Source organism: Salmo trutta, chromosome 3 (assembly GCF_901001165.1).
Source record: "Salmo trutta chromosome 3, fSalTru1.1, whole genome shotgun sequence".
In the NCBI taxonomy this organism is placed as follows: domain Eukaryota; kingdom Metazoa; phylum Chordata; class Actinopteri; order Salmoniformes; family Salmonidae; genus Salmo; species Salmo trutta.
Window position 1 is genome coordinate 54291032 of NC_042959.1, and position 288358 is coordinate 54579389.

The 288358-nt window shown below is 43.7% G+C and overlaps 4 protein-coding genes and 1 pseudogene across 12 annotated transcripts; 2 read left to right on the plus strand and 3 right to left on the minus strand.

The window, feature by feature from the left end:
- The first annotated feature begins 62880 nt into the window (after positions 1-62880).
- Positions 62881-182529, plus strand: LOC115179058 (semaphorin-6D). Of its 2 annotated transcripts, XM_029740379.1 has the most exons (22): positions 62881-63128; positions 82154-82258; positions 103155-103414; positions 120721-120922; positions 145231-145439; positions 149943-150057; positions 150426-150483; positions 152054-152110; positions 152510-152611; positions 155041-155131; positions 155398-155520; positions 155809-155897; positions 156653-156870; positions 157182-157313; positions 157508-157663; positions 158492-158665; positions 159013-159150; positions 161303-161380; positions 164069-164127; positions 164511-164561; positions 167186-167350; positions 178668-182529. In XM_029740379.1, exons 5-22 carry the CDS (start codon positions 145292-145294, stop codon positions 180032-180034), a joined length of 3321 nt encoding a protein of 1106 aa, XP_029596239.1. In that variant the 5' UTR covers positions 62881-63128; positions 82154-82258; positions 103155-103414; positions 120721-120922; positions 145231-145291; the 3' UTR covers positions 180035-182529. The 2 variants fall into 2 exon arrangements, with proteins under 2 accessions (XP_029596239.1, XP_029596238.1); XM_029740378.1 differs by lacking the exon at positions 103155-103414 and having other exon boundaries at positions 62884-63128.
- Positions 182530-211169: 28640 nt separating this feature from the next.
- LOC115179164 (GA-binding protein subunit beta-1-like) lies at positions 211170-218178 on the minus strand. Of its 4 annotated transcripts, none has more exons than XM_029740519.1 (9): positions 218053-218178; positions 217085-217195; positions 216731-216898; positions 216332-216529; positions 215938-216070; positions 214122-214202; positions 213770-213934; positions 212846-212964; positions 211170-212759 (listed from the first exon to the last, which is right to left on the minus strand). In XM_029740519.1, the coding sequence occupies exons 2-9, from the start codon at positions 217190-217192 to the stop codon at positions 212292-212294; spliced, it is 1440 nt and encodes a 479-aa protein (XP_029596379.1). In that variant the 5' UTR covers positions 217193-217195; positions 218053-218178; the 3' UTR covers positions 211170-212291. The 4 variants fall into 4 exon arrangements, with proteins under 4 accessions (XP_029596379.1, XP_029596392.1, XP_029596397.1 ...); XM_029740532.1 differs by having other exon boundaries at positions 216332-216526; positions 218053-218177; XM_029740537.1 differs by having other exon boundaries at positions 215965-216070; positions 218053-218177.
- Positions 218179-218325: 147 nt separating this feature from the next.
- On the plus strand, positions 218326-249458 carry LOC115179084 (tyrosine-protein phosphatase non-receptor type 23). The gene is made up of 23 exons (XM_029740380.1): positions 218326-218713; positions 234100-234174; positions 234294-234421; positions 240072-240148; positions 240263-240312; positions 240451-240582; positions 240679-240759; positions 240992-241123; positions 241230-241277; positions 241410-241466; positions 241625-241683; positions 241876-241955; positions 242055-242235; positions 242347-242492; positions 242575-242895; positions 243018-243172; positions 243323-243474; positions 243728-246248; positions 246552-246736; positions 246840-246944; positions 247064-247202; positions 247386-247502; positions 248171-249458. The coding sequence occupies exons 1-23, from the start codon at positions 218630-218632 to the stop codon at positions 248780-248782; spliced, it is 5637 nt and encodes a 1878-aa protein (XP_029596240.1). The 5' UTR covers positions 218326-218629; the 3' UTR covers positions 248783-249458.
- Positions 249459-249591: 133 nt separating this feature from the next.
- Positions 249592-286493, minus strand: LOC115179100 (sterol regulatory element-binding protein cleavage-activating protein). Of its 5 annotated transcripts, none has more exons than XM_029740401.1 (21): positions 286199-286493; positions 274191-274385; positions 270922-271042; positions 270535-270692; positions 270206-270426; positions 266561-266839; positions 265202-265328; positions 264245-264357; positions 263274-263368; positions 262982-263080; positions 262473-262685; positions 261627-262027; positions 261290-261436; positions 256276-256477; positions 256019-256134; positions 255174-255681; positions 254749-254917; positions 253773-253939; positions 253545-253625; positions 252758-252964; positions 249592-252526 (listed from the first exon to the last, which is right to left on the minus strand). In XM_029740401.1, the coding sequence occupies exons 2-21, from the start codon at positions 274310-274312 to the stop codon at positions 252281-252283; spliced, it is 3792 nt and encodes a 1263-aa protein (XP_029596261.1). In that variant the 5' UTR covers positions 274313-274385; positions 286199-286493; the 3' UTR covers positions 249592-252280. The 5 variants fall into 5 exon arrangements, with proteins under 5 accessions (XP_029596261.1, XP_029596252.1, XP_029596241.1 ...); XM_029740392.1 differs by lacking the exon at positions 286199-286493 and adding an exon at positions 285813-286146; XM_029740381.1 differs by lacking the exon at positions 286199-286493 and adding an exon at positions 276573-277336.
- Positions 286494-286516: 23 nt separating this feature from the next.
- LOC115179185 (elongator complex protein 6-like) overlaps positions 286517-288358 on the minus strand; it is a 3526-nt pseudogene continuing 1684 nt past the window's right edge.

Here is a 288358-nt window from a genome sequence, read left to right on the forward strand (position 1 = left end):
TCTCCCATCACAATCTTTCCCTAATTCCCAATGTATATTTACAGACATGTTCAGTCAGGACTATCTCAGCTTCCAGCTTGTTTGTGTTCTAGGTACACGGTAGGGGCTGTACATCCAATGTTGACTCTCAGATTAGCAAGATGGAGACAGGGGGGTTGGGCAGGAGGGATGGACACAAGGAACATCTGACCTTCAGGAAGAGAGTGTGGAAGACAATGATAAGGTGGCGGGAGGGATGGAAATATAGCACACAAAATATGTCCAAACCCAGCATAATTTACACTGATGGTTTTGTTTGATCATTTTTCCTGTCTACAGTAGAAGTGCACAATAAATTAACTTGTCATTTATTTCGGCACTTATTCATTTGTGACTGACCTCAATGGTCTCAATTGATTTATCTTCGTGGTCCCTTTTCCGTAGACAATTTCCTGGAACAACTGAAGTGTATTCTTTACTGCCATACACAGTCGCAGCCATGTGTTAACGCATATTGAATTGTACTATCACTGATCAATCCCATCCCCTGTTGTCATTGGTCTCCTTCCTATCTTAAAGGGGATGTCAGACAAAAGCTTTAAATACGGGTACAAATAACCATTCATTTCCTGCTGTCAGACATGGAGTGATGTATAGCCTGTGGCTTCGCTTGATTCATCAAAACACAAAACAATGCACAACAACGGACATTGAATAAAGAACAGGAAAAGGCTTTTGGGAATATGCTGAATGGATCCTTTTTGCCTCATTTGCATAATGTGTCGTTTCTCTGAAAATGATGAATAAACCAAAACACATGCATGAGAAACAACTAGCTTTAAGTGTGGTGCCATTTGCCACCGATGGAGCATGAAGGTAATGTCCGCTTCTTACTGAGACCCTAATGAGATTGCAATGCAAAGCAGAATGCATGCATACATCTTCATGATAATGCGTTTGGGTACGTTGCGGGGCGTGTGACACATAACAGATGACTTAAAATACTCAATCGTGTACCTCTCTAACTTTACCAACTTTGGCCCAAGTTGTTATACATATACATATAGTTCGATGAGACCTGTGCATCTTAATTAACTGCTTGTACAGCTTTAATTCATTCCTGAATGCAGCTGCCACTGTATTGAAGCCATTGGGCGAAGTTGATCACGGCGCACTGTGCTTTATTATGGGCGATAGGCTCAGCGCGCATCACTGCATTCTGTACCGAGAGTATGCTGGCCCTCTTTGAAATCTCGTAAGTCGATGCATTGCACTCTTTTGTTTAGCCCTCCTGCATAAACTTCCTCTGTACCTTACTCCACTGTTAACTTATAGACAGACGTACAAGATAGCAGAGCCGGTCTCAGGGATGGCTAACTCTGGAGATCACTTCAATCTCCACTGATTTAGGTGAATCTGATTAGAGTTTTTTTACGCCGTACTTGTGGAATAATTTCCAAGGCTCTCTAAAATTGGATTTATTGGTTGGCTGATTGAAGAGCTTTTCATTGAAGAATGTATTTGTTTTCTATGATTGTGTTTTACATTCACATTGACATTTTAGTAATTTAGCAGACACTCTTATCCAGAGCGACTGGGACAGAATGCCAAGAGTGTTCAAAGCTGTCATCAAGGCAAAGGGTGGCTACTTTGAAGAATCTGAAATATAAAATATATTTTGATTTGTTTAACACTTTTTTTAGTAACTACAGGATTCCATGTGTTATTTCATAGTTTTCACTATTATTCATCAATGTAGAAAATAGTAAAAACAAATGAAAACCCTGGAATGAGTAGGTGGGTCCAAACTTTTGACTTGTACCTTATATATATGTTTTAAATAACATGTAAAGAACTTCATAAAATACATATAATGATAATACAAGCTAATGGGGGAAAGCATACAAAAAGGGTTAAGAAAGGGTTAACATATAATTGGACTTGCTTGAGCACAAAGGGAGAGCTGACAAAGTCCTATTCAGCACTTTCCATTTCAGTAAGATGTGTCACAAAGGCAATGATGTTGTTTGCCACTGTGCCTTTGTCTCTCTTCCTGACACCTACTCATCAATTCAAATAAAACATTGAAGGCTGGAAGAGGTTCGATATGCTCCCTATCATTATGATTTAGTTGTCATTCATAGATCCTTTGATGACAAACTGGATGTGGTCAGCGATTACCGGTTACGTTATGAAGGCACTTTCATGATATAGAGACAGAGTGGATTACAAGGGAAAAGGCAATGTTCCACATTTCAGAAAGTATAATTAACACGTTTGCCTCTTTTATGCTACCGCAAAGTCTACTCTTGTTTTTATCCAATCAGACCCATAATCAGTTGGAGTGTAGGCCCAATCACAACCATCAGCATGATTGATTAAATGAATGGCTCTGATCTGATTAGCATATCTCAAAGAGTAGACCCATTACAGTTACCAATATTGTCTTGAGGCAGCACCAACACTTCAGATATTTGGAGGTGAAATTAGGACATGCTTTAGTATTAATGCTACTGTGCCAGGTTAGTTGGTATGCTGTTGTTTTGAAAGCAAAGTTGAAACGCCAAGAAGAGGATGGCAATGTCAAAATATTCTGAGCTTTTCCATCAATTGTGAGAACTTTTTGGGGAACTTTATTTTGTACAATAGGAGTATCTGGCTTAGGATCAACCCTTTCTTTTCTGTCACTATCCAACAAAACCACGAGCCCCTGTAAAAATAATAATTTACCACAGATGTTAGGGGCAGAGACATGGACATCCATGACAAAACATCCCCAAAAACGAACCTGGGAACAATAGCTCTGGTTTCTCAGTGACCAACTCTAGCAGGTCAGTGGCTTGTATCTTAGCTTCCGGCCCCCACAAAACGACTCATTGTCCCTTGCGGAGGAGAGTGACACGCCCACCCCCTTTCATCCCCCTGCACCGAACCCACATGAGTGCTTTGTCTCCTTTTGCTGCCTCATTGGAGCAGTCCGGTCCATTCAGGTAGGTTCAGGTGGGTGTTAATGAAGCGATGTCGTCTCTGTCCTAGGGAGCAGGGATGTTTTGGGAAACGCACAATTTCATATGCTATGTCTCGCACAGACGTTCATGTGGCTGACATGCACAAACACATTCACACATGATCAGTCATCTGTCATGGCAGACCACCAGGGGGACATGTCATGAGGACAGAGTCTGCTTGACATGATTTTACAGGATTGCAGTGTATCAAGGGAAAACGATGAGCATTGTGGTGGAAGGCACCATTTTACAGAAATCACTGACTCACTAAAATCACTTACTCTTCACTGTAATGTAAACAGTGGGACACAGATGAAAGGTCCAATATTGTATAAGTAATTCTGAGTAATGTACAGTGGGGTCTGAAAATATTGGCAGCCCTGATAAAGATGAGCAAAAATTACTGTATAAAATAAATAATTCATATATTGTATTATCAGATTATTATATTTTTTCTTCTTATGCATCTTTATTTCGACACTAAACCCACCACTGGTGTGTGTGGCCAAAGAGCTCTATTTTCATGTCATCTATCTGACCATAGCACCGCTTTCAATCCAAGCCCCAATTCCGTTTAGCAAACTCCAGGCGTTTACATTTCTTGGATGACATCAAAATAGAACTCAGTGGTGGTTTTGGCGTTGAAATTAGAATGCATAAGCAGATAAAAAACCTGCACCTACAGTATAATATAGTGGTGGATCGTTGATGTTATGGGGCTGTTTAGCTTACACTGGTCCTAGGGTCCTTGTTAAGGTCAACGGAATCATTAACTTTACCCAGTACCAGGACATTTTAGCCTAAAACCTGGTTGCCTCTGCCAGGGGGCTGGAACTTGGCCGCAAGGGGATCTTCCAGCAAGACATTAACCCACAGCAAAATAGTTAATTTACCAAAACATCGACATTTGCAATGGCAATCTCAGACTCCAGACTTGAATCCCATTGAAAATCTGTGGTTTGAATTGAAGAGGACAGTCCATAAACACAGACGAAGGATATTAAGGACCTGGAAAGATTCTGTGTTGAGGAGAGGTCTAAGATCACTCCCAATGCTTTTTACGATCTCATAAAACATTTTAGAAAAAGTCTGTGCCATTATCCTCACAAAGTGAGGTATTGAAAGGTATTGAAAACATACAATATAGCTTAGTATTTGAATTATTTATTTTATACAGTCATTTTTGCTCATTTTTATCAAGGGTGCCAATATTTTCAGAGCCCACTGTATATTCCTCCTCATTATTCTTCATTCACATAATGATTAGTAATAAACAAACACACACACATACTCACAAACACACACACACACATAAATCCTTGAGGGTCACTGTAACAGAGTCTTTGAGAGTAGCAATTTCCCCTTCTTTTATTATTAGTTTAGTGGTGCTATCATCTGTAGAATAAACTGGCAGAGATTGCATTGAACGCCAACAATGGGGGTAATAAACATTATTTATTTCTTAATGGTTATGAAGTACAGAGCGACTATGCCTGAAGGAGCACACAGTTTTGAGTCCTCAGATGTTATCGCTATTAGATTTCTATGGTGGTTTGTTGCCCGAAGCCCTGTAGACTCCACTAGAGTACTGGGGGATTTGTTTAGGATTTAGAAGATAAGACAGAGTGGAAGTGAACTCTTGTATTTAAAAGGTGTCCTTCTGGCTTTGATGCTGGTCAACTTAAAGAAAGATCAAGTATGATCTTGTGACCCATGTAATAATCACAACTTACTAGTTCTTCACAAACTTCTGAGGCCGGGACCAAAAACTGAGGACAATATCAGTAATTTGTGAGTTGCTATCCCAAGCCTGTGCAATAGCTCTCTTTCTTCACAGCATCGAGCCTGACATCCAATTATAATAAATAGCCTGATTTAGGATAGAAGTGGCCAAAACAGAACAAATGAAAGCAGGAGACCACCATTAAACCACCTGAATCCATCACTTCCTGAGCGAGGGTCACATGGGATTCAGCGGTATTCAAAGCTCCATTAGCAAGCCATACAGCGTTGGGGAATGAATGTGTTGCGCTTAAATGCTTCCCTCATTTTCCCCTTGATTCGGGGACTGATGAAATAAGCCTTGCCAGGATTGCCTGATTGACTTTGCCTGTGAAGAGCAATTGATTGGTGGGGATTATGCAGCCAGGCCAGCCACCGTTTTGTTATTAGTTTTCATTCGCCCACACTCCCTTTAAAACAGTCTCTCTCACGCATACACAAACTTGACTCCCCCCTCCATTGTCCATACCTCTCTAAAAAATGTTTTAAATTAATTATCCACGTACCAACACGACTGAGGCAGAATAGAGTTGGCGTTGAAGCCCCCCCAACATTCCCAAAAGGTAACGTTCCTATTAAGTTCCATCAGTTGCAGTACAAACTTCAGTCAGGACATAAATCACTGTTCTTCACTTTTGCCGCTCTGAAAACAATACCTTCTAACAGCTCTAAAACCTACATTGAGGAAGTTTCCTTTATCTTACTTAAAACCTTTTCAAATGTTCTGGGAATGTTCTGAGGCCCTTAAATCAATATTGAGTTGGGCACCCTTCACACCAGCGCCCTGAGCGCAGTAGCTGGGCTGTCTGTAGCTTCTATTCCCACTGGTGGCGCATCAGCATCAGCATCCCTCCCTGCCTGCTTGGCTTCATCATTGGACAACCTACAGCTACATAACCCTCCCGATGGGATTTGTCACACCTTTGCCCTCACCATTTGGCAATTAAGCACCACCCCACTTCATTTTGTCCTCCACTTCAATCAGACGGCACTCTCCTCAGAAAGCAGCATGTTTTTTTCGCCTGGGGCCTCCAGCTGGACTGTGTAGGTAGCTGCTGAGGCAAACTGGGATAAACATTTAGTGTATCCGAGCAACCAGATTGTTTTTTAATGTGGTAGACTGCAGAGACTCAGACAGACAGTGGGGTTAGCTCGTCAACAGGGAGCCATGATCACATTTCCCTCCCAATTCAAGACCTGTAAAAGTGTAAATATATTTCAACATCTCCAAATATTATATTACGCCCCCACATCGCTCAAAATGGTCCCTCTGAGGAAGACATAACGATCGTTGTGCAGAAAATGAAAACATCCAGCATACAGTACCACTCAAGTTTGGACACACCTACTCATTGAAGGGTTTTTCTTTATTTTTGCTATTTTCTACATTGTAGAATAATAGTGAAGTCATCAAAACTATGAAATAACACATATGGAATCATATAGTAACCATGAAAAGGATTTGAGATTCTTCAAAATTGCCACCATTTGACTTGATGACTGCTTTGCACACGCTTCTCATTCTCTCAACCAGCTTCATGAGGTAGTCACCTGGAATGCATTTCAATTAACAGGTGAGCCTTGTTAAAAGTTATTTTGTGGAATTTCTTTCCTTCTTGATGCATTTGAGCTAATCAGTTGTGTTGTGACAAAGTAGGGGTGGTATGCAAAAGTTAGCCCTATTTGGTTGAATACCAAGTCCATATTATGGCAAGAACAGTTCAAATAAGCAAAGAGAAATGACAGTCCATCATTACTTTAAGACATGAAGGTCAGTCAATGCAAAACATTTCAAGAACTTTTAAAGTTTCTTCAAGTGCAGTCGCATAAACCATCAAGCGCTATGATAAAACTGTCTCTTATGAGGACCGCCACAGGAAAGGAAGACCCAGAGTTCCTTCTGCTGCAGAGGATAAGTTCATTAGAGTTACTAGCCTCAGAATTTGCAGCCCAAATAAATGCTTCACAGAGTTCAAGTAACAGACACATCTCAACATCAACTGTTCAGAGGAGACTGCGTGAATCCGGCCTTCATGGTTGAATTGCTGCAAAGAAACCACTACTAAAGGACACCAATAAGAAGAAGAGACTTGCTTGGGCCAAGAAACACGAGCAATGGACATTAGACTGGTGGAAATCTGTCCTTTGGTCTGATGAGTCCAAAATTTAGATTTTTGGTTCCAACTGCCATGTCTTTGTGAGATGCAGAGTAGGTGAACGGATGATCTCCGCATGTGTGGTTCCCACTGTGAAGCATGGAGGAGGAGGTATGATGGTGTGGGGGTGCTTTGCTGGTGAAACTGTCAGGGATTTATTTAGAATTCAAGGCACACTTAACCACCATGGCTACTACAGCATTCTGCAGCGATACGCCTTGCCATCTGGTTTGTGCTTAGTGGGACTATCATTTATTTTTCAACAGGACAATGTCCCAAAACACACCTGCAGTGCTGCACCAGATGACCTTTCCTCCACAATCACCCGACTTCAACTCAATTGAGACAGTTTGGGATAAGTTGGACCACAGAGTGAAAGAAAGGCAGCCAACAAGTGCTCAGCATATGTGGAAACTCCTTCAAGACTGTTGGAAAAGCATTCCTCATAAAGCTGGTTGAGAGAATGCCATGAGTTTGCAAAGCTGTCGTCATGGCAAAGGTGTGGCTACTTTGAAGACTCTTAAATATAAAATATTTTGCTTACTACATGATTCCATATGTGTTATTTTATAGTTTTGATGTCTTCACTATTATTCTACAATGTAGAAAATAGTAAAAATAAAGAAAAACCCTTGAATGAGTAGGTATGTCCAAACTTTTGACTTGTACTGTATTTTGAACAGCAGAGATATGGTAGTTGTTTAAATGTGACCCCATTGTGAAATCTTGACTCCTTGTACGGTAACTTAAAGGCTGCCTTAAATTTAAACTATAAAGAGGTTGGCAATGCTATTGTGATAGCCTACTGTCTGCTGCCTCCAGACATGTCCCTGCACTTCTCCTCTGAATCCCTTCCCAGTTATTGGATTGTCAACCTCCTTGGAACACAGAATTAGATCAAGATCCCATGTAGATGATACATAGAAAATCCCTTTACATGTAATGGTTTGGTCCCGCTGTTCTGCAATGGCATCTATTCAATCCAACAGGGCCATTCTGCCACAGAGGATTTGGTTTATCCTGTTCTGATGCACTGTCATCGCTAGCCACTGAGACCTCGTCTCATTCATGCTCTGTTTACTGCTGAAAGATTATGACAGATTTTGTGAAGGCGCTAACTCAGGCTTCTCGCTGTCGTAATGAATTCTGGGAAACCGAATGAGGGGTGATATGTGGACATGGATAGAACTTCTTCCAGTAAGTTCCCTGTCGTGTTTTGTGGACATCGGGCGGGATGCGAGATTTTGTGAATCATTTTCAAACTGTTCCTTAATCAAAGGGATTCATTGGAGACATTATTAGGTGACATGAAACAGTTTCAGGCTGGTGCTGGACTGGAGTCTGTGCTTAAAATAGACGATGAAAAGGTATCTTTTGTGTGTGAATTATTTGTGATTTGGCTTAGTGGTTACTATATATTTACTAGCTGGCATTTCTGTGACATTTCATTTGTCAGCATTACATAATTTGATTGATTGTGTAATGCCTCATTTCTTGTTTAATATCTAAATGTTAGATGTTGAGAACAATCCATTAATTAACACTACATAAAGTTACCATCACCCACCACCAGATAAACAACTATTTTCTTATGAGGGTCATATATCAGAGAAGACCATATCCAAAAGCAATTTGCGGGGCCTAATATGATTAAAGATGAGAAAAGAGAGCATTAAACAGAGCAACTTACACAAGAAAGGCATGTAAAATATTTTGCTTGGCTTTTGGCCTGCCCTTCCAAGAAAAAGAGAAAAATGTTGCAAATCCCCAAAACATGAATGTAGACATAATTACTATAGATGTATGCTTAAACAAAGTAAAAGTATTTGAATAAGTGGCAATTATAATAGATACAAATCTTGTGAAATCCTTCTAATCCTTCTAATTTGCTATACAGCATTGCTTGTTTGATGTTCACCAGAGAAGCACAATGTTCTAGTAAGAAAATGACAATCACTGTCCTTTCTTTCATTGACTCTACTTTGACTGGAAAATTACAGACAGCAGATGTGCCTCATGGGTCATCAATGACATCATAGTTGTGTAAGAAGCTCTTGTAAAGGCACAGGCTAAGTGATCGGATTCACAAATCATGCAGACCAAAGCAAAGCAGGCTGCAAATGAGCCTGACTATTCTCCTAAGTTCTCTGAAGGAACTGTAATGACGTTATCTCACAGCAGACTTGTGTCTGCTAGGTAACAATGAAACTGGCACTTGAAGTTTTGTGACTCATTCCTGACATTGGCACCGTTAGCTTGAGCTCTACAATTGTCAACAAACCAAGCACATCTGTCAAACCACTCCCTGAAGGGACACATTTGTACATTTTCGAGTATGGTCACAGTTGCCTGGCACCCACCTCCATGGTGACTAATCTGGTCGGGTGATTTATTGAGAAAACAGCCTCTGTGCTTAATGACAACACTGCTCAAAAACAAATAGGCTTTTATCTGCAGATGCTACGTGAGTAGGCTCCACATCGCCCAGCTCCGTATACATTATTAACTCAAATTAAGATGTGCTCGCCAGACTTGCGGTAAGTGCTTGACCCTGTCTTGCTGGAGGCGGCCATCTCGTTGTGCTGCATTAGGGAGCCCAATTGATCCTGTCTGCTGCTTAAATAAGGCCATCTCTGGACTAATGCATAGCTGCAATGTTAACATGGTGGAGTTGAGTCTCTTTGCTGTGACCCTCATTAACGCTCCCCTAACACCCCTAACACTGATGAGCTTCTCTCTCTTTCTCCCTCTCACTTTATACCCCGTTGACACTTTTAAAGCTAACTTTCTGTCTCACCCTCTATCTCTCTATTTATCTCTTGTTCTTGTTCTTGTTCGTTTTGTTCTTCTCGTTCTTCTTCTTCTTCTTGTTCCCCACTCTCTCTCATAGTCAGCGGGGCTGCTGTTGGTGAGACCACTAAAGTATTTCAAAGTGTAGTCAGTGCCATTAGAACCATTGGAACCCTTAATGAGCCTTTCTACTCTATCAAATAGTCTGACCAGTCTCCTTCGTATGGAGGTGTCTATACGACTCATGGGTGGTTTGTGCTTGTTGCTAAGGCAGTTATTTAAAAGAGTCTCTCCATGCTAATCATAGGCCAAATGCACATTATGGCCAAATTCATCAATATGACTTATTTACTTCCAACTGTAACGGCAACTATATACCCATAATCACAAGTAGACCTAACAAACCTCTGCAAGCTGTTGGATCAGGTGTTGGGGATAGTGTTCCTAACTAGCTCCAGTAGTTAGGCTATGATCATACTTCTGGAGGAGAATAGTGTACACCAACACACTCATATAACTCCTAGTCAAGAAGATTGATCTTCTGTTCAGCATATCTACAGTACATCTTGCATTGGGCATGTGTTTGTCAATAGCCTTGTTTTCTTACATATTCAGGCCGTGGCATCTATCGCTAGCATCAGCAATTGCTGTCTTGAGCCAATGACTGGATTGATTGTTTGAGGCACAGCATAACCTTCCGTAAACAGTATGTAATCAGTGTGGGAAAAGACAATTGTGTAATGATTCAACCTGGTTTTGTAGGGTAACTTAAAGTACATTATATTATTAGCATGTATATCAAAACATGCTAATTATTTGCTCTATCCATTGGTCTTGCTGTACTGGACGCTTTTGGTAGCAAACTAATTGGAATAAGTCGGAATGATGCCAGACATCTAAAGATTACCTAGCAAGCAATAAACCTTATCTATTCAATGCAAACTGGATTACAAAGCCCAGAAAATACCTCAGTGTAGCTTATCATGCAAACATTGTGCAGATCTCAGCAATTGATTTGAATAGCGTGTCGCCCATCCAGACTGAGGCAGACGTCAATAGCTGAGAGGGGGGAAGTAATTAAAATGGGTAATCCCTGATGAGACGGCATAATGATTCCTGCCCACTGCCTGTGTCAAGACTCCACTACAGAGTGCTGTATGATTACACCAGTCAAAGGCAAAACCTTATTATATACAAGTGGTGCGGAGAGCTAGATATTGCTTGAAATGTTCTTTGGTAATGTTTTTATTGGCTCCTCTATCATTTCACCACGCATTCATATACCTCTCCATCTTGTATTGGGACTTCTTTGTATTGATTCATTGTCCGGGAGAAGAGGCACTGTGGCAGCATTGTCAGGAGAGTTTCAGTTTTGATTTGGAGTTGATATCAATGTTCAGCACAGTAATAGGTCTGTAGTCTGGCGCTGTGGTTTCCATGGTGAGATGGTGGTTTCCATGGTGAGACTAGTTTATTAAATGGAGGCGATCCAGCAGGTGTTGTAAGTGCTCCAGCAGCTTAGCATGAGCCTCTTAACAGTAGTCTCGAGACTACTTTCCTTGTTGATTTTCAAAAGCGGCAAAAGTTAAATGCTAGACCTGTCTGGGTCATGTTTATGAGAAAAGAGATTGACCGAGAATTGGCTGCCACAAAGTTGGCTGCACAGATGGTAAGTACTATTGAATCACTGCAGAACAGGTGACAAACTGGCTGTCTGCAAGTACATCTGGTAAAGACCTTGCAATATTGACAATAAAACATACTGACCTTAAGCAGCAAGGCTACATGATAACAATTCCATTATTCCTAATGTACATGCAACATATTAGTATATTTGTGTAATAATTCATTACTTCCCGATAAGTGTGGCAATTCTAGAAGTAAGAATGCCATTAGCATTCATTGGCATGCCAACAAATATAATTGTACAGTTTATGATCAGTAACGGATCACCTTGATTTGCTGTTACTGGACATGCTCTTCTGTCCTTCTGGAGGGAGAACATTTTCTACGCTAATTGTGTCATTGGAGGATTTGTCTGATTTTGTATTCCCTACAGCCATTACCTAGCTGGTGATGTGTAGGAGGAAAAACTGAGGTACATTAAACCAGCAATGAGGTATGCAATGCATTGTGTTTAATGAAATCAAACATTCAAGTGTGACTTCACATTGTTTTGGTGTGAAGCAATGACCTTCTTAAGAGCCGTTAGGTTTTGGAAGGCTGCCTTATTTCCATGGCAACTCTGCCAGTCACAAGCCATTGACCATTAGTACTGGAGATAAAACTCTGCTCCTGATCGGTTTGACCTCTGTTGAGGTCACAGGATTTACACTACCATTCAAAAGTTTGGGTAACTTAGAAATGTCATTCCGTTTAAAGAAAAGCACATTTTTTGTCCATTAAAATAACATCAAATTGATCAGAAATACAGTGTAGACATTGTTAATGTTGTAAATGACTATTGCAGCTGGAAATGGCAGATTTTTTATGGAATATCTACATAGGCGTACAGAGGCCCATTATCAGCAACCATCACTCCGGTGGTCCAATGGCACGTTGTGTTAGCTAATCCAAGTTTATCATTTTAAAAGTCTAATTGATCATTAGAAAACCCTTTTGCAATTACAGCTGAAAACTGTTGTTCTGATTAAAGAAGCAATAAAACTGGCCTTTAGACTAGTTGAGTATCTGGAGCATCAGCATTTGTGGGTTCGATTACAGGCTCAAAATGGTCAGAAACAAAGAACTTTCTTCTGAAACTCGTCAGTCTATTCTTGTTCTGAGAAATGAAGGCTATTCCATGCCAGAAATTGCCAAGAAACTGAAGATCTCGTACAACGCTGTGTACTACTCCTTTCACAGAACAGCGCAAACTGGCTCTAACCAGAATAGAAAGAGGAGTGGGAGGCCCCAGTGCACAATTGAGCAAGAGGACAAGCACATTAGAGTGTCTAGTTTGAGAAACAGAGGCCTCACAAGTCCTCAACTGGCAGCTTCATTAAATAGTACCCGCAAAACACCAGTCTCAACGTCAACAGTGAAGAGGCGACTCTGGGATGCTGGCCTTCTAGGCAGAGTTCCTCTGTCCAGTGTCTGTGCTCTTTAGCCCATCTTAATCTTTTCTTTTTATTGGCCAGTGTGAGATATGGCTTTTTCTTTGCAACTCTGCCTAGAAGGCCAGCATCCCGGAGTCGCCTCTACGCTGTTGACGTTGAGACTGGTGTTTTACGGGTACTATTTAATGAAGCTGCCATTTCCAAACTTTTGAACGGTAGTGTATGTCACAGAATTGATGTCAAAAGTCCGCTTTCAAATATCCACAGAATATTGTTCACAATATGGCACATCAACTGGCATTTCTATCATGTGATAAATTACATCATAATATTGTGACAGGTGCAGTGGTGAGAAAGCTAAACCATGGATATTTTGATGGCAAATAAACGTACAGTGGGCTACTGTATGTTATAGTATAGGACGAAATGAACATCTTGTGCCAAGTGTTGGATGAGTTTATTCTTTGTTTTTGTTGAGTTAGAAATTAGGCTGAGTTATCAGGCAGACAATGCATTTGAGTTGAGCATGATGTACTGTTGAGGCAGCAGTCTGCCCAAAACACTGAGCACTGTCCCATAACGCCAGTTCAATATTTAGAGAGAGAGAGAGACCCATAGGGGATTCAAAGACCTTATTATAACTTATCATTTATTAGTTCCAATCCCTGGACTGGATATGCTCCAGAACTTTAAAATCCCTCTCCTTTTTATGATCCGTCAGCTTATTCTTTATATGGAGGGATACGGTTGCAGGATGTAAGCCAAACTTCACTTACACATTGCACCTCACTTGTGTGACAGTCATTTCTGTCCCCAATCCAAAAATAACTTTGATGTGGGATATTCTCATTAATATGAAACGCTTAATATCCAAGGAAAGCTCTAAGAATTTAAAAATATATATTAACGATTTAATAAGCTCACAGAGCCAGAGCCTTATCAGCACATTTTGTAATGGTAACACAGGAAGACTAGTAAGAAAAGGACTTGACCACAAAACATGAAAGAAACCCAAGTCTAAATTACTCCAAATACTTCTGTCCGTGTAGGGTAGAATTCCAAATATTATTTATTTTTAGCTCATATTCATTCAGATTTAGCACTTTATATTTGAGTAAAAAAATATATAAACTATTTATTCACTTTAGATACTCCTCTCTTATTGGTATGAAACCCTTTTAACACCACTTCAAAGATGTTGTCAGGAAAGTGGTTTGCAATTACAAATTTGAGTTTCAATGTCACTTCAGTATGAAGGAACTGAACAAGGTATTAGGGTGCTTGTGTGTGTGTGTGTGTGTGTGCGTGCATGCGTGTGTGTGTGTGTGTGTGTGTGTATGTGCGTGCATCAGTGTGCATGTGACTGAAGTTACTCTCTTAGTAAACCATTCATCAAAAGTCCTGTATCGATTACAGGAATGTAATTAAATTGTGAGCATAAAAAATGATAATCCAGGCACCGCACCTATGGCGTGCTGGGCTAAACACCCATAATTCACCTGTGCGCCTTGTCATCATAATAAAGTAGTCATTTCTCAGCTGCGTAGCATTGCTAAATGGTCCCATATTTGTCAATGTATTAGAAACGCATACAGCGTTGATCCTCCCATCTCTACCAGACTCTATCAGGTACCTCTGGCACAGATGGCCAATGACTTCTCCTTCATTATCTCTCACAGGGAAATAAAAAAAAGTAACACAATTACAGAAAAAGCAATTAGTGCCACGCTGTCAATGTTACGGAACTGAGGGGTGTAATTACCAAGATGAGGTTTTTGACGGCTCTGGCTGTGTTGCGCTCGGCAGCGACGCCACCTTCCATACCTGTTTTTTTAATTAGTGTCTCTCGGCTTGGGTGAGGTGGTAAGGAGTGGTGATGATGTTCATGGGGTGCACAGGAGAGAGAAGGGTTCCATTATGCAATAGGATAGACGCGAGACCGACAAATTGGCTACATAAACTTGAACTGAATAAGTAATTCTCCAATATTAGGTTATTACCCCATCTCAGAAACATACTGTGTCTAAACTATGAATTCCATTTGATCATATCCAACATTTCTTTAGTAAACATCACATAAAGCTAGGTTGTATCTGATAGCATCACCTCTCTCCCCTCTCATGTCTATGAGCTACATGAAGAGTCTACACCACATATGAGATCTGGAGAGATCCTGACCTTTCACAAGGAAACAGTTCCCTGCAACCATCTGTCAAAAGCCCTGCGAGATGAAACCCTGGCTTACAGGGAACAAGATGGATGACTACACTTCATGTCCTCTGCACTTCAGTGGCAGCAGGGTAGCTTCTGTATCAAGTATTCTTCTGTCATGGCGCACCTTTGTAATGAGTCACCCTTTAGCAGTATGGAGTACTGATATCATTTGTGCATGATTATTCACAAGAATACACATCTGTTTATTCAACAACAGCAAAGAAAAAGCCTGACTGCATAATATAGGGTAGATTTGTATATTGTGACTGTGAGTGTACTGTAGTAACATAGTATCTTTAGGTGCTTTTTATTTGAAAAACACAGCCAGATTTATACTCTTACAAAGTATTGTAAGTACTACGACTTCATAACAGTGATAGAGAAGTTCTCCTCAGATTAAGTAGTGTATAGCTTTAGTCCGGTACGTTAAGCCAATGATCCAGGTTTATGGCTCCATTCCTCTGTATCATGGCCCAAAACGTCTCTGTTGAATGCACCACAGCCCCATTATATCATTATGGAGCCTCAGCACCAGCATGGAGTGATTTCCTGACTTTACACACTGATCCAGTCAACCACAACTGGGCTTCAAAACTCCAATGTGTCACCATAAGCCTGGTGATACTTGCTTTTTATGGGTGGTTTGATGGCCACCTTTAATGGCTTCAGACTGGAGTCTGATACTGGTTGTATACTGCCTCAGCTCAGTGGTGAAAAACAGGCCAGCGTTAATGGAATTGCGGATTCAGCTTAGACGGCTGTCAGTTTTACATGCATGCAGTGTTTGTTAATGTTGGTTTTGCATGGCATTCCAGTGTTTTGAGCAGACCATTTCCAGTAATTTGTCTTGACTGTAGCCTATACCGTATAAGGAAATATCGGAGCTGAATAGAAACCAAGACCCAACATGTAATTTACATTACTGGGTCGTTCCATGAAATGAGTGCCCCTTTAATATTTTAAGTAGAAATTGTGCACCAATATTGCATTTTAAAAGCCTGTTATAGTCAATGAAGTTAAATAGACCACATGGAGAATTCAATAAATATATTTTTTTATATGAATAAAGACTTGCTAAACTGCCAAAATTCAGTTGAACATGTGCTCTTTATGACAGAATTGAAAAATGTAGTGAAATCAGACAGGTTTTTTTCTCACCAAAGTACACATCTCAGAAGGCACCGAATTGGTGGAATGACCCTAGTATGTTTAAAGTTAAGTGTTTGCAGGTCTTTAGGCAACGTTATTTTCCAAAACACGCACATTCAGAGAGAGGAGGAAATGACATTTTCCACATATTCTTCTTAATGTGATACGTATCCAGATAACTGTTGTTCAATTATTTTACAAGAATATGTGTGCCAATGCTCTCTCCTTATTGCTCTTATTTCCGACTTCTTTATTGCTCTCATTTACGCCTTCATTTCCCCTTACTCCTTCCCTCCTCCCTCCATCCCTTACTCCTTCCCTCCCCCCTCCATCCCTCATTCCCTTCCCTCCCCTCTTTCCATAGACACAATCAACTTTTCACCCTTAGACTTGGGTTAAGTGTCTACAGTGAGAAAATGGCCCGTAGTGTGACTGCTTCTCTGTCTGCAGCCGGAACCCTAAGAGAGCTCTCAAAGAATGCCTGTCCTTTGGCTGTCTCATACCGCTGGAACAGATTCAGAAAACAGGGCCAGTCGTAAGGAAAATGAATGGAGAATGAGGAGACAGACATGGAAATGCCCAGATGGTTATCATTTTTACCCAGACTATCTGGGTGCTTATTAGAATATGCTTGTATCTCTGAGGCCTTGAGGATGTCTTAGGCATTAGACATGGTCATTTATTTACCCTTTAAATAGCACTGATGGATTGTGAACGTGGCAGTGTTTGGCTGAATGTTTCAGAGACAGTTTATTAGTGTGGTGACAACAAATAGTGCATCGGTCTTAGAACTGGCCAACCCTACTGGGATTCATTTAGACAGGATCACAGAGCAATAGGCATTTTAACATTTCTCCCATGTTTAGGCGTGGTCCCATGTTTATTTGACGTAGTTCTTTGAAATATATTCAAGATCACCTGAGTGTGCAATCTTCAGTATCATCATGGATTAGCAACCACTGAGACACAAATAGGGGATTCTGATCAGCAGACCCATTTAGATTTTTGCAGTCCAAAAAAGACACAATCTCCTTGTGAATAATAGCCCAAATCCTCTTATCTCAGGCGTAATCGCGTCTTGTGGGGCTTGTGGATTGCTTGACGAGAGAGGAGATTGTAGCCGATTTTTTGCATCACTTGTTCTTTTTGGGTGGAAAATATGAATCGATTTATTAAAAGTCATTGTCGCTCCCATCCTAATCCTCTGGTTGGTATTCCGGAGATGCTACAGTGATTTCAAGTGACATAGTGTGTCGCTTCGGGAGTCCAGAATTATCATACAGATAATACAAGTCCCTGTTATAGTCTGTGGGTTTAGTTCAGCTTAATGGAGCGATTTTAAAGTGCTTTTACAGTTGAGTAAAACAGAGAACAGCTGAGCAAAGGAGCAATAACATCCCATAATGTTACATTGGGACAATGATGTGCAAGGGCCAGGGCTAAAACTTCTGCTGTTACTGGGGCAACATCTAATCTAACGCATTACACACACACACACACACACACAGGAAACTCTTGTTTTCCAAAAATGCTAATCCAATTTCAACCAGACAGGAGAAAATACACACCTAGCGTTGCCAGGCATAGGGATTCATATCCTGCCATCTAATCGATTGGTATTGTACGATGAAGCCAACAGCTGTTCATTTGTCAACACCCATCCACTGGGGCACATTTAGCTTCCTGCTTTATGTCACATTCTCCATGGTTTTTAATGAACAGCTTCCTGCCTGCAAGCCAGAGCATCTCTCCCATTCTGACAAGGCAGCTACACTCCTTTATGTAGACACAGACTGGCCGAGCCTTTATCAGCTGTGGAGCGAATGAGAGTGCTGCAATTGTGTTCTCTAGCCTCGGGCCAGCTATTTCCCTGATACGTCTGCTCTCTCAGTATCCACTCTTCTCATAACATCATAGCTACACCCATTTCAAGGCATCCAACGATTAATTGGGACCCCAAGTGGTTCACAGCCAAAGGGCAGAAGAACCCGAAGAGTCTTTTAGATTACAGCATTTTGTTTAAATACCTCTAATAGCTACTTATGTCTCCTAACTCATTCGCTCATGGTAACAACAGCCCCATTTACGAACATTACTTTGCAGTAAGCGGTAAGTTGCATTCAAGGGCATATTGATTTTATACAGCTAAATGCAAGATATTAGAGTGGAACACCACTGAATTACCTGAAGCATATCCTGTGTCAACCTGGACTAGGGGTAGAAGTAACATAGTAAACTCAAATTAGAATGATATGTTCCGTTTGGTATGGTATGTGTTCATTTGTGGACGTCCACCATCCATTTCATATGATATGTTACGAACTAAAATTTGTATGATATGTTACGATTTGCAATTTGTACAGTATGTGTCACGTCCTGACCAGTAAAGGGGTCATTTTGTTATTGTAGTTGGTCAGGATGTGGCAGGGGTGTTTGTTTTGTGTTGTTGGGTTTTTTGGGTACTGTTCTATGTCATCTATTTCTACGTGGTTATCTAGTTGATCTATTTCTATGTTCAGGGTTTTTTGTTTGGACTTCAATTGGAGGCAGCTGTTCTTCATTGCCTCTAATTGGAGGCCATATTTAAGTAGGGGTTTTCAGCTTGTGTTTTGTGGGTGGTTGTTTCCATGTATTGTCTGTGTACCTTACAGGACTCTTTTTGTCGTGCTTTTGTTCAGTGTTCATTTCTTTAATAAACAAGAAGATGATTCACATACCCGCTGCATCTTGGTCCCCTCACTACGACGAGTGTGACAGTATGTTACAAATTTATAATACGTATAATATGTTACGAATTCCAATTTGTTGTGGCTAACGTTAGCTAGGTGGGGTTAGGGGTTAAGGTTAGGATTAAAGTTAGGGTTAGCGTTAGGGGAAGGGTTAGCTGAATGCTATAGGGCTGCAAAGTAGCTCAAGGTCATAAGTAGTTGCAAATTTACTAAAATGCTAAAGTTGTCTGCAATGAGATTTGAACACACAACCTTTGGGTTGCTAGATGTTATACGTCTATCCATCCACCCCAACCAACCAACCAACCAACCACCCACCCACCCTTCCTTTCTTTTTTACCTTGAGTAACCTTCTGTCTTATGTTACTTTTGATCTGGGTATATGTCATCCTAATTTGAATGTACCGGATTTATGTTCACTATGGTACGTCTAGTCTATGATACCAGGCTGCTTGTGTTTACACTATGGCTGACATTTTATCAATGTAGCATGCAAACTAATAAAGATGTGAAAGCGTGCAATAAAATCTATCATGACATTAACTGCAAACTCCAGATCACAATAATCTGATACAGTTTCTCTGTGCTTACTCTCCCATACTGTATGTAAAGCTGGTGCTGCATGTCATCAGGGAGGCTCTGAGACAGAGTTTAGTGAGGTGTTGTATGTCTGTATCATCAGACAGACTTTGAAGGGCGTTTTACTTACACACTCTCCCTCTAGCTCGTGCTCTGTCCCTTGGAAGTGCCATGCAGGCTGGTGACAGTCTGGGGCATGCCCCTGTCACTGGCATCACCCAGCCCAGCCACACTGTCTGACACGCCATGCCCTGCCAACCATACGACTCAGGGGAGAAATGAGCTCAGTAGTTAGTGGAGAGTTATTGTGCTATGTCAGTGAGTAAGTGATGGATTGAGTGAGTTAGCAAAGGATTGACTGACTTGTTGACATGTTTTTTTTCTCGCTTTAATGTTTATATAATGGAAAAGCACAGTTAACTATAGTTGTATTTCAGACGTTTGAAGTCCATGCATCGCAATTTAATAATGTGACTTATTCACAGTCAAATGCAGTGACTGCTTGACTAACATGAACACAATAGAACAATTTGCTTTTAGGGTTTCCCGGACACAGATTAAGCCTTGTCCTGCACTAAAATGCATGTTTAATAGAAATTCTCCATTGAATGTGCTTCTGTGTCGAGGAAACCATTGGGATTTGTGGTAGCCTAGCACTATGATTTAGGTACATACTATTTTCACTGTATTGCAAAGTTACTATGCTCTAATCCTTCCTTCTCAATGTACTGATGGAGCTTCCATGGAAAAGTCAAACGTTTATTCATAATCTTAAAAAGTTTAGAAGTTCCATGGCATATTTCACAGTTAAATAATCATAATGGACTGCATAGCCGACAATTTGATGAATAGGACAATTATTAAACTGTAAGCTATGTTAGCCTTAAATTACAGTCCTTAGAAAGGCTGTACATTTTTCCTCACAGTAAAGCAGAGGATTATGACTTGACATACCTTTTTAACAACTGTCCTACGTTTTCCCCATCGTCAAAGCGTGTTTTGTCTGCATTCACATGCGCACAGCTACAGTGGCATGTCCTTACTCTTCCGGTACTTTGTCAGTTTCAAGAATTCCTCATATCGTCTTTTTTTTGATAAGGGGCTAGCTCTGCTGGGTCATATGTCAGGCTTTTCAAATGGAAAAGTCACTGACTTCGTCTCCCATCCCTTTTCTAAGGCCTCCTGTCAGATAGTGGTAGAGTAATACAATGTATTGTGGAGCTATACTGAAGAGGTTGATGTGATTGTGAAGGTGGTGAGAGGGCCATGTGCAGCCAGCAAATCAATATCACCTCTGTATTCATTTTACATTTTGTAGTATGGTTAGTCTCTTTTTTAAAACAGCATTTCAGTGAAAGGGTCTTCACAGTCTTTTAATTATATTTAAGTGATTTGTAATTCAATTATTTAATGTCTGTTGTTTCTGATACCGTTTCCTTCCAGAATTCTACATAGGAGATGTGGTGGAAAAAGTACTCAATTGTCATACTTGAGTGAAAGTAAAGATACCTTAATAGAAAATGACTCAAGTAAAAGTGAAAGTCACCCAGTAAAATTCTACTTGAGTAAAATTCTAAATGTGTTTGGTCTTAAATATACTAAAATATCAAAAGTAAATGTAGTTGCTAAAATATGCTTACGTATCAAAAGTAAAAGTAGGAATAATTTAAAATTACTTATATTAAGCAAACCAGATGGCACAATTTTCCTGTTTGTTTTTTATTTACGGATAGACAGGGTCACACTCCAACACTCAGACGTCATTTACAAACAAAGCATTTGTGTCTGGTGAGTCCGCCAGATCAGAGGCAGTAGGGATGACCAGAGATGTTCTCTTGATAAGTGTGCGAATTAGACTATTTTCTGTCCTGCTAAGCATTCAAAATGTAACGAGTACTTTTGGGTGTCAGGGAAAATGTATGGAGTAAAAAGTACAGAATTTTCTTCAGGAATGTAATGAAGTAAACGTAAAAGTTGTCAAAAATATAAATAGTAAAGTGAAGTACAGATACCCCCAACAACTACTTAAGTGCATAGGAGTACTATTGAAATTCACTGTTTTATCCACACCACTTTTCTCTGTTTAGTCTGTAAGCCTTTAGGTATTTCCTTTCAATCTACCCAATGGCCTATAACCCATAAGCACAGAGATATCTGTGGACAAGGTTTGGAACACCTGTTAAGGCTAGATTGACACAGCATTGGGATTTCTTCTGAAACATTAGTATTCTCACCCTCTCAGCAGGTACTATAATTAATCCAGCTTCCCTAATTACTAAATGATTAGCTACGTATCATCATTTTCTTGTTCTGAAGGTTTCTTTGTCTATTCATTTGGGGGCAAAACTGATATGAGTTTTGGTTGCAATTAGTCATCATTAAAGATGTGGTTGTTGTTGTTGACAGTTCTAACGGTTTGCTCAGGAGACAGATTAGTGGGGAGTGTGTTTTGTAGAAAACCAAGAGGATGCCTCTGATATTGGAATGGGGAGGGGGCGGAATGTTAATGACCTATACTGTATTTAGCAGCACCGTCCCCTGGGAATAGTACAACCTAGGTTACCTTCTGGGGTTTTAAATGGAAGTTTAGGTAGAGTGTGCATGTGAGTGTGCGTATATTAGGCATGTGTATATAAATGCACGTATATCTAGATTATTGTTCCTGCTTCTGCTGATGATGAGTCAATTATCTCGATCATTTAGAGCTCAAAACAACTCAGCAGTTTGAAATGATGTGCAACTTTACAAATGCAGCCAGATAATTTGGTAAAGCCCTATAGACATTGTGTTGTGTAGTAATTCTTCTCTCTGTTATGTCAGTAGGGAAATAAACAGGAGTGAAATTATGGAGCCACTATGGAGAACAGGAGTTAAAAAGATTTCATTTTGTTCTCTGTGGGATATCTAAATAGCTAGCCTGGCCTTGATTCTCTGCCAACATAAAATCAGCTCAAAAATACCTGTACATTAGGAGGATGTTGAGCACAGATATTACTGCTTACATAAACCTGTGATCACATTATTTATGACCAAACATATGGAGATATTTGAGGACCCAACCATGTGAAGGAGATATTGCCCATGTTCCAGAGTGGTGATTCCCTATATCAATCAATCAATCAATCAATCAATCAATCAATCAATCAAATGTATTTGTAAAGCCCTTTTATATCAGCAGATGTCACAAAGTGCTTATACAGAAACCCAGCCTAAAACCCCCATTGAGCAAGCAATGCAGATTTGTACAAATTTGCTCTCCAATGTCTCTGAGAGTTTCGGCAAGAAATCGTTTGCTTTGCAGATGTGACCCCAGTGAAATCATGGCTTGAAATGCTTACTGGGAGAAAAATGCCATGGATAACAAATATTGATTGAGCAGCCAAACAATCGATAAGCCGCGATTAGGAAATTAAATAGTCAGGTGAAACACAGACAGGCTTGTCCCTTAATTCCCCAGCGACTTGCCGCAAACATACATATTTATAAACGCACGAGCGCACACACACTCACACATGGACAAACACTCCCCTTTGTCCCATACAAACAGAACTTCACAAACACTGCCGTGTTCTATCCTTCACACTGGTGAGATTACCTTTCTGGTAAATTCCAAATGAATGTATAAAACAATGTAACAAATAAATTGTCCAGGCTGAGGATGAAGAAGGATTATGCTTTCATTGCCACTAATAAAATGAAATAGCTGAACAATTGTATTAGCCAGGACAAATAATTGAATTAGGACCATTGAAGGACGTTTGCCACTGAAACGATTCACATTCAATGTTTTCTATCATTGTCCACAATAATATTTTGTCCAAGGCCTGAGCTGGCCAACTGTATTGGGTGTGAGAAAATGACTGCTATTGTAAATGAGATGTTTTGTGGAGTGCAATTGTGGTGCTGCAAACTTGCCATACAGTATGTTCCCTAGCACAGATTGACTGGTATATTTTAGTTTTTAAAGTGGTGTTGAGAAGCTTGATGTATTGCATGCTCACCCCATCTTTGGAACATGACTAATTTACTGGTACTGGACACTGGTCTCAACTACCTCCAGCAACAACCTTGTGCCAGTCATTTCAATTCAAGTTGACCACAGCCAGAAGCACAAATACTGTATATTAAAGGCAATAACCCTGCTACTTGTCAAGCCACCACAGGCTGTAATTAGTATAATTTTAGACCTTGTTTACTGTTCAAATTATATTCTTTGAGTGGCATCATAGTATCATTATTGTGTTGGTGAAATTGCTGTAATTAGTACCCTGGTCACTATGCATTTGACACAACCTACAGTATTTGCATATTATGGATATGGTTTCTAAAAACACACCGGCAACAACAACATTTCCCCCACTAGGTATGTTTAAAAAAGAAGTCACCCACCCACACACACACAGCACTCTGGCCATTAGATGTTGACAGGCATTTGTGATTGCCAGTTGTTGGAATTGCAGCATTTGTAGCAGCTCTTTAAGGTTGGGAAATGGGCGAGAAAGTTGCCCATTTAGGTTCATCCATTTCCCCTTGTAATGAGCCGACCTAGCGGGAATCTATCTAATAGCCAATTACATACGTCCTCCCACTCCCTGTCCATGTATGGGGAGTTTGGAGTGAGTGGGTTTCTACATGGTTGAGTACCAATGTGGGGGAAATGTTCCTCGACACCATTTTAGTTGGGAGAGATGAGTGTCTCGCTCTGTTTGTTCAATGTAACAAAGATGTTATTTACAAAATATTTAAAAACATTTTTTTATAGAATTTTAAAACAATCTACCTGCAGTGAAGCCGCTCAACATTTACGTTACATTCGGTCATCTAATCACTGGGAATAGCAGACACTCCCATCCAAGCGACCCACAGGAGCAACCAGGGTCAAGCGTCCCGCCCAAGGTCACATCGACAGATATCACACCAAGTCAAACCAGCGAGTTGGTTACACCCAAGTGCCCAACCATCCAAGATCCCCCCCACAGTTTCCCCAAGACCTGCCCCTGAACCATCCAAGATGCCCCCACAGTCTCCCACCCCCCGAAAAACCTCCCCCTCCACATGCAATGCACTATGCATTATGTGGGTTGAATGCTGTAGCAACACAGAATAAAACAGCTGATAAAAGTCCCATGATGGTAGTGACTGCCCATTACTCCTTATCACTTCTTATCCCTAATTTATTCACATTACTTAACTTTAAGAAAATATTCCGTTGTTGTGTATATTATTTGGTTACTTTATTATTTAATTCCATGTCATAATCTCATCTCTATAGAGCTGCTGTCATTTTTTTGTCAACAATCTAAACAAAATACTCTAATGTCAGTGGAATAATTGTTTTGGGGTAAACATTAATTTTTTGAAAAATAAAACATAATTATTAGATAATTATTCAACTCCCTGAGTCAACAAATGTTTGAATCACCTTTGGCAGTGATTACAGCTGTGAGTCTTTCTGGGTAAGTTTCTAAGAGCTTTGCACACCGGGATTGTACAATATTTGCACCTTGTTATTTTTCAAACTCTTCAACCTTTGTCAAGTTGGTTGTTGATCATTGCTAGGCAGCCATTTTCAAGCCGATTTAAGTCAAAACTGTAACTAGTCCACTCAAGAACATTCAATGTCGTCTTGGTAAGCAACTCCAGTGTGTATTTGTCCTTGTGTTTTATGTTATTGTCCTGCTGAAAGGTGAATTTGTCTCCCAGTGTCTGTTGGAAAACAGACTAAACCAGTTTTTCCTCTAGGATTTTGCCTGTACTTAGCTCTATTCTGTTTATTTTTATCCCAAAAAACCTCCTGTGCCCGATGACAAGCATATAACATGATGCAGCCACCACCATGCTAGAAAATATGAAGAGTGGTACTCAGTGATGTGTTGTGTTGGACAAAAATAACGGATTGTATTCAGGGCATAAAATTAGTTTCTGTCACATTGGTGTGAAGGATTAGGAGACAGGCGCAGGAATGCGTAATAGTTTTTTTTATTATACCCAAATTACAGTGTGCAGGGGTAAAGGCACGGGGACGAAGGACCAAACAAACACTATACAAAACATAGGGTTGAAACCCAAACAAAAGAGCGAGGAGTACCTCGAATACATAACGCAAGCGCACAATGATTAACACCCGTAATCATCTGCGCAATCCACAAGGGCACAAAAGCTAAACACACAGCACAGGTACTCACACGAACCAACGGACATTGTAACAATAATCAACAGGACAATGGTAAACCAAGGGCACACTTATACAATTGCTAATCACTGGGATTAGGGGACAGGTGTGCGTAATGAAAGTTCCGGAGGGATCTGTGACTGTTTCTTCGCCACATTTCTTGCAGATTTACTTTTTTTATTGTTGAAATCCCTGGCGGTTTCCTTCCTCTCCAGAAACTGATTTGGGAAGGACGCCTGTTTCTTTGTAGTGATTGGATGTATTGATACGCCATCCAAAGTGTAATTAATAACTTCACCATGCTCAAAGGAATATTCAATGTCTGCTTTTTTTTACCCATCTACCAATAGATGCCCTTCTTTGAGAGGCATTGTAAAACCTCTCTGGTCTTTGTGGTTGAATCTGTGTTGAAAATTCACTGCTCGACTGAGGGACCTTACAGATAATTTTATGTGTGGGGTACGGAGATGAGGTAGTCATTCAAAACACATGTTCAACACTATTATAGCACAGAGTGAGTCCATGCAACTTACAGTTGAAATCGGAAGTTTACATACACCTTAGCCAAATACATTTAAACTCAGTTTTTCACAATTCCTGACATTTAATCCTAGTAAACATTCCCTGTCTTAGGTCAGTTAGGATCACCACTTTGTTTTTAGAATGTGAAATGTCAGAATAATAGTAGAGAGAATGATTTATTTCAGCTTTTATTTCTTTCATCACATTCCCAGTGGGTCAGAAGTTTACATACACTCAATTAGTATTTGGTAGCATTGCCTTTAAATTGTTTAACTTACAAGCCTGACACAATAAGTTGGGTGAATTTTGGCCCATTCCTCCTTACAGAGCTAGTGTAACTGTGTCAGGTTTGTAGGCCTCCTTGCTCGCACATGCTTTTTCAGTTCTGACCACAAATTTTCTATAGGATTGAGGTCAGGGCTTTGTGCTAGACACTCCAATACCTTGACTTTGTTGTCCTTAAGCCATTTTGCCACAACTTTGGAAGTATGCTTGGGGTCATTGTCCATTTGGAAGACCCATTTGCGACCAAGCTTTAACTTCCTGACTGATGTCTTGAGATGTTGCTTCAATTTATCATCTTATTTTTCCTTCCTCATGAAGCCATCTATTTTGTGAATTGCACCAGTCCCTCCAGCAGCAAAGCCCCCCCCCCACAACATGATGCTGCCACCCCCGTGCTTCACGGTTGGGATGGTGTTCTTCGGCTTGCAAGCCTCCCCCTTTTTCCTCCAAACATAACGATGGTCATTATGGCCAAACAGTTCTATTTTTGTTTCATCAGACCAGAGGACATTTCTCCAAAAAGTACGATCTTTGTCCCCATGTACAGTTGCAAACCGTTGTCTGGCTTTTTTTATGGCGGTTTTGGAGCAGTGGCATCTTCCTTGCTGAGCGGCCTTTCAGGTTATGTTGATATACAGGACTCCACACAAGAAACTCCACACAACTCCACACAGGAAAAAAAATAAAAATGTATGAAATGAAATGTATGCATTCACTACTGTAAGTCGCTCTGGATAAGAGCATCTGCTAAACGACTATAAAAAAAAAATATATAGGACTCGTTTTACTGTGGATATAGATACTTTTGTACCTGTTTCCTCCAGCATCTTCACAAGGTCCTTTGCTGTTGTTCTGGGATTGATTTGCACTTTTCGCACCAAAGTACGCTCGTCTCTAGGGGACTGAATGCGTCTCCTTCCTGAGTGCTATGACGGCTGCATGGTCCCATGGTGTTTATACTTGCCTACTATTGTTTGTACAGATGAACGTGGTACCTTCAGGCATTTGGAAATTGCTCCCAAGGATGAACCACACTTGTGGAGGGCTACAATTTTCTGAGGTCTTGGCTGATTTCTTTTGATTTTCCCACGATGTCAAGAAAAGAGGCACTGAGTTTGAAGGTAAGCCATGAAATACATCCACAGGTGCACCTCCAATTGACTCAAATGATGTCAATTAGCCTATCAGAAGCTTCTAAAGCCATGCCGTAATTTTCTAGAATTTTCCAAGCTGTTTAAAGGCACAGTCAATTTAGTGTATGTAAACTTCTGAACCACTGGAATTGTGATACAGTGAATTATAAGTGAAATAATCTGCCTGTAAACAATTGTTGGAAAAATTACTTGTGTCATAGTTTGTTAACAAGAAATTTGTGGAGTGGTTGAAAAACGAGTTTTAATGACTCCAACCTAAGTGTATGTAAACTTCCAACTTCAACTGTATGTGACTTGTTATGCAAATTTTTACTCCTTAACTTATTTAGCCTTGCCATAACAAAGGCGTTGAATACTTATTGACTCAAGACATTTCATCTTTACATTTTGTATAAAAAAAATAACATTTCTAAAAACATAATTCCACTTACACGTTATGTCACAAAATCTAACATTCAGGCTATCACAACAAAATGTGGAAAGAGTCAAGGGGTGTGAATACTCTCTGAAGGAACTGTATTTTCAAGTAGAGATATGAAGCATCTGCTCTCTATCTCTCTCCATCACACGTTTTTCTCGCCCCACACAGATCGGATAAATAAGCTGTTGTTCTGATTAAAGAAGCAATATAACAGGCCTTCTTTAGACTAGTTGAGTATCTGGAGCATCAGCATTTGTGGGTTCGATTACAGGCTCAAAATGGCCAGAAACAAATAACTTTCTTCTGAAACTCGTCAGTCTATTCTTGTTCTGAGAAATGAAGGCTATTTCATGCCAGAAATCGCCAAGAAACTGAGGATCTCATACAACACTGTGTACTACACCCTTCACAGAACAGCGCAAACTGGCTCTAAGCTGAATAGAAAGAGGAGTGGGAGGCCCTGGTGCACAACTGAGCAAGAGGACAAGTACATTAGAGTGTCTAGTTTGAGAAACAGACACCTCACAAGTCCTCAATTGGCAGCTTCATTAAATAGTACCTGCAAAACACCAGTCTCAACGTCAACAGTGAAGAGGAGACTCCGGGATGCTGGCCTTCTGGGCAGAGTTGCAAAGAAAAAGCCATATCTCAGACTTGCCAATAAAAATAACAGATTAAGATGGGCAAAATAACATAGACACTGGACAGAGGAAGATTGGAAAAAAGTGTTATGGACAGACTAATCTAATTTTCAGGTGTTCGGATTACAAAAAAAGAACATTCGTGAGACGCAGAAAAAATCAGAAAAGATGCTGGAGGAGAGCTTGACGCCATCTGTCAAGCATGGTGGAGGCAATGTGATTACCTGGGGGTGCTTTGGTGGTGGTGGTAAAGTGGGATATTTGTACAGGGTAAAAGGGATCTTGAAGAAGGAAGGCTGTCAATCCATTTTGCAACGCCATGCCATACTCTGTGGACGGCACTTAATTGGAGCCAATTTCCTCCTACAACAGGACAAGGACCCAAAGCACAGCTCCAAACTATGCAAGGGAAGAAGCAGTCGGCTGCTATTCTGTCTATAATGGAGTGGCCAGCACAGTCACCGGATCTCAACCCTATTGAGCTGTTGTGGGAGCAGCTTGACCGTATGGTACGCAAGAAGTGCCCATCAAGCCAATCCAACTTGTGGGAAGTGCTTCAGGTAGCATGGGGTGAAATCTCCTCAGATTACCTCAACAAATTGACAACTAGAATGCCAAAGGTCTGCAAGGCTGTAATTGCTGCAAATTGAGGATTCTTTGACGAACGCAATACAATCATTATTTCAATGAAAAATCATTATTTATAACCTTGTCAACGTCTTGACTATATTTCCTATTCATTTTGCAACTCAGTTAATGTATGGTTTCATGGAAAACAAGGACATTTCTAAGTGACCCCAAACGTTTGAACGGTAGTGTACATGTAATCTGTTTTACTCTATGACGCTCACAAGCCACACGAGTAGTTAGAAGGTAAGGAGTTCTTAGAACATCATAGGAAATCCCAGGACATAATGTCTATAATACTGTAATAAGCTCACATAGTTGCTGTTTACAAACTCCAAACTCCACACAGTTGTCACTAATTAGTTTGATTTTCATTTCCTACTGAGGAAACCGTTTCTGTACCTACAGCATTCATTTTCACTGGAAAAATTGTGCGGAAAAACAACTATTATATACACTGCTCAAAAAAATAAAGGCAACACTTAAACAACACAATATAACTCCAAGTCAATCACACTTCTGTGAAATCAAACTGTCCACTTAGGAAGCAACACTGATTGACAATACATTTCACATGCTGTTGTGCAAATGGAATAGACAACAGGTGGAAATTATAGGCAATTAGCAAGACACCCCCAATAAAGGAGTGGTTCTGCAGGTGGTGACCACAGACCACTTCTCAGTTCCTATGCTTCCTGGCTGATGTTTTGGTCACTTTTGAATGCTTTCACTCTAGTGGTAGCATGAGACGGAGTCTACAACCCACGCAAGTGTCTCAGGTAGTGCAGCTCATCCAGGATGGCACATCAATGCGAGCTGTGGCAAGAATGTTTGCTGTGTCTGTCAACGTAGTGTCCAGAGCATGGAGGCGCTACCAGGAGACAGGCCAGTACATCAGGAGACGTGGAAGAGGCCGTAGGAGGGCAACAACCCAGCAGCAGGACCGCTACCTCCGCCTTTGTGCAAGGAGGAGCAGGAGGAGCACTGCCAGAGCCCTGCAAAATGACCCCCAGCAGGCCACAAATGTGCATGTGTATGCTCAAACGGTCAGAAACAGACTCCATGAGGGTGGTATGAGGGCCCGACGTCCACAGGTGGGGGTTGTGCTTACAGCCCAACACCGTGCAGGACGTTTGGCATTTACCAGAGAACACCAAGATTGGCAAATTCGCCACTGGCGCCCTGTGCTCTTCACAGATGAAAGCAGGTTCACACTGAGCACATGTGACAGACGTGACAGAGTCTGGAGACGACGTGGAGAACGTTCTGCTGCCTGCAACATCCTCCAGCATGACCGGTTTGGCGGTGGGTCAGTCATGGTGTGGCATTTCTTTGGGGGGCCGCACAGCCCTCCATGTGCTCGCCAGAGGTAGCCTGCCTGCCTTTAGGTACCGAGATGAGATCCTCAGACCCCTTGTGAGACCATATGCTGGTGCGGTTGGCCCTGGGTTCCTCCTAATGCAAGACAATGCTAGACCTCATGTGGCTGGAGTGTGTCAGCAGTTCCTGCAAGAGGAAGGCATTGATGCTATGGACTGGCCCGCCCGTTCCCCAGAGCTGAATCCAATTGAGCACATCTGGGACATCATGTCTCGCTCCATCCACCAACGCCACGTTGCACCACAGACTGTCCAGGAGTTGGCGGATGCTTTAGTCCAGGTCTGGGAGGAGATCCCTCAGGAGACCATCCGCCACCTCATCAGGAGCATGCCCAGGCGTTGTAGGGAGGTCATACAGGCACGTGGAGGCCACACACACTACTGAGCCTCATTTTGACTTGTTTTAAGGACATTACATCAAAGTTGGATCAGCCTGTAGTGTGGTTTTCCACTTTAATTTTGAGTGTGACTCCAAATCCAGGCCTCCATGGGTTGATCAATTTGATTTCCATTGATTCTTTTTGTGTGATTTTGTTGTCAGCACATTCAACTATGTAAAGAAAAAAGTATTTAATAAGATTATTTCATTCATTCAGATCTAGGATGTGTTATTTTAGTGTTCCCTTTATTTTTTTGAGCAGTGTATCTATCTCAGCAAAAAAAAGAAACGTCCCTTTTTCAGGACCCTGTCTTTCAAAGATAATTCGTAAAAATCCAAATAACTTCACAGATCTTCATTGTAAAGGGTTTAAACACTGCTTCCCATGCTTGTTCAATGAACCATAAATAATTAATGAACATGCACCTGTGGAACGGTCGTTAAGACACTAACAGCTTACAGACGGTAGGCAATTAAGGTCACAGTTATGAAAACTTAGGACACTAAAGAGGCCTTTAAACTGACTCTGAAAAACACAAAAAGAAAGATGCCCAAGGTCCCTGCTTATCTGCGAGAACGTGCCTTAGGCATGCTGCAAGGAGGCATGAGGACTGCAGATGTGAAAAAATTATTTAATAAGATTATTTCATTCATTTAGATCTAGGACGTGTTATTTTAGTGTTCCCTTTATTTTTTGGAGCAGTGTATAATAATACATTAATATCCAGGCATTCCACAAAATGGAACAATTACATGTTAAAAAGTATAACGCCTAAGACAGTCAGTAATGACAAAGAGTTTAAATTGGAAGAGATGAACAGTAATGCTTGTTAAAATCTGACCTTATTTTTATAAATGTTTTATTTGTCAATAAAAGTCATTAATGAAGCTCTATATGTCAGATTGTCAAATTGTTTTGTGTTTTACTTGTAGCTCTGGTTGTCCTGAAAAGACAATTGTAAAACACTTAATTGTGATGCTAAATATAAGTGTTGGACATGCAAATAAATTAAAATAGTGAAAAAACACTGAATTTTGCTGGGGTCCTCGGACCTGATTAGGTTAATAGTTGGGCGTGGATAAAAGGTCACCACCCTTTTGTTACTAATGCCCGTGTTTCTCTTCCTGGTTTCTTCCTTCCTCTCTTTATTTCTAAGTCATCATCACTCCTGAAATCTGCCTCCATTTTCTGTCCTTCCCACTCTGTCACCCTCATCTTCAATCTTTCCTTTCTTCTCCTGTCAGCCTCTGTTCTTCCTCCCTTCCTTCTCTCTTTCTCCTGCTGTCTCTCTTGCTTCCTCATCCCCTTAATCTCTCTCTCTCTCTTAAACCTGCTCTTTGTTCCTGTCACCCTCTCTATGTTAGTAATGACCTCTGTCATTGAAGGGGATGTGGTAGGAGAGGGAGGGTGGTGGTTTGGCTTTCTACAATTATGTTAAAGTTGTCTCACACACACATTCGCGCACACTTGCACGCAATCATGCACACACTCGCACACACTCACACAAATATACTATCCACCCACAACCCCATACTTTGACATTGACGCTGTACATTTACACCATTGACATGTTTACTTCCTCAGATCTCCTTTAGATTATCAAGAGTGATGAGGATGGTTCTCTTGAGCATTATAGTGAGTATAATCAAAGCCATTTCGAAGGCTGAAGGACACGATTGAAAGAGTCAAGGACCCTTATTTAGGAAAGATTTCTGACAGATAGAAACTTGTCACTTCATCTTGTGTGTGTTGTGAAGAGAGGGAGTATAGAAAGGAGAAAGAGAACGATGAGCAGGGGAAGGACAACCTTGGAGAAGGACAAACTAGACAGACTTTGCCCTTTCAGACCAATGTCCACAAGAATTTCTCTTTTCAGAGCAATATGAAAAATATCCACCTTCTTTTTCCAGGAATGAAATGGAAACTCTCGGTACAGCAATTTCGGAAGCAGGATTGAATAATTACTGTAAATCGCTCACAACGTTTTAAAGGCGAAAACACTTTGGAAATGATGAGTCTCCAGGAAATGATAAAGAACAGGTAGCAATATTGAAAGCTTCCAGCAGATCATGAAAGGGAAATACTGTAGATAATTGTGACATTTAATGGATAGCTGTAATGAGTTGTGTGTGAAATAGTCTCTTGGTGGTTTCCACAATGCAGAATGAATGACTGACCAGATTAACCTTTGTCACTGAAATGTTTGGCTGTTCAGTTACATGTAACAGGATTCTCAACTAAAGTCTAACTTAGTGTTAGAGTACAGAAGTTGAGAATTATGATGCCTGTCACGTGACCTTGGAGATGTAGTAATGTGGACACCTGAGAATACATTCATGTTTTGTTGTAATGTGAGCTGACCCTATTCTTGAGATTTAGTTTTATTTGCTTGATGTTTCATCGCCTGCACCCAGGCAACGGCCGTTGTTTCATTCATAACTCACAAGTTTGTATATTTTGCTTAAAGCTTTGATTCCTTTTGAATGAGAAAGTTAATCTTCAATTGCTGTGCATTCAGCTCATGGCTCGATGTGTTACCACATGAGTCTCTCCCTCCCTATGCTGCTGCTGCTGTCATGCAGGCTAAGTAGCCAACAGAGGGTTAGACTGTTTACGTTCTGCCACAGACTCCTGCGTTTCGCTAGGACACTAATCCTGTCATGTTCCCTCAGTGACGCAAATACAAAACCACACACAGCCTCTGCAAGGTCAGGACAACCTCATTGAGTTCCTTCCGAATCACATCGCCAGCCACTCGCCATTAAATTGGACCGCCCCGGGTTCGGTGACAACCATGGTTTGAAAATTTGTCATGACAGGTAGGTGTCACTTCCTTCCTGGTGTGATTTTTTTTTTAGCAGCAAAATTGTATTATATGCCAGTGGACCAATTGACAGCCTGGCATGGTCACCACCCACAACCATCTAATGTCTCCCTATCTATCCCAGGGTGCTCTCTGATTCATGCACTCTTTCTCTTTCTGAGGCAGCCTCTCCCTCAGCTCAGCTAGTCTCCTCTATGCATTGCTCTCTCTCCCCAGAAGCTCTGAGAAATGACTCTTTATCGCTCCCATATACTTGTGTATACTTGTAGTTTCTTGTACATCTCCTTAGAACTTTAGGCCAATAGCAGAGCTACTAAAATTGGGAACCTGTAAACTTGGTTGCTTTTGAAAGAACTTGATGAACGTGCCTGGTATATAATGGTCCATTGATTAGTTTGCATTCAAGTCTATATAAAGTCAGTTATTAGAGCTATTGTTGCCATAATGTGCAAGACAACTAAAATAAACTAAGTGTTTCCCCTGAAGCAGTATTGTATTGCTGAATAATATCAAATAAAATACTGAGCTGGATAGTCAGGGGTTGACAAACCAGTAGGCTGGTGTCTGGCTCAGTCCCCTGTAACAGTTACATCCCCAGTCCCAAGCTGAGTAGAGAAGTCATCACAGTTTACATTTCATGCAGAGATGGAGCCCCTCGTAGAGATACATCCCCTCTGGCATGAAGACGTTAGCAGTGAGTTGTGGTGTGACTTTGACAAAGCGAGCATTACTGTTCATCTATTCCAATTTAAACTCTTTGTCATTACTGACTGTTGTAATGAACACGAGGGGAGACAGAGAGCTGGTTTCAAGCGCAGGGCACAGCAGGTGTTTATTGTAAAGGACCACAGGAGGAGGCAGGTAGCTGGGTCCAGGGGCAGGCAGAAGGTCATACACAGGGGGTCCAAAAGGGCAACAGTACAGGCAGGGAAAACACTAGTAACCTCATCCAGGAGATCAGGCAATAGGTTGAGAACAGGATATCGGATAGGCTAAAGTACAGGCAGGTGATAGGCAAAAGGCGTCGTTAGTGAGGCAGGCCAAAATGATCATACACGGGAGGATTCAATTACAGTGACGACAGCACTCCGAATAGAAGTGTGTCACAAAACAAACAATACCTCACAATGATGGGGTGCAAAGAACTGAACTAAATTGTGTCTGCTAATGGCATACAGGTGTGTGAACAGGTGGTCAGAATTCAGGTGATTGGGATCTGGAGAATGAGCTGCGTTCAGGGAATCTATGTGTTTGAGAGTGTGAGCTGGAAAGTGGGCTGGAAAGTGAGCTGCGTTCAGGGGATCTACGTGTTTGAGAGTGTGAGTTGGAAGCAGACGTTACAACTGTCTTAGGCGTTGTACTTTTTAACATGTACTTGTTCCTTTTTGTGGAATGCCTGGATATTAATCTATTATTATATATAATAGTTGTTTTCTGCACAGTTTTTCCAGTAAAAATGTCTTCACAGAAGTTCTTTGTGTACTATCAAATTAGGATGAATTATGATGGCAATATACATACAGTATATTATTGTGGTGCGGTAAATGTTTCAAGATCCTTAATTTTTTCTTTAATATAGCAGGCGACTTTCGATTCAATAAAAGTGGACCCATGAGACCACATTGAATTTCTACACTTTATTGCAGATTGCATGCAATGAAGTTTCCCATCTTACTGTAAATATTTTCAGGGAACTACCTCCAACTAAAGTTTTACAGGGGAAACATACATTTAGATAAAGTATCTTGTGTTTTAAATAAATGTGTAGAAAACATGAATGTAGTATACAGTACACTATTGATAGACATTCATAGCAACACACACAGCTTCTCGTATAATTAGCACGTACACGTCTATGTTGAACAAGAGACACATTTTTCTCTCCCCATGACCCGCCTCTCAGTGTGTCAACACTTAGGAGCTATAATTCCTCCCCCCGCACTCCCACGATATTCCCAAATCTATATAATCACCCCCTGGGTCTCCCCACCTCCCCTAACCCTCACACCCAGCTTATTTCCCCAAATGAACTACCAAGTCCCACTCTTTTCGTGCCATCCCCCTCCTCCCCCCTAAACCAACATTTGGTCTTCATTTAGAAGTAATTTACTGGTGGGCCTGGGGCTGTACAGACACTCTAGCCCCACTGCTAATGGGACTTGACTGTGGGAGAGTAAGGCAGGAAAAGTGTGTGGTAGGGTTATAGGAGGGGGTTGTGGAGAGAAATTCCCTGCTTCTATAAATCAAAACCAGTTTCGAGAAGAGGGGCACCAGACAGGGGTTTAGAGGGGGTAGAGTTTTAAAGCTTCCATAGTTTACAGCCAATGGCAGCAGCCGCCTGTTAAAACCAAGCACCACTGGCTTTTATTTATTTACTTGAGCAATTTAACCTTTATTTCACCAGGAAGTCTCTGGTGGAGGGGGAGGGGTGGTCAGACTAAGTGTGCTGTCAACTTTTGGGCTTGATCACCCTCATGTTCATGCACATAGCCCAGAAGTTGCAAGACCAGCTCAAATTCTTGATTAAAGACATGTCATCTTCAAAGTGTTGACTCCCATCAATAATGATCAACATTAGCAGCCGCAGACTGCATTAGTATTAATTATCCTAGCAATTTACTTGGAGGATTCAAGTTAGTTCTATAGGTTATGTGATGAAGAGACTGGTTCATTGCTTTGGTATGGTCTGCTGACCTTTCAACACCACATTGCTTTTCTTTCTGAAAATGCAGCCTCCTTGTTTTTACTAGGACTATAGCATATTGTATGTGCAACAAGTCTTGTCAAGGTTGGGAACAGGACCTGAAAGTTCTTTGCAGGACAGGGTCCTCATCACTGCCCTGGGTGATTCCGGGTTTCCTTCAGACCAGATGGATGAGTAACCTCTACTGACCCTTACTGACCCTCCAACACCATTTCCAGCAGCAACCTAATTTTCCCAGGTGGTCTGCCATCCAACTGTTGGCTTGGTCTAACCTTGCTTAGCTTCAGATGAAAGTCAGCAGAGGGATACAGGGTGGTGTGGCCAGTAGCAGAAAAAAATGTAGATTAATATCTGCATGCAGACATTTTTACTTTTAATCTCAGTTTGTTCTCTGTCAGGCAGAGAAGACTGTTACAATTCTAATACTTTTCTTTACTCAGGAATGTTGTCTCATTCACACACAGCTGTGCTCAAACCTGTTTTTACAGGTTTGTGTTATTGAGTGTATATTATCCAAAGGGAATAAACATCAAAGCTGATGTCCAGGTATTGAAAGGTGGACAGAGTCTTGTGACAATCCAACATTGCACCATAATGCCTGCAGTGGTTTCCTAGGCACAGTTTTGGTCATGTCAGGGAATAGACTAAGAGCATAATTCCAGCCTAGCTGTCTCCAGACAGGAACCCTCTAGGATAGCTTGTATGGTGACAGTAATGAGCACAGGGTGTGGGTGCCATTGCCACGTGAGCCTGGCACCATGCCCGCAGGGGCTCCGTACCACTCCATGCAGCGCCAGCCTGATTTATGTTCTCTCTAATAGGAACCAGCGGCGTCTCCGGGAAAGATTTAAGCTGATGCCACCTTCAGCTCATTCACATGCAACGGTGGTCAACCATGCGAGAGCGAGACAGAGAGGAGTGAGAGAGAGATGCAGACAGATGGAGAGATATGGAGGGAGAAAGAGATAATGGGAGTTGAACTGGGGCTTGTGTATAAGAATCAGGGTGTATAATAGGTAGATTCTAGTTACCAGTTTAGAGTCCACTGTATCATTCTTCTATTATAAAATATCCCTTGGCATTTTTGGGGCATTGAAACAATCACTTCCTCCACTTCTATTTTCCAAAGTATTAGCATTCATTCTATATCAACATTTGACCATAAAATGAAATGTGACCTCGCAAAATCAAATAAAACAGTCCATGTATAATAAATGATGGCTTCACTCCTCAAACCTCAAACTCATTCAGTGGATCCAAGATGGATCCAAGATGGCGTAGCAGTGGGATGTTTTTATTGTCTTGTTCTGTCCCTTGTATATATCGTTTCTTTCTTCGTATATATTTTTATCTCATTTTTACATCTACAGACAGAACATACTCTCTTGCAAACCGTCTCACCCAATGCGGTAAAGATCTGCTATTTTTTATACTATAGAACCTTAACCCCCTTCAGAAGCTAGCCAGCTAACTAGCTACTAGCTAGTAGTCAGTTAGCCATCATCGTTAACTAGGACATCTGCCAGCTTCAGCCCGTTCAACTCCTGCCAGCCTGCATAGCACGATATCAACCCAGAGCATATCAGACTGCTTTTCTCCACCATATCTCCAGATTCCTACCGCAAGTTCTGAACCTTGTCTTGTTTTGCACGCTTTGTACAAAATAATAAAATGCAGTACTACAGGATATTTCTTAACGTAGCTCTTTATTAGCTAGCTACAACTTGCATGTTCACGTATCTCCAACCATGATCAACTGACCATGACCTAACCATCTGGGTGGTCTTAACCAATCATAGCACAGTATGATACGGTGGTAAAATGCATCCAATTATAATTCAGTATGTTTACACATATGAATATTACAAACCTTTACTCCGGATCATCGCAGTAAGCTAGCTGCTATTCGAGTGGCTACTCCTGGCTAACGTCGCTGTCCCAAAGCAAGCAACAGTTAGCCTGGAGCTAGCCTCGAATCTAGGCCCATCTCCCAGCTAGCCAAAGAGATCTATCAAGCAATTCCTGGGCTTCAATTACCTCTTTTGTCAATAGGCCTGGACCCTTTGCTGCCGACACAGAGCCCCGCCGATCCATCACGACTGGTCTACCGACGTAACCGTCCGAGGAGGTTTCAGTCCCGAAGCAAGCACCAGTTAGCCTGAAGTTAGCCTTGAGCTAGGCCCATCTCCCGGCTAGCCGAAGAAATCCATCAGATAATCCCTGGGCTTCAATTCTTCTTTTGCCAATTGGCCTGTACCCTTTGCTGCCGACACGGTGCCCCACCGATCCATCACGACTGGTCTGCTGACGTAACCGCCCGAGGGGGTTTCAACAGGCTCCCCCGTTGCGACGTCCCCCTGAGGCCCATCTGCTAGCCTGCTGCTAGCCCCGGCCTGCTAGCTGTCTGAATCTTCGTGCCTCCAGCTCGCCTAGCTACTCACTGGACCCTATGATTTCTCGGCTACACCTGCCTCTCCCTAATGTCAGTATGCCTTGTCTATTGCTGTTTTGGTTAGTAATTTTTGTCTTATTTCACTGTAGAGCTTCCAGCCCTGCTCAATATGCCTTAGCTAGCCCTGTTGTTCCACCCCCCCAAACATGAAGTGACCACACATGGCTTAAATGGTGCTTCTAGAGACAAACCTCTCTCATCGTCACTCAATGCCTAGACTTACCTCCACTGTACTCACATCCTACCATACCCTTGTCTGTACATTATGCCTTGAATCTATCCTTCCGTGCCCAGAAACCTGCCCCCTTTACTCTCTGTTCCAAATGCACTAGACGACCAGTTCTATTAGCATTTAGCCATACTCTTATCCTACTCTGTTCCTCTGGTGATGTAGAGGTTAACCCAGGCCCTGCAGCCCCCAGCATCACTCCTATTCCCCAGGCGCTCTCATTTGTTGACTTCTGTAACCGTAAAAGCATTGGTTTCATGAAGCCTCCTCCAAAAGTTTGTTTTATTCACTGCTTTAGCACACTCCACCACCCCGGATGTCCTAGCCGTGTCTGAATCCTGGTTTAGGAAGGCCACCAAAAATCCTGAAATTTCCATCCCTAACTATAACATTTTCCAACAAGATAGAACTGCCAAAAGGGCGGAGTTGCAATCTACTGCAGATATAGCCTGCAGAGTTCTGTCATACTATCCAGGTCTATGCTCAAACAATTCAAGCTTCTTCTTTTAAAAATCCACCTTTCCAGAAATAAGTCTCTCACTGTTGCCGTTCAGCAAGGCCATTACTTTGAGGGTAATGTGAGCTTGTGGTGACATGTGTACTTTCTTTGAGGGTAATGTGGGCTTGTGGTGACATGTGTAAACTCCCATGCTTTTGTGAAGGATTCAAACTCATTTGATTTGTAACAGGGCCCATTGTCAGATATTAAAGTCTTTACAATGCCATGCCTGGCAAAGGCTGCTTTCAGCTTGTGTATCGCAGCTGCAGATGTGGTGCTGTGAAGCTTGTCGAGTTCGAAGTATCTGCTGTAGTAGTCCACTGTTACGATGTAGTCCTAGTTGTTCCAGGTGAACAGATCGGTTGCCATGACCTGCCAGGGTCGGTCTGGGATACAGTGAGGTAACATTGGCTCTTTGGTGTTTGAGGGGCGTCATTCAAGACATATGGCGCATTTACCAACAATGTCCTCTATTTGTTTGCACATTCCGGGCCAAAACAAAATGTCCCGTGCTCTCTGTTTGCACTTTTCCATGCCCATGTGTCCAGCATGGATCTTTGTCAAAATCTCTTCTTTGAGACTAGTAGGAATAATGGTTTTCTCTCTTTTGAAATGATTCCGTTGATCTGTGATAGTTCATCACGATGGTTCCAGAATTCTGAGACGCTCTGAGGGCATTTTCTCCTCTCCTCAGGCCATCCATCCTGTATGACTTTCCTCAGCCGTGTGAGTTGTGAGTCCTTTTCTGTTTCTGCTTGGATCTCCTTCAGTTTTGTGTAACTAACTGGTAAGTTGCTGTACACAGTGTGCACTTGCATGTCCATGCCTTCACTGAGGCTGCTGTCCTTGTAGGTAAGAAACTTCCTGGAGAGTGTGTCTGTGACAGGGATATCTTTGCCTGGACGGTGATTGATTGTGAAGTCGTATTTTTGTAGTTGAAGGATCATTCTCTGTAGTCTTGGAGGGGCTGCGGCTAGTGGTTTCCTCATGATTGACTCAAGGGGCTTGTGGTCGGATTCCACAATGACTTGTCGTCCATATACGTACTGATGGAAACGTTTACATCCGAACAGAATGGCGTAGAGCTCCTTTTCGATTTGAGCGTAGTTGATTTCACAGTCTGTGAGAGATTTGGAAGTGTAGCCGATGGGCTTTCCTTCTTGCAGTAGCACTACACCTAGTCCATACTTCGACGCGTCCACTTGGAGTCTGAGCTCTTTGTTGGGGTCATAGTAGGCAAGGATAGGTCCTGGTTCTCTCGTGATCAAGTCTTTCACATTCTGGAAAGCAATGTCGTGTTGCTTGTCCCAGAGAAACTCACTGGAGTGCTTTAGCAGTTGACGCAGGGGTGCATTAGCATTGGAGAGGCTGGGTGCGAACTTGGCTAAGTAGTTGACCATGCCAAGCACTGTTTCCAGCTCCGCACAGTTCTTTGGTGGCTCCATTTCTTTTATGGCTGAGATCTTCTGTGGATCTGGCTTGATTCCAGTCGCTGTGAGAAGATGTCCGAAGTAGCTGACCTCTGTAGCGCCGACTGTGCTCTTCTCGGGGTTGAGCCGGACTCCTCTCTCGCGGGACCTTTGCAGCATCGCGCGGAGGTTTCGGTCGTGCTCCTCTTTGGTTCGACCATAGACAAGGATGTCGTCCACAATTGCCACAACTCCGTTGAGGCCTTCGTACACTTCGTCGATCTTTCGCTGAAACTCAGCTTGGGCTGAGATAATCCCAAAAGGCAGGCGACGGAACCTGTTGCGTCCAAACGGTGTGTTGAATGTTGTGAGCTTAGATGACTATTCTGTGAGCTTGATAGCCCAGTAGCCTGATCTAGCATCCATGACACTGAAGTAGTGTGCTCCCGCTAGCTTGTGTGTGATGCCATCTAGCGTTGGTAAAGGGTAATGGGGGCGTTTGATAGCCTTGTTCAAGTCTCTTGGGTCGAGACATACTCTGAGTTTGCATGTGCGTGGTTTCTCCACCACCACTAACGCGTTTACCCAGTCAGTCGGTTCTGTAACCTTGGTGACTATGTCAGATTGCTCCATGCTCTCCTACTCTTTCTTCAGATGGGCATGGAGAGCAAGGGGAATCTTTCTCGGTGGGTAGACCACAGGGGTTGCGTCTGGGTCAAGGTGAATGGCGCATTCTCCTGGAAATAATCCTATTCCTGTAAAAACATCAGCAAACTCCTCCAGTACATTTTCTGTCTCAGCTGGTGCTGTCACTGATAAAACTAGCTTGATGAGGTCCATGTCTAAACATGCTTTAAGACCTAGCACTGCAGGTGCTCTAGTGTCAACAACGTAAAAGTCCAACATCATGTCACTTTCCTTGTATTTGCATTTGAAAGTGCATGTGCCTTTTACTGTGAGTTGTTCACCACCATAACCAGTCATTCTGAGCATGGTGGGCTGTAGCTCTCACTCAGATGTCAAGCTGTGATACTTATTCAGAGGAATAATGTTTACTTGTGCACCAGTGTCTAGTTTGAACTTTAGCTCTGTGCCTTGTGTTCCTATCTCAATGTCAGCAAAGGCTTGCTCTGTCTCTGATATTTGACTTTTCTGTGTCACTGAATCAATAAACAGTTCATCAGCGTTGGACTCTTTGATTGACATTTCATCTTCACTCACTGCGTGTACTGTTTTTCCACGGTAAGCTCTGCACACTTTTGCAAAGTGATTCCATTTTCCACATTTAGTACACTGTTTGCCTTTAGCTGGGCAGTTTCCTTGTTCGCCATGCACTTTGTATCCACAAAATCCACATGTTTTGAGTCTGTGTCGCTTTGTTTTGGAGTTATGTCTCTCTCTGTTCTAAAATGCGCTCTCTGTGCACCGGAGGTGTACTTTTGTAATGATGTGAAATGGCTAGTTAGTTAGTGGTGGTGCGCGCTAATAGCGTTTCAATCGGGTGACGTCACGCGCTCTGAGACCTGAAGTAGTTGTTCCCCTTGCTCTGCAAGAGCTGTGGCTTTTGTGGCGCGATGGGTAACCATGCTTCATGGGTGTCAGTTGTTGATGTGTGCAGAGGGTCCCTGGTTCAAGCCCAGGTTGGGGCGAGGAGAGGGACGGAAGTTAAATTGTTACACTTTGATGACTGCGTGCACTGCTTGTTCACGTGATGCGCTCGTGCTGCCGCGCGAAATGGTTTTCATCTGAGCCTGTGCTAGCTCGTGAGATCTGGCTATGTCGATAGCTTTGTCCAGCGTTAGCTCAGACCCAACATTCAAAAGTTTCTCTCTCACTCACGTTCAGTGTATTCCAAATACAATATGGTCCCTGACCATTTCATCCTTGTTTGCATAATCACAGTCTTTCACAAGCAGATGCAGCTCAGTCACAAACTGTTCAAAAGACTCGCTAGCTCCCTGTACTTTCTCATGGAATTTGTACCTAGCGAAAATCGCATTGGTCTTCGGCACAACATATGCTTCAAAACAATCGTAGTATGTTTTCAGTACCTTTGATTCAGCCTCGGTAAGTGTCCATGTGTTGTAAATATCTCTGCCTTTTTCACCGATCCAGAGGAGCAAGTAGCTACACTTTTCCTCTTCTCCTCTGTCCTTCAGAGGACCCGTGAACATTAGCTCCACATACTGTTTGTACTTAGCCATGCATCGGGTAAGTTTGTAGACTCCCAGTCCATTCGAGGTGAAGGAACTCCAGAAAATCCATCTTTTAAGATCTTTTACTCTGACACCATGTCTTGTTTTGCACGCTTTGTACAAAATAATAAAATGCAGTACTACAGGATATTTCTTAATGTAGCTCTTTATTAGCTAGCTACAACTTGCATGTTCACGTATCTCCAACCATGATCAACTGACCATGGCCTAACCATCTGGGTGGTCTTAACCAATCATAGCACAGTATGATATGGCGGTAAAATGCATCCAATTATAATTCAGTATGTTTACACATATGAATATTACAAACCTTTACTCCGGATCATCGCAGTTAGCTAGCTGCTATCCGAGTGACTACTCCTGGCTAACGTCTCTGCCCCAAAGCAAGCAACAGTTAGCGTGGAGCTAGCCTCGAATCTAGGCCCATCTCCCAGCTAGCCATAGAGATCTATCAAGCAATTCCTGGGCTTCAATTACCTCTTTTGTCAATAGGCCTGGACCCTTTGCTGCCGACACAGAGTCCCGCCGATCCATCATGACTGGTCTACCGACGTAACCGTCCGAGGAGGTTTCAGTATCGAAGCAAGCACCAGTTAGCCTGGAGTTAGCCTTGAGCTAGGCCCATCTCCTGGCTAGCCGAAGAAATCCAACAGATAATCCCTGGGCTTCAATTCTTCTTTTGCCAATTGGCCTGGACCCTTTGCTGCCGACACGGTGCCCCACCGATCCATCACGACTGGTCTGCTGACGTAATCGCCCAAGGGGTTTCAACAGGCTCCCCCGTTGCAACGTCCCCCTGAGGCCCATCTGCTAGCCTGCTGCTAGCCCCGGCCTGCTAGCTGTCTGAATCTCCATGCCTCCAGCTCGCCTAGCTACTCACTGGACCCTATGATTTCTCGGCTACACCTGCCTCTCCCTAATGTCAGTATGCCTTGTCTATTGCTGTTTTGGTTAGTAATTTTTGTCTTATTTCGCTGTAGAGCTTCCAGCCCTGCTCAATATGCCTTAGCTAGCCCTTAGCTAGCCCTGTTGTTCCACCCCCCCCAAACATGAAGTGACCACACATGGCTTAAATGGTGCTTCTAGAGACAAACCTCTCTCATCGTCACTCAATGCCTAGACTTACCTCCACTGTACTCACATCCTACCATACCCTTGTCTGTACATTATGCCTTGACTCTATCCTTCCGTGCCCAGAAACCTGCCCCCTTTACTCTCTGTTCCAAACGCACTAGACGACCAGTTCTATTAGCATTTAGCAGTACTCTTATCCTACTCTGTTCCTCTGGTGATGTAGAGGTTAACCCAGGCCCTGCAGCCCCCAGCATCACTCCTATTCCCCAGGCGCTCTCATTTGTTGACTTCTGTAACCGTAAAAGCATTGGTGTCAGGAAGCCTCCTCCCAAAGTTTGTTTTATTCACTGCTTTAGCACATTCCGCCAACCCGGATGTCCTAGCCGTGTCTGAATCCTGGTTTAGGAAGGCCACCAAAAATCCTGAAATTTCCATCCCTAACTATAACATTTTCCGACAAGATAGAACTGCCAAAGGGGGCGATGTTGCAGTCTACTGCAGATATAGCCTGCAGAGTTCTGTCATACTATCCAGGTCTGTGCTCAAACAATTCAAGCTTCTTCTTTTAAAAATCCACCTTTCCAGAAATAAGTCTCTCACCGTTGCCGCTTGTTAAAGACCCCCTTCAGCCCTCAGCTGTGCCCTGGACACCATATGTGAATTGATCACCCCCCATCTATCTACAGAGTTCGTACTATTAGGTGACCTAATCTGGGACTTGCTTAACACCCTGGCCGTCCTGCCCTCAATCTCACACAAATGATCAAGGAACCTACCAGATACAAACCAAAATCCGTAAGCATGGGCACCCTCTTAGATATTATCCTCACCAACTTGCCCTCTAAATACACCTCTGCTGTCTTCAACCAGGATCTCAGCAATCACTGCCTCATTGCCTGCTTGCGTAATGGGTCCGGAGTCAAACGACCACCCCTCATCAGTGTCAAACGCCCCCTAAAACACTTCAGCGAGCAGGCCTTTCTAATCAACCTGACCCGGGTATCCTGGAAGGATATTGACCTCATCCCGTCAGTAGAGGATGCCTGGTTGCTCTTCAAAAGTACTTTCCTCTCCATCTTAAATAGGCATGCCCCATTCAAAAAATGTAGAACTAAGAACAGATATAGCCCTTGGTTCACCCCAGACTTGACTGCCCTTGACCAGCACAAAAACATCCTGTGACGTTCTGCATTAGCATCGAATAGCCCCCGCGATATGCAACTCTTCAGGGAAGTCAGGAAACCAATATACTCAGTCAGTTAGGAAAGGTAAGGCAAGCTTTTTCAAACCGAAATTTGCTTCCTGTAGCACTAATTCCCAAAAGTTTTGGGACACCGTACAATCCATGGAGAATAAGAGCACCTCCTCCCAGCTGCCCACTGCACTGAGGATAGGAAACACTGTCACCACCGATAAATCTACGATAATCAATAATTTCAATAAGCATTTTTCCCCGGCTACCCTTATCCCGGCCAACACCTCAGCACCCCCTGCAGCAACTTGCCCCCCCCCCCCCCCCACTTCTCCTTCACCCAAATCCAAACAGCTTATGTTCTGAAAGAGCTACAAAATATGGATCCCTACAAATCAGCTGGGCTAGACAATCTGGACCCTTTCTTTCTAAAATGATCCGCCGAAATTGTTACAACCCCTATTACTAGCCCATTCAAACTCTCTTTCATATCGTCTGAGATCCCCAAAGATTTTAAAGCTGCCACGGTCATCCCACTCTTCAAAGGGGAGATACTCTAGACACAAACTGTTATAGACCTACATCCATCCTGCCCTGCCTTTCTAAAATCTTCAAAAGCCAAGTTAACAAACAGATCACTGACCATTTCCAATCCCACCGTACCTTCTCCACTATGCAATCTGGTTTCCTAGCTGGTCATGGGTGCACCTCAGCCACGCTCAAGGTCCTAAACGATATCATAACCATCATCAATAAAAGACAGTACTGTGCAGCCGTCTTCATCGACCTGGCCAAGGCTTTCGACTCTGTCAATCACTGCATTCTTATCGGCAGACTCAATAGCCTTGGCTTCTCAAATGGCTGCCTTGCCTGGTTCACCAACTACTTCTCAGATAGGGTTCAGTGTGTCAAATCAGAGGGCCTGTTGTCTAGACCTCTGGCAGTCTCTATGGGGGTGCCACAGGGCTCAATTCTCGGGCCGACTGTTTTCTCTGTATATATCAATGATATATATTGCTGCTGGTGATTCTCTGATCCACCTCTATGTAGACGACACCATTCTGTATACATCTGGCCCTTTGGACACTGTGCTAACAAACCTCCAAACGAGCTTCAATGCCATACAACACTCCTTCCGTGGCCTACAATTGCTTTTAAGTGCTAGTAAAACTAAGTGCATGCTCTTCAACTGATTGCTGCCCGCACCCTCCCACCCAACTAGCATCACTACTCTGGACAGTTCTGACCTAGAATATGTGGACAACTACAAATACCTAGGTGTCTGGTTAGACTGTAAACTCTCCTTCCAGACTCACATTAAGCATCTCCAATCCAAAATAAAATCTAGAATTGGCTTCCTATTTCGCAACAAAGCCTCCTTCGCTCATGCCGCCAAACATACCCTCGTAAAACTGACTATCCTACCGATCCTTGACTTCGGCGATGTCATTTACAAAATAGCCCCCAACACTCTACTCAGCAAACTGGATGTAGTCTATCACAGTGCCATCCGTTTTATCACCAAAGCCCCATATACTACCCACCACTGTGACCTCTATGCTCTCGTTGGCTGGCCCTCACTACATACCCGTCGCCAAACTCACTGGCTCCAGGTCATCTATAAGTCTTTGCTAAGTAAAGCTTACCGATCACTGTACCTGTACACAGCCAATCTGTAAAGAGCACACCCAACTACCTCATCCCCATATTATTACTTACCCTCTTGCTTTTTTGCACACCAGTATCTCTACTTGCACATCGTCATCTGCACATATATCACTCCAGTATTAATGCTAAATTCTAATTATTTTCGCCTATTTATTGCCTACCTCCCTACTCTTCTACATTTGCACACACTGTACATAGATCTTTCTATTTTTATTTTATTTTGTGTTATTGACTGTACGTTTGTTTATGTGTAACTCTGTGTTGTTGTTTTTGTCGCACTGCTATGCTTTATCTTGGCCAGGTCGCAGTTGTAAATGAGAACTTGTTCTCAACTGGCCTACCTGGTTAAATAAAGGTTAAATAAAATAAAAAAATAAAAAATTCAAAGGTTCAATAAAAAATACTTTCCTCTTTCTCCATCTCTCTCTCTCTCCTTCTCTCTCTCTCTTTCACTCTCTCTCTCTCTCAATGGATTTGGCACACTCGTACATTCATGTCATTAGATCTGTTGCTATTTCTGAATATGAAAGGCTGTATCCTGCCATTGAAAAGAATGTCACTTATTCTTTTAGAAATGGAGACCATTTAATATAGAGATGAGAACCTGCAGGTTAGAAACATAAACAGCGGCGCTCACTAAGCACATTAGCTGGGAGAAACAGCCTTTGCGTGGGCGGAAAAGGTTAGCGCATCCATACGGCATAAACAGAAACAGCATTACCATATTTCACCGCCTCACCAACAAATGAATATCTGTTGTTTTTGAAGTGTTGCTTTTATGCCTACAGTGACATTGAAAGGGAAAGAATAAGGTTGAACCATTAGAGTATCCATCACAAAAAGTGCCGATATGACCATGAGACACAGTGGTTTGTGTAGGTAACTTTTTATTCGCTTTTTATTAGCTTTTTATTAGCTTAGTATGGCTCCAGAGTCGTGTAGCGGTCGAAGGCACTGCATCTCAGTGCTAGAGGTGTCACTACAGACACTGGTTCGATTTCATGCTGTATCACAACCGGCCGTGATTGGGAGTCCCATAGGGCGGTGCACAATTGACCCAGTGTCGTTAGGGTTTGGCCGGAGTAGACCGTCATTGTAAATAAGAATTTGTTCTTAGCTGACTTGCCTAGTTAAATAAAGGTTACATTTTTTTTTGCAACTCTGATATTCTCCAAACAGTGATTTATTGATGAAACAGAGAAGATATTCACATAATGGTAAAGTTCTCTAAAGGCAAGATTGTTTTTTTTTTTTACTTCAAAGTCGATCTCACGTCTCCAAATTATCAGTCTCGACACCTACAGAACTAGGATGTGGAACACAACCAAGGAGTACTAAGCAAGCCCAATATTTGATTCTTTAATGTCTTTCAAGTACTTTATCAATTGAAAGTATCAAAGTTCACTGTACCTATGTATATGTCGTATTCCAACTCTCTAGATAGTTTTTTAATGATTCCACCCCTATAACCTCTGTTGGCGTGGGTGATATGAATTCATTATTCTGAGCAAAACGCATGCGAGGCTCTTGTTAACCTCACACCCAGAGTGTGTTTCTGGGTTTGTGATTTTCTCCTGGTTAGAGCAGTCCTCTTCTCTTCTCATGTCTTCAGTTCACATCCTCTTTGAAGACAGTAATATTTGAGAGGGTCTAGTTGGGGTTAGCAGATTCACATATTATGTTGTCTGATCACTTCCACATTTGGGGAGTTGAAAAGCTTCAGATTCTGATGGAAGGTTAAATTAGGGAATTTTTTCCAGAATTGGTGCCCAAGGCCAGTGCACCCTTTAAAATTATATTTGACCTTCCGGTGTACCCTTGAAGTTGGGGAGAGCTTTTTTGCCCACTCTCATTGATGTGTCTGTCAGGAAACGGTCCTCAGGCTGAAGTTAAGTAACCGTAAAGTGTCACTAAGTTTACCATGAGTCAGACTCAGTCACAGCCTGAAGCATAAATACTTAAAGGGGCAATCTGCACTTGCTACATCCATTTTTGGACATATAAGTTAACGATATGTACCCATTAATTCTTGAAGAAACGTATAAATTCCTTATATGCTTAGTTCAACTGTCATAACCCATCAGAACCCAAAATATAAATGGTTTTACTCCAGTGTTTGTAAACAATGTAAATGTAAACAAACACCATATAGACAAAAAAAAATGATATCATGTAAATTTTGATATCATGTAAATGGTTACATTTCTCCAGCTTTATCTCTCAGCTTTTTAGCAAAACAGTAGCAGGGATATGCTTTTGTTATTGTTTCAACAGCTGATTGCCCCTTTAGCCAATCAAGAAGGGACGATATCCTCTTCCACTGCCTTCCTCTTACAATATATTATTCTTAATTAAGGCCAAATACATGGGGCCCTGTTCGTAATTACTAATCAGACTTGTATCACAGTTAAGGTGACCTGGGTGTCTAGATGTTGAAAGATGGGAAGGGCGGCGGGGTGATGGTTTGTCATATGCTCAAAGTTAAGAGCCAAAGGCACTGTTGATTGAAAATGAGAGGAGACAAATTTCAGATAAATCAACCCATTCCCATTTACTACCTTTCAGAATCACTAATTACAGGAAGGTGAATAGTCAACAGCTTCACTGTGGCTTACTATCCTAGCCACAGAGGATCACTGGATCGCGTGTGAATATTCATCTAAACACACACCAAATGAGCACTTCAATGAATGTTCTAGTGGAGACATTGTTTAGTGATCACTGACAGCCAGGTGAGTGGCCCCGACAGAGACTAACTTTGAGTTTTGCTCTCTACCCACTGTGCCGCCTCAGGGCAGCACAGTGTCGTTTGAAGACTAAACGCATCCTCATACATCTGTCAGCTTCCTACATAAAAATGTAGATCAACGGAAAACAGGTGACAGCTGAACACTTTTATGAATTTGGACGTTGTTAATGTGTTGAACGTTGCCAGTCTGGCTACAGTATCCTACTCTGCTCTGGAGAGAGATCCTCATTGCTCTACACCTGGGCAGTAGGCCAAAAGGCCAGACAAAAGCCCATAATCCTTTGCACCAGCATCGTTTCCTTCTGTTAGATTTCCTACATGACTAGGAGATAGGAGCTGACTTCTGTAAACAAACATTTCAGGAATGTTAGCTGTTTGCGGTCATGGAACTGTCCAGAGCCTGTTTCCCAATAGCACTGGAACTTAGGCTTACGTGTATTTTAATGACGCATCTTTCCTACAGCGGCCGAAGATGTAACACGCGTTTTACAAAATACCCCGCAGAGAGAATGTTTGATAAATGCATCGTTGAGGCATGTGTCCATACTGATAGGATCAAATGAAAGGAAGCACTGCTCTTTGATCAGGGTTCTCCCTTTCCAATCTTTCCTTAACATTAGAATTATTCCATAATACTGACAACGCATCAGCTCCTAGAGAGATATCACCTATGGCTACAAATATTAAGGTGTCTTATTCTAATGCGTATCCCATAATAATGCACAAAATCTAAATTTGCCACATCATTTCGCACTTGTTCCACATCATGAAATATATTGAGGCAAAAATTAGGGACAGTAACGTGCAAATACTGTAGCTTAATAAAACAATTGATTGAACATGAAATTGATTTTAATATGATTGAAATACATACAGTACCAGTCAAAAGTTTGGACACACATACTCATTCAAGGGTTTTTCTCTACTTTTCCTATTTTCTACACTGTAGAATAATAGTGAAGACATCTAAACTATGAAATAACACATATGGAATCATGTAGTAACCAAACAAGTGTTAAATTAATTGTATTTAATAAAATTTGAGATTCTTCAAAGTAGCCACCCTTTGCCTTGATGACAGCTTTGCACACTCTTGGCATTCTCTCAACCAGCTTCATGAGGTAGTCACTGGAATGCATTTCAATTAACAGGTGTGCCTTGCTAAAAGTTAATTTGTGGAATGTCTGTTACGCTCGTCGTTTGAATGAGGAGACCAAGGTGCAGCGTGGTAGGCGTACATCATTAACTTTAATAACTAACACCAACAAAACAAGAAAATGCAAAACCGAACGTAACGTTCTGCAGGGCTAGACAGCACAATGCAAAAACAAGATCCCACAATCTCAGGTGGGAAAAAGGGCTGCCTAAGTATGATCCCCAATCAGAGACAATGATAAACAGCTGCCTCTGATTGGGAACCATACTAGGCCAACAAAGAAATATAAACATAGATTTGCCCACCCAAGTCACACCCTGACCTAACCAAATAGAGAATAAAACAGACTCTCTAAGGTCAGAGCGTGACAGTACCCCCCCCCCCACCCCAAGGTGCGGACTCCGGCCGCAAACCTGAACCTATAGGGGAGGGTCCGGGTGAGCATCTCATCTCGGTGGAGGCTGGGGGCTCCGGACCTTGGCTCGTCGCTGGAGGCTCTGGACCTTGGCTCGTCGCTGGAGGCTCCGGGCCATGGATCTTCACAGGAGGCTCCGGGCCATGGATCTTCACAGGAGGCTCCGGGCCATGGATCATCACTAGAGGCTCCGTGCCATGGATCGGCGCTGGAGGCTCCGTGCCATGGATCATCACTGGAGGCTTCGTGCCATAGATCATCACTGGAGGCTCCGGGCCATGGATCATCACTGGAGGCTTCGGGCCATAGATCATCACTGGAGGCTTCGTGCCATGGATCATCACTGGAGGCTTCGGGCCATGGATCATCACTGGAGGCTTCGTGCCATGGCTCATCACTGGAGGCTTCGTGCCATGGATCATCACTGGAGGGTTCGTGCGTGGAGCCGGCACAGGATATACTGGGCCGTGAAGGCGCACTGGAGGTCTGGAGCGTAGAGCTGGCACAACCCGTCCTGGCTGGATGCTCACTTTAGCCCGGCAAGTGCGGGGCGCTGGCACAGGACGCACTGGGCTGTGAAGGCGCACTGGTGACACAGTGCATAGAGCCAGCGCAGGATATCCTGGGCCGTGGAGGCGCACTGGAGGTCTGGAGCGTAGAGCTGGCACAACCCGTCCTGGCTGGATGCTCACTTTCGCACGGCAAGTGGGAGGAGTTGGCACAGAACGCACCGGGTTGTGGATGCGCACTGGAGACACGTTGCGTATCTCCGTAAAACATGGTACCTGAAGGGTCACACGCTCCTCAAAGCGACTGTCTTGCTCCAGAAAGACTAGACAGCACAATGCAAAAACAAGATCCCACAATCTCAGGTGGGAAAAAGGGCTGCCTAAGTATGATCGCCAATCAGAGACAACGATAAACAGCTGCCTCTGATTGGGAAACATACTAGGCCAACAAAGAAATATAAACATAGATTTGCCCACCCATGTCACACCCTGACCTAACCAAATAGAGAATAAAACAGACTCTCTAAGGTCAGGGCGTGACAATGTCTTTCCTTCTTAATGCATTTGAGCCAATCAGTTGTGTTGTGACAAGGTAGGGGTGGTATACAGAAGATAGCCCTATTTGGTAAAAGACCAAGTTCATGTTATGGAAAGAACACCTCAAATAAGCAAAGAGAAACGACAGTCAATCTTTACTTTAAGAAATTAAGGTCAGTCAATATGGAACATTTCAAGAACTTGTAAAGTTTCTTCAAGTGCAGTTGCATAAACCATCAAGTGCTATGATGAAATTGGCTCTCTTGAGGACCGCCACAGGAAAGGAAGACCCAGAGTTCCCTCTGCTGCAGAGGATAAGTTCATCAGAGTTACCAGCCTCAGAAATACCAGCCTCCATAAATGTTTCATGGAGTTCAAATAACAGACACATCTCAACATCAACTGTTCAGAGGAGACTGCGTGAATCAGGCCTTCATGGTAGAATTACTGCAAAGAAACCACTACTAAAGGACAGCAATAATAAGAAGAGACTTGCTTGGTCCAAGAAGCACGAGCAATGGACATTAGACTGGTGGAAATCTGTCCTTTGGTCTGATGAGTCCAAATTAAGATTTTTTGTTTCAACCATGTGTTTTTATGAGATGCAGAGTAGGTGAATGGATGATCTCTGTATGTGTGCTTCCCACCATGAAGCATGGAGGAGGAGGTCTGATGGTGTGGGGGTGCTTTGCTGGTGACACTGTCAGAGATTTATTTAGAATTCAAGGCACACTTAACCAGCTTGGCTACCACAGCATTCTGCAGTGATACGCCATCCCATCTGGTTTTTGCTTAGTGGGACTATCATTTGTTTTTCAACAGGATAATGACCCAACACACCTCCAGGGTATGTAAGGACTATTTGACCAAGGAGAGTGATGGAGTGCTGCATCAGAACTGGCCTCTATAATCCCCCGACCTCAACCCAATTGAGTTGATTTAGGATGAGTTAGACCGCGGAGTGAAGGAAAAGCAGCCAACAAGTGCTCAGCATATGTGGGAACTCCTTCAAGACTGTTGGAAAAGCATTCTCTGGTTGAGAGAATGTCAAGATTGTGCAGAGCTGTCATCAAGGCAAAGGGTGGCTTATTTGAAGAATCTAAAATCTAAAATATATTTTGATTTGTTTAACACTTTCTTGGTCACTACATGATTCCATATGTGTTATTTCATAGTTTTGATGTCTTCACTATTATTCTACAATTTATAAAATAATAAAAAATGAAGAAAAACCAATGAATAAGTAGGTGTGTCAAAACTTTTGACTGGTACTGTAGGTCTATGTAGATAATACTGTATTTATCTTCTAATAAAGTCATCTCATTTTTTTGAAATTTGAAGCGTCTTGATCTCCTTCGCTTGTTATGCAAAGAAATTGGCAGCTTTGTATTTGTTGTCACTGTCACCATCAGGTTTCAGGTATGACCCAGATGCAGACAGTGTCGAAGATTCAAAAGTTTATTTTCTAGTACTGGGGCAGTCAAACGACAGGTCAAAGGCAGGCAGAGGTCAGTAATCCAGAGAGGATAAAAAAGGTCCAGAACGGCAGGCAGTCTCAAGGTCAGGGCAGGCAGGGGTCAATAATCCAGTGAGGTGGGGCAAGGTATAGAACGGCAGGCAGGGTCAGGGCAGGCAGAATGGTCAAAACCGGGAAGGACTGGAAAACAGGAGCAAGAACCGATAGGAGCAGGGGAACAAACGCTGGTAGGTTTCATTAAACAAAATGAACTGGCAACAAACAAACAGAGAACACAGGTATAAATACACAGGGGATAATGGGGAAGATGGGCGACACCTGAAGGGGGGTGGAGACAAGCACAAAAAGACAGGTGAAACAGATCAGGGTGTGACAGTCACATTTGTTATCTGCGGTCACAGAAAGACAGATAAACATCTTCATATTGTGTTTAGCGGATATCTTCTGTGTATAAAGTGATGCGGAAGGGCAAAAAAGCATCTAATGATGTACTTAGCTGTTCTACAAGTGGTCTGAGGTAGTCATTAAGTAACGACCGCTTTCAAGATAAACTTTAATAACAATGGTTTTGGGAAACAGCTCCAGATCTAACGATGCTCCTACGAAGATTTGAATGATGAACTTAAGATGCTTTTGGGAAACCGGGCCCAGGAACGTTAGCTGTTTGTTATCACAGAACCTTCCAGCCACGTTAGCTGTTTGCCTTCACGAAACCTTCCAGAAACGTTTTCTGGTTGCTTTCACAGAACTTCCCTTGAATGTTAGCTGTTTGCTGGGTTACTCCCATTAGATACACCATGAATAGAAAGCTGAATATGACAATATAGGGTTTTATCTTAGACCCGTCTACACAGGAAAACCTAAGTCCTGTCTTTAAATCTCACTGCAGAATCTCCACTTATTGTTTAGGATAAGACTAGCAGGTCATTATCTCTCCCCCTGTGTTCCTTTAGAGGCCCCTGGATAAAATGGGCAATCCTGCCCTCTGCCTCTATCCATATTTCTGCATACACCTAGCAGGTCATTACCTGATCTGGGTCTTACTGGCCAAAACCGGGTACTAGAGGGAGGCGGAGGTGAGGGGATCATGGCTCAACTTGCCGTCTTCCTGGATCTAGGAAGTTGGTGGAGGTGGAAGGAGTGTTATGGCTAAACCTGCTTTACCTGACCTGATTTCTGCTCTGGTGGATGACGTATCTCCTACCTTCCCCACTCATTCCCTCAGGAAAGTTGAAAGGAAAGCTGTGATTAGAGGAATGTCACCTACACTAGTGAAATGTCCCCATTTGACACTCCTCTTCCCTTTCCTCCTCATCATGTCTGAAATATTCAAATGCCAGCGGCGTGGGGATATTGCGAGAGTTTGATTTGATCAAACACAGACATCTGGCTGGCCCGCTGTAATTCTCCAGAGAGCGAAACTGGAAGTGACAGAGTGCAATCACCATCTCTCATCTCCCAATGAGGAGAATGGGCAGCAGGGGATTGAGTAGTCGACCGGCCGTAGCATGTTGCGGTGTCGATATTATTGAATTATGCCTCGACAAGAAGCTACATGCTCTCAGCCATGAAGTGCTGTAGATGGTGTGATTGCTGGGCGAGGTCTTGCTGTTGTTTTGCATTGAAACCTTGCAGTAAGTACATCTTAGGATGTACTATTACAGGACGTGATAGGAATACATTGGTTATCATACAATGATGGAGCCTGCTGAGATGAACAGTAGGCCTGCCATATTTCTTTCTCCATCCCTCCTCTCTCCCTCTCTCCTCTCTAACCTTTATTTTATCTACACGTGTTAGCTCATGCAACGGCCCCTCTTTCACCCAAGGTAATTGTTACAAGGACGACAATTATGGAAAAGCAGCGGACCCGCTAGATGAATCAGGTCAGGGATCTGACAGAAATTACACAGCAATATAACAGCCCCCATATTGTTATGCAGATAAATACAATACACAGGGCACCCGCTTTAATACAGTCACTGAGGTATTATACGAGACGATAGGTACAACAGGGTGGAAAGGTACGTGCGGCGCCTCTCAATGGAGCACTGAGGAGAGGAGATCAGTAGCAGAGGGCAACAGTCAAGATACTGTAGACACTTGTGCATGTGAGAGACAGTTTCATCTGCCTACCTTTTTCAGATGATGAGAATGCATTTATATTTCAGTATGTTATAATTAGAATCCAATTATTTCAGTATGTCTGAATATGCTGCCGTTAGACTATTTGTCAGATTTTATGATAGCTGGTTTAACAGTGTGGATTTATGTTAGATTTACTGTATGGTTATTCATAATCATTTGGCAGGCTACACTAATTTCAGATCATTTGTCAGATTGCACAGATTTTCTGTCTGTGGGGTGTTTGAATTCCATTAGGGTGAACACATTCGGTGTACCATATTTACAGCAGGGGAATATGTGGCACCTAGAACGCCTCATTCCTAGTCTCTCTTTCCTGTTTATTGTTGTTGTTGTTATTGTTTTCCACTACGGGCGACAGAACAGAGTTTGGGTACAGTGAGGTGTCAGTGTGCCTGTCACCTCCAGGAGGGGGGCTGCCATCACAGCCACATTCAGCACAGAATTAATTGCTGTCACTTCACTGGGGGAGGGGTATAGCCCCCCTCTTGTCCCTCTGACAGTCTAATTAGTCTTTTAGTACAGGCTCTGAGCAGTAAAGTGTGTGTGTGTGTGTGTGTGTGTGTGTGTGTGTGTGTGTGTGCGTGTGTGTGTGTGTGTGTGTGTGTGTGTGTGTGTGTGTGTGTGTGTGTGTGTGTGTGTGTGTGTAAACACATATACAGTGTTAGAATGGGGTGGGGAGTGGGAAATGCCCTCCTGAGTTATGGGTCATCAACGCCCTGACTCTTACAAATCACCCCTCCCTCCCTACCTCTCCCCCCTCTTTCCCCTTGCTCCCATACTGCCACCTTGGTTTGATTAACACCATGCCACCAACTGCTCTCAACCCAAGCCACTGTTGCTCTAACGATGCCATCTACAGCCCTCTCTTTCCTTCCACACCAACTGCTGTTAGTTTCCAGCTGTCTGCTCCATGTAAACAAGCCTACTGTTTAGCTGCTGCTGGTAGAGAAAAGTGTCATGTTGCGGTGTAGTAGGGTATGAGGCATTTATCTTTTGTAAAATCCCATGGTCCTCTAAATTATTCAACAATGTTCTCTTGACATAAAAAAAAGCTATTTCCCCTGCTCATCTGCAAGGACTTCTCTTAGTTCTATACAAATAGGAGCTTTTAGCTAACCTTTCCGAGACAAACAGACAATGAAGGTTGGAGGAATTAGGCTTTAATATCATGGCCAATAACTGACTCAGGACATCTCAGGAAGACATCTGCAGAGTAAAAAGCCATCAACGTTGTAAGCCATTAAACAACGCTGAGTAAAACCAGGATTTTATTTAATTTCTCTGAATTAAACCAGTCCCCATTCCTGAGTCGCAGCAGACGGACCCAGTAAAACGTTTTATCACCACTCTTTAAAAGGCCCAGATTTATTCACCGAACACCACGAGGGCTGCGATGGAGTGATCTGATCTGTTTAAGATACCGCCCTATGTCCACCCAGGGCCAAGTGGTTTCAGGCTTGTTTTGTAATATGAGTCAGCATTTAACTGCCCACCAGTGAAAGAGCAGAGGAGCCAGCAGGCAGAGGTCAGCCCAAAGTTAGCATCAGAGCCTGGCCAGTAGTACCCCAGGGCAGGGCATCCAGGCTGCCCACCCAGCCACGACCCTCACCCACGGGCACGGCTCAGCAGCTCAACTGATCAAACCTAACCTCCCACCAACCTCCCAAAAAAATCCTCCCTAATTGTTATTCACACGCCTGACGGAGACGGCTCCAACGTCCTCTGTGTCAGGCCAGCCTCTGTCTCTGAGCCAGCTACCATCATGGTGGTGAGCAGAGCGGGTGGGTAGTTTAACGAATACGAATAGGTCATTTTCTCTAAAGGCTCGAACAACTTTTGCCCACTTTTGATTTTAACTTTCTAAATGGCCCCAAAATAAATGGCAGTTGAGTGAAATCACATTCATCTGAACTATTAGAGACATAATAATAGACAGGTCCTTACTAAGCTGGTTCCTCATTCTCCCCTCCTCCCTCCTCTTCTCTCTCCTCAGTGACCTAAATCTTCCTTCATCGCCAGGTAATTGTGCTGTGTGGAGCGTGGTCTACTCTGCCACAAAAAGGCTTGATGCTGGGTTTATAATCCCTGTTCTACCTCAAGCCATAAATTGGCTCTTGGCTGCAAAGTGGATGTTTTTCTGAAGCATTGACATTTCAGAGATCATCCCATATCCTCAGTTTGTATCCATCTATTCTGCTCTGTCATTAATACCATAATTGGCATTATACTTTTCACCAAGATTATTTCCAAATTCTCTCATTGTGCTTTTCTCCACAAAATACAATTTTTGGTTGCTTTCCTCTTGTAAAAGGGAGCTTTTTCAGCAAATTAATTGGACATTAGGATGGGACCACAGTTTTCCAGAGATGTTTACTCAGCGAAATAATGAATGAGAGAGCATGTGATTGTGAGTGTAACATGACAATTGATGTACTTCCAATCCAAATATTGTTTCTATTGTTGTCCCATGCTGGATAATTTTGATTATTCACAGCTATCACATTGTTTTTTGAGGCAAAGTCATATCTAAAGACTTCAATAGTTACGTCATTCTGTCAGTGGTGGAAAAAGTAGCCAATTGTCATACTTGAGTAAAAGTAAAGATACTAATAGAAAATGACTCTAGTAAAAGTTAGTCACCAAGTAAAATATTACTTAAGTAAAAGTCTAAAAGTATCTGGTTTTAAATATAGAGTACCAGTCAAAAGTTTGGACACACCTACTCATTCCAGGGTTTTTCTTTATTTTACTATTTTCTACATTGTAGAATAATAGCGAAGACATCAAAATAATGAAAAAACACACATGGAATCATGTAGAAAAGTTTGGTGTGTCCAAACTTTTGACTGGTACTGTACTTAAGTATCAAAAGTAAAAGTATACATTATTTCAAATTCCTTATATTAAAGCTACAATATGTAACTTAGGCACCTGACCAAATTCACATAGAAATGTGAGTTATAGGTCTTTCATTCTCATAAAAGCAAGTCTAGGAGGCGGTAGATTTGTTCTATGTGCGTTATTTCTATGCTTACCATATCGTTCATAAGTTTCCTTTTTGCATCTTTTACTTTCAGTTTTTTGTACACCAGCTTCAAACAGCTGAAAATATAATATTTTTGGTAAGGGAAAATATATTTCACAGTGGTTTAGATGGTACAATGATTCTCTACAGTCTATGGTGACTGCTTGTTTTGTCACATAAACTGAAATGATAAAAACTATTACAATTTTAGCAACCAGGAAATGGCAGAGCGATTTCAACAGTGCAGCCAAAAACTGTACGGTATGAAGACAAGCTAAAACATGCTCAGAAACAAGCCATTAGGTCTAATAGTTGTCTCGCATCGAACTGCGCATGTGCAAGCCGTCAAATCAAAGGCACTCCCTCGATATGAAGTTTGTTTTGACCTGTCAGTTTGTCACTTTCGTGAGTTTGGAGTAAAAGCATGTTCAACTGCTTAAGACAATCTAGGTTGTGCCTTAAGATTTCGAGATAATTAATAGCCAACAAAGAATTTTTCACTTCTCTCATTGACTTCTCAAAACCCCAAAAGCCTGGTCTGCTTGGTCTGCTTCACAAGCATTCCCAGAAGTCTCGGCATGTTGCGTCTCTGGGTTTAGAAACTGTTGTCCATCTTTAAGCAAACCAGACGGCACAATTTTCTTGTTTTTTTTAAAATCTATTTACAGATAGCCAGGGGCACACTCCAACACTCAGACGTCATTCACAATCAAAGCATTTGTGTTTAGTGACTCCGCCAGATCAGAGGCAGTAGGGATGACCAGGGATGTTCTCTTGATAAGTGCTTGAATTGTATCATTTTACTGTCCTGTTAAGTACTATAGTATAAGTGTTGGCTCTTTTCTGGTGATTGGACACAAACGAGAAAAGATAAGCCTGACAGATAGTCTTTTCCCCTTGTTTTCACTCCCTACTCTGACAACAATGTCACTTTGCTGTTTACTGCAACCAGGCTCCTGGAAGGGTGAGCACATGATGAATCCACAGAAGGATTGATTGGAGTGTGCGTGCATGTGCATGTTCCTGTCATGTGTTACAAACAGGGTATATCCTGTGTTAACAGGATGAATTATATATACTCTGTATGTGTATGCTGGCATGCATGAGCATATTTTCCTATGTATAAATGAAAAACATACATGTTCACGTGTAGTAGTTCATGTGTCTATATGTTTTAGTGTGTGTAAACAGTGTGGAGAGGATGTCTTGTGACAGACCCAGACCAGCAGTAAGCTGTCTGAGGCCAGGCACTGGAGGTGTTGACAGGAAGCGGGAGAGGGAGAGGGAGAGGGAGAGGGAGAGGGAGAGGGAGAAGAATCCCAGTCCATTCGGACTGCTCTCATATGCTCTGGACAGTATAAACTAGCTGGCATTACACCCATTTTCTGTTAATGACAGAGTTGACACTCAAATGGTGTTGTTCCTTGGCAGATTTGAAGAACCTTAGGTGTTCAGTCCAGACACATATGCAAACACAGTGTCCTTTCGGAGTATCACTATCAGCATTATTCAAGATGCTTTTACTTTTACTTTCAATGCCATTCACTTTCTCAACCCTCTGAAAGAGCCTCATGGTAATATGGATACATCGCATGGGGACAAGAGTCCTCTAGTCATTCCCATGGACTCACAAGTCTATATGAATTAAGCTATTGTGCTGATGGGCTCACATGCTTTCTCCTCACTTAGCACCCATTGGCTCACTGCAATTCAATTGTGGGAAAAAAAGAGTCAATATGTTGCTGGGCCAGTTTAAGAATACTTGTCTTTTTGATAACAGCCAGTGCTCCTTGGCATTTATTTTATTTTGCCTGCTGGCACAGGAAAAATACAGTGTCTGTTTTCTGCAAGCCCATGGTGTGGCAAGATAGCATGATATTATTGATTGGATATCTTTAACCTAGTTCTCTAATAACCTTACCCAGAATGTGTTGCCTACTCACGCTAGAAAGTGAGTTGGTTTGGGTTGAGAACTCTGCCAGCGAGCAGGTAATCATTTTTTATTTGTCATGTACATTTTGTCCTGCTCTGAAGATATTTGGGATGTGTGTATTACACATTATTATGAAACTCAGCTGGTGCTCTATTGAACTTAAAAATGGGAAAACGAAGTGGAACAGCTATTTGATTTCAGACTGCCAAAACCAGTAAACCCCTACTGGCAAAGTTGACACTGAACACATGCCTACTGAGATTTAGGGTGTCCACTCAGATCGTGGACTTGGGAGCTTGTCCTCTCTTTACTCCTGAAGGCACCTTACCACAATGGCCGGGCTCACAGACTATTTCACTGCCAAGAGAAATGACTGGAGTAAATCTATCAGCATTGACCCTAAACTCACCAAAAATGATCGGCCATTTGTCTGTGGTTCCAGCCACCCTGAACCCAACGGAATGTTCATGACTAAGCATGTTAAGAGTGAATACAAACCATCAAAATAAAACTAAAGTTAATCTGTTATTTGTATAACCAAGAAGCTATAAAAAAATACAATCTCATTAAAAGTTGACATCATTGACAGCTCATTAACAGCTGACATTAACAACTAACATCTGTGGTAGATAAAAATATACATTTTTATTTAAAAGATAGGATGTGACCGGAATATTTCTGCCAGAAAAATTATTGAAAATTACAGATAACTAGCTATTTAATCATGTCTATCTACATGATTTCTCCACTATCTCCACTAGACAGTGATTTGCAGTTGGATCCTTTATAATGATCAGCAAGGCTCTCCTATGCAGATATCTCATTAGAATCCCCCAGTATGGAAGCAATAGCTTCATACAGTATAACTACTGTACCTTCACCAATTAACCCTACTGGTTCCCTCATTATGCTCTCTGTCTTCATCCTGCCTAATTCCCTGCCTGTCAACATAGACAGGACAAATCTACTTAGCACCTTGACATACTGTACGCTAGGCTGCATACATTTTGAACCTAAAAGCTCTACTGAAAACAGAAATTAAATGTATAGACTATTGGCTCTGTGCAGCCTATACTAAGCCCGCTGCTTTTTTGTTTGTTGATAATCTGAAGAACAGTTTTATTGTTTAACCATTATTACAATACAAAGGACACTATTTTATGTGAAAAAATGAAAATGCTATTATAATGGCATGATGTATGTAATTATAGGGAGGTACAAGCAAAACATGGAGTAATTTAGGTCCATGAAATGTAATATTTGGACCACTATTATTAATAACTAAAGACAACAGAGAAACTTGTTGACAGAATGAAAGTATTTTGTTCAGTTATCTTATATGTGGAGCAAAGTAACCAGCCTCAGAAAGAAGGCTAATGAATATATCAATTTAAATGCCCTTGTCTGAAATCTCATTGGCGGAGAGACTGGCTGCAGGCTCGGGTTGCAAGGATCCAGATGTGTAGGCATCCAACAACTGGACAAAAGTGAGATGCTGAGGGAGGAGTCAAATGAAAAGATTTGAACAAAACACGTCTCAAACAAGGTTAAAAAAAATCATTAGAAAACCCCGTCTCAAACGAGGTCTGGTACTATCCCTCCCCCTGTCATTGGACCGACTGCCTGCCAATTCAACACACTAGGGCGTGTATTATCCTCTGCTGCTCTTCGCTGGGTGAGGTATGTTGTGATTGCAGTCCAGCTCGAGCGTGCGTGGGTCTCTGTCATGACAAGGGGCGCTCTTTCGCAGCTTTCGCGCTCTGGGAATACAAGCCTTTTTGGAAAAAATAACTCATCCTGTCTTTACGCTTCTGTAACACTGGTCTCTGTCCTGCTAGAATCAAATTATTGACAACGAAACAAGATAGTCAAAACGAAAGAAAAAGGTAAGAATAATACTACGGCACCTTTTATCAAGCGTTGATTATTTGATTCCCGCTGTGTAGTGCTAGGGCAAAAAACAAAACGGGTAGGTGGTATAAACTGGCCAAACATGTTATGAATGGTAGGACTTCCTATAAGTACCTACTTAGAACTAGAATACGACATCGTTTTGTTTTAAATAGCCCAATGTCCTCTATGTAGATACTGGGGACAAACTTGTGGCACCACAAAATACTCCGAATGCGCAAGTTAAATGTAGGTGCAGCCACGGAGACAGTCTGAAGGAGTTAGTTATTTGAATCAGCTGGTTCGTGCTAGGGCAAAACCAAAACGTGCACCCAGGAAGGGCCCCAAGACCGAGATTGAGAAACCGTGTCCTAAACCATCGGCTACAGCTCGATCATCTTTTCAGCTAAATGCACGCGAAAAGAGCTTTTGTCAGCAAGTAAATATGGCAAAAACTAGGAATACTCTATTCGTTTTTGGATAGGCTATATGACTGTGTTTTGTCGTTGTGCAGACAGACGTCTGTTTGTATTTGTGTAGGCTATAGTTTACATACATTAAAACGAGACTTTAATGGTCTATATAATAGACCTGCACCCATACATGTCTTTCAAACACTGTTATATAATCTCACTGGGTCATTTGAACAAGATGAATACAAGATCGCGTTTGTAGACAATTGTTGCCAGTTAAAGAGTAAGTTGAAATGCATAGCTGCGTGCGCCCAGATGTATCTAGTTGGGTCATTTCAAAGATTTCGCAGTCCTTTGTGTGGCGTGACAAACGTGTTGTTGTAGGCCTAGATTTACCTTACTTGGTTCACCGTCTTTATATTATAGAGCAATGTCTTGTCATTTTGACAGCTGCTTAGTTAAAATGCGCATTGGGTGATTTTAGTAGTGGATGACTTTGAATTTTCCACAACTGCAGCCCGTGACCTGCTAGTTATCTGTCCTAATGCAATGAAACAAATGATGATGCCGTTGTATGTTTAGGCTGATTTAACTTGATTCTTAAATTGTTTTATGTTTTTTTTAGTTTATGCACATATTTATAGCCTGAAAATACAGCTAGAGGATATCAATAACAGTGATTCGAGTTACATGTTGATATTAGTTTTTTCATGCAGTTTTTAATGCGTTTTGGTAAACACTAGCCAAAATATAATAGCCAATATTGTGTCGAAGTAGCGAGAATAATGTCCATTAGTTCCGGATGGGAGGACATTGAAGGTACAGGTCTGGGTGACAGTCTGTGTGTAGCCTACAGACTTGGACTGAGACAAAAATAAGCTATCTTTTTATGCTCTTTAGAACCACTCTCAGCTATGCCCAACAGAGAGAAGCTTTTAGTAGGCTTATATCTCCAAGTCAAATATCTTGACCAAAGTGTGGCATGAGGTAAGTGTGGGGGGGATTCTGCTCAAATCTGGGTAAAGGATTGAAAGGAATGTGAGTCTTAGTCAGTACATTTAGTAATTGCTTGCTTTTCTCAAGTCTAGCAGGTTAGACAAGCTAATCTAACTTGATTGATAGCCTGAAATGGCTTGGTAGCTAGTTATGAGATTGGGAGTCTATCTAGCTGGCTAACTAAAGCCAACATCATAAAATTGCTAGGTGGCTAGTTTTATCAATCAAATGTATTTATGAAGCCCTTTTTACATCAGCAGATATCACAACGTGTTATACAGTGTTATACAGAAACCCCAAACAGCAAGCAATGCAGATGTAGAAGCAGACAAACGACAGAACATTTTTGTTTTATTTATTCATGAAGAAGAAATCAATAGGCTACATAGCTTGATCACGTTCATTTATCAACGTACCTCCTGCCCAACACCATCAGCTAAAATCAAATCAAATGCTGTGTGTCACTCTACACTCTCCTCCTCCACTGACGATACTCCACGCACTAGAATATAGTGGCCTGCCTTGCTTTTCTCTGTGCACTTGGGAAGGGACCACTTACTAGGGTGAATTGTGGGGGTGGGGCGGGGGTACTCTTTGCCTAGTCCAGTCAGTGTGTCCCGTCTGCAAAATACTGCTGACAGATCTTTTTATAAATAATTCTGATAAAACATGGGCTTAAAAATTAAGATGACTAATTAATTTAACATCTGAAACATCTCACAACACGACATCTGAGGGGGCACGTGCCTTTGTGCCCCCTATGGGCATGACGCCACTGGCAGCATGCACAACTAACATAAAGACACATCTTTATTGCCACTGTGTTTCCCCTCCATAATAGTTTTGGTGATGTGGATGTGTGATAACTGCATCTATATTCCAAGGTTTTAGAAGAAATTTAAATATTCATGTTAATTTGGTGCAAAACTCACCAGCTCTAGGGTATCATTATCTTACAGTACAAACAAGGTTGTTTTTCTCCTTTTTAAATGTTTCTTGCTGCAGACATTTTATTAAAAACAATATTCACCCCTATCTTTTACATCTTAAAAAGAAAACCAAAGTTGCAGTTGGCATGATATTTTTTCACTGGTGCTTGTCGTCAGGGCTAGGCTGCTCTGTCAGAGAAAATGACAATACTGTTATACATTAGGTGGTTTAGATGTCATAGCCTAATCAACAAGTGGTGATATTGCTTCCCTTCAACAAGAGTTGGAATATCCTACTGTTTTGTTGATTTTTCTGGATTTATCATTTTTGAATAATATGTTTATATTATTTGTAACTCCTACCCAACCAGTATGCCCTCTCTCAACTCTTTTTACCTTGCTCACTCTCTTTTGCTCTCTCTCTCTTTCTCATTTCATACCTCCAGAAACACACATCTCCACTTTCTTATTACCCAACCCCATTCAATAAGTAACTCAGGTCTTTCTTATTACCCAACCCCATTCAATAAGTAACTCAGGTCTTTCTTATTACCCAACCCCATTCAATAAGTAACTCAGGTCTTGCAGGCTGGTGGGTGATGGCTGTAAATGACTGGAGCTGAGAGAGGCGAGTGTCAGCAGCCCGCTCCCTCTCCGTCGGCTCCCAAATTGCATGTTGTCCGGCTCTCATTTCAGCCCTGAATGAGCCGGCGCTCGGTTAGCATGGCTAATGGTGCATTTAGACCACGGTGTAATTTTATTTCCTATTTCCGATGGCGCTGTAGTTTTGTATTAAATGACGGGAGGTCTGCTGTAGGGCTTTGACGTGTGGATGGCTGTGTCTCCTTAATGGTCCGCGGGGTAATGAGGGCAGAAATAGGCTCTGTCCCAGGGGCCCAGAACTATGGTCCTGTGGGACGTACAGTACAGCCTATACCTCCCAGCCCACGGTCACCCCTGTGCAGTGGCGGTTCTAGACCATTTCAACTGGGGGGGCCAAGCTGGGGCCAGTTGTACTGTTAGAGGGGCCAGTTACATTAGACGTTATTTTTGTCATATCGTTTTCTTCACTGCATTGCAAGCATTAGCAGTTAAAAGACCATGTTCATAATCATTAGTGTTCCACGTTGCCACTGTCTAATAACAGATGTAAAAAAAGAATGATAGTAAAAATTACTTATGTAAAAATTATTTCATACTCCACATTTAGGGGGGCCACAAGGGGGTCCAAAATTGTTGCCCCCCCCCCAGAACCGCCCCTGTTATGCAGATATTCCCTCATCCAACTCTGCTGCCTCTCCAACTGTTCCAACAGTTGGAGAACTGGCTTCAGAACTGGCCCAGACTCAAGTTACTGTACTGTAGAGAAGCAACTGTCTTTTGAGTCAACTGTCTTCCGCAGAAGACTGTGGCACCATTATACTATCCATAATAATATATTGAATGGTTTCGGTTAGGATCCTGATAGAGCCCAGACGTCCTGGCACATATCAATTGCAGTGGTTGAATTACTGCAATCTGCCCCTTCTGTGTTGATAACATCCATTTTGAGATCAATATGACATTTATAGTATCTTTTTTTTAAAGCATTGTAAGTGTGGAGTATTGACAGTAACCATTTGTCTGAGGTGACTCTGAAGTACTACCTGCGGCACTGGAGGGCTGCTGGAGTTTAAAAAATGGGCAGTGTGACTGTGTTTGGCTTGAAGAAGCAACAGTTAATCTTCGCCTCCCACCCCCAGCATATGGGACTTTGTTTGGCCCTGCACCGGAGTGAAGCACTGGACTGTGGCACCTCATATTTCATATTGATGGTAGTTTGTTACCAATGGCAACTGGGCAGCCAATGGGGACCCCATATCTGGCTTAGGTGGGAGTGGAAAGGGGGGGAAGTAAGGAAAGGAGGGTTTTGCAAGGCCGTGCAGTCTTCCACCCTCCCTGTCTGCCTGCCTCGGTTCAGCGACAGGTTCCTGAACCCTGGGGAGTGAATTATTACCTGTCAGCCCCAGAGCCTCCCCATCATCCATAACCAAAGGCTGACACGGGACAGGCCTGTCCCAGCTATCTGCTGAGACCACCAGGCCTTGGCCTTCAGGTCTGGCCCCTCCAATGGACAGTAGGAGAAAATCACATTAACATGTTGCATTAAAAAATGGTGGGTTGAGGAAAGCCTCGTGGCTTTGCCATGGCAGCTGAAGGGGGTCTTCAATCATTGTCCTGGACCAGTAGGGGGAATGCACTTTACTGTATTTTAGCTGTTTGCTCTTCACAATGCAGGAACTTGTTTTACTGAGTCCTCATTACAATGCTAAGCTTCAATGTATTTGGTCATCATAGATTTTTCATGATTTATTAGATTTTCTAGTATTGGTTTGAATATCACTTCTTTTCATTTATTTTTCTGTATATCTGTGTTCATTTCAGCACACCAGGAGCTTGGTGCCCAAAATAAATGTCTGATTTAATTGACTGTGTTCAATATTGACACTGTTTTATCCTATTAGCCACATCAGTAGCAGTCATTTAAATAGAGTCCTTGACAGGGCAGTAATTAGCTCTGATTCTAAAAACAGGCGAGCGATGGCTGCCCTCCTGTCACACCGCCGCGGTTAGCACAGTACGGGTAATTATCCCAGAGCTGATGAGTGCGTGAATTTGGGAGGAAAAAGTGCGGAGTTCAACCAAAGGGTAGAATGGAAAAAAAATGAAAAAGGTTGCAGACCACACTCTGGACAAGTGACAGGCCTCAGTCCTCCTTTCCAGACTGGCTGTCTTCTTGTGGTTTTCTAAAGCGTTTTTTAGCAGTGTTAACCCCTTGTCAAACATGGTCTTAGGCTGCTCAGCTAACCCGCTGCAGCCACGGGCCGAGAATGCTGGGTAACTGTCTGGTTAAGCGCCATGATCTGAAGTGGAAGGGTTCCAGCGATTACGGAGGGCAGTATAACCTGTGTCAGCAGATAGTATCATATTTATGTATTCAGGTCAGTAAAGGTTTACCAACCCTTAAAGTCTTTGTATGTGAACGTGTTTTCATCCTACTTTATTTGTGTTATATTAGTATGTAAATCCTGCTGTCTGAGTGGCTTGTCTATGTTTGTTTGTAATTGGGTGATTTGGGAAGGTGCTTCAATCTGCATTTGAGTAATCCTTTTAGATTTCACTACCTTTTTTTTGTCTTCCTCAAAAGAGATTGGCCACACACATACACGGCTGTTTGATTAGTGTGATGGGAAGTTTGTGCTCCGTACCCTCAGGGCTGGTAAGGGAGAAGAGTTTTGGGCAAGAAATACATCCTGTTGAGATGAAACTTATTTCCCTTCCATGCATATTTCATCTGAGGAGGTAGCTACTTCATTTGCACATTGAGTCTCATCACTGAGGATTACTGAGCGATGACTAAGACCGTTGCCTTTTTTAAACTCACATTTAACTGCGACACCCACAATCCCCCAGAGCCCCCAATGAACCATAACAAACACAAGGGCCTATATGCAATATTCAGGCATTGAGATACCTATTGGTACTGTATGTATATAATAGTATCAGTAAACTTGAATGAAAAGATTTTCCCATTGGCTACTTAATGCAGGAAGCAATATATATTTTGCCACAATCTTGTTACTCTACTGCTCATCTTCTCATAGAATGCAAGTTAACGAAACAAGCCCTCCTGTAAATTGCTGCTGGCCGCACACACATTGATTGGCGCAGTCCTAGAGGGGCTAAAGGTGCAGTGGTTTTTGTTCCAAATGATCTCTTAATCACTTCATAATGAGGGTAGCCTCCCTCCATCCTGCCTCATTGATTAGCTGCCCATGTTCAAACTGAAGCAATCCGTCCCTTCACGTCACTGAATGTTTACTTTCACGCTGGTGGTTTTACTTAGCTGTATCCAAAATCCGTATACTGGGTTTATTAAGTTGATTTTGTTTCTGGTGGCGCATTCATACAGTTTTTGTATAGTCTATTTTTGTGATCATGAAATGGATTTCACTATTGCTGAAAACCATCTAGTTCCTGCATGATTTCAAAATATATGTTTTTATTTTTAGGCTAGAATTAAAGTACAAAACCAAATATACTAACCACATTCCAGGAATTTAAATGTGGGTGCATGCTGGAGCTTGTTATTCTTGGAAATCGACCCACAATTTCTTAGCATGCAGGAAAGATCTGTTCCGCAGAGAGAACATGTGTGAGAGGAGGACATTAGTGAAAGAGGGAGAGCGAGAGACATTGGGAAATAGGCAGAGTAAGTAGGAGAATAACATCAACAAAAATGTAATTTGATCATCTTAACATCCATCCTTCATGCCATATAATACATGTAATCCTTATGCATTTAGGGCCCGATTCAGACTTAGGAAATATATGCCTTTCTTATGCACGCCTTTACTAGGCACTTCTCAGTAGTTGGTATTCAGACTTATCTTATGCAGGTGCGTAACGGGCTTATCAGGTGTGATTCCCTTGCAGGCGCTGAATAAATTTAATTCAAACCCTCCCACTTGCTGGCCAACAGATTTTCTTGTGGAGTTTTCATTCAATAGCGTTTTCAGTACATTTATCTGAAATCATCCCTTTAAGTACTTTAACTTTTTAATTATAATTTTCTTGACAGACTCACTAGAACATACACTGAGTGTGCAAAACATTGTACATGTGTACATGCTCTTTCCATGGCATAGGCTGACCAGTGAATCCAGTTGAAAGCTATGATCCTTTATTGATGTCATCTGTTAAATCTACTTCAACAAAGGAGGCTGACACAAAATGTGCAGAGCAACAGATGGGCTACAGCTGGTCAACTAACAGTCCAGGACAACATTGGTGCCCAAAGACCTATAAAAGAATGCACAACTCATTGTACCTTGACACGAATGGGGTATGGAGGTCCATGACCTTAGAGTTCCACTTCTTTCAGCAAAAAACAAAGTGGGATAAATGGAGGAAACACTGGAGAATCAGAAAAACATTGCCTGGTCTGATGAATCCTGGTTCCTGCTGTTTCACGCTGACAGGAGGACTAGGGTATGGAGAACCACATGAGTACATGCATCCATCATGCAGTGTGTCAACATTGCAGGCTGGTGGTGTGATGTGAGGTGTGTTTTCATGGCACGTATTGGGCCCCTTGATAAAAGTGGAGCCACAGGATATCTGAACGTCATTGCCAATCAGGTGCATCCCTTCATATTTTTTCAGCACGTTAATGCCTCATGCCACAAGGCTTGTTCAGGAATGGTTCCAAGAACATGACGGTCAATTCAGTTTACTGCAATGGCCGCCCAGTCACCAGATCTCAATCCAATAGAGCATCTGTGGGATGAGATGGAATGATCTATTCAGAGTAGAGATCCACTACCAGCCAACTTGACACAACTGTGGAAAGCATTGTAGTCAACAGCGGTTTGATTCATCATGAATGTTTCCATGTTCAATTCATGAAATATTGGAAGGTGAGAAAAGGGTACAATAGGGGTTGAACAGCAGTCCTATCAATATACCTTAATAATCCTCACTAATCCCGGAACTGTGATGACAACGATCCCGTCGTCATGAACCGTGCTCCAGGTTTAAACTGCTATTGCCGTGACTTTGCTTACATTAATCTAATGACTGTTATTTATTTAATCAACTAACAACGTTTAATTGTCAACCCAGCAGTTCCCTCTTCCCCGTTGCAGGTGGGAGAGGTTCTGGTTGTTGTCAACCATTGCCAAGCTGATCTGAGCCATTTGATCCTCACAGGACACTATGTATGGTCTGTGCTCCATAATGATTCAAATAGGCTACATGTCCCAAATTATGGAACAACTTGTAATATGTTAGCCTAATGTAAAACACTATTGGCCCTTAGGAACAACCCCACGGACTTGACAGACAAAAGAAAGGTAAACTAACAATGTAATGGAATGATGCAAAATGTGTCATATTTGTATAAAATGTATCAAAAATAAAACACAATCATGATTAGAGAAGTATTCAACCCTCTGAGTCAATACATGTTAGAATCACCTTTCGCAGCGATTACAGCTGTGAGTCTTTCTGGGTAAGTCTCTAAGAGCTTTGCACACCTGGATTTGTTGTTGATCATTGCTAGACAGCAATTTTCACAACTTGCCATAGATTTTCAAGCCATTTTTAAGTCAACGGTAACTAGGCCACAAAGGAGCATTCAATGCCGTCTTGGTAAGCAACTCCAGTGTATATTTGTTCATGTGTTTTAGGTTATTGTTCTGCTGAATGGTGAATGTGTCTCCCAATGTCTGTTGGAAAGCAGACTGAACCAGGTTTTCCTCTAGGAAATGGCCTGTTTGGCTCTATTCCGTTTCTTTTTATCCTAAAAAAAAACTCCTTAGTCCTTGTCAATGACAAGCATACCCATAACATGATGCAGCCACCACCATGCTTAAATATATGAAGAGTGGTATTCACTGGTGTGTTGTTTGGATTTGCCCCAAACATAATGCATTGTATTCAGGACATTTTTTGTAGTTCTACTTTAGTGCCTTATTGCAAACAGGATACATGTTATGGAATGTTTGTTCTATACAGGCTTCCTTTTTTTCCATCTGTCATTTAGGTTAGTATTGTAGAGTAACTATGTTTTTGATCCATCCTTAGAGTTTAATGGCTGTGACAGGAGAAAACTAACTGTTTTAAAGTCAGCATTGGCCTCATGGTGAAATCCCTGAGCGCTTTCCTTCCTCTCCGGAAACTGAGTTAGGAAGAACGCCTGTATCTTTTTAGTGACTGGGTGTATTGATACACTATCCAAAGTGTAATTAATAACTTAAACATGATCAAAGGGGATATTCAGTGTCTGCATTTTTACTGTTACCCATCTACCAATAGGCCCCTTTCTTTGTGAAGCATTGGAAAACCTCCCTGGTCTTTGTGGTTGAATCTGTTTTTGAAATTCACTGCTCGACTGAGGGACCTTACAATTTTCTGTATGTGTGTGGGGTACAGAGATGAGGTAGTCATTCAAAAATCATGTTAAACACTATTGTCCATGCAACTTATGTGACTTGTTAAGAAACTTTTTTTCTCCTCAACTTATTTAGGCTTGCCATAAGAAAGGGGTTGAATACTTATCGACTCAAGACATTTTCATGTTTAATACATTTCTAAAAACATAATTCCACGTTGACGTTCTGGGGTATTGTGTGACACAATCTCAATTTAATCCATTTAAAATTCAGGCTGTAACACAACAAAATTTAGAAAAAGTCAAGGGGTGGCGTGAATACTTTCTGAAGACACTGTAGGCCTATTTCTTTGGGTATTACTGATGGTGGCTACTGATAGTGGCTAATATTTAATATGATAGACATTGTGGGAAAAAAATGAAAATGTCCGGCCATATAATTAAATAATTCTCGAGTGCATACATCACCTCGGTAGGTTGGCCGCTACTGTCAGTATATACGGGTTTTCATAGGCTACAGCCTCGGCTTGGGTCTCCACATTTCAGACCCACAAATTATGAAGCCTTAGGCCTATAATTAGAATTCTGAATAACGGCAAAGCTATTTTATACTTCACCGTGGAAAAGAGTAGGAAATACCTGTCATGTTGACATGCTTTTTAGTTTGCAGAAATATGACTGGTTTTACATTTGTCTCCAGCGATCATAAGGTAAAACAGATTTTAAACAATTGCCATTTTATATTTACAATTCCCTTATCCAAACGGAGTACTCAAATAGCTCTGTAAATTTGTAAATTACAGTGCATGTAGAATAGTGTTTATTTCTATTCGAATGTTGTTGCACTTGGAACCGACAGGTTGCTTGACCTTATTCATCGTTTCATTTTGCGTGAAGGTGTTGGAATTATGACGGAAGGAAGTCAACGTCAGAGTACACCTCTGCCACAACCTTCAATTCTTGGATCTCTACCCCAAACGAATAGTGGCTGAATAGTATGCTATTCTCATGCGTAACATTAGGATACGCAAATAGAGAAAAGCGCATAAAAAGAAAATGACGTTCCCTTTTACGCGCGGTTAACTTTGGTCGAAATTCCCCCCTATTAGTCTTTGTTTGTGTTCTTAAAATCTGTTGTCACAGATATAGCCTATACCGTAAAGCAATAACCTCATGGGGAAAAAAATCTATTTAGAGTTACTACTGCAGAACTTATTCTGAGTCATGATCATGTCTCAAAGTAGCTTATTGCAGTTTTTGGAAATTAGGATTTTTATGGCACGACACGTGAAATGAAGCAGGAAATTAAAAACCTAAGATTGTTTTTCCCGCTTAAAGCCGCTGCTTCATGCAGTAATGCCTCATCATACCCGATTCAGGCTAAGCACGCACTCAAAAGGTGACTGGTATTCATTTACACAAAGTGTTATGATTAAACCTCTTAGGTTTAGAATGGTATCATGCAACTATAGAAAAATACATATATATTAGTCTGTCACACATTGGTGTTAAATGACATGCATACTGCCAACTGGGTTTTTATTAGCTTGTTCAAAACCCTACATCGAATTTCCCAACTATGCATAAATAGCTGTCTTGTTCGACCTTGTTACTGGAAACTTGGCCGGGGTCTATCAAGACTTGGCGTGTACTGTACATATATGCACTTAGGGAAGGGATGACAATGGATCGCATTCAAGTGTCTGCTAGTCTTTGCATTGTTTAACGTCTGTGTGTGTGTGTGTATATATGCATGTGTTGGTGTATGTGCTGGTTTTTACAGTATATGTCTACATCTCTGGGTGGTGATAATGCTATCAGTCGTTTGGTTTGGACGAGGTGCAAGATTAGTTCAGTAACAGGGTTATTTTTAAACCCGGTCTGTGGGGGTAGAGGTCCAGGGGGTTAGTGTCATATAATTCTACCCTGGGCACCAGGCCAGGCTACGTATCCCCCTCACTTCAATCATCCCATTCCACGGGTGTACCAGTTAACCATGTGGGGACTCATCCACGCAGCTGTGTGTGTGTGGTGGGTATTTGTGTGTTATAACGGCTGTTACGATGTTTACCATGTGTTTCGTCTTTTACACAGATACAGTAAACATATTTGTGTTGACGCACATAGACACACTCCTACAGGTTTTCTTTCTCCTGCCCAGTGCCTCCAAGGCGGCTTCATTTGATTGTCCTTTATTGCTTTCCCACATTATCTCTCTGCCTCGACAGTCTCTCCCTGAGGGGTGATCACTGGTGACTGACGGTATGAAAGACAACTCAAGGTAAACAAGTCTCCTACTGCAGAGCCTGATACTGCTTTAATGCCTCGTCTCTGAGAGAGGAGTGAGCGATGGAGAGAGGTACAGTAAACCGGGTATATCTTTAGTCACCTAATTTGAAAGGACCCAAATAGACACAGCGGAAATGACCCCTACCTCCCACTGTCACTGTCACTCTAAACATGGTTTCATTACCTACTACTATAATCACAGTCAGTGTCCGTGACCGCTAGATGGGCACCAAAAAAAGGTTCCAACAAACAGTATCTCAAGACGCTTGTCTGATTTGGAAAAAGTGCTAAGAAATGTCTGGTTAGATGTCCCCACACCACCACAATGAACTACACATCTTCCATAGTTTGACCCATTTTGTCTTTCCATTTTCTTATTCGGAACACTTCAGAGGTGCTAATGGAGTCGGTAATGGTGAGAGACTGACTGAGCTCTGAGGGACATATATCGGAACACTCAGGTCAGCGATTGCATTGAGGCGACCATTCACACAGAAGACCTTTTTAATTATGTTCTTTTAATTAACCAGCTCGCATTATGTCTATGTCCATTTGTCTACCCGCTCGCCTTGGCAGACTACGCTGAAATACGCAGGCATTGTGTTCACTTGGCTTCCGAGGTCCCTGCCGCCTCCGATATTTTCCATTCAGTCAAATATTTTTTTTTTCTTCTTCTTTTTAGATTAGCATTATAATACCCCACGGGAAGAGGATGGTGAGGTGTCAGCACAGGGTTGCTAATCACATTAACCCTGTGCACCGCCTGGTTATTATTATACTAAATGCACCATTGGTTAAACTAACAGTCTGAATTCCGGCATTATTCTCCAATATCAATGGGGTAAGAAAGGGGGAAGGAGCACAATGGCAAATTGTGGGCTATGTCTTGCTCCCCGGTGTCCACACTATTGTTCCATGGATCTTTCCCCAGTGTAATTATGCTATGCTAATACCCTCCCCTTGGTCCCCAGTTATACCAGCAGCAGGGTTGTTCAGCCTTCATGTTTAGACTGTGCTGTGTCAAGTTGTTGTAGATAAAAAAATGAAATTATAGTAATTGTCCTCCAGTGCCTGCCCTGAAACATGAGCATATCCTGGACTGTTTCTCAGACACACTCTGTGGGGGTTTGATGGGAAAATCATTGGCTGAGCTTGTCGCCATGGTTTCAGGGTCAGGTGTGGGTCAGACCACCTTGAACTCCTCCGCTGGATTGATTGTGTTGGCCATGACAGGGTTAGACCGCTGCTCCTCCCCTTGACACGAGGACTTTGTTAAAACCTGACACAGGCAGCACAGACAAACCCCTGTCATGGTCTGAGGAGAGCCGGGTGAGGTCAGGGGTCAGGAGTTAAGGTGGAGTTGTGGCTTGACCTGAATACTGATTGATTTTCTTTGGCTATCTGGGGAAGGGGGCCATGTTGGGGGGGGAGGAAGGAGGTCAAGTCATTTACCTTACCCACTGTTAAGACGTAGAGTATGGGAATGTGGTGAAGGAATGGTGAGAGACGAGTAGTCACAACATGCCTCTCCCTTCGGCTGGACTGTGTGTGCGCTCCTTGTGATTTCACTCTTACTGACCCACAATACTACACTGACCCACAATACTACACTGACCCACAATACTACACTGACCCACAATACTACACTGACCCACAATAATAGACAGCTGAGAGGAGGAAGGACCGTTACAGGGTACTCTGTGTGCCCGATGAACATGTTCTTGGTATTCCGTTGGAATGCTCATCTCTGTGGTCAGTTCTTTTAACATTTGATGTAGAGCTGAAAAACTCCTTTGCTAGTCTTGCATTTTCTCCTAGTGTTTTGACACTGGGATGACATGCACAAGAGAGCTCTAGGGTGTAACTTGATCTCAACTGATGATATTTGGATGATCTTTGAGTGGAAATTTGTTGCTCACATATGGATGGTTCTAGATGCATTTCTAGAGAAAGGGCTGAATTATCTGCCCAAAGTCTACATTGTAATTGACCGTTAAAAATGTCTCTCTTCTCAAGTAATCAGAGATATCATCAACATTGTCTGAACAGAAATTCTGGCACTCTCGCTTTAAGTTGTTTGAGGTGGTCCGTGACATTGAACCGCAAACCGTTGTTACTACATATTTGCTAATATTGACTGTAACAGAAATGAGGGGAGCTTGAAACATACGCTTGATCAACGGCCATTTAGGAGCCCCTGCGTTAAACCTTCAAGGGGAGGGGTTGGACAATGGGCACCACCCGCGGTGACATGGTGGTCCACAGCTGTAGATGATCCTAATAGCTTAATGCCGAGCCCTGGTCCTGATCCGGGATAATGAGCAGCTAAGTCTTCCCACTTTAGTATCTGTGATTAATCAAACTGCTGGCAGGGGGGGGGGGGGGGGGGGGTTTGAAGAAATCTGTCCTCTCCTGACCGCCACCCCTATCCTTAATCTCTTCCTCCACTTGGCGAGATCTGAGATCTGTGGTTGTTGTCATTTGCGTAATTTTGGTGGTTAATGAAGCTTTTCTGGTTCCTTTGGAGATGTGATTGTGAAATCTCCTCTTTCACTTGTTGAAGATTCATATTCAGAATTGATGCAGAATCGCACATGCTCATGTCAACACATGTTAACATGCAGGTGTGTGAGCTGCTTGTTTGTCCTTCCAACCATATATGGAAGCGTCTGAAAAGAGTAGAATAAAATTGCAAATAAAACAAACATCCTGTAAAATGTTTCAGCGGCCAGAGTTGTACATGATTACGTACCAAGTTGTGATTATGAGCAGTGGATTGTGTAATGGTGTTTACATGTTAACTCAGAGTTGAGAGGAAGCCCAGGCTGGCCAGTTTTGTTACCTTAGCTCTGGTGGTGGAATCGTTCCTCTACTCATGTTACCCAATCAGAAAAGATTATGCTAGCACCGTTATCTCAAAGCCCTCTCAGATCTTTTTTCCTTCCAATTTACATTTTGGTTTTTTCCTTTTTTTAGGTGTTTAGCTTATGCTACTCTTACACGGAACCCAAACTGGCTGTGTGCGTGCGCCATCGTGCGCAAATGTATTTTGTCCCCCTACACCAAACGCGATCACGACACGCAGGTTAAAATATCAAAACAAACTCTGAACCAATGACATTAATTTGGGGACAGGTCGAAAAGCATTAAACATGTATGGCAATTTAGCTAGTTAGCTTGCAATTTAGCTAGTTAGCTTAGTTAGCTAATTTGTCCTATTTAGCTAGCTTGCTGTTGCTAGCTAATTTGTCCTGGGATATAAACATTGAGTTGTTATTTTACCTGAAATGCACAAGGTCCTCTACTCCGACAATTAATCCACAAATAAAACGGCCAACTGAATCATTTCCAGTCATCTCTCCTCCTTCCAGGCTTTTTCGTCTTTGAACTTATATGGTGATCGGCATCTAAACTTTCATAGTATTACCACGACGACCGGCAAAACAGTTCGTCTTTCAATCCCCCACGTGGGTATAACCAATGAGGAGATGGCACGTGGGTACCTGCTTATATAAACCAATGAGGAGATGGGAGAGGCAGGACTTGCAGCATGATCTGCGTCAGAAATAGAAAGGAGTTCTATTTTAGCCCTTGGCAACGCATACGCTCATGGGTGCAATAATTGAATAACATGGATTTCTACATTTATTTTGTGACGATCGCGACGTGTCCGGTCTAGTCAGCATGTTATGATGGCTTGCATATATCATACTTTTAGATTGCTTCAATTGTCTTATTTTTTTTAAGGAAAATAAGATTGAGCTCCACATACAATATGTTAAGAGCCTTGAAAGTTTACTGAACCCGACAGATGCTTGCTTTTTCCCTTACTCCAGGAAAATATATTTTGAAATTGCATTGACGAGTTGATCGCAGTGCACCAATCAGATAGCACGAGCATGATCCTAACAGGTGGCTTATTGATCAGTGGTGTTGATTAAACTGTGCAACTTTCCCCTCTTTTCCGAAGGAAAATAAAACGCATAGCCCTACCCTCTAAAATAAATCTACTGGGCATTTGGGAGCAATTTGAAGTCTGGGACCTTTTAGTGCCTTGGAGTTAATCATGTTTAGCTGTTGAACTTGAAATGGAATTTGGTTTCCACTGCACACAAGCGTTGAATATGTTATTATTTTGTGTTGTTCTTTCCCATGCTTTGCTTTGAATTCTGAGATCATTACAGCTCTTACAGATGGCAAGTACCAGCATTCATCGATCAACGTTTTGCTACAGACCAAAAAAGAGCAAAACAATAGTATATTGGCCAGAAGCCCACGCGTATCACGCAACCCACAAATAGGCTGTTATTGATACACTACAGTTTAGATTTTCTCTCTTTGTGCTCTTGGCCTTTTTCTCTCATACTGGGGGCATAGGCAAAATGGAACAAAGTACAAAGGAACAGAGTTATTATAGAATTTGAGACAATAGAGGAACCAGCGTTAGCATGTGGCTGCCAGCTGGTCTGTTTTTTTTTTTTTTTGTCCAGTGGCTTCTTTTTTTAATAAGTCTTTACAGGTTGAAATACCTGCTGTGTTTTTGGGGAATTAGGTCACATACCCGACCTTGACCATTTGTCACAATTAGCTTTGTCTAGAATAGATAAGGTCCTAGTGTTGGATTTAGGCCAATGGTCTCTAATCATGGCCCCAAGAATGTTCAATCGCAGATGATTTTGACCGACCAAGTTCAGTCTAACTATAAATAGCCACTGCAATGGGAGGGAGGCTCTGCTGAATCGACTGGCAGAAGGAATTTTCCAGAACAATGACCAGGTTAATGTGTTTCCAAAATGTTAATTGTGATTGATGGCCCTCATGTTAAGCAAGGCCTTGTCCCGATTTGGGATTTCTGTAGTGTACATTTTTGTGGCCAAGGACTTGGATAACCCTCATAATATGCTATAATTCACAACATGAACCGTGCACTGCAAGAGCATGGAAATGCTCTGGCATCATTTAAAAAATTGGACCTAAATCTAGGTGTCAGCCTATCCAGAGGAACAAAATCACTTACGAAAGCAACAGATTGTTCTTTTTCATTGTTTGAAAGATCTCTTTGCCATATTGTTAGAGTGGAGAATTCAAAGAAAGAAATCCAAAGCTTTCTCAAACCACTCTGTGCTGAAAGGGGAACTGGCAAAGTGAAGTCTAATGCTCTTTAAACAGATTGCCAGAACAGATTGTGTTCTGAGATGCCCTGTGATTTGGCCATCTCCAACTCTCTCTAGGATTTGTCAACAGATTTTATTCATAAGCTGCCCATTATAAATGTAAACTAAGTGCACTTTTGTTAACTTCCCTTTCTCTGAATAGAGAAGAACCAGTCAAGAAACTTGTCCTCTTCTGCTTCGTTAGTCAATGGAATTTCTCTTCTGACATCTTAAACACAGAACATTTAAATGTCTTTTTTTTGCTGCTGCTCTTGTTATTTCCAGAGTACTTTACAGTTGCATTGGTTGTTCGGGTCTTTCCTTTACTTCAATAATCATTGTTTGCCTTCCACTATAAACCTGGCTATTGTATTGAGTTTTTTTTATATATCTCACACACACACAGTTGAAGTCGGAAGTTTACATACACCTTAGCCAAATACATTTAAACTCAGTTTTTCACAATTCCTGACATTTAATCCTAGTAGAAATTCTGTCTTAGGTCAGTTAGGATCACCACTTTATTTTAAGAATGTGATATGTCGGAATAATAGTAGCGAGAATGATTTATTTCAGCTTTTATTTCTCTCATCACATTCCCAGTGGGTCAGAAGTTTACATACATACACTCAATTAGTACTTGGTAGTATTGCCTTTAAATGGTTTAACTTGGGTCAAACGTTTCGGGTAGCCTTCCACATGCTTCCCACAATAAGTTGGGTGAAATTTGGCCCATTCCTCCTGACAGAGCTGGTATAACTGAGTCAGGTTTATAGGCCCCCTTGCTCGCACACGTTTTTTCAGTTCTGCCCATAATTTTCCTTCCTCATGAAGCCATCTATTTTGTGAAGAGTACCAGTCCCTCCTGTAGCAAAGCCCCCCCACTACATGATGCTGCCACCCCCGTGCTTCATGGTTGGGAAGGTTTTGGAGCAGTGGCTTCTTCCTTGCTGAGCGGCCTTTCAGGTTATGTCGATATAGGACTTGTTTTACTGTGGATATAGATACTTTTGTACCTGTTTCCTCCAGGATCTTCACAAGGTCCTTTGCTGCTGTTCTGGGATTGATTTGCACTTTTCGCACCAAAGTACGTTCATCTCTAAGAGACAGAACGTGTCTCCTTCCTGAGCAGTATGACGGCTGCGTGGTTCCATTGTGTTTATACTTGGGTACTATTGTTTTTATAGATGAACGTTGTACCTTTAGGTATTTGGACATTTCTCCCAAGGCTTGTGGAGGTCTAAAAAAAAATTCTGAGGTCTTGACTGATTTCTTTTGATTTTCCTATGATGTCAAGCAAAGAGGTACTGAGTTTGAAGGTAGGCCATGAAATACATCCACAGGTACACCGCCAATTGACTCAAATTATGTCAATTAGCCTATCAGAAGCTTCTAAAGCCATGACATCATTTTCTGGAATTTTCCAAGCTGTTAAAAGGCACAACTTAGTGTATGTAAACTTCTGACCCACTGGAATTGTGACACAGTGAATTATAAGTGAAATAATCTGTCTGTAAACAATTGTTGGAAAAATTACTTGTCATGCACAAAGTAGATGTCCTAACCGACTTGCCAAAACTATAGTTGTCTACACTGTATTTCTGATCAATTTGATGTTATTTTAATGGACAAGAAATGTGCATTTATTCAAAAACAAGGACATTTCTAAGTGACCCCAAACTTTTGAAAGGTAGTGTATCTCTCTCTATCGCTCGCTCAAGAGATCTCTATCTATGTATACTTTTTTAAATGACTAAAACCACCTGTTTGGAAGGTATAATAAGCCTTCATTCATACAGTTTCTTGACTGTCCAGATCGCTAATAATCACTGAAAAAAAATGGAGTCAGTCAGGGAGCACAGCAAGTTTTTGAAATGATAGAGGACAATTGTTTGCAAATTTTGACGGCGATGAAATAGGTTGACCGACACATAATTATTATGCAGGGTTGGTACATATCACCTTCTGAAATTATTGATCTGCTGCATCTTGTTTTTAGGAAGTAGTCCACTCGTTAATATAATTGTCGGTGTTCTAAAGGAACTTTATGTACCAGATAGGAACCCTGCTTCAAAATATATTAATTGATGCATGACAGCGGCAGAGGAATTTGATTGATGTGACTTGCAGGACATCCGAGGTGGGAAGATCTTCATTTGCTCTAAAAGCCGTTTTTTTATTAAAATGACCAAATAGAGCAGATGTTCTATTTCTTGCCTAGACCATTACATATGGTGAATGTCTAACTGTAAGTCACTCTTGAATTTGCCCGTTTTTTAAATAATTCTTATTCTTGTTTTGGTTTAGATTGTGGATGTCTTCACTCGGGGTGGCGATCCTAACCAGCTAGTGCCAATCATCTATCCGTCTCAGCTGGCTGAATCTCTGCAGTCAAATTTGTCGAAAGTTAAGGTAAGAATGCCGTGAATTTTAATTGCAGTGAGATTAATGTTGATTGGGAGTTGTAACTCTGGCTATGAACTTCCTTCTTACGGTTTGATCTTTAATAATTCTGGATAAGAGTGGTTTGATAGGATAGGGGTAAGGTCTGCTGGCTGAGGCACCCAGTGACAGATTGATAAATGGAAGCAGTGTGAAAGGTTATTAAGACACTTTTTAAAATTCCTGTAATGACCTATATTATTCATTAGATTTTATAAAATATTTTAATCAATCTACAGAGCTGAGTCATTTTCATGAGCAAATGTAGGGGGTAACTCCTCTTCATAACTTTGAATTATCCTTGCTTTTTGTTTTTGTAAAAGTAGATTAGATGTATATTATCATGTTATGTGTTTATTAGCATGACAACAGCAGATTGAGGTATAGGCCGTGATGGAAAGTGGCTTAAATTGCATGATGGCCAACCCGTCAGTCACGCGGGTATTGAAAAAACAACTGCATGGATTCCCCCATCCTGTCTGGTCTGACAGTCCCTGGCGACCATGACCATGGACAGTAGAGGACAGGGCCAAGGTGTGCTGGTGACAGGCCATCTCACGGGATGGGTCTAAACAGATGGTTGGCCAGATACAATCTAGCTGTGACCTTGGACCAATCTGAGGGTAGAACCTGTGCAAATGTCTAAAAAAATATGTCCATAATATCAGTCTTAGACCCATTTTACAGTACTTTGTTATTGTTTGGTGTCTGTTAGTGAGTGATTTACATTTATTTTACATTTTGAGGACATACAGGCATAATTATAGCAATTTCTGCACCCTCTATCGCTTAAACCGCAGCTTCTCTCTTCTCAATAATTCCCATCTCACCTGCCAGGGCTCTCAGAGGAGATGCCCCAACCCTGGCCCAATTCAAACAGCCAGAAACAGAGTGAGAGGAGCCTGGGGAATGACTGCCACCGTCAGCCCAACACTTGCCAGCCCTGCTGAGTGATTTAAGAGCGGTGAAGGGAGGGACAGGACAAGCGCTGGATGTGCGATGGGGGACCGGGGGTGAGGTTAGAGGTGTCAGTCATATAATTGGGGTGAGGAGATCTCGGGGTAGATAGAGAGAAGCTTTATTAAGTCAGTTGAACTCTGATGTGTCCCGTCCACCTCGCTTTCCCACACACCCACACATACAGGCCAATCTTCCATTTCCACAAGAGACTCTGTTCAACAAAGACATAGAGGGCAAACTCCTCAGGCTCCTTTCAATCAGAGATAAGACAAAGACCTCATTAATCTACAAACGCTAGGGGGAAAGCTATCTATGGTCATGTGTCCCAAATGGTTGTCTGCTCCTCTGACACAGTTCCAGTTGAAAACATATGCTTCTGTCAGATCTGTTTAATGACCGATTAGTTAATATGCAAGTGTGTTCACTTGTAGTTTCAGGGCTTTTTTATTTGTTTCAAAGCCAGTTTGACACGACCCTTTTTCAGTGACGTCGTCAGTTGGAGGAGTGTGTTTTTATTTTCTTCACACAGTAAATGCTAAATTGTTAAGGCTCGGTCATTGAAGTCCCCCCCTTCGCTCAGGCTCTTGTTCTTCCGTGCACTGTAGAGGCTTGTTTTCAAAGCCACTGTCAAGGAGAGGGACATTGACAGCCTGGACACGGCTCTCTTTTCCTGAGAAAATAGTTTAGACTCTGAGCAGCAAAACAAGAGAAAGTTGATGCAGAGAGGTCCCGGGCAGAATTAGCTGCCTCTCTTAGTTTCTCCCACTACAAATTGGTTTCCGAGGAACTCACGAAAGAGGCTGGCTCCTTGTGTTCTCTGCTTCCTTAGTAGCTTGTTAATCCCCAGCTCTGTCCGGTGGGGAAATGCTACCCCCCAAAAACGACCCCCTGTCCTCCTACCCAATCCTACAGGGATTTGCTAATCCTGTGCCTGGTCATGGTGGGGAGATTGCTGGCTTTTCAAAGCCCGTCTCTGGCCAGACTTCAAAGTCACAGCGATACAAGACTTGAGAAAGTGGGCTCGGTGAATGAGGTCTGCTGCGAGCAAACCTGCTCCGAGTGTCACCTCAAACGTTACCTATGCACTTTCCCCAAGGCAACACAGAAAAGTTCAGTCTCGAGGTGATGGCTTTGTTGATTGGGGTACTGGGTGGGGGATAGCTGGTTTGTCAGATGTGTATGTGGAAGCCCTCTCTGGCCATAACCTGTGAAACCTGACAGAAGGATGGCAATGCCATGAACGCTATTTTTTGCAATTTGAAGAGCTGCTGCCAAATTGAAAGTGAAATGCAAGGGTAAAAAAATATATGTATAGGATGTATCGTGAGTCAGGATTTTGGCTCTGGATGTATTAATTGTGAGACATCTCACTGTTTATAATTCTACAGAATAGTGCTGCTCCTTCGCCAAGAATCCCTCCAATTACTACCATGTACATTCTTTTTGGGTCTTCATACCCAGTTAGATTCCCAGATAACAATTTGCTTGATTGGAGCAGCAAGGATTCATGCCAGTTTTGTAGGATTTTCAGGGTCATTGCACTTACTATTTTTTTGTGATCAGCAATAGTTTAGTTTACTGTCTTAACAAGCCTGTGATAATTTTTTGTATGCATTTTTCAGAGTTTTCTATTCAGCATCGCCCTTTCTTAGAAATAATTTAACACAATATCATACTGGTTATTTCAATTGGCATGACTTATCTTGTGGGCTTCAAATTCAAAGCATTTAAGTACAAATGTTTGTGCCCATGTGCTTGTTAGTCCGACTAAGTGGAAATCCAGTTTTCTAAAATATTTGTCCTCGTTTTGTCTTCCTCTTGAGTTATTTGTCTCGTTACTTAAATGTAATCAGAAGTCTTTGTTGTTTGGATGGTTGAGAGGGCTTGCTCAATTTAAACCTTTGATTAGAATAAAGGAATGATTACAGTGAAGGGACTCCATACTCCTGATGTTAACTTGCCTGCTCGCTTGTTTAACGAATGCAGCGTGCCCGTGCAACCTGGTAATTAGCTTAAGTGGACTCCCCGGGTTCCGGATTATGCTTTTTGCCTTCCCGACCAGGAAAGTGCTGGGATGTGTGGCGAGAGGGATTCAGCCCTAATGCTCTGAGACAGCTTTGCCCTGGGCTAACCCTGTGTAAGAGGTCCGCAAGGTTCAGTAGAGTAATGAGGAGGTTCTGTTAACTACGGACACATAAGTAGATGTGATTTTGCAATTCATTGAGCTTATTCAATTAGCAAACCCTAGCCTATTATTTAGTGCATATCTTTCTCTACAGATTGATTTACATACCATTTACCTCTTTGTGATAAAAATACTTGATTCTTAGGTCAGCTTTGAAATGTCAGAAATATGACTTGAAACATCTCAATCGAATCAAATCAAAATGTATTTGTCATATCCGCTGAATACAACAGGTGTAGTAGACCTTACCTTGACATGCTTACTTACGAGCCCTTAACTATCAATGCAGAGGTAGTTTTTTTAAGTAAGAAAATATTTGTTACAGGGGGGACTGGTACCGAGTCAATGTGCGGGGGGTACAGGTTAGTCGAGGTAATATGTACATCTAGGTAGGGGTAAAGTGACTATCCATTGATGATAATATACAGCGACTAGTGTTACTGTGCTGTATTGTGTATCAGGGCTCTATGCTTACCTTTTTAACAAGGAGCATGTGTGCGCCTAAGTTGAAAAATGTAGGAGCACACAAATACATTTAGGAGCACAATGAAAAATATTTGAAGTAACAAAATTATTTCTTTGTAGTAATGGTGCAAGCAAGACGGTCATGAATCTGTATTCTCAGTGGCACTCAGGGGCTGCGGTATAGTGAAGTAGTCATTGCAACAATTATCATCTGGGTGATTTTAATTTTTTTATTAAAAAAAAAGTCAATATAAATTCCAGGTCGCACAGCAAATTATTTAGTCACATATGCGAGTAAAATGGTCGCACTGTAGAGCCCTGTGTTTTGGAGTGTATTCTGTCCAGCGTCCACAAAAACAGTGCCTACCCTTTGCAGGGTGCTGGAGAGACAGCTTGTATTGATCTGGTCCATGAGATGGATGGTTTATGTGAAAGACTGATACTGTTAGCAGCAATGGACCTGGAGATGTCTGCATAATGTGGAAGAACCAGTCTGATCAGCAATATTGACAGTGGAGCAGGGCTTGGAGATTTACAGTGCCAGGTTGTTTTCCACTGAGCTGGGTTGTTTTTCCTCCTCCTTCATCCCTTCTTTATCTGTCAAGGGACTTCTGGGTTATTACAATGTGAAGACTGTTGGTGTTTGCAGTAGATCACAAAACCCCCAATCAGAATTTCTCTTGCTTTCTCTTGGAAAAATACATAGTGGAGTTGGATGGTTTTGTACAGTGAAGCATTTGTTAGCGTTGAGGGGGATGTTTACTGGTAGTGGTATCATGCTGTGACTGCTGCAGCAGGCTACAAGTTCTATCCCATTGACTCTCCTATTTAATATAATTGATGTTTATAAATTCCCTAGGTACAGCATTACAGGGATTGCTGTATTAATTACCAACTTATGTCTTCTAAATAGGTAATTGCAAGCAGTTTGCTGGAATATAAATGCACTCTGCTTGTGTTTAATGGAGTTTATTTATATTGAAGTACTTCCGGCCCATTTCATTAATAAATAGACAATAAAATAGTTGCTTTCCCTTACTTGACCTCTCTCCACATTTCTTTGACTCCTCCCATCCAGTTCCATTAGTACTTGGCTGTACATTTCAAAGACATTTCCCACGACATTTCCCAATTCCGTGTTTTATAATACACTTCATTATCTTGTTACCTTTTCTACCGAACCACGACCTTGCATTTTAGCAGCCAGTTGAGTTTGTAGTGCAATCCAGAGCTTCCCATTCTTATGGCAAACCTTCCCTCCCCCACTGCCGTTTGTCTGTCCCATGATGAATGACCTCTCTATGGATGTAGACACCGGTGGATTGGACATGGTCACTAAACCTCTTGGTCTGGAGTCCCCTCCCCATACTCAATATTATCGATTTGCTCATTCATAGCCCTTGCTCCCTGTGTGGGTGGGTGAAATGAGTTCATCTTCACTCATCTTCTACCAGGGCCCTCGTCCCTTCCTGCATTCAATATCCAATTTCTTCCAGATCATGTACAGTGCCTATAGAAAGTCCACACCCCCTTGAAGTTTTTTTCACTTTTTGTTGCATTACGAAGTGGGATTCTTTTTTTTTTTTTTTTCATTGATCTACACAATACTCCATAATGTCTAATTAATAAAAATTCAATCACAATAAAATTGTCATTGCATAAGTATTCACCCCTGAGCAAGGCAGTTAACCCACTGTTCCCCGGGTGCTGAAGACATGGATGTCGATTTAAGGCAGCCCCCTGCACCTCTCTGATTCAGAGGGGTTGGGTTAAATGCGGAAGACACATTTCAGTTGAATGCATTCAGTTGGACAAGGTATCCCCTTTCCTTTCCCTTCTCTTTGTTTAGGCAAACCTAAAATGAGTTCAGAAGTAAAATTTGGCTTAACAAATCACATAAGTTATGTGTTGAATAATAGGGGTTGGCATGATTTTTGAATTACTACCCCCTTCCTCTGTCCTCCATGCATACAACATCTAAGGTCCCACAGTCCGATATTGAGTTTCAAGCACAGATTCAACTACAAAGACCACAGAGCTTTCTGAAATGCTCAAAGAGAAGTGCAGTGACTGTTACATGGGTAACTAATAACAAATCAGACATGAAATATATATTTTAAGCATGGTGAAGTTAATAATTATGCTGTGGGTGATGTATTAAACCACCCAGACACATCAAAAATGTAGTTGTCTTTCTGAACTGAGCTGCAGTACAGGAAGGAAACTGTTTGGGGATGTCACCATGAGGACGTTGGTGATTTTAAAACCGCAACAGAGTTCAATGGCTGAGATTGGAGAACTGGGGCTGCATCAACAAATTTGAAATAACTCCACATAATAACCTAAATTACAGAGTGAAAAGAATACAAATATACAGAATGCAAAATAATGTACTTTTTGGCCTAAATGCAAAGCCTTATGTTTAGGGCAAATCCAACACAACACATCACTGAGCCTCCTTATTTTCGAGCATGGTGGTGGCTGCATCATGGTCTGTGTAAGCTTGACATCGACAAAGACTGGGGTGTTTTTCAGGATGAAAAGAAACAGGATGGCGCTAAGCACAGGCAAAATCATAGAGGAAAACCTGGTTCAGTTGGCTTTCCACCAGACACTGGGAGAGGAATTCACCTTTTCAGGAGGACAATAACCTAAACACAAATACAAATCTACACTGGAGTTGCTTACCTACCAAGAAGACAGTGAATGTTCCGGAGTGGCCAAGCTACAGTTTTGATTTAAATCTGCTTGAAAATCTATGGAAGACTTAAATTGATGTCTAGCCATGATCCCAAACACCTTGACAGAGCTTGAAGAATTTTGAAAACAACAATGGGCAAATATTGCACAATACAGGTGTGCAAAGCTCTTTGAGACTTACTCAAGAAGACTCACAGCTGCAAAAGGTGTTTCTAACATGTATTGACTTGGGGTGAATACTTATTTAATCAAGGTATATTAGTGTTTTTCATTAATCTCAAAAAAAAATTAAATATATATCCATCTCAGCAAAAAAAAGAAAGGTCCCTTTTTCAGGACCCTGTCTTTCAAAGATAATTCGTAAAAATCCAAATAACTTCACAGATCTTCATTGTAAAGTGTTTAAACACTGCTTCCCATGCTTGTTCAATGAACCATAAATAATTAATGAACATGCACCTGTGGAACGGTCGTTAAGACACTAACAGCTTACAGACGGTTGGCAATTAAGGTCACAGTTATGAAAACTTAGGACACTAAAGAGGCCTTTAAATTGACTCTGAAAAACACAAAAAGAAAGATGCCCAAGGCCCCTGCTCATCTGCGTGAACGTGCCTTAGGCATGCTGCAAGGAGGCATGAGGACTGCAGATGTGGCCAGGGCAATAAACTGTAAGGCACTACAGGGAGACATGACGTGTAACAACACCTGCACAGGATCGATACATCCGAACATCACGCCTGCGGGACAGGTACAGGATGGCAACAACAACTGCCCGAGTTACACCAGGAACGCACAAACCCTCCATCAGTGCTCAGACTGTCCGCAATAGGCTGAGAGAGGCTGGACTGAGGGCTTGTAGGTCTGTTGTAAGGCAGGTCCTCACCAGACATCACCGACAACAACGTCGCCTATGGACACAAACCCATCGTCGCTGCACCAGACAGGACTGGCAAAAAGTGCTCTTCACTGACAAGTTACGGTTTTGTCTCACCAGGGGTGATGATCGGATTCGCATTTATCGTCGAAGGAATGAGCGTTACACCGAGGCCTGTACTCTGGAGCGGGATCGATTTTGGAGGTGGAGGGTCCGTCATGGTCTGGGGCGGTGTGTCACAGCATCATCGGACTGAACTTATTGTCATTGCAGGCAATCCCAACGCTGTGCGTTACAGGAAAGACCTCCTCCTCCCTCATGTGGTACCCTTCCTGCAGGCTCATCCTGACATGACCCTCCAGCGTGACAATGCCACCAGCCATACTGCTCGTTCTGTGCGTGATTTCCTGCAAGAAGGGAATGTCAGTGTTCTGCCATGGCCAACGAAGAGCCCGGATCTCAATCCCATTGAGCACGTCTGGGACAAGTTGGATCGGAGGGTGAGGGCTAGGAACTTGCAGGTGCCTTGGTGGAAGAGTGGGGTAACATCTCACAGCAAGAACTGGCAAATCTGATGCAGTCCATGAGGAGGAGATGCACTGCAGTACTTAATGCAGCTAGTGGCCACACCAGATACTTTTGATTTTGACCCCTCCCTTTGTTCAGGGACACATTATTCCATTTGTTAGTCACATGTTTGTTAAACTTGTTCAGTTTATGTCTCAGTTGTTGAATCTTGTTATGTTCATACAAATATTTCCACACGTAAAGTTTGCTGAAAATAAACGCTGTTGACAGTGAGAGGACATCTTTTTTTGCTGAGTTTACATAGATATATATATATTCTCCACTTTGACGTTTTGTGTAGATAGTTGACAAAAAAAATTACAATTACATACAATTACTATTTTAATCCCACTTTGTAACATAAAACGTGAAGAAATCCAAGGGGGGTGTAGACTCTATAGGCGCTGTACACTGTGTACCTACCGCTGCCACCATGCTCCACCGGCATCCTCCTTCCATATCTGCGAGGTCAAGCCTGAGAGAGGGGTTAAGCGCCCTCCTTACAAGCACCTGTATGACACAGAGAGAGGAGGATGAGTGCAGACTGATGAGACGAGGACAAGGAGGGCAGATGAAGAGGTGGAGGGAAAAGGAGATTACTTAGGGCAGACCAGGGGGGTGAGGGAGGTGATAGATTCCATGTACATTGTGATGGGTATTAGGAGGGAGCAACCTACACACACACACACACACACACACACACAGAGCCTTGCTCTCTGTCAGCCTATCTCTATCAATCTGTTCATCCTGTTGGTGGTTATTTTCAATCACCTGCTCCCGTGACTATGCTAGCCCTCTCATCCACTCCGTTATTTATTCCCATCTTCTCTTCCTTTCTTTTTCTCCTTCCTTATCTCCACTCTCTCCAGATTTTTCAATATGCCTGTGATTGGTTCACTGATGCGGTGTGCTCTCCAATCTCATCCCTATTCATAGTCTTCTGAACGCATCTCTTTCCCCTGCCCCCCTCCCTCTGCATCCCTCCAACACTTATGTCTTTGTTTAAGACATTTTGTTTGGCTTTATAGTCACTTTTACTTATTCGATCGACTTCCCTCCAGTAGCTCGTTGACATTGCATCACAAGCAAAAGGCTTTGCAAGCTCTTTAGCACCAGCCACAGTGTACCGTTCACTCTCCATAATTACTGCTGAAACAAGCAGCTCGGAAGTTATGCTGCCTACTGACAATCTCCCAGCCTTTATCACCCACCGTTAAGGCTTTCTCTCACTGTGTGGCTGCCATGATTACCTTGCAGATCAGAGTATGTAAGTGAGGTGCAGTATGTAAGCAGGGTTTTTCACACTTCTGAAGGAAATTACTTCCAAAATGGCACCATACCTAATGTCCTCCAAACAAAAGGGTTTCAATTGCAGAAAGCTCAAAACTGGAAAGCCACCATCTGGGTTTCCATGGAGATTCTCCACTCTCTGTGCTCTAAGTGGAGAACTTCAATTCCATTACTCTCAGATTGCCCTGTCATGCACACTTTTGCAGAGGTTTTGTTCGGTCTTTGACTCCTGGCCTCCTCCAGCGCATGAGGCTATAGAACATGGGATCAAGCTGTCAAGAGTTGGCCATTAGGCAGAGCAGGTAGACGGGGGACACTTTCCCCAAGGTTATCTTATTCCCAGTAATGATCGCCTGCATTTTTTTCCGGAGAAATGTCTCTTGTGCTTATTCCATAGAATGGGTATTGGCATTTTATTTACTGTATGTGAGAAACGTCACCTTCTTCCATTGCAGCTGTACCCAGAATTGCATCCCAAGGGATTAAGGGAAGAAACTGGCAAAGTTGTTTAGCTTAGACCAGTGAAACAATTAGCCACAGCCATTCCTCAGTCTTTATGGGTTTGTGGCCAGCGTTTGTGCTTCAGTGTGTCGTGAAATAGCTGTTCTAGATCGGTCAGTGAGTGTGTATGTGTGGGTGCCTGCATTCAGCTGTTGAATGGGTGGAACTCATTGAACAACTAAAAAGAGGGTGGAACTGCTGGTGGAGAACGCCCAACAACAGCAAGTGGAAACAGGTGTCACTACCTGCTTGCAGGCACCTGTCCTGGGTGGAGGAGACCAACCAGTTCTCAGAAAAACTAGCTAAATGATGACACCAACACACAGATGTGTGTGACTCACTCAATGTTTTGCCCTTCCCAGTGTCTCTTAGAGAGGGTGAAGAGGTTGAGAAATCGATAACACTTGTCTACTGCGGATGTAGGACTCTTCACACCATCTCAAAACACTTCCCACCAACCCTGGCTACAATGCAGTGGTGAACGGTGTAGAGATTGGATCGGGAGAACAGAACAGAGCTCAGCTAACAGTGACATTTCAACCTAGCGAGGAATGTTTGAGAGATCGTTTAAGTGGTTCTGCTACAGATCTCAGAATCTTTCCTCCATTTCCAGTCAAATGTTTGAATGTACCTTTCATGTGGGAGTTCCAAATATCTCTAACGGTTACCCCAGTGGCTCAGTTGGTAGAGCATGGCGTTTGCAATGGTGTTTGCAACGCCAGGGTTGTGGGTTCGATTCCCACGGGGGGCCAGTAAGGAAAAAAATATATAATATATGAAATGAATTGAAATGTATGCATTCACTACTGTAAGTCGCTCTGGATAAGAGCGTCTGCTAAATGTAAATGTGAGTTTTTCTTTTTATGCGGGTGATGTCAGAATGCACAAACTGTTCCAAAATGTGATTGTTATGCAGCAGGACAGTTAACCCGCACTGCCATCAAACCAAGGCACACTGCCTGCTAATTATCTATGGGCTATGTTTCAACTTGTCAATTTCAAATTATTTTCTAAAAGCTTTTATTTTCTAACAGTTTGAATTGAGGTGTGTTCCACCTCATTATAGTACAGGTGGGTCTAATGCTGATTGGTTAAAAGTGCATTCCAGCTGGTGTCTATTTCACAAGTTACCACCTGCTAAATCTATGACGTTAAAATGCCTATTTACTCTCTTCCATCTGACTGCGCAATCCACTGTTTGTCAGCCCAGGCAGGGAAGTTATAAACTTGATCTTCACTATAAAAAGCATCTAGACATTCTCACATTTCTTTGAGACTAACATTTAGTTTCAAAAGTGTAGATTTGTATAAACCTTGCTGTCTGTCTCTCTGACATTTGCAACATTGTTTCAATATTCAAATTTGATCTCCAGCTGTCCCATAGTAATGAACGTTTAGGGGTCGGGGGTCAGGATGAGAGGGGGGCAGGCATCTTTCTCAGCCAGTCGAAATCGTGAATCAGCTGGTGTCATTTTTATGGATATATATACAAAGAAATGTCAATTGGAAAAAAGGTAAACAAGACGAAATGCAGCTAGTTTGCAGTCTTTCCAGCTTCAGTTTAAAGTGATTGTGTTAGCTGTGTTGTTTGCTAGCTCCTCTGAACAGCAGTGGCCTGACGAGAGAACACGTATTCTATGCCAGGTGAAATCGTGCCTCATTAGCTCATTGTTATGGATGTATCCAAATAAATGTCACTAGAAAAAAGCTTAAACAAATGCAGATACTGTTATTCTGGCTGCACTGTTTGACGTGACTAAGTTAGCTGTAGTTGGCTAGCTAGCAAGCAAGGCATAAGAACGTCCTTAGCCAGTATGGCAATGGACCATTTAGAATGAACGACTGGGTTGCGTCCATACATACAGAACCAAAAGACTGAATGACTGGGTCAACCGAACCTATAGAACGAACGACCAGCCGGCTTGGGTAGCAACCCTAGTTTTGTTTCAGGACTATATTTTGTGCAAGAATGAAATAGTATGAATAAATTCATCAAAATAATGTTTATAATGAAAATATGTCAATCATTATTTTAATATGTTCGTAACCCGTTGTATAAAAGTGATAAAGCCCTCGAAGCTGGTGTTTGGAGGATATATTTGTTCGGTTTGCCGGCCCTCAACATTGTTTCGGGCCTAACAACACCAGTGCCAATATATCCTTCAAACACCGGCTTCTTTGGCATTATCACTTAATTAATTCACATAGAAGTAGCCCATTTCACTGTTGTATACAATTGAGGCATTACTGAGCCGGACAAACTTCTCTCTTCAAGAGCCCAAGCACATCCTAGTGTTTACCCAGATCAAGTATGCAGGATTTGCGCATTTCCAGTCAGAACAGAACGTTTTTCCCCCTGGCACCCGCATGGCCTTCATTGTTGTTTTCCTTGCTAATGATAGGAACGCACACATGTCTAAAGCTATCAAAGTAAGTGCCTTATTACGTTATCATTATAGTTTATGTATATCATGTTGTTTCTACTGTAGCACACCGTATTTATGTATGGAGCATAATGCATTTACTGTTGTATTCACGTTTTCAAGTTCTGGTGGCAAATCATGCATTCCGGTTCTTGCATTATTGTACACTTTTTTGAAGGTTGTACTGATATATGATGAGCTAATGCTAAGCTATTTGCCAGCTGTGTGGGGCACCATGTTTGTTGACGTTGACGTCACTGTTTCACCCTTTTCTCCATCTCTCTTTCTCTCGTGTCATTTTCTTTCTCTCATGGTGTGTTCCTGTCCTCCCTTTTAAAATGGTAATGCTGCGGGAACATGTTGGAGCACCCTGGCCGAGAGTTGACTCTACTCATAAAAGATTTCCTTTATGGACGTTCACGTATGGTTTCCAAGGCATTGGCCGCCATTTGCCGGGAATCTGGTCTCTGCTAAATCATTTGAGCGATGGCTCCAGGTTTTCACCACAACACCCAGGGTCTATGATTATTGTTATTGCAGTAATGAAGTGAAGGCTGAATAAAAACATGTGCACGGTGTTGTCCTCTCTGTGCACTCACCCCCATTTAGGAGAATCCAGATAAGCCATGATTCTTATTCAGCTGATGCCTATGCAGCTTTCTGCTGGTATTGCCTTGACTAATGCCCAAACCATGACGAATGAAGCTGATGCAATTTTCTGTGGAGTAATATAAACAGCTTGAATCCTTGGATGACTCTTCCTTGTAGGTTCTGGATGGACTTTGCCAAAAGCCAACCATTTTGAGCTCTATCAAGTCTGGTCCCCTGAAGTAATTGGGTGGTGGCTTTAAAATTTGCACACACACAAAAACAGAGTGGAGGGAATAACTAATTTGCATGTAAATACACTCACATGTCTTATACACCTACACACCATCTAAAAAATACTAAGAGAAGCAAAGAATATTCCCAGCATCCCAAACAATCACACACTAATGTGGAGGGAGGACAGCTTTTGAGGCTTGCTCTATTTGTGATTCATGCCCATTGAGTGTGTTTCATTCTCTATTAACCACACACACACACACACACACACAGACAGATGAGGCAATGGCCATTGGCGCTGCTGGCGAGAGTACAGTTGAAACTGCGGACTGTCTGGCCCATGCACTGTCAGTGACCCTAATTGATATCCTAGACTTTTTCTTCAGATAACACTGGTCTGAATTCCCAGACCTTTCCAGGCCTCAGATGTTGGGAAAAATGCTCAGCGTAAACATTTCACCCTGTGGTTGTTTTCACTGGGCGACGATTGAGTGAGTGAGTGTGTGTGCCGGAGTCCTGCTGGGGGTGCGTGTGTTGATTGCCCTGTGTGTGTGTGTGTGTGTGTGTGTGTGTGTGTGTGTGTGTATGACGTCTTGGATTCTGCCAAATATCTTGAGTAACAAGCAAATGCAATGTGTCTAAAGACCAGGCCCTTACTTTCTCTTGCTATTCTATCTGTGGTGCTTTTCTCAGCTTTCCTGAAATATTCCTCCACTCCATGAACTGTTTAAAAGGCAGCCAAACACTTCAAAAGACATCCACTTGAAGCATGTCAGCCCCAGGTTGGCAGCTCTCTGAAATGATCTCATCTTGTCCTAACCCTCTCATTACCCTCTTAAAAACCTCCTCAGCACGAGAGCTTTGTGTGGATCACTAATTTTCGCCATATTTCAATAATTAATGCGAAGGGTTAAGCAGCACTACTGCCGCATATTAATTTATATGTATTTATTTTCTGGTGGGGTAGTCCATGGGGACGCAGGCTGGTTTGTCATGAAAGGGGCTCTATGTGATGGCTGATTTGTGCCACATATGCTGTTAAACCTCAGCCTGCTCTCCCATGGCGACGAGGCTCCTGCGCCGATGTGTCACCACTACTGTATTTAAACACCGCTCCCCTGCGGGCTCCAGACTTGTGATCAAAAAGCCCAGCACGGCACCAAGCCTCTCTCCATCTTTTTTTATATTCAACAGTCATTACGGGTGCATAAATAAGTAATGCAGGATCAATCAGAAAGAACTTGGCCTGGAGGGAAGCTCGGGGACTGTATAATGGAGTTATTTGAATAAGGTGGCTTTGTTTTTTGGGGGCCTCATCAGAAAAGGGCCCCGCGTGTCCCACAATGGATCGGGCTCTTAATTGAACGCCTCCTGATGCAAATTGGTCATAATTTATGGATGGTTTGTGAAGGGACTGACAGAAATCCTTTTCTACTGTAAATTGTGCTCGCAGTCTGACTCCAGAATTCAAGAGGCTGTGTTTATCGGATCTCATTCACTGCTGCTCTCTCCATCGCTCCCTCAGCGACTGTATCGGTCTCTTGGTTTTTCTTCTCTCCGACTCACTCCTCCAGCCCTTTTCTCTATCTCTCTCATTTCTTTTCTCTTCTCCCTCTATCCTCACATTGGCAGCTGCCCGTTCCCAGCCTCTAAAGCACTAATTGACTTTTCATCGGTGTGTGTGCTGTAATTGAGTTTTAATCACCGTTTTACATCATGTTTTGATATTCAAATCAGCCATGTCAGCCAAGAGAAGGGGCTTTTCACCACGTTGTCATTCACAGAATTTGATGCTTAAAACACATTGAAGTTTGATTGCATGTTCAACATTAGCGCCTGGTTCTTGAGCGAGCCAAAACACCTGCAGACACTGTTTTTACAGGACCAGCTGAATGCCACCAAGAGCTGATTGATATTTATCTGAGATGGGGATAACTTTGTAACAGTCATTGGTTCTTGCTCATGGCCCAGTGTGGGCTAGGCAATGAAAAATGTATGTAAGCCAATTCGATTCAAAATTAGAACAAGTAAAATTGCGACCACCAAGGGAAGGGAACAACCCTCAAAATAGAAAATGTGTGGACTCTCCGATACAGAAGAACATTGTCTTGCATATAGAGTGGTTTTCAGCGCCTGTGGGATCCGTTTGGGTAGAGCGAAAGACGAAACCAACTTGTAGTCAAAAGATTCTGCTTCTGAACAGTTAACTGGCATATCGATGCGAGGTTGAGCACCGGTTGATCATTCCGGATCATTTTACCACCCCCACTGAACGAATAGAAAAGTTCCCACGTTCCTCACTGCTGGTGAGATGGAGATAAGCAGGGCTTTAGACTGAATCAAACTAAAGAAACCAAACCAGGCCTCCGCAACAACACAAACCCCTCATCAACTACCTACAACAACAAAGTGAACTTTTGGAGGCTTCTATAAACACTTGTCTTCTGTTTTCTTGTTATTTTTGTGTGCCTGGCTGGAATGGAAAACGGGTCCAATCCCTCTATCTCCCAGCTTTGAAACCTGAACTCTACAGTCTCTTCTCAGATTATACTGCAAGCACCACATGAGGCACGGATTAGGATGCATGAGTCTGTCTTTCTCTCTCTCTCTCTCTCTCTCTCTCTCGTTCTCTCGTTCTCTCGTTCTCTCTCTCGTTCTCTCACTCTCCCCGTCTCTTCTTCTCTCTCTTTCTCCTTCCCTGTTGGCTGAAAGATTGTGATTGACGTTTAGCAAGTCTGCAGCCGTTGGGAAGGCTTTCGGAGTGGGCCCTCTCTTTTTTTAGCTTGTCCGTGACGGTCTCCAAACAAATTGTAACACTAAGACGAAACGCGAGCTGGCAGCCAGCGTGTAAACCATTCAACTCCTCTATAGTTTTTTTTCTTCCTTATAAGACTCATTCCCTAACATTTAGTTGAATGTTAAAGCATTTTTTCTCTGTGTGTGTGTGTGTGTGTGTGTGTGTGTGTGTGTGTGTGTGTGTGTGTGTGTGTGTGTGTGTGTGTGTGTGTGTGTGTGTGTGTGTGTGTGTGTGTGTGTGTGTGTGTGTGTGTGTGTGTGTGTGTGTGTGTGAATTGCTGAGCTCCCTCTGTTGGGAAGGTTGGGAACATACTCCTTCCTGAGTAATTGCTTTGACAGGCTTTTTACCTTTTGCTCCACTCCTGTAATCACTTCATGAAAGCCATTGCATACAATCTGGAATCTCACCTCTGGGATGAATCTGCTGGGATGAATTTGCTTCTTCAAAGTTTGTAAAAATAAATGGTTTCCCCACCCAAGCATTAACCATCATGACAGCTAAATTGCCCCCAGATCATTGCTATGAGTCAGTCATAGTCTTTTCACCTCTGGTAAGGAATGGTTCATTTTTCAATCTTTTTGGTGCCTGTTTGATTAATTTGGTGGAAATTTAGAGGGAGGCAATTATTATTTCAAGTAATTTTTTGCATTGCTTAATTATTCAATGAGTACCCCAAGCTACTCTTTTGATACTGTATCACTAGACATTACTCAGGAAAAGTAGAGCTATTACAAAGCAATGTCAAGGACAGAACCAGGAAATGAACGCAAATAGCCTACATATCCATGGTCTGTGGTATTTTGCCATGTATCCTTCGCGACATTGTGAGTTTGGCTAGTTCATTCGCTGCCTGTCAGCCCTTAGTGTTCCCCATCCATTAACGATGTTCCCTTTATCTTTGTCTCTGGCCTTCTGACGGTATGTAACCAGCCCGGTAACGAGGCCTGCCATTTAAAAGGCCGCTGCCGGCTGCATTCTTCAAGTGTCGCCTCTCATTACAAACCCCTCTGATATTTGTTTCTTCTCTCCTCCTACCTTCTTCCATGGTCTCAGTTTTAAGCACTGTCTGGTCTGCAGGACACCTTATCGGAACCTCCACTTTTAAGTTCAGTGCAACGGGACATGTTTTGGTAAGGAGAGAATACGGTACATCAGAAAGGGAAGGACTTTATAAGAATGCTACTGCTTCTTATATTCTTTCCCTTTCCCCCCCTTTTTTTGGCTAGATCTATCTTGTTTCCGCACAATTGCACAGATTGTAATCTCATTCTGGCAAAAAAGCCAAACTTGAAATGAAGCCATACATCACAGAGTAAACAGCGGAACGGGGAGAGAGAGAGAGGGAGCGAGAGCGAGTGAGCTGAAAGAGCAAGCTGAAAGAGCGAGGCGGAGGGAAAGGCGGGGATGGGGAGCATGAATTGCCAAGGGAAAGGTAAATAAACACTGGCATCAATCAGTTCACAGAAGTCAATCTAACTTGCCGCCATCCCCATTCTCCTCACAAGGATGTGACATTTAAGAGAGCGATGTCCTGTTTTTCAAGGCCTAATTAAACATTCCACGTTGTGCCAAGAGACAGAGGCACCCAGCCTGCAAGTCCTTCCCCTGTAGTTGTCCATTTCCCCTAAAAGAGCATTCGGGCAACTAACGTTAACTGGCATTCCCTGAATGGCATTAGAAGGGCGATTCTGGTGCCCTCTAGCTTTTTGTGTGTGAAGACCCTTAGCGTGTTTGGCAGTGCCCTCCCATGTGCCCCATTTGTGGTCAGTCTATTTGCCAGCAGTGTCATGCAGTAGTAACTATGGTGACTGTGCTCTGAACAGCTAGAGGTTTCAGAGCCCCCAGGGAGTACCACTGAGCTATCTGAATCTGGGCACCTAGCAGCCCTTGTTTCTTTGCAAGGACTTTTTTAAAGGGTCATAGAGATGTAAGAAAAAGCATCTACTGACGTCAATAGAAAATACATTCATCTCATATTTGCTAGTCCGGACAAAGAATGAGGTACCAGAACACTGTCTTCACTGACAAAAGCTCACAATACAAGGCAAATTAGCATTGTGGTAGCATGTTTATCCTTCTGTGCTATGATAATTGTGTCTGCATGTGTTTTCAACAGTGACAGAAGTGAGAGTGCCTGCATACCTGACCTGCTCACTGTCCAAGGAACACTATAATTATACCTACAATGAAATGACCAATAGGTTAAACAAAATGAACATTTTCAGATGCTCTACTCTCTCCCAACTGTCCTTATATCCCTTTGGCATGAATTTTGCAATAACACGGGGGATATGGGAAGCTTTAGCCTGAGAGGACGCTCAAGCAGGCTTTGAATTCTGGGCCGTTACAAAGAAAAGCCATATTCCCTGTCCTCAGGGCTTGAATCAAAATGCTCGGCTTGGGTTATATGGAACAAATAGGCGCCCTCCTTGTGACTGCATGTGCTGTATTCAGCCTCGACTAGCACCTGTCTGCTTATCAGTGCGGCAGGCAGGTATTGAGCTTTTGCAGATGACAGAATTGCCGGGTTCCATCTCTGAGCCTTGAACAAAAGAATGAGACTGGGGGGGGGGGGTGTATTTTCTGTGAAAGATGGATGTCACACAGAGGCTGAAAGTAGGACTGCTCTCAGAAGGACAGCGGAGTGACAGCGCCAGGGCAGGGATGATACCTAATGGCAGACAGTTCTTCATTCGTGGGGAATACTGACCTGACCTGCACAGACATGTTTATTCATCAGTCTCCTGCGCTCTGGGGTGTTGCGTCTGCCATGTTTTTCTGTTTTGATAAAGAATTTGTAGAAGTGTTTCTGATGTGGTGCACCTTGAGTAAAAATCTCATCCCTCAAGTTCAACTGCGCATACACTTCAAATACAACCTTTTACTGTTGATTAGCAGATCCTGAAATCATTGTTTTCGTTTCTAGAACCGTGGATGCACGCAGATAGATATCTAGGTCTATCTCGCCTCTCTGCTCAGGTCTCTACTGTCTCTACTGATCAATTCCTCAGCCCGTCTGTTGGCCAAGCTTACTCACAGGGCAGCGCAGTCGGGAGACGGACCCTCACGGCAGGAGTCTTCATTAAACCAATCCCTCCCTCCACCTCACCCTCCCACGCTCCCCGGGCCTGGCCAAAGTTAATGAGAAGATGTGATCCCCTTGAAACCCTCCCCCTCATCCACAGCACCTTATCACCACCAATGTTTTTCTCTCACGGCTGCTTGAATCATGGCTGTAGGGGTAGTGGCTGGTTAGCCACTTCCCAGCCATCTTTAGCTTTGTCTCATTCCTGCTGTTTACTCTGAAGGAGTGGTAAGGAGTGGAAACTGGCTGCAGGGGGTTGTGTGGGGGGGAGAGCGGTGTGGACCGGTTGTTTTCTCCCAGCGAAATGGATTTGCAGTGATGGATTGCATCAGTTGAGCCCTACAGGACGCTGCCTGTAGCTGAATCATAGCTTTAAACAAATTACGTGGGCATAGCGGAGCCGTTGTGCTCCGTGCCCAAACTCAAGACCTGGCTCGTCGAGTGCACTGCCAGGGCATGCATGCCAATTACCCCTGCTGACTTGCCAAGAACAATGAAAGAGGGAGAGAAAAAATAGAGCTATTTGCTCACTTGCTGAGGCAAACACATTTCTAAAGCACCATTTCTATTCACTAAATGAGTCAAAAGAAACAGTCACGCAATGTAATGACCATGTTTTTTCATGGTAGGTTATAGACTGCATCCATAGGCCAAGCCACATGTGAAAGAAACAAAGCTTAACTGCGTAAGGCCGGTAGTTTATGGTCTGTGCTATCCGGGATCCTTGGAATGTCACTACCCTCCATTGAAGTGAAAAGGGTTTAGGGTAGGGGTGATGGTTAGGATTTAGGGTAAGGACAGCACTGACCAGCAGTTTACCCTCAGAGTTAAAGACATGAGACTTCCTCTTTTTGGGCTGGTAGGGTTTTTCTTACCCTGGATAGCAGGATTCACTGTAGTGTGTAGTCACACCATATTACCCTCTATCTACCGGTGAGTATTTGGATCAGGATTCACTTGCGATTGTGGCAGTCTATTTGGGGAGGATGACAGTTCTGTGTATAGTGTGGCGGTGGTAAAAAGTGGCAGAGTTATTGGCAGATGTTGGATGGGAAAGTTCCTTGCAGTCTGGGTGGTCCTGATGGATGAATAGGCACCTATTACAATGACCCCTCATCACAACCCTTGGGCGGTATAGGCCTGTCTTCATATAGATTGGAGGGACTGCCATAGGAATACGTAGAGAGCACAGGATCTGAGTAATCATTTGTTGTTTGTATTGTCTCATCTTTTTCTTGACCCAGAAAAATGCATACACACGTTGAGCTGTTTTAAGACAGTAAACAACAAGGTTAAACTCCTTTTAATAGCCCCACCAACCCCTCTCCAACCCGAACAGGGAGGTTGAGGCAGGGCTGCACGACCCGGGTCCTTGCTTTTGGGTCTGGCGGGAATTAAGACGAATGGAGCCATCCGCCTGTCAGATGATGAATTGCAGTCTGCGGGAGAGCCTCTCCTTTATGTAAAAGAGGCACTCGCAGACATGGCGCTTTCATCAATCAGACGGGGCCCACTGTAATTTCATTACAACGGCAGAAAGAGGAGCCAGTGTGCCGATGCAGCAGACAGACTGCTTGACAGACCGCTGTTTTTCTTTTGCTGTTTGGAGACTTAACCCTCTCTGTGTCTATGGCTGTGACTGGGGATAAGACACTTTCGGTTTATTTGGAGGCAAAAGCTATTCGCCCCACTATCTCAGTAAGGTTATACATTGTTGCAAAGTTAAAATGTCCACCCACAATTCAGTTGTATTGCTTCTACAGCGATATCTCAGTCTCAATTAAAGTGACACCTGGGTCTCACATTCACACTTTCCACAAAGCCCAGTACATCTCCCCGACAGCGGCCCCCCCATGCTTAGTCAACACTTCACAGGCTCCGGAGATGAGTTTGGTACAGAGCGCTGCCCCAAATGGAATTCCTGTGCGTTCCGGATGTGTTACATTGGGACTATATTGAAATGGCAGCAGAGGAGGTGGAACAAGCCATGAGTGAACAGCGGAACAAGGCTAGTGTAATCTCCAGGTGAGGGAGCGCAAAAAGTAGAGCGAAAGTGTGAATCCTCCCACCTAGTTTTTCTCTCCACGCTTTCCAATTACCTCTTTTTTTTAATACTGTTTCCCACTATTTCTCATTCTTTCTCCTCTCTCCCCCTCTCTCTCTGTCTGTCTCTCTGCGTGGGGTCGTTCAGTCGCGGCGGCGCTCACAGCTGGGGATCCGGAGCACTCCAGCTGTTTTGGCAGATAAGCCGCTGCCTGCCCGCCCGGCTTCCTGCCGCTCGTCAGTCGAACGGGACTCGCACTGTCACCGTTATTCACGCGGGACGGGCAGGTTTCTACTGCGATGGAGCCCCCGTCGCCAACCATCGCCTAATCCCCTGTCCCAGAGAGTGAGATGGCGAGAGTCCAAATCAACAGAACAGCTCCTTCTCCTGCTACACAGATAGTGACGGTAATGGAAATAATGAACTGAAAATAGAAAACCCTTGTCCACATGGCTGAAGATCCTATGCATCACAGCGATGGTATGTTCGAGGTAGCTTGTGTTGCTAAGATAGTCTTCAAACAATAGGACAGAACTTTCTGAATGATAATAATTCAGTCATTTATTTGGATGTGCTCGTACAAGTGTTGCTGTCAACTGTCAAACCAAAAGCTTGTTGCCATAACTTTGCTAAAAGTTTGACGCTGAGAAGGGGTGATGCTGAAACACTGGAGTTCTATCATTTCTAAAGTTCTGTCCTATTGTTATTTTTTTTAAATTGTTATTTATTATAAGGATTCAGTGTCCCATAGACCAGAAAGTGGCTTGCAATTTCACAATGTCATAATATGCAATGTTGACATTCACCCCATAAATGTATGATGTGTGTTCCCATGGCAATCAAAGGGACATGGTATGAGTACTCAAACAGTGTGCGCTGCATTCAGACGTTGTCTCTCAGACCCCCTTGTGTATGGAGCCTTTCAGCTCCATTATTACGCCTAATTGATTTGTTATTCCACTAATTATTGGGATATGATATCTCATTGTCAACCATGATGATTTGATCAACTCTGAAAGGTGTGACAGCTGGCAGTACTGAGACGTACAGTCCCGTAGGCGCTCGCAGCCCAACATCCCTGACATACCCTGATGTGAATGGAGAATCAGGGTTAGCAGCTCCATCCAACTGGAAGGTGGCGAGTTTACGGCCGAGGGCAGAGGGCTTAGATGATATTTCTGTACCTGGAGCAGGGAACTGATTGCCTGATGAAAGCCCATGCAAAAGGTCAATAAACAGCGGCCCAGTTATTGTGTGGCAGATTGAGAAGGAAATTGTTTTGTTGTGCTGGGAGGTGTGGTCTGTGTGTGAGTGTGTGCAGCCTGGTGCCTGGCTCTTTCCGCTGTGGGTTTCTCTTGGCAGCGAGTCTTCCAGCTGACCTGTCAGTGTTACTCAGTCTGTGGGACTGTGAAATGGCCCACCACGGGGCCCACTCGGGGCCCCACAACCTCTCCAGCTTTCTCCTTTTATTTCTCTTTAGCTTGCTCCCTCTCTTGCACTCTTGTTTCTCTGTCCCCCTTTCTCTTCACGAGAGGTTTAGTGTTTCCTGTTGGGATCCCGTTTGCCTGGCTTGAATACAAATCAGTCGAAAGAGAGAGACCAATTTTTCATAATGCGCTGGGAACACGTCAAGAATCGGAACAGGCTATCTCAACAGACCATCTTGCTTCCAGTTTTTTGGGGCAGTGTTTGCCGTTGAAGTATCAGGTACACGGTGAGTTTGTCAAGTTGCTTTTCTCTTTGTATGTGGGTTAGTTTGTGTTAGTACAGATTCTGCTGCAAGTCTCTTCCTCCAAGTGCAATACATCCACACAACCTTTTGTGTACAGTATTCTATGTCTATGCCCGTGTGTTTGTATGTTTGATCATTATGAGTGGGTGTGTGTTTGTGCAGTGCTGGCCAGCGGGACTGCAGTATTTTTCCTCTGGTGGAGCGATGGAAAGAGGCTGGTCCTTCTGGCACTTACATCAGTGGGGCCGACATTGGCAGCCCCAAACCCTGAGGACCATTAGCAGACCAGAGTAGTCCTGTAGCGGGCCTGCCTGGCGGCCCGTGTCCCACTGGTTTCCATGAGTCTCCTTCCAAAACACTGGCTCGTGCCAGGCCACGACATGTCAGTGTTTATGGCCACCCCTTGCCCCCTGGCCCTCACTGCATCCATTCATCCAAACAGCATGTTGACATAGAGTAGTGCGGTCATTAATGTGCACCCTCCAATGGTTCAAGAACATGAGGGTCAGAGGTTATTGTTTTTTTTCTGAAACATTTCATGAGTAATGGTTTATAGTGGCTGTGAAAAAATAATTGATTATCTAGTTAAAAAAAAATGTAATCTATGTTTTTGGGCTTCCGAGTGGCGCAGCGGTCTAAGGCACTACATCTCAGTGCTAGAGGCGTCACTACAGACCCTGGTTCGATTCCAGGCTGTATCACAACTGGCCGTGATTGGTCCCATAGGGTGGTGCACAAATGGCCCAGCGTTGTCCAGGTTAGGTATTTGGCCGGGGTAGGCCGTCATTGTAAATAAGAATTTGTTCTTAACTGACTTGCCTAGTTAAATAAAATAAAATACAACAGCTATTGAAACACGAGGCATCTCCATATTCAAGGCTGGGGAAATGTAATTTCTGAGAAATCCCAGAGCATTTTAGTGTCATCCCAACTCCATCATGTCCTACATTGGAAACATGCTCCTTTTCCAACTGGATGTGTACCAATTTGTGTTGATTTGATTTTGAGTAAGAATTTCACTGCTCAGCAAGTTCTCTCTTTTTTTTTTTTTAACTCTTTCTCTACTGGGTGAGAGGTTAGCTTGCTGCGTTAATTAACCAAGCTCGGTAAAGAGACATTTTGTTATTCTGAATGTCGGCATGTGTTTTTCCTCTTTGTTTGAGCAGCTGCTTTTGTTGAGGAACAGATTCTATTTTTTTTGGTTCAAATATAAATAATGAGTCAGTTATGGGGAGAGAAACATGAGCTAATCCAAACCTGCTGCCAGAACTAGAAGTCTGTCTCTGCTACAGTAACTGTTAAATTAGCAGTACATTAAGCACCAATGGATGTTTTGAAGGGATGAAGTGTATGAAGTAGCCTAATGACTTTTTGGGACTTTAGAGGAAGTTACACACACCCTTGGGTTTAGTAGAACTTCCCTTTCTAAAAGTTTTTTTAAACGACACGGGTTGAGTAAATATTGAGAAAGTCCATGCTAGTTATTCCTGTTTGACCTTTTTTAAAGTCATGTTTAATTTACAAGGTGAAGGCAGTTAGAAGTAATATTCACTTAAGCAATGAATATACGAAAAGCTAGTCTGAAAAATGGTCTGTCATGCGTATGAAAGGCTTAAGAGAAGCTGAGTTAAGAAGTAGACCGTTAATGTCATGAGGACGTTTTGTGCTACCTAGAGGTTGAGAATGCTGAAAAGCTCAACCTGTAAATGTTTCTCTGAACCGTAATACCAACACATCACACGCATTTCATTATACATACATTTAAAGACATTTCATTAGTCACGGCACACTGCCTTCATCACGAGAAAACACAACTTTTCAGTTTGTGTGAATTTAAAGTTTTTGTTTTGGAGTGTGGTTGACACCATGTTGTTACATGGGCATGGAGCAGAATGCTCCGCCACAGGAAATGTCATGGTATACTGTGTCTTCTCAAGTCATGTAGTAGAGTGATGAACCTAAGAGGGCTTGAAGCAAAACCAGAAAGTCAACCACTTCTCCTAACCAGAAACCAACCTTCATAATTACAAGCCAATGCGCTCTTCCCTTTGATGTATGACTTTAGGGAAGTTGGTTGGATACCGCCCTATAGCGATAATTGTGCGGTGAGCTTACTGGTGGAAACTGGCTGTAGTGAGTCACCCAATTGGGGACGAGATCATGTTTGTTGCTCGGGGTGAGTTCGTTCCACCCAATATAAAGGGCTGTTAACCTGTCAAGGTATAGGGGGCAGTATTTTCGATTTCGGATGAAAAGCATGCCCAGAGTAAACGGCCTAATACCCGGGCCCAGAGTCAAATATTTGCACATTATTAGTAGATTTGGATAGAAATCACTCTGAAGTTTCTAAAACTGTTTGAATGATGTCTGTGAGTATAACAGAACTCATATGGCAGGCAAAAACCGGAGAAAAATCCAACCAGGAAGTGTGGAAATCTGAGAATTGTAGTTCTTCTTTTGAATCCCTATCGAAACTACAGTGTCTGTGGGGTCACGTTGCACTTCCTAAGGCTTCCATTGGCTGTCAACAGCCTTCAGAAAGTTTTTCCATCATTCTCCTGTAACCGGGCAGAGAATAGGAGCTCAGTCAATGAGTGGACTGCCTATGGACAAAGGACTTGGTGATGCGCGAACCCGAAAGCGCACCCCTCCTTCTTTTTCTTCTTGAATGAATACGCTATTGTCCGGTTGGAATATTAGCGACGTTTTATGTTAAAAATACCCTAAGGATTGATTGTAAACATGTTTCTACGAACTGTAATGGAACTATTTGACTTTTCGTCTCTGGTACGGGGCTCGCGCGGTATGCCTTTGGATAGTGATCTGAACGCACGAACAAAACGGAGGTATTTGGAAATAAATATGGTTTATTTCGAACAAAAATAAAATTTATTGTGGTAGTAGGAGTCCTCGGAGTGCATTCTGATGAAGATCAGCAAAGGTAAGACAATATTTATAATACTAATTCAGAGTTTTGTTGATGCCAGAACTTGGCGGGTAGCTGTATAGCTTGCTTCGATGGCTGAGCTATGTACTCAGAATATTGAACAATGTGCTTTCTCCGTAAAGTTATTTTGAAATCGGACAAAGCGGTTGCGTCAAGGAGTAGTGTGTCTATAATTCTTTCAATAACTGTTGTAAATTTTATCAACGTTTATGATGAGTATTTTTGTAAATTGATGTGCACATTCACCAGGTGTTTTGGTGGGAATACATTTTCTGAACATCACGCGCCAATGTAAAATGCTGTTTTTGGATATAAATATGAACTTTATCGAACAAAACATACATGTATTGTATAACATGAAGTCCTATGAGTGCCATCTGATGAAGATCATCAAAGGTTAGTGAATATTTTAGCTGTACTTTTGGTTTTTGTGATGCATGTCCTCACTTGGAAAATGGCTGTGTGGATTTTCTTATGAAGTTTATGTCCTAAAATAATGTAATTTAATGCTTTCGCCGTAAAGCCTTTTTGAAATCGGACAATGTGGTTAGATTAACGAGAGTCTTATCTTTAAAATGGTGTAAAATAGTTGATTGTTTGAGAAAATGAAATTATGAGATTTTTGCTGTTTTGTATTTCGCGCCATGCTATTTCACTGGCTGTTGAATAGTGTGGTACGGTCACGTCCCAATTAGCCCAGAGAAGTTAAATCCTCTGATATAAAACACGCCATCCATTGTCATTGTTATTTCCAGGTTGATGGCTTTGAGATCTGAGGCAAAGCGGTTTTTTTTTCGCGAGGAGCATTTTACATGAAGTAACGTGGAAGTAATCAAATTGTATTTGTCACATGCGCCGAATACAACAGGTTCACCTTACAGTGAAATGTTTACGTACAAGCCCCTAACCAACAATGTTTTAAGAAAAATAAGTGTTAAATAGAAAATAAAAGTAACAAATATTTAAACAGCAGCAGTAAAATAACAGTAGCGAGGCTATAAACAGGGGGTACCGGTACAGAGTCAATGTGCGGGGGCACAGGTTAGTCGAGGTAATTGAGGTAATATGTACATGTAGGTAGAATTAAAGTGACTATGCATAGATAATAAACAGAGAGTAGCAGCAGCGTAGAAGAGGTCTGGGTAGCCCTTTGATTAGCTGTTCAGTCTTATGGCTTGGGGGTAGAAGCTGTTAAGAAGCCAATCTACACACGTAGTTATGCAACCAGGGTATGCATGCTCCATTCCTGGTTTCCAATCAGAGATTGAGGGATTTCAGACAATATGAAATCTCATCTGCCTCCTGGATCCCCATGATTACAAAGAGCCTGGTGGGGAGGGAATGGGCGAATGGGAGCTTAGAGCACGGTGGTAGAAAGGACAGCGTTGACAAGGCAACTAGAGCTCATTATTTCTCCATCTATGCAGGGGCACGGTGCTCCGTTGATGGGCACCAGAAGAGAGGATGGAAGGATGGACGAGGTTACGCCCACGTCTAAAGGGCATCCAGGATATGACACGACTGGACTGTAATCCAGGATTACCTGTCCGATTCTGTCGTCTGTGTCAACGATCCACGTCAGCGGAGATAACCACACCGGCCAAGACTTTGACTCACTGTGTGAGTGTTTGTCTCTGTGATATGGCTCTGCAACATCTGCAGTTGGTTGTGAGTTGCCCAGCAAGCCCAGACTGCACAGTGCCCAGGTTTCCACAGTGGGTCTGGGAGGATGTGTGGTATTGACACAGGTGAGGTGTCTGCTGGCAGAGAGACTGGGGGTGTCTGGTTCTGAAGCATGGCAGGGTGTAATAAAGATCTACACTGTAGCTCTGTGTGTGAGAGAGGTCCTCTGAGACGTGTCTCTTGTGGTTTAGAACTACAGGTCATATTACAGTGGGATGGATTACAGAAAACCCCAAGAACAGCCCTGACTCCTGTCTTTGTATAATCCACTTCCTCAACGGTGTATTGCAACAGAATAACAACTGCTATTTAAATATCATGTCTTCAGTGATGTCTTTCCACAGTAAGGCTCGGTTTGGAGGTGATGTTCCTCCTGCAATGTTAACAGAGGGGCACTTAATGTGTACACACGGATTTGGGGGGAATTTGGGAGTTCTCTCCTTTCGGGAATTTGCACTATTTTGGTTGAGTACTGAGGCAGGCAGCGAAAGCTGCATTTTTCATTTTGTTGGTGCATACATCGCTCAGTGAGTTTAAGCAGTTTTGCGGCTTTGCCTCTAAAATTAGACACTAATAGATTTCTCTACCAAAGTTGGTTCAACTCAAAAAATGTCACTTTGTCAACTTGAGCGACTTGTACTCTGTGAGGGTTGGTAAAGGTACAATAAGCTTAATTTTCCCCAATGAGTGATGGATCTAGTGTCTTGACAAAGATTCAGTGAGTCTACAGTGAACTATTCCTGTGAACTTTGAAGAGAAAGCTTTCGTAGATAGAAAGAGCACAGAATAGCTATGAATTTGTTACCAAAACCATTGTCTCCTTCTCAAAATGTTAATGTTTTTATAATAGGCCTGCTGGTCCTTCAGGTTCGATAAGCTAGACCTGTGGGTTGGGATGGCTTATAATTGCCTGTTCATTTAGTTTTATTACGTCCCTGAGCCAGTGTTCTCTCTCCATTTTGGATGTGCTATGCTGTAATTTCTCTGTGTGACTGTGCTATAATTATATTTAATAACAAGGAAACGAGAGAGCCTAAGATGGCTATCTTAGACCCTACATTGCTACTGTTTGTCAGAATCCATGTTTACATTGACATTTTCCAATGAAGTTGTCAAAATGACTGAAAGGAAACAAATGCATGCATGGGACCCACGCAGGCAGGCAGCCAGGCAAAAACCAACCCTACTGTGTGCATTTCTGCACATACAAATACACACGCATGCACTGAAATGTGCTTCTTGACTACAGCCATCACTCTAGCATTCACCACCCCCTCTCAGTCCGCAGGTCATACATTTACACGGCATGTATGGCATCTGTGTGTGTTTGTGTGTGTTAACGTTTGTGTGTGTGTGTGTGTGTGTACAGGATGTATGCTTTTCCAATGGAGGATAGTTGGAGGAAAGGGGGGGGGTCTCCCCCGTATAATGTGGTCTTTAATAAAGACACAGGTTGCCAGATTGGAAGTGTCAGTGTGTTGCAGCATGCAGTCTCTCAGGGTGATTTATGACTGTGCTGCGAGGCTATTAGATTATGGGCTCCAGCTCTGCTCCGTGTAGGTGATAAGAACAGCCTACCGCCATGGGAAAACTCCCTGTTCACGCGCCTCATTTCAGGGGGACTTGGCAGTTTTTTTCCACTAGGTACCATCTGAAGGAAATTGTATCTAAGCACATTTGCCTGTCTTGTGGGTGTATCAGCGTTCCCATTTAATGTTTGATCCTTTAAAAGTTTTGGGAGTCTTGCTAAGAAAGGGAAAGTAGTGAATTATTATCATCAGCACTCAAAGTATTTTAACGTCACTGTCTCATTTTCACCTCTTGGGTTACTGGCTCCAATAAATGGACCCTAATCAAAATAACTTCATCCACTTACATGCAATTCTTACCTTACAAACCATTCTTACCTTAGAAGCAGAACAACAACCAAATCTGCAACTCTGCAGTTTCTCCATTTCACCATGGGCCTGGAAAGGGGCTGTGGGGGGAGAGGGGTTAGGTCGCGAGGACAGAGTGCTGGGGTCAGAGTTTGCACTGCAGAGCGCCGTGGCTAAAAGGCCAGTTGTCAACCGCCGGTGAAAGAAAACAATGGGGCATCGGCTGGAGCGCCTGGGGGGAAAAGGACGAGTCAGGGTCGCTTTCAATTAGCGCAGCGGGCCATCTCTGCAGCTAGCCACAGGGGCCGGGAGGAGGTGGCGGTGAGGGGTGAGGAGTGGGTGGAGGGGATCGGGGAGCAGGTGCAGCACAGCGCGAGAGAGAGAAAGACAGAGAGCGAGAAAGAGAGAGTCGTGCTTGTCCCCGACTGCCCAAGGAAGAACGCTTTTGCCTGGAAGGAAGCAAAGGGTATGTGTGTGTGCGTGTGTGCACATCGAGAGTGAACTGTAGAGATAGGCTTACTGTTTGAAACCATGACGGAATCCTGACAACACCTCGTTGGGAAGAAAGCGTAATGACATCTCATACTGTCAAAAATCCTGACGATTCATAAGACTTGAGAGGAGAAGGGCAAGGATCAGACAAAGGACCTCTTCTGTAAATCCCATTATAGTGGTCTATCACTCTGACATTCTATACTGGGGATTTTTGTTTCGTTTTTTACTTAACCTTTATTTAACTAGGCAAGTCAGTTAAGAACAAGTTCTTAATAACAATGACGCCCTACCCCAGCCAAACCCAGACGACTCTGGGCCAATTGTGCGCCACCCTATGGGACTCCCAATCACGGCCGGATGTGATACAGCCTGGGAAAGGATGAGGCAGTCCGGCTGTACTGCATTCAGGAATAATGAGTTGCCTTTGTGATTTCTGGATTGGCCAATAAATCGTATTTTCCCTTCAAAATAACCTGATGAGTTTGGAAGTAGGACGCTACAGTATGTTGTTTCACACACTTTACACACACTCCTGAGGTTTCTGTGCTCCAGCTGGCAGGATATGACTTGCTATGCTTTAATGTGGACGCGCGCACACACACCCACAATGATATGTGTCGGATCCATACATAAGTGGATTTGTTTCTATTGTGGGTGTTGGCGTGTTGTAATAATTTTGGACATACCAGCCAAAACATACAGTATACACACACACACACTCCCAGTGTGCACACACAAGTTATTCCAACCATGATCTAGGCCTTACCACCAGTTACCAAGGGCAACACGTAAGGCTGACACATACAAACACATAAGCACAACATTGGATGCATTAATATGCACATACATGCAAACATTGCACCGCAGGGCTCTCCAGAGGGTGATCCGGTCAGCCCAACGCATCATCAGGGGAAACTCTGCCTCCCCTCCAGGACATCTTAAGCAACCAGTGCCACAGGAAGGCCAAGAAGATCATCAAGGTCCTTAGCCGCCTAAACCTCGCCCTGTTCACCCCGCTACCATCTATGATGGAGAACCCGGAGACAGTGTAGGTGCATCAAAGCTGGGACCGAGAGACTGATGGAAGCTGTTTATCTCCAGGCCATCAGACTGTTAAACAGTCACCACTAGCTGGCCTCCGCCCATTACCATGCCCTGAACCTTAGAGACTGTCACAAGCCGGCTACCACCCGGTACTCTACCCTGCACCTTAGAGACTGCTGCTGTACATAGTCATTTAACACTGGTCACTTGAATAATGTTTACATATTGTTTAACCCACTTTAAATGTACAGTATATACTGTATTTTAGTCATGGCTCATCCTATATAACTAATTTTCTATTCACATACTGTCCCAACTGTCTATACACACCATTTACATACGTACTCTCTTGACAGTTTATTAGGTACACCCACCCTGTTCCAGAAAATGGTTAGCTCCTACAGATAGCGAGTCACGTGGCCATGGCTTGCTATATAAAGCATGCAGACAGGCATTGAGGCATTCAGTTACTGTTCGATTGAACGTTAGAATGGGCAAAACTAGTGACCTAAGTGACTGAGCGTGGTATGATCGTCCTAGCCAGGTGTGCCGGTTTCAGTATCTCAGAAACGACCGGCGCCCTGGGATCTTCATGCACGACAGTGTCTAGGGTTTACCGAGAATGGTGCAACAAACAAAAAACATCCAGTTAGCGGCAGTCCTGTGGGCAACAACAGCTCGTTGATGAGAGGTCGAAGGAGAATGGCAAGAATGGTGCAGGCGGTTCACAAACAGGCAAGTAACAGTGCAGAACGGCATCTTGGGATGCACAATTCGTCAGTCCTTGTCACTGATAGGCTATTGCAGCAGATGACTACATTGGGTTCCACTGCTATCAGCTAAAAACAAGAAGAGTCTCCAGTAGGCACGCACTCACCAACACTGGACAATTGAGGAGTGGAAAAACATTGCTTGGTCCGATGAATCCCAGTTCCTGTTGCGTCATGCTGAGTCAGGATTTGGCGTAAGCAGCATGAGTCCATGGGCCCCATCCTTCCTGGTGTCAATGGTACAGGCTGTTCGCAGAGGTGTAATGGGGTGGTGAATGTGTTCCTGGCACACATTAGGTCCCTTGATACGAATTGAGTAACGTTTCCATGCCCCAAATTCAGGCTGTTCTGGAGGCTAAGGGGGGTCCAACCCGGTACTAGATGAGTGTACCTAATATCTGGCCTGTGTGTGTGTGTGCGTGCGTGCGTGTGTGTGCATGTGTGCGTGCGTGCGTGCACGCTTTAATATATCCACTTCTGTACATATCATTCTTAGTAATACAGTTGAAGTCGGAAGTTTACATACACCTTAGCCAAATACATTTAAACTCAGTTTTTCACAATTAATCCAGTTTTTCACATTTAATCCTAGTAAAGATTCCCTGTTTTAGGTCTGTTAGGATCACCACTTTATTTTTAGAATGTGAAATGTCAGAATAACAGTAGAGAATGATTTATTTCAGCTTTTACTTCTTTCATCACATTCCCAGTGGTCAGAAGTTTACATACACTCAATTAGTATTTGGTTGCATTGCCTTTAAAATGTTTAACTTAGGTCAAACATTTCGGGTAGCCTTCGACAAGCTTCCCACAATAAGTTGGGTGAATTTTGGCCTATTCCTCCTGACAGAGCTGGTGTAACTGAGTCAGTTTTGTAGGCCTCCTTGCTCGCACATGCTTTTTCAGTTCTGCCCACATATTTTCCATAGGATTGAGGTCAGGTCTTTGTGATGGCCACTTCAATACCTTGACTTTGTTTTCCTTAAGCCATTTTGCCACAACTTTATGAAGTATGCTTGGGGTCATTGTCCATTTGGAAGACCCATTTGAGAACAAGCTTTAACTTCCTGGCTGAAGCCATCTATTTTGTGAAGTACACCAGTCCCTTCTTCAGCAAAGCACCCCCACAACATGATGCTGCCACCCCCATGCTTCACAGTTGGGATGGTGTTCTTCGGCTTGCAAGCATCCCCCTTTTTCCTCCAAACATAATGATGGTCATTATGGCCAAACAGTTCTATTTTTGTTTCATCAGACCAGAGGACATTTCTCCAAAAAGTATGTTCTTTGTCTCCATGTGCAGTTGCAAACCGTAGTCTGGCTTTTTTATGGCGGTTTTGTAACAGTGGCATCTTCCTTGCTGAGCGGCCTTTCAGGTTATGTTGATATAGGACTCGTTTTACTGTGGATATAGATACTTTTGTACCTGTTTCCTCCAGCATCTTCACAAGGTCGGTTGCTGCTGTTCTGGGATTGATTTGCACTTTTCGCATCAGAGTACGTTCGTCTCTAGGAGACAGAACACGTCTCCTTCCTGAGCGGTATGACGGCTGCATGGTCCCATGGTGTTTATACTTGCGTACTATTGTTTGTACAGATGAACGTGGGATCTTCAAGGCGTTTGGAAATTGCTCCCAAGGATGAACCAGACTTGTGGAGGTCTACAAAAAGTTTTTCCTGAGATCTTGGCTGATTTCTATTGATTTTCCCATGATGTCAAGAAAAGAGGCACTGAGTTTGATGGTAGGCCTTGAAATACATCCACAGGTACACCTCCAATTAACTCAAATGATGTCAATTAGCCTATCAGAAGCTTCTAAAGCCATGACATCATTTTTTGGAGTTGTCCAAGCTGTTTACATACACTAAGTTGACTGTGCCTTTAAACTTCTGACTCACTGGAATTGTGATACTGTGAATTAATCTGCCTGTAAACAATTGTTGGAAAAATTACTTGTGTCATGCACAAAGTAGATGTCCTAACCGACTTGCCAAAACTATAGTTTGTTAACAAGAAATGTGTGGAGTGGTTAAAAAATGAGTTTTAATGACTCCAACCTAAGTGTATGTAAACTTCCGACTTCAACTGTATTGTGTAAATTCATCGGGTATACACTGAGTATACCAAACATTAAGAACACCTTCCTAATATTGAGTTGCACCCCGCCCCTTTTCCCCCCAGAACAGCCTCAATTCATCAGGTCATGAACTCTACAAGGTGTCGGAAGCGTTCACCATGTTGACTTCCCACAGTTGTCAAGTTGGCTGGATGTCCTTTGGGTGGTGGACCGTTCTTGATACACACAGGAAACTATTGCTTGTGAAAACCCAGTAGAGTTGCAGTTCTTGACACAAACTGGTGCGCCTGGTACCTACTACCATACCCCATACAAAGGCACTTAAATATTTTTCTTGCCCATTCACCCTCTGAATGGCACACACACAATCCATGTCTCAATTGTCTCAAGGCTTAAAAATCCTTCTTTAACCTGTCTCCTCCCCTCCATCTACATTGATTGAAGTGTATTTAACAAGTGACATCAATAAGGGATCATAGTTTTCACCTGGATTTGCCTGGTCAGTCTGTGTCATGGAAAGAGCAGGTGCTCTTAATGTTTTATATACTCAGTGTATCTACATATAGATTACATTTGAAGTACTGTTACAGGCTATTTGGGTTGTTAATTGGATTTGGACATTTTGGACATTTCTTATTTTTAATTTGTTTGATTATACGTGTACTTGTTTGACATTTCACTGCATTGTTAGGCGCTAGTAAATTATGCATTTCGTTGCACCCGCTATAACATCTGCTAAACTGTGTATGTGACCAATAAACTTTGATTTGTACATGTCTGCGATCAGTGATCAATGGTCCTGCGTGGCTCAGTTGGTAGAGCATGGTGTTTGCAACGCCAGGGTTGTGGGTTCGATTCCCACGGGGGACCAGTATGGAGAAAAAAATGTATGAAATGTATGCATTCACTGCTGTAAGTCGCTCTGGATAAGAGCGTCTGCTAAATGACTAAAATGTAAAATGATAATGTAAGGTGCGATGGATAGGTCAACAATTAGAATACTATACGGAAAGGCATTGACATGACTACATGTTTTGGGCTTTGCCAATGTGGTGAATGGGCCCTTCTGGAGAATACAGATCTCAGTGTGCCATGGCTGTGATGAGGTTTATTAACTTTATCTCAAAGGATGGTTAGAAGATTACAGAAAGTGTTGTTCATCAGAAACAATCATTGCACATCTACATCTCTGTCTTATCAAAGTGTGTAGCCAGATGTCGATGGCTAAGAAGATACCTCCAAAGGAAATAGGAGGAAAGACCTAGCAAATGAAAGTAACGATATCATCAGGATGGGTGATTTGGTATACAGGGGGTTGAGTTAATTTCGTTCAGCAGACACACGCTGTGCAATAACGGAGAAAGCCTCTATTGAGAAGCCGCTTGTTGCACAAATGTTCCTGTATCTCAAATGACATACCCTCTCAATCCTGGCGTCAACCAAAGAAACTGAACAGGCAACCCCAGTCTACCCAACCCCCCTCACAGTTTACGCTACCCGTTTCAGCATTCGGTATCCCTATCTCTGAATGCCAGCATGTCAAATGCACTCCCCTATCAGTTGCCAGCTAGGTCTCCAGACTATTACATTCTCCTCCCCTAAAAGACGGCAATTAATCCAATTAGTAATCAATCAGCCGTCCGGGCCCCATGTCTCCCCCAAGCTAATGGAGGATATGACAGCCGGGCCCTGCATTATTAATACCTCCATTTCAGGAGCCCAGGGGCCCCGAGGCGCCAGGGGCCATTGATCACCTCTGCAGCAGAGCGAACCAGAGCACTGCGCAATGCCTAATGGGAGATCTGGAGGGAAGAATGATCTGAGAGATGGATGGAGGGTGTGGAGGAGGGAGAGAGGGTTTGCAAAGACTTCTAAGGAGGACACTGAAGGTTTTTTTTGGAAGGCGGGAGGAATTGCACATAAATGGTAGGAGGTGAAGGTTGGAAGGGATAGAGATAGAGAAAGGAGGCAAGAGGCGAGGAGCCTGCAAGGGAAGAAGGAGGGATTTGAGGGCAGAAATGAACTGGGGGGGGGGCTTTTTTCTCCCTGGTTTGCATTCACCCTTTTGCAGGTTTTACTATTATAATTTCTTCCATCCTAGCCACATGTCCTCATCTGCTTGCATGCGCCTCCCCTACTAAGTCAAGGTGTTTTGGTACTTCCCACACTAACTATACCACACAGGTCAATAGTCTACCAGTCTGTCTATCCTGTCCTCTATCCACCATTCATAGAAACAATAGTGGTAGCTGGATTGTTTGTTAGTTTGCGTATTGCAGATCTGGACAATCGTACCACATGTAAAATCATTCAAAGCTGCACCAATTTTCAATATAAGTGGAAAGAACAGTGAAGACATGAGACACGCAGCTCCCTTATTGCTCTTGTTTAGGAACAATACAATTATCCTACCTAGATTAACCTACAACACAACATTGAATAATTGCTGTATTGTTTTCAAGTGAGTACAACATTCTACTCTAGGCTGTAAACTGCAGCGAAAATATCATTTGAATAACGGTGCCCTGTGATTTGAATATTTCATTCCATTTGGATCAGGGGGTCTACTGAACAGTTTATAAGGTATAGAAAGGCACAGTAGCAAGCCAGTCTGGCTGTATTTTAAGTTGTGATACTGAGATGCGCTGTCTGTTGTGGATTATCATTCTCTCACGTCGTCCTATAAAAATGTGGCCACATATGCTCCCAGCAGGCCCAGTTATTCAGGAAAGCTTAACGCGTGGTCTGCCTCCTCTCCGATATTCCTTACGCACGTAGAACCAATAAAGCTTTAATATACCCTAAATATTTGTCATTTAACTTTTGAAATGTATTTCCTTTTATGAGTGGCATAAACACAACCAGTCACAATTAGGGGACTGGACAATACCAGAATCGCGATACTCGTTAGTATCGTGTCAAGGAGACAAAACACAAAGTGGATTTAACTTCTTTATGAAATCTGCCCTAATGTTGGAAACAAATATCCCACTGGGAAAAAACAGGTGGAATCAATGTTGTTTCCACTAGGGATGGGCATGAGTACTCGAATTTGTTAATATCCACGTTAATAAACACAGGGGGAAGGGTGTGCACATTTATTTTACAGTTCAAAGGGAGGCTCATGAAAATATTTGTAATGTTGGTGCATTTTCTTTGATGACACCAAGTTGGACAAGCTGTCCTTAAGGCAGGGGTAAGGGAGGCTCAGTGCAGCCAATCCAAGCCAATAAGATTTAGAAATTATTGGTCTGAATAGTAAAAACGTGATGAATGATTTTATATTCTCCATATTTATGCGTGCACCAAAACCAATTCTCTCAACTTCGGTTCCAGGGCATGGTATGGTTTGTTTTTAAGAAAAAAAAAAGTAAAGACCCCGTCTAGAAGTTTTAATTTCGTGAAATCAGTACTGCAAGTCGTTCCATGTTGGGCTGGGGAAAACAAGCAAGCACAAACAACAAAACGCCTTGCTCATACCTTCTCTTAGCCTCTACTCTGAACAGACACAATGTGTGCCAACAAAATCAGCTGACCTTAATTTGAGCTATCCTATGTGCCAGAGGCTGCTAAATTAGCTATTCAACACATGTTGACAGGGCCTCTGCGATGGTTTAGTGTGACTCCAAAATGGCTGCTCTGTGCCAAATGTGACCACTTTGGTCTTAGGTCTTAAGTATGTGAAAAGGGAAATCAGTGGTACAGGGTATTTGTAGTTGAGCACTGACATCAATCCTGTACAGCAAACTTCTGTTTCCCATGATTGGGAACCCATGTCATTTGGCATGTAGACCAACACGCATGCACTTACCGACCCACACCGTGTGAGCGAAGGTTCGCATCCCCCTCTTCACCACATAGGTTTAGTCACTGTGGGTCGTTATGCCAAGGAACCCACGCTATCCTAGTTAATGTGGAGAATGCTGGGGTGGTTCTGGGTTTATAGCCTTATTCATGGGTGCATTAGACCACTGTTGGTTAGGCTCCTGAGTCACTCTGCAGTCTATAGCAGCTGCAGTTAGCTGGGTTAATATCCAGGGGGGTCAGAGAGACTGATGTCCTCCATCCGCTGGGCTGTGTGAGTCAGTGAGTCAGTTCAGTGAGTGGACATACTTTAGTAATCACAGGATGTAAGGGAGAGCTCCAGGGTCACGACCTGCAATCCGCAGCCATTTGTGTGCGACCCTGTGTGCATGAATGGATGTGCGGCAGGGGGCGTATTTGTGGGCGCAAGATGCATTGACCACATGCCATTAGTCAGCGCTGGTTGTTAGCGATGGGCGCAAGACTCATCGACCACATGCCATTAGTCTGGAATGGATTGAAGGGAAATTCATCTGTCACGGGTTCCCATCACTGCAAGGGGGTTTCTTTAGGAGAGATGGTAAAACCATGATGATACAGTTAGCTGACAAGGCCAGTTATAATTCAAAGCCCCAGATGGTTCTGAACCGATGAGGCTCTGAAGCTCATAAACAAGCTTCAGTGGAATAGCCATTTGTAACACAGAGTTGTTAGCAGCAACTTTATATGAAGTACCATTAGCCTGTTAGCGTTACTATGTAACAAACAACCTTAGATGATTGACAGCTCTTTTTTTCATTAGCGTCTATATTACACATCCATTGTAGGCTGTTTGAATAATCGAAACAATTTGAGACTATGGGGAAATGGGCTATTTAAGAAAGGGATAAGTATAGAGAAGTTCTCACACTATACTGTAGCTCCGCAGCTTCTCTGTCGCCTCACCATCTCAACGCCTCTACCCCCGTGGAGCCCCACACATCTGGTTCTATTTAGAGCTCATCTGCTTGTGTTATGCTGCTATGTTATGACAGTAAAGCGACTGAGGAGATTATGCTAAGAGGATGTTTGCCCCCCCCGCACGTCTTCCTCAGTCACGGGTCAGCGGCCCGTTGCAGTATCCTGCCGAGGCTGTGTGTTGAAAAGGCAGAGGCTATTAGCCTGTGTGTTTGCAGCTCAGCTGTGCTCTTGAGTATCTCCCTCCCGTTGTTTACGTACTGGGCCGTCACTGCTGCAGCGCACCGCTCATGTTGTTCGCCTCTTGTTTTTTTTTTCTCTCACAGGAAGTTTGCTGAGGATTGCAAAACTAATCGTGAAAAAAACTGAGGGGGGTTTCAACCCCCAGACCCTCCCCCAACTGCACAACCCCTCCGTACTTATCGGATCGGACCCTCTGAATTCTTCACCTCTGTTGGGAGGAACCAAAGATCGACTGGGCCATTTGACGGTGTAACCAATAACCATCCATCTGTACTGATACAGAAAGTGAGTACTGTCACCATTATTCTACCCTCCTCATATCTACATTTCAGACTTAGAAACTTGGCTTGGAAACAGGATCCAAGTAGTCTAACCCATGGGTTTAGATGGAGTACGACGTAAAACATGCTGGCTGTAATAAATGCTGACTCGTATCTAATGGGTGTTCTATAGCTCAAAGGTCACAGAGTGGTGTGCTATGATGCCTGTAGTTGATGTTTCAATGGCCTTCCGGATAACACCCGTAGCTGACTACGTAAGCCTTCACATCATGAAGTGATTGTTGTCCACTGTGGAAATGAGCCCCTCAGGACTTTCATTTGAAACCTTACCTGTATAGGCCCGGCTTTGATGGACAACCGCCCTCAATGCTTTATATAACAACACAGCTGCAATTCTGTCTCTGTCACCATTTTCACTCCCTGTTGCCCGTATTTTCAGCCTTTTGACGGGACGAGGGTTCACATTGGACACACCTGCGTTCATACCCCTTGATGTGCATTGGCTTTGTACTGATAGCCCTCTTTTGGCCGGCTATGTATACAAACACCACGGGCCATTGTGTAGCGTTGTGCATCAGTCAAAGTGAGTGCAAGCCAGCCACTTCCATTGTTGTCAAATATGTTAGCAGGCAAACAATGCATTAGGGTTTGGTGTGCAGGCCATGTAGAAAGAGGATATAGGTGTTGTGCTCAATTGGTCACTGGCAGAGTAGTTGGGTGTCTACAGCTGGCTCTGATATGGTTGGCCATTTTCTGCTTTTCATTATGGCTGCCACAAACGGTAAAATGGGAAAGAACACCAGTCAGTGGGAGCATAGGCATGTAATGTGATCAGACGGATGCACTGAATGGCGGGAACTGTCACAGCAAACAGTGTGTGTGTATATGAGAGGACTGTGTCTCACATTGCTTTCATACCTTGTCACCCACTCATTTCACAATAAAGCACTGTCCCCGTCCCACGGGCCTCACACAATGTGTGGCATTCTATTCATATCTTCCATGCATCGCTGCAAAGGTTGTTTCACTGCTTTTTCTAGTGAAAGATAGTAAGAAATAAGCTCTGATTTGTAGTGTACACTCCTTTTAATGCCTTGGTTGGCACCAGTTTATTGCCCTGTCCCAAACCTCAGTACTCTATAACAGCTCATATAAGACATTCATCCAACCGTTTCCATTGCCACTGGAGGGTCTTCACTGATCTGTCTGATAACTCGAAAACACTAATTTCAGCCTCAAAACTGAACCCCCTTTCATCCTCAAGACTCAGTCAATCTTACCAGACATCTTACCAATCTTACTAAACATCTTACCAATCTTACCAAACATCTTACCAAACATCTTACCAAACATCTTACCAAACACTATAAACCCGTAGCTGATATTGATGTTTTTTTCATGAGAAAGTCTTTACCTAATTCTACATAAAGCTAAGGTGTTTTGTGGTCTGAATCAGTAAACATTTGCTAGCTAACTTGCGACCTGCTTTCTGGCTGAAATCAAGTCAAATTTTATTGCTCACATACACATTTAGCAGATGTTATTGCAGGTGTAGCTAAATGCTTGTGTTACTAGCTTCAACAGTGCAGAAATATCTATTGTAACAATTCACAACAACACACACAAAAGTAAAATAATGGAATTAAGAAATATATAAATATTGGGACGAGCAATGTCAGTGGCATTAAGTAAAATACAGTAGAATAGAATACAGCAAATACATATGAGATGAGCCGGCCTGACTCTTTTCTCTGTATACATCAATGATGTCGCTCTTGAGGCTGGTGATTCTCTGATCCACCTCTACGCAGACGACACCATTCTGTATACTTCTGGCCCTTTGGACACTGTGTTAACTAACCTCCAGACGAGCTTCAATGCCATACAACTCTCCTTCCGTGGCCTCCAACTGCTCTTAAATACAAGTAAAACTAAATGCATGCTCTTCAACCGATCGCTGCCCGCACCTGCCCGCCCGCCTAGAATCACTACTCTGGACGGTTCTGACTTAGAATATGTGAACAACTACAAATACCTAGGTGTCTGGTTAGACTGTAAACTCTCCTTCCAGACTCACATTAAGCATCTCCAATCCAAAATGAAATCTAGAATCAGCTTCCTATATCGCAACAAAGCCTCCTTCACTCATGCTGCCAAACATACCCTCGTAAAACTGACCATCTTACCGATCCTTGACTTCGGCGATGTCATTTACAAAATAGCCTCCAACACTCTGCTCAGCAAATTGGATGCAGTTTATCACAGTGCCATCCGTTTCATCACCAAAGCCCCATATACTACCCACCACTGCGACCTGTACACTCTCGTTGGCTGGCCCTCGCTTCATATTCGTTGCCAAACCCACTGGCTCCAGGTCAAGTCTTTGCTAGGTAAAGCCCCACCTTATCTCAGCTCACTGGTCACCATAGCAGCACCCACCCGTAGCACGCGCTCCAGCAGGTATATTTCACTGGTCACCCCCAAAGCCAATTCCTCCTTTGGCTGCTTTTCCTTCCAGTTATCTGCTGCCAATGTCTGGAACGAACTGCAAAAATCACTGAAGCTGGAGACTCATATCTCCCTCACTAACTTTAAGCATCAGCTATCAGAGCAGCTTACTGCACCTGTACATAGCCCATCCAACTCCCTCATCCCCATATTGTAATTTAATTGTATTTATATATTTTTTGCTCCTTTGCACCCCAGTATCTCTACTTGCACATTCATCTTCTGCACATCTATCACTCCAGTGTTTATTTGCTAAATTGTTATTATTTCACCACTACGGCCTATTTATTGCCTTACCTCCCTAATCTTACGTCATTTGCACACACTGTATATCGACTTTTCTATTGTGTTATTGACTGTACATTTGTTTATTCCATGTGTAACTCTGTTGTTTTTTTTTGCACTGCTTTGCTTTATCTTGGCCAGGTCGCAGTTGTAAATGAGAACTTGTTCTCAACTGGCCTACCTGGTTAAATAAAGGTGAAATAAAAATAAATGTAAAAAAGCAGTATGTAAACATTATTAAAGTGACCAGTGATTCCATGTCTAGGGTTGAGTAACTGGAGGTAGCTGACTAGTGATGGCTATCTAACAGTCTGATAGCTTTGAGATAGAAGCTGTTTTTCAGTCTCTCGGTCCCATCTTCGATGCACCTGTACTGACCTCGCCTTCTGGATGACAGCGGGGTGAACAGGCCGTGGCTCGGGTGGTTGATGATCTTTTTGGCCTTCCTGTGACATCGCTGTAGGTGTCTTGGAGGGCAGGCAGTGTGCCCCTGGTGATGCGTTGGGCGGACCGCACCACCCTCTGGAGAGCTCTGTGATTGCGGGCGGTGCAGTTGCCGTACCAGGCGGTGATACAGCCTGATAGAATGCTCTCAATTGCACATCTGTAAAAGTTTGAGAGGTTCGTAGGGGCCAAGCCAAATTCCTTCAGCCTCCTGAGGTTGAAGTGGTGCTGTTACGCCTTCTTCACCACACTGTCTGTGTGGGGGCACCATTCAGATTGTCAGTGACGTGTACGACGAGGAACTTGAGGCTTTCCACCTTCTCCACTGTGGTCCCTTTTGATGTGGATGGGGGCGTGCTCCCTCTGCTTTTTCCTGAAGTCCACGATCAGCTCCTTCGTTTTGTTGATGTTGAGGGAGAGGCTATTTTCCTGGCACCACTCCACCAGGGTCCTCACCTCCTCCCTGTAGGCTGTCTCGCCATTGTTGGTAATCAGGCCTACTATGGTTGTCGTCTGCAAACTTGATGATTGAGTTGGAGGCGTTTGTGGCCACGCAGTCATGGGTGAACAGGGAGTACAGGAGAGGGCTGAGCATGCACCCTTGTGGGGCCCCAGTGTTTAGGATCAGCGAAGTGGAGATGATGTTTCCTACCTTCATCACCTGGGGGGGCGCCTCGTCAGGAAGTCAAAGACCCAGTTGTACAGGGTGGTGTTCAGACCCAGGGCCCTGAGCTTGATGATGAGCTTGGAGGGTACTATGGTGTTGAAGGCTGAGCTATAGTCAATGAACAGCTTTCTTACATAGGTATTCCTCTTGTCCTGATGGGATAGGGCAGTGTGCAGTGCAATGGCGATTGTATCGTCTGTGGATCTATTGGGGCGGTAAGCAAATTGAAGTGGGTCTAGGGTGTCATATATTATAATAATATAAGAAATAACACACAAAAAAAACTAAATGCTGCAAAGTTCCTTAGGAGCTAGAAGCGGAGCTAGAAGCGGAGCTGCCATGTTTCTCAGCGCCATCTTTCCAGTCTCAAATCAATCTATATGAAATTAAAGAGATTCCAACAAGTTCACACACTCAATGCTGAATACTCCCGCTAGCTAGTGTAGTGAAATTCTAGCTAATAGCACTAGTGAGTTTTCATGATAAGGCAGTTTCTGTTCTGCCGTGACTAGTGGGCTGAGTTCTGCAGCACAGCTGACTGCTCTTTTGCGCCGTTATGGCATTGGCCAAATGTTTCAGAGTAGCAAGGCACAGTGCCAGCTGTCAGTCAGACATATGCTGATTTCTTAAAACAGTCCCATAACTTTGGTGCCGTACAACTTCATCAGCAAGCTGTCAAACTACCTACTCTAATGGCCATTCAAACAGGTTGCCTCAGCTGATCGAGCATTGTTTGCCGTAGTAGCCAGTGCATCATAGCTATGGAGAGTGGAGAATTAGGAACTAGTGTTAGGCGGTTGAGCAAAATTATGATTCTTAGAGATGAGTTCCACCTTTGCTTAGACAGATGGCTCCTGGCAACTGTACGTCACGTTAGAATGACGCCATCTTATGTGAGAAAATGCTGGAGAGTGTTCACCTCAATTAGGTCATTCTTATTCAGTTGGGTGCGAACTAAGTTCTGACACCAGTCCAAACCAGTAGTACCTCAATAAGTATGCTGCCAGTGCTATTTTCCCCTTCCTCCTTTCTTTCCTTCCTTCCTTCCTTGCTTCCTTTTCCCCACAGCCATCTTCCTCAATGTTAAAGGAGGGCATCGCCACACATGAATGTGCTGTGACAAATTGGCTTGGGGACAAGGCAGATGGTGACTGGGAGGGGACTGGTTGTCACGCCGTTTGGTGACATAAATTGATCTCGCGGAGCGGAACTCATGCTCCGCTTGTGTAATCCTGCATACACACTTTCTCACACACACCCCTCCCTGCCTACTTTACCCCCCCCCCCATTACTATCAATGATGTGTGCAGTGGATGCGCGTGTAACCTGTCACAGGCTCTCCGCTCCACTACCCTGGAAAAGAAGGGACAAGGAGGGATTTGACAGAGACGAGTCAGACTAATGGTAGGTCTAGGAGACTCAGGGGTTTACAGCAATATAGGCACTGTACATGTCAGGATGTCAACAACGAGATGTTCTGTTTACACCGTTGCCGTCGTCGACATTTGAGCAGCTAGTTTGTCTGAATGCCCGAAGTCCCTGTGGACAGTATTCAAGCAAATCCAGTTCCTATGTTTCAACGCAGGTTGATGCATGTTGCTTACTTTTGATTTATGCTTCAATATTTTGCTTACAGATGTAGCTTTCGTATTTTGTAACTCGACAGACTCCTGCCTCAAAGTAGTTTTTCCTCTGTTCATTGATACGATTTGCATTTATCATCTCAAACCGGTGGTGGGTGGGTGGCTGGTTTAGGATAATTGTGGGCTTTGGCTCTTTTCACCTGGAGCGTGATGGGATAACTTTCCCACGATGACTTAATATTCTGTGAACACAATGCGTTAAGCTCCGGATATTGATCCACAGATCATTGCGTCCTGTGGGACTTTCCCCTGAGCATCTGTGGGATCTTCTGTGTGGGAATGTTAATGCACCCCAACCTCGACTGGTCCTTAGAGACCTTGGGAGGCAACACAGTGGAGATGAGTGAGAAAAAAACGAGCTAGGCTGTGTGTTCTTCCACTCAAGGAATTAAATAGCGACAAAGCGAAAACTTTCAACTGTGTTTGCATTTTGATTGCATTTTAATGTAGGCCTGTAGGGAAGATAGGCCATGTGGAGATGTTCATATTGAAACGTATCCTCTTTTTTATGTTCCTAACTTGTTTGATAAGATTAGTACAGATTTTCTCATGGGACGCCACATGGGACCCTGACCCCAAGTTTGGGAACGAATCCAATACAACTTATTACTGAGTACCACTCTCCATATTTTCAAACATAGTGGTGGCTGCATCATGTTATTGGTATGCTTGTAATCGTTAAGGACTGGGGAGTTTTTCATGATAAAATAGAAATGGAATGCAGCTAAGCACAGGCAAAATCCTAGAGGAAAACCTGGTTCAGTCTGCTTTCCACCAGACAGGTGGAGATGAATTCACCTTTCAGCAGGACAATAAACTAAAAGGCCAAATTTTCACTGGAGTTGCTTACCAAAAAGACAATGAGTGTTCCTGAATGGCCGAGAAACAGTTGACTTAAATCTGCTTGAAAATCTATGGCCAGACCTTAGTGGTTGTCTAGCTCTTAGAGACCTACCCAGAAAGACTTACAGCCGTAATCGCTGCCAACGGTGCTTCTACAAAGTATTTACTCAGGGGTGTGAATACTTATGTAAATTAGGTAATTCTCAATTTCATTTTCAATAAATTTGAAAATTTCATTATGGGTTATTGTGTGTAAGTTTTGAATTCGGGCTGTAACACAACAACATGTGGAATAAGTAAAATAACTCAGGCCCTCGGCCTGTGCCGCGAGAGGATGGAGTTAGCCGTTTGAGAGTGGTGAATGTGCTGCTAAAAAGGCAAATCAGGGGGATGCAGGTGATCATAATGAACAAACCACTGTTCATAATTCCACTTGTTCGCAAAGGCAGGCGCGATTAGAATGGTCAAATAAATTATTTAAGCGTTCTGAGCTTTGATGAATGCTAGGAACAATATTTAGATGTTGACCGGTAATTGACCCGTCATTTATTTTATTTATTGTGTACAAAATATATATATATTTTTTATTACAAAAAACTGAGGTCCAACCCTTGGTGTCCTCATATGTAGTTACGGACATGCTCTGCTTTTGTACTTTGCTGAGTTCGAAGTAACTTGGCGGCCATTTTCCTTCCACATGGAATGTTAGTGATGCAACTTCTTCATCCAGTTAACGTTCCTCTGAAAAAACATGAACTTCACACAGCATGGAATTTTTTATGAGGTGTCCTCTCAGACACTCCAGGCTGTAGGGTTCGATCCAAACCTCTCTCTCGCACACGCACACGCACACGCACACGCACACACACATACCCTTAAGTACTTAAGCTGTGAGGAGACAAGCAGCACTCCCTCTGTGATAACAGCTCTACTGTCAACAAGACTATCTGCGGACTTTACTCCCCCAAACCCTAGGACTCTCTCACTCCGTAAAATCTAGCCAAATGAAAGCTGCAGGCAGAGACATGTAAATAAATCCTGTCACCAAGGTGGAAGAGAAATGCCTCTACAACCACAGAATGAGTTCTACAATGTCAACAGCAAGGCTGGTTATGTATGGCCTATCTGACCTCCACTACCCTCTGTCCTACTCTCGCTCCTCTCCTTTCCTCCTCTCCTCTCCCCACCGCCAGGTCTGGATGAAGACATCAGTCAGGTAGGAGATTCAGGTTTCCTGATTGTGTTTTGCTATACCCCACTAAACCACCTCCCAGGGTGATTCTTTGCCAGACTTTCGGTTTGAGGTCTAAATAAATACTGAAATTGCTCTCATTTCAGAAGGTTGCTATATGATCCTTGTTGGCTCTAAAAGTAGGAGTCCTGGTTTTGTTGCAGATTTAGAAAGTCCTAAAGCCTTTGCGATGTTTTATGTTAAACTAGTGAAAGAAAATTCAGTAGATTAATGAATGCAGGTTTGCCTTTAACTATGTACTGTAAGGTAATGGGACTTGCTTGTTTTTGCCATTTGACTTAAGACATGTACTGAGCTTTCTTGGAATGTAACTTCATGTATGCAAATGTATTCAGCTATTGAATAATGTTCACTTTGAGGGGAAAAATCAAAATTCATTTAATCATCTTAAAGTTCATATTTTCTTATTAAAATTACATCACTTTCACCCTTCAGATAACTCCTGAACAAATTCAAATTGATTTACTTGGACAGTTGGCTGTCATCCAAAATAGCTACTTTAGTTTTAATAGGAAGTCCTTTTTTAGCTTTTGGCTGTTTGCACTTGTCATCTTGACATTCCCCCTTGTCTGTGCTTTTTCAGTGCAGGGCATCGAGGTGAACCTAGAATGCTTTTAAAATCTACATAATTGGTGGGCGCACATGCATGCACGTGCGCACACTGTCCTTAAAGTACAGTACATTCTGAGAGAGTAGGAATTCTGATTTGATGTTGAACAGTAGAACATGAGTGTGGGTGAAGTCTTTCATCTGCCATCTGCATTATCATGTCAATATTGTCAACATTAATCCGCATCAGCCTGTTTCACACTTGACCTTTCTTGATTGACTTGACTACATACACCCGTGGCTGCCTAAGAGGCTAGAGCAAGTTTTATTTTTTATTTAATTTTTGTAGCAACAAAAAAAAATCTATGAATTTTTTTGTTAGACATTAAGATTAACAACACCAGGAAATCAGCTACAAGTGACTTTAATTTAAGAAATCTGTTCCCAAGTATTCCTATGCGTAATAGAGAAACACGTGATCATATACAAATGTACGCAAGGTTTGAAATGATTGTTTTAGTCAAACATTATGCATTATATATCCACAAATGTATGTGGACACCCCTTCAAATTTGTGGATTCGGCTATTTCAGCCACACCCGTTGCTGACAGGTGTATAAAATCGAGCAAACAGCCATCTCCATAGACCAACATTGGCAGTAGAATGGCCTCACTAAAGAGACTTTTAAAGTGGCACCATCATAGGATGCCACCTTTCCAACAAGTCAGTTCGTCAAATGTCTGCCCTGCTAGAGTTGCCCTGGTCAACTGTAAGTGCTGTTATTGTGAAGTGGAAACATCTAGGAGCAACAACGGCTCAGCCGCAAAGTGGTAGGCCACTCAAACTCACAGAATGGGACCGCTGAGTGCTGAAGCGCGTAGCCCGTACAAATCGTCTGTCCTTAGTTGCAACACTCACTACCGAATTCCAAACTGCCTCTGGAAGCAACGTCAGCAGAAGAACTGTTTGTCAGGAGCTTCATTACATGGGTTTCCATGGCCGTGCAGCCACACACAAGTCTAAGATCGCCATGCACAATGCCAACCATCAGCTGGAGTGGTGTAAAACTCGCCGCCATTGCATTCTGGAGCAGTAGAAACGCGTTCTCCGGGGTGATGATTCACGCTTTACCATCTGGCAGTCCAATGGAAGAATCTGGGTTTGGTAGATGCCAAGAGAACGCTACCCGCTTGAATGTATAGTGCCAACTGTAAAGTTTGGTGAAGGAGGAATAATGGTCTGGGGCTGTTTTTCATGTTTCGGGCTAGGTCCCTTAGCTCCACTGAAGGGAAATCTTAATGCTACAGCATACAATGACGTTCTAGATGATTCTGTGCTTCCAACTTTGTGGCAACACTTTGGGGAAGGCCCTCTCCTGTTTCAGCATGACAATGTGCCCGTGCACAAAGCGAGGTCCATAGAGAAATGGTTTGTCGAGATCGTTGTGGAAGAACTTGACTGGCCTGCACAGAGCCCTGACCTCAACCCCATCGAACACCTTTGGGATGAATTGGAACGTCGACTGCGAGCCAGGCTTAATTGCCCAACATCCGTGCCCGACCTCACAAATGCTCTTGTCCCCACAGCAATGTTCCAACATCTAGTAGAAAGCCTTCCCAGAAGAGTGGAGGCTGTTATAGCAGCAAAGGTGAGACCAACTCCATATTAATGCACCTCATTTTGGAATGAGATGTTCGATGAGCAGGTGTCCACATACTTTTGGTCATGTAGTGCATCTGTTTGGGCTTCTTGCGGTCAATTTGCTGTCTACAAATGATTTGTATTTATGTCCCCCCCCCCCGACCATCCGCTAGTTGATGTTCCCTGGGCTATAGGGATAGAGGACTTTCCCCTATCGTCTGTATATTTTCAGTTTGTTAAATGCCAGCCACTAAAAGATGTAAATATATTGAGACTCCTATGGGTCAGAGTAACTCACAGTTATTAACTTTTTGCTACCCAAGAATGTGTGTGATGAAGCTCAGCACTGGATACAGGCAGCCAACCGGCTCAGAGCACAGCTGTATCAGTCCAGGACTCAAAGCTTCGGGCCAAAAGGACACAGTGTGGTCCATCACTGAGCGCTGATTAAAAGTGTGCGTGTCACGGACAGGGCAGTGGTGACATATGGCTGTGGAGCTTTAGCACACAGAAAAGACATCTGCACTGCCAATCCCAGGAATGAAGAAAAATAAGAGATTAAAGTGTATCTCTACCCGGGAGAGAGACTAAATCCATGAGCATGGCTAATTTTAGATGGCACAGGGATGTAACGAAATGGAAGTTAGTCGTCACTATTGCTACTTCCAGACTTTAATTGACATGGCATTTCAACACAAAGGAAGTAGTTTCTACTCTGGAAGACAATTTGAACATTAGATCATTTTTATTTGGGCTGTAACTATACCTGGGCCTCATTAGAGATGTCAGTCTATTTCGATAGTTAAGTTTCAATCGTAGGGTTATGGTGTAAGAGAACTGACTTGCAAAGTCGACCTTCGCTTTACAAGGAAGGCATCACTTGCTATTTGGGGATTTTATGAACCCTAACGCCCAGGCGTAGCACTGTATGGAATGTTTTGACGGGTCCTTTTAAAGTGTGTGTGTGTGTGTGTGTGTGTGTGTGTGTGTGTGTGTGTGTGCACAGTTTCAAATGGATTTGATTTGGATGAATGCCAGACCACAAATTTGAAAGATTTAATAGGGAAAAAATGGGTGCAGTCATGAAATGTACATTTTATTGCATGTTTACACATTTTGACTTTGCGCTGTAGTCTGTTGGGCAGATTTGTGTAAATCAACAATAAAACTATCAGAAGGAGCTGTTTTATAGCATGTAGAGTTGAGTTCGCCTCAGCTTTTCATGCTTCAGTTTTCATCAAATCATATTTCCCTTAAGTAATATTGACCATCCAAATCATTAGTAGCATGTGATCTTGGTAATTCAACATAAGACCTGGGTCAGATTGAGAAGTAAACCATGAAAATGATATTTAGAAAGTTATTTCAAGTACACAATCCATTAAAAGCTATTTTGATGCCACCTTAATGACACCTTGAAAATCTAATATCCTGGCACACTTTATTTGGAACACCTATTTAGGAAAAGTTCATTTGTACCCCAGTACCATATTGGTTAATTTGACTCCTTAGACAGCCGCAATCACCAAGCAGGGACCTGTTTATAGAGTGTCGTCTTATAGCTTTAAAAATATCTCACTCCATTTAGATTTAGCTAGTTATTTTTCTTACGTGATGATTTGTAGAGCAGATACTGCAAAGGGCATCTATATTAAAAACTCTTCTCATATCCTTCTTAGTTGTGCGGAATGCGTCTCACCACTTTCTATTGCAGTACAATGCAGTCTCCATTCTAGAGGACGTTTCCTATTAGAAAATAAATTCAATTCAACATCAAGGTCAAGATAGCAGTATAGTGTCGCCACATTTCACATGAGGGGGAAAGTCAACCTCTAAGTGAGCAAATGCGGTCGGTGATGATGAGGCGGCCCAGGAATAGTTTGACAAACCCTTTCACCCGAGACAAATTAAAAGTGTCACCGACCTGTACGTGGCTGTTCTCACATTTCCTGTGATGTTCTATGATAAGCCAGCGCTGATATGAACAACTGCCAACAAAGGGCTGCCTGCCTGCCCGTTGAGCAGGGAGGCGAGGAGGCTTAGGGACGACAGGGTAACAGGACACCTCCAAGTATTGATTGGAGCAGGGCAGACGTCCAGACGACCCACAGGTCGTTCTGCGGCTGGCTGCTGCTATAGCTGTGGCTGTCTGTACCTTGAAGGGAGCATTTGAGAAACCTGACACAACACACAAAGCAAAAACACACGTTCACTTCCTATATACACTGAGTATACCAAACATTGAGAACACCTTCCTAATATTGAGTTGCACCCCGTTCCCGCGTTTGCTCTCAGAACAGTCTCAGTTCATTGGGCATGGACTCTACACAGTGTCGAAAGTGTTCCACGGGGATGCTGGCCTATGTTGACTCCAATAATTTCAATAGTTGGCTGGATATCCTTTGGGTGGTGGACCATTCGTGATACACACGGGAAACTTCTGAGCGTGAAAAACCCAGCAGTGTTGCAGTTCTTGACACAAACAGGTGCGCCTGGCACCTACTACCATACCCCATTCAAAGGCACTTACAATTTTTTTGTACACAATCCATGTCTCAAGGCTTAAAAATCCTTCTTTAACCTGTCTTCTCCCCTTCATCTACACTGATTTGAATTGGATTTAATAAGTGGCATCAATAAGGGATCATAGCAGTCAGTCTGTCATGGAAAGAGCAGGTGTCCTTGTGTACTCAGTGTATGTACACACCTACAGAGCATTTCCCAATGACACAGAAGGAGATTATTATCCAACTCTTTTACACACCCTCACAGTTGTACATTTGCCACACACGAAACACACGTTCCCTTCGTACACACGTACAGTACACAACAAAACACAGACAATAGATACACACACACTCGGTGCGGTGTCACAAGAGTAATAGCCTCCGGTTCCCTCCTGCACACAGACTGAGAATCTCAAATACGACAAGCAGAGTGTATTTATCACACACTCACACTTAATGACACTATCGCCCAGGCTTAACGGCACCCATACACCACTATCTAGCCTGTTATAGATGGGCCTGTTGGTCTCCTCTCTTTTCCATTACGGCTGCCTGCTCATACCTTCCCACCAGTGGAGGCTGCTGAGGGGAGGACGGCTCATAATAATGACTTGAAAGGAGCAAATGGATTGGCATGTATTTGATACCATTCCTCTAATTCCGCTCCAGCCATTACCACGAGCCTGTCCTCCCCAATTAAGGTGCCACCAACCTCCTGTGCTTCCCAGGGCTGCTGAGGGAGAGAAGGAGAAGTGAGTAGTGGGTGGTGGTAAGTCGGGGGGGACGCTGGAAGCAACAGACCGCTTTTGTTTTTCTCCCCCTCTCTCGCTCTCTGTTTTTCTGTCCATCTTTCATTCTCGCCCTCGCCCTGTGGATTTGTCTAGTCTCTCTTTGTGCCTGCTGCGTTTCGCTTTTTGACTTCAGGACAACAAATGCAGATGAGTGTTTGTGCATGGACGGAGGAGCAGCGGGAGGCTCGACAGAAAAATACTACAAACGGTGCTTTGATCCACACTGACTGTTGTTTTGTTTGAGAGTGGGCAGCATTCTATACAACGGCTCTCACCTCATCTCGACCCTTACCAAATGTCTGTCAAGAATGACCAGGCCGCTTTATTGTGTTCTATACATTTGAAACAAAGGGTTGCTGCATTGTACAGTATTTAGCTAGCTTGATAACTCATTGATCGTGCTTTGTGAACTGTAGTCAGTGTCTCAACTGAATAGTAGAATGGCTGGATACACTAGCAGTATTGTACTGTATGTCCATCATAAAGATCTATCTAGAAGGAGAAAATGTGTTAACACTTGACACCAGCGTCATAACATGTTATGGCATGGTCATAACTATATCAATATGTCATAACTGCTGACATAACTTGTCATAACCTGTCATAATATCGTCATAACACTGTCGTGACCTATATATTTACACCTGTTGTGACATATTGGGTTATTTTATGGCTGGTTGTGACATCTACATAAGTGTCAAAACCCAAATTTATCCAATAGTTTTTTCCTCTGACAAAAAGTTTTTTTTTTTAAGTCCGTTATGGTTGTTGTAATGAATTATTTTGTCCATTTTTTTCCCCCATCATATTTTAGATAACTTGTAGAAAATACACTTTATGACACTGTCAAGAAGCATTATGACCATCATAATCATATGAGCCAGATAGACCTATCACGTACATGCCCTTATAGCAGTCATCAGTCAAAAAGAGGGTGTTTGTCCTGCTCCTGCATTCATCCCAGTCATCAGCAACAGAGCATTGGGCTAGGTGCACGTCTAATTTGTGCGCAACTACAATGATAATTTAATATGGGCAATTTCTAAAAATGGTATATAACATAGCCTACTTGTCCACAGTATGTTTATGGTGTAATGGAATGTTTTGCCTTATGTAGGTGTCATAGCCAGCCATAAAATAATGCTATATATGTCACAGCCTGTCTAAATATGTGTAATGACAGTGTTATGTCCATATTATGACAAGTTATGTCAGCTATTATGACATAGTTATGGCTGTGTCATTACGTGTTATGATGCTAGGTGTCAGGTAAAGTGTTACCGAAAATGATTTGAACTCTAATTAGTTGGGCTTCTAAGCAACTCCGGAGCCCTTTAACGACTTTTGGGATTTAGCCGAAAGGTAAGAGCTTATCCTCCCTAAGGGCTGCAGGAGCTACAGTATCTGCGCTGTGATCAGAGACTCACTTTAACAGCTCAGAGACACATTTACACACACTCCAACCCTCAGTCTCCATGCCCATACTTAACCTTAGTCAACAGTCTGTGGACTAGAGAAAGCATTGTTGGCACCAACTAGTAGGGCCGGGACGATACCAGCATCGTAATATTTTGAAATGAAAACACCAAGCAGACCAAACATTTTGATCCTTTAAAATCCTGCTGTATTTAAAATATTGTGTGCTATAGCTTGGGAAATACATAAATGTAACTCTGGATGACAACATAATGTTTGTTTCCAACATTAGGACTGTTTTCCTAAAGAAGTTAAATCCTCTTCACGTTTTGTTTCCTTGCCACGATACTAACGAGTATCGCGATACTGGTATGCCTGTCCTGCTCCTCAATGACTCCTTTCTCTTCCAGTGCACCTCTAGCTCTGGTCTGGTGCACTTCTAGCTCTGGTCTGGTGCACTTCTAGCTCTGGTCTGGGCTAGAGTCATGAGATCCATTGTTTACTGTAATACACTATCCAGAAATAAAATATGTCCTAAAATAAAAATCCTGAATAGTGTTATTCTAGTGTGCCTGTTTGTTAGCTGTTGTTGTTTTGGCACCTTAACCTCTCAATGTTGTGTGGAGCTGTCAGTACATCTGCTGAGCTGAGATTGAGTGGGATTGATTGCCTGGCTGATTCCAGATCAGTGCACTGAGAGGTCACAGACGTCATCCTCATTTACAGCGACTGGTTCTTTCTCAGCACAACAGGGCTAGACTACATGTCCCCAGGACATTGTCTTCTCAGGCAGGCCTGCGCTACCAACCCAAGCATTTTGATAGTACTTCAGACTGACACAAGTAGCCTTCAGCACACCAAGAAGAGCCTCACTTCACATTATGTTTATGAGCAGCCAATGGTCATGGACTTTCTGGAGCTGAGAAATAAGTGCCACAGCAATAACATGAGATATATGGAGCAAAAAGCCCCCGGGGTCTTGGGGATGCCTCTCGATGATGTCATCAGTTGTGAGAAGGCATTAATGATGTCCGGTTCATCCACTGAGGCCATAACCCGAACGTAGGGATGCCCTGATAACCCTATGCTCTCTCTCGCTCGCTCTCGCGCTCTCCTGACTCTCCCTCAGGCAGTGTGTGATGGTGTTGTTAAGAGTGGCAGCCTGGTGGGTCTGAATGGGAAGATGTTTGGTTATGGGATGTATGTTGGGAATGGGGACTGTTTGTAGCCCAGACAATGATGAAGCGTTTAATCTCCACAGGAACAGTGAAGCACGCAGGCATGATAATACCATTACAGCGAGGAGCATTCTCCAGAACCCCTCCATCGCTCCTCACCTGATTTATATGTCCCTTCATCAGCATCGACTTCTCAGATTGGAAAATCATTCATTTATTAAAGAGGTCGGCCATTTTGTGCACCAGCTGCTAAAGAACATATTGTTGTCACCAACCCGTCTTGCGTGCCCGCTTCCTTTTAAAAAAGTATATTTTCGGTTAATGTGACAAGGATGGATCTGGTGGGTGACGGCAGTGTGATTGCGGACGCTATTTATCTTCCTTTCACAACTATTCTGTCTCTAATGTTACGCCTGAGTCCTTGACTAGGTGCTTTCTACATGTTTTCACACGTGTCATTGTGTGCTTGTCCTGCGTCATAAGGGCTCTATCTATGGCTCTGACAAACATGGTACAGGTCCTTCAAACAGAATAAAAGAAATATATTCAATTGGCACAATGCGCCTGAGATGAGTAAATTGAGGGGTTTGATTCATCTTCCTTCACTACCTCTAAAGTTCACTCGCAGATGAAGCCTAACTCCGGAACACCGTGACACTCCAAATTCACGTCGATAATTCATGTGTCTTCCAACTTTCAGAATTGGAATGCAGAGATTGAAGTGCAAACAGTGCACCCATCTAATTGGTGCCTGGGGAGGTTCCATTTGCTGGAGAGCATAGAGAAAGATGGAGATCAAAGAGCTTTCTGTTAATAGAGATGTCGCACTCTCTCATTGTTCCCTACCTTAAATACGGAGACGGATACAAAGGCATTGTGAGAGCATCATCACAGCCGTCCTCAGCTCAAGCACCATTCAGTGCCTTAAAGAAAGGTTGCTCTCCACATGTTTTAAAACATTTTATTTACTTAATTGACCCTGTTTCTAAGGGGCTCAGTCTCAGTACCTCTCCTTGTAAGGCCATGATATAGAAGGGTAGAAGGAAAATAGCAAAGAACACTCCGTCTCCTTCATGAGTTGTTCCTTTTGTTATGTTAGAACATTAGTTATTAAACCTACTGTACAGTTCGTTGGCCATAACCGTAAACTTTGTTTCTTCTATTTCTCATCGCTCTGCAGTGAGCGTAATTATTGTTGTCCTTCAGAATCAGCCTGGCACCGATGCGCTGATAGACAGGCTTTATTTCTGCACTGGCAGCAGAACGAGGGCTCGCCAAGCCAGAGAACCACCGCAGTGCCTAATCAGAGCCGTGTGATGAGGGGGATCAGCCCCCCCCCCCCCCCCCCACACACACACACACCCTCTCACTCTCAATGAGCCCAAATCTAATCACAGTGAGGCAGACCAGCCGCTTAGCTCAGTCACCCCGCCCATTAGCTTGCACCACCACCCAAGGGGCCCTGGCACAAGCAGGAAGACACATCTCCACCCCGCTGCTGCTCTGTACTGTACCACCAAGGCTGAACTCGGGGGTCCTAAGTGATAGGAGGGTCCAGGGCTAGCCCCCCCCCTTGGTGATAATAAAGAGCCACTGGAGAACGCTGAGCGATCAGCAACCTGATGAGCACTGACAGCGCTGCTTATTCACCTCATCCTCTCCTCCCTTTCTACTCTCCCTCGCTTATATCGGTGTGGCGCGTTTCATCTTTCCCAGCAGGAGTGTGGTGAGTAGCATCTTCATCTGGCCGCTCTCTCTGCTCTACCCTCCTCTCCTCTCCCCTCCGGGCGGTCGGCAGTTCTGGTGAAGTAATGATAGGCTCCGCTGGTACTATAGTCTACAAAGCGTAGTGGGAGGGAGCACTATCTCTGTTCCTATTGTTGACCTGTCAGAGGAGAGGACACTGCACGACAGCAGCGTTGAGTTTGCCATATTTGTATATTGTGCATAAAAGCGAGGCTTTGAATACCGCTGACTTTGATGTTGAAGATACGTTTAGTGTGAATACTGACAGTTTTGCTATTGTTTAAACTTTAATTTAGCTCTATGAATGATGTGTCTTTTTTTTGTTCTACCACCCGCATCAACACTGAAATATTAAAGCTGTTGACATACTGCATGTTATGATACAATTGTATGTCATACTGGTGAGCCTGTTATTTTTAAGCATGTACTGTGGGAGTTAAACTGCTGCTTTGTGAAATCAAACTCTCAGAATTTGAACCTTCTCAAAAGCTGTTACTCCTGCTTGCAATGCAACTCTCTTCACCTTTTTGACTTGTGCCAAACAACTGCCCTCTCCAGGTTTGAGAAAGTGCACCACTGCAATTGATAAAGAGCTTCACTGCCCTTCCCAATATGACTCATCCGCAATCCCTCCACAATCCTTTCTCCACGGTGCTAGATAACCAAACACTTTCCCGCCCACCTTTAAAACACCCCTGAGGGGAATGTTCCGAAGACTGGCCGAGTAACTCTGTGCACGGGATGGCTCCTGCTGTGTGCTGTTGGGTCTGGAGGCAGCCGGTTTGGAGTACTGAAATAAATATGTAAAAATAGAAACAAACACACCACACACACACACCACACACACACACACACACACACAATGACACCTCAACAAAAAAACATAAACACAGATTCCTGTTCCCCCGCCTGGGTCTGCAGAAGCAGACTTTGAGGATCCAATTATGATGCCCTTGAGGGAATGACAGTGCTGGAGTTTCTGTCAATAGAGGTTCAGGTAGTGTTTCTCAATAACACTTTGAATTATTGATGATGGGGAGATTGAGAGGAGGAGGTAGATAACATTCAGTTTTAGTTATGAGGTGGAGACGACGGGAGGAGGGTCGAGGAGGGAGCTTGAACGACATCTGCATTTTCCTGCCAGTAGGTCTGATGAAGTGACCCGGGGTTACACTCATCCATAGATGTCACACTAGAAACAGTAGAGGAAAATTGGGATGGATGGATGGATGGATACTGTGGATGGATGGATGGATACTGTGGATGGATGGATACTGTGGATGGATGGATACTGTAGATGGATGGATACTGTAGATGGATGGATGGATACTGTAGATGGATAGACAGAGAGAGGGATTTTCCAGTGAATTACAGGGCTTGTCTGAAGATAAAAATAAATAATGAAGACGAGGCAGACAAATGAAGAGGATAACCTTAGTGTGTGTCTGATCTGTCTCTCGCTGATAGCCTTTGGGGCTTTTTTCATCTCAAGTAGACACAAAGACGATGGATGACGCTCTCAGCGGTTCTCCCGATCGATCGGACGACCGTCTCAGTGTCTGTGTCTTGCATAGATCCCTGTCTGAAGTCTGGCCAGCTCGCCCGCTGTGGCGGGATGCCTTACAGGTTTAGGCCCAGACTGGTGGCAGTGGCACTTTTCTCAGAGATTGATACCAGTAAACAGAAAGTAATGGGTGCCAGTTATTTTTCTATGTATCGCTGCTGTAGTGTGTTTGAGTTGTCAACATCTCTCGGTCCTTGAACATTGGTGAGATATTTCAAACCAATATTTAGATGCTCCCTTTCAGTCTCATTTTTAGAGAGCCCTCAGCCCACGGTTACTGAACCTTTGCATGGACTTTGTACAGTATAACTTCTTCCTATAGTACAACTTCAGTTGACTCTCACTGTCAACTTGATTTAGCCCAACATCATTCCTAGAGAGAGAAGCTGGTGGGGATGAGTTGGAGACTTGATGGGCTGCCGTGGCTGACAAACGAGCTTTAATCTGTGGGGACCCTTCCGTGTGGAAGGCGTAGAGCACTCTTACGTAGGGTGACAATAGATGGCCCATCTCACAGGACGACCCGTCACTTTATCTAAACCCTATGGGCGAGGAGGCCATCACAGCATCCCTTTGGGGCAAGTTGAGTGGCAGTGATGGCAGGGAGGGTCCTGACCTCCACTGACAGACACATCTCGCCCTGGATAGCCATGGTGCCCCGTGTCTCCGCTCCCCTCTCCCAAACTCTTTCCTCCTGCCCATGCAACTGTCAGATAAAGACTATAAGGAGAGATTCCACGACACTGCCACCATCCGTTTGAAATGCAAATTCCAGAACTAAGGGACTATAGGGGCCAAAAGGAAAGCAGCCAGCCGTCATTCCCTCTTGACCCAGCATGCTAATAGGGCTTTCAGAATGTTGTCACTGAGGCCTCCCTTGAGCCGCTCTCATGTTGCTACTGCAGGGCCTCTGAAATTCCCCATCGACTTCATCTGACATGTTGTTATTCAACAGCAAGTTTAAGTTTCTGACCCTCATCTAGATCAAGTGTTGACTTCATTCACAGAACTTGGCCTGTCAAAGCCTGCCAATATTGCAACTCTGACACTGACATCCAACATTGTTGCACTCCTGCCCCAACTGAAAGTAGAATTCAGAAGTAACTGATAAAGAAGTGTTTAAAACTACTGTGAAAGTAGTTAAACCAGCAGAGGCAATAAAGGTCTGAAGCCTGCTGGCCTTGCTGGATGTGGTTGAACTTGTAGAGGTGCTTTCAAAGACTCCAGGAAGTTAATTTATGAGCAACAGTAGGATGAACTCCTAGCACCACCAGCATGTAGTAGTCATCTGAAAATCACCCATAGAAATCTCCTCCGTATCCTGCGGGAGCTGTTCCCCAATTATTGTCCAATGCTCCTTGATCCCAATTCCAATTTGCCTCGGCGGCGTCTGTGTGGTTAGCCGTTGGAAATCTAATTAGCGAAGTTCCTTTTTCTGTGGGGCTCATGTAGAGAGTTGAAAGGGCCCTCGGGCAGAAGAGGGGCTTGTTGAGAAGTAGCATCTAACACAAAGTCTACAGAAGGCGGAGAGTTGAGAATTCAGAGTGATAGGAGGAGCATCATACTTCCTGAAAACCGTATGTGAATCATCAGCTGCATACAGTGCTGCCACACTGAGCACTCTGTAGGGGAGTGGATGTCTCGAGGTAAGAGGAGAGTTGTCTGTGACTAGAAAACGGTCTCTATTCAGCAGCTAATCGTCAGTCTTGTGATGGTGCATCATGGGACAGTGTTCAGGGTTCGACAGTCAGATGAACTCTCAGAGAGTAGGGTAAGGATGATGTTGCCCAGGCTTAACAACGGAATCTTCTGTAGCGCAATGTCACTCACAAGATGCAGGGTCTCGGGTGAGTTTTCTTCCAATGAAGTTGTTTTTGCACAGCAGAAAATGTATAAGGTGTTGGTCAAACTTTGTCGGAATGAAAAGAAAACTGAGTGTCATTTCATTAATCACTCTATTGAGTAACTAATAATATGAGAAATTATAACAGCATCTGTCTTCTATCAACTTGTAGATTTTCACACAGAACTGCTATTGATCAATGAATGTGCTGTACTGTGTACTCCATGCACTTGGATGACTTTCTGGTTCTTTATCAAGCAGAACAATGGCCATTACACAGTCATAATCGTGGGATCACTGAAAGTAAACAGACCAGAGAAAAGTCACGATAGCTAGGGGATACATGGTTAGAGAGCTAAACAGGCATCGCAGTGTTCCCTTTCCCAAATGAGGTAGACACATCGACAAAGGCCTACACACTCCGACCACACACACATTCTGCGGCAGATCATCTGGCCCCCTGTCCCTGCTCATCGCCATGGTGATGTGATAGTCCCCAGCAGAGCCCTGGGTGGGTAATGGTCCATGAAGAGCAGGGGGTAATGTGCCTAATCGTGTCTGAAATGACAGAGGCCAGGGACATGCACCCTCATTAAGTAGGCCCATGTATACTGGGGGTGGACTCATTCAATTCCTACTTCTCTGGAGCCCTTTGGCGTCCCAAGGCACAGGGGTGGGGGTGGGGGGGGTGTTGGCTAGCTATCCCCCTGTTATCCAAAACAGTGAAGGAATTTGCCTCCCCCCCAGTGAAATGGCAGCGGTGTTCAGTTTGTGAGGTCACAGCATATCAGAGGGGGTGGGTCTGCATTAGGATAATGCGCCTCTATTTAGTTTGTACGACAGGTGTTGGCAGAAAATTAACATCCCTGGAGCAGACAGGTGCATAAAGCGGTTGATTGAGGATAAAATTGGCATTTATTCTAATTGCGTCTTTTTTATGGAACTGTGGTCCCTGGCCAAACTGAAGCTGGGTCATAAAGATTGACTTGTTAAGGTTCATGTATGAATTAAAATGGACCCTTTTAAAAGATGACACCGTGGCCTCATCCACCCCTCATCAAGGCTCCCATTTTCTCATCATTAAGTTTCATTTTCACACAGTGCTGTGAAAAGCCCTCAAACCACCAGACTGAAGACATCTCATCAAACCACAGAACCAGCACTGTGGTCTAATCCAAGTGAATGTCAGATAATCAATGTGCGGCCCTCAATTCCTTGCCCTACAAAGAGGACCAACTGCCAGTATCTCCCAGATGGCTTGACAAGTCCAGTTCATTAAAAACAAAACGATCCCACACCTCCCATCCAAAACAGAACACAGAGAGAGAGTGTGGGTCGGGATAAGCAGTGGCTTATATCCCATCGACAGCTGTCAGCTCATCAGCCTGCCTCTCCATTCACTCTGTAAAAGGCGATTGATTAGATAAAGAAAACGGACAGCAACAAATTCCTAAAGGGTGGTGCATGGTTTACATGTTTATGGGGAGGGTGTCACTGTCATCAAGCCCTAGATAAAGGCCTCTTGCCAAATCCCCAGCACCCGTCTCGAAGTGAACCCCAGAACAACAGTGTATGCAGCAGATCAAAGGGACTTATGCTAGTTTTTATTACATTACTGTAGCTAGGATTTAATTGGATTACGTTGGGCATTTCGTCATAGCATTTTCCACTTCCACAAGCTCCACATCCATCCCCAGCTGTGAGGCTCGTCAACATGTGGAGAACTTCACAAACAGAAACCGCAACTGTTCAGGGCGCTGCTGATAAACACGCCAAGAAGCTCATCCACTCAGTGCCTTTGTGTGGAAATCTGTGGAAGGTCCAGAAGCCTCAGAGGGTGTGTAGGGTCAGTGTATCTGTTGGTCTGTCTTGCATAAGCTCCTGCAGGCACTGTGCTTGTCTTGTTGTGAGTCATCTTTGCATTTTCCTGGCTTTATAGCCATTGGATAAATCCTCTGCGCTTGTCGATATTTGATCTCTGCCCCATCTCCATAACCTTTGATTTTCACGCTACGTGTTTATGATCGTTGGTCTAGTCTATGCATATTCATGAGAGCAGAGAGTTATGCAAATAATTTCGTAGTTTTATTGAGTTTATTTAGCATATTTTTAACTGCGACTTTACCAAAAAAAAAATTAATTTCAGGATACCTCAAGCATTTGCATAATCAGTATAAATGTGAGCATACTCTTTAACTTGAGGGCATTGCTCAACCATCAGAGCATTTACAAAGATCTTAGATCTTCAATGATAGATTAGAATGGGGGGACATGCGGTTTGGCCTGCTCAGGCAGGAAGCCACCGCATCATATCCTGTTTGCTCAAGCTGTCTACCTCCTCTGAGAAGCCGAAAAGCCTGTGAGTTAATCCATCGGGAGTAATGTCCTCATATATCGCCCAGGCAGGACATGCAGGAGGCAGTAATTCATGAAGTAAACAGGAGCAGACACCGCCTCCCCTCGATTTATGACACTGTGATCATCGCTTGACCTCATCGCTAAATGCAACCGTCTCCTCTGAATCAGAATGAGGCAGCCCGTTATCAATATTGATGGCAGTTCATATCTCTGTTGACTTTATTTTCGTCTCCCCATTTAAAAGCTGTGTGGCAGGATCACATTGGTGCAGTACATCAATCTGGGCTGTGCTGAGTTGAAACCCTTAGAGGACACGCTGCCCTTATTAAGTTGGTGCCAAAACACAGGTCACAGCATTCTGGAGATTTAGTTGGACAAATCCCTGCGCAATCCACATCCATCTGTCCCAGTCTCTCATCCCAGAAATCAAGCAGATGTGGAAATTAGCATTTCGAGACAATTCAGGTCTGACGCATAGCTTACCTGAGTGATTAATAATGCAGAGTAAACTCAGACTTGAATCTTGTTACCTTCTTACAGGAACCACTCGTTTTTCCCATCTAGTCAAACAATTTATAGTTTTGTTTTTGTACATTAGGTGAAAGTGAGTACCTGTCGCCTCCCCCTTGGGCCTGGTGTCTTGTTGCAGACAGAGGGTGCCGCGTTCCCCTGTGGGGGCGGTGGTTAATTGTGTGAAGTCACCTTTGAAAGACTGAAGGCTGGGAGTAAATGAGCCAGGTGTCCCAGTCAGGGGCCCTTGTGGCCTCACCTCTCTCTCCGTTCCTGTCGCTCTCCCTCTCGCTCTGTGTTCAGGCTGCCATCACAGTTCAGCTAACACTCAATCACAATGCCGCACTGGCAGTGAGCATCGCATGCTAATGAGAGCTTAGCATCCAAACTCAGAAAGTTCCAACAGCTACTGTAGAAGTTGATAGCAGAATTATAGTGATCATTATGAAGCCGATGCTGCTGTTGTAGTCATTCACATTAGCCTGTGACCGTTTTAACAGATATGGGTACAGCTAACTTTGGTTGTAGCTATGTTAACCTGTGTCTCAATCTCTCTCCTCTTCCAGGTGGTGGTGTGCCTACTGTTGGCCATGCTGTTCTGGTGAGGTGTGGTAAACCCCTGCCAACATGAGGCTGGTGCCCGGGTCGCCTCGGCCCCTCCCCCTTCTGGCAGTGGTCCTGGCTCTAGCCCTCACAGCACTCTTACCTCACCTGGCCATTGGAGTCACACCCTTCCCCCAGGACCTGGTGCCAATCAGCATTGGGGGGAGAGAACGTGAGTGCAAGCCCGTCATGATGCAATGTTGCTCCTTAGTTCAGGGGGGCATGAAGTTCTGATGTACCGTTAAAGGGTAGCATCATGTCTAGTTGTATGTACACATATTTTGTCAGTTGTCTTACAGATCTATGTCAGTAATAGGATGACTTCTTCAAATACATAATTGCCACTATCGGAATAAAATGGCTATACATTTTAGCTATATGACATAATACAGCGTCTGATTGGGCCACACGTACAGCCCGTCAGTGGCACCTGATCAATAGGTGGTGTGGCCAGGAGGTCCTGGCGGTTACAGCCCCATCATTTATTTGTGAGGTGACAGAGACTGAGGCCTGGCGCTTTCATTGATCTATCTGGAGGAGCAGCGTGGCCGTTAGCATAAATAGCCACGCTAATAGATCTATATGTGGAGCCCATCTCAGGTGTAATGAGGGCCATTTGTCAGCAGGTCTGTAGGTGACTGGGCGTCAGAACCCCTCACAACTCCCCAGGATGTCCATTATGTATGGTAATACATCCAGCGCCCAGCTCCACCGCCGGAATCATCTCCCTCGCAGAGGCTAATTGGAGGAACTGGGTTAGTGGTTTCCATGGCGACGCGGCGGCCAAAACTTTAAAGGAAGTGAATGTGCTGAGGAGTAATTACAGGGACGAGCGAGCGTTCGCCCGGGTGGACTTATCCCGCTCCCTTTCTGCCCCACAGCGAATCACTGCTCTGCTTGACCCAATTGCCCCGGAGTTAAAATCTTTAAACAGTCGAGCCGGTCTTGCTTAGTTGGGGGAAAGATGCTTCCCCTGAGGAGATTGTAATTTCAGATAGTGTCCCATTTTAGAGGTCAAGTTGGACGGGAAAGCCTAAGCCAGAGGTATAGATCTCATTTTTCCCAGGGGTCGCATTCGGTCTTCATCGAGGTCCGGAGGGATGCACTGATCATTTGTTACATTTCCTTTCCGTCAAAATGTGCTAGAAATTGCTCCCTGACTGTCTAGTGATTATTAGCGAGCTGGACAATCAAGAAACTGTATAAATATAGGTCCATCATTTGTACACAGTTTAGAATTTTTGTTTTGTAATTTTAAAGTATATTGAGTTCGTTTCTCACACACACACACACACACACACACACACACACACACACACACACACACACACACACACACACACACACACACACACACACACACACCAACTCCAACCCACAGGCCATATGTTTGATACCCCTGGTCTGAGCAGTTAATGCAGCACTATGGGAGAGAAGATGGTCTACAGGCCAGCCTCGACGGATTGATTTTTATTGATTTTTATTTAACTAGGCAACTCCATTAAGAACTAATTCTTATTCACAATGACAGCCTACCAAAAGGCCTCCTGCGGGGAAGGGGGCTGGGATTTTTTTTTTAAAGAACCAAACACACATCACGACAAGAGAGAACACAACACTACATAAAGAGAGACCTAAGACAACACAGTATGGCAGCAACACATGACAACACCGCATGGTGACAACACCGCATGGTAGCAACACAGCATGACAACAACATGGTAGCAGCACAAAACATGGTACAAACATTATTGGACACAGACAACAGCACAAAGGGCAAGAAGGTAGAGACAACAATACATCAAGCAAATGAGCCACAACTGTCAGTAAGAGTGTCCATGACTGATTCTTTGAATGAAGAAATTGAGATAAGTGTCCAGTTTAAGTGTTTGTTGCAGCTCGTTCCTGTCGCTAGCTGCAGCGAACTGAAAAGACGCAACCCAGGGAAGTGTGTGCTTTGGGGACCTTTAACAGAATGTGACTGGCAGAATAGGTGTTGTATGTGGAGGATGAGGGCTGCAGTAGATATCTCCGATAGGGGGGAGTGAGGCCTAAGAGGGTTTTATAAATTAGCATCAACCAGTGGGTCTTGCGACAGGTATACAGAGATGACCAGTTTACAGAGGAGCATAGAGTGCAGTGATGTGTCCTATAAGGAGCGTTGGTGGTAAATCTGATGGCTGAATGGTAAAGATCATCTAGCCGCTCGAGAGCTTCCTTACCTGCCGATCTATAAATTATGTCTCCGTAATCTAGCATGGGTAAGATGGTCAAATGAATCAGGCTTAGTTTGGCAGCTGGGGTGAAAGAGGAGCGATTACGATAGAGGAAACCAAGTCTAGATTTAACTTTAGCCTGCAGCTTTGATATGTGCTGAGAGGACGACAGTGTACCGTCTAGCCAGTGTACCGTCTAGCCGTCTAGCCATACTCCCAAGTGTACCCTCAGAGGTAGTAATCACACCTGTGGGGAGAAGGACATTCTTCTTACCAAACCACATGACCTTTGTTTTGGAGGTGTTCAGAACAAGGTTAAGGGCAGAGAAAGCTTGTTGGATACTAAAAAAGCTTTGGTGTAGAGCGTTTAACACAACATCCGGGGGGGGGGGCAGCTGAGTATAAGACTGTCTCATCTGCATAGAAATGGATGCGAGAGCTTCCTACTGCTTGAGCTATGTTGTTGATGTAAATTGAGAAGAGCGTGGGGCCTAGGATCGAGCCTTGGTGTACTCCCTTGGTGACAGGCAGTGGCTGAGACAGCAGATGTTCTGACTTTATACACTGCAATCTTTGAGAGAGGTGATTAGCAAACCAGGCCAAAGACCCCTCAGACAACAATACTCCTTAGCCGGTCCACAAGAATGGAATGGTCTACCGTAACAAAAGCTTTGGCCAAGACAATAAAAATAGCAGCACAACATTGCTTAGAATCAAGGGAAATGGTGACAACATTGAGGACCTTTAACGTTGCAGTGACACATCCATAACCTGAGCGGAAACCAGATTGCATACTGGGAATACTATAGACATCAAGAAAGCCAGTCAGTTGATTATTGACAATTTTTTCCAACACTTTTGATATATAAGGCAAAATAGAAATAGGCCTATAACAGTTAGTTTCAGCTTGATGTTCCCCTTTAAATAAAGGACGAACCGTGGCTGCCTTCCAAGCAATGGGAACCTCCCCAGAAAGGAGAGACGGGTTTAAAAAGGTTGGAGATAGGCTTGGCGATGATAGGGGAAGCAACCTTAAAGAAGAAAGGGTCTAAACCATCTGACCAAGATGGTTGTTTGGGGTCAAGTTTAAGGAGCTCCTTTAGCACCTCGTGACTGCCTGCAGGGAAAAACTTTGTAGCGGGGCAGGGGAAAAAGAGGGAGGAGTATCAGAGCTAGTCGCATTAGAAGGGGTGGGAGATGAGGAAATGTTAGACGGGCAAGGAGGCATGGCTGAGTCAAATAGGAATCCCCACTTAATGTGCCATGTGCTTCTTGTCAGTAACAACCACATCATCAACATTAAGGGACATGGGCAGCTGTGAGGAGGAGGGTTTATTCTCCAGGTCTTTAACCGTTTTCCAGAACTTCTTGGGGTTAAACCCACAGAGAGAGAACTGCTCCTTAAAGTAACTAACTTTGGCCTTCCGGATAGCCTTAGTGCACTTATTTCTCATTTGCCTGAACGATAGCCAGTCAGCCTGAGTATGCGTGTGCCGAGCCTTTTGCCAAATGCAATTCTTGAGGTGGAGTAACTCTGCAAGATCACGGTCGAACCAGGGGCTGAACCTGTTTTTAATTCTCATTTCCTTTATGGGGGAGGGTTTGTTAACAATACCACTGAAAATATCCAAAAATAAGTTCCAAGGGTCTTCGATCAAGCTGATTCTTTACCATTTTACAGAGGCCAGTTCATGAAGGAGGGCTTGCTCATTATAGCTTTTTAGCGTCTATGACAAATCAGGACAGGTCCGTTTCACTGAGCAGCCATTACGAACACAGGCTGTAAAACAGTGATCACTACGGTCAATACAGAAAACACCAGAATGATACCGATCAGGATTATTTGTGAGGATTACATAGAGGAGAGTAGCCTTTCTGGGTGTTTGGAGTCATCCCTTGTGGGACTGGTAATAATCTAAGAAAGATTTAGGGAGTCCCATTACTTTAGGACTTGGTCAGGTGGTTTAATCATGTCCCAGTTGTTGCAGTGTTTTGGTTTTGTCTAGCTCTTGTGATAAACTTAGGGTCTAGAGATGCTTCCCGCTCCCCCCTCTTAATTTACACAGTTAAGTGTATTATCTCTAGCAGCACAGAATAGAGTCATGGGATAGCCCACATTAACAGCCACCTGACATTTAGAACAAATTGCAATCTGGGCATCTGCAGCAAATGTGGGGCAAAGGAAAAGCATACAAAATAAAAACTGAGAAAGCATACTGCAATCAGAGGGTTTTATCAAGTCAACAACCTATTTTCTCTCTCTCTCTCGTGCTCTCTCTCTCTCTCGTGCACTCTCGTGCTCTCTCAAACAATCTCTATTTTTGTGCTTGAATTCACCCTATTTTCAGATTCACACACTTGATTTCTTTAGTGCCTGGTTTGTCGTTATGGAGATGTTTTTTCCCAGATGAACACTGTCACTGAACTGAGCTTGCTACTCTTTCCCCCTCCCCATGCAGACTCCTACCTGTACCCAAGCTTCCAGGGCCTCATGTCGGACAACGATACAGTACGACTGGGCCTGGACTTCCAGAGGATGCTCCGGATCAACCACATGCTCTACATCGCAGCCAGGTCAGTCAACACGCCTCTCAGTATTGTTCACTTAACTTCAATGCACTGGACTGCCTTACATTATCCCTGTATTGACAGCTCTTCATTGAATCCCTTTGTATTATTTCTGTCATTGTATCAGTCAACCGTATTGGATAGCTCCCGTTACGTTCATATTGTCATACAGTAGGTTCATTATGTAAAAGGTTCCTCAGGCTCAGCAAGAAGTCATTCTACATCAATAAGCCTGCATTAAAGAGCTGTGTGACTGACCCTAATCAATCTAATTTAGGCTAAGAACAGGCAGCTTGGGTGTGGTGTGGTGGGGTTGGGTTTAAGGGCAGAGAGGAGACATCTTCAAATGTTTTCTGACCTTTGACCTCTTACAGGGATCATGTGTTTGCTGTCAGTCTCAGTGCCTCCTCTGAGCAGATCGTCCCACAACAGGTAAGCCTTATGTTGTCTCACAAACACATCGTTTACATGGGTCATAGACTAGTGTATCATTGCAGCTGGCTGGACATAAGAGCATTACTGGTAGTTCAATGGCTCCTAATTTTCTGCTCCTCTTTTAAATATAGTTTATTTGTGTTGTTTTCTTCTTACTCAGCCGATCTCTTCATTCATGCAGATACGAAGCCATTTCACTTCAGACAGATATCCAATAGAAGTCATGTCGTGCACTCCTGGTTTTGAAGTGTTGTGCTCTCTCTCTCCCATCTGAATCCCATTTGTCAAACACGATTGCACTTAAATAAAAATCACTTTAAGGCTTGGGTTTGTGTTTGCTTGTGCCTATCGTATTTAGATTCATTTACAGCATGAGTCATCCCCAGAAGGGACCCACTCAACATCAATGAGATCTAACGTTATTGACATATATGATTGCAGTGGAAATACATGAGAAGAATGATGTGTAGTGCAGAGAATAGTCAGAAGAGAAAGTATGTATTTTAAAAGAAGTTAGGAGAACTAAGACTATGTGCATTGCATAATACATAGTTCATTGGTCATCAGCCATATTACCAACCTGGCTTTCTCACTTTCCCATGCTTCTTATCTGTCTCAGTGAGCTCATTAGTGTGCGCCTGAGTCATAATCGAAAACCTAGGGTCTGCTTCATCATGGATGTATTCCTTTTCTATGACCCAGTTTCAGTTCTAATCCCCAGTCTCCTCACCAGACCCTTCATGATCCCCCACTCAGAGATACTGTATTTCAAAGGCCTGGATGGGTATAAGCAATAAATAGCTAACTCTGCCAGATGTCTAGGGGGAACTATTAGCATATTGCTGACGTCTATCCTATTTATCCTATCATATTGGATCTTCAATAGGGAAGTGAGAAGAGCCTTGGGGGAAACATTTCACTCCACTTTAAGGCCCAGAAGGGTAGTGGTTGAGTCTTGAGACAAAAGAGGGATTTCACTTTAGTCTCTGGAGAAATCTTATTTCCCAGCATGCCCCATGGTGTTGATGAGTTTGGCGCTCCTGCAGGGAGGACAGCGGGGTCAGTAAATCACCCTTCCAGTCAGTCGGCAGTGGAACAGTGGATCTGGACTGGTGGGCAGTGCATTAAACCACCTTCAACCAGGCGACCTTGTTAACAAGTTGATGGATCTCTTCCTATTCACTCTAGCGGGGGGCCAATGCTAGGACATAAGGACGTCCAGGAGGACCATAGATAGCTAGTATCAGGGCAATCTACTTCCCATAGGAATGCATTGCAGATTCCTTTCTGATTCCTTGATCTTCTTGTTGGTCGAATTATCCATAGAGATGTCTTGTTGTGAAGAAGTACAGGTGGATTGTGATGGATTGTATGGGAGATGGGTTGTAAGAGGAACAATAGTCTTTAGTTGCACGCTGACAAAGTTAGACACAGCTCCTCAGGTGCTTCAGATGTTTGTTTGTCAGAAGCTTTTTTTCATCACAGCTGTCTCCTAATAGCATTTGAATGGCTGGGTGAAAAAAGGGTCTCTTTCTTGCTCTGACAGTTGGTTGTCTGTGTGTTGCAGAAATTGACTTGGAAGACAAAGGACGTGGATAAATGCACAGTGAGGGGGAAGAACAGCGTGAGTATCTCGCTCCCTTTCTTTCTTTCTCTCCATTTTTCGCTCTCCGACTGTTTATGTGATGTAGGAGGGTAGCACTAACAATAGCATAGATTGCTTATCAAAATCAGCACCACAGGTATCTGTAGTTCCAGAACCAGTCTCTGGCACAAGCAGTGTCAGCCTCCCAGTGCTCTAGTGAAACCATAGAGATCAGAACAGGGATTATGGGAATGACAAGAATAGGAACAGGAGTATGACTGAGAGGGTGTGCGTGCGTGCGTGCATGCGTGTGTGCGCTTAGCAAAATGCCATTCAGTGCATAATAAGCTGTGCAATGACACTGCAGGTGGGGTGATAACACCAGCAGCCAGTAGTCACATTGCCGTCCCCTGAAACCCAGCTGTTTCCCTTTGACAGGATGAGTGCTACAACTACATCAAAGTTCTGGTTCCACGCAACGACGAGACGCTATTTGCCTGCGGTACCAACGCCTTTAACCCCACCTGCCGCAACTACAAGGTAGGACACTACACCTCAGTCACCTTTCGATCTAAAGCCCCCAGCTCCATACCCAGCACTGTTCTGAAACCTAACAGATGGGGTAAATAAGCTTAGTGTCATGTCCTGACCATAGAGAGCCCTTGGTTCTCTATGGTGTAGTAGGTCAGGCCGTGACTAGGGGGTGTTCTAGTCGATTAATTTCTATGTTTGGGATTGAGTATGATTCCCAATTAGAGGCAGCTGATTATCGTTGTCTCTAATTGGGGATCATACTTAAGGTGTCCCTGTTCCCACCTGCTTTTGTGGGATATTGTTTGTGTATGTGCTTGTTGCACTACGTTACTTCACATTTCGTTGCTTGTTTTTGTTGATAAGTTTCACTTTTAATAAAGATGTGGAACTCAACACACGCTGCGCCTTGGTCCGTCCATTATCACGACCGTGACACTTAGTTAAAAAAATAGTTGGACCAATGTCAAAGTGCTCATTTCCGTAGCATGGGGTGGTTTAGCGGTTAAGGGCGCTGCATTCAGAGCATATGCCTACAGGTGTTGACATCCTGACTTTCTCCTAACTTTTTGGGAGAACAAAAAGTGTCCTCTCTATCTACAGTATAAAATCATCAAGTCGACGTTGTCGTGCACAGATAGGGCTCCAGATTGCAGAACCACTTCAAAGGAGTGCTGCTATCCTGGATGTTGATGGAGAAACATGTTGACTCAACCGAGGTTGGCAGCGGTCTGTTGACTGAACACAGATCCAGGATGATAATAAGTCTTTATTTACACATCTGAGGAATAAACTACAACCGCAGATTTGAGATCATGTCATCCTCCGAGGGACAGTGTGGGGGAAAGGGAGAGAAGGGAGGGGAGAGAGAAAACAAAACATGCCTGAAAACTAGAGTCAGAATCCCAGGGGAGCCACTACTTTAGTTCCAAAAGAAGTCACGCCACCTACTCTCTATGGCTATCTGACTGCTCAAATGATTAACAACCCAAAGTGTGCGAGAGCGAGATCTCGGCTAAGTGGAAACATACAATGAAAAATAGCGATACGTTAATCGTGACAACGGTGCGTAGATAGACTCATACTCCCCAGGATGTCTACCAATACAAAAGAAGTCTGGTTGAGCTGAGATGACATCACGGTTCTGGGCAATGATTCACAGTGTGTTTTTTGGAAGAGGGGATGTAACGTCTACAGTGTGAGAAGTCCAATGGGGAGCTGGCTAAATCCATTCAGACCACTGCAGAGGATTTACCTTTTCCGCCATATACTCCCAATGGAAGACGTTGATTTACACTTTATCCAGAACAAATTCCTCTCCCTGTCACGCTCCCTCCCGGCTCGGAAAAACCGGGAGCGATGACTACCCGGAGAACTGGGAATAGTGTGCTGAAGTGGAAATCATATCATGCGATCTGTCTGCAGCATTCCTTGGAAAGACTGAAGAGGGCAGTGGGGTCAGGAGAGGGTCTGTTAGGGTGAAGGGGATTGGATTGTGGGTGTGGACGGGTGGAATATGTTTTATTTTGCACAGAGTGCATTTTCCATGTAAATTGATCGCCACAAAACACTCTGCCCAATGAGCCAGCTGGATCAAAGACAGAGGTTGTGTGACCAGGTGGTAGCTAGACCAGGAAGTGAAAACCTGTAGCCTCTAGTCTAAATCACACTGTACTGAAGCCCCAGAACCATGGTTTAGCAGACAGATCAGAGATATAACAGTAACAGCCACAGTAGCATTGGTGGATTTCTCACTTAGAGAGTGTACCCATAGGGAACACTGAGCAATGACACAACATTAAATATAAACACACATGTTGACGGCTGTCACTGTGTGTGTTTGAAGGCTGGAGCTGCCGAGAATGACCTCTCCTCCAGGTCGCATTCTGCCCCTCCCTCCCCCCACCGCAGCGGGATTCACACGTATTGTCTGAGCCAAGGTTTACGACCTTGTTAACGGTAGTGCAGGAATAGCTGCTAAAGATCTGTGGTTAGGAGATACTGTCTCCTCACAGTGCCGCCAGAGTAGCAGCCATAGAGCAGGCTGACAGGAATGTTACTCCTGACCTTTTGACTTCACTGTTGTTACAATGCAGTGTAAAACATACTAAATAAAGGGTATCTTTATGACACGTGTTCCTATTTATTCATCAGGATTGACTAGAGGCACATTCTGTCCGTGACTTTAAGGGGTCGACTTTATAACTTGGCAGTTAGCAGTAAAGCTAGCCTGATATAAAACAGAACAATACTCAAGTTTGGACTGAAATCGATTTTTCAGCAAGGGGGAAATATTAAACTTAACAACTGCAAACAATGACCTAGTTATTTTAGTTTAGGTTTTTCAATATATGCTCCGTGGAGTATTTGTTTTTAGTTACACTCCTAGAAATAGCTTAATGAAGTCCCCTCTTCTCTTTCGTCCCTCTCTCTCCCAGATGTCTACACTGGAACAGGATGGTGAGGAGGTGGTGGGTCAGGCCCGCTGTCCCTTTGAGTCTCGCCAATCCAACGTCGGCCTCTTCGCTGGTCAGTTGCTCTGGACAGAGACAGAGAGACATGTCAGCTGGGGGCAGCAACTTGGATCACTAAACCTGTCCTCAATCTTGCCAATTTGCCAGTGACATTTAGACATAGTTCACACAGTGTTATTGGGAGCAGCACAGCCCCTACATCAAATGTAGCCATGAGATGAAAATACACATTGGGAGGCATGGGTTTCTAGTCTTCACTGCAATTGTGTTCATTTGAAAAAAAGCACGCCTTTCTTAAATTAGTTATTTTGTTCCTCTCAGGTGGCGATTTCTACTCGGCCACCATGACAGACTTCCTGGCGAGTGATGCGGTAATTTACCGTAGTCTGGGAGAGAGCAGCCCGGTGCTTCGTACCGTGAAGTACGACTCCAAATGGCTACGAGGTGAGCACCTGGCCTTTGCCTCAGATCTTAATTTGAAACAACTTGTGAATTTACCTTTAGAATCTTCCTCAATCTTCCTTCTGAAATCTTTTCACTTTTGCATTGCCACATATCATTAAATATTTGTATGCAGTACATTAGAGTGGTGTTTCATTCTAAATCAATGTGTGGTATCCACTTGAGTGATGTTTCCTACCAAAACACTGACTGCCTTAATGCATTATTGTTGTGAATACCAAGTAGTACAGTCAGTGCTATTGTTTCATATTTCTCCCTTTGTCTCCTCAGAGCCTCATTTCCTCCATGCCATTGAGTACGGGAACTACGTGTACTTCTTCTTCAGTGAGATTGCTGTGGAGTACACCACACTTGGCAAGGTAAGAGACTTGTAATTCAAGGGTCTGAATATTTATGTAAATAATATATCTTATTTTTTATTACATTTTTTAAATAAAAATTCAGAAAAACTGTTTTCGGCTTTTCCATTATGGGGTATTGTGTGTAGATTGATGAGGATTTTTTATTTAACCCATTTTAGAATAAGGCTGTAACGTAACAAAATGTGTAAAAAAGTGAAGGGGTCTGAATAGTTTAGTGCCACAAATAAGGGGTCAAGGTATTTTTTTATCCCTCTCAGATATAGGACAGACACTTCAAAATAAACTTCCTTTTTGATATTTTTGGGGGATTATCTGTTGTTCCATGTAGAGAATCTGCTATTCAATGCATTTGTATGGGCTAATAGCAGTAAGCCAAATTCAATTTTTCATCAAATCATTTTTGCATATATTTCTTTGATACTTCAAGGTGTCTTAAAATTCATTATCAAATAGCTAAATGATCCTTCGTATGACCTTAAAACAATTCCATATAGCTTAGTAGAATCCCCCCTTGTTTCAACTGTATGTGGGATATGTGCTGTCTGGAGGGGTTGAGAAGACAAAACGTCTTCTGCTGTTCACTGTAACATATGGAAAATAAAGTTGGATTGTAATTGGATAGGCTGCAATGTAATGTCAAATGTGAAACAATGTAATGTCATGTCACTGTGTTCTGTTACTGAATGAACACAAAAGGAATACAAATTTGTTGAAAATCCTTTAAAAATCTTTCTCTAACCCCCCCCAATCAGGTTGTGTTCTCCAGAGTGGCTCGTGTATGTAAGAACGACAACGGAGGTTCTCCCAGGGTTCTAGAGCGTTACTGGACGTCGTTCCTCAAAGCGCGGCTCAACTGCTCGGTGCCGGGCGATTCCTTCTTCTACTTTGACGTTCTGCAGTCGCTGACCAACGTGCTGCAGATCAATCTCAGACCAGCCGTGCTGGGGGTCTTCACTACACAGGCCAACAGGTCAGTCACAGTACCAGACGGCCATACAGATATACAGTACATACTCATACAATGAGTATAATGAGGTTTTACACTACCTCTTTTTATAGAAAATATAAATAAAAAAACAGCCAAATGCTTTCACAGAAGATAATGCTCACATTTGCAGTATCATACCCCTTGATATTGTATACTTTTAAAAGCCTATTTTATAAGATTGTTGTTTAATGTTCTATACAACCTTGGGCAGCAGTCTTGAATGCTTTTATAGCTATACAATCCATTATAACCTGGGTTAATATGACCGATGTCTCTGTTGTTTTCCTCATCAGCATCACAGGCTCAGCAGTATGTGCATTCTACATGGACGACATTGAGAAGGCTTTCAACGGGAAGTTCAAGGAGCAGAGGAACAGTGAGTCAGCCTGGACACCCGTGCCTGAGGAGCAGGTACCCAAACCCAGGTAAGACCAACACATATGAGTGGGAACTTTGACAGCCTCAGTCCAGACATATTTACTTTATTCCAGCGTAAACACTGTCAACAAAAGTTTGCATCTACAGTATTTTATTCCCTCAGCGTGAGTTCTTAGTAAATCTAGCCCACTGACTTTGAAACTCCACTGACTAACTTCTGCCCCTCCTCTCTGTCTCACAGACCAGGCTGCTGTGCCGGCGACGGCTCTGCTGCTGCCTACAAGTCGTCCACGACCTTCCCCGACGACACCCTGACCTTCATCAAGAACCACCCCCTGATGGACGAGGCGGTTCCCTCCGTCAACCACCGGCCCTACTTCACACGCACAACCAGCAGGTAGCTACAGCAGCAGGGTGGATGGAGGGATGAAAAAATGGATAGATAAAAGGGAAAATTGATGGGTAGAAAACTTGGTCCCTTGTCTCAACATGAAAAGCCCATTAAATAGAAAAGTTTGACGCAGTCAGGATGAGGCCTTCGATAACACCACATCAAAGATAGAGCCAAAAGGGATAGGGCCTCCCCAAAATTATAGATCCAACCGGAAGGGGTCTGTGAAAAGCTGAAAAGCGCATCAATTAAAGACACCGTCCGGATGTGGTCTACCGGACTAACACAGGAAATAGCGCCAGTGGCTCATTAGAAGCCCAGCCATCTAATGGTGCTGAATGTAGAGTGGGTGTCAGAGGGCTGTCAGACAGCCACCTAGCTCGGTCCCCTGCTGTGACTTACATGGTGAAGCCGAGTCAGTCTGACAGACAACCAGGCGTCGTCACACAGCGGAGGGGGGGCACGCTGTCTCTCTCTCATCTGCCTCCAAACGTCACATCTGCTTCAGAACTCTCCCGAGACCAGCTGAACAACAGAACTTTAACCATGAATACCTCACGTTGTTGAGTCATTTAGCTAGCGTAGTGCCAGTCAGTGTGATGTTCTGAGCAAACAACATGTCGTCAACTTGTGTGGGACTGAAGGAAAGTTGAGAGCAGCTGTACAATGGTTTTACTTACAATAATGTCCCGCGTATTCTTACAGTGTTGTCACTTTGCAGTGCATGCACACACTCCGACAATAATTCCCATCTTTAATTGCAGATGCTTTGTCTCCTTCGGAGGTATCGTCATGTTAACCCCGAACCACAACCCTGTTGTTGTGTCCACCCAGGTTCAAGTTGACCCAGCTAGCAGTGGATACGTCAGCTGGGCCCTATAAGAACCACACGGTGCTGTTCCTGGGGAGCGAGGACGGCAGGGTACTGAAGATCCTGGCCAGCACCCATCTCAACGCCTCCTTCAGCACACAGCTACTGGAGGACATCGATGTCTACAACCCCACCAAGTCAGCCTCCCTTTCTCCGTTCTTTTTCATCTATATGATGCAAACGATCCGTTTTATAATATAGTGCACTTCTCTCATAACGTTGACTTTTATTGGTTCAGCAACAAACAAAAGTCCCACATTTTTTTGCCTGCTGTAAGAGGATGGTTATTGTATGTGATGCTTCCAAGCAGAGTCCACTGTAATAAGACAGTGATATGTGTTGTGGTGCTGTTAGTACGTGTCCTGAACAGCTTTTCAACTCCACCCTCATTTGCATACAGTCTCCCAGGGTGCTGTAGTTGCCGCCATCCATCAGCATAAATTTCGGAAATAATGAGACGTGTTTGTCGTTTCCCCTTTCCTAGATGTAATGTCCGCGGAGAGGACCGACGGGTCCTGGGATTGGAGCTGGACAGGGAACATCACGCTCTGTTTGTGGCCTTCTCCAGCTGTGTGGTCCGAGTACCTCTGAGCCGCTGCAACGACTACGGCTCCTGCAAGAAGTGAGTGATACCCCGTCCATTATATAGAGCTAGTACTGCACTGTTAACAGTTGCCAAGTGTGTGTTAATATTGCTGTGGAATTCCAGTTTTCATGCGTTTGTCGCTATAGAGGCTTCCTTCCCCCAGTGCTGCTATGGTGATGTGAAGTTACATGTGTGACTTTACAATCAATCATGTTTCTATTGTGTTATTGACTGTACGTTTGTTTACCCCATGTGTAACTCTGTGTTGTTTTTGTCGCACTGCTTTGCTTTATCTTGGCCAGGTCGCAGTTGTAAATGAGAACTTGTTCTCAACTGGCCTACCAGGTTAAATAAAGGTGAAATAAATAAAAACAAAAAAATGTTGCCGCTATCGTTTATGTCAAATTGTAAATATGCTGTATGCAACAGACTATATTCAAAATATGAATCAACAAGAGTTTAGAAGCTGACGTTGTTACGAGGGCAGTGAAAAGGGCTTCCTTGCAGTCAGAGCGACTGCTGGATCTGATTTGTTTAGTCAGGGATGTTTTTGCCGAGCTAGTATGCTCGACAATCTTGTGTCCTATTTTGGGGTTGTGGAGGAATGTTCCCCCCGCCTCTACCCAATCCCCCAAGAAAAACATTTGCATTAAATTTGAACAGGGACGTGTATCTCACGTAGCATGCTAAACCCTCATTGTGCATTTACGCACAAATTGGAACCAGCTGATTGGCGGCAGGCCAACCCACGGCCAGGGTTTCAACGCCACGACGAGGAGAAGGATAGGGCCTGTCTCACTTTAGAGGGCTTAAAGCCCCTCCATCGCTGGATCACTCCGAAACAGCCCAGCGCACCTCAACCAGGGATTAGGGGCCCCTTAAGCCCCATGATGCTTTGCAGGGGTCAGGTGTCAGGCCCATATCCTCCTCTCCACACTCTCCCCATCTGTCTGCCTCCAAATTAGGTTTGGTTGGTTTGGTCTGTCTCTCCACCTTACTGTAGCCTCTATCTTGGCACAAAGCAAAACCGTTTTTCTATCTCTCGCTGCAGCTGCTGTTTCTATTAGAGTTCAGAAATGGATATGATTCAGACAGCAGAAACACGTTGAATGAAATATATAGAGAAAAGAGATTTAGTGAAAAAGATGGCAAAGAGATATTAAAAGTTGTGTGAAAGTCTCAACCCTCTGACCCACACAAAATGTTGTCACATTTGCAACTGTTTTGCCTCAGTGCTAGGTTAATGGGAGCCCCCAGAATAGGTCAGCTGTAACCCCACAGACCAGGGGTGATATTCTCAGTAAGGAACAGGAAGTCAGGAAGTCAGCAAAACTGACAAGCCACAGGTAGGGAGGTGACATCATGAATTAACACCATTGAGAGATTAGACATGGTGGACCTTTCTTCCAGACAGACAGTTTCTAATGAGTGGTTCCATACAGAGCTATAGAGATATACACAGCTCTAGTGATCCATAGGTGAGAGGAACACCTGTGTCTTCATCATGTCCTGACAGGCACAGAGAAAAGGAGCCAGCAGGAATGCTTCAAGTCTCCCCTACAGATAGGGGTCATTACCTTTTAACTCTGACATGTTGTCAATGCCGGTCTGGTGGAGACTCCTCCACTCTCCCGCTCTACATGGCCCTCTGTGTTGTAAACCATGTTGAGCATGACTGACCTAACTCTCAGTCCTCCTCTCTGGCTCCCTACATCTCTTCTACATACTGGCCTGTTAGTTGGGCTGTGTCACTGAGTCCCTGTCCATGACTGCCTCCGGCTACCAGACACCCAGGGGGCTCTCACCAAACACTGCTGTCTGCAGCCTCACAGACCGACAGCCGGTCACACTACATTGACCATCTCTCATATTCATCTTTGCCTCTTTCTAAGCTCCTAGATAGGAGAGTTACAAGCTAGGCTCACCCAGCAGTTGAAAAATTGAAATGGCAGGTTTTTTTCTGTGTGGTAAAATGACACCCTGGCCTGATCTGTTTTACTTCGTCTGGTGTGACTGTGGCCTGTGATGCTGAGACACTCCAGAATATGAGGGTGTTGATAGGTGAATAGATATCACATGTCACTTCAGGTCATGCCTCACGAAAGAGTCTTCATTAAAATGTGTATTTGGTCTCTTACGTTTTGATAGTGTTCACACACCGAACTCTGACTGTCTGTCTGTCTCACAGGAGCTGTCTGTCCTCGAGGGACCCTTACTGCGTGTGGCAGAGGACTGGGAGCTGTGTCACAGTGGTGCCCGGATTCAGGTGAGTCACGGATGTTGCATAAGCCAATTATATGACAGCAGGTTAAGAGGCCAAGTACCAAACCCATCCCTAGCCCCTACTCCTTGTTTTGTTGAGTACTATGTGTCAAATATTAGTGTTGAGTTTTCGATCAGAAAAATGTAATGTTACTGCAATTTATCAACATCAAATGGCAATAGACATGACCTTGCATGAAACATACAGTAAATGAATGAAGGAGCAGTAACTTCATAGTACTCTGCGAACCACTTCCTTGTATGCTTTCAATAATCGATACCTAATCTGGAGTTTGACTTGCCCAGATTGTCAACGTGATGAATCCGGGCCTCTAAATTCCAGTAAAAACATTGGTCTGTCGGCTCCATTTCACATATAGGACGAGCATCCATCTTGTTTATTTCTAAGTGGCGGACATACATCACGTCTGCAATCACTCGGAAATGAAACCCCAGATACCCGCTTGGAGGGGTCGTGCGTCACTCTGGGGTGGGACTGAAAGGCATCGATCAAAATGACCTCAATGTAATTTACTGATCCATTCTGATGAACTGGAAGGAAGCCATTTGACACTTAGAGCTATCGACTGGCTCAGCGTCAGCACCAAGCAGGGTGTGTGTGTGCAAACAAAAAGCCAATCAATTCCTCTGTCTGAGACTCCCTCCTGACCCACTGTCTTTCTCTTTCTGCACTGTAGCATGGAATCGAAAGTAATGCTCAGCTGGGTGGATTTCAATCATGTCGTGTGTACCTCACTGTCTTCCGAACGGAGGGAGGGAAGGAGAGAGGTAGAGGAGGAGAGGCAGTAGAACGCACTATTTCACCTCCTATGTTGTCTCCTGACACTCAGGGACTGGGCTGTCGCTGTTCCTCTGATTTTCAGTGTGGCCTTAAATCACTTGCTGTAGGTGTTCGCCTCTGCAAACATGGGCTGTAAACTTTGTGTGTATGGGTGGACAGACATCACAGCAGAGGCAGCTGCCACTATCCTAATAGTCATATGGACTGCTTCAAATGGATTATTCTGCTGGGGGTCGACTTATTGCATATCCTGTGATTGGCCACCCATGGGTTTTCTTTGCCATAGCTTCACAGCCGGAGGTTAATGGAATATTCCAAAGGTGTGTATGTGTGTGTACGCGTGCGTGCGGCGGTGTGTACGTGCTGGGCAGGTAATCAGAATTGGACTGAGGCTTGATTTATCACATTTTTAACCAGCGGGACAGTGCCATGCAGCAAGCCAATGGAGTGGAACCGAAGAGATTGGCAAATATTATACATGCAGTCAGTAGAGCTATTACGCTGTGCCTGCTCTGTCCACGTCAGAGAGAGAGAGAGAGTGATATGGTGTGAAATAGTCAGAACTCGAGCATGGCCATGCCTCCAGAACAGATGCAACAGCTCATAAAGGCTGTAATGGGGCTGGACCGGAGAGCAACAGGGGACACATCCCCCTCTACTCTCTCCTCCCTTACACTCTCACTCCAGAGGTGGCATAAATTCTGCCGGCTGCTTTGGGGCAGGGGGGGTTTAGCCAGAGGTGAATTGTTTCCATGGTTTCCTGTCTCTCTCCCGTCACTTGGGGACGGCGTGCCAAAGAGGCCAGTCTAGGACTCTCTCCGTGGCTCTTTCTCTCAAACTCTCAGAATAAGTAAATACATTAATAAAACAAACAGAAAGGGAATGGAGGCATACGGTAATACTGGTTACTAGTTGTGGTCCACATACACGGACACACAATCACGCAAAATCCCCCCAGGCCGACCTATTCACTCACAAGCAAACCCACTCTGCTGTGGTAATACAACTAATGCTATCGGCTGTCAGTGAGCCCACTGCTGAGCATGGAAAGATAAGTGAAGTTATTATTTCTTAGAGTTTATTATTTCTCCCCTCTGAATTCCCTCTTGATTTGCTCACTGGGTCTGTATTCACTCATCTAGGCCTGCTTCTCATTTAGATGTAATTTGTTTTTGGCCGCGCCTGGAACGTCTGTTTTGTGTAGATGTGTGTTTGGTTGCCCGTGCGTGCGTGCATGAGCGCGTGTGTTTGCATATGTGTGAATGTTCACGAGTATTTACATCTGTTCTTTTCTTTGATTGCCTGCACAGTCGATATTGCGTCGTAGAAGATTCAGTGTCATTGATGTTATGTTCTGCTTGACTAAGGGGCCACTCACTCCACTGTGCATCAACGCAATCACATTACTCACCAGGGGGAATGCATGATTTCTGAATGTGTACACGCCTTTGATTCATTGAAGAAAGATGAAGTGTCTAATGCACTGGAGCACAACCAAATGTAAATAAATACTTGAGGTACTAAATGTCTTGCAAGAATGTGGTGTTTCTTTTGCTGTATAAGAGAAAAAGTGGAACCAGAGAACAGAGTATCATCATGGATGCAACTGGTGGTGAAACATTATTCTTGCTTGGTGATCGCACCTCGACACATCCATTTGAATTTGGACATTAGCAAAACAGTCAGCCTGACCCTGCAGAGACAAAACCAATGAAATGGTTTTCTTTTGCAGCACCATTTATTTAAGTCTTTGTCTTCAACAGAACCATTTTAGAAAGCTTGACAATGTACCCAATTAATGAATGCGGAGGTTGTGTTTAAATGGTGAAAGAGGAATGACACACACGCTGACAGGCCGTTTTGTCCTCTTCTGTTTTTGTTTTTCCTCAGGGGCGGATTTGAGCAGGATGTGGAGAACGGCTACCCTCACTACCCAGACAGCTGCCATGGTAAGGTGGACCAATCATCTGTTCTTAATGGCACTCCACTAGATGCACAGAGCCATCATAAAAGCTCTTTCATAACAAGCGAAGCTTATCAAGTGCATTTAATTGTCCAAAATGATACAGAAAAAGTGAATGCCATACTTGGGGAGTGATAGTACAATGAAATGAATCAGCAACTCAGTACAAGTTTAAGTAGCCTGTCATTTCCTAGCTGAAGAGTACCCCGGTGGGAATTTTGCTCTCAATTTTCCCTTGCAGATGGTCACGTTAAACAAGCAGTCAATTATACATTTAACTAAGCACAGTTTGAGTATTTTACCACTACTCAGACTTACACAATGTACTGTTCTGTCAATATGTCTGTTGCTTTCCCTTTTCTTCTCTAGACGTCCTGGCGACCACACGCAAGCAAAACACTCTTGCTGATTCAGCATATGGTCAGTTGACATTTCTTTATCCTCTATTTTTAAAGCTTGTCCGAACTGTCTGAGGTTGTTAGCGAACAGGCTAACGCTAGCAAAGCCTGGTAAGCAACATCTCTATTCCCCTTTTTTGGACTTGTTATGCAACATGAGCAGTTCAGGAGAGTTTGTTGCATAGAACAGCAACACCACCTCTCTCACACAAACAGCTATCTTTAACATTGGAGCTATTATCCAAAGCTAGTCGCGGCAGCAGCACCAGCATGGATGTTTGACAGGCTAGCAGCGCCAGTGGCCAAGCTGCCCACTTCCCTTTATCAAGGAGAATCATCATCCCTGTAACGCTCCGTTACTCCCCACTGCCTTCCCATAGAGCAGGGTGGCTACAGAGCTCAGTGGCTGGCAGCAAGCACATTGCTAGCGCTAGCTCTCAGCTGAGATGTAGTCTAACGTAGCATTAATAAACAATTACTGTAGAATTATCTTTGAATTATGATAGTGACATCCCTGGGCCATGACTTATTGATTGTTTTTTTGTCAGAGAGCAGAATTGTTTACTGCTCTTATTGACGTAGCTCGGTGGTTTTCGGTTAGCTGAGTTAGCCGGTTAGTTAGTTAACTAGTCAGGAAGTTAGTGATACAATTGGTGAACTCATTCAGGCTCACTTCTCTCAAACTTACTTGTCAGTCTAATTCAATGGGAATCCACAATTTTCCCCAAAAGGAGTTGCTGGTAAAAAAAAAAAAAATATTAACCCTTTGTCACCTTACAAATTATCCATGGGTACTGATGGTGGCTGCTTTTCCCTAGAAGTGATAAACACAGCATTGAGACCATCTTAGTGAGAGTTGCTGGCCATTCTATCTCAACAATACCATCCATCCAGGGTCCAGTCCAGCCTCTCTATCTACTTCAGAAAACAAGCAATACTTAGCCTCAGACCTCCACATTCCCACAATGCCTTTGTTCTCCGTATCCTCTCTGCTGGAGGAAGTAGTGCCGCTCAGTGGGCAGTGGGACTAGATGAGCAACCCCACTGGCTAATTCCGCCAGGCGATTACTCCATCCATGCCTCTGTACTCTGTTTGAAGTACTTCACAAACCAGACTTCAGACTTGCAGAATGACAAAAGCCTTTGATGAGTCCAAGCTGAAGATCAAGGTTTCCCCACAATAGAACACCCCATAATGTTGAACAATGCCATTCTCGCTGGTGTGCATTGGTTCCTAAATCCTCTTTCTTACTATTACCCAGAATGGAACAATCCCATCCCATAGAGAAAGCAGCGAGAGACAAACACCCAGCAGTGTGGACAATCAAATCATTCCCAATTGCATATTGTGCTTTTCTCCTTTCTTTTCTCTCTGTAAAGGAGAAAGCAATGTACACACACAATGTTGATAAATTGAACTAATAATGCATCCCTGGTACTGTCTGGCATGCCAAGGCTGAACTTCCCCGGTGTGCTGTTTTCATTTGCCTGGCGCAGATGGCGCTCTGACAGGGCACCTTATTCAGAGTGAAAACTATTAACTGGCATCGAGAGCGGGCCTTTCGCTTTCAATCTGGGCTGGCACCCTCCAGTATGCTAACATTATGGCCGGCTTATTAGCGAAACATCCACGTCAATAGCGGCGTGCTGCACACAAGGCCTCAAGGACATCCGCTGTCAGAGAATTAGGAAGACACTCATGATGGTTGTTGTGATGATGACAGTGCTTTCTACTGCCAGGTCTCTCACAATACAGACCCGTATTGGATCCACAGACTCAGACGCCACATAACCCCACAGTACCAGTACTGATCCTAATTGGATATGTTGCCATTGTCACATTTTCCATAAACATTGTCACATTTTCCATCGACCATTCCCTATGTAGGTTAGACGGTAACTACCTGTAAAACAGTTTAGTGAAGCAGAGAACCGAAAGTTGCTGTAAGTCATTACCTACCATTACCTCAGCTACTGGTATCTATTTCAACTCATCTGTCAAACTACTTAGTAAAGAAAATCGGACGGGAAAGGTAACTGTATATCAAAGTTTGTATGTGCTGGAAGAGTCATTCATGCACCAGCTGGTAGCGTCCACAACAACAGGGTTTTGCTGTGTAGGATGTGCTGCAGTGCCAGGTGCAAGAGATTCCTCACTGGTTCAGTAACAAAGGGAGCAGGTTTGGAAATCTTAAGGCCGGCACTGCAGCCAAATCATGACCATATTGGCCCTGAGTGTTTTTCTCCAATGTCTCGTAATTTCTGCAACGCCTGAATGTTTTATCTATTAAGGGCATTAAACAGTGGGAAAATCGTTGGTTCTAAAGCGCTGAATCATGTTGCACCTATGGAGGAGTGCTTTACTTGTAATGTATAGGCTACCTACTTTATTTATTGCAGTCATGGATTCAGTTGAATTCTCTTCAAAGCGCTCTTTATGTTAATGTCCTCATTGTCATCATCAGCTTAACAGTAATTATGACAGGAATCTTTTTTTCATGCTGGATTTACATATATTTTTCTCCACGGTACAAAGAATCCTTCCCTTGTCATAAATCAACATTATATTTAGGTGTTTTTGTGTGCTGCATTTCCATTTCACTAACGGGTCACTTTGTTACCCCTCCCCCACCTGCACAACAACAGGGAAGACCACACCCACAACAACCGCCAGCACAACCATTCAGGTGGCCCCATTCCCTAAGGTGGCAGGTGACTCTGAAAGAGGTACAGGTCCTGATGGCGGTCCTCCAGTCCCAGTTGGGGACCAGGGGTCACCTGACTCGGAACCAATCAGTGTGGAGATGGAGGGTAAGGGGGTGGGGTGTCTGTGTCTGCTGAACTTTGACCTGCACTGGATTGCATTGATGGGCCCTGAAGCTTCACTGCACACTATACTAACCAAGATGAGCACTAACACTCTAATCTTTGTGTGTAGGACACTAAACATTTAACCATATATCCACTCACTTAATGAAGTAACCATGAGTTAGAGAGGCTTAATCACATAAATAGATACTGCATTGGATCCAATTAACCCTTCAATTAACTCTTCCAAACAAAATGACTCCTGCATGTCTCCTCTCATCTCTTATTTAGTCCATCTACTAGGGTAGCTCTCCAGCGGGACACACTTTAACAATCACACACGACCAAGCACGTCTTCTCTTCTCACGCTGTCTAGAGCGCAGCTTCCTGAATGTCATTCCCAGATTACTCCCAATAGGAGCTCCTAATATTCAGCAGGATGGGAAGACTGTTTGTTGATGCTATTTCCTTTAGCCCAGACTCCCCTTGCTGCGCTCCTCTGGCGCCTTGTCAGGAGTCCATAAATCCTTGGTAGTGATGGGTTCCATTCAGGCCGACAGAGTCTCCGGCTGCAATGATGAGCCACTCAGGCTCAAATGAGAAAAGCCTGTAACAAATAAATAACCAGCAGCTGGCGAGCGTACAAGGGGAAACCGTAATAGAAACTTGGGCAACGCAATCTATTTCAGCATGGGCTAGTGTCGCCTGGCTGCCGGTTCAATCAAAAGCACGGAGACCTGGCTGATAAGGCGAGAGAGGAACTGTTCTGGAAGTAACAGCGTGGCAGTTCCAAGGAAGGTCTCTCTCTCTGATGCACCCACACACTATACTAGCTATAGGACACACGCGTGTGTGTGTGTGTGTGTGTGTGTGTGTGTGTGTGTGTGTGTGTGTGTGTGTGTGTGTGTGTGTGTGTGTGTGTGTGTGTGTGTGTGTGTGTGTGTGTGTGTGTGTGTATGATGCTATTGGTTTCAGTTAAGGAACATCGTGGAAACTTCAGATGAGATGCAGTATAGGTAGAATAGGGGTCAAGAAACTCTGGTAGGGCAGCCATGGGTGCAGGCTTTTGTTCTAGCTCAGCACCAACACAACTCATAATGTACTTCTGTAAACTGAGGTTCATTTGAGAAGAGTCTAGTTAGCTCTGATGTATGTTTAAGGCTAGCCTTGAAGCAGGTTTGAAACACCTTTGGCACAATAAACAAACTATTTACCGCAAGCTACAGTAATAGCAATTCTGAAGCCCTCTAGAATTGCATCCCAACTGCTTTTGTTTATATTTTATGTAAGGCCTACACAGACGCAAATACAAGGTGACATGATTCATCCAGCTACGGATAGAAGCAATGTATTATATAAAGACTATGACTGACCAAAATACAAGTACAAGCACCCCTTTTGAGACCTCGCTGTTATGAACATTTCCAGCAATCATTTAGCTGCGGTTCGACCCTGTGTTTCCATCAAGGGAGAACGCCTACCTCGCTATAGTGTCAGAATGCTTCAACCTACGCGTTTGCAAACGCACATTATTTAGACCCAGCTTTTAGATCTCGCTAGTGTTTGTTTTCCCAGTGTTATTTCCTGCTTAGCTTATTTTAAACAGACCTTCCCCGGGGTCGTCCGCATATTCAAATTCACCTGTGTGGGTACGGCAACAAAAAAAACCTTGCTAGCAGCTAATTTAGCCGAGAAGTACAGGGAGACAACTCGATAATATAGGCAAGCAGGCAGGGCTCTGAAACTCATTAAAGCACTAGGAGAAGAGCAGAGAATGAACTCAGGCTGAACTTCTCTTTGCTGCTGAAGAGGGGTTGGTGTCCTGGGGGGACGGTGCCAGTTCCTTACTCTTATTTATATCTCAGTGGATCGAGGAATATAGACTTCCCGTCTAGCCATAAATACAACTCAACTCTCACATCACCTCTCTTCTTGATTACGACATCATCAGTCATCCTATGTCGCTAAATTCATTTTAAGTTGTGCATTATAAACTCAAAAAACATGGTTAATTTAGGCATATCAACAATCCTATGCAGCATCCTCCTCAAGCTGGGTGTGTACATTAAGCTATTCATCATAACCAGGAAAATGTTGCCCACCTCACAGCTGTAGCAGCTGTGCCTCAGTCACAGCTGTTACAGCTAATTTACCATCATTACTTAGTCATGTGGTAATGACACTAAATAAAGGTCACTTTACCTAGATCACTGTTTCCTTTAATTCCTCTGTCCGAATTACTGGCTCTTTATGATGTCTATGATTGACATCAGGTTTGACTATGAAAACACACACTGTAGGGCTCTGTACTGTACACCTCCCCGCGGGTCATATACAGTACATGCACAATACTACATCTTTCCATACGCAGCAAAATGAACACCTCAAAACATGCACTATACTGAAGTTGTTCACAACATGTTCTTGCCTGTCTGTCAACATTAGAGGCTGGTTTCCCATTCACAGATTCACTCTAGTCCTGGACAAAAAAAAGCTGATGGTGATTCTCCATTGAGCATGCTTTTAAATCCAGCACTAGGCTTAATCTGTGTCTGGGAAACTTCCTATATGTTTACTGTCACCCTTGGGTTCAGAGTGCTTAGTGTCACCATGACATTTTTATTATCATGTTAACACCATGGAGACCAGAGTGTTAGTCAACATCAGTGTTGAGTGTCCCAGTGACGTTTGGGCCCACAGTGTACTGATCCACACACGCAGTTGTCCTGACTCCTAACCCCGACCCCTTACCCCTTTCTGTCTCCTCGACCCCTGACCCCTGGGGAATAGTTCTCTATTAACCTGCTTGTTTTTCGGTTGGACTAACCCTTATCTGCCTCCTTTGTTGAATCCTCCTCGCCTTCTCTTCCCCTTTTCCCCATATGACCTCTCTACCCAGTTTCAAAGCCTATGACTGAAACTGTGCTTTGTGTGTTTTTGTTGCCTACAAGCAGTTGTTTCTCTGTGGCTTTAGGCGTGCTTTCAGGCCACTGTTTGGTAAAGCTATGGTTCTTCCAGAGCTGCTTTTCTATTCAGACAGTTAATGTTTGTTTAGGGAGTTATGTTAGGGATTGGCTCTGGAATACAGTAGCTTTACCAGGTGCTGAATGGTGAATGCCCTCTTATTTCTCTTTATTTTATTCCAGATGCAACCGCATGTAAAATGTGTCCCACAATGCATGTAGTGCCATGCTTGATTTGATGGTGGATGATGAGGCTATCAGTACTTGAACTATGTCTGTTCCAAAGCTGTTTGAAATGGAAAATGTGTCTTTGAACTGTATTATCGCTCATGTTTTGCCAGATAATATCTTGGTTTTCAAAGTCAGTGTTGAGTGATATACTGGGATATTATGGCAAGTTAGTCTCTACTTGCCAGGTTCTAAGGTATTGTACGTTATTTGTAATAAGGGATACCTGGAGAAAATGGATGGCCTTCCCTTCAGTAAAATGTATTTTTATCCGACCCTCCCTGAATGCTTGGAGAAAAAAAATAACAAGTGACCCTCCGCAATACCCCAAATAATAATTAAAATATAAAGTGGATATCAAAAAACATGCCTAGCGTTTACCCTCACTCCAAGGTCAGACGAGAGCCTTAGATACTGTATGCAGTTTTAGAAACTGTTCACGGATAAGGGGGGGGGTGATAAAAGCACTACATGAATCTATCCTCTTATTTGCGGTCTGTGAAAAAAAATCATTTTATAATGCATTTCTATGCAATTCTACGAAAATGACCGGAGACGGGCAGAATGTTTTTATACCACAACAGAGCATGACAATGAATGAGCGCATGCTGCAGCACTGGATGCATTTAGATTTCTATTCAGGCTATTGTTAAAAAATAGGATATATTGGCCTCCCGAGTGGCGCAGCGTCTAGGGCACTGCACCACAGAGCTTGAAGCATCACTCCTGCCCCGGGTTCAATCCCAGGCTGTGTCACAGCTGGCTGTGACCGGGAGACCCATGAGGCAGCGCACAATTGGCCCAGCACCGTCCGGGTTAGGGGAGGGTTTGGCCAGCTGGGATTCCCTTGGCCCATCGTGCTCTAGCGACTCCTTGTGGTAGGTCAGGCGCCTGCAAGCTGACTTTGGTTGCCAATTGGACAGTGTTTCCTCCGACGCATTGGGGCGGCTGGCTTCCGGGTTAAGCGAGCAGTGTGTCAAGAAGCGTTGCGGCTTGTTTTGGAGGACACATGTCCTCGCCTCTTCCGAGTCCGTAGGGGAGTTGCAGTGGTAGTGGTACAAGACTGTAACTACCAATTGGATATCACAAAAAAGGGGTAAAAGTACCACAAAAAAAGAGGATGGTGTAAGTTTGGAACAGTGCTAAAGTGATCAACTGTTAAAATGTATCGCAACAGAACCAGATACAACTGAAGTATCTGATCATCAATGAATAAGAGAAAAAGCCATTCATTGTTTAACACCGCAGCCACATAACAGGTAGGCCTATATGCATTTGTAAAAATAATAATAATCATTTGGGAAACTATCATTTATGGGGCGGCAGGGTAGCCTAGTGGTTACAGCGTTTGGCTAGTAACTGAAAGGTTGCAAGTTCAAATCCCCAAGCTGACAAGGTACAAACCTGTCATTCTGCCCCTGAACAAGGCAGTTAACCCACTGTTCCTAGGCTGTCATATATTTTATTCCATGATATTGTTGTTACACTAAACCCTCCCCCTGACTGAAATTGAAAAAGCATGACCCTTCCCCATTTTCCTCCAGGTAACTATTGTGTACATTTCAATATCTCCATTAGTGCCTTATTTTATTTTTATTTTTACCAGTATTCAACACAAGTCTCCTCAGTGAAACCTCTTGATGCTCTACATGCATCAGCACACTTCTAATAAAATGCCATGTTTATTAGCACTATTTTTCAATTGGAGTGAACCAGTTACATTACAGCGTATCATATTACCTCGTGTGTGCATAAATCAAGCTGCATCCAATTGGTTGGGCACTGATGTGTAATATTATGCATATTCTTAATAATGAGAATACATGATTGAATTCATTCACACGATCACCCAGACCCCCTTTCGCACACACTCACACACCACACACACGAACACAGAGCGTTAACTCTGTTCATCATTACCCAAGCATCAGCTATTTGAACTGTCAAAGTACTCTGAATTTTAGTTAGCAGACTCTTGTTCGTGTCTAATTTTGAAAACACTCTCAGTGCTTGGAGTGTTGCAGCCGATGATTTGTTGTTGTGTTTTCCTCGGCAGAAAATACGTCTCTGGCATTAGTTGGGGGTAATGGTTGCCTGCGAAGCCTGGGGCCATGTTGACTCATTGCGGCACTATGGAATGAAGTACCCTTTAATGGAACTATTACATTCTCCCCTTCAGCTGTAGAGAAACAGAAACTAATTAGGCTATTTTGGAACGTCTTTACTTGACGCAGATATAGAACTCAGGAGTATTTTCCAGTGCTTAGCTACAGTGCCTTCAGAAAGTATTCACACCCCTTGACTTTTTCAACATTTTGTTGTTACAGCCTGATTTTTCAAATGGATTAAATTGAGATTTTTGGTTCTGTCAAAGTGGAATTATGTTTTTCGAAATGTTTACAAATTCATACATTTTAAAGCTTTTAATCTTTAAGGACTGGGGAGTTTTTCAGGATAAAAATGAAACGGAATGGAGCTAAGCAAGGCAAAATCCTAGAGGGGAAACCTGGTTCAGTTTGCTTTCCACCAGACACTGGGAGATTAATTAACCTTTCAGCAGGACAATACCTAAAACATAAGGCCAAATCTACGCTGGAGTTGCTTACCAAGAAGACAGTTAATATTCCTGAGTGGCCACGCTACTGTTTTGACTTAAATCTACTTGAAAATCTATGGCAAGACCTGAAAATTGTTGTCTAGCAACGATCAACAACCAATTTGACAGAGCTTGAAGAATTATGAAAAAGATTATGGGCAAATATTGCACAATCCAGGTGTGGAAAGCTCTTAGAGACTTACCCAGAAAGACTCACATCTGTAATCGCTGCCAAAGGTGCTTCTACAAAGTATTGACTCAGGGGTGTGATACTAAATAAATGAGATATTTCTGTTTTTCATTTTCAATACATTTTGAATTCAGGCTATAACTCAACATTCAAAAGGCACTCGCACATCTGAGCAATCTTTTTTGCAGGTGCACAAGAACAAGATGAAGGAAAAAGGGAACCCACACTGCTCTTGATGGTATCAGTGCCTTCGTCAGAGCTCTGACGAAGGCCGTGAGGCCAATACGTAAGCTTATTAAAGATCAGTGATACTATCAAGAGCAGTGTGCAGTTTCCTTTTTCCTTCAGGCTATAACACAACAAAATGTGGAATAAGTCCAGCGGTATCAATACTTTCTGAAGGCACTGTAAGTGCGATCTTGAGCAGTGAACTTTTCCATTGTGTCAGTAATCTTTAAAGGGATAGTTCACTCTGAAAACAACATTGGAATTGTCCCAAAGTCGAGCTGTCTATATTCCACACCATAGTTAGGCATCAGCAATCAGGATTACCATAAACACTGTAGTATCCCAGTTCAATAATCAATAATCGGTTGATGTCCAAAATCCCTGATTCTCAAGACCATCCATTTGGCCATCAACACTGCAGATGGCTAGCTGATTCTATGGTGCACATGCTATAGAATAAAAACACAGCTTGACTCTGAAACACTTCTTAGGTATGTACAGTAGTAGTTCAGTTGGAGCTAAATGAATCTGTATGATTTTATATAACTATCGGTTTTAAGCATCTCAGAGAAGGGTTAGACGTGAGTCAAAGGTGAAAATCTCTGCTTTCCTTGTTTATGTTTCACTTCTTTTGTTTTTGTTTGTTTTGGAGCCATTTAATCACCTGCTGAAATAGCACTTCACACTCCAGAATCAACACGTTCTCAACTTTGGCTCCTCGCGCAACCCTTCCCTAATTAGTGAAACGCAGAACAGACTCCAGGTTGCGTATAGCTTTAGCTTGGTTACATAATGCACAGCCTTGTCTATTTTTACCATTATGGATATAATCGCTCAGTGTTTCTCTCATGCAGCGCTATGAGAGCGTCAAGCGGGGGCCTTCTACGTACCAAAACACAGCTGCTTCTGAGAGCGAGGCTTCAAAACCCACCAGGCTGACAATCTGTCACTCACTTTGACACATCTCTCCATCTTCTCCCAGCCTCCCCCTTACAATCTGTTCCCTGCTCATTCTTTCTCACACTTTATTTCTGTCACTTTTTTGTCCCCAGCTTTCTGCCACATTCTATTTCATTTTATTTTCTCTAGTTCTCTTGCTCATCTTTTTTCTGTCCTGTTCCGCGCTCTCTCTTTTCCGTTGCCTGGCAGTTTCTTACTGAAGTTATATTTTCTCTCCCTACTGTATCTCTCTCTCTCTCTCTCTCTCTCTGTCTCTCGTCCTCTCGAGCATGAATACTTCCAGCTGTCCCCCCCCCTCCCTTTCTGTCACCGTTTCTCTCCTCCTTCCCTCCTGTCCACTCTCAACCATATGTGTGTTTACCTTTTAGAAGACCTGAGAGTTCTTAATGTGTGTGTGTTCTGTTCTTCACGCGTTACACGTACAGTAGGCCTCTGTTCAACAGAGACCATGCTGAACCCACACTTTGGCTAAAGATATAGTGTGACAACCAAGAAAAACAAACACTGAAAAACACTCAGTTATTAACATTATATAAACCATTGAGAGGAGGTTGTTATTGTTGCTTTGAGTAGCTTCAATTATCCTGCGGCACCACATATCTTTACATAACGCACCTATATTTTACTAACATTTTTATGCAACCTCTACCACTTCACAGGTGCAGGCAACTAAAATGAATGGTCACATGTTACATTAAAGCAAAGCTCTCAAACCTTTTTGTCTCACCTCTTTATCAGAGGTGTCATACAATATTGGGTCATAAAATGATTAATTTGACCCTTTTTAAAGGTATTTTCTTTCAACTCTGTATTGAGGCAATGCATTACACTGTTTGCCTGCATGCTATGCCTCCTGTGTGCCATCTAGCAGCACACCAGTCTCCCACATGCCATGATTCAGTGGGTATTAATTTCACTGTGACCATGCCACCATATGTCACGCATACGGCCCGATTGAGTCATCCACCCCAGCCCCAAACGTGTTGTGACAGGTTGTGCGTGGGGTTGGAGATCTGTGTACCTCCGCTGTGTATTTCCCCACTGCGGCTCTTGACTCATAGCTCCTCGGCCATGTGGAACCCTTCAATAGTCATAGGGTCCTGGTCAGGGGGCCCAGATGAGTCACAGAACTGGGAGCCACAGGGAGCCTGGGGGAAGCCACACAGAGACATGGGCATCCTGACCTGTATTATTCAAAAACCCCCATACTGCCTCGGCTCACTCTGACACACTGGCCTAGGACAGATAGGATAAACGAAGCACCGCCATGCCAAATTGGATGCAGTCTAGCGCAGTGCCATCCGTTTTGTCACCAAAGCCCCATATACTACCCACCATTGCGACCTGTACGCTCTCGTTGGCTAGCCCTCGCTTCATACTTGTCGCCAAACCCACTGGCTCCAGGTCATCTACAAGTCTCTGCTAGGTACAGCCCCGACTTATCTCAGCTCACTGGTCACCATAGCAGCACCCACCTGTAGCACGCGCTACAGCAGGTATATCTCACTAGTCACCCCCAAAGCCAATTCCTCCTTTGGCCGCCTTTCCTTCCAGTTCTCTGCTGCCAATGACTGGAATGAATTGCAAAAATCACTGAAGCTGGAGACTCATATCTCCCTCACTAGCTTTAAGCACCAGCTGTCAGAACAGATCACTGCACCTGTACATAGCCCATCTGTAAATAGCCCGTCCAACTACCTCATCCCCATACTGTATTTATTTATTTATTTATTTATCCTGCTCCTTTGCACCCCAGTATCTCTACTTGCACATTCATCTTTTGCACATCAATCACTCCAGTGTTTAATTGGCATATTGTAATTACTTCGCCACCATGGCCTATTTATTGCCTTACCTCCCTTATCTTACCTCATTTGCACACACTGTATATAGACTTCTACTGTATTATTGACTGTATGTTTGTTTATTTCATGTGTAACTCTGTGTTGTTGTATGTGTTGAACTGCTTTGCTTTATCTTGGCCAGGTCACAGTTGTAAATGAGAACTTGTTCTAAACTAGCCTACCTGGTTAAACAAAGATGATTTTTACAATTTTTTAACCATCATAGAAATACAATGGATATAGCACTTGAATGGATAGAACTTGCGATTTCAAAGCAGCAAGTCAAACTTATTCTGTGAATTTAACATTATCGCCAGGAGAATGTGATAGTACAGTATATTGCATCTCTCTATAGGGGAATGACACCCAGTATTCTATTTACTGATGTAGAGCACATGGCCCAATTGATAGTGTTAGAGAGCTTTGCAGTGCTCTAAAAGCTTTTACTTCCTGATAGCGCTGGGAGAGCGACAGGGAGCAGACACTTTTCCTCTAACTTTGTGACCGACATATAACTTTCCATCAACGCCAGGCAAAGAGACACTCGTGTCGGCAGCTACTTCAAGACCAAAGAACGAAGCCTTGTTTGATGCTAATTCTGCCACATCTTCTCTCTGTTTGTATTAAGAGGCTGTCAAAGAAAAACGGTAACGGTGACAAGTACCCTTTAGAGTTACTAGCAAAGTGCCAGGTGCTTCAAGGCTGATGCCTGTGCTCCTCTATTAACACATCGAGATTTTCCCTGTTGTGCTTTTGTTACTTTTATAGATTCATGATGAGTTTGTGCTTGAAGCTGCAGTGGAGCTTTGTTACTAATTTCTTCAGCCTACAATGTCTGCACTGCATACCTGTTCTCCACATACAGTATATACCTAAAGACATACTGTGTGTGCACTGCATACCTGTTCTCCACATAAATACCTAAAGACAAACACACACTTGACCTAAGAGCATTCTTTTTTAAATGTATCCAAGGACATTCTGTTCTGTGTTCTGCGTGTACTGTAGATTCATGCGAATTATTATTCACATCTCCCTTTCCCTTTATAAATTAATGAATATCTTTCTTTCAAATGGTATTGGTATGCTGCCTGCATTTACCCTCACAGACTCCAGTTTTCGTCCCAGCAATGTTTTCCTTATTCAGACAGAATAATGTATTGGCAACCTATTTGAACAAAACCCATTTAAAGAAATTATGAAATGTAAGACACTGCTGTCATTGAAATTGTTGTACGAGATGTCTGATTCCACTAAACGCCTAGTTGTAAATTCCCTCAGTGAAATTCCCTTCTAATCAAGTGCCCTCACTCTGTTAAAGCTGAAGCATGTGGCAGCTCTTTGTAATTTCATCGAAAGAGAAAAACCCTCGACAAGTCTCTCTTAGGCCCAATCACCTAAATCCTCCTCCTCATCATCATCTTCAACATCCCATCACCACCATTACGTCTAAAGCTGGCACTATCATTGCCTATTACTGCCTAACCTGAGCTCTCATTACGGGATGAAATTAGACTATTTGGAACACCTGCATTTCTGCTCCTGGGTGGCCCAAATCCCCTCCCCAGACTTATCAATTTCACAGAGACTATCATTAAGGTTGGAGAAGGGCCTGACACCATAGATGGCAGCAGCCTTTGTAAATAAGCTCTGATTGCGAGAAAGGTGGCTAGTATCACTCCTCCTGTTGAATCTCAGATAACATTAGGCAAATATAGTAGCAGGGTCACACAATCCAAGGGCGTTTTCATAGTGTTGAGATAACCTTGAGATTTTCAGGCACTTAGTTGCGGCTGTTCAGATGTTTTCCCAGACAACCATTTGAATCAGTCAGACTCTCGTTCAATTAAAGAGTGACACATTCTAGGAGCTGGTTGGTCGAGTTGGTTATTTTTGGCAAGTTCATCGCAGGGGCACTCACCCTGATCCATGCATTTGAAAGCACAGCCAGTGTGAATGACATCAGACTCCTGCCAGTGCACCCATCAATATTTAAAACCCAAACTCATTTTGGAGTTGATTTCTCGCTGACTGGGGAGCTCTTGCCCTCTGCCACTCTTTGCAGTTGGCGACGAAAGCTGAGGTCTTGGCAAGAAATACTTTATTGATTCATTAACAGAGAGGGAGGCAAGCCAAGAGGTTAGTTCCAACACCTCTGCAACGCTGCTTCCCACATACTAGAGCTTCTGTAAACACAACCAGTCTTTTCCAGCTGCTGCCTGCTTGACCTTATAGAAATTATAGTCTCTTCTAGGTCTCTGGTTTCATTACACTAAAGACCATTTTGTTCTCGCTCTCTTTTTCTGTGAAGGTGTCCGACGGCCTCCCGAGATGGAGAAGACCAACCACAGTGTCCACTACACCCTGCTGATTGCCTGTGTGCTGGTGGCCTTTGTCCTTGGAGCCTTCCTCTCAGGCTTTCTGGTCTCCTGCTACTGCAACCACACCGGCCACAAGACCAAGAGGCTGGCCAAGGACCCGGAGGCCCCCATTCCTCACGCACTGTCCCTACGCAGCCTGGCCAAGCTCAATGGCCTGCTGGAATGCCAGAACAAGGAGGATAAGATGGAGGTGTCCTCGCCCAAGCTCTACAACTCCTTCTTCCAGAACGGGAAGGAGCATCATCAAGGAGCACCCAGACGGAACGGTGGTCACCACCCAGGGATGTCCATGGGAGACCAGGTCCACCCCCATCACCTACACCACTCTTCGGAGCTCTCGGGTCTGCCCACCCCAGACTCCACCCCTGAACTGCCCATCAAGAACATGAAGGCTTTCAAGAACCAGTGGGAGAAGAACCAGAACTGCAACAATGCCAAGGAGCCCAAGTCCCACAACATGGGACAAGGCTCCAGGCCCAGCTCAGGCCAGCTCCACCAGCAGATCTACCCCTACTCTCACAGTTTCTCCAATGGGCAAGCTCTGGCCAATGGGCATGCCTTGGTCGGTGGACCTCAGCCCCTGGAGGAACGCAAGATCCACAATACCGAGCGCATGTTGGTCCAGCAGCCTTACCCCTGCTACCCGCAGAAGGTGATGGAGGTCACGTCACTGGACGAGCTGCTCAAACACATCCACGAGGCCAACGCCAGCAAGAACGCCCAGGTCATGACCTCATCCGGCCTGTCAGCCAGCGGCGGGTGCCATGGGGGTCAACTAGCCTTTGCCAACCGTGTCCAGCCGCACATCCCCGAGACGGAGTCTGCGCCTTACTACAGCTCTTCCACCCTGCCCCGAGACAGCCTGACCCGCCGCATGGACGTACCTCCGGACATGCCCCCTCACCACCAGTCCACCCTGGAGCGGAGGCACTCTTCCCAGAGACACTCACTGATTACCGCTGCCACTAAGATTGCCAACGGAGGGGGTGGTGGAGGGATGGTCCACCGACAGCAAAGCTTCAGCCAGCGTAACGGCCACCAGCAACAACCGCCCCCTATGCTGGCTCGAATGAACTCCACCGGCAGCGCCTGCGAGATCCACTACCCGCTCATCCCCAACGGGTACCTGACACGCCACCAGAGTTACAACGGAGAGAAACAGGAGGATACCGGAGGATACCTCCACCGAGGGGCCATAGTCCGCCGGACCACCTCCCTCAAACCCGACGTCCCTCCCAAACCCCTCTTCATCCCTGCCTCCTCTCCCGTCAACCAACAGGGAAACTTCAACTACTGAGGAGAAAGAGGAGAGGAGAACAGGGCAAGAGTGACTGTGCCTCGTCCTCTCCTCTCAATGGGTGAAAAGTGAAAGACCTTTATGAGAAGACGTGCCCTGGATTATGTGGCAGCCATTCTTGCTGTCGACAAACCTCAAACAAACTTGTTATTTCCCCTTTATGTCCAATGCATATCTTTGTACCATATTGGTATTGCTCAGCTACTTGCTTATAGAAGGTGAGGGACTGGGGTTGGTGAAACGCGACCCCCTTAAATTATGCTGCCAATGTCCTCAGTGTGGATTTACCATGCAACTTAGTTGTGGAAGGGTTTACCATCAAACATCGGACAGCTTAAGATTGAATCTAGAGCTTCTTGTGATGCCTATGAAACTTGCTTTTGCTTACCTTTTTCTTATGTAGTGTTGACAAAAAGTCCTGATCCCCCTAACGTGTTTCTATATATGCATGTGTGTGTATATATATGTGTGTTTTTATATCTACACCGTATATGTATACATATACATATGCAGTATATGTATCCTGTGGAGCGACATCAACAAAACTCCTTTAAAGGTAGCTCTGTCTTTTTGCCTTACTTTGAAACTGAACCCATTATGTTGAAATACATTACTGGTTGGTGTTTGGCATCTCAAATATAAGTTCTGAGGCAAGGTCCTGCCTGCCCCTGTTTCAGCATGGTTAGTATGTGGACTAGGGGAATAAGTAATCCTTTACCATATTAACACGTTCATGGTGAATGTACTACTCACATTCAAAAAGAGAGCCAAGATGGTGGATACTGACAAGCAAAGGAAACTACTCAAAGCAACTATGCTAGGCGTTTCTCTTTTTTGGAAAATGGAGACCCTACTATCCTGCCAAGGCCTGAGAAACAGATGAAAGGCATTAATACAGCGGGTCTATGAAGTAGGGTCTACTACAATTCCTAAAGAATGTTTTTATCACATTGGTGCTTAGTTGATCCTCATGAATTCTAATATAATTATCATGTATCACAGAGGACCAGACACTCAACCCCCAAAGAATCAGGATCAAGATCAGACCATCCGCCCCCAAAAGACACTCAACATGGTACATGGTACTCTTAACATGGTACAGACTGCAGTTATTATAATTATTAACTTTGTGGCTATTGGTTGTAAATAAAGGAATGATACTAGCCAAATGTTAATTGTATGTGTAAATGTGTGCCTTATTTAATATAGTATGTGGTATGGGGTAGGGGTAAATGCAAGGCACCAAGATGCTATATAATAGGTGTTCGATTTTTTTTTTTTTAATGGTTGTCGGAATGTGTCATATCTATTGTAGATTTGTATTTCTAACTAGGGTTTTTGATATCCCTGAACTGTGAGCCTGCCAGCACTGGCATAGCGACTACCACAGCTTGAGGCTGCATCTTTTTTGTTTGCCTCCTTTTCGTGTGTTTTCACTGGGTTAGCTGTTTCTCTGATTGCTAACTTTACCTTTTGATTGTTTGTAGCATAGCAGGCTACTCAATAGATTAAAAGGGGGGACATCAGTCCCTCAGATGTTAAGATTTTTCGGGCTCTCTGATACTCCCTACATGTCACTTGGTCTCAACACCACAGGTACACACACCACAGGTACACCACAGGTACACCACAGGTACACCACAGGTACACCACAGGTACACCACAGGTACACCACAGGTACACCACAGGTAGCGGAAAAGATCCGAAGGGTGGGATTTGGTGTTTTTTTTGTCTGATCAGAAGATGTTGAGTTTGTTTTAGGTAGAAATGGAATGGACTCCCTGATACGATGAGCGTAGACCGGAAGGGATCGGAAGTGTCTGCCGAGCGTTCTCCTCAGGGAGAGAGAGGGAAAGCAGTCAGATCGGCCTCAGAAATACCACTCCCTCTGGAACTCTGTTGTTGCACTTTCTGGGCTACTTCATGGTTGCTGGATTCATGGTCAATTATTTGAGAGAAAAAAAAGCACTTACTGTATCTGAAAATAGTATTTATGCCCTAGATTCCTGAAGCTGGTCTGACCCCAAGTTTACCCTTCACACTTGAATTCACCTTGGGGCTGACCGATCGATACATGAGCCTAAACTACAACATTTGTTATAGATGGCTACTTTCTTGCGTTTTAGGCAAACTAGTTGTTTGGATACAACACACACATAAGTAGAATCCTCACAGACCTTATGGATCACTCCCATTACACATGAAACCAGTATTTGATTTTGAATGTGACCATATCTCATAACAGGAAAAGGGCAGCTACAGTACTTATTGGTGAGTTGAAGTGAAGTTTATTTGAGTTTGCGTTGACATTGTATGGGAAAGGGAATGGTCTATTTTACTTTTACTAGCTATCAGTATTGCACAGAGTGTAAATACATTCTCTTGGGGGGGGATTAATAATGTTTTCATTCTTTGGGCTCTTATGAATTTGGTTTCACAGAATACCATTGTATGTCTCTTACAATAGAAATAAACGAAAATACATTGCAAGTGTGTCACTGACTCTGATGTGTGTCACATTATTCTCACATAGAAGTGACCTGTTTTATTACAAAATTATTGAACTTTATAAACCATTGTCAAGAGTAGGGTTGAATAGCGGGAACAGGTTTACCGAGACTTCCCGCCCAAACCCACTCCCTTTTCCCTGGGATAAATCACTGCGAGAAACCAGTAAATTGTAATAAATTATTTCTATCAAAAGCATGACGTGAAATTGAACTGTTAAATTATATCTGGCTAAATCTGGCTTCTCACCGGCCTTCTCTCTGCTATCTGCATGATCAATCATCAATGCTCAGGGTTGGGACAGAGCGCATCTCAGTAGGCTATGGAGCGCAGTCCATAATGCATTATCTTATCATGCTAACTTATTGTTCTTGTGACAGGTAGGTCTACATTTGCTGCAGCATAGCCTATGCCACAGTAGGATAATATAAGGCCTGAATGCACATCTAATTTACACATCTCCATCTTTCGGGGTTCACTTCTTAATTGTAACAATACTTTTTAATATATTTGAAGCTGCAGAGTTTTTTAGCAGCTTATCACTCTAATATAATTGCTTTAAATCAGTGGATACTTGAGCACTCTGTTTCCCCTCTCCATCAATTTCATTCAAATTGCATCCCAAATAGATCATCCTGTTCAAGATTTATATATACTGAACAAAAATATAAACGCAACATGCAACATTTTCAAAGATTTTACTGAGTTCCAGTTCATACAAGTAAATCCGTCTATAGAAATAAATGAATTACCCCCTAACCTATGGATTTCACATGACTGAGAATACAGATATGCATCTGTTTGATGATGGGCGTGGATCAGAAAATCTCCTTCGTATAGAGTTGATCAGGCTGTTGGAATGTTGTCCCGCTCCTCTTCAATGGCTATTGCGATGTTGCTGGATATTGTCTGGAACTGTAACATGCTGTCATACCCGTCGCTCCAAAGCATCCCAAACATGCTCAATGGGTGACATGTCTGGAGAGTATGCAGGCCATGGAAGAACTGGGACATTTTCAGCTTCCAGGAATTGTGTACAGATCCCTGAGACATGGGACTGTGCATTATCATTCTGAAACATGAGGTGATTGCGGCGGATGAATGGCACGGCAATGGGCCTCAGGATCTCGTCACGGTATCTCTGTTCTTTCAAATTGCCATCGATAAAATGCAATTGTGTTCGTTGTCCGTAGCTTATGCCTGCCCATACAATAACCCCACCGCCACCATGGGGCACTCTGTTCACGATGTTGACATCAGCAAACCCCTCTGCAACACGATATCATACACATGGTTTGTGGTTGTGATGCCGGTTGGACGTACTGACAAATTCTCTAAAACAACGTTGGAGGTGGCTTATGGTAGAGAAATGAACATTCAATTCTCTGACATTACTGCAGTCAGCATGCCATTTGCACGCTCCCTCAACTTGAGGCATCTGTGGCATTGTGTTGTGTTACAAAACTGCACATTTTAGAGTGGCCTTTTATTGTCCCCAGCACAAGGTGCACCTGTGTAATGATCATGTTGTTTAATCAGCTTCTTGATATGCCATGCCTGTCAGTTGGATGGATTATCTTGGCAAAGGAGAAATGCTCACTAACAGGGATGTAAACAAATGTGGAAAAAGTCAAGGGGTCTGAATAATTTCCAAAGGCACTGTACATAATTAGATTAATAGATGTCCTAGCCTACCTTTTTCAGGTAATAAATTCAATGTAGTATAGCCTTTTAGCTAATGAATTAATGATGGATTATGCATACATTTCTCATTTATAGCCTCTTGCTCAATACACACCTGCGCTCTGCTGGCCTCTATCCTTAAAAAAACACTCCTTAGTTCTTGGAGTCCCAGGAAAAGTTAGACTAGATAGCTTGATGGATTTATCGTTATATTTTTTTGCATTTCTTATACTACTAGACTATTTGAAGAAGAATGCAAACTCTTGTTTGCTGAATGTTAAATACAGCAGCCAATAGAAAGAAAATAAGAGATTGCGATGGTGGTAGGCTATAGCAGTTATTTATTCACCATTCATTCTTGAAGTAAAAGGAAGCCATCTGCATCTTATTCTAGTCCTATATTATTCAAGCATGTCATAACAATGATGATAAGGACAGCAACAATGATTTAACTGTTGAAAGCTAGGAAGCAATGAAGCAATAGAGAAAAAGAGGACGTAGGCTAATACACTCGTCAGCCTACTAATTCTAAAAAAGTAAAATAGCCTATAATTGCAACTTATAGGCTGCATGCACTGCACCAGCATCACATGTTCTCTCTCATCTTCATGCTTTGAACAAGTGTGTAATTCCAGTCCATATAATACAATTCAGTACAGTAATACAGTCCACACTCAAAAAGAGTAGCCTACTGGAGCTTGTTTCATTTATTTACCCAAGACAGAATAGCTACATCTATGGGCTTTTATGTTTTCTGTCGTGCGTAATGTGAGGTAACCTATATGTTTTATTTTACCTTTATATAAGCAGGGAGTCACCATAGCTCATGTATTGGATGACTGCACAGTCATTTGGGCTTCTTTGGTTTGGGCTCATAAAATGTATTTAATGTAGGGCTCATAAAATGTCCGTAGTGTATGGCACATCCGGCTTGAATTTTCATGCCGATCAAAGCTCGAATCAAATCCAGACATACAGAATGTGTATGCTTTAGAATGACACTTCTGGTTTTGGCTGGAAATACCGGGTTACCCAGAAGAAAAGTGATTTCTTTTAGGGATAGAACATTTGCAAAATACTGGGAAAATATTCAATCCTAGTCAAGAGGACTGTTTACATGTGTTGATGTGACCTGGGATTGATGTCTTGGCTGTTACCTTCTCCATGTTGATGAGGTACAATAAGGATGTGCTGAAAATGTTTGACATTGGCTCCTCCTGCTAAATGACTTAAATGTAAATGTAAATTAACGTACATAATTATCCTCAGTGCCTGTTGGGTAATCATGACTGCATTAGCATGGGGGTAGTGGTGGGAGGGAGTAGGGAGTCAAAAGGCCCCACTCACACAGAGGTGAGGCGTTAATTTCTTTAATAGGAGTCTACTGCTGTGGTCAAATAAGTAAACGGCCTTGAAATAACTTATGATGGCTTATCAGAGACGTATCACTTAAACCACTTTGCACCTTAAGGAAAGAGCTGTCCTTTTAAATGTATAAACCTTATTTTGGTGCTTTTAACGGCAAAGCTAGTTTATCTGATGCAAAGCAGGCCTACACCTGTGTGACTTGAATTCATATGGGAATACTTTTTTTGTGTGTGTCTAGTCTTTGAATTGAGGTGTATGAGAAAGCCTTCTGGCCTCAAATAAAGGAATTTTACCCCTGGAAGTTCATGTGAAACAAATTTGATCAAAACACCACCTACACTTGTTCTCCTGATGAGAAAAATCAAACGCCCTGAAATAAGTCACTGTCTGGCAAATTCCAGAACTAGATTGGTCCTTCAACTTTCTACATCGAAGAAAAACTAATAGAATACCGATGTAAGAAAACACCACATATGATTGACAGAAAAATACATTTTCCAATTACCTTGCATGGTCCCACACCTCCCTTAATCCGCCTGACTGTTGACTTCACAAACCATGTATTTTTCTCCTTCTAAATAGGTTTATATGCTGTCAGCTATTCCATTGTGACCTACCTGCACCCCCCTCCACCCAAACATTCCACTCCCCTCAACCCATCCCCCTCCCCCTCCCCTAAGAAATACAGCTCGTGGAATCACGGAATCGCCTTAAAATGACTTCCTATTCCCGACGTGTCCACCCTAGCGACAGCACACTGACAGCTGGCATCAGAATTCATTACATATCTCCCAACGGAACGTCTGAAAGGCTGGGCAGACGCAGTCACCATTTTTTTAAACCAGCGAGACCTGTCAGTGGAATAATCACTGTCGCTGAAAAGTTGACAGGGTTTTGCCTGCAAAAAAAAGAGGATGCTGAGAACATTGATCCAGGTTTCAGGACACGTGTAATGCTGCTTGTCCCTTCCTTGTATTCATACCTTTCCCTCCATCAACCTTTCTTGTGTTTTTCTGTGCCGCTTTCATACAGTCCCATTCATCACTGTCACTGGCCTTAAACAAAGAAAGTGGCCTCGCCGCACCTGGCTGTCACTATTCAGACCACAGCATTGCTGTTTGACAACAAATATGACCACAGAATAAAGAAATACAGCTTTGTCTTTTCCCACTGCGAACATTTGATTTGAGTTGTCAACTAATGTGAATCCAGGCTTTACAATGTTAACACCGTTTATTTGATTGACATTATTTGATGAATGATAAATACTGTGAAAGCGTTAACCTCAAGTTCCTCATTTTCTTTTCACAGTCGGCACATGTGTGCTTCAACTAAGAGATGTAGGGACGCCAGCCTTCTGAGGGCAAATTCAACACTGTGCTTTTTCTAGAGAGTAGAATACAAGGACTCCATTTATGAATGCCCCCAAGACTCGATGGAAACGATCTGAGGAAGCTCCTCATTAAACTGGATATTAATTTGAGCTTGTTTTATACTCCACCACCAAGGCTTTCATCTCATTTGGTGACAGAAACGTCTTGCTGAAGTTGACCGTGAAGAAGTTTTCACTTAAAAGTCAGCGGCATACTATCTTCGGTCAGTATGTATCACAAGGGGATGAGGAAACCAAGGTTAGGTTTTTTCAAGTCAGATTTGAATTAACTTTGGTATGCTTTGAAGGGCATTAGCACACATCTGATAAGATAGGGGGTTATTGAAATGACTACTTTGGTCCAGTACCCTATGATGCTTATTGTATGTTGGTCTTGGATGCAAACATTCCTTACAGACTCTCTAAGTGCATTTACTCAAGATAGCTTAAAATCATAGTTAATCATGTTCCTCTTTGATAAGAGTAGGGACACGTCCTCAAATATCTTGTTTTGGTCTTGTGCTTGAGTATGTGCAATAGATCCCCTCAGAATGATTTCCTTCTGAAAAATGGAAACATTTATTGACCAGATCATTGCTAAGCTCTGTAGAAGCTACACTCAGTGAAATAAAAATTGATGACAGAACGATGGAAGCGCTTAAAGACACATAAGCCATAAACTCTCTATCCACAAGCCTAGTGTCCATAACTCAGACTCCTCACTTTTTCTGCAGTATTTGTTTTTACAGTAGGCCCAGTTTGGCCTCGCTCCCAGAGAAGAGTTGGGAATGACTAGTAGGCCACAAACCGCAGTGCATTTGGAGTCTTTTAAATGGCCTATAAACACTGGTGGAGAAACACAAGGCTTCACCAACAGCAGAGACAAGCAGCCTCTAGTCTCCTTTCTACTAGGGTGAAAACCATTTCATTTTCCTGAAAATTGCAGTATGAAAAATATTAAATTTCTCTTTCATGCTCTCCTTCCTTTATTGCCTTTCATGAAAGACCCTTTCATTCTGAAAAGAATGTGGGAGAAAATTGCTGTAATAGTATTTCGTCTACACCACATAGATATTATAGGATCCATTCTGTGTTCAAAATTCATTATCACCAACACAAATGTGTCATGCGAAGGTAATTGACAGGCATACCTATTATGGATTAAGGGTGAAATCCTATCAGGCTATAGGTCTCATGGGGTGAGGCTTTTTACACTAACACTAACCATATAGTGGCCTCTTATGGCCCCTGTTCAGCATTGATCTGACTCTGGACCCATGCAGATCTTACAGTAGCTTGGCCAGCACGATCAAACTGACCTTGTCCTCCCTTACTCTCTGTCCTCCTACCACTGCAAAGCAGTCAACCACGTACCGTCAAGTCTCCCTCTGAAACGTATTGGTTTACCAGACAGTTTCTCTGTTTCCCTTCTGCATGTTTTGTGATTGATTGGATAATTCTCTTCAGGGCTTTCTAAATTGCTTTCCTTTTTTTCTGTCCACAATTCTGACCTCAAGGACTATTTCAACATTTTCAACTATTGCCTAAAACAAGATCCTATTTCCTCGACCTAGAACATACAGTGTATACAGTACATTTCAAATGGGCTTAGCTAAACATATTAACTTTCCTGTAAATTAATTTTATTCAAGTTCACTGGCTTTTTCATTCATCCTTTGGGAGCTAGCCAGTGAGAAAGCCACAGACTGTGTGTATGTTGTTCCATGGGGAATGTGAAGCATATGCCCATATCAACAGTGCTCTCTGTTCCAGCTACGTGGCCTTTACACTGTGGGTTGAGGCTTGTCGCGCTGGGCTCAGCCACAATCAGGGTTTATGTCAGTAGAGAGCTATACTGTATGGTTGGCATGCCTGGCACGTCTGGCGCTTGTGGACCGTAGCACACCCCCAATGCTACAGTTGGCGGAGGGGGCGGGTGCCGGTTCAATCCGGCCCATTCTGGCACAGTAGAGGTCTCGACTCAGCACTTCTGACACTTTCACCCGGAGACAAGAAGCCACCTGTGCTTGTCCGTTTCTGACAAGTCTCCTCTGCCCCTCCCCTCCTTCACCACCCACTCCCCGCCCTTCGTGCCCCCTCCCATTTCTTCCTATGTTCCCTGCCTGTCTCAACCTGTTCACCCTGCACCTGTCCAGACCAGGACATCCCGCCCCAGTTACAACCCCCAACACACACCACTTGCTGGTCTCAGGCCTGCCAGAGTACTGTCAGCCAACTGGAAGTCCCACAGCACAACCAGTCTAAACAGCCTTCATCCTGTCCAGTCCACACTGATACCTATCAAACAAAAACACACTCATAACACACAACCCCAACCACAGCTGCCCCGGAACCTACTCCTATATTTAGACTGTGTCCTCAGACAAACCCAAGGCTTTCTGTTGCAGGCGAGAGTGGACCAAAATCGATGATCCCGACACCAATACCATGACATCAACTATCGATGTCTTCAGGGAGGGTATGTTGACCGTCTTGCCTCATCATGTGGTGAACACCTCCTGGTTTGACACCTTACAGGGTGATTATTGTTTGTTTGGTTGGTTCTGTGGTGCCCCATTAAAGCCTCTGTGCTGTGAATGGCCGGGGAGCATAAACAGAGAGCCAGAGGAAACAGGAAGAGACAGGTTGAGTGTTCTCATCATGGGCCGTTAGTGGTGATCACAGCAAGCCCCGTTATCCTAGTGCTAAACAGAGGCTGTTCTCAACTTGTCTCTGAAGATGATAGGTGCAATAAAACAGGCTCTCCCTCTGCACTGAAATCCTGAATGCATAGGTATACAGTTGAAGTCGAAAGTTTACATAAACCTTAGCCAAATACATTTCAACTCAGTTTTTCACAATTCCTGACATTTAATCCTAGTAAAAATTCCTAGTTAGGATCACCACTTTATATTAAGAATATGAAATGTCAGAATAATAGTAGAGAGAATGATTTATTTCAGCTTTTATTTCTTTCATCACATTCCCAGTGGGTCAGAAGTTTACATACACTCAATTAGTATTTGGTAGCATTGCCTTTAAATTGTTTGACTTGGGTCAAACTTTTCAGGTGGCCTTCCACAAGCTTCCCACAATAAGTTGGCTGACTTTTAGCACATTCCTCCTGATGAAGCTGGTGTAACTAAGTCAGGTTTGTAGACCTCCTTGCTCGCACATGCTTTTTCAGTTCTGACCGCAAATGTTCTATGGGATTGAGGTCAGGGCTTTGTGATGGCCACTCCAATACCTTGACTTTGTTGTCCTTCAGCCATTTTGCCACAACTTTGGAAGTATACTTGGGGTCATTGTCCATTTGGAAGACCCATTTGCGACCAAGCTTTAACTTCCTGACTGATGTCTTGAGATGTTGCTTCAATATATCCACATAATATTCCTCCTTCGTGATGCCATCTATTTTGTGAAGTGCACTAGTCCCTCCTGCAGCAAAGCACCCCCACAACATGCTGCCACCCCCGTGCTTCATGAATGCAATGGTGTTCTTCGGCTTGCAAGCCTCCCCCTTTATCCTCCAAACATAACGATGGTCATTATGGCCAAACAGTTCTATTTTTGTTTCATCAGACCAGAGGACATTTCTCCAAAAAGTACAATCTTTGTCATCATGTGCAGTTGCAAACCGTAATCTGGCTTTTTTATGGCGGTTTTGGAGCAGTGCCTTTTTTCTTGCTGAACGGCCTTTCAGGTTATGTCAATATAGGACTCGTTTTACTGTGGATATAGATAATTTTGTACCTGTTTCCTCCAGCATCTTCACAAGGTCCTTTGCTGTTGTTCTGGGATTGATTTGCACTTTTCGCACCAAAGTACGTTCATCTCTAGGAGACAGAACGTGTCTCCTTCCTGAGCGGTATGACGGCTGTGTGGTCCCATGGTGTTTATACTTGCGTACTATTGTTTGTACAGATGAACGTGGTACGTTCAGGCATTTGGAAATTGCTCCCAAGGATGAACCAATTTTTTTTCTGAAGTCTTGGCTGATTTATTTTGATTTTCCCATGATGTCAAGCAAAGATGCACTGAGTTTGAAGGTTGGCCTTGAAATACATCCACAGGTACACCTCCAATTGACTCAAATTATGGCAATTAGCCTATCAGAAGCTTCTAAAGCCACGACAACATTTTCTGGAATTTCCCAAGCTGTTTAAAGGCACAGTCAACTTAGTGTATGTAAATTTCTGACCCACTGGAATTGTGATACAGTGAATTATAAGTGAAATAATCTGTCTGTAAACAATTGTTGGAAAAATGACTTGTGTCATGCTCAAAGTAGATGTCCTAACCGACTTGCCAAAACTATAGTTTGTTAACAAGAAATTTGTGGAGTGGTAGAAAAATGAGTTTTAATGACTCCAACCTAAGTGTCTGTAAACTTCCGACTTCAACTGTACATCCTGTCCAGCTGTGGATGATGAAGTGAAATGTATGATGAAATTGGTTTCCACTTCCAGCTTAGTGGGTAGCTTGTCTAGCAGCTATGGGGTTATAGCTCTTGAGTAATACCACAATTTCTAAATTCTTGACATAAAAAAAGGGTGGGCATATCAACTTCACGGGAAGTTCACTGAGTTATGTTAATGGCTTATGTGACTTGCAGGATGTGAAGCAAGGGAATGATATCATTATTATCTTAAAAGTTAAGATCTACAACTAACAAAGCTGAAAGCTCCTCCACCCGTGTGTGGTGATTCTGCGAGACTCAAGGCTGCAAGGAGGGAAGAGCCTGATAAAGCATTCAACCACTGTTCACTTTGTTCCAGTGTCTGAGAAAGGCAGTGTGACCTGGATTCCAAAGTCATTGTTGAAATGAACAAGATCAAACAGAACGGGGAGTGTAGTGTGACAATAGACAATTTTTCCACTTCCTTACACATCTTCAGGTATTTGTACATTGTAATTAAATTGCTTAACTCAGCAGTACGTGTCCCTAACCTCACTTAACACGCCATACACTCCCTTGCTCTGCCTTTCATGACCTTTTATGCCGCCCACCGCTCATCGGCTGAATCAGCTCAAAGTCGCCCCTATTAAACTGCACTGATTACTCCTGCCTGGAAGTGGGGCTTCATTTTCCTAGCTTTACAGCCGCCCACCTGGTTATGCTGACGCCGGCGCTTTGAGGCCGACCCAACGATGGCTCACCCGGACACTCAATTAGTCCCGTAACAGCGGCACTTCCACAGAGCTAATGATTCGGAACCTCTTCCCATCCTTCCCCGAGACATCATTCCTTCTTAGTTTTTTTTCCACAAACACATTTTTTCCTTAAATTGCACAGCCTAAGGATCATTACTGTCTTTGGGAGATTGAGGAGATGACAGTTTGGAGAAATGCTGATTTTCTTTTCAGGCAGTAACATTTTAGTCTTTGTCATTTTAAATGAGTTGGGCTATTTCCGGATTCTCTACAGTTCCATCAGGTAAAAAAACAGAGAATGAGAGAGGGGAAAGTGAAGAGCAGAAGCACTGCCTAAGAATTGATCATCTGGCAATGGATATTACATACAGTAGATTGCCCCCAAAGTACAAGAACACAAAATAAAGATGGGCCACAGAACAGAGGAATCTTTGTGTGATGAAGAATCCTCACCAATAGGGATTCTGTCTGAGAGGCCAATAGTTCCTGTTGTATTTCATTTCTGTTTTCACACCAAATGTATCTGCGCTCTACCTCGTTAATTCAAATGATGTGATACATCATAGAATTCTGTTGTGGCAATCGAAAGGTTGATCACTCATGGTCATAAACAGCAAAATATATGTTTTAAAAGCGCTTGTGATCCCCTTATTTTATATTGTAAACAGAGCAGGATCAAGTCAAAAGCATCCAGATATTATGAGTTCCACATCACCACTAAAGATGAGTGCGTAGTGATTTCTACATTGATTTCTATGGAAGAGCAGCAAACCTGCTGTAATGACTCAGAGAGAGAGAAAGAGCGTGCGAGCGAGCGATTGGGACTTTGATATTTTTAGTGGTCTACTCTACAGTTGTATACAGTGGGCCTGCTCTGCTGCAGAGCTGCCATGAGCATAGAGGCCACAACTCTCCTAGACAGTCACTTCAGGAAATTAAACACTTGTCAAACTTCATGTACAGTACATGTAGGATATTTTCCAGGCACAAAAGCCACTTTCAGGGTTGCTGTTGTGAATGAATCAAATTTACAGAGCAGCAAAATCCATGTTCGACAGGATCTAGGCAATGATCAATAAACATTTTAGATGTTTATTTACTGCTTTATACATGAATGGCGTCTGACTAAAGGTCCTTTTTGGCTTATGTACATGAGATGTATAATATTATACTGCCCTCTTGTGGATAGAAACGTAGCAATCATTAATCCATACGCGACGTCCTTCCATGCGCTTATACGAGCTCTTTGATGGACAAATGCAATCTTAACTGTTGCTGGAACTGTCAATAATTAATTATCTTTATTTTGACATTTGTGTTCAAGACTCAAGGGTTTACTTCACTTTTCTTCACTACACATTCAATAGACCACATGTTTACTGACAGATCAACACCATCCAACAACATAGCATATTACTACAATACCCACAGTCAGACTACTGAGACATGGAGTTAGGTATGTTTCCGAATAGAATATATGTTCGTCACACCTAGTCCATTCAGGCCCCAAAGCCACTAAACATCATTCTCATAAATACTGTAGACCTTTCATTAACACATTTAAATGTTATGCAAAACCTTTCTCCTTGTCACACTTGAAAATGTCTTGGGAGTGTAACGTTAGCTAAGTGGGACACGTGCATTGTAGGTATTATTCTTGGTTCAAAGTCAAACTAATACTTAATAATGTCTGAGCGGCCCCTGACTATTACACTCCTCTCCAAATTAGATTATTGAGGTTATTCCTGACGGGATTTTTGGTTAAGAAATACAGGGAATAGATTTGTTGAAGTGAGCACAAAGCTACTAATTAATTGAAGCTGGGAAGAACACACAGATGAGTCTACATGGAAGGGAGAGGAACTATTGGTGCCAGACAAAGTATGTCTTAGCTGGGAATGTCTAAAGTAAAGCAAGGATTTGACTGATTGATTTCCTTATTATAGTGTCACTTCTTCAGGATGCCCAGCCCACATGGACTTATAAAACACTGTATCTGCAGTAGCAAGGAAAATAATAATATACTGTATATGCACGCATACATACACATTCACTATATATACAAAAGTAGCGGAAATTTTAGCAACACCCGTTGATGACAGGCATATAAAATTGAGCACACAGCCGAACGGGACAGAAAGGGACTGCCAAGTGCTGAAGCGCATAGAGCGTTAAAATAGACTGTCCTCGGTTGCAACACTCACTACCAAGTTCCAAACTGCCTCTGGAAGCGAGGTCAGCACAAGAACTGAACTGTTCATCGGGAAATTCAATGCCAAGCGCAGACATGAGTGGTATAAAGCTCGCTGCCATTGGACTCTGGAGCAGTGGAAACGTGTTATCTGGAGTGATGAATCAAGCTTCACCATCTGGCAGTCTGACGGATGAATCTGCAGATGCAAGGAGAATGCTACCGCCCGAATACATAGTGCCAACTCTAAAGTTTGGTGGAGGCGGAATAATGGCCTGGGGCTGTTTTTTATGGTTCCAGTGAAGGGTAATCTTAACGCTACAGCATGCAATGATATTCTAGACGATTCTGTGCTTCCAACTTTGTGGCAACAGTTTGTGGAAGGCCCTTTGCTGTTTCAGCATGACAATGTCCCTGTGCACAAAGCGAGGTCCATACAGAAATGGTTTGTCGAGATCGGTGTGGAAAAACTTGACTGGCCTGCACAGAGCCCTGACCTCGACCCATCGAACACCTTTGGGATGAATTGGAACGCTAACTGCGAGCCAGGCCTAATTGCCCAAAATTAGTGCCCGACCTCACTAATGCTCTTGTGGCTGAATGGAAGCAAGTCCCCACAGCAATGTTCCAACATCTAGTGGAAAGCCTTCCCAGAAGAGTGGAGACCGTTATAGCTGTGAAGAGGGGATCAACTCCATATTAATGCCCATGATTTTGGAATGAGATGTTCGACGAGCAGGTGACCATATACTTTTGGTCAGGTAGTATACATATATTCATACAAAAATTATGAAAGGAAATACATTTTAGCCCACCAGCTAAAAAAAAACGTTTTTAATTGTTATTCTTCTGAGGTTGTGTCTGATGAATAGTTTAGGAAAATCGGGCTTTCACATGAGAGGATATGTCTGTTTTTGTCGAGTGGGCATTTGTGTGTGTGTGTGTGTGTGTGTGTGTGTGTGTGTGTGTGTGTGTGTGTGTGTGTGTGTGTGGATGTGTGTGGATGTGTTTAACTATACAAGTATAGTAAACAAACAAACATTGACCAACTGGGGACATTTTGTTAGTCCCCACAAGGTCAAATGCTACTTCTAGGGGGTTTGGGGTTAGGAACTGGGTTTAGGGTTAAGGTTTTTGGGTTAAGGTTACACTTAGGGTGCAGGTTAGGGTATGGGTTAGGTTTAGGGTTAGGAAATAGGATTTTGAATGGGACTGAATTGTGTGTCCCCGCAAGGTTAGTTGTACAAGACTGTGTGCGTGTGCGTGTGTGTGTGTCTCACAGGAAGTTGTTGGCAACTTTTTTTGCGCTTTGGTACTGTTTTCACAAGTATGTGGTGAATGTTCTAAACTCCACACTGGTAACACTTGTTACGCAGCAAGTCTTACATTCAAAACCTTTCATTGTGCATCCATTTAGTTTGTATACATCTTTGACCACACAACCATTGATTCAAAATAAAAGTTTACTGCAAAATATAATGAGTACATTGGTTTAATCACCAAAACAAAACATATTGATATCTTCTCAATTTAGTTTTTTTGTTAATTACAGTACATGACACTTTTTCACATTAGGCAAAACACTTGCACAGCCCATTAAAATTGACTGAACATCCCATTTACATAATTTCTATCCCATGTGTGATCAAAGGTGTCATCATTCAAGACATCTTCCACAATGTATTCAAATGAAAGAAATTAAAGAAGCAATGTTTAGCAGGCAACATTGCATTAAGCATGTCTTGAGCATTTGGCCATAGGTTCATAGGTTCTCATCAACATCACAGTAAATGTACTTGGGCAAAAACCTTTTGGCATGGCTAATCCAAGCCTGACTGGTCTGGATTGAAATCATTGCATCCTCAACATCTATGGCCTGAAGGAGAGTGGTACGCTCATGGGGATGGAAGTCATACGTCTTCCACCTGAATTGTAATCATGTGTTGTATTTTACAGTATTGTACGTATGTATTGTAGTGGTCCTGTACGTGTCTCAGTTCATAAGAGCATGACATTAACAACACCAGAGCAGTGGGTTCGATTCCCACTGGGGTCAAATACCAAAATGTGTGGACTGTTGTCACTTTGGATAAAAGTGTCTGCTACGTAAATGGCTTATATTCCGGTATACAGTACTGTATTGCATATTGGTATTGTATTAATACACTGTAGGAGCAAGAAACACAAACATTTTGCTGCACCTGCTGTAACATCTGCTAATCTGTGTACATAACCAATAAACTTTAATTTGATTGGATTTGTTATATGCAGTACATCTATGATCTTGTCAATATACTTTTTTGAAAACTTCTCTGAAGTAAAATCATGTCACACTTTAGCCTATAATAGTTCATTCGAGTATATATCATACTTTTTATGTTTCTACTTTATAGACATACATTTCATGATGTAGTTCTCAAAATTTGCTGTAGACAAAACAGTTTATATGTCAAATCTATAGGTTAACCAAAAGTTTAAGTGATCATCAATAAAGAGCAGTCGGATTAAGTAAAATCATATCAAAAGTAATGTGAGCATTGCATTGTAAAAGGCAATTACTTTATATGAACATGTGTTGTTCATATAAATGTGAAACATGTGTTTCTGAAACACTGATTACGTTTGGTGAAAAAGAGACTATGATTTTGTGTGTTGTTGTTCATTCAGATGTCAGCCGGGAGGGGGAGGCCTGCGGCTTTGTGACTGATCAAGAGCAGTTGCTCACAGATTTTGACATCTCCAATGCAGTTACACCTCCGACACAGCCAAAACATCAGCTATGACACAACCAAAATATCAGCTATGTGGGTGTCGGCTATTGCCAGTTAACGCTTGATCTAATCAAATCTAGGCCTTAGTCAATTGAAAATGTGCTTAGAGTTTTGAAACAACTGCCTTTTTGATGATCTGTTTTGAGTTTTGTACTAAGAGTTGTAAAAATGTACCACATACTTGTGAAAATTGCACCAAGGGATTTAAAAAAAACTGTAATTGGGGAGGACGGGCTCATAGTAATGGCTGGAACGGAATAAATGGAATGGTATTGAACTCATCAAAAACATGTATGATAGCATTCCATTCACTCGATTCCAGCCGTTATGAGCCATCCGCCCCTCAGCAGCCTCCTGTGGTTTGTGTGTGTGTGTTTCACATGAAAGGGTATGTGCGTGCACATGTGCTCACTCATTTCTCAGTAGAAATTTGACTTAAAAGCTCTGTAAACTATGTAGCCAACATGAAAAGCATCTATCAAGGGATGGTGTGAGTGCATGTTTGAATATTGTTTCATCTGTTCTGTAACCACATACCCCCTGGGTAAAATATATTTCTTATGCTCCTCTTTCAAATGTAAATTCATATGGGTTTGATGTTGGTGTGTGAACTAAAGTGTTATGGTCAAATGTACCCAGCTTCTTGAGTATATAGCTTCTTGAATGAACTATGCAAATGGTGTTTGATATGAATGGTGTTCATTTCAATTCATTTCCATAAAAGAACATGAAGTGAAAATGTCTACTAATTAGGAGGGTAGCTGATCAAAGACTGTGTTTTCAGATCTCTATTGGAAAGAAAGCAAAAAACAGTCAGCGGCTACAGAAGTGTTAACAGTGGAACTTCCATAGGAGTCAAGAAATTAGTAATTAATTAAATCTTTGATTCTTACTTACACATAAACTATTGTTTGCCTATACGTGTATTGTTTTTGCATAATAATAGCCTGCATGCAGTGAGGGTGTAGATTTATGGAGATTCAGCTTCCCTTTGAGCCAATGACAGCACTGGTATAGGCCCATCGCTGTCCGGTAACTAAACGCCTGAGGTTATACCAGGTTATACAGTATATTCTTATACACTGAGTGTACAAAACATTAGGAATACCTTCCTAATATTGAGTTGCACCCCTTTTGCAATCAGAACAGCCTCAAATCATCTGGCATGGACTACAAAGTGTTGAAAGCGTTCCACAGGGATGTTGGCCCATGTTGACTCCAATGCTTCCCACAGTTTTGTCAAGTTGACTGGATGTCCTTTGTGTGGTGGACCATTCTTGATACACATGGGAAACTGTTGAGCGTGAAAAACCCAGCAGTGTTGCAGTTCTTGACACAATGAAACCGGTGCACCTGGCACCTACTACCATACCCCGTTCAAAGGCGCTTGCCCATTCACCCTCTGATTGGCACACATACACAATCCATGTCTCAAGGTTTAAAAATCCTTCTCCTTCCCTTCCTCCTACACTGATTGAAGTGGATTTAATAGTTTGAGATCAATAGGGGATCATAGCTTTCAACTGGATTCACCTGGTCAGTATATGTCACGTAAAGAGCAAGGGTTCCTGTTTTATACATTCAGCGTACGTCACCATTGTGTGCTATTAAACTGCAATGCATAAAATATCCACCAGAGAGCTCTGTGGGGCTTTGTATGCCAGGCCCATCAGTGAGTTTTAGATTAGTGAACAACTTCAATGGGGATTTGGTTTTTGCAAGCAGTCTGACCCATCATTCTTAAATGTGGAAGACTAACTGCTTGACATCTGGCTCAGAGCAAATCGTGCTAATTGAACACTGAGGTCAAAAAACCCACTCTCTGTGACCCAAAACAGTATTGGTCTTTTTATATTATGAATCAAGTAATTCAATCACATCTTACCACTGAGGTATGTCTAATATAGCCTATTACTCGCAGACCATTAAGAAACTGACTTGCATGGTCATCATTGTTTATTTATGAAAAATGATTCGGATATTAGGCAATAGTTTAGTAGCCTGGACTATCAGGGACTCGGAATGGGATATGAGTCAAAACCAAGATACTACTCTGTGCAAGGTTTCTCTACGTGTTTCTTCCAGCGAAGTTAAAATATATATATATCAAAGTCCAGAATTAAGTGTTTTCGATGTGTGTTATCTCTATTTATTGAGATATTCTGCACATTTTGCAATAATTATCTAACAATAAGGTTGTGGAAGAAACAGTTATTCGTTTATGTCTCAAACAGAAGCTTATCAATTTGCTATGTCATGAACACAGACAGAACCACACCTTGCTTTCTCTCGTGCACTTACACTTGTAAAGATGGATTACTATGGCAACAGGTTGCCACTGGCGACGAGATAGCCTACTACATCGCTTTGGTGGGAGTGAGTGAGGTGGACGACAAAAGCTCTGGGTGGATGAGCAGGCAGAAATATTAACTGCTTGAAAGAAAGAGATTGAAAATGGAGAACAGGGTATGTTTAGATAAAATGCTTGTTATTGTTTTTCTCGCAAAATACTGAAAATATGAGGCTATTCATAAATGTATTGCCTTTGGTGCGCGCGCTGACGGAATTTCCCGCGCTCTTCTGATACAACAGGTAAGCGTCACGCCATCTTCTCGCTAGTCTAAAGTAGGCCTAATACATTAATTATTTTGAATAATGTTTTGGTCATTTATTTTAGCGTTTAAATGCCATACTGCTCATTGAGTGACATAGAGAAAAACTTGCCTATTTTTGTGTATTATCATTTTGGCACCTGCGCACAGGCGAGAGAATGCCTTGAATTTTCATTTTAATTTCCCAATGTTGCCTTGATACAATAACACTCGATATCAGAAAATAATTCTAATGGTCTATAAACTCTTATAAAACATATGAAAAGAAATATTTATTTAAGGGTGTGTCCTGTTTTCTAAAAATAGCTTGTTTTCTATTATCAAAATGGTGTGGCTTGTCAATGCGCAACACGTGCCATTCTGTTATATTATTCCAGAAGTCAGTAGATCCCAGGCAAGTATGTGTTTATTATGAGATATAGCCAACAATATCCATTCTCGACACTGTAGAATCATTAACAAACGTATGGAACCCATCATACAATAGTATTATTCTCTCCAGATTGACTAATAAAAACATATATTTAATTAATGCTGTTCACAGCCCACCTTACAAAATGACACTAGAAGTCAGCTGTAGAATCGTAAGTCATAAATCAAACCAAAACTCATTCTCTTGCCACTTTGATAGTCAACTCTGTCTATGTCTACACAGGCATGAACAATCATATTCTTTAAAGTGTCAACTGCCTCCGTGATTTTTTTTGTGTGTAACTGAGGTTTCCATAATGCAACGACAATGCAAAATGGTCAAGTAAATGTGAGGTCACTTGATTTTATATTGCCTAACAACAATCAGCAGTGTAAAATGCGTTGCTAGACTTAATTGCTCAACAATTGTACCTTGAAGGGACAGAATTAAAGAACCGAAGAAGGTAGCCTATATCAAAAGCACTGCTTAAACATGTTCTCTTTTTTTTGTAGTCTAAATGATTTATTTCATCATAGTAAGACATGGATATTAGCTTAAATTCATCAACAAGTATATTGTATTAACAAATATAGATTTACATCAGACAGATTTTTTTTTAACCGTAAACCAGACATTCATTTTGGTTCCTTTTCCTTCAGCTGTGCTTACTGCCACATCACCTGTCACTTTCCTATGGCAACACAATAAGTCAGCAGGGTGAAATATCATTCTTGAGTCCTAAGTGTGATGGATTACAGGATGTTCATCCTCTGCCTGTCACAGAGAAGCAGGGTTGAAGGCTTCTCTCCCGAGAGTCACTGGCAGAGATATGTCTAGAACAACAGGCTCTTTCGTCTTCATCCTCACCATAAGCCATCACATAACACCACCGACTTTGCCTGTCATCCCCTCCCAGGTGACGTTCTCAATCTCTGTGACAACACTTAATGCTTACAGAACCATGAGCCCTAAATCCAGCCCAAAAGAGCCTCTTAAAACTCACAATCGAGAGAGCAAAACATTCTAAGACAATGCTGCTGCTTGGAGCCTGAACTATTCAAAGCATATAAATCTTGGTCGGGTGAATTAAGAGGTGAAAAATAGACCAAATTATTGGCACATGGGCTACTAACAGCTTACTATACAACATACACTTAGTATTACTTTCTTAGCTACAGTATACATATCTCCCTGGCATATTAAATAATTTATGCAGCAGCATACAATACATTTTTGGACTCACCTTGTGATGTACTCACTTGAACAATTTTGTCATCAAAGTTTGGCATTCTCTGGATTTATGGTGCTTTCAAGACAACTGGAAACTGGGGGAAAAATGGTTGAATCTTGTTGATGTCTGTGATCTTAAGGTTGTAGCTCTAGATAGAGGCTCAAATTCCGGATTTACAATTCCGAGTTGGATGAAAGTTCAAAACGTATTTTCCCAGTCTTAGCTCGTTTTACCCGAGTTCCCAGTTGTCTTGAACTCACTAAAGTCAGATTTTGCAGTTCTGAGTTAACAGTTGTTTTGAGCGCGGCACAGATCTTGCTTCATTAACAGCTTGGCCAATGTTAAATGTTTATAATTTTAAACTAGGAAAAGAGACCCTTAATCTTAGACTTGGGACCACACAGCCACAGCCACTCCGATGAATTGCAGGCTAATGATTGCTTTGCAGTACTTCCAGTTAGCCACTGATTCCTTCCAAACCACTCATTGTTGAATTTGCGATTTCCAACTTGTTCTGTAATGTTTATGTCCAATGGCCGATGAGCACCGATGTGTTTTATCTATAATTTCTCTTCATTATTTCTCTTCATATGACAATGATTTAAAAGGATTTGCCTGTAGATTGTCGACTTGATTCAGTTCATTCAAAGCTACTGTATAACGGGACTTGACGTCATTTTATCTGTGGCCAATGACCTTGAGCCTTTTTGGATGGGCACTTCTAATGTAACTCTATGACAGCACCCAAGGGGATAGAATTTTCAATGTCTACCCTTAGACTTGGAGGTGACGAAGTGTCCCCATGAGTGACAGAACACTGAGCCAATCACGGTGCAATGCTCCGTCTTTTCTGCTGGCTTGCCCCACCACCACAGAAAGCACTAAGCTAGGCTGAAACACCTGCATGTTGGAGCTGCCTTACTCAAGAAAACAAAAAAGAGACCATGTTTGTATGCGGCTTTATTAACTCAATGATATATATATATATTTTACATTGTTTGCAAACTGATATGTGACACGTATTAATGCCAAAATAACATGCCAAACAGGCAAGTCCCACCTGCCCTGAACAGGTCGCCACTGATTATATATATTGCATTTACTCATATTTGATTGGTTTGGCTTTCACTACAGGAGCCACCAGTGCTCCAGTATCTTCCCACATCTGAAAGTGATTATCTGAGGAAGGCAGGAGGAGCAGTGACGAAATGGATGAGGGGTCCAGGATGGCTGAGGGGAAGGCTGCCTTTGTCTTCGTCCTCCTCCTCTTCATCGCCCTGGCCTTGCTCATCGTGCGCTGCTTCCGCATCCTGCTGGACCCATACCGCAGCATGCCCTCCTCCAACTGGACAGACCACACGGAGAAGGACACGTTTGACTACCGCATTGTCTAAGGAGGACCTAAGGAGCTCCCTCGACACTGTATTGCAGTGTCCTTCTCCGTGTGGAGAAGGAGCTCCCTTGACACTGAAGCACTGTCAAATATTGCAATGCTCGAGGAGCAACTTAGTTTATCCGTTTTGCCCAAGGACCACATGCTGTATGACTGCCGGTGCCAAACCACCAGGGACACCTTTGTATTAGAGGCAGCCTTCGAGCATGCATCACCTAAGACCTTTCTTTGTTTGCTCTATTGTAACATGTTATATCAATTGCTTCACCAATTACTGCAGTCATAAGCAGTAATTGCCAGCCCTTATTACCCTAATGACAACACGTGCGAGTGATTCCATATGAAACCAGGACAAAAAAAGGCCATAATTTTGCAGATAAAAAAATTATTTTATCCATAGAATGGTCCTTTGTAAGAAAGATTGTTGACATATATTTGACATTTGTATCTAAAAGCATAATTGAGAAATAATTGATCAAAGTTCTCATATTTATGACATTTTGGCCTTTCCCAGGAGTCCTTAAATTTGCATGATGTGCAATGATGCAAGTAAAAGGAGGGCTGTGATTGGTTACATTGCCTGCTGTGCCAATTTCTCAATATAAAATGGTCCATAAAATTAAAACTAGCAGAGATCCCATTATGGAACTTTGATATGCCCCTAGAGTATATTATGTTCAACAATATATTAAAACATTTGTTCATTTTTTTCAATATTCATGTTTGTATTTTGAAATATTCATAAATGAATGTACAAAAATGTTATTGAAATCATAATACTACTCATATTACAGAGCAAGCATTAAAGTTTCATATGACACCAATTTTAGCTTTTTAGCATCTACAGATGAAACATTATGGAGTCTTACAGGAGGCCTGGGTAAGGCAAAAATGACATAATATGGCAACTTTGATTCAGTATTTCTCAATTATGCTTTCCTCCAAAGGACCATTCTATGGATTAAATGTTGCGAAAATCCCTAAATCATGGTATTTTATTTGTTCTGGGTTCGTATGGAATCACTTATAAGGAACATCTTCTACCAAATGGCATCATGTAAGGTACCTGCTGTAACACCTATCAAATCTAACTCCCGAAGACACACTCCAGGCTAACTCGTTGCCACTACTATTGCATCATTTCACTACCCCATCCCCTTAACCTTTTACTGCGATGGGCTAAATTAGGATCATTTCTTGGTAGTCTTAAACAAATCTACTTAGAAAAAATGTATACACCTCACGCACATGGTTATGGGTTTAGAACAATAAGACAATTTTACCAAGTCAGATATAGAGTTGAAATGTATTCAATTTTGAGTTTGCATCCCAATATTACATTTTATGTACATCACAGAATACTGAAATATAACACAACCGTTTGACATAGCAACACTGGATGTTTATTAATTATGAAATTATGAGAAATATTAATAACATTCCACCCATGAGACCACTTTTGGTCATTTGACTGCAGGAAAGGGCTACAGGTGCTCTATGCAACAGTTCCTCCTGCAAATATGCCTATATTTCAATTGTGTACTTGTAGTAGTAAAGGAATAAAACTCCATGTAAGAACAAGAAAAACATTTGAATGCCGTTTGAAGCTATAAAGTTGCTTGTTTGCGGCAAGGTCCTCAGTGTATACACAGTGTATCCTGTGGAATGTTTTACTTCAATTGTCCACTTTGGCCAGGGTACAAAATGCACAAACAATCAATCAAGCGTCGCTCAAACAAAAATACACTTACACAGAAAAAACAAATGTAGTTACATTTATGCCAACCAGCGCCTTGTGCACTCACAAAGACCCTCACCCTCATTGAGTTGCTTAATACTTTTTGAAATTGGAAGACAGATATTTCCTTTAACATCAGCCAGCCTATAACATACCATTGATATCCAGATCCATATCTTTGTCACCCAAGTTATTTGTTTTCTTGCCATCATGGAAAGAGAGGTCGACAATGTTTCAAAGTATCCTTTAAAGAGACTTCATTGTTTTTGGGTGGCTTCAATGGGCCTTAGATGTTTGATGTCAGCAGTGGGATAAGTGTTAACTATTCAATGTCTGCAATCAAAAAAATGACAAATCACTAATAATGGAAAGGATCCAGAGTCATAAATCTGAATGACCAAATGAGGTTTATTGAAATGTTTACTGTGCCGTAACTTGTGCCTAATTATGAACATCTAGATGAGCATTTTAGGGAAATGAGGTGAAAGATTCATTCCAGTAGTTCTGTCATAGATAGCATCTTGCTATAGTTCTATGTAATATCCTTTTCATATCTGAAATAAAATAAAGCATATCACTGCCCACAGATGGCATGTTAGCAGTGTGCTACATCTGAACAGATTATCACACCTTGGACTATCCCTTTATGGACAATGTCTGTGGCTCTTTATTTGGGCAACTCCTTAACTGTACGCCTTATAGAGTAGCATGTTTACAGATAGTCAATAGATGACAGAAAAATATGTTATGCACTTCAAGCAGATGTCATACACCTACCAAATGAGTGTGCTTTCACACTTTGACATGTCATGTTCTTGTGATAAACTGTGGCCTTTTCCTGTCACAATGTATCAGTTTAGTGGTACATTTCTGTGCACAAGTGTCTTTGCATGTTTTTGCAAAATATCCCCTCCAAGCATGTTGAGCGCTTTACGCATGTTGATGCTGCTGTTATTTAGTTGGTACAGTACAGTATTCACTGTCAACATTTGAGCCTTCTTTTGAACATGTATTATGCTTGCTTTGAGCCTCTTTCCTTTTATAATAAAAGTAATTACGATGCATTACCTTTTTAGTTTTTTGTTTTAAGAATTAAACATCAGACAAAAAGTTAAGGGAAAAAAAACATAATTATTTTTTATTATGCTCTTTCCAAGATCATGATACGGGTAAACACGTTAACACTTTCTCTTTAACACATTCTCAGCTTGTGGCAGGGGTGGCTCGCAGCCGTCTGTATCATTTGCGTGAACCCAGGCACTTTGTCTTGCTCTCATCAGGCCAATAGACACACCTGCTATTGCTCCAGCCGCAGGCAAGGGCTGCTCTTTCGAGCGAGACGGATCCAATACCATGCAGAATAACAATTCACTGTGACACACAAATGGGGTGCCTTGATATATATAATTATCATATAGACAGACAGTGATGGGGAACCTATTTAATATTACATCTAAAAACATTTATGTACAATCATTTTGTGAAATATTAAAACTCTTGTGTGAAGCAATAAGCAATTGTTATTGTGCCATTTAGTACAATGCTGTTACATATCTTTCAAAAAAGGTGTAGAGGTCTTCAGTAATTCATATTATCTACCTTACATTTTTTCCAAAGATATTTTTGATATTGTCATCACTTCTCTTTGTCTGTTTTTTAAAGATACACATACACTCACATTGGAACATGGATACAAAGCCTTTGTGTGTCTTCCTGCTAGAAGCAGGCATTCCATTCCCATATCTACACACTCTACAACAGTAATTTGAAGTTCTCTGCTCATGGTAAGGACATAAACCTGTGGGGATCAATAACTATCAATTATCAATAACTGATAAATGCACCCATTAATTACATGAGCATTTTAAAGGCACAGTGCAGTCAAAAATGATTGACGCACTTGATAAAGATTAGCAAAAATTAGTGTATAAAATAAATAATTAAAATATTGAGTTATATTGTATGCTACATTTTTTGGGGGAATGATATTATGGATACTAATACAATTGCTCAGAGAAAATATTTTGTTTAACAACTAGTGCTTAACTTGGGCAGGAGCTCACTGGAGTTGAGTACCGGCACCTCAAATGTTCTACTGCTTGAGCTCCTGTTCTTATAGAATATTAGCTCAAAAGTATTGTGGCGCTCCTGCGCCTAAATATAAACTGTACCGGCACCCAAAATGACTACCGGAACCAATTTCAGTCCAAGTCAAGCACTGTTAAGAAGTCATATATTTTCTTCTCAAAAAGGTAGGGGTCAAAATTATTCACACCCCTATTTTCAATACCTTTCGATACTTCACCATGCGAGGATAATGGCACTGAGCCTTTTTCTAAAATGTTTTATGAGTTGGAGAACACATTGGGAGGGATCTTAGACCATTCCTTCATACAGAATCCTTTGACGGGGCTGCAGTGGAGCAGGCCGAGGGCTTCAAGATCCTCTGTGTCCAAATCAGTAAAGACTTAAAATGGTCCAAACACAGTCATGTGATTTAAGGACATGGGCCCTCAAATCCTTCAAAAGTTCTACAGCTGTACCATTGAGAGCATTTTGACTAGCTGCTTCACAGCCTGGTATGGCAATAGCACCGCCCTCGATCGCATGGAGCTACAGAGGGTGGTGCGGACAGCCCAGTACATCACTGGTGCCAAGCTGCCTGACATCCAGGACATCTATAGTATATCAGGCGGTATGTTAGGAAGGCCCGGAAAATTGTTAAAGACTCCAACCCAAGCTATAGACTATTCTCTCCGCTTCCACACTGCAAGCGGTACCGGTGCATCAAGTCGGGCACCAACAGGCTTGCTGGAAGATCAGGTTTTTGGTTAAAATGGCCTGGTACTGGGTAAAGATCATGATGGTGTTCACCTTAACAAGGGCCCCAGAACCAGCAGGAGCAAAATAGCCCCATAACATCAAAGATCCTCCACCATATTTTACAGTAGTATGGGGTTATTTTCTTCTCGTGCATTCTCATTTCAACACCAAACCCACCACTGGTGTGCATGGCTAAATGTTGCAATGGCCATCTGTCTCTGGACTTGAAACCCATTGAAAACCTGTGGATTGAATTGAAGAGGGCAGTCCATAAGCGTAGACGAAGGATATCAATGATCTGGAAGGATTCTGTATGGAGGAATGGTCTAAGATCCCTCCCAATGTGTTCTCCAATTTCTTTTAAAGGCTCAGTGCCGTTATGCGCAAGGTGAGGTATTGAAAGGTATTGAAAACGGGTGTCAATAATTTTGACCCCTACCTTTTTGAGAGAAAAAAATATTACTTGTTAAACTAAAATCTCTTTCTGTGAGCAATTGTATTAGTATAAAATAATATAATTTCCCCCCTTTTGTTTGCATTCAATATACCTCAGTATTTAAATTATTTATTTTATACTTTCGTTTTTGCTTATCTTTATCAAGGGATTCAATAATTTCAGACCCCACTGTATATTTACACACTATTTGATTGGAATAATATTATGAAATTGTGAAAATGATGTTATTAAGGGAACTGTCAGTGTAAGAGCTGTTTGGAAGATGCATGAAATGTCAGCCTGTCAGTGGGATGGAGTTTTGGCCTTCCATGGTGACATCACCATGCGGTAAATTAGTTAATAGATCAATAAGAAAGAGAGTTCCAAACCTCTCTGCCAATGACAACTAATTTTCAGTTTCCCCCTCCCCATACACCAATCGGTGTGTTCATTGGCTCTTTAAGGTCTACTACACCCACTCAGCCACCTTACATACAGTTGAAGTCGGAAGTTTACATACACTTAGGTTGGAGTCATTAAAACTCGTTTTTCAACCACTCTACAAATTTTTTGTTAACAAACTATAGTTTTGGCAAGTCGGTTAGGACATCTACTTTGTGCATGACACAAGTAGTTTTTCCAACAATTGTTTACAGACAGATTATTTCACTTATAATTCACTGTATCACAATTCCAGTGGGTCAGAAATTTACATACACTAAGTTGGCTGTGCCTTGAAACAGCTTGGGAAATTCCAGAAAATTATGTCATGGCTTTAGAAGCTTCTGATAGGCTAATTGGCATGATTTGAGTCAATTGGAGGTGTACCTGTGGATGTATTTCAAGGCCTACCTTCAAACTCAGCGCCTCTTTGCTTGACATCATGGGAAAATCAAAAGAAATCAGCCAAGACCTCAGAAAGAAATTTGTAGACCTCCACAAGTCTGGTTCATCCTTGGGAGCAATTTCCAAACACCTGAAGGTACCACGTTCATCTGTACAAACAATAGTACGCAAGTATAAACACCACGGGACCACGCAGCCGTCATACCACTCAGGAAGGAGACGCGTTCTGTCTCCTAGAGATGAACGTACTTTGGTGCGAAAAGTGCAAATCAATCTCAGAACAACAGCAAAGGACCTTGTGAAGGTGCTGGAGGAAACAGGTACAAAAATATCTGTATCCACAGTAAAACGAGTCCTATATCGACATAACCTGAAAGGCCGCTCAGCAAGGAAGAAGCCACTGCTCCAAAACCGCCATAAAAAAGCCGGACTACGGTTTGCAACTGCACATGGGAACAAAGATCGTACTTTTTGGAGAAATGTCCTCTGGTCTGATGAAAGAAAAATAGAACTGTTTGGCCATAATGACCATCGTTATGTTTGGAGGATAAAGGGGATGCTTGCAAGCCGAAGAACACCATCCCAACCGTGAAGCACGGGGGTGGCAGCATCATGTTGTGGGGGTGCTTTGCTGCAAGAGGGACTGGTGCACTTCACAAAATAGATGGCATCATGAGGGAGGAAAATTATGTGGATATTTTGAAGCAACATCTCAAGACATCAGTCAGGAAGTTAAAGCTTGGTCGCAAATGGGTCTTCCAAATGGACAATGACACCAAGCATACTTCCAAAGTTGTGGCAAAATGGCTTAAGGACAACAAAGTCAAGGTATTGGAGTGGCAATCACAAAGCCCTGCCCTCAATCCCATAGAAAATTTGTGGGCAGAACTGAAAAAGCGTGTGCGAGCAAGGAGGCCTACAAACCTGACTAAGTTACACCAGCTCTGTCAGGAGGAATGGGTCAAAATTCACCCAACTTATTGTGGGAAGCTTGTGGAAGGTTACCTGAAACATTTGACCCAAGTTAAGCAATTTAAAGGCAATGCTAGCAAATACTAATTGAGTGTATGTAAACTTCTGACCCACTGGGAATGTGATGAAAGAAATAAAAGCTGAAATAAATCATTCTCTCTACTATTATTCTGACATTTCACATTCTAAAAATAAAGTGGTGATCCTAACTGACCTAAGACAGGGAATTGTTACTTGGATTAAATGTCAGGAATTGTGAAAAACTGAGTTTAAATGTATTTGGCTAAGGTGTATGTAAACTTCCGACTTCAACTGTATATGCACTGACTTCATTTCATTCCCAAAGGGGCTGTTTTAGTTTTTCTGCTGTAGTCTATTCAAGTTTATTTAATGGTCTGTAAACAGTTTTCTTGGGAATGTTCCCCTGTGAGTGGGAATGGCCATGAGTAGGACTTAAAGAGAATATTGGAATTGCACAATGGATTTTGCAGTGCAGGGGAATGATTCCTCTGTTGGGGTGCAACATTTATCATACCTCCATTTACTGACAATAGGAAGAAATGGGTGTGGAGAAAACTAGCTACTGGATATATGTCCAGTAGGTAAAAAGGGAAAATGAATCTAACCAATATCCTTTGAAGACTCCTGGGCCTTTAAGGTACATGCACTTTATATTACTTCTTTCTTCTAAGCTTCTTGGGTTGAAACATGGTGCACGGCTCATACCATGACCACATAGAGACACCGATGTACTATGGTACATTGCTGAAACCATCACAGCTGTATAAAGAACAGAAGAGACACTGTACATATACAGCTAAGCACTTTAAAAAAATTGCTTGTAATTTTCCTGATTGGTCACCAGGGACATCATTGTGAAATGAATGCTATAAATAGAAGTAAAGTTGGATGAACTTAATCAGCAGTCCTCAAGAGAAAATATGAAATAAAAAAAAAACTCTCAGGCTCAACGAGGCAAAAAAGAAATGCTCCATTGTAATAATTACTTACAGAAGCTATATGGTGAACCTTATACAACCAAAAAATTCATTAAAACTAGTCAGTCAGGGCTAATTCAAAACATAAGATTTGGATTGTTTTATATGCCTGCAGGTATACACAGAGTGTACAAAACATTAGGAACACCTTAATATTGCGTTGCAACCCCCTATTGGGGCATGGACTGTACAAGGTGTCGAAAGCATTCCACAGGGATGCTGGCCCATGTTGACCCCAATATTTCCTACAGTTTTGTCAAGTTGGCTGGATGTCCTTTGGGTGGTGGGCCATTCTTGATACACATGGGAAACCTACTACCATGCCCCGTTCAATATTTTGTCTTGACCATTCACCCTCTGAATGGGACACATACACAATCCATGTCTCAAGGCATAAAAAACATTATTTAACCTGTTTCCTCCCGTTTATCTACACTGATTGAAGTGGATTTAAGAAGTGGCATCAATAAGGGATCATAGCTTTCACCTGGGTTCACCTGGTCAGTCTGTCATGGAAAGAGCAAGTGTTCCTAATGTTTTGTACACTCAGTGTATGTAGATGCATTGTTTGTCGATGAGCAATAGTCATATAATAAATAATCAAAAAGGACAAGTAACATGCATGGATAGAATAACAATAAGTGCTTATTTATTGAATTCTAAAAATACATTTGTTAAGAAAAGGGGTATTCCACATAAAAAAACAATTCAACATTTTCCCATATTGACTCACTAACATTATTTTGTAGCAAAATGTTTTTTTATCCTAACCAAATGGAAGATAACCCCTAATAGTGTTTCTTTATGAACATTATAAAAACACATAGAAGGACATAGTGCCAAACTAAGTAGCCATCAAAGAGAGCATATGTAAACAATATTTTTCTGAGAGTATTAGTTTAAACTGGACTGCGATGACAGATCAATGTCTATTGACAGACGCTGGTCTATACAGAGTGTAATGCTTTAAAATTACAAAAGGAACAAAAATAAGAGCTTAAGAATAACATTAACTTACACATTAACTCTAAAATCTAGCATTACTTGGAACAAAAAATGAAAACCTACAGTAATTTTAGTGTCTGAGTGGTCTGCAACTAAAATAGTACTAGAAGAGGATATTTAAGACTGAGATTTAAGAAAGCTGGCCGACTAGCAAAGAAACACCGATATCCCACACCCACACATGCCCAAACACTCACACATTGAGGTACGCAAATAACTACAACTTAGCCAGCCTTGGACAACCTTTTCGGAAGAATCAGATACATTTGCTCAGTTAGTACTATACACTTGAGCTAACTTGATTCTACCATTTTAAACATGACGCTGATGACAGGAACCAGAAATGCTGTGGATTGAATATCCTATTTCGAATGTGTTGCAAACCTTATTCTTAGGAGAATTAATGCACAGTGCAATCAAACCCACATTGCAGTATTTACACTCCTATGCAAACATACCTTTTCTTACTTTCTCTAAATTCACAGAATAGTTTGTACACTGTGGAGCCATCTGCATCCTTAACTCCTCCCACATATGGCTCAGCGTTAGCTTACAAGTGCTCGCCAATGGCTTCTTCATCAAAAGTATTGCAAGTAAATAAAATAATCTTAAAACCTAGTTACAAATACAAGTACAACGTTATTGTTCTAAAATAAGAAACAAGTAATAACCGTTAATATTAATATAAAAGCATAAAACAAGACATATCATGAGAGAACACCAAGAGAACAGAGGGACACTTGACTACCGCCTCCTTCCACGTCCTCGTCCCCTCCCTCTCCCCCTTTTGGGGGTTGTTGTGACCTTAGTTGAAGCCTTCTCCGTTTCCTCGGTCTCATCCACCGTTATCTGTTCTCCCTCCCCTGAATCCAGCTCCTCCTCCACTTTAACCAGAATGGTGTCTTCCGGAAATGGGACGTCCTCCTCCCCTTCCACTTTGTCTTCCTCTACAACTCTCTCCTCTGTCTCACGTTGTTTTTCTATTTGGACCACCTCCTCCTCTACCTCCTGGACACCTGTGCTGGTAGAACCAGTAGCAATGCTGGTATTGTTGCTCTGTTGTTGCTCTATGGCCTCCTCTAGTCGGAGGCGGTACTGCTCAGCTTCCTGCTCCTTCTGTAGGAGCTGTGTGCGGTACTCCTGGGCCTTCCGGTTGGCCTCCTGCAACTGCTTCTGGAGCTGCTCCCGACTGCTGTCCCCTGACTTCGCTTTCTGAGAACATTGGGCACATACAGTAAGAAGAGAGAAACGATTTCAGAATATTATGCCAAGCAACAAACATGGGGACCATTGCTGACCTTTTCTTTGGGTCTGGTTAGGATGGCTGCAGGCTCTATTCTCCTTTTGCGTGCCGGAGAGGGATAAGGCTCCTGTTCCACCACTTCCTCTGTGATCTGACCAGCCGGGACTGCCACCACTACAGAAACAAAACACAAACTCATGAATGCATTCATTGTAATGTCTTGAAAAAGGCTGACATGAGCACAATGTAAACTAAATAAATATACACTCATTGGCCAGTTTATTGGGTACACCCATCTAGTACCGGGTCAGACACCCCTTTGCCTCCAGAACAGTCTGAATTATTCAGGGCACGGATTCTATAAGTTGTAGCATTCAAATGTTGCTCAATTGGTATCAAGGGACCTATCAAGAGGCCTTTTCTTGTTTTTATCTGATAGGAGTGGAACCCGGTGTGGTCGTCTGCTGCAATAGCCCATCCGTAACAACGATCAACGATTTGTGCGTTCCGAGATGCCGTTCTGCACACCATTGTTGTACTGTGCCGTTATTTGCCTGTTTGAGGCCTGCCTATTAGCTTGCATGATTCTTGCCATTCTCCTTCGATCTCTCTCATCAACAAGTTTTTTGCCCACAGGACTGCCACTGACTGGATGTTTTTTTGTTTGTCGCACTATTCTCTGTAAACCCTAGATACTGTCGTGCGTGAAAAGCCCACGAAAAGCCATTTCTGAAATCCTGGAACCGGTGAGCCTGGCACCGACAATCATACCATGCTCAAAGTAGCATAGGTCACTCATTTTGCCCATTCTAACAGTCAATCATACAGTAACTGAATGCCCTGATGCCTGTCTATCTGCTTTTATAGCAAGCCACGGCCACGTGGCTCACTGTCTGTAGGAGCGAACCATTTGTGAATGGGTAATAAACTGGCCACTGAGTGTATAAATGGCTATATATGGCTATGGTTTCCTACTTACTTTGCTGCCCCTGCATAGTGACAAAGAACTGCTGTCCAAGTCCTGCTGGCTGCAGGTTGCCGTGTTGGTCCGTCACTATGGTGATGACCCTCTGACCTCCATCGCCCACTACATGCTGAATGGCTGAGTCCACAGAATCTGCAGCGATCGCATCCTCAGATTTGCCTGTGGGAAAGATAGTTACTTACCATTGCAGTCTAAGAAATATAATACAGATCGTGTTAGCCCTAACGCACAGAGAGTTATCATAATTTTATAGAATGATATAGATCAAAGTACTATTAATTGTAACATGAGCAGCTCAGAGTAATTTGTAGTGTTATCCTCATGGTTATGCATAGACATCACTTACCTGCATTGTTACCCATGGGACCGGAGGCTTCTGCCAGGGCTGCCAGTGTTGCCAGGACTGAGGTGGTAGAGACAGATTCTCCTGGAATAATAAGACAATGCAAAACCTCAATCAAGTCATCCCATTTAGAAGTGTCTTGGGTGAGGTCAGGTGGTAACTAAGGTTCCCCATTTATATCAAATATACTGCTAAAAAAAATAAAGGGAACACTAAAATAACACATCCTAGATCTGAATGAATGAAATAATCTTATTAAATACTTTTTTCTTTACATAGTCGAATGTGCTGACAACAAAATCACACAAAAATAATCAATGGAAATCCAATTTATCAACCCATGGAGGTCTGGATTTGGAGTCACACTCAAAATTTAAGTGGAAAACCACACTACAGGCTGATCCAACTTTGATGTAATGTCCTTAAAACAAGTCAAAATGAGGCTCAGTAGTGTGTGTGGCCTCCACGTGCCTGTATGACCTCCACCTACAACGCCTGGGCATGCTCCTGATGAGGTGGCGGATGGTCTCCTGAGGGATCTCCTCCCAGACCTGGACTAAAGCATCCGCCAACTCCTGGACAGTCTGTGGTGCAACGTGGCGTTGGTGGATGGAGCGAGACATGATGTGCTCAATTGGATTCAGGTCTGGGGAACGGGCGGGCCAGTCCATAGCATCAATGCCTTCCTCTCGCAGGAACTGCTGACACACTCCAGCCACATGAGGTCTAGCATTGTCTTGCATTAGGAGGAACCCAGGGCCAACCGCACCAGCATATGGTCTCACAAAGGGTCTGAGGATCTCATCTCGGTACCTAATGGCAGTCAGGCTACCTCTGGCGAGCACATGGAGGGCTGTGCGGCCCCCCAAAGAAATGCCACCCCACACCATGACTGACCCACCGCCAAACCGGTCATGCTGGAGGATGTTGCAGGCAGCAGAATGTTCTCCACGGCGTCTCCAGACTCTGTCACATCTGTCACGTGCTCAGTGTGAACCTGCTTTCATCTGTGAAGAGCACAGGGCGCCAGTGGCGAATTTGCCAATCTTGGTGTTCTCTGGTAAATGCCAAACGTCCTGCACGGTGTTGGGCTGTAAGCACAACCCCCACCTGTGGACGTCAGGCCCTCATACCACCCTCATGGAGACTGTTTCTGACCGTTTGAGCAGACACATGCACATTTGTGGCCTGCTGGAGGTCATTTTGCAGGGCTCTGGCAGTGCTCCTCCTGCTCCTCTTTGCACAAAGGCGGAGGTAGCGGTCCTGCTGCTGGGTTGTTGCCCTCCTACGGCCCCCTCCACGTCTCCTGATGTACTGGCCTGTCTCCTGGTAGCGCCTCCATGCTCTGGACACTACGCTGACAGACACAGCAAACCTTCTTACCACAGCTCGCATTCATGTGCCATCCTGGATGAGCTGCACTACCTGAGCTACTACTTGTGTGGGTTGTAGACTCCGTCTCATGCTACCACTAGAGTGAAAGCACCGCCAGCATTCAAAAGTGAACAAAACATCAGCCAGGAAGCATAGGAACTGAGAAGTGGTCTGTGGTCACCACCTGCAGAACCACTCCTTTATTGGGGGTGTCTTGCTAATTGCCTATAATTTCCACCTGTTGTCTATTCCATTTGCACAACAGCATGTGAAATTTATTGTCAATCAGTGTTGCTTCCTAAGTGGACAGTTTGATTTCACAGAAGTGTGATTGACTTGGAGTTACATTGTGTTGTTTAAGTGTTCCCTTTATTTTTTTGAGCAGTGTATAAATGTCATTGAGTTGTATTTGATATACCTCTACTTAAAGTTGTACCTAACTTACTGTAACCTGTGCTCCAGTTGCCCATACCTGACTTGGCGGTGGTGTTGACGAGGTCAGAGAGGTTCACGACCCCAGCAGAGGAGATGATGAACTGGGGCTCTGGGTTCATGTTCACTTGGTTTTGCATGCCATCCTGTGTACATACACAAAACACACCTTGAAGATGTTATCTAACAAGAACAGACACAGTTCCTCCCACATACTGGGAAACAGTTCAACCTTCAGGGTCTCAACACGTGTTACATAAACCAGCGATAAGAACACATACTTGCATGTGTTTAGATGATTTTCCCTCGTGTTCACTTCCCTTCTTATACAGACATAAGGGCATTTTCGTGAAAACAAATGAACATCAGAGCCATATAAATACAAAACACACACACAGTCCCTTCACCTGTAACAGTATCATGAGCTCAGTATTGCTGGTGTCCATGGCGATGTCAAAGGGCGTCTTGTCAAACTTGCTGAGGGAGTGGACGTCTGCTCCATATTTGAGCAGCAGCTCTGCCACATCTCTGTGACCGTGCTGGGCCGCCCAGTGCAGGGCTGTCATCTTCAGCATGTCCTTAGCGTTGATGTCCGCTCCGCTCTGCTAGGGAGTACAGCACGCCCCCCAGTGGTGGAAAATAGATAGGAAAGTGAGACGGGTAGCCTAGATTCCAAAATGAGGGTGTTGAACATTCAACATGAATAAAATAACATTTGTTTTTTAGTCACTTTATTAAAAATAGAACTGTTATGTTTTTCATATAAACAGCTGAATACTGTCAGCTTTACATTTGGTTGCCCTTACACTGACTAGCAGCTCCACTATATTGGAGTGGCCCTCCGTGGCCGCCATGTGGAGTGGGGTCCTGTCCACTTTGGTCCGGGCATCCCTGCTAACGCCTGCTCGAAGAAGCACCTCAGCAGTGGAGTGGTGTCCGTACTGAGCCGCTAGATGGAGCGGGGATGTCCCCAGCTAGAACACACAGTTTGGTTTATGAGGACCCAGTCCCTACAACACTGTGTCTGGATTGTGTGAAAGAAGCCAGCACGGCAACATGGGTAGATTTGTGATGTACCGCAAGAGATCTGAGGAACAATATCTCTGTGTTAGGCTACATGAGGTGAGTGGATGTGAGTATCCCTACAGTGAGAACCTTACCCAATCAGTGGTGAAGGGAGCTCCATTGACCATGAGGGTCCTGACATCATCATCCAGCCCTGCCCGCGCAGCCTCCAGCAGCCGCTTCCCCAGGTCAACCAGTGACATCTACTGGGAGACAGAAAGAGTGCTTTTGCGTAAGTGTCAAAACAATAAGACAAACCTCGAGTGAATATAAGCCAGGCATTGCTAAAAAGTCTAGAGAATGATTTTTGCTCCCAAAATAGTATTGTTTATCCTCTGTGAAACATGTTGCATCAATATGTTTTATTGGTGTAATGTTGATGGTTGTATTGAAGGAAAAATTGCAGTACTAGGAAATATTCCGTTTTTGTAAATGTGAAGCAATCGTAGTCAGAACCCATGTGCAATTGTGGCAGCAATAAGAACCAACTTGGCAAAAGTGAAATTATTTATTTTGCTAAAATACAGTGTCAAGTCACAGGCTAGCTGAAGAAACACTGACTGAATGATCGCACAGTTCATTTCGCTGGGCTTGAACTTTTCTCGTTAGCTAGTAATACATCTAATAAAGTAATAATCAACACTACATGCTTTGATACTTGGTTGGTGTTATGTTCCGGTGGAAGTCGAATATGAAACTACGGATGTCAAAGAAGTGGACACCAAATCTGGCTACTTCCACATCCGCACTATTATTGCTAACTAGCTAGTTACTAGCATTCAGAACTGAAGATGGCTTTGATTTTCTCAAGACTTCAAAAGGAGCATATCCACGACACATAATCAATAGCATCTTAATAGTATTTCGCGTTGGCGTTTGGGGTATTTAGTTACATTGCAAGATAGCTAACTAGATAGACAGCTAACAATGTCAATGACTTAGTTTCACAAGTAGCTAGCTCGTTAGCTTAACGTTAGATAACTAGCTAAGTTGCAGAGCTTTTTTACACGGTTTGTTATTTAGCTACAGCTAACTATGGATTCGATTTTCAAGTGTTGCTTACCTTAGATAGTCGTTCGCTAAAAGTGCAACTCTTCTAATTTCTGCCGGCGAATGTGTGTTTATTACACTTTCGTAACTTTGCTAGACAGCTAAACAAATATCATAATATTTATATTTTTTGCAGAATCAAATATGGCGGCCAGGCACACCGGAAGTTGTAATAGTATATAGTGTGCAGCAAAAATGTTCCACAAATGTTCCCACGCTCAAACATGATGATACAATACATTAGTATCACTTTACATAAGATATAATATTATGTCATGTAGTTATTGCCTAACCAAAGACACTGAATATAGCTAGATGTTTCAAATTCAAACCATCTAGTGAAACAACTAGTCTGATCTAATATAGTGAACTACATCTCCCATAAACATTTGCGCACTGGAATGTTCCTTCTGGCGTCACGTCCCTTAGTGTCCATCGTTTCCTGTTGAAGTGTAAATGGAGACATGACACAGTTGTTTTGGGATTATAAGAAACAATATATAGTTAGAAATCCACTGAATTAAAAACTGCTGAAGTGATATTTAAATTGAAGTCACTTGAACTCAGGCTCGGTGCAGTTGCTGGCCGCGATGGAGGCGGTCCCCCGTATGCCAATGATCTGGCTGGATCTGAAAGAGGCAGGGGAGTTCGAGTTCAGCCCGTCGGTGAGGCAGGTGAGATGGGTAGGGGAGTGGAGCAACAGGGCACTGCCGGGCGGTTGAGATTGGAAGTCAAGCAGACAAGGATTACGGAAGATAATCATAAGTATCGAGCACATCTAGACAGTTATTAGCCTGACGAATCAAGTAAAGGTAGTTAACTAGCTCGTATCTGGTTAGCTGTGTCAGCCATGACAATCGCCTTTGTTTACAGTTAGCTAGCTAAGTTGATAATTAGTTAGCAATTGATGTCAACATGTAGTTAATGTGTCAGATACCCCAGTCACAACAAATAAATAAGCTATAGTAGCTAACGAACTAGCTGTCTTGGTTTCTGTGCAGGCCTGATAGTCTGGCTAGTTAGTCTATAAAATGATGATTTCATTGTCACATGCACCCTGGATTAGTTTGCTTTGATGTAGAAGTCTGGCAGGTTGGAATCCTGTATGTTCACACCTCTGTCAGTGGTCATTAAGGGGGCAAAAACATGGTAAAAAAATAGCCAAGACGTTCAGAAATTAGTGCTGGAATGAGTTAAAATTAGAGAACAGCAGAGTAACGTTAGGTTAAGGGTCATAGTAGAGCCAGGATTTTTTTCTGGTCATGTGATCCGGCCAGGGAAAACTCTGCCATAATCATCATAACATATGTCTGAGGAAATTCTCCCACACACCCACTACAATTACGTCTTATGCCTTACTATCCAATCTCCTTTCTTCCTCCTCCTCCTCATGCTCCAGATATTACTAGAGGACCTTTGCCCTGTCTGGTTCTTCTTTTTTGCTGCCTTAGTCCCAGATCAATTTTCTAGCAACGTTTGTCAATGACATTCAATGAAGGTTGTTATTATTTTTATTATAACAGTGACAGATTGTTTATCTGGAAAGGAAATGAAGGCTAACAGTCCATGTAAAAGTAATGGAAAGGAGGAGAAAGAGAGCTGGGAGAGGAATGGAGAGAGAATAATAGAGTTTCTTTGTTTAGGCTAGCAGTGCAGCTGGAGTTTTGTAACAGGACAATCTCTGTCCTGTTGAAGCACAATACATATAGACAACCGTGTGATTTATTTGGCTACGGCTGACATAAATATATTTTGTTTAAGACGGATATTATGTTGGAGGTGTGTGTGGCTTGTAATAAGGACAAATAGTGGTCTTGTTTACCTCCAGACTGTGGCTCCAGTGAGTCTGACAATAAGTAGCTGCTTATTAGAGAGGCTCATCACTGACCGGAGAATACTTACCACAGCAGGCCATGATGGGATTGCTCCAGAGCCATTTGGAGGCCAACTACTCCCAGTCCAGCCAAAAGGGTCATAGACAACCATGACAAGGGAATGTTGATAAGAGTCGGGATTCAATGTTAAGACAGCTTGATCATGTATTTGTCATCCAGGTTCAAATTTAGCAGATTACGTGTGATGCAGGTACACTGCATTCGGAACGTATTCAGACCCCTTGACTTTTTCCACATTTTGTTAAGTTACAGCCTTATTCTAAAATGGATCAAATATTTTTCTCACTCAATCTACACACAATACCCCAAAATTACAAAGCAAAAACAGGTTGACATTTTTGCAAATTTATGAAAATTGAAATATCACATTTACATAGGTATTCAGACCCTTTACTCAGTACTTTGTTGAAGAACCTTTGGCAGCGATTACAGCCTCGAATCTTTTTGGGTATGACGCTACAAGCTTGGCACACCTGTATTTGGGGAGTTTCTCCCATTCTTCTCTGCAGATCCTCTCAAGCTCTGTCAGGTTGGATGGGGAGCGTCGCTGCACAAGTATTTTCAGGTCTCTCCAGAGATGTTTGATCGGGTTCAAGTCCAGGTTCTGGCTGGGCCACTCAAGGACATTCAGAAACTTGTCTCAAAGCCACTCCTGCGTTGTCTTGGCTGTGTGCTTAGGGTTGTTGTCCTGTTGGACGGTGAACCTTCGCCCCAGCCTGAGGTCCTGAGTGCTCTGGGGCAGGTTTTCATCAAGGATCTCTCTGTACTTTGCTCAGTTCATCTTTCCCTCGATCCTGACTAGTCTCCCAGTCCCTGCCGCTGAAAAACATCCCCACAGCATGATTCTGCCACCACCATGCTAAACCGTAAGGACGGTGCCAGGTTTCCTCCAGATGTGACGCTTGGCATTCAGGGCAAAAAGTTCAGTCTAGGTTTCATCAGACTAGAGAATCTTGTTTCTCATGGTCTAAGAGTCCTTTAGGTGCTTTTTGGCAAACTCCAAGTGGGCTGTCATGTGCCTTTTACTGAGGAGTGGCTTCTGTCTGGCCACTCTACCATTAAGGCCAAATTGTTGGAGTGCTGCAGAGATGGTTGTCTTTCTGGAAGGTTCTCCCATCTCCACAGAGGAACTCTGGAGCTGTGTCAGAGTGGCCATCGGTTCTTGGTCACCTCCCTGACCAAGGCCCTTCTCCCCTGATTTATCAGTTTGGCCGGGCGGACAGCTCTAGGAAGAGTCTTGGTGGTTTCAAACTTCTTCCATTTAAGAATGAAGTTAACAACTGTGTTCTTGGGGACCTTCAAGGCTGCAGAAAGGTTTTTGTACCCTTCCCCAGATCTGTGCCTCAACACAATCTTGTCTCAGAGCTCTCCTTACCATTCCTTCGACCTCATGGCTTGGTTTTTGCTCTAAAGTGCACTGTCAACTGTGGGACCTTATATAGACAGGTGTGTGCCTTTCCAAATCATGTCCAATCAATTGAATTTACCACAGGTGGACTCCAATCAAGTTGTAGAAACATCTCAAGGATGATCAATGGAAACAGGATGCACCTGAGCTCAATTTCAAGTCTCATAGCAAAGGGTTTGAATACTTATTTACATAAGGTATCCGTTTTTATTTTATACATTTGCAAAAAATTCTAAAAACCTGTTTTCGCTTTGCCATTGTGGGGTATTGTGTGTAGATTGGTGAGGAAAGTGTGTTATTTTATTTTATTCTATTTTAGAATAAGGTTGTAATGTAATAAAATGTGGAAAAATTTAAGGGGTCTGACACTTTCCGAATGCACTGTATATATACAAAAGTATGTGGACACCCCTTCAAATTAGTGGATTTGACTATTTCAGACAAAAACAGGTGTATAAAATCTAGCACACCGCCATGCAATCTCCATAGACAAACATTGGCAATAGAATGGCTTTACTGAAGAGCTCAGTGACTTTCAACGTAGCACCGTCATAGGATGCCACCTTTCCAACAAGTCATTTTGTCAAATTTCTCCCCTGCTCGAGCTGCCCTGGTCAACTGTAATTGCTGTTATTGTGAAGGGAAAATGTCAAAGAGCAACAATGGCTCAGTTGCGAGGTGCTAGGCCACACAAGCTCACAGAACAGGACCGCTGAAGTGCGTAAAATCATCTGTCCTCAGTTGCATCACTCACTACCGAGTTCCAAACTGCCTCTGTAAGCAAAGTCAGCACACTCTTGTGGCTGAATGGAAGCAAGTCTCCGCAGCAATGTTCCAACATCTAGTGGAAAGCCTTCCCAGAAGAGTGGAGGCTGTTACAGCAGCAAAGGGGGGACCAACTCCATATTAATGCCCTTGATTTTGGAATGAGATGTTTGACGAGCAGATTTCCACGTACATTTGGTCATGTAGCGTACATGAGTCAATACTATTAATATTTTGGCCACCACAAACTAGATTTCAATAAGTGTTTAATAATCCGTCTGACAAAATCTCAAAATTTATGACATCCTTCCAAAACTACACATCATTGATTATTAAACATGTATTTGTTTCAAAAATATTTATCTACAGTACTGCTGTGTATGTATCATGGCGTTGGTCACCTTTGACCTCAATGCAAATAGAAACACAGTAGGGTAAATGCATTTTAAATTTAATCACTTTTTGACAGCATCCCTTTTGGTTTAAACAAAACTTTCCATACATGTTTGCCCATGGAAGAGGTGGTCAGAAAGTTGTTTTTTTTTACCCGAATGCCAAAACATAAAAGATAAAGATAAAACTGCTCAAAGTTTACCCATTGTCTTCATCACTGGAAAATATAAACTGTTGAGTTTGATATCATTTAAAAGCTTACAAACAGGACTGTCAAATCATTTCATAATTTCTAGATATAAAATAAAAACAGATTTTAACCTTTAACGTCAATTATCTAAATGCTTAAACTCAGGTATTTTTTTTCTTCATATTCACATATGTTGTAACTTAGACCCTACTTTACATCATCTAAGGTGTTTGTGTTGTGCCTGCCATCAGTTGACACATGCGCTTAAGTACAGGGTGAGTGTCATTTGAATCATAGAAATACAATTCATAGAATGGACCTATCCCTTCAGACCACTGCAATTTATCTGGAACAGTGGGTACACAATTGAAATTGAATACAAATTTGAACTTCTAATTACTACCACAAAGATGGCCTCCGGTCCACCCACCATTGAATCTCAACTTAAATGGTCATGTTTATTCTATTATCTATACTTCCCTAAAACAGGAAGCACCAGTGACTCGGGCAATAAGAAAGTGGTCAGATGAAGCAGATGCTAAGTTACAGGACTGTTTTGCTAGCACAGACTGGAATATGTTCTGGGATTCTTCCAATGGCATTGAGGAGTACACCACATCAGTCACTGGCTTCATCAATAAGTGTGTTGATGACGTCGTCCCCACAGTGACCGCACTTACATGCCCCCAACCAGAAGCCATGGATTACAGGCAACATCCGCACTGAGTTAAAGTGTTGAGCTGCCGCTTTCAAGGAGCGGAACTCACACCCAGAAGGTTATAAGAAATCCCGCTATGCCCTCCGACGAACTAACAAAGAGGCAAAGAGTCAATACAGGACTAAGATTGAATCGTACTACACCGTCGGCTCCAACGCTCGTCGGATGTGGCGGGGCTTGCAAACTATTACAGACTACAAAGGGAAGCACAGCTACGAGCTGCCCAGTACACGAGCCTACCAGACAAGCTAAATTACTTATATGCTCACTTCGAGGCAAGTAACACTGAAGCATGCATGAGAGCATCAGCTGTTCCGGACGACTGTGTGATCACGCTCTCCGCAGCCGGTGTGAATAAGACCTTTAAACAGGGACAAAGTGCCAGACGGATTACCAGGACATGCACTCGGAGCATGTGCTGACCAACTGGCAAGTGTCTTCACTGACATTTTCAACCTCTCCCTGCCTAAGTCTGTAATACACAGTGGCACAGTGATTGTAATACACAAGGCACAGTGATGCTGAAATGTTGGTAAATACCCATTAAATTGCTGGGAGTTTATACATGGAGTGTGCAACTTTCTTTATTTTGATAGTCTGCAATACCAACATGTTTCAAGCAGACCACCATAGTCCCTGTGCTCAAGAACACTAAGGTAACCTGCCTAAATGATTGCCAACCCGTAGCACTCACATCTGTAACCATGAAGTGCTTTGAAAGGCCGGTCATGGCTCACATCAACACCATTCTCCCAGAAACCCTAGATCCACTCCAATTTGCATACCGCCACAAATGATCCACAGATGATGCAATCTCTATTGCACTCCACACTGCCCTTTCACACCTGGACAAAAGGAACACCTATGTGAGAATGCTATTAATTGACTACGGCTCAGCGTTCAACACCATAGTGCCCATAAAGCTCATCACTAAGCTAAGGACCCTGGGACTAAACACCTCCCTCTGCAACTGGATCCTGGACTTCCTGATGGGCCGCCCCCAGGTGTTAAGGGTAGGTAACAACACATCCGCCACGCTGATCCTCAACACGGGGGGCCCCTCTGGGGTGCGTGCTCAGTCCCCTGCTGTACTCCCTGTTCACTCATGACTGCACGGCCAGGCACGACTCCAACACCATCATGAGGTTTGCCGATGACACAACAGTGGTAGGCCTGATCACCGACAACGATGAGACCGCCTATAGGGAGGTGGTCAGAGACCTGGCCGTGTGGTGCCAGGACAACAACCTCTTCCTCAACGTGATCAAGATAAAGGACATGATTGAGGACTACAGGAAGAGGAGGACCGAGCACACCCCCATTCTCATCGACGGGGCTGTAGTGGAGCAGGTTCAAATCAAATCAAATGTATTTGTCACATACACATAGTTAGCAGGTGTTAATGCAAGTGTAGCGAAATGCTTGTGCTTCTAGTTCCGACCATGCAGTAATAATATCTAACAAGTAATCTACCAATTCCACAACAACTACCTTGTACACACAAGTGTAAAGGAATGAATACGAATATGATGGCTGTTTAACAGTCTGATTTCCTTGAGATTGAAGCTGTTTTTCAGTCTCTCGGTTCCAGCTTTGATGCACCTGTACTGACCTCGCCTTCTGGATGTTAGCGGGGTGAACAGGCAGTGGCTCGGGTGGTTGTTGTTCTTGATGATCTTTTTGGCCTTCCTGTGACATCGGGTGGTGTAGGTGTCCTGGAGGGCAGGTAGTTTGCACCCGGTGATGCGTTGTGCAGACCTCACCACCCTCTGGAGAGCCTTCCGGTTATGGGCGGAGCAGCTGCCGTACCAGGCGGTGATACAGCCCGACAGGATGCTCTCGATTGTGCATCTGTAAAAAATTGTGAGTGTTTTTGGTGACAAGCCAAAAGTCTTCAGCCTCCTGAGGTTGAAGAGGCGCTGCTGCGCTTTCTTCACCATGCTGTCTGTGTGGGTGGACCATTTCAGTTTGTCCATGATGTGTACGCCGAGGAACTTAACTCTCCACCCTCTCCACTACTGTCCCGTCAATGTAGATAGGGGGCTGCTCCCTCTGCTGTTTCCTGAAGTCCACGATCATCTCTTTTGTTTTGTTGACATTGAGTGCGAGGTTATTTTCCTGACACCACACTCCGAGGGCCCTCACCTCCTCCCTGTAGGCCGTCTCGTCGTTGTTGGTAATCAAGCCTACCACTGTAGTGTCGTCTGCAAACTTGATGATTGAGTTGGATGCGTGCATGGCCACGCAGTCGTGGGTGAACAGGGAGTACAGAAGAGGGCTGAGAACGCACCCTTGTGGGGACCCAGTGTTGAGTATCAGCGGGGTGGAGATGTTGTTACCTACCCTCACCACCTGGGGGCGGCCCGTCAGGTAGTCTCGAGCTTAATGACGTGTTTGGAGGGTACTATGGTGTTAAATGCTGAGCTGTAATCGATGAACAGCATCGAGCTTCAAGTTCCTTGGTGTCCACATCACCAACAAACTATCACGGTCCAAGCACACCAAGACAGTCATGAAGAGGGCACGACAAAACCTATTCCCCCTCAGGAGACTTAAAAGATTTGGCATGGGTCTTCAGATCCTCAAAGTTCTACAGCTGCACCATCGAGAGCATCCTGACTGGTTGCATCACTGCCTGGTTATGGCAACTGCTCTGCATCAATTACTCCGCACATTGACTCTGTACCCGTACCCCCTGTATATAGCCTCGCTATTGTTATTTTACTGCTGCTCTTTAGTTATTTGTAACTTTTATTTCTTATTTATTTATTTTTTCTTAACTGCATTGTTGGTTAAGGGCTTGTAAGTAAGCATTTCACTGTAAGGTCTACTACACCTGTTGTATTTAGCGCATCTGACAAATAAAATTTGATTTCAATAGGTTTCCATTGGAGGATTGACAGTGTTATTTAAGACAACAGATTCCCATTCAAGTCAACACTATCTGATATTTGAACCTCCAAACATCTTTGTGGTACCATTTGAAAGTAAAAATTTGATGAAAATGTTAGTACAATTATCAGCCAAACATGACACCCATCCTGTATTCAAGAGCATGTTGTGTCTCAACCGATGGTGGGCACAACACAAAAACCTCAGATCATGTAAAATAGGGTCTAAGTTAGAACAATTTAAGCGTTTTTAGATAATTGACATTTAAGTAGGACTGTGACTGTCTTGTAATTGCCCAGGCCAATGTACACGGTCACCGACATAACTCTTCACAACTCTGTTTGCACACTTTTTAACATTGCTATGCTTTTTAATAAAACCATTTTGAAACAAGTAATTACACTTTGTTATTATCATGGCATTTCATTATTGTTATTCAGATTATTACTTATATTAATCAACAAATTAGGAAATGCCAGGTTGGTACAACATTAACAGAGATAGGCCAGAGGAGGATGGTGGTAGGAGCTATAGGAGGACGGGCTCATTCTAATAGCTGGAATTTAATTTTTGGAACAGAGTCAAATAAGGTTTCATATGTCAGACACTTCCATTCATACCATTCCAGACATTACAATGAGCCTGCCCTCCTATATCCTTCTCCCACCAGCCTCCACTGATATGCCTACCTTGTCCTTGTCTGTTGACTTTTCTGCATATAGCTACATTTTATTTATACATTTCCTATTTAGACGCACAAAACCATTCAAACGAAGTGTTCGCATAATGTCACATTCATTTGAATGGTTAAAAAAAGGTATTTGTTGACTTACTGTGTGAGGTGAAGAAAATATTACTGAGAAGCCCAGCTGGGCACTCTCCTACATTTGGCATTAGTGAGAAGCAGGCCAGGTACTTCTATCGTAGGGATTCCATCACTTCCAAATTCGCCAGGCGAAGTCCCGCCCCATTCATTTTCAATGGGAACACGCAGAGAAATGCGCAGGGGATTGTGGGAAGGTGAGCGGCGCGAACTCTGCTAGCGGAGCGATATAAAAAGTTCAGCTCTGCTCTACTTTATGCAAATTGCACGCGGCCACCGCTGCCGCTAACCAATCAAGTGAGAAGCAGATATTTGATAATCTTTCATTCATGGCACGTAGTTCCGCCTGTCATTAGTTCCGAGCAAGCGCAACCAAAAAAGACGGAGGAAAGCCAATCATCGCTGCGTCTGGTTTTCCAATTCTATATGATTTTGCTATGCTAGAATACAGAGACAAAATCATAAGGTACATGGCATGGAGGAGGATTGCAGAGATTGTTGATGGTGGGGGAAGAGAGATTTACACAACAATGTGCGTGTGCTCCTAAACCTCGAAACTGTGATCAAAGCCACCATTCGTGAATGTGTTGAGTAAATTCAATTATGAAATGTGCCCACCAAAGGATAGAAAACGCAAGTAACACGCATTATAAGATTGTAAATTATACACTAAGCATGCATTTCCCATGTAATATGCTACTAATTTTGTTATGGTATTTTAACATTAGGATTATCATATTATAGTTTATGGCTCTTTCATTATACTTGTGTCATGAAATTGATGATTATAGCCCACTCCCTGTAAAATACATAGGCGTACATGAATGGGTACTTTGGGTAAAGGAATTGGGCTTTGACTTGCAAATGTTGTCGTGTAAATTTCTCTTTAACCACCATCAACACCAACATCTCTGCAATTGACCATCTGATTTAGTTTCTATTCTAAGGTAAAATTACAAACACTCCCCACACCATATTATTTTCATTTTTTATACGTTTAATTAGCCTACAAGTTGCTAGCTCCTTATATTCATGTACAATACTGTACTTAGAATATAAGGGTTGGATTTGCACTAAACAATTTCAGGTCAGAAAAATTAGGTAAAAAATCTGGCTCATGGTTAGCTTCATATACATTATCTACTGGTATCATTTAATTGGAGAGCTCACAACTGGACAAAAAGGCCATGTTCATTTAAGAAAGCAACACAGAAACAGAGAAATGAGAGACAGATCCCGTTCACACCTTTATTGCAGAATTGTGATCTGTGATGAATGAACATTGGCACTATTGTAGTTCATCTTGAATAATGTTTTTAAGTTAACAATTAAAACAAGTTTAAACACTTCACTTCAATGAATCAACATTGAATGAATCAAAATATAATTTCAAAAGTACAAATAATCTAACTTGTTTGTAAAGGTTACACATCTTAGTAATTAGGATATTATTACTAAAGCATTATTTCAGGTGTACAAAAAAGTCCATACCAGTGGTGGCCAACCTTGCTCCACTCTCTGATCTACTGGGTGAGCATGCTTCTATTCCATCCCAGCAATAATACACGTTATTATCAACTGATTAGGTTTGGTAAGTTAAATCAGGTGTGTTAGTGCTGGGCTGAAACAGAAGCCTGCACACCCAGCGTACCTCCAGGAGAAGGATTGGCCTGCTACAGTTGTAATAAGTTTGTAGACTACATTGTGTGTAATTTTTAAATGTATTGTTGTATACAACATTCGCTAACATACCGTGCATTTGGAAAGTATTCAGACCCCTTGACCTTTTCCACATTTTGTTACGTTACAACCTTATTTCAAAATGGATTCAATTAAAAAATGTCCTCAATCTACACACAATAGCCCATAACGACAAAGCGAAAACAGGTTTTTAGACAATTTAGCAAAATACAGAAATACCTTATTTACATAAGTTTTCAGACCCTTTGCTATGAGACTCGAAATTGAGCTCCGGTGCATCCTGTTTCCATTGATCATCCTTGAGATGTTTCTACAACTTGATTGGAGTTCACCTGTGGTAAATTCAATTGATTGGACATGATTTGGAAAGGCACACACCTGTCTATACAAGGTCCCACAGTTGATAGTGCATGTCAGAGCAAAAACCAAGCCATATGAGGTCAAAGGAATTCTCCGTAGAGCTCCGAGACAGGATTGTGTTGAGGCACAGATCTGGGGAAGGGTACCAAAACCTTTCTGCAACATTGAAGGTCCCCAAGAACACAGTGGCCTCCATCATTCTTAAATTGAAGAAGTTTGGAACCACCAAGACTCTTCCTAGAGCTGGCCACTCTGCCAACTGAGCAATCGGGGGAGAAAGGCCTTGGTCAGGGAGGTGACCAAGAACCCAATGGTCACTCTGACAGAGTTCTTCTGTGGAGTTGGGAGAACCTTCCAGGAGACAACCATCTCTGCAGCACCCAACCAATCAGGCCTTTTATGGTAGAGTGGCCAGATGGAAGCCACTCCTCAGTAAAAGACACATGACAGCCCACTTGGAGTTTGCCAAAAGGCATCTAAAGGACTCTCAGACCATGAGAAATAGATTTTCTAGTCTGATGAAACCAAGATGGAACACTTTGGCTTGAATGCCAAGTGTCACGTCTGGAGGAAACCTGTCACCATCCCTACGGTGAAACATGGTGGTGGCAGAATCATGCTGTGGGGATGTTTTTCAGCGGCAGGGACTGGGAGACTAGTCAGGATCGAGGGAAAGATGAACGGAGTTCCTTGATGAAAACCTGCCCCAGAGCGCTCAGGACTTCAGGCTGGGGCCAAGGTTCACCTTCCAACAGGACAACAACCTGTACATACAGCCAAGCATACAGCCAAGACAACACAGGAGTGGCTTTGAGACACGTTTCGGAATGTCCTTGAGTGGCCTAGCCAGAGCCTGGACTTGAACCTGATCGAACATCTCTGGAGAGACCTGAAAATAGCTGTGCAGGGACGCTCCCCATCCAACCTGACAGAGCTTGAGAGGCTCTGCAGAGAAGAATGGGAGAAACTCCCCAAATACAGGTGTGCCAAGATTGTACAGCCTCATACCCGAGGCTGTAATCACTGCCAAAAGTGCTTCAACAAAGTACTGAGTAAAGGGTCTGAATACTTATGTAAACATGATATTTCAGATTTTGCTATAATTTCTAAAAATCCTTTTTTGCTTTGTCATAGCACTGTGTTGTGTGTAGATTGATGAACTTTTTTTATATATATTCCATTTTAGAATAAGGCCGTAACGTAACAAAATGTGGAAAAGTGAAGGGGTCTGAGTACTTTCCTAATGCACTGTATGTTTGGAAGGTTTCAAATCAAAAGGGATGCTGTCAAATAGTATTCAAATGGATTTACCCTGTAGTCCCAGAAATCTTCCATTTTGATTCTCAATATCCAACTTTTAACTGAGTAAATGCTCCCAAGGAGTTTTATGTATTCCTAATTTCTGTCAAATTTAATCAATAATGGACATGAGATAATCTCAGAATTCCCAGAGACCTCTATCGAGGACCAGCTGCTCTTTGGACCAGCTCCCTTTCTGAGCTTCTTTCACTTGCATGATCTTACACACATCGGACGGAACCCTAACAGTGTCAACGTAGCTCTGTGTCACTTCAAACATGTCTGTCTGCAGCACCAGCCAGGGGTCGACCACCATCTTGTAGGAGTGGATGGCGTCCTCCTGAACAGGTTCTCTGTAGACGTAGTCGAGGAGATCCACCTCCGGCGCCCTCCTCCGTGTGGAATGGTCTGGAGTAGTGGTACCAGCCGTGACAGGGAAGTGGTGTGTCTCCATCAGGAACACTGCTGCGTCTGGGTGCTGCCCCTGTAGGTCCTCCATGTGGGGTCGCAGAGAGATGTTTGAGGCCGGGACCAGGAGCTGAACAACGTCAGCCAGCAGCACGTACCGCGACCTGTACATATTCCTGTAGATGCACTCGTTCATGGTGGTCAGCTGGCCGTTGAGGTGGATGTCCCCTTCCAGCTCCTGGGCCTCCTACCCAGTAGAGGGCTTGAGGAAGTGGTTGATGGGCCAGTCGATCACCTCCAGAGTGCCCTCTTCTGCGTAGTACTGATGGACCTTGTCCAGGTCAGGCCCATAGCTGGTGAGGTGGAAGAACACCTTCTGTACCCCCAGGAGCTTGTAAAACTCCATGGTCTGGACAAACTGCTTGACGTTGTTGTAGTTTTCAAACATGGACATGCACACGGTGAGGTAAAAGGGGAAGTCCTCCCATCTCTCCCTGTTCTGGATAGTCAGAAATGTCTGGTTGAGGGCATCCTGGCTCTCGAGGTGTGTGGTGAGAGTGACATGTGGCGTTGCATCCTGGTCCTTCAAGGCCGGGCATGTCTTCGGCCGCATACAGGTATCCATAGTGGACGCTGTGCATTACGACATCGGCTGGAGCGACCTGGGGGCCCTATCCAGAGCAGCAGAACACAGTACAGAGGCGTGGGTCGGTCTCTGTCGACCATGGCGATGATTCGCATGGCTCCCCTTCCCCTGTGGTCCTTGTATGCAGACACCATTAGATGCGTTGAAACATTGACTGGTGTTATAGTGTATTTTGGTAGTGTGAACAGGGCAGCTAGAGTGGAAAGGGGGAGGAATGGAGCAAGCTTGAGTCGAGTTGGTCCTGAAAGTCACCAATGGCCCTAGTGTGACAGACACAGGATGATCAAACAGACTTTCCCTAACTGACTCCTGGTTTGGTGCAGGTCAGCCACCTGATCTGTAGGATGATAACACAACATTGATAACAACAACAGCCATCATCATGATTGTTACAAAGATCCTCGTCATCCCTGTCATAATCAAAACATTGACAGGAATTTTATCAGTGATGCAATGAACAATCAGGCAGGGAAAATCAAGACATATGGGCTTTCCAATCGTCTTAATCCATTTGGTCCACCGACCCCAAACAACCATCTCCAGATATCTCCGTGACTGTGGGAACCTCCACATCCTGGTCAGTTTGTGGGGTTGAATGGGAGTCTCTCATCTCTCCGCTGTCAGAATATTCATGCTCGGATCCAGACGGCACTGCTGCTCTTCTTCTCAACATCTACAGGAGAATAAAGTGGGGTCTCTTGACGAGACGGGAAGCTGACGATGCGGCTTTTAAAGGCATTTTCCCAGACGTTCGCCAGATCTCATTCACTGTAAAAGCTGTGCATGTTGGCTCAATCAGGAATAACCTTTTGTATGTCATTGTTATGGGAATTTTCGAATCCCAATGCTAATAATTACCAATCAATAAGCCTAGATGAATAATCCCCAATTTTTGTAAGACACTGGGTTAATAATAATTAGGCAAGGACTCAGCTTTCTGCAAAAGGTCTGTACAGTTTATTCAGAGAACGTTCTGTAGTTCATACACAAAACATCTATTATATACCAGGCTCCTCATTTACGCACACACATTACACACTAACACTGAGGATTAATTGTCCTCTTCCCCAGAACTCTCAAAACCGTAAATCCTGATCCTGCCGACATTTTAGTACTCTGAGATTTGGGAAACCTGGAGGGTTCAAGCTAGGTCAGGTCAACCACAGTTGAACAGTTCTTGATGTTTACTTAAACACACAGACCTCCGTTCCTCTCCTATCCTAGTCAACCTCATGAGACTTGTGCTCAACCTTTTAGTTATTTATGCTACAGGTTATATAGACCCTATCCCTAAATTCAGGGTAGAATTATTTAATCATTTACACTCAAGCAGGAATTCCTTTAACAGTCATCCGCGCTATAACCAGAGGAGGCTGGTGGGGGGAGCTATAGGAGGCCAGGCTCATTGTAATGTCTGTAATGGATTAAATGGAACGGTATCAAACACATAAAATATATGGAAACCACATATTAGACTCCGTTCCACTATTCCATTTCAGCCATTACAATGAGCCCATCCTCCTATATCTCCTCCCACCAGCCTTCTGTGGTTATAACATAGATCTAACATGGACCTAACATGGATTGGAATGAATCCCAGCTATAGGCTAACAAAGACCAAAAAAATGTATAAAACACTTTCTGGGAGATAGATTCATTTCCTTTGTCCACACAATAGGTGCAGATCTAGTCGTTTTTTATTACATGGATTGATTGGATTATGGATTAATTATGAATGTCAGTACTAAATTTATGCTGGATCCTGCTGGAACAATGAGATGGTGGGGATGCAGGGCAGCATATTGAACTTACTTAGGATGGCGTATAGCTCCAGAATGCTGTGGTAGCCATGCTGGTTAATGGTGCCTTGAATTCTAAATAAATCACAGACCGTGTCACCAGCAAAGCACCCCCACACCATAACACCACTTTCTCCATGCTTCACGGTGGGAGCCACAAATGCGGAGATCATCCGTTCACCTACTCTGCGTCTCACAAAGACACAGCGGTTGGAACCAAAAATCTCAAATTTGGACTCAGCAGACCAGAGGACAGATATCCACCGGTCTAATAAGGCTATCTTCTGTAAATCACCCCTACCTTGTCACAACAAAACTGATTGGCTCAAACGTATTAAGAAGGAAAGAAATTCCACAAATGAACTTTTAACAAGGCACACCTGTTAATTGAAATGCATTCCAGGTGACTACCTCATGAAGCTGGTTGAGAGAATTCCAAGCATGTGCAAAGCTGTCATCAAGGCAAAGGGGGGCTACTTTGAAGAATTTCAAATATAAAATATATTTTGATTTGTTAAACTTTTTTTGGTTACTACATGATTCCATATGTGTTATTTCATAGTGTTGATGTCTTCACTATTATTCTACAATGTAGAAAGTAGTAAAAATAAAGAAAAACCCTTGAATGAGTAGTTGTGTCCAAACTTTTGACTGATACTGTAAATCTATTTCTGATTGAATGAATAGACCTTATTGGTTAAATAAAGGTTATTTGCTGAGCTCCCAATGGCCCCTCTTATCTGCTTTCCCTCTGTCCTTTCAGTTCATCCTGAAGAACTATGGGGAGAATCCAGACAGCTATAATGAACAGCTGAAGAAGCTGGAGACACTGAGACAGGTATGAACTGGGACTGAGCGACTTGTGCTACGCAAATGTCATACGTTGTGATTTATTTGTTATGTAGGTCATATACTGTACTGTCTTTCTATCATATAATAAGTAAGTGTTTGTGGCAGGGTGCGGTGAATGTGACGCGGGACTTTGAGGGCTGCAGCATTTTGAGGAAGTACTTTGGGCAGCTGCACTACCTTCAGAGCCGTGTGCCTCTGGGGCCTGGGCAGGAAGCAGCAGTACCCATCTCATGGTATGAGGCAATGAAGTACACATAGGAGCCCTATATTTACACACTTACCCATGAGATCCATATCACACACACACTTGCTTTCATAAACTCTACCACAGACAGCTACGGAAAGACCGGAAGAACACAAGGTAACACTTTATTTGGATATTCCATCTGTAGATGCTCGACAGACTATCAGTAACATTTCAACTATCTACTAACCCTACCATTAACCCTCATCTTAACCCTAGCCCCAACCTTAACTCTTACCCTAACCCTTATTCTAAACCCTCCCTAACTGGAACCTTAGCACGCAGTTGCTTATCAACAGATATCTCTAGAGCATCTACAGATGGACAATCTGAACTATCCAAATAAAGTGTGAGCGAACACACACACACAAACACACACACTTTCATAAGCTCTCCCTACCATACGCGTAGACACAGACCACACCCTCAGGTATGCAATACAATGTGTCGACAATTTCATTCTCTCTTACCAGGACAGAAATATTTTCTGGAAAAACAGTTACTATGAAAAAAAGATGAATGATCGTAAAAAGGTTTGGATCACCTTAAATAGAATTTTGGGCAAACTCGGTTCTATTATTCATTGAATCAGATGGCTCATTCATCACAAAACCCACTCATATTGCCAACTGCTTTAATCATTTTTTCATTGGCAAGATTAGCAAACTTTGGCATGACATGCCAACAACAAATTCTGAACCTACACATCCATGCATAACTGACCAAATTATGAACGACAAGCATTGTAATTCTGTAAAGTGAGTGTGGAAGCGGTGAAACAAATATTGTTGTCTATCAACAATGACAAACCACCTGGTTCTGACAACTTGGATGGAAAATTACTGTGGATAATATTGCCACACCTGTTTGCCATTTTTTCAATCTAAGCCTACAGGAAACTGTGTGCCCTCAGGCCTGGAGGGAAGCAAAAGTCATTCTGCTCCCCAAGAATAGCAAAGCACCCTTTACTGGCTCAAACAGCCAACCAATCAGCCTGTTATCAACCCTTAGCAAACTTTTGGAAAAAATTGTGTTTGACCAGATACAATGCTATTTCACGGTAAACAAATGAACAGCAGATTTTCAAAACGCTTATAGGGATGGGCATTCAACATGTACACCACTTACACAAATGACTGATGATTGGCAAACAAAATAATAATGAATAAATAAAAAGATTGTGGGACCTATTTTGTTGGTCTTCAGTGCAACTTTTGACATTATCTATAATAATCTGCTGCTGGAAAGGCGTATGTGTAATGTTCCCTCTATTGAGCACTGAGCAAATTTCAGGTCTGCTTAACGTGACCTTTAAACGTTGTGAAAATTCTGTGCAACTTCCAGCGTGTGTTTACTGTGAACCCGGAGGCTGTACCCGCTTTAAGTTACAGTTTTAGAGGTGGCCATGTAGGCTACTGTGGCTATTTGATCATAACGTAGGCCTACCAGAGTGGCCTAACATCAAAACAATTGAGAAAATGCATCCCATAACATTTTAACGTGGAAACGGCTGTTCTATCATTCAGCCTAACGTAGCAACCAATGTGTGGTTTTCAATGTAGGCCTACATTCCATGAGACTTTTGAAAAAGTGTAGGGCTTGACATTAACCTGTTTATCCACTTGTCCGTCAGACAAGGAGGTGACTGAAAATGTTGTTGTGATGTTTGATGCAAGAAACCACTTTACAAAATAAAATGCATTATTATTTCCATACCATTATTACAGAGAGTCAGACAAATTATGCTACCCTCTGCCCATTGGCTACTTAGCTTATTCAAGCATGCCTCAAAATACAACACTGCCCCTTTAAGACAAAAAAAAGCTCTTTACCTGACTCGCTTTTCAAAGACGTCTAGAGATGTATATGTTTTGTGCTCTTGTAGGAAGCAATCACTCCGCTATTGCTGACTACAAATTATCTATAACTGGGCTAATAACTCACTAACTAGCAAAGGAAATGAACAAAATGTGCACACGTGGCTGCAGCAGCTCTTACTTTGACTTCAAATTAAGCGCCTCTACTCACGACCGCTCATGCTGCAAACACAGTCCAGGTCAAAGTAAATGGCACATATCCATATATGGCAATGAGCTATTTGCATATAGGCCTACTGCAGCTCTGATTGTTTATACCGCACTGGGCTGAGTAGTGCATGTCAATGCAATAGAATCCTACTCTGATGCGTTCTGCCTACAACAAAATCTCTTGCATAGTTAGTTTTGTTTCGGTAATATTGCATTGATTCGATCACAATTGCCACGGTAAATGGAAACGTTGATAGTGTTAACAGGGAAAACTCTAGAACAGTGGTCACCAACCTTTTCTGAGTCAAGATCACTGAGTCAAAATGCAAGCCGAGATCTACCGCTCCAAGCCTACGCAACAATCAATTAATAATAGTACTGTAGCAGTGAGGTTTGTGCAGTAAGTTATAGGTCCAATACATTATCACTGCATATTGGCTTTGCTTTAATTGCCCTGCCAATGCATTGTTGTTCTGGCATTTTTAAAAATGTTATTACATTTTAACATTTGAGGTAGGCTAAATGATCACGCCGGTAATAGATCGGTTGTTGTATTACTTGTGAAGCACAGCTGAATGACCATACATTTAAATAATTTCCTTTTTGGGGGGGGGGGGGGTGGTGCCTGCATCTGATGGTCCGTCTCAGCGGCGGGAGAGAGCAGCAGACTGAGGATCTGCCTCTCAACATCCCTCCGCTCTCCCTTTCCTCCACTAACACTGACCAAAAAGGGACACCATCTCCCAGCTGGTGAAACTCGACACGCACCACATTATTTCTGCCTCATGCACAAAGTCATGTTGAACAGAGAAAGTGAAATATTCCTCGATGTTAAAAAAGACCCAAGCCACAAATAATAACAACAACGCAAGCCTATAGAGACACTTTCCTACTCATTCATTACTGCTGCAGTGCTTGTTGTAGCGCTGAGAGGATATAGGAACAACGTGCATTTTATGGCTTATAAAAGTGTTGAATACAAAGTGTTGACAGTGCTGAGTAAGAACTTAAACATAAACTCGGTCATATTAACAGCATCTCTTTGCTGTATTCGTTGACAGTCTCTCTAGTCATGGTTTTAAACGATAAGAAATCTCACAGTATCAACTTTCTGCAGCTTTCTTTTATGCCACACTACGTTACTGCAGACACAGTCATCTGAGCCATCTGATTGGCCAGTGGTAGACCTATAGTGCACTGAATTTGCTCTCTGGGCCCGCAGGGAAGGCAGAGTTTGTACCTTGAGACACATTGACTATCCTACCAATCCTTGACTTCGGCGATGTCATTTACAAAATAGCCTCCAACACTCTATTCAGCAAATTGGATGTAGTCTATCACAGTGCCATCCGTTTCGTCACCAAAGCCCCATATACTACCCACCACTGCGACCTGTATGCTCTTGTTGGCTGGCCCTCGCTTCATATTCGTTGCCAAACCCACTGGCTCCAGGTCAAGTCTTTGCTAGGTAAAGCCCCACCTTATCTCAGCTCACTGGTTACCATAGCAGCACCTACCCGTAGCACGCGCTCCAGCAGGTATATTTCACTGGTCACCCCCAAAGCCAATTCTTAATTTGGCTGCCTTTCCTTCCGGTTCTCTGCTGCCAATGTCTGTAACGAATTGCAAAAATCACTGAAGCTGGTGACTCATATCTCCCTCACTAACTTTAAGCATCAGCTATCAGAGCAGCTTACAGATCATTGCACCTGTACATAGTCCATCTGTAAATAGCCCATCCAACTACCTCATCCCCATATTGTCATTTATTTTATTTCTATATATAATTTTTTTTTTGCTCCTTTGCACCCAAGTATCTCTACTTGCACATTCATCTTCTGCACATCTATCACTCCAGTGTTTATTTGCGAAATTGTAATTATTTCGCCACTACGGACTATTTATTGCCTTAACTTCCTAATCTTACTTCATTTGCACACACTGTATATACACTTTTCTATTGCGTTATTGACTGTACGTTTGTTTATTCCATGTGTAACTCTGTGTTATTGTTTGTGTCGCACTGCTTTGCTTTATCTTGGCCAGGTCACAGTTGTAAATGAGAACTTGTTCTCAACTGGCCTACCTGGTTAAATAAAGGTGAAATAAAAATGGTTCAAAATGGCAACAGCTCGCCTACCCCGGCGCGCAGGGCAGCTGAATTGGGTGCACCTACCGCCAACAGCTCAAGACTAATACAAAAAATAGGCTTTATCGTTGGGTTTTTTACAGAAATATTTGGCAATCGACTAGGAATGTCTTGGAGATCGACCGGTTGGTGACCGCTGCTCTAGAAAGTTGAGTGGTTCAATCTCGTGCTTCTCTCTGGTGGCTGATATTTCTGCGTGCCAGTCCCGGGCTACGTGCGCAGCATAGAGGGAGCATTGGTGTTATGGCTTTACATCCCCTGCTATATTGTGGTTTGAGAGTTACCTGTATAACAGAACACAGGCCCCTTACTATTCAATCTTTACTAATGACCTGCCTCTGAGTTAAGCCTGTTTGTCTATGTATGCTGATGACTCAACACTATACACGTCAGCAATGACAGCAAGTGAAATCACTGCAGCGCTTTACACAGAGCTGCAGTCAGTTTCAGAATGGGTGGCAAGAAAGCAGTTGGTCCTAAATATTTCAATTACTAAAAGCATTGTATTTGGGACAAATCATTCACTAAACCCTAAACCTCAACTAATGAATTTGGAAATTGAGAAAGTTGAGGAGACTAAACTGCTTGGAGTAACCCTGGATTGTAAACTGTCATGGTCAAAACATATTGACCCAACAGCAACTAAGATGGGGAGAAGTCTGTCCATAATAAAGCGCTGCTCAGCCTTCTTAACAATGCAATCATCAAGGCAGGTCCTACAGGCCCTAGACTACTGTCCAGTCGTGTGGTTAGGTGCCACAAATTACAATTGGCCCAGAACAGGGCAGCACGGCTGGCTCTTAAATGTACACGGAGAGTTAACATTATGTCAGTCTCACCTGGCTCAAAGTAGAGGTCAGATTTGACTTCATCACAACTTGTATTTGCGAGAAACATTGACATGTTGAATGCACCAAGCTGTCTGTTTAAACTATTAGCACACAGCTCAGACACCCATGCATACCTCACAAGACATGCCACCAGAGGTCTCTTCACAGTCCCCAAGTCCAGAACAGACTATGGGAGGCACACAGTGCTACATTGAACTCTATTCCACATCAAGTAACTCATGCAAGCAGTAAAATCTGATTTAAAAAAAAAACGGATAAAAATACACCTTATGGAACAACCGGGAATCTGAAGAGACACACACACACACAGGCACAGACAGACACACATACACATGTATTTTGTGTTGTAGATATGTGATTGTAGAGTAGTGGCCTGAGGGAACACACTTAATGTGTCGTAAAAATCTGTTGTGAAATGTATTGTAATGTTTTTAAAATTGTATATAATTGCCTTAATTTTAGCTGGACCCCAGGAAGAGAAGCTGCTGCCTTGGCAGGAACTAATGGGGATCCATAATACATACAAATACAGACAGGCCCAAACATGTAGACACACACCACACCCTCATGTATGCAAAACAGTGTGTCAACAATTTCATTCTCTCTTATCAGGACAGAAATATTTTCTGGAAAAACAGTCACTCATGATGACATCAGCTATGAGCAAGCATGCATCCTCTACAACCTGGGTGAGTTGAACCATTGAGTGGTGAAGTGTAAAACTGACCTTAGATCAGCACTGAGGGCCCAACCAGCCGTCAAACAGCTATGTCCTGATTGCCATGATGTTGTCTTCTCTGTAGGTGCTCTCCACTCCATGTTGGGAGCCATGGATAACAGGGTGTCCGAAGAGGTGGGCAGAAGCAACACGTTAACCTCTCTCTCTCTCTCTCCATGACATCTCACACTGACATCCATTGTGTTGCCCTCCTCTTTCTATCGCTTCCATCCTCACTCCCTTCTGTCTCCCTCTCTCTCTCTCTCCCTCTAGGGGATGAAGGTGTCATGTACACACTTCCAGTGCTCCGCGGGGGCCTTCTCCTACCTGAGGGACCACTTCAGCCACAACTTCAGCGTGGACATGAGTCACCAGATCCTTAACCTCAACATCAACCTCATGCTGGTAACTATCGCACACACACACACACGTGCGCACATGCATGTGTTCTCACAAGCATGAACACACACACACACTTCATGGTTATTTGTCTCCATTCAGGGTCAGGCTCAGGAGTGTCTTCTGGAGAAGTCCATGCTGGACAACAGGAAGAGTTTCCTTGTAGCCCGCATCAGTGCTCAGGTAAATCTCTCTCCTCTCAACACAAGACGCAGCAGCAGGGCACGATAACACCCTCTAGACCTCAGTTGCCGTAGAGCAGTGTCGTTCTCAATAGGCATCAAACTGGGAGGGACTAACTGAACCTATCCAATAAGAAAATGATAATTATTTTCTGTTGCAAAACGTTTCGCTACGGTGTGCCCTAATGAGTACGACCCAGGTGTGCGACTGTTCTGTTGTTGGCCTGGTGTAGGTGGTGGACTACTATAAGGAGGCGTGCAGGGCTCTGGAGAATTCTGACACAGCCTCCATGCTGGGTAAGATCCAGAAGGACTGGAAGAAACTGGTGCAAATGAAGATCTACTACTTTGCTTCCATCGCCCATGTGAGTTTGAGACAGGACAGTGAGTTGTGAGGGAGTGTGTTGCGAATGTGTTCTCGATTTGGTTTACGGATGCTCTTTTATTGAATAACATTATATTTCTTTTCAGCTGCATATGGGGAAGCAGGCAGAGGAGCAACAGAAATATGGAGAGCGGGTATGTCACCTTGACTATCCCTACTCCCCCCGTGTATCTTCCTCTGCATACCTCCATTCCTCTACATGCAATCCAATGTCTCTCCTTATACACCTATTTATCTAAAGCTGTGTGTTTTTGTGGTTTTAACAGCTGGCTTACCTGCAGAGCTCCTTAGACAAACTCAGTGAAGCCATCAAGTTGGCCAAGGTACAGTCACCTTCCAATTGACTCTGTGTAACCTTTTTCATTTGGCGTTCTGAAATGGATTATTTTGTGTCTGTTATCAAGTTTACAATAACAAAGGAACTGCCTTTATGCTCCTTCCCCTCAATCCTCTCTTCTCTCATTCTCTCTCGTTTGATCAGGGTCAGCCGGACAGTGTGCAGGAGGCCTTGAAGTTCACCATGGACGTGATAGGGGGAAAGTAAGCAGCTATATTCCCTACTGTATATTGACTTATGATTGTAGGGTAGGTTGGTACAATCTTTAACCTTTAAGATAGGTAGACAGTCACACACACTCTGTCACTCAAACAGTGGCGCTCTGGCTGAAGGGGTTCTCTCTGATCCGTCCTCTCCTTTTATTTTGCTATTCCTTACCCCCCCGTCCCTTGTAGGTTCAACTCTGCCAAGAAAGACAATGACTTCATCTACCATGAGACTGTGCCCTCGTTGGAGACTCTTGCTTCCGTCAAAGGTCACATTGAACCCTGACCTATGACCTATCCTCACACACAACCTCTCCTGCATTTCATATACTATATTTGGATTTTCATTGTCATCATGTCCTCTCTAGGTGCCCCCCTGGTGAAGGCCTTGCCCGTGAACCCAACTGATCCCAGTGTCACAGGGCCAGACCTGTTTGCCAAGCTGGTACCCATGGCTGCCCACGAGGCCTCCTCTCTCTACAGTGAAGAGAAGGCAAAGTTGCTACGGGACATCATGGCCAAGATAGACAGCAGGAATGAGACTCTAGAGTGAGTAGGAGAGTCGGAGCGGCTGTGTGTGTATTTGTGTCGTCTAGGTACGCCTTCTACGATTTAATATAGTGACTTTGTGTGGTTACTGATCTAGCTCTGGGTTTACAGGCAGTTTATGGACTCTCTGGGTCTGGAGCCAGACTCAGTAGATAACCTGGACATGTACAGTCACATCCCCCCTGTACTGATGGAGAAGTGTGCTGCACTCAGTGTCAGACCAGACACCGTCAAGAGCCTCATTCAGTCCATGCAGGGTGAGTGGTTGGCCTGGGACACACACATACACACATATACTCAAACAGCCTTTGTTACTATCCCTATGTCTCTCTCCCTCAGTCCTGTCTGGTGTGTTCACGGACGTGGAGGCGTCTCTGAGGGAGATCCGGGACGTGCTGGAGGAGGACGAGGCCGGGGTGCGGGCGCTGCAAGAGGCGGTGGGAGGAGGCCCCGCGGCGGAGCTGCACACCCAGGCACATGCCCAGACCCTGGCTGAGATCCGCAGGGACCTGGAGAAGTACATGGAGGCCCATGAGAAGGCCAGCTTCACCAACACAGAGCTGCACAGAGCCATGAACCTGCACATCAGTAACCTGAGGCTGCTGGGGGGACCACTGGATGCCCTGAGAGACGCCCTGCCAAGGCCCCAACTCAACCAGGGTGGGTATAGGAAAGTGGAAAAGAGTTATGGTGTCATTTGGAGTGTGTTTCTAAATGTGTGTGAGTGTGTGTGTGTGTGTGTGTGTGTGTGTGTGTGTGTGTGTGTGTGTGTGTTCCTACAGAGGAGGTGGCGGGGCTGCAGTGCATGAAGAGGATCCTGGGTAAGGTGCAGGAGATGAGGGACCAGAGGAGCACCCTGGAAAAACAGCTGCGTGACCTCATCCAGCAGGACGACATCACTTCCTCCCTTGTCACTACCGAGCGCACTGACATGAAGGTACAGGACATTGTGTGTGGGTTTGATCTTCAGGAAATTCTAGACTAATGCATGCCTCTTAACACACTATATGTAACATTTGCCTCCCTGCCTCCCCCTCCCTCTATCTCCCTCCTCCCACTCGCCACCTCTCTCCCTCCCTCCCTATAGAGGTTGTTTGAGGAGCAGTTGAAGAAGTATGAGCAGGTGAAGGTGTACATCGACCAGAATCTGTCTGCCCAGGAGAACATCCTCAAGGCGCTGACGGAAGCCAACGTGCAATACGCCTCGGTCCGCAAGGGCCTCGCCGAGACGGAACACAAGTGAGCAAGGGCTTGGAAGGGTTTTAGTGGGACACCAGTACTACTGGTCAAAGGACTTTGACGCTGTTCCAGTCCAAGGCCATAGGGAAGGGGCCAATAAAGAGAATCAGAACACACAAACAAATCGGAGCAGACAAATGGAAACACTAGGTACATAAGCACTAGCCTCGTGTCATTGTTACTGAAGAAGATATCTCACCTCTCCCTTTCTCTTCCTCTTCTCCTCCTTCCTTTCTCTCGCTCCAACTCTCAGGTGGAACGGCACGGTGCAGACCCTGGTGGCGTCCTACGAGGCTTACGAGGACCTGATGAAGAAGTCCCAGGAGGGGAAGGACTTCTACGAGGACCTGGAGACCAAGTCCTCCCGCCTGCTGGAGAGAGCTAAGACTCTGTGTCAGGGCAGGGAGGAGGAGAGGAAGGCCGTGCTGGACAGGGAAACCCAGAAGAATCCCCCTTCTCGGCCCACTGCAGCCAAACCGTCCCTGGGGTCCAAGGGGGGCTCAGACGTGGACTCTGCCTGTTCTAGTCTGGAGGATGCTGAGCTAGCACAGATCAACGCTGCTATACTGAGCCTGGGAGGAGACCTGCCTGACGAGCTCCGTAGTCTACCCCCCGACTACCCCTCCCTGCATTCTGCCCTTCGCCCAGGACCTGAGGCTTTCCTTCCTGGTGCCAATCTGGGTGGCAATGCTTCGTTACCCTGGCCAGGGGCACCTGGGGCACCGCTCTATACCCCTCAGTTCCCCCCAAACCTTCGCCCGCACCATTTCCCTGGCCCGCTCCCCGCCCAGGGTTTCCCCCGCGGACCCTTCACTCAGCTACCCCCCCAGCAGACCCCTGTTTCTGGCTATGGCCTTCCCCAGCCGCAAGCCCCCCAAACTGGGGGAGTCGGGCCTGCCCGTGCCCCTTTCCGTCCCTCCACTACTACAGTAGATAGTATCCAGACCCCCATCCTCAGTTATAACTCAGCCCCACGCCACCCTGTACCACCTACTGTCTCTGCAGGCTACGCTGTTCCCCCACAGATGGGTGTGTACCCACAGTACATGACCCAGCCTGGGGTGCCCATGCAAGCGCCCAGCCAGGTGCCACACCAACATCCACAGCAGCAGTACCAACACCCTCCTGGGCAGCTGCCCCCAGGCTACCAGTCTGCCCCCAGGGCTATGCCCGGGCCCCGACCCCCTCCCCAGGCCCAGCAGGGTTACCCACAGTACATGCCCCCCCAGCACCAGCCCCGGCCGCCCATGCCCCCCCAGTATCAGCAGCCATATCCTGGTCAGCCCCAGCCACAACCCCAGCATGGCTACCAGCCCCAGTTACCACAGGGCTATCAGCCTCAACACCCTCAGCAGGGCTACCTGCCACAACAGCCCTCACACATGATCCCAAGGGGCCCTCACACACAGATGCCACCCACTTCCCAGCCCATGCCCCCTGTCTCCCAACCATACATGCAACCTGCCAACCAACAGATGCCCCCACACCTTCATCAGCAGATGCTACCTTCCCAACAACAACAATTGCATCCCAACGCCCAGCAAATGCATCCTCATCCACAAATGCACCCTGGCCCTCATCAGCAGATGCCCCCTAACAGCCAGCCGATGCCCCCAGTTTCCCAGGCTTACCTGCCCCCCACCAGCCAGCCCATGCCCCCTGGCCTGCACCAGCAGATGCCCCCTGCTTCCCAGCCCCATCATGTCCACCTCCCTCAGGCTTACCTGCCCAGGGGCCCCCTCCCACCTCAGGGGCCCCAGATGCCCCACCCTGGTCAACCCCCCCAACATGTCTACCAGCCCCAGTTACCACAGGGCTACCAGCCTCCTATAATGCCTCATTCAGCCCCCCAACAGTCCCAGGCTCCCCAGCCTGTAGCCCCCATGACCCCCACCATGTACGCTACTCCTCCAGGTGTGAACGGCTCTCCCGGAGCCCCACCACAGCCCACCTCTATGGGCCAACCTCGGCCTCCTCCCCAGCACATGATTCCACCAACTGCTGGAGCTCCTCCAGTGGCCCTCCCACCTAACGTCATCCTTCCCTCACCCTCACCTTCCCCTTCTCCCTCCCCAGGCCCCTCTTCCCTAGGCCTGGCCCCCCAGAGGCCCTCCCCAGCCCCCACCCCTGGCGGTCCACCCTCTCTCCCTTCCTCCTCATCCCCCTCCACCTCCCTCTTCCCGCGCCAGAACTCCATCACAGACGACCTGCTCTCCTCCAGCCCAGAGAGCCAGCCTGGTGGCCCCAAGGCCCCCGCCAACGTCCTCCAACCCACCAAGGCTGACCCTCAGGACGGGGAGCGCCGCAAGAAGAGCTCCCAGGGCGTCCGGCTGATCCAGGGCGACCCGTACCAAGCCCCCGAACGCGTAGCCCGCCTCTGTGGCGAACTCGAACGCTTCCGTTCGGCCGTGGAGTCTCTGGAGCGCCCGTCGGTGGACGAAGGTGGCCTGTCGCCGCTGGATGCCCGCTGGAAGGAGCTCCAGGAGGGGCAGGAGAGGGACGCCAGGCAGCTGTCCATCGCCATCGCTCGCTGCTACACCATGAAGAACCGCCACCAGGACGTGATGCCCTACGACTGTAACCGCGTGCTGCTGCGCTCGGGCAAGGACGACTACATCAACGGCAGCTTTGTGGAGGAGCTGTCGCCCTACTGCCCGCGCCTCATTGCCACGCAGGCGCCACTGTCGGGCACGGCCGCCGACTTCTGGCTCATGGTGTGGGAGCAGAAGGTTTCGCTGGTGGTCATGCTGGTCTCAGAGCAGGAGTTAGATAAGGTATGAACACACTCAGGGGAGAAGGAATGGGTCATTCTAGGGGTCGCTCATAAAGGCTTACTACCGTGGGTGGTAGATGTACCACCTGTTTGGTTTTTACCCAAGAAGGAATAAAAGGTAGGTAAGGAATTGGATAAGGCAGAACTTTGATTAGATGGTTTATTTACTTCCAGACTATTGACTTAAACGTTTGTGAAAACACATTATTTCATTGGAAGTTATCAGTCCATATTTTGATTGACGCATTGTCATTTATTGAAAGAACCCCAACTCTTAGTCGGTTTCTTTACCGTGTTTCCGCAGGGAAAGGTTTTGCGCTATTTCCCGACAGAACGCGGCCAGCAGCTTGCTCAGGGACCAATCACAGTCACCCTGACTACGCAGAAGACCACGCCCACCCACGTGGAGAGAATGATTGGCCTGCAATACCGTGACCAGAGTCTCAAACGCACCGTCATACACCTGCAGTTCACCTCCTGGCCTGAACTGTGAGTCCACACAGTAACAACTGATTAACCACTGTATGCATGGAAATTAATATCTGGCTAACGAATACCGTTTCACTTCTCTCCTCCCCCCTCTCCCTCCCAGGGGTCTTCCTGAGAGCAAGAGCAATCTAATCTGCTTCATCCAGGAGGTTCATGGATACTACCTGCACCAGAGGCCCTTACACACACCTATTGTCGTGCACTGCAGGTAACACACACATGCTATTTTATTAAGATCACCAAACATCATGATGAGGAATCAAAACCAAGTGTGTGTGTGTGTGTTGTGAGTATTGCCACTAACCCCGTCTCTCTCCATGACCTCAGCTCTGGCGTGGGGCGTACCGGCGCCCTCTGTCTGCTGTATGCAGCGGTACAGGAGCTGGAGGCAGGGAACAGCATCCCTGACCTACCTCTACTGGTCAAGAAGATGAGGCAGCAGAGGAAGAACATGTTGCAGGAGAAGGTTAGAAACACACACACACAACATGCTTTACAAGGGGTTAAATGTGCAGTCTCGTAAGAGTGACATCACATAGGCAAGTTCTCTAGTAAAAGCTCATGTCACTTTCTCAGTGCATTGAGTCAGTGTTGTTTGTTGGTGTGATGGCTCTTCAAGGTGTCTCCTCTCTCTGGTGTCTGTCCACAGCTGCACCTGAAGTTCTGTTACGAGGCGGTGCTGAAACACGCTGAGCAGGTCCTCCAGAGACACGGCTACCTCCCTACCGCCCCCTGCAGCAAGACACCCAGCACTGCTGCCACCAAGGTGAGCCCAGTCTCTCACTGAGCCAGTTTTTGATCCTTTTGGCATTCAGGCTTTAGGGTCTCAGACACCTGAATGGATAGTGAGTAGTGGTGATTGAAGTCGTAAATATGCTCCTATTGAAAATGTAGTTGGAAAAACAATTTTATTTGCTTCGATTTTGGTGGTACTCGATGTAAGCTAAAATTGAGAGGCCCTATAGATGGGTTAGCTGACAGCGTCACGAAAACTATGTGCACGCTTCAATGGGGCAGAAGTATATGAGTTGTTGTGATTCTGGATGGCCAGATAGCTACCAACAATGTCAAGAAACTGCCATGTGGGGAATCGGAAGTGACTCGTTTCAGCTAGTTTAATCTTGTTATTGATACCCTGTCTTGTTTTGAGGTGTTTTGACTGATTTCATGTCAATGTTAATATGGCAAAAAATTCACTGGCTAGCTAACCAACAACTGTAATTATGTATTTGAGAGACAAGTGCTCATTGTGCACATTTATGTTTTCAATAAAAATTTGAGACAAAATATAGTTTACATGTTGTCAATCTAAGCCAACCCTGTTTTGCCCCATAGTTGCGCACGTTTCGCTGTTGTTGCTTGACAACCAACCCGTCTATGCTACACTACTGCTCACTCCTGTCTAAATATTGTCTGGTTGTCTTTTCCCTGTAGCCTTACTCTCGCCAAGAGTCCCAACAGGACATAGTTCTGGGAGGTGACATGACCATCAGCTCCATTCAGGCCACCATCGCCAAACTCAGCATCCGGCCTCCCAGTGCCACTGACCCAGCCATGGACCCTGTCATCGAGATTGGTGCCCCCTCTGGTCTGGAGGACCAACCCTTCATCCCCGCCACCGACCTGCCCTTGGACAGAGAGCCAGCCGCCGCCCCCGCCCGGGACCCCTCTCCCAGCGAGACCCAACCCTCCTTCCTCAGTCCCCCACTCTCCTCCCCAGAGAAGGTTCAGTCCCCACCACCCAATGGTGTGGATGCCACCGCCCCTTCCTCTCCCCCCACAGCCAATAACCATGCGGTCCCAGAGGTGACCCCTGATCCAGCCCCTCCCTCTGGCCCGGCCCCAAACTCCCTGGAGCTGCTGGCCTCTCTGACTCCCGAGGCCTTCTCCATGGAGGGTGGTGGGTGCAAGGGGAAGTACCGTGTCACTAAGCAGAGCTTCCTGCAGCCTGCCGAGGGCCAGGGTCTCAACCAGGGGCCCCACGAGGATGGGGGAGACGACCCCCTGAGCTGCCTAGACCCCCTCTGGAGCCTCAACAAGAACTGAAACACAGGAGCCACGATGCCCTCTTTCTTTCTCACTTCATAGCCGTGTCAAACTGACCTGTAGCCTTTAGAGCTAGTTCTTCTTGAGTCTCTGATTCTCAGTTAATGAACCAACATGATTAGAATGGTGGAAACTCCAAGAATCACAACTAGAAGTGCTTAGTGGTAGGGGCTAGGGGTTGGTTTGAACCTGGGCCTTTCTGTCGCTTTAGGGACACTTTAGGGGTCATACATTCTGCCTCCGATCACTGGTGGCCTGGCTGTGCTTCTGGGACCAAATCATGGTGCACTCGTCTTTTCTTTCCTTCTCTTTGTCCTGTGTTTCTACCTGTACCAGATGGGTCTGTTCTTCACTCCTTGTTTCAGAGCTGGCCACTCGGCCCCACTACAATCCCAGCACGCCCTCCTAGCAGCAGTGTCTACGGTCCCCTCGTACAGCTGGTCGCTCCAGGCACGTTGGTTAGCTTGGGGTCTTCATGTGGACTAAGATGATGGTAGTGACTGATATGGTTGCACTAAGGTGACGCAGACAGAGGCCAGAGGGTGGGGGAGGAGCTTGCAGACGAAGGTGTCGTTATGGTAACCGCATACATGAATCGGCACATCTTAAGTTTTTTTCTTGTCTTTCATTAACACTGTAAATATATCTTGAATAAATGTAGACTACCCTCATGTTATTACGTTGTCATGGTTTTGACTACTATTTAAAATACACACCCACAGCTTATGGAATGTTTGAATTGATGTATGGTTTATTTCTCAAGTGAGTATCCACTTTTCTACAAAAATCACAGACTACAGACCACATGACAAGGTGTCAAAGCCTCTTTATTTGGAAATTAGTACAAAGTTTTGCTCCCGTGTTAAAAATAGTCCAGAACATTTGCTACCGCCACTACAGTCTGTGTACCCTAGCCAACCGAAGAAGGTTCGGGAGGAGGGGGGCAGAGCAGGCCTATGATTCCACAAAAACAATATTTACAGCGGTTTCTCTCTGCCCCTCCCTCCGTCAACTATTTTGTAGGACCAAAAGGAACAGATCAAGGGGACATGGGCTGTGTTCCAATTATCTTAAATGCTTCCCTTCTCATCTCCTTTCATCACTACTGATAGTACAGTGGCAGAACGCTGGGAAACATATGTAAGACAATTCCTGTTACATAAATGTTGTAATGTTTGGAGCATAGTGCTCGCAACACCAGAGTTGTGCGGTTTAATTCCTGCATAGGCCACATATTGTGACTGAATGTGTGTGAACTGTTGCAATGGATGGGTGTCAAATAACTATCGTGTCATTATTTGCAAGCAAGGAGATAAGGAAAGGCAGCTTAAAAGGACTTGGAACACAACCATATTTTACTGCCCAACTCAGGCAGCAGTTTATATCCTTCAACATTCATTCCTTAGAGACCCAAGTCATCATCATCAACCCCCCCCCACACTGCCAGAAAGAGACCATTTGGTCAGGAAGTAAAAAATAATCTTCAAATTATAAGTGAATCTACACACTCACCTATTATTTACATTAAAAAACACAAAATAAATTAGAAATGTTACAATAGAACATGGGTGCACAACTCCAGTCCTTCTGGGATGATGTGTCTGGGTTTTCGTTTGTCTTCAATTCATGTTATTGATAAACCAGCAGACACTGCAACACTTGAGGACTAAAGCTGTCCACCCCTGCATTCACAAGTCTGACGTGTGTGTTTCTGAATGTCTTTCTATACATTATGTTTCAAAGTGCCTAGAGTGTGTGTGAGCATGTGCATTTCAGAGGGTTAAGAGTTAGTGCACAAGTTAGTGTGTTATATTTGTGTAGAAGCTTTTCAATATCAAGCGTCCCGGATCTACATTCAGCTATGGGTGTAAGTAACCAAGTAGGCTAACGTCTAAGGTCAAGCCCGCTAGGCGCTCTGCATTGCGTGTGTCTGCAGGCTAGCGCTACGGTCACTCAGAGCGAAGGGGCTGGAAGAAAGGTTGAGTTAGTAGAGGGGGTCCAACCTAGAGGGTACCATCAAACTCCTCATATTCCTAGTCTGAGGCCCTCGCGGACTCCTTTGCTCACTTGAAAAGACTGGCTGGGCCAAGGTGGAGTTATCACCACATTACTGGTACACTACCCATCCTCTCCTTTATGCCTGATGGGGTTCTCAAACTCACAAGCAGAGAATCACAGAGATAAGACCTAAAAAAGGGACCGTTTCATTGTATTGGGAAAAATATAGTGGACAGAGAAACCCAGTTGTAAGATGTTTTTCAAGAGGAAGCCATTTTAGGCATTTAAAAAGTAACGTGATTTCCTCAATGGAACCTTTAGTCAGAGAACAAGACGTACAATGGTAGCATGACAATGTTACTAACGTAAAACAGCGCAATTGAATATATTCACAATCTCAAATGATCTGACATTTCTCCTGGGCCCAGTCAACATGGGAAGAGAGCAGCCAATGTAGAGCTACCACAACTTCACATGCACATCTCAAATTCAAGCAGAAAGTGTAGAGGTATAGAGCCTCCTACAGCTAAAAGGGCTCTTAGGGGCCAGATGGATCCTCCTGCAGCAACAGTAGCCCTAAAATCAGAGCCTGAGGTTTGGTAAGGCAAGGGACCTCTCCCCCTCAATCCCCAACTACAGTTCCAAAATATTCATATTACAAATATTTATCATAACCAATGTTTAAAAAAAATAAAAAATCTAACCCTACATTTATGACATCTCCACATTATATTATGCACATCTCAAATTGGTACTTTAAAATGTATCACTAATAAATAGATTTAAACATAAAAACAACCCCCTCTCAAGGTGCATTTCATTACAGTAATCGTATCCAGTTATCTCGCACACACACACACACACACACACAATAACGAAAGATTTTTGTCAGCAGTGTTTTCACCATAAAAAGAGACTGTTTCTTTCCCAGGACACAAAACACACACATGCTAGTAACTGCTTAGCCCAACGGCCCTCAGACCTCATGACATGAGCCTGCCACAGCTTCGCTACACTGATTGGCTGGTGTGGTATCAAACACTCCGCCAATGACAGCAGCATAGAGTGCAGTGACAGACTGTCTGATTTTTGGATGGGAACCCCTTGGGGTGTGTGTACCCCAAACCATCCAATGCATGGATACAAACCCCCTGAGCTACTAACAAGGTCAAGGGTCATCTTTCTGGTCAGACAGACCTCACCCTGTGGCAGGTTGACCACTTGTAAGTCTGTCTGTCTGTACATCTGTCTCTCCAACCAGACATTAGCTTTATAAAAAATGTTATGTATTGCTATAGAAATGCCTTCCCACCTAATCAGGTGAAGCGCTAACGATCTAAATTAGCCAATCACGTCAACTCTTTCCAAGAAGATTGTCCAACTGCAGCGTATTGTAGGGCCAAAATGAGTTGCGTTTGCATGAATCCCCATTGTCAGTACTGACCATTTCATCTACTCCTCCAGGCCACTGTGTGGCGCCTGTCCTAGTTCTGCTACTACTCAGTCCAGCTTCTCCAGCACCGAAGGTACGTAGACCAGGCTGAGCTCGGAGCCAAAGTCGCAGACGATGGCGGCGTTGTTCAGCACCACGAGCTGGCGGACCCCCTGGCCGTCGCTGCTCTGGCCCAGGTAGACCGTCTGGAGGAGGTCTCCGAAGTTCAGGTCCCAGAAGGACACACAGCCCTGGCCCCCTGTCACCAGGAGAGACTCAGAGATCACCCCCAGACTAGCACCACAGCCCACCTCCTAGGGGAGGGGGAAGAGGAAAAGAAAGAACAGGTTAGGTTTAGAGAAGGAATGGAAAATTGGGATAGAAGCAGGCGAAGAGGCATAAAGCATAAACTATCGTTGAAAAACAGGAGACTAGTTTACCTGATTTCTCCCAAATTAGCCACACACACACACACACACACACACACACACACACACACACACACACACACACACACACACACAGAGAGAGAGAGAGAGAACCACCTGCTGTATGGAGTAGAGCTTGATGCCCGTACTGCGGTCCCAGATGCAGATGAGGTCGTCGAGGCCGCTGCTGATCACGCACGATGTGGTGCACACCAGCGAGGTCACGTCGCCGCGGTGACCGTACACGTGGCTGACCCGGCTGCCCGTCAGCACATCCCACAGACAGATTGCTCCGTCCTGCCCCCCACTGGCCAGAACCATGGTCTGCAACACGACAATGACTGATACTTCACATTGGTCATATTCATTAAGTACAAACAGAAAAAAGTAGACTGCTCTGGGAAGGGACTACCTGGAGTTGTTCATAAGAAATCCACATTTTCTGTTGCAAAACGTTTTGCTACGAAGTGCTCTGGTAAGGGGGGCTTACACTCAAATGGATTTTGATCAGTAAGGAGCACCTTAGGCCACGTTTACACAGGCAGACTTTTAACCAATGAGACCAGCTCTGAAAAAGATCTGATTTGAAAAGATTTGATGTGATTGGTCAAAAGACCAATTAGTGTAAAAAAGATCAGAATTGGGCTGCCTGTGCCTTAGTGACTCATGCACACCCAGCAAGACTGGTACACAAGGTTCGGAAAAGGTGGAATTTTAGGAGCAAGGTGAACCCATTGCTACATTGCATAACTATACTTCTGGGGGAAATTATTCAAGGGAGCAGGTTTTGGGTTGGAATGCAGCCAGACAAGAGTTTAGCCATTGGAACACAGTTTTGGGGGACATGGCTGTACCATCGGACTGCCCCGGGGAGGGGGGGATACAGACTGTACCATTGACTAACCTGGTCTATGTAGATGGCAGTGATTCCCCCAGAGTGGCCCTGGAGCGTGAAGAGACAGCATGAGTCCTCCAGACGATACACCTGACACACAGGGACACAGTAGGGTTTTAGTGTGTGTGAGTGAGTGTAGATTTTATTCTGTTTTAGCATTGAAAAGGTTGGTGAATGATATACACAAGTGTACACGTGTGTGTTTCTGTGTGTGTGTTTGTGTGTGTTCTCACTCACCCTGACGGTGTGGTCCTGGCTGCCCGTGACCACTCTGCCGGCCGCGGCTCGCAGCACCGTGATGGGTTTCTGGTGGGCACACTGCACCGAGCGCGTCAGCTGGCATGAGATCACATCCTCACTGCTGTAGCAGGGCGAGGGCGGCATGTTACTGCGCCCGGGGGGACCTGGCACCACACACACACACACAACATGGATAACACACTCATTACAGACGTCTACAGTTAAAACGCTCCCCAAGTCAGGACGTCACAAACGTCAAAAGTAAACATGTCTGAAGACACCTTACTTGGTAATTAGTTAACTACACTATTGATAGCTATCGTAGTACTGCCTGGTCAATAACATGTCTCCAAGAATGACCAGCTGACTCCAGTTGTTGACATTTTACCCATCGACTTTCCAAGCGTATTAGAAATACACTGAGCGTACAAAACATTAGGAACACCTTCCTAATATTGAGTTGCAGCCCCTGTTGCCCTCAGAACAACCTCAACTCGTCAGGGCACAGACTCTACAAGGTGTCGAAAGTGTTCCCCAGGGATTCTGGCCCATGTTGACTCCAATGCTTCCCACAGTTGTCAAGTTGGCTGGATGTCCTTTGGGTGGTGGACCATTCTTGATACACACAGGAAACTGTTGAGTGTGAAAAACCCAGTAGCGTTGCAGTTCTAGACACAAACCGGTGCCCCTGGCACCTATTACCATACCCCATTCAAAGGCACTTAAATCTTTTGTCTTACCCTCTGAATGGCACACATACACAATCCATGTCTCAATTGTCTCAAGGCTTAAATATCCTTCTTTAACCCGTCTCCTCCCCTTCATCTACACTGATTGAAGTGGATTTAACAAGTGACATCAATAAGGGATCATAGCTTTCACCTGGTCAGTCTATGTCAAGGAAAAAGCAGGTTCCTAATGTTTTGTGCACTTGGCGTATATTGGGTCGTTTAACAGTGTGTGTGAAGCTCACCTCTGTACTGCAGTAAGCCCAGAGGCTTGTTGATGTCGACAGTGAAGAAGTCTAGCGAGCCGTCGAGTCTGGCCGCCACGATCCTGTTGTTGAGGAAGGCCAGGGCCGTGATCCCCGAGACGCCATCTTCATTACTGCAGCGTAACGAGCCCTCCACTGCGTCCCACAGCTAACCACATAACACGTTAGTGCACTTGCCCTGGCTTTTTCTCGCTTTCGCTGTGCCAATTTCTCCTACTCTGACTCTCTCTCCTCTTGCAAATATTGTTTCCTGCTTTCTAATTATGACTACCTCTCTTTCCCCTTCTCATCTCATCCCCTCCTTCTTCACCCATCCCATTCTTTCTTTCTGTCTCCAAGGGAGCATCCTAAAGTGTCTAGTGACAGGGTAGGGGCTGGGGGGTCGATTTGGGATTGGGTCTCACCTCCAGTTTGCCGCTGCTCCTCCCAGCAGCAATGAGGTTCCCCCGGAGCTCCATGGCCCACACGGCGCTGTCCCAGTCCGGGGTTCCCTGGCCCTGTGGAGCAGGGGGCTGGATGTACCCCAGGCTGCGTCTCCTCTGGGGAGGGGGTCCCGACGGGGGTGAGGGGGAGGGGTAGGAGGCAGTGAGGCCCGGCGAGGGAGGCTCGTGCTCCAGGTAGGCCTTCTCCACCAGCCCCCCGAAGTCAAAGCCATCCCTGGGCGGGGTGAGGAGGAGGTGGGAGGAAGGCTGGGAGTCGAAGTTGGTGTCGATGAGGGGGGTGAGGTCGGGTTGGTCCTCAAAGAGGGCAGGACGTGGGGTGGCCCGCCGCCTGAGGGGGTAGCCCTCATCCTCATCGAAAACCCCGCCCTCTGATTCTGTCCCGCCTCCCAGATTCTCAGGTTCGGCCACACCCACGGCGTCCCAGCCATCCCGCTGCTCCCAGCAGCCACTGCTGCTACTCCGCCGCAGCCTGACAGAGAGACAGTTTAGTGTTCAGGGTAGGAGGACAGAGAGACAGTTTAGTGTTCAGGGTAGGAGGCTGGATATGCATATAGGAGAACAGGAGGGAAGACTGTTGGAAGAAATAAAGGACATGGGAATGGGAAGGTGAACACAGACAAAAAGTTTATATTGTACATTTATTATTAAAATAATACAAGTTGTACTCTGAATAGGTGAATGGTGCCAGGCCAAAAAATAGAAACATAATGCATGAATACAAGCATGAACTGTCCATAGGTGTGTGTATGTAAGCCTGTATTGGCCAAGGTGACCTTGTGGATATGGTACGTGTGTGTGTGTCTTACCCATGTTTAGGAATGACAGTGAGGCAGTCTCCAGTCTGAGCGTCCCACACACGGATCTGTCCTGCCAGACAACAACTGGCCAACAGCATGCCGTCACTCGCCAGACACTCTATATCCTGGGGGGGAGAAAGAAAGAGAGAGAAAGAGAGAGAGAGAGAGGAAGGAAGAGAGAGAATGCAGAGGAGAGATACTTGTAAATATTCATGCTAATGAACAACGGTATGTGTCACAGTGTGTGTGTGTGCCCAGTCTCTCACCATGCTGTGTCCACGCAGCAGCAGGGGGGAGATCTCGCTGATGGGTGGCGAGTAGCCGTAGTCGTCGCAGGGCAGGTCACCGCGGCGACGGCGCCCGTGGGCCACGCCGTTCTGGCCGTAGTTGCGGGGACAGAGGACCCGGTAGAGACAGAAGAGCAGCAGCACCAGCAGAACCCCTGCCGCCAGGCCCAGAGCTGCTACCCTAGAGAGACAGACAGACAGACAGACAGACAGACAGACAGACAGACAGACAGACAGACAGACAGACAGACAGACAGACAGAGAGAGAGAGAGAGAGAGACAGACAGAGAGAGAGAGAGACAGACAGACAGACAGACAGACAGAGAGACAGACAGGGTTAATAACCTGTTTGCTGCCTTCTCTATACGCACCAATAAAGCTGGTTGGGATTGTATCGAGAGAGAGCGAGTTAAATGTGTGAAGAGAGAGCACATTAGAGACAGAGAGAAAGTACCAATGACGGGGAGACCAAGTCATCTCGTGGCCACCACAGAGCATCTTACAATACCAAGACTTTAAACTTGAGAGAGGTGTGAACTTGACGCAATGGCGTACCGACATAAATCCTCAGCTCGTCAGAATGACATTCCATAACATGTCTGTTCATTGTCCCCCCCATGAGGAAAGCCTGGAAAGTAGATCCGTATGTAATGGGTCCAGTGTGTCCCTCAGTGGAGACGGTTGTAAAGGCAGAAGCCTTAAAAGCACCCTGTCGTGTAGAATGAGTCACTGCCATGACGCACGGGTGTGTGACCAGCTCCACGTGCAACACCAGTCCTGAAACCACGGCAGAGTCTGATTGGTCCAGCGCACGTCCTCTCTCACACATGCTCATGCATGGAGTCGGCGTGTACATAGTGACTTTATTGTCCCCTTAGGGAAAGGTGATACCCATGTGGTGTGCACAAACTGGCTGCACATAGCACATGTTCAAGCCAATCACACCACTTCAGTTGAAGTATGCAAATGTTGACCGTTAAGAGCCGGGGACAAAATGCTTGTTTTTCCTCACCTTATGGTTGCACTTCCACTACAACAGAAAGCAGCCTTCCTATTTGAGGCTTGAAATGTTACAAAATGATCATACTAATGTAATTCCATCACCGCCACAGGCCTAACATAATAAAATAGTGTCTAACATTGATTGGCAACCAGTTTATTTGTTTATGATTATTGTAAACAGGCTGAGGGAGTTTCTCTGATGGTTGTCTCTACCAAGTCTGTCCCCAAACAATTTGATTTGCTGGTTTTAAGCATTAAACTTTCAAATAGCTCTTTGTTGACTGTTGCTAGGTGCTATCGTCCTCCATCAGCACCGGCCTGTACCCTACCTGCCCCAAGCTCTCTCCTGGCCCCTTACACCAAGTCTGAATTTGTCCTGCTAGGTGACCTAAACTGGGACATGCTTAAACCACCTGACCAAGTCCTAAAGCAATGGGACTCCCTAAATCTTTCTCAGATTATTACCAGTCCCACAAGGGATGACTCCAAACACCCAGAAAGGCTACTCTCCTCTATGTAATCCTCACAAATAATCCTGATCGGTATCATTCTGGTGTTTTCTGTATTGACCGTAGTGATCACTGTTTTACAGCCTGTGTTCGTAATGGCTGCTCAGTGAAACGACCTGTCCTGATTTTTCATAGACACTTACTAAAAAGCTATAATGAGCAAGCCCTCGTTCATGAACTGGCCTCTGTAAAATGGTAAAGAATCAGCTTGATCGAAGACCCTTGGAACTTATTTTTGGATATTTTCAGTGGTATTGTTAACAAACCCTCCCCCATAAAGGAAATGAGAATTAAAAACAGGTTCAGCCCCTGGTTCGACCGTGATCTTGCAGAGTTACTCCACCTCAAGAATTGCATTTGGAGAAAGGCTCGGCACACGCATACTCAGGCTGACTGGCTATCGTTCAGGCAAATGAGAAATAAGTGCACTCAGGCTATCCGGAAGGCCAAAGTTAGTTACTTTAAGGAGCAGTTCTCTCTCTGTGGGTTTAACCCCAAGAAGTTCTGGAAAACGGTTAAAGACCTGGAGAATAAACCCTCCTCCTCACAGCTGCCCATGTCTCTTAATGTTGATGATGTGGTTGTTACTGACAAGAAGCACATGGCTGAGCTCTTTAATCGCCACTGTTATTTTATTGACTTGGTCAAAGCTTTTGATACGGTAGACCATTCCATTCTTGTGGGCCGGCTAAGGAGTATTGGTGTCTCTGAGGGTTCTTTGGCCTGGTTTGCTAACTACCTCTCTCAAAGAGTGCAGTGTATAAAGTCAGAACATCTCAGCCACTGCCTGTCACCAAGGGAGTACCCCAAGGCTCAATCCTAGGGCCCACACTATTCTCAATTTACATCAACAACATAGCTCAGGCAGTAGGAAGCTCTCTCATTCATTTATATGCAGATGATACAGTCTTATACTCAGCTGGCCCCTCCCCAGATGTTGTGTTAAATGCTCTACAACAAAGCTTTGTTAGTGTCCAACAAGCTTTCTCTACCCACAGGGGGGGTCTATGGGGAGAATGTCCTTCTCCCCACAGGTGTGATTACTACCTCTGAGGGTTTAGAGCTTGAGGTAGTCACCTCATACAAGTACTTGGAGGTATGGCTAGACGGTGCACTGTCTTTCTCTCAGCACATATCAAAGCTGCAGGCTAAAGTTAAATCTAGACTTGGTTTCCTCTATCGTAATCGCTCCTCTTTCACCCCAGCTGCCAAACTAACCTTGATTCAGATGACCATCCTACCCATGCTAGATTACGGAGACATAATTTGTAGATCGGCAGGTAAGGGTGCTCTCGAGTGGCTAGATGTTCTTTACCATTCAGCCATCAGATTTGCCACCAATGCACCTTATAGGACACATTACTGCACTCTATACTCTTCTGTAAACTGGTCATCTCTGTATACCCATCGCAAGACCCACTGGTTGATGCTTATTTATAAAACCCTCAGACTTCACTCCCCCCTATCTGAGATATCTACTGCAGCCCTCATCCTCCAAATACAACACCCTTTCTACCAGTCACATTCTGTTAAAGGTCCCCAAAGCACACACATCCCTGGGTCGCTCCTCTTTTCAGTTCACTGCAGCTAGCGACTGGAACGAGCTGCAACAAACACTCAAACTGGACAGTTTTATCTCAATCTCTTCAGACTCAATCATGGACACTCTTACTGACAGTTGTGGCTGCTTTGTTTGATGTATTGTTGTCTCTACCTTCTTGACCTTTGTGCTGTTGACTTTGCCCAATAATGTTTGTACCATGTATTTGTTCTTCTACCATGTTGTGTTTCTACCACGTTGTTGTCATGCTGTGTTGCTACCATGCTGTGCTGTCATGTTTTGCTGTTATGTTGTCTTAGGTCTCTTTTTATGTAGTGTTGTGTCTCTCTTGTTGTGATGTGTGTTTTGTCCTATATTTATATTTTTAATCCCAGGCCCCCGTCCCGCAGGAGGCCTTTTAGTAGGCCGTCATTGTAAATAAGAATTTGTTCTTAACTGACTTGCCTAGTTAAATAAAGGTTAAATAAAATAAAAGCGAGAGTTTCAAAGGATTCTGTCCTTGATTGGACAACCATAGAGATAGGATAGATTCTACTTTATTCTGGGAGAACCATCCAGGCCCCTCCTCCTTGACCTGACCCAAAGATTCTAATAGATAAATCTCCGTCTGTGCCTGGCCTGTGTTCCAGAGATGACCTTCACCACTGTGGCCTTTCTCTCAGATATGAACCGTGAACACTGATCTGGGTTCCAGAGATGACCTTCACCACTGTGGCCTTTCTCTCAGATATGAACCGTGAACACTGATCTGGGTTCCAGAGATGACCTTCACCACTGTGGCCTTTCTCTCAGATATGAACCGTGAACACTGATCTGGGTTTCACAGATGACCATGACCTGATGAATATGATTCAAACCTTCCACTTCCAATGAAACACCTCTCTGGCGTTACACATCACAGTGGACACAGTTCCAAAGTTGGATCCATTTTAATATGCTATTATTGGTCAAGGACGTAGTATACCGCAGGAAAAACACTGGTGGTCTCAAGCAACACAGCGCCCCCTCTGCCCAATTCTGTTTGTTCTAATAAAAACATTGACATTGGACGTACTTCCTGTTGCTTTGAGGAACCTTTGCCCCCTACTACCAACAAAATACAACTAGGGAAAACACAGTTGAGAGACCGTTTCACTCAGTCCCAAAACCACACCAAACATAAACCCACTCCACCATGACATCGTCAACCCACGGACATCTTACGAGTAACCTGACAGCCAATCAGATGAGCGGGTAGACAGGACCAAAGTCCGTGAGTCAGTGAGGGAGTTTATTTTGCATGGCCCTGTGCCCCGGGTGGGTGGGGGCACCGATGCAAAACCAACCTCGCCCAATATCCAGTCAACTCAGCTATAGAGATAAGAGAAAAACGACTTTCTCTTTCTTCCTACCGTTTTTGAGATAACCATCGACACGGTGACGGACTGTTTGGCCGTGTTTTGTTGACAAGGTTAGAAAGAGGAAGAAAAGAGAGGTGTGGGACTAGCGTTGCAAATCCTGGTTGGACGGTTCCGGATTTCCTGCTTATTCCATCCTGATTCCGGGAATCCTCCAACCAGGATTTGGGGAAAACCATGGAATTTATTGAAAGTTTCCGGAATTTTGCAACCTCTACGTGGGACAAATGCAAACATATACTGTATGAGATGTGGGTTTGGACTATGTGGATTATCACTGAATCTCTTGGCCTTGACGCCATAATCGTTTACTATAACATTGATCTTTTGCCTGCACAAGGACATTAGCATGGACTTTGAAGTGGTGTGCACTGTGCATGTGTGTGTGTGTGTGTGTGTGTGTGTGTGTGTGTATTTGAAAAACATGAAGTGCATGGATTGTAGTAGGGGGAATATTAGTCAATCTGTAGTTTGAAGGCGTTGGAAATGGAGGTTGGTGTGTGTGAGAGTGTGTCGGTACTGACTTGTAGAGCGTGAGGTCTGCGGGCAGCTCGTTAGTTTTGAGGCTGGGCGGCGGGGGGTGGCGTGTGTCCTGGGGGTGGCGCGTCTCGATGGCCTCCCGGGGGCTCAGGTGAAGCGTGACGGGAATGACAGGCAGGATGCTGATGTATCTGTGGGACAGAAAGGCAACAAAATCACATTTCCTACATTAAACAATGAATTCGACCTTTCTTCCCTTCCATAACCCAAAAGCATGGTAAGTAGGGTCAACAGTGGCACACACACTATGCACATTCGCGCACACACACACACACACCCAATAAACACACACAGTAACTCATTCCAACTCCCCTGACCTACCTCTTGGCTAGAGTAATATTATAGTAGCTGAAGAGCGAGGGCCAGTGTCTGAAAGACAGCCTCCTCCAGCCCTCCTCATCCTCCGCCCCCCAGCTGATCTGGGGCACCAGGGGTGGGGCCTGGGCCTGGTGGGGTACTCCTTCCCTGGGGGCCCCGTGGTGGCCCTGGGACTGGTTCTCTGGAAGCTGGGTGGGTTCAGCGGGGGCAGGGATGACACTGAGGGTGCTGGCGGGGTCCCCTCCTGGTCCAGGGAAGACCGGGGCTACTCCCAGGTGGGGGGGCAGACCCCCGGCCCCACCCTCCCCCAGGGGACTCTGTTCAGACACCTGGGCTGCCAGGTAGGTACGGAGGCCAGCGGGGTCCGTGTAGGCCAGGATACCAATCCAGATCACTGTACCCACCTACAATAATACAGGGATAGAGGGACATGTCAATGCATATAGAGAACTACTTCAAGGAAGTACTGTAAACGTTCAGTCATATAGAGACAGACAAATACTGAGAGGCGAGACAGACGGTAACACACGCAGACACGACGGCCCAACAGGCAGACTCTCTATGAAAAGGCCTTGAGACAGTCACCCTCAAGGCTTTTTCACACTGCATGTTCTTAGCCCAGTGCTAACTCACTCTCCTTTCACACAAGCATTTGTTAACACTGGACTAAGTGAAACTGGGGTCGGAAGATTCCGGTAACTTTCCCCAAATTCAGACGGGAATAAGCAGGAAAAAAATCAGGAATCTTCCAATCCTAATTTCTGAAAAGCCTGTGCATTTAGCAAAATAATCGTGCAACCCTAACTTAAACTAACTGTCTTTTCAGGAAATGCCTACAGCCAGTCTCACCATGATGAAGCGCTGGGCCAGACGCGTGCGGGCCAGGAAGTAGACCACACGGAGCCTCTTGGGCAGACGCAGGTTCCTGAAGGCGGGCGTCTGCAGGGTGATGGTGTAGGGCGAGGGCCGTGGGGGAGGAGGCGCCTCCCGAGGGCGCAGGGGGCCCGGTTTGGGAGGGGGCATCCCTGCCTCGGCTGGAAGACGCCGGTTCAGATCGGCCAACTGTGTGTGTGAGAGGACAGTTTTAGGGTGCGCGGGCATGTGGGAGTGTGTAACATGTATGCAAGTACAAGTGTATGGATCAGTGTTAGAGTATGCATGCATTTACGACTGTAACAGAGGAACAAGGTGGATAAAGAGAGACTGTCAATATTATACTGAGCACTGTAGACTGAGGAAATCACCCAGGTATCAAGAGACCTCACCTTCACATGGCAAATGTGTGTGTGTCTATGACCTCACCTCCATGCTGTAAATTACTAAGGAAAGCACTGTTGACAGTGTGTGTGTGTGTTCACCTCCATGCGTCGGATGTCAATGGAAAGAACTGTGGTGAAGAAAAACATCTGAAGGAAGAAGTCAGACACCAGACCCACCACAGCAAACAGACAGAACTCCTGGAAACACAGAAATAAACAGCAGGCCGCTCATAACATGCACAGTAGTAGTGTGTGTGTGCATGTTGAGTGGCAGTATGATTTACTCTGTCTATGTGAATGAAAGTGTGTGTGTACCTGTGTTCATATGCCAGTGTGTGATAGATTGGTTTGTTTGTTTGTTTGTTTGTTTGTTTGTTTGTTTGTTAGTTACCTGGATAGCGGGCACCAGGGTGAAATATCCTATGAGGATGATGCACAGCTCTGTGGCCATGTTCTTCATGATAGACCAGCTCTCATTACTAAGGCCTGGAGAGGGACAACACAATACCACATTAACAAATGTTTGGATTTCCCACAAACGTTTTGTTCTTCTATCCTCGTGGGGACCTAAAATTAATTCCCATTCCAAATCCTATTTTTCCTCTCTCTAAAACTTACCATAACCCTAACCCGTAACTCTAACCCCTTACACTAATTATTTTTTCATGGTACTTTTTACCCCTTTTTCTCCCCAATTTTGTGATATCCATTTGGTAGTTAAAGTCTTGTCTCATCGCTGCAACTCCCGTACGGACTCGGGAGAGGCGAAGGTCGAGAGCCATGCGTCCCCCGAAACACGACCCTGCCAATCCGCACTGCTTCTTGACACACTGCCCGCTTAACCAGGAAGCCAGCCGCACCAATGTGTCGGAGGACACACCGTCCAGCTGGCGACCGAAGTCAGCGTGCATGCGCCTGGCCCGTCACAAGGAGTCGCTAGAGCACAATGGGACAAGGACATCCCGGCCCGGCAAAACCTTCCTCTAACCCGGACGATGCTGGGCCAATTGTGTGCCGCCTCATGGGTCTCCCGGTTGCAGACGGCTGCGAAACAGCCCGGGATCGAACCCGGGTCTGTAGTGACGCCTCAAGCACGCTGCAGTGCCTTAAACCGCTGTGCCACTCAGGAGGCCCCCTTACACTAATTCTAACTACTAATTCACTACTGTAAGTCGCTCTGGATAAGAGCGTCAGCTAAATGACTAAAATGTAAAAGCAACCTTAAAATAGCACTTGTCCTCATGGGGACATGGGAAATGTCCCTACGAGGGAGAATTTTCCTTGCTTTACTATCCCCGTGGGGACTTTTGGGGATTGTAGGTCCCCACAAGGATAGAAGAACCAACCCACACACACTCTTACCCTGAGCGATGCGTAGTTTGACCTCCAGGTCAACAGGGGTGGACACCACAGACTTGGTCAGAACCAGGACGTTCTCCAGCCCTATCACCACCACCAGATAGGGGAAGATCTCCCTGACAGAGAGAGAGACACAAGCAGAGACAACATGATTACAAAGCTGTTGTTAATAATACTTCATAATCTCATTTGAGTAACCAGTGCTCTCAGAGTGCTTAATCGTGGATCAGGTGATAGATGCAAGTTTGGATGTTAGGGTGGGAGAGAGGTCAGGTTTTTCAATTTGATTCATTTGATTGTCGTCAAATTGTCGCACAAATAAAAAAACAGGTTAAAAATAGAAAACGGGACATTTAGCAGACAAGAGTAGGGATGACGAAAGAGAGGAGGGACGATTGAAGACAGACCAGGTTTGACAGACAGTAAACCAGAGATATGCTATCATTACACGTGAAGATAAGGGTTGGAGGTCAGTACGCAACAAAACTACCCCGCAGAAGATAAAGACCAAACACACGTGTTATTACTTCAACAGGCTTTATTGTGTGGCCATTGTGTCAATATGCACGACAGTGGGTATGTAGGTCTATGTGGGTGTGGACCCTGGAATCTTGATTGATGGTTGGTGAGATTTGGATGGTGTGAGATGGTCACGCCATCCTCTACATTCCAATAAGCTGGGTGTGATTGGCCAGGTACGCCACATCAATATCTATCCCCGCCCTCTTAAGAATCCCTCCTCCCCTTTGAGTCCACATCTGTTGCCCTTGGTAACACAGTCCCCTGTCACTCACTGTACATTAATGTCTGCAGTCCCACAGTAATCCATACAGATCAATGAGCAGGAGAGGGTCAGGGGCTTTTAGGTTGAGAATGTGTGTGTGTGTGTGTGTGTGTGTGTGTGTGTGTGTGTGTGTGTGTGTGTGTGTGTGTGTGTGTGTGTGTGTGTGTGTTTCTTACCCTCCATTGAGTGTGGGCGTCAGGCCGAACAGGGTGCAGAGCCCCACAGACATAAGCAGAGAGCTGAGCACCGTTACCACGGCAGCCAGCGCCAAGCCCCATTTTGACTTCACCATGTCAATCTTACCTGGAGAGAGGAAGAAGTAGAGTTAGCATAGAGGCTACACACACTGGAAGGAAAGAGTTAGCATAGAGGCTACACACACTGGAAGGAAAGAGTTAACACAGACAGAGACTACACACACTGGAAGGAAAGAGTTAGCATAGAGGCTACACACACTGGAAGGAAAGAGTTAGCATAGAGGCTACACACACTGGAAGGAAAGAGTTAACACAGACAGAGACTACACACACTGGAAGGAAAGAGTTAGCATAGAGGCTACACACACTGGAAGGAAAGAGTTAACACAGACAGAGGCTACACACACTGGAAGGAAAGAGTTAGCATAGAGGCTACACACACTGGAAGGAAAGAGTTAGCATAGAGGCTACACACACTGGAAGGAAAGAGTTAACATAGACAGAGGCTACACACACTGGAAGGAAAGAGTTAACATAGACAGAGGCTACACACACTGGAAGGAAAGAGTGAACATAGAGGCTACACACACTGGGAGGAAAGAGTTAACATAGAGGCTACACACACTGGAAGGAAAGAGTTAACATAGAGGCTACACACACTGGAAGGAAAGAGTTAACATAGACAAAGTTTACATACACTGGGAGGAAAGAGTTAACATAGGACTCTAACACCCACACTACAAAGAAGAATATCTCTGAGCATGAGAGTTTATGCAGCTTTTAGTTGAAATGAGGTTTGTGCACAGAACATATTGCATGTGTGTGCCAGCATATTGTTGGTGTTGGCACACATTGGTGAGTCTTATCATGGTAGATTATTATGGTGGACTACAGTGTTCCTGTGTAGGAGATTATCCCTGGACTAGACAGGAACAGCCTTGGCTAGGACTCAGTCAAACACACACACACACACACACACACACACACACACACACACACACACACACACACACACACACACACACACACACACACACACACACACACACACACACACATCTGGACCTTGGCTCTGTGGCCTTGACTGGGCACAATATCCGAGAGAAAACGAGAGGCCCCCAAAGCAAGACATTCGACTTCAGCATTTCATTTGAAACCAATTTCCCCCCACCGGCCTTAGTAATGGGATACATTACCTCAAGGACGAAGGGATGGAAAGAAGGATGCATCTTTAACTAAATGAAACTAAGCCAACTCTTTCAGATCAGCGCAGATGAAGGGAAGCTTTTAGAACATTGAGATGCCCCCGTGGCGCCCAGACTCCAGTCAGAGACTTACGTGTGGAGAAGTAGATGTAGGCGAACAGTATGATGTAGGTGGTGACCAGCGGGATGAGCTCGGCCATGCCTATCTCCTCCTTGAAGTGCACGTGCACCATGTGGTCCTCGCGCAGGCTGCAGTTCACCGAGGGGTGCAGCTGGAGGAGACGCGCCCGCAGGCTAGACAGGAACCTGGCGTCGTAGCTGCCCAGGACCATGGTGATGGTGTAGGTGACCACCCTCTTCCTGCTGTAAAGACTCACCCCTGTGTGTTTCACCGGGACGCCAAACAGCAGGTCTAACACACACACACACACACACACACACACACACACACACACACACACACACACACACACACACACACACACACACACACACACACACACACAGCATTACCAGTCTGCCTGACACTAGTTGGGTATGAGTATGTGAGCAGTGAGGAGCGTGCCCAATTTGACTGGAGCACGGAGCGAGATTCCCAAAAGGCTGGAGCGTCGGCCATCTTGCCCGCTCTAATTCCGCTCCAAAAAAGTATCGCTCACTTCAGGAGCTCAGGGCATGTCCAGCCCACCATGCATTTGTAGTCTACTTGTGTGCTGCTTTAGCCCCATGCTTTAGCGACAGCCATGGAGTTCACTAAAGATTTTTTATAAAGAAACTGATAAAACACACAGGTGCAAAATCATGGTGACTTACAAAGATGAGGACCAGGAGCAAGAGAGGGAGTTTGTTGATGTAGTATCTACAACTAGAGAATCATTGTGGAATCTGAAAAGACACGCATCCCGAAAGCATGACAGTATGCTTACTACATCCACATGCTAAAAGAAAGGAACGAGGTTTGTAGATAACTAACTGTGTCATTGTAGCAAAGTATTTATAAACCAAAAAATCTGTTCCCTTAATAGAGATAAATTAGGCCATAAATATTTTGGCCCAATAGGCCCGGTACATTCCCACTTTCAAGGAGCTTTCCGTTTTGATTGGGTTATTTTGCCTAAAAACCTTTAGGCCTATCTATAGAACATTTTTAAAACAACTCTACATCTCAGCTCAGCCTGGCAAGAGTGGCCAAAAGGGTGTTTATCATCCCCAGTGGCTCTGCAGGTGTAGAGAGGATATTCTCAGCTGCTGGCCTGCTCTCCAGGCACCATCGCATGAGTCTGAACCCACAGACTGGTGTGTATTCAAAACATTTATTAAAAGGCACTGTAGACAGACTAATAAGGCATTTTTCATTTTGTTTGTATTTAATTCTAAGTAAGTCACAGCCTAAATGCCAAATTTATAGACTATAATGATTTAATACAACTAAATGTTGTTTAAATGCTGAGCGCTTTATGTCCCTACCAGCCTGGTGTCGTATTCACAAATGCTAAGCACCAGCTGTCAGAGCAGCTCACAGATCACTGCACCTGTACATAGCCCATCTATAATTTAGCCCAAACTACTACCTCTTCCCCTACTGTATTTATTTATTTTATTTATTTTGCTCCTTTGCACCATATTATTTAGATTTGAACTTTGAACTTTCTTCAAACTACAAATCTACCATTCCAGTGTTTTTCTTGCTATACTTTATTTACTTTGCCACCATGGCATTTTTTTTACTTTAACTCCCTTATCTCACATCATTTGCTCACATTGTATATAGTCTTATTTTTTTCTACTGTATTATTGACTGTATGTTTGTTTTACTCCATGTGTAACTCTGTGTTGTTGTATGTTGTCGAACTGCTTTGCTTTATCTTGGCCAGGTCGCAATTGTAAATGAGAACTTGTTCTCAACTTGCCTACCTGGTTAAATAAAGGTGAAAAAAAAAAAAATGCTTCACAATGTATTTCTTTGTAGGCTACAGCCTTGAAATAATTGAAATAATAGCCTAAATAATTTGTTCCTTCTTAGGCTCCCTGTCTGGCTCCTGACCTATTTAGAGTGTTTATATACGGTTTAATATGACATGTAGCCTATTTGGAATGATGTTCACTTCTTACATTCACCTTCTCATGTTTATTCAAACACCTTTCATTCAAATCCATATGGTTTGGTTTCAATACTTAAAAAACAATTGGTACAGTGCCTTCAAAGCTCATCACTAAGCTAACGAGCCTGGGACTAAACACCTCCCTCCGCATCTAGATCCAGGACTTCCTGACGGGCCGCCCCCAGGTGGTAAAGGTAGGTAACAACACATCTGATCCACGCTGATCCTCAACACAAGGTCCCCTCAGGGGTGCGTGCTCAGTCCCCTCCTGTACTCCCTGTTCACCCATGACTGCATGACCAGGCACGACTCCAACACCATCAATAAGTTTGCAGACGACAGTGGTAGGCCTGATCACCGACAACGATGAGACAGCCTATAGGGAGGAGGTCAGAGACCTGGCAGTGTGGTGCCAGGATAACAACCTCTCCCTCAACGTGATCGAGACAAAGGAGACGATCGTGGACTACAAGAAAAGGAGGGCAGAGCGCATCCCCATTTTCATCGACAGGGCTCTAGTGGAGCAGGTTGAGAGCTTCAAGTTCCTTGATGTCCACATCACCAACGGCTATCATGATCCAAACACACCAAGACAGTCATGAAGAGGGCACGACAACCCCTATTCCCCCTCTGAGACTGAAAAGATCTGTCATGGGTCCTCAGATCCTCAAAAAGTTATACAGCTGCACCATCGAGAGCATTCTGACTGGTTGCATCACCGCCTGGTATGGCAACTGCTCGGCCTCTGATCGCAAGGCACCACAGAGGGTAGTGCATATGGCCCAGTACATCACTGGGGCCAAGCTTCCTGCCATCCAGGACCTCTATACCAGGCGGTGTCAGAGGAAGGCCCTAAAAATTGCCAAATACTCCAGCCACCCTAGTCATAGACTGTTCTCTCTGCTACCTCAAGCAGTACCAGAGCGCCAAGTCTTGGTCCAAAAGGCTTCTTAACAGCTGCTACCCCCAATTCAAATGGCTGCCCAGACTATTTGCATTGAACCCCCCGCCTCCACCTTTATGCTGCTGCTACTCTCTTTTTATTATCTATGCATAGTCACTTTACCTCTACCTACATGTAGATATTACCCCAATTACCTCGACTAACCTGTGCCCCCGCACATTGACTCTGTACCGGTACCCCCTGTATATAGGCCGTCACTGTAAATAAGAATTTGTTCTTAACTGACTTGCCTAGTTAAATAAAAGGTTCAATAAAATACAAATAAGTAAATATTGCCTCACTACTGTTATTTTATTGTTGCTCTTTAATTGTTTGTTATTTTTCACTAGCAAATACTTTAACACTTCTTTTTCTTATAACTGCATTGTTGGTTAAGGGCTTGTAAGAAAGCATTTCACTGTAAGGTCTACGTCTGTTGTATTCGGCGCATGTGACAAATACAATTTGATTTGATTTGTAGATCCAGGTAGTCACAAAAATAGACGGGTGTTGGTTAAATTGTGATTTTAATGAATGGAGTGAATTTGGCGCGGGTTTTTAGTGGAAAGGACATGGAGGGCAAGCACCACTCCATTAGCGACGAGCAGCTCTGCTCACACGATCTGGTTGGGGCTCAATGAGCATTAGCCAAAGGGATACAAAAGGATGCTTCCTTTGCTCTGCCCTCCATTTACCTCACCCCTCCCTTCCCTTCCCTTCCTGCCCTCTCTACCTCTCAGTGTGGCCGAGGTGTGCAGTCCTTTGGGTTCGTGCTGGTGGACGGTCTTCAGCAGGTCGGGGTCAGAGTCAAACAGCTCCCGCTGGTTCTGCCAGTAGTTGCCGGGGGAGACCAGCAGACAACCGTGCTCCGGCAGCACTGTCTGCATACGCCGTAACCCCGGCAACAGGTCCGTCACCTGCAGGCAGAGCGCCTCCAAGCTCTTGACCCCAGAACTGCAAAGAGACGAAAGGTAAGTCCGGTCAAGTCAAGGTGCATTTTAAAAAGGTAGAGAAAGCTAGAGGTGGGGGAGAGAGTGGATGTACGTGTGTAGTTTCCCATACCCGTCGTTGTGTACATGGTTGCGGATCTCCTCCAGCAGGCTGAATACGCGGCCCAGTGGGGAGCGGAACACGTCCACAGGGACCAGCGTACTGTCCCAGGGAGACACAGCTGCCTTCACCAGGACCTGCTGAATGTAGGCCACCGGAGGACCCCGATACTGGAGGAACAGAGCCATAGAGGGTTTTGAAAACACATGGCAGAGAAACAGATGAGTTACTTATTTTACAGTCCCTTTTTCAGCTGGTATTTCAAAGAACTAACTACCTGGTACCAAATGGTCCTTAGTGGTGTTGGTTTTACAGATCATGATACTACAAATGTACCATGTAAACAGTCAAGCCATGTAGGTACTGTAAGCGGGGTGATCTTCTGACCATGAGTCTTACCCAGTCAGGCCGCTCGCCGAGGTCTCCCTGGGGCTCATGGGAAGGGACGGTGTAATCTCGGACCCGTGTGGTGAACTCCACCGGCCCAGTCCCCGGCAGAGGCAGCCGCAGCAGGGGGTAACTGAGAGAGGGGGGAGAGAGCGATGACATGGGAGAACATGGGAGTGGAGAATAAGTGACAGTGGGGTCTGAATATTAGTTACAGGCCTGAGTAATGTGAATTATTATCCCAGCACTAAAATACACACCCTCTACCAAAATGATAATTTCCTTACAGTTAAATTTACACTGAACAAAGATAAAACGCAACATGCAACAATTTCAAAGATTTTACTGAGTTACAGTTCAAACAAGGATCAGAAAACCACGCCCCTGGTGACCATTATTTGCCTCATGTAGCAAGACATCTATTTAGCATAGAGTTGATCAAGCTGTTGCAAAGTTTCTGGATATTGGCGGGAACTGGTACAAGCTGTCGTACACATCGTTCCAGAGCATCCCAAACATGCTCAATGGGCGACATGTCTGGAGAGTATGCAGGCCATGGAAGAACTGGGACATTTTCAGCTTCCAGGAATTGTGTACAGATCCTTGTGACATGGGGCTGTGCATTATCATACTGAAAAATTAGGTGATTGCGTCGGATGAATGGCACGACAATGGGCCTCAGGATCTCATCACGGTATATCTGTGCATTCAAATCGCCATCGATAAAATGCGATTGTGTTCGTAGTCTGTAGCTTATGCCTGCCTACACCCTAACCCCACTGCCACCATGGGGAATTCTGTTCACAATAGCAAACCACTCGCCCACACGATGCCATCTGCTGGTACAGTTGAAAGCAGGATTCATCCGTGAAGAGCACACTTCTCCAGTGTGCCAGTGGCCATCTAATGTGAGCATTTGCCCACTGAAGTTGGTTGCGATGCTGAACTGCAGTCAGGTCAAGACCTTGGTGAGGACGACGAGCACGCATATGAGCTTCCCAGAGACGGTTTCTGCAGAAATTCTTCAGTTGTGCAAAGCCACAGTTTCATCAGCTGTCCGGGTGGCTGGTCTCAGACGATCCCACAGGTGTAGGCCAATTGCACGCTCCCTCAAAACTTGAGACATCTGTGGTATTTTGTTGTGTGACAAACCTGCACATTTTAGAGTGGCTTTTTTATAGTCCCCAGCACAAGGTGCACCTGTGTAATGATCATGCGGTCAATTAGCTTCTTGATATACCACACCTGTTAGGTGGATGGATTATCTTGGCAAAGGCGAAATGCTCACTAACAGGGATGTAAAGAAATGTGTGCACCAAATTTGAGAGAATTTCAGGGATCTTTTATTTTAGCACATGAAACCAACACTTTACATGTTGTGTTTATATTGTTGTTCAGTATAATAATACATGTGTATATAAGCATCCCTGAGTGTGCAAGTGTGTGAATGTCTGTGTAAGAGAGAAAAAAAGAAGTCGGTGCCACTGCTTCCCCTGTCCTTTGTTGGCAGATTTAGCATTAACTAGAGACCGACACCCCTGCTTCCCTGGGAAGAGGTTGGCTCTTACGAAACACACTGAGATTTACAAGATTTAGTAGACCGATACACTCGCACGTGCACAATTGCACGCCCCACACACAGACACAGGAACAAACACACACACATACTTAATGAGAAAAGGATTGAAGGGGTTTAGCGCTTAATATGCATGCCGATACCATATCCACTCATGAATGTGTGTTTGTAAAACATGAGTCTACTAATGCCCACTAATTCCACCCTAATGCAAGAGTAAGTAACCACAACCTTTCATCCCAGGTTGTCATCGTCTTCACTCAACCATTCTCCTAGAAAGGACCACTTTCTAGGGCCCATTTGCCCTGTGAACAAACTCATTTTAAATGAGGAAAAAAACAAAGAAAACCAAAAAGTGCATTAAGTTCAAGGTCGCCTCCAAAATTCATGGAAAGCTACGAGGCTACTGAGGCAAAGACAAACAGCCAGAGTGACAGTGCTGCATTTGTGTGTCTCTGTCAGGCCATTGGGTACACTTTACCACGACTGGAAATGATGACAACAGCCTGGCAATACTGTAGCAAAGGGATGAATGTAGGTACAAATTTGGAGGACGCCAACCATAACCAGTTAAAATCTCTGTGCCACCTAGTTCTATAAAAATCCGGACCTTGTGAGTGGAAATCTATAAAGTTGAAGCCCACTTCCATAGACGAGCAAAAGCATTTCAAACCTCTTGAATAATTAACTGAAGATTCCAACAGGTCACTGGGAAATAGATTTTCAGGTGAGGACTGAACACACTGAAACGTTTCTGGGTGTTCTACACACTAAACACTGTCAAAACTGACTCAGTATCCTGACCTGCAACACATCAATATGTGCAGTTTGCATAGTTCCAAAGTATAGTACAAAAAATCAAATATTTTTGGTCACATACACATATTTAGCAGATGTTATTGCGGGTGTAGCGAAATGCTTGTGTTTTTTTAATAGTGATGTGACAGACAGTGTTGCTCAGTATCTAAGTGCTTAAACACTCTTTCATCCTGCTTCTTTGGCAGCCTGTCAGGCCTGGGGCCACGGGATACAGATTTCTCTTTGAGGACACTACACCCTCTCTCCCGCTCGCTCTCCCTCTCTAAGGTCACTGTACTGCCACAAAGGGCTTTTGTTTTGCAGCAGGAGCCCCCACCTCCTGGGAGGCAGATGGAGGGCCAGGAACACACAGATAGGCCTACTCTCCAGGGGTCACTTTCTCACAGCCCTCTGCTGCGTCTCTCTTTTTAACTCTGCTTCCACCCCTTTAATTCCCTGCACTCAGTGCAGCTGTCAGCCAGCCGTGCTTTTGGCACTGCTGCTTCCACGGTTCCATGCTGTACCGAATTCGTTCCATCCTGTCCTGACTTCTCATCTGTGACCTTTCAACTGTGACGGGGTTGACCTCTAATGTGGAACTCTGAGGTGGAAAAGTGTGTGTTCTGTTCCGACTGTCGATTTATGTGTATGGCTATGGCCGTTTCATTTAGTTGACTGGGTTTGCAGGGCCTGCTCCTTTTTCTCCCAGCTCTGTTGTTTACCTATTTTTTTTTATTTTCATCCATCCGCTTCTCTTCTACTGACCTACCATCTCACCTCTGCCCATGTGGATAAAAAAATACATACAATCCTTTCAAAACCTGCCACAAACGTGTTCAGAGAAACCAGTACAAGAACTCTCACATATAATCTCTTGAATATACACACGCCCATCCCTCAGACGTACCAGCAGGCGAGAATACTGGCGGATGTGAAGAGGATGATGGGCACCGGATAGGAAGCGCAAAGCAGCCCATGGCGGTAAAACGCCGCCGAGATCTTCTCTCGCAGCCGCTCTCTCACCGTCATCCTGGGGGGCGGGGTCAGCTGCCGGCCATCGGGGGGGCGGGCGAGGACGGAGTGCCGTGGGGCATCCAGGGACCTAGGGAACCACAGAGACGAGAGGTGTGGGTTAATACAAACTCAGAGATACCATGGTTGGGGTCAATTCAAATGGAATGCAGTCAATTCAGGAAGTGATTTGAATTGAAAATTAACAAATGGAAAAAGCTTTGAATTAAAGCATTGAACATAGGTGGCCTTTTTTAAATTATTGAATTGGAATTTCAGTTTACTTCCTGAATTGACTGCCTTCATTTTGAATTGACCACAACCCTGGAGGATACTCATCACTCACCACAGAATCAGCTGCTGCTGAATGTAGCCTGTGTTCATGTTGCTTTGGACGAGTCTGCCTTATTACCAATTTATTACACAAAACACCTCAAACCCATATATGGTCACACACTGCAGAAACCAAAGAAAAGCCCTCACTAACTCCCTGTCCTATCAGAAACACCAGAGATACCACGTCTACATTTCCCATCCCTAACACCACCACAAGATACTTGGTCCTACCCGTCTGTCCCAAGTACAACCTTCATTTAGAGACAACCTTACCAGATTGGCTAGGCTACATCACAGTACCTTCTAACCCCAGACAAACTCAGCCCTGCCACAGCATCTATCTAGCTAGTCTAGTTACTATCCCAGACAAACTCAGCCCTGCCACAGCATCTATCTAGCTAGTCTAGTTACTATCCCAGACAAACTCAGCCCTGCCACAGCATCTATCTAGCTAGTCTAGTTACTATCCCAGACAAACTCAGCCCTGTCCCAGTTGCTTTTCTTTAATCAGAAAAAGTGCCTTTCTGTCCCAGTACCTGTTCAGGGGGAGGTTGGCTGCCTCTCACGCTCTCTCGTGCCCGTTTGGCCTAAGTCCTCCAAAAGCACCGGATTTTAAAGGTTTCACGGAGACCCATGGCTTTAAACAACAGAGCCCTATTTCAGGCACCACAGCCAAAGTGTGACTGACTGGCTCAGCTCTACCCCCTGAGTACTCTGGAAACATTCCTAGGGGAATTTAGCCTACCTCTGGAGCGGCTTGATCTTCCACTATAAATACTCTATGTACAGTAAACACAGCAGGCAGCACAACACACACATACACAATACACAATGGCTAGAGGGTAAACCGACGGTTGAATTTAATCAGAGGCCTGGAGTGCCGTGACTCACCCCATTTCTACTTTGCTCTACATATTGACCTGATATCTAGCCTGTAGGTCCCAATATGCCCTGTTTGTCCATCTCCTCAGTCCTTCCCTGGTGTTGTGGTGCAGGAAAGCGAGGCCTGAGTTGGCAGGTGCTCAACAACATCTCCGTCAGTGAGTTAATCCGGGATAGGAAACTCCACAATGAGGTTCACAGGTCTACGCCCCCACCCCCTCTACCTCTTTTCCCCTAGTCTCTCCATCCTGCAGCTACACGGGTGAGGCAGACGTAACTGGTAACACTGTACACACATCAGGCAGGCAGTCAAGTCAGTCTGCACATGACAGTGAGTTTTTAATTTTAATTTTACCTTTATTTAACTAGGCAAGTCAGTTAAGAACAAATTCTTTTTTTCAATGACGGCCTAGGAACAGTGGGTTTCCCTTGTCAGCTCAGGGATTTGATCCAGCAACCTTCCGGTTACTAGTCCAATGCTCTAACCACTAGGCAACCTGCCGCCCCAGTCATCAGCGCATACCTCAGACTATGAGGCATTTTAAGACAAAGAAAACGACTGACCCAGCCAGCAATACCACAGAGACTTTATGATGCCAAATCTTGAGACATGTGCCACTATGGAGTCCAGTAGCCCAGCTCAGGGAGGGAGCTGCAGTTTACCTTCAGTAGGCCTACCTGCCTAACCACTCATACAGAAAACAACACAGCTTCTGACAAAACAGAGCATGTCATTATGTTCCAAAAGCACTTGTGCGAGAACATCATGGACAAAAATGCCTCCCAAAACCATTAACCTCTTTTTACATAGTAGCCTGTGTGCGCACTGTAGACATGTTTTTCTAGTTGCAAGATCCCAGGAAATGAAAATAAGATTATAATTTAAATGGTGCGTACAGGTAGGCTACATTTTCCAACAAATGTGCAGACACGCTTCTCTCAGAAACATGTCTGCTAGCTCATGGAGGAATTGGTAACAGAGTTACACAAGACTAGGCTTAAGATTTCATCATATGCTGCTCTGAAGAGTGTGCCTGAAGTAAACCAAATAAATGCTTACCTCCTAACGACGCTTCCTAAAATCCCCAGTTTGAAGGCATCGTTGGATCCTATACAGTCCATTGCCATGATCCACACCTGTGTAAGGGGTCTTAAAACCCAACGTAAAAAAGCTAAGACTCCTGGCAAGTAGCACCATAAAAGCAGGGATTTTAGGCTGCATTGAGAAGCAGCAAGATTGTATTTCAGCTCCCTTCTCCCATAGTGAACTGAGCACTTGCTCCTCAGCTCTAACGCACCATAACTGTACAGACCATTCTTGAGTCAATGTCAGCTGGGACTAATGCCTGAAGGCTTTATTGCGACAGCTCATTTACAGCCACCCATTTACAAACACACAGGGAGCAAATTGGCCCAGTCAATCAGTAACCACTATTATGTCATCGAAAATGGCAAAAACCCAGTCCAAAAACTACAATGAAAACGTTGAGTGACCCGTCACAAAGGCTTTAGTGATGAGACACAATGAACATTTAAATGGAAAATCAGTGGGCCTATGTGTATTGTGCAACAACAACAAAATACTCCTGAACATTCACATACTGAGTTTAATAAAATATCAGCTTTTTTTTAAAGAAAATTGTATGTAACGTGAATGTGTGGGGGTGTGTGGTTTAAACATGCATGAAACATGAATTAATGTGAGAAGTGTAAAAATGTTAAAGTGCACAGAATGTCAATAAGTCTATATTTGACTTTGAGTTTCGAAATTGGACGGCAGATGGTTTTACTTCAACCACCAAGTTTTAAGCAACAAAAAAAACACACACACACACACACACACACACACACAGTACCAGTCAAAAGTTTGGACAACTACTCATTCAAGGGTTTTTCTTTATTTTTACAATTTTCTACATTGTAGAATAATAATGAAGACATCAAAACCATGTAATAACACATGGAATCATGTAGTAACCAAAAAAAAAGTGTTTAACAAATCAAAATATATTTTATATTTGAGATTCTTCAAAGTAGCCACCCTTTGCCTTGATGACATATTTGAACACTCTTGGCACTCTCTCAACCAGCTTCACCTGGAACGCTTTTCCAATAGTCTTGAAAGAGTTCCCACATATGCTGAGCACTTGTTGGCTGCTTTTCCTTTCCTCTGCGGTCCAACTCATCCCAAACCATGGGTTGAGGTCGGGCGATTGTGGAGGCTAGGTCATCTGATTCAGCACTCCATCACTCTCCTTTGTCAAATAGCCCTTACACAGCCTGGAGGTGTGTTGGGTCATTGTCCTGTTGAAAAACAAATGATAGTCCCACTAAGTGCAAACCAGATGGGATGGCGTATCACTGTAGAATGCTGTGGTAGCCATGCCGGTTAAGTGTGCCTTGAATAATAAATAAATCACTCACAGTGTCACTAGCAAAGCACCCCTACACCATCACACCTCCTCCTCCATGCTTCACGGTGAGAACCACACATGCGGAGATCATCCATTCACCTACTCTGCGTCTCACAAAGACACGACGGTTGGAACATCTCAAATTTGGACTCATCAGACCAAAGGACAGATTTCCACCGGTCTAATGTCCATTGCTCGTGCAAGTCTCTTCTTCTTATTGGTATTATTAGTAGTGGTTTCTTTGCAGCAATTCAACCATGAAGGCCTGATTCACGCAGTCGCCTCTGAACAGTTGATGTTGAGATGTGTTTGTTACTTGAACTCTGTGAAGCATTTATTTGGCCTGCAATTTCTGAGGCTGGTAACTCTAATGAACTTATCCTCTGCAGCAGAGGTAACTCTGGGTCTTCCTTTCCTGAAAACAGAGCCAGTTTCATCATAGCGCTTCATTGTCGTTGCGAGTGCACTTTCAAAGTTTTTAACATTTTCCATATTGACTGACCTTCATGTCTTAAAGTAATGATGGACTGTCGTTTCTCTTTGCTTAATTGAGCTGTTCTTGCCGTAATATGGCCTTGGTCTTTTACGAAATAGGGCTGTCTTCTGTATACCATACCTTGTCAAGACACAACAGATTGGCTCAAACGCATTAAGAAGTTAAGAAATTCCACAAATGAACTTTTAACAAGGCACACCTGTTAATTTAAATGCATTCCATTCCAGGTGACTACCTCATGAAGCTGGTTGAGAGAATGCCAAGAGTGTGCAAAGCTGTCAAAGGCGGCTACTTTGGAGAATCTGAAATATAAAATATATTTTGATTTGTTCAACACTTTTTTGGTTACTTCATGATTCCATGCGTTTTTTAATAGTTTGGATGTCTTCACTAGTATTATACAATGTAGAAAATAGTAAAAATAAAGAAAAACCCTTGAATGAGTAGTAGAGGTCGACCGATTATGATTTTTCAACGCCGGTACCGATTATTGGAGGACCAAAAAAGCAGCTACCAATTAATCGGACGATTATTATTATGCTTTTTTTAATATATATATACACACACACACACACACACACACACACACACACACACACAGCTCTGAAGTGACAACGATACTGAAGAGTCTGCTTAGGAGACAAATAATCTCAACTGTTTGAATAATAAAAATAGAGTTTAAGTTACCTGTGATGAATGCTGAAAACAAAAACTGTAATTTATATATGCAGGAAATCCTATTTTAATAATGGGCATGGTAAGAATTGACTACCAAAGTGCGAGTCATAATTCCCATGACACCTTCTACCAAAATCTGAAAAGCGGTTCCTTCATTTATTCCATAGGATATTTTTAGATTAACTTAAAATAAGGTCTGTGTTTGGTTTAGGCTTACACCACCTTGCCAATTTTATAACTGTGTAGATATCCATAGGATATAACTCTGATCAATATAAGCGAAGATCATTTTTTTTGTAGAGTGGATTTATGAAAATATGTTGACAAACGTTACCTAGTGAGATTAACACAGGTATCAAAACGCCGAGGCGGTTTAAGCACAAAACACAGGCCTTATTTGAAGTAGATCAAGACATTCTCTATGGAAGACATGAACGGTAAAATAACGAAGGAACCCCTTTCAAGTTCAGCCGCAAGTTATTACAGGAATTATGACGCGTCGACTATCTCTCTCTAAACCATATATTTACCTTTGACTATTACGAGCCTGCTGCTGCCTACCACCGCTCAGTCAGACTGCTCTATCAAATATCAAATCATAGACTTAACTATAATATAATAAACCTTAGGTCATTAATATGGTCAAATCCAGAAACTATCATCTCGAAAACATTCTTTCAGTGACATACGGAACCGTTCCGTATTTTATCTAACGGGTGGCATCCATAAGTCTAAATATTCCTGTTACATCGCACAACCTACAATGTTATTTCATAGTTCCGTAAAATTCTGGCAAATTAGTTCGCAACGAGCCAGATTCTGTATACCTTGATTCTGCGTGCAACGAACGCAAGAGAACTGACACAATTTCACCTGGTTAATATTGCCTGCTAACCTGGATTTCTTTTAGCTAAATATGCAGGTTTAAAAATATATACTTCTGTGTATTGATTTTAAGAAAGGCATTGATGTTTATGGTTAGGTACAGTCGTGCAACGATTGTGCTTTTTTTCGCAAATGTGCTTTTGTTAAATCCTCCCCCGTTTGGTGAAGTCTGCTGTCTTTGTTAGGAAGAAATAGTCTTCACAGTTCGCAAAAAGCCAGGCGGCCCAAACTGCTGCATATACCCTGACTCTGTTTGCAAGAGAAGTGACACATTTTCCCTAGTTAAAAGAAATTCATGTAAGCAGGCAATATTAACTAAATATGCAGGTTTAAAAATATATACTTGTGTATTGATTTTAAGAAAGACATTGATGTTTATGGTTAGGTACACGTCGGAGCAAAGACAGTCCTTTTTCGCGAATGCGCACCACATCGATTATATGCAAAGCAGGACAGGCTAGATAAACTAGTAATATCATCAACCATGTGTAGTTAACTAGTGTTTATGATTGATTGATTGTTTTTTTATAAGATAAGTTTAATGCTAGCTAGCAACTTACCTTGGCAACGTAAAGCAGGTGGTTAGAGCGTTGGGCTAGTTAACGTAAGGTTGCATCCCCAAGCTGACAAGGTAAAAATCTGTCGTTCTGCCCCTGAACAAGGCAGTTAACCCACCGTTCCTAGGCCGTCATTGAAAATAAGAATGTGTTCTTTAACTGACTTGCCTAGTTAAATAAAGGTTAAAAAAATAAATAATAATTTGGCGGCCAAAAATACCGATTACCGATTGTTATGAAAACTTGAAATCGGCCCTAATTAATCGGCCATTCCGATTGGTCGACCTCTAGTAGGTGTCCACTCCAAACTTGTTACTAGTACTGTGTACACACACACACACACACACACACACACACACACACACACACACACACACACACACACACACACACACACACACACACACACACACACACACACACACAGTTGAAGTCAGAAGTTTATATACACTTAGCTTGAAGTCTTAAAACTCGTTTTTCAACTACTCTACAAATTTCTTGTTAACAAACTATAGTTTTGGCAAGTCGGTTAGGACATCTACTTTGTGCATGACACAAGTAATTTTTCCAACAATTGTTTACAGATTATTTCACTTATAACTCACTGTATCACAATTCCAGTGGGTCAGAAGTTTACATACACTAAGTTGACTGTGCCTTTAAACAGCTTGGAAAATTCCAGAAAATTATGTCATGGCATCATTTGAGTCAATTGGAGGTGTACCTGTTGATGTATTTCAATGCCTTCCTTCAAACTGAGTGCCTCTTTGCTTGACATCATGGGAAAATCATAAGAAATCAGTCAAGACCTCAGAAAAAAAATTGTAGACCTCCACAAGTCTGGTTAATCCTTGGGAGCAATTTCCAAACGCCTGAAGGTACCACGTTTCCCCGTTACAAACAATAGTACGCAAGTATAAACACCATGGGACCACGCAGCAGTCATACCGCTCAGGAAGGAGACGCGTTCGGTCTCATAGAGATGAACGTACTTCGGTGCGAAAAGTGCAAATCAATCCCAAAACAGCAGCAAAGGACCTTGTGAAGATGCTGGAGGAAACGGGTACAAAAGTATCAATATCCACAGTAAAACGAGTCCTATATCGACATAACCTGAAAGGCCGCTCAGCAAGGAAGAAGCCACTGTTCCAAAACCGCCATAAAAAAAGCCAGACTACGGTTTGCAACTGCACATGGGGACAAAGATCGTACTTTTTGGAGAAATGTCCTCTGGTCTGATGAAACAAAAATATAACTGTTTGGCCATAATGACCATTGTTATGTTTGGAGGAAAAATGGGGATGCTTGCAAGCCGAAGAACACCATCCCAACCGTGAAGCACGGGGGTGGCAGCATCATGTTCTGGGGGTGCTTTGCTGCAGGAGGGACTGGTGCACTTCACAAAATAGATGGCATCATGAGGGAGGAAAATGATGTGTATATATTGAAGCAACATCTCAAGACATCAGTCAGGAAGTTAAGCTTGGTCGCAAATGGGTCTTCCAAACGGACAATGACGCCAAGCATACTTCCAAAGTTGTGGCAAAATGGCTTAAGGACAACAAAGTCAAGGTATTGGAGTGGCCATCACAAAGCCCTGACCTCAATCCCATAGAAAACTTGTGGGCAGAACTGAAAAAGTGTGTGCGAGCAAGGAGGCCTACAAGCCTGACTCAGTTACACCTGTCAGGAGGAATGGGCCAAGATTCACCCAACTTATTGTGTGAAGCTTGTGGAAGGCTACCCGAAACGTTTGACCTAAGTTAAACAATTTAAAGGCAATGCTAGCAAATACTAATTGAGTGTATGTAAGCTTCTGACCCACTGGGAATGTGATGAAAGAAATAAAAACTGAAATAAATCACTCTCTCTACTATTATTCTGACATTTCACATCTTAAAATAAAGTGGTGATCCTAACTGACCTAAAACAGGGAATTTTTACTAGGATTAAATGTCAGGAATTGTGAAAAACTGAGTTTAAATGTATTTGGCTAAGGTGTATGTAAACATCCGACTTCACCTGTATATGCACACATACAATTGTTGTTGTTTTTTTAAACACACATACATATATACATACTGAACAAAAATATAAACACTACATGCAACAATTTCAAAGATTTTACCAAGTTATAGTTCATAAGGAAAACAGTTCATTTAAATAAAATGATTGGACCCTAATCTATGAATTTCACATGACTGGGAATACGGATATGCATCTGTTGGTCTATGTGGACACCTGCTCGTCAAACATCTCATTCCAATATCATGGGCCTTAATATGGAGTTGGTTCCCCCTTTGCTGCTATAACAGCCTCCACTCTTCTGGGAAGGCTTTCCACTCGATGTTGGAACATTCCTGGGGGGAGCTGGGGACTTGCTTCCATTCAGCCACAAGAGCATTAGTAATGTCGGGCACTGATGTTGGGCGATTAGGTCTGGCTCGCAGTCTGCATTCCGATTCATCCCAAACGTGTTCGAAGGGGTTGAGGTCAGGGTTCTGTGCAGGCCAGTCAAGTTCTTCCACACCGATCTCAACAAACCATTTCTTTATGGACCTAGCTTCATGCACGGAGGCATTGTCATGCTGAAACCGGAATGGGCCTGCCCCAAACTGTTACCACACAGTTAGAAGCACATAATCGTTTAGAATGTCATATGCTGTAGTGTTAATATTTCCCTTCACTGGAACTAAGGAGCCTACCATGAAAAACAGCCCCAGACCATTATTCCTCCTTCACCAAACGGGTGTGGCTGAAATAGCCAAATCCAGTGATTTTAAGGGGTGGCCACATACTTTTGTATATATAGCGTACATTTAAAAAAAGTTAGGGTGTGGATCAGAAAACTGGTCAGTATCTGGTGTAACCACCATTTGCCTCATGCAGCACAACATCTCCTTCGCATAAAGTTGATCAGGCTGTTGATTGTGGCCTGTGGAATGTTGTCCCACTCCTCTTCAATGGCTGTGCAAAGTTGCTGGATATTGGTGGGAACTGGAACAGGCTGTCGTACGCCTTGATACAGAGAATCCCAAACATGCTCAATGGGTGACATGTCTGGTGAGTATGCAAGCCATTTTCAGCTTCCAGGAATTGATTACAGATCCTTGCGACATGGGGCTGTGTATTATTAAGCTGAAACATGAGGTGATGGCAGGGGATGAATGGCATGACAATGGGCCTCAGGATCTCGTCACAGTATCTCTGTGCATTCAAATTGCCATCAATAAAATGTAATTGTACTCGTTGTCTGTAACTTATGCCTGCCCATACCATAACCACCATGGGGCACTCTGTTCACGTTGACATCAGCAAACCACTCGCCCACACGACGCCATACATGTGGTCTGCGGTTGAGGCCGGTTGGACGTACTGCCAAACTCTCTAAAACAGAATTTCCCTGCTTATGGCAGAGAAATTAACATTAAATTCTCTGGTAACAGCTCTGGTGGACATTCCTGCTGTCATGATGCCAATTACACACTTCCTCAAAACTTGAGACGTCTTTGGCATTGTGTTGTGTGACAAAACCTGCACATTTTAGAGTGGCCTTTGGTCCCCAGCACAATGTGCACCTGTGTAATGATCATGCTGTTTAATCATCTTATTGATATGTCACACCTGTCAGGTGGATAGATTATCTTGGCAAAGTAGAAATGCTCACTAGCAGGTAAGTAAACAAATTATGTGCAGAACATTTGAGAAATGTGTGCATATGGAACATTTCTGGGATTTTTAATTTCAGCTCATGAACCCAACACTTTACATGTTGCATTTATATTTTTGTTAAGTGTAGATGCTCTTTCAGATCTGGAGGAGAGGAGCTGTTCAAAACATTGAGCCTGTTTATGTGAAGAGAAGTAGATCTTACAGAGTAGGGGTAGGCAACCCTGTTCTGTTTCAGGCACCACACCTGACTAACTGAGCTGATTGATCAGTTCAGTGATTGCCTAAATTCAACACACCTGGTCTTCCAGGTCGGTTAAATCAAAAACATGAAGTGCTTGCGGCACTCCAGGAGCAGGGTTGCCTAACTCTGTTCTAAAGGGTGATGCTTTGTCATTACTGTATCTGTACTGCATGATCACTGTTTCCCTCCTCTACAGCTGCTCAGATGGCACAAAAAAAACACCCCTCCCCACCCAAGACATAATCGCCCCTCATCCCTCTCAATAACATCCTCCTGGTCAATCTCAATGGGCAGAGAAATCCCAAATACACACTTAATGTGTAGGTGTTGACCAATCAAATTGCATTTGGTCAACGTTAACCAACTGGTGTGGTGCAGCTCTGTAACAATGTAAATCCCCCAGACAGAAAAAAAAGTTATATTTTAATTTCACAATTTGGTATCAATTACAGATAGTACTACTGCTAATACATAATTCAGAAACAGTCACCCTCGTCTGTGCACACAGTAGGTAAGGATGGTGATGCAACTCCGTAAATATCCCTACACGTGATCTCAATCAAATCAATTGTGTAAAAGTTTGCCCAATGCTTAGATTAATAATTAATTAGATGGCAGAAAACAATTTATTCACCCACGCGAACAAACTTTACAGGCCTCCCGAGGGCGCGCTGTCGGCTGTCAAACGAGTCACCAGTAGCGTTAGCTTTAACAGGTGCTAACGTTACTTAGCGAGCTAACGTTAACGAACACAGGGCAACTTCACTTGATTTCCACTACCTAGCCACCATTTACTTTCGTATTACCATATACACCCGAAACGACGTTAATCCATAATTCTGCAACATGGAACGTTGTAAAATCAGCTTCAACGTTTGAATCAAGCGTAATGTCGTTAGCTAGCTTCTACTGTTAGCAGATATGGTAAATGCTTGCGAACACATTGCTGAATGATGCCAACCAACACCAGCAAGGTATCCATGGCAGCAAGGCAGGGTTGTTGACCTTACACTGATAGTAGGGCAGGCAGCTAGCAATTAGATAATCACATTAGCGTTGCCGAGTAATGCCAGTGACATCGTCTGTCAATAGCTATTAGTTAAGCGAACTTGGCTGGCTAGCTGCTACCACCAAAAACACCTAACCGCGAGTCCCGCGTTCATCCCCCCGCCAAACCCAGAGTTCTACCCTAGGTCGAACAAATATATCTTCAACCTTGGTTCTACGCGTCTGACTTCGTTAGCTAGTGTAGATGATGGTCGCTTTGCTAACTAATCGAGTAAATTAGCTACCTAAATTAACACACACCAAAGCTAACGTTAGCTAGTTGACTAGCTAGCTACTACGTTACACTTGCCTGGCTGAATAACTTTCTCGTGTCTTCGTCGATAGTGCTGGTCCTGCTATCGAGGAGCTAGTCGTGTACCGTCTTAACCTCCTTATTCTAGTAGCTTGGATTTAGCTCATTTAACTGGAAAAACTGACTACATCAACAGAACCATGTAACTACTTTGTTGCAGCAGCAGCGTGAATTGTCGACCTCTCACCCTTTACTTCATCCAAGACAGGAAAACATGAGGATATAGCGACACGCGCTGGATATATTACTGTAAACCACACAGTATTTTACCTTCATGACCAACAACGCCCACACTGGTGTTTATCTTAAATGTTTTGTTTTTGTTGTTGTATAACACAAGTCCAACCTAGTTAGGTCAGTTTCCATGTCGCTTGAGAAATTACCTATTCACCCAGGCTTCCTATGTCAGCTTTGCAATGCATGTGTCCGGTTGGTTCTAATGCAGAAATCCAATGTTCAATTCAATACCACTGATCCCAACCTGTTTCATGACCATAATCCAGCACCTTGGTTGTCCTAAATTGCAAACCTCCCGCCTGTGTGTTGAGCCCATAGAGATAGATAGATGACTCATCTTTCTAGCTGTGCCATTACAACTTCTATAACAGCATTGGCAGCTCCATTGAGGCAATCTCCATTTTGATGTAGTCCATTTTCTTCTTCGAGATTGGCTGATCCCTCCTGATGACCCGGTTGGACATGATTCCAACAAAGTCACCAGGAGGGATCAGCCAATGAAGTTGGAAGTTCCATGAGGTTGACTACTTTAAAATGTTGGAAGCCCAATGGCCCAATAGCTGCCCATGCTAATACAGCCTTTTGGCCACTAGAGGCCTCTATCATTCTCTGTTTGAGCTCAGAGAGCCATGTGACAGGTGAGGGACTGGAGATCGACACTGGGAAGGGAAGCAGAAAGGAGCCATCGAGGGCTTACAGGACTACACTGGATGTCCCCCTGGCAAAAAAAGGAAGCCCCCTTGTCGTGGACCTTGTACTGGAAGAGTTTCTTCTGGGTCTGCTGCCTGTCACATTGTCCTCGCCAGCACACTTCCACCTGAAACACACACAGTACGGTTCAGCTTAATGCGTTTAACAGGTCTCTCTTTTTCCACTCTCACACACAAAGAATGTAATCCATCTGACTTGTCCGTGGATGTCCCTGCAGTAGCCGGTGGGGAGACCCTGTACTTGGAGTGTGAGGCTGCACTGGTGTATAAGGCCCCTCAGCAGCCACTCTGAGCGTTCATCATCACTCTTCTTCTTCTTCTGCCTCACATCGCACCAACATCACCATGCTGCCCTGCAGATCAAAGAGAAAAGGGATAGTAGATAGAGGGATGTGTGTGATTATTTGAACGGAGACAGACAAAAGAGACAGTGAGCTTGTGATACCGTGCGCCTCCCATGTCACACCACTCATCCGCACACTCCACTAGCTTCCAGCCGAAGCTTGCATCCACTACAAAATCATGGTACTTGCCTACGGAGCAGCAAAAGGAACTGCCCATCTCTACCTTCAGGCTATGCTCAAACCCTACTCCCCAACCCTGTAAATAGCCCATCCAATCTACCTCATCCCCATACTGTATTTATTTATTTATTTATTTATCTTGCTCCTTTGCACCCCAGTATCTCAACTTGCACATTCATCTTCTGCACATCCTACCATTCCAGTGTTTAATTGATATTGAAATGACTTTGCCACCATGGCCTATTTATTGCCTTACCTCTCTTATCCTACCTCATTTGCACATGCTGTATATAGATTTTTCTACTGTATTATTGATTGCATGTTTGTTAATTCCATGTGTAACTCTGTGTTGTTGTATGTGTCGAACTGCTTTGCTTCATCTTGGCCAGGTCGCAGTTGCAAATGAGAACTTGTTCTCAACTAGCCTACCTGGTTAAATAAAGGTGAAATAAAAATAAAATTCAAAAAACAGAGCACTCTGTTCAGCTTCCTCTGGTCTCTTGGCCCTCCCACCCCTACACCACAGCAACTCCCGCTCATCCCAGTCCAAGCTCTTCTCTGTCCTGGTACCCCAATGATGGAACCAGCTTCCCCCTGAAGCTAGGACAGCAGAGACCCTTCCCATCTTCCGAAAACATCTAAAACCCTACCTCTTCAAAGAGTATCTTAAAACATCTAAAACCCTACCTCTTCAAAGAGTATCTTAAAACATCTAAAACCCTACCTCTTCAAAGAGTATCTTAAAACATCTAAAACCCTACCTCTTCAAAGAGTATCTTAAAACATCTAAAACCCTACCTCTTCAAAGAGTATCTTAAAACATCTAAAACCCTACCTCTTCAAAGAGTATCTTAAAACATCTAAAACCCTACCTCTTCAAAGAGTATCTTAAATCATCTAAAACCCTACCTCTTCAAAGAGTATCTTAAAACATCTAAAACCCTACCTCTTCAAAGAGTATCTTAAAACATCTAAAACCCTACCTCTTCAAAGAGTATCTTAAAACATCTAAAACCCTACCTCTTCAAAGAGTATCTTAAAACATCTAAAACCCTACCTCTTCAAAGAGTAT

What these genes read in the sequence shown, in the direction of transcription:
- LOC115179100 (XM_029740381.1), bottom strand. Translation starts at nt 276,640, where the DNA reads ATGGCAATGGACTGTATAGGATCCAACGATGCCTTCAAACTGGGGATT. An exon ending in CCCTGGTGCCCGCTATCCAG is followed by an intron (nt 263,081 to 263,273) that starts GTAACTAACAAA and finishes CTGTGTTTCCAG; the next exon opens with GAGTTCTGTCTGTTTGCTGT. An exon ending in AATATTACTCTAGCCAAGAG is followed by an intron (nt 261,437 to 261,626) that starts GTAGGTCAGGGG and finishes TCTGTCCCACAG; the next exon opens with ATACATCAGCATCCTGCCTG.
- LOC115179164 (XM_029740519.1), bottom strand. Translation starts at nt 217,192, where the DNA reads ATGTCACTGGTTGACCTGGGGAAGCGGCTGCTGGAGGCTGCGCGGGCA. An exon ending in AGCTCATGATACTGTTACAG is followed by an intron (nt 216,071 to 216,331) that starts GTGAAGGGACTG and finishes GTATGTACACAG; the next exon opens with GATGGCATGCAAAACCAAGT. An exon ending in TCCCATGGGTAACAATGCAG is followed by an intron (nt 213,935 to 214,121) that starts GTAAGTGATGTC and finishes TCTTTCCCACAG; the next exon opens with GCAAATCTGAGGATGCGATC.
- LOC115179058 (XM_029740379.1), top strand. Translation starts at nt 145,292, where the DNA reads ATGAGGCTGGTGCCCGGGTCGCCTCGGCCCCTCCCCCTTCTGGCAGTG. An exon ending in CAGTGAGGGGGAAGAACAGC is followed by an intron (nt 152,111 to 152,509) that starts GTGAGTATCTCG and finishes TCCCTTTGACAG; the next exon opens with GATGAGTGCTACAACTACAT. An exon ending in AGTACACCACACTTGGCAAG is followed by an intron (nt 155,898 to 156,652) that starts GTAAGAGACTTG and finishes CCCCCCAATCAG; the next exon opens with GTTGTGTTCTCCAGAGTGGC.
- LOC115179084 (XM_029740380.1), top strand. Translation starts at nt 218,630, where the DNA reads ATGGAGGCGGTCCCCCGTATGCCAATGATCTGGCTGGATCTGAAAGAG. An exon ending in CCTCATTCAGTCCATGCAGG is followed by an intron (nt 242,493 to 242,574) that starts GTGAGTGGTTGG and finishes TCTCTCCCTCAG; the next exon opens with TCCTGTCTGGTGTGTTCACG. An exon ending in CTCGCCGAGACGGAACACAA is followed by an intron (nt 243,475 to 243,727) that starts GTGAGCAAGGGC and finishes TCCAACTCTCAG; the next exon opens with GTGGAACGGCACGGTGCAGA.